Here is a 288,358-nt window from a genome sequence, read left to right on the forward strand (position 1 = left end):
TACCTAGCTCTGCACATATTGCAATCCGCGGAAAGGGACCCGCCTTTCCTAAATCTACCCTGAAAGTATAATGAAGCCCTTACTACTCATGCCACATGCCCTGGTTTACTAGGAACACCCTGTTCTGCTCATTGTAGCACTCTGGACTCCTTGGTAATTGATGGGCTGTGGCTTTACACATATAATCTCCCTTTGCAAATGGGTTTAAGGCCAAGCATTAAAGTGAAACAGGAATTTTTATGACAACCAAAAAGAAAAGGGCTGAGATTCTTCTCTCAAAACACCAGGGTAAGTCTGTTCATTTAAACAAAGTTACTCCTGACTTACACCACTGTGAGAGGAGAATCAGATCTCTGGAATGACATTTGTATAATATTATCCTATAACCAAGTGTGTGTATGGGGGGGGAGGGGGATGGTCATTTATTGCTGGACTGAGAGAGAGAGACACTGTGTGTGAGAGAGAGATTAACCTATAATGAAGTCTGTGTGTTTGTATGTATATAAATGTATGAAGCGTATGTATGTATGTGTGATATATATGTATGAGATATTGAAGAGTATATGTCTGTATGTGTGTACACACACACTTCATTGTAAGTTAATCATATATATCTACTATGTGTGTCCAGAAATAAATCAGTGCATCATTCATCTAAAAGCCTTAAACCACAATTTGTCACTTCATTGAAAACTCTGAAATAGTTAGAAGAAGAAGGTAGATCTTTGGCCAAATATTAAGGGAATCCTGAGTGTCATTTTTAGGTTTTAATCCAAATATAGCTAAAGGGTTGGGATATCAAAACGTGGCTCTAATGTGATTGTAATTAACAGTCAGCTAAAAATTTGATCCCTTTTTAAATATTAGAGAAGTTTCTGAGAAGTGGCACCAAGAGAAGACTATGGATATTTTTTGGTAAACACTCTTTTCTAGTGTTTAAGAAGGTTAATTTAGACCCCAAAGGAAAAAACCATCCATCTGGTCTAAAGAGTCCTGGTGGGAGAATTGGAGCTCTAACAGTACAATCATTGAGGCTAGCCTGAAGCCAGAGAACAAATGTTAGTCCTGCTGCGTGTAAGATGACAAATCAGCCCCAGTTTTAATTAACTTTAATGGCTTGGAAACTAGACCAGACAAACTTGCTTAACAAGCAGAATTTAAATACAAGCAAGAACCAGCTGCTGTCCTGTTTCTTCCTTGGAATGTGTTTATCCATTCACAGGTAAAGTGACATTTTTGCCATTTAAACCTTTTTATATTTCTTTGACATTTTAAACTAAACTATACATTGTGCAGGATACATTTCAAATTACGGTCAAAATCTCTCTGGAATCCACAAAAAATGAGCTGTTTCAACAAAGTACCTGGGTCTATGGATCTTTGTACCCTGTGCAAACACAATTCCTTCTACCCCGTGACACAGGGAATAAGCAAAGCCAGAGCTCTCAGTTTAAAGTTGCTTATTAATAACTAGTTGTATTACAATAGCGGCTAGAGACTCCAATCGAGATTGAGGCCCTCTTGTGCTACACACTGTCCAGCTCCACACCAGCTATAATTTCCAGCTCAGGCAGATGTATGCATGCTAGCTTGGATCGAGCTAGTGAACGAAGAAGAGCAGCATCACCTGGCAGGGGTGATTTAGTCGGGGGTTGGTCCTGCTTTGAGCAGGGGGTTGGACTAGGTGACCTCCTGAGCTCCCTTGCAACCCTGATTGTCTAGGATTCTATGTTAGCACAGGCAGCAGCTCAGGCTAGCTGCCCGAGTCCAATCCCATCAGAAATCCTAGGTGTATACTCGGGCAGCTGGCCCACGTTGCCACCAGCAATCATCAAGGCTACCCTACTATTTTCAGCACGCTAGCTCTACATCTACCTGAACTGGAAATTACACCCCCAGTGGCCAAGTAGATGTTTGCTGAGTAGACAATGCAGGTAAAGTGTGGGAGGGGAAGAGAGGTACAGAGAGGTGAAGTAATTGGCTCAACGTCGCGGAGCAAGTCAGCGTCAGAGCCAGCAATAGAAACAAGGCCTCATGACTGTAAGCCTGTGGCCCTGACCACTAGACTAGGCCATGCTGCCTTCTTCCTATCTGACTTGAGAGCTTGTTTGGGGGATTTGAACCCAGCTCCTCCCATACTTAAGAGCCATAGCCCTGGGCCAGCAAGCAGCTTGAAATGAATGGCTCCAGTGAACGAGCAGACTAGGAAGAGTTCTTCCTGGGAGCACTGGTTTCTCAGGGCATATCGTCTTTTCTTCAGTCTTCAAAGAACCACCTCCATAGTACAACAGCCAAATATATATGCTGCTGAAAGCCTGAGTAGAAAGCGTTGCCACTTCCTATATTACTATCCTTGAAAAGAATAATTAGCCTTTTTTGTCTTGAAAGCACTTTACAAACATTAGCTCTCACAATATCCATGTGAGATAATGTAGGTGTTATCCCCTTTTTACAAATAGGAAAACTGAGGCCTGGGTAAAGTAATTAACTTGCCTGAGGTGAAAGATGGAGTCTGTCTGAACTGGGATTGGAATGCAGGAGTTCCTGTTCCCCATGTCCTGTGCATCTTACCACAAGTGTATTTCCTTACTAAACTATCAGACAAGGTTTATGCTCACTCCTTGCCACTGCCAGAGCAGAGTCTCTTGTTTACATCAGTGTAAATCAGGGCTAACTCCACTGAAATCAATGGAATTTGTAAGAATGCTGTAGGAGCAGTGTCAGGCCCATATTGTATGAAAGCACATGTTTTCAGAAATTTTTTTTTAATTATTAAATCATGATTAACTGTCGGTTAGTTTACTCTGCTGAGGAGTATTTGAATGTTACACCATGTCTGCACTAGAAACTTTTGCTAGTACATCAGTGTCAGTTAGGAGATTGATTTGGGGGGCAAAAAGACCCTAGTGTAGATACAATTATTGTGGCAAAGAAGTGCTTTTGATGGTATAGTGTATTTTGCTCACTGAACTGCATATAAGCTATACCAGCAAAAGCACTTTTTTGCTGGTATAAGCTGCATCTACTCTAGTAAGAAGAGTAATTGCTGGCAATAGCAATACTAGCAAACTTTTAAAGCTAGATGAGGCCTTAAACTTGTAAATGTAAAGGTAAAAATACGTAAATTTTAAAAATAAAAAGGAAAAATTATGCACAAATACAGTATCTTAGGAATCAGCAAGTGAAGGGTAATGAAATAAAAAAGCACAGAGAGGAAGGATGATCTTGTGATTAAGGCACTAGATTGGAATTCAGAAGATCTGGATTTAATTCTGGTTCTTCCTGAATGACCTTGGGTAAGTCTGCTTCCTTTATTTTGCCTATATAGTGTGTGAACTTTTTAATGCAGTCATGGTCTCCCGATGTGTGTCTTGTCTATACAGTGCCTAACACAATGGTGCCCCATTCTTGCCACTGTAATTCAAATACTATAACTGATATTTTACATGCCGTTGCTACAAATGAAATTTAATAGTTTCCCAGCTTGTGGCAAAAATATAAGGTCAATTTCAATTCAATCAATGGGAGTTTTATCTGAGTAAGCACTGAGCAGAAGCATCCCTCAATTTTTTGAAACCATCTGCTACTTACATGAAGTAATGTAAGATTTTCTATTAAAATAAAATGCATTTGCGTTCATCACTTTGGACATTTCTTACAGAGTTAAAATCTTGTAATAGGTTAACCTATATGTTTCAATTTCTCTTGGATTGACTGCCCAGCTTCCATTTGGCAAAATCAGAGGTCCTCCAAATCCAAGGCATTTTCAAGGGAGTACTCCCATTTTGCCAAAATACAGAATCAGTTACAGCTGATGCCAGATGATCACAAAAGGAGTTAGCTTGTATCCCTCCAAATTAAAACAAAGAAAGCTTTACCGCTAATACACGCTAAGAAACCCTTAAAAATGTGGCTCATTTTCTTGTATTTTATGAGACTACTAGATGCTCCTCCCAACCATGAAGGAGTTGTGCTAAATGTAGAATGCTTGCATATTGGGTGTGGCAAGATATTTTAAAGGGTTTAACGTAACCTTCGTAGTATATTGTTTTTGTTAAATACATTAATTTTATTAGAATGATGTTACTTACCATCCAGTACAAGCACATGGGAAGACACTGTCTCTATCTCAAAGATCACACAATCTAAATAGACATGACAGACAACACATGAAAGCAAAATGTCATCTATATGTTAGATCTTGGTTTGTTGTGGTTTTTTCCTTCCTCCCCACCTCTGGATCATCTTTTCCTATTATCCTTCCCTCTTGTACCTGTAGTCCAACCATGTTATGTCTGCCCCAACGTACCCTCCCCTTCTACCATATCAACCCCTTGCCACATATAACAACCTCCCATCATGAGGCATCTGCAAAGACAGAGCTCAGGACCTTCAACACCAAAACACAGAACTCGATCACAAGAGCTCAAGGAATAACTGTGAGCTGCTAGCAGTAGAGGGATCTCAGCCACTATGCAGACCGGCCAAGCGGAACACAGCACACTTAGTTGGTGTGTTACATATAGATTCAGGCTCATTAGGAGATGGGGTAGAGGAGACAGCTAGAGAGACTCTGCCCGTGGTCAAGGTTTGCTGTAGTCTCCTGTGGGCAGGTGCTTCACTTACCTCCATGCAGTCACTGGCAATTCTTGCTATCAACACCCAATGTATGTGTGGGGCTTGTGTAGTATCATGGGGTGGGGAAGGATCCCACATTCTCTCATTTGCTCCTAGCAGTCACTGACAGCTCCCCCGAGGGGGGTGGATTGCTATTATTCGATTCTTCCTTGGGCATGATCCCTAGGGCAAGAGTTCCACATGGCCTCACCTGCCTCCAGCAGTCATTGAGAGCTCCTCTTTTCTTCTCTCCCTCCCACTGTATGGGGTGGGTTGGAGCTGGAATGCCTGCCTTGTTGGATATGCGCTGTACTGTATACGTATGCATTTACACAAATGAAAAACACACGCACGCACACGTCTGTTATAAAGAAATGCCGTCTATGCAAACAATGAACTCATTCTCCTTTAGATATTTCTGATTGCTACTTGCCCAGCTAAGTTTGACTTGGCAGGAATAAAGATGTCAGCAGGGTAATCAGAGTACAAAGTCACAAATGGTAAATGCTACTGTTCATCGGCCAAGTACCTTAGCTAATTTTAATCTTTTGTAAGTACACATTACTTCACAACCCCTTACCTACCCAGATAGTTTTGCTATATCAGCCCTTCTTAAGAACATACACATCACTATTTTAAGATAGTGGGTTGCTCCTTTATCGCTTACCTCCCCTATTATAAAAACATTTACTAAAAAGACCTGTAGGACAGGGTTACCTTAGGCAAAGAGCCTTCATGAAAATGTAATTTAGTAACTAGCTGCCAAACATACCAATACATCCCTGTAGCATGCCCAGCACTATAGCTGTCTGGACCAGGGACTTTCAAACGGTCCATGGATTCCGATGGCATGAAGATGGATGACAACAGGCGTGGCGAAAGCAGCACAAGCATTACACTGTACTTTCGGAGACTAGAGCGAAGGCAGCCTAAACTAGCATCAACATCTTTCCCCTTTTATTTCACACCTTATTGTCTCATAGCTCTAATGTGCCTTACATAGCAACTCCACCGCAGGTGCACTAGGAAGCATTATGAAGAAATCTTCCACTATAAGAAAGCACAGCTACTGGGCCCCTGCCCTTTAAGAAAGTGCAGTGTAGCCTTCCTTCCATGACTGGGCAGCTCGGTTAGTTGGTGCCATTGGGGCTATCGCCCTGCTTTTTTCTTACCTCCCCCCGTCCCCTCTGTGAATTGCTAGCACCGTTAACCTCATGCAGTTATTTACTGAGCCAGAAAATGTGTCCAATGTCCAGCCCCTGTATGGTGGGGAGATTCCTTGGGTGGCCCCTCCCCTTTATGCATCTGTGTAAGGGGGTAGGCATGATTTGGCCCTGAATTTAGTGAAGATTTGTAAGCCAGAGAAATCTGAGTTGTATTTGTAGACCTAGGGAAGTCAATTATGCTACGCAAATCTCTTATGCTATTCTAGTCTATTCTATAATCTTCAAGATCTTATGCTGAGCACGCTGGGGCTCACAGCTAAAAGAGAAGGGGTTTGTCACATGACACTGATTGTCACGTCCCTTGGACATGAAAAGTAGAACAGGAAAAATTTACTCTCCTCTTTCACTGATTCATAGCGTGCTTAATATTGGACAACACCCCATTCTATTAAACAAATCTTTTATAATTATATTATCTTTAAAAAATTCGGCATAATGTTTGCTGTAACAGCTCAATTACTGGGCACAAGATTAAACACTAACAAATATTCAATTAAGATACTCTATAAAATTTCACTTCTCAAATCTGCTTTGGTAAACCACTGATACCTGCAGCTGTATATATGACAAATCTATATCTGACATCCGAGAAAACTCTGCAGTTATGTGAATACAATGCTTGTAATCCAATTTCTTTGATATGTGGCTTGGACCAATATTTGTAATTATGTCAGGTTTGGAACTCCTTTGGGTAAGCAAACCTCAATGTGAAATAAAAACATAATTGTTTAAAGCCTTTTTGACTTGACCTCCTCCAGTCTACCATCAACAAGACTATAACATAGTTACCAACGGTGCTTCATCTGCAGAGGTTTCACTTCCAACTTGTACAGTACTCAGTGAAAAAATACTATATTGGAAGGCCTTTCACTCCTGATTTTAATATAAAATTACATATATGATTTCTCTGCTATTGTCATTAAAAAGTAGCCATTTTCCAGTTCCCATCTGAATTAAGGTTACCACTGTTTACCTATATCCTTAAGAGGTCTCTATATAGTAACTGTCACTAATGGCCAGTTTTAAATGGGTTCTACTGTACGGCATATATATCTAGTAATGGCAGTCCAGTGTATCTCTCTCTCTCTGTTGACCTCCAAAGAGGCTGCTTTTCTCATTTCATTATAATATCACATTAACAATGAAACATACTCCCAACTGAACACACTGAGAACATGGGCTACAGGAGATCTTGGTTCAAAAACAACCATGGCAACTCCTCCTCTTTCAGGTGCCAGCATTGTGCTCAGTAGAAAGGCTGATTAGATTTGAATCATTCATACCTCCTGTAAGACTGCTAAGAAAGCAAAGGAATAGAGTAGGGAGTATACTTGGACAATATGGCAGAATCCCCTTCCCTCCAAATTTCATCAAATCTCCTAAGTCGTGGTCTCAGAAAGGGGACACTCTCTTTGGAATGCTTTATTTTTCAGCATGGTGGGGAAAGGAGAACTCAGACTCAAATATCTGGGACAAAAACTAAATTAAGTGTAAGCCCTCTTACTACTTACAGAAAGTCATTCTCAACAACATCAGGTTTCATTACACAGTAATGGGTTTTTTACAATTTACAAATGTTCATTGTTCGGTAAAATATATTTTCCATTTCAAAATGGTGCTAAAATATAAATTATCATTTGTTTTATCCAGAGTTTTGTTTTTTAATGAAATTAATTTAAAAAGAGACAGGATTGCCAAATGTAAGATTTATTATAGCGTTTTTATTAACAAACTTTCATTGGAAAGTTCTGGATGCGTTAACAGAGCAGGTACATTGGCTTCAATGTTTGGCATTCGACTGTCAGCAGAATTGCACTTCACTGTTATAGTTCTGTTACAATATTGTGTATTTTCAGGGCAAAACTCATACTCAGCCTCTCTCACTGTACTGTTCAGTATGTGTTTCTGATCATTTTGATCAGCCTTCAAAAGTTGGTCAGTTTGCGATGAATTCGGATCTATCTTGATTTCAGTTATCTTCTGCTTTGATACTGAAGTTCGCTTGTCTTCATTTCCATTTACTGCTGTACCCCTTAAATCACACTTGTCTTTGTTTTTACAGAGTCCCTTTTGGTTACTTGATACATTATTTTCAGCTTCAGAACAAGGTTTTATAAGAGAACCAGCACTTCTGCAGATAAACAGTGAGGAGCTGGTCACCTTTGGAAGAGTTCTTACACTCTCCTCTGTATTCTGAAGACTAGCTGCATCTCTCCTGTTTATTCTTTCATGTGTTTGAAACTGCTGTACTGAATGCAGAAAAAAATTTCTAGGCAGAGAGTTCTGCATCGTGGGTCTTTTCAGTCTCCCCTGAAGACAACTGCAATGGAGCACATGTTGGACTGGGGGAACAAAGCTTTCAACAGCTTGCTGTAAAACATTTACAGGAGACACAGAGTTTTGGACCTGCACAACATTACCAGATGACGGGGCACATTGGTAGCACAAAGTGTCACTTAACTGTCTATATGCATCTGGACAGCTACACTGCCTGTTCTGAGAGGAGAGGGGGCACATGGTATGCTGGTCGACACATGGCTGTACCAGGGTTGAACCAGCTTCATTTTTGATGCTTTTATTCAATTCACTGTTATATGCTGAATGCACAGACGTGCATGCATTTGGGGGTCTGCCATTGAAAAGTTCTGAGCAGATGTGGGTTTCTTCATAACTTACTTTCTCTGATGAATTACAATTACTGGTATGTGATGCCAGAGGCTCTAACTCATAATGCTCCTGCTCCATTTCTATTTTTTGCCCTCCGGAATCCAACTGAAATGTGTTGGCAAGATGTGCTTTGTTTTGTCCCTGGTCTCCTTGGCTTCCTGACAAAGCTTGGGAGAAGACATTGCATTGCAATTTTTTTGGCAGAGGAATCTGGCCACAAGTGCCTTGAGGTCCAAGGCAACGGCACATGCATTGGAAAAAGAAGGTTGCAAAAGCCCAACTAATGCACATTATAAGCATCATGAAGGTGCCAAGTTGGGTGTATGCTAAGACCGTGGAAGGCATCATCATTGCTCCAGCCACAAATGTGGTCAAGGCAGCCATTGCAATTGCAGAGCCCATGCGGCTTAGAGAGAAGATGACTTTTCCTTCTCGGTCTGGATCAGGAGCTAAGCGGTAAGCAACTCCGTAGTGAACAGCAAAGTCCACAGATAAGCCAACAGCTACAGAAATAGTAACAGACTCTAACACATTTAGCTCCCATCCAAGAAGAACCAGAGAACCAACAGTAACAAATATAGTTCCAGCTATTGAAACTATTGCATAAAGGCTTATAATTATATTCCAAGTTGTAAGTAGCATTACACTAAATGCAACAGCAACTGAAAGACCCATGGCAATCAGAGTACCATCAGAAAGACTGTCCTGGAGGTCATAGAACTCTAAATTACTCACAAACCATCCATTGCCAAGACCCTCAGGAGCAGAACGAAGCTCATTTGAAATCCATGAATCCACCTCTCTGTAGAACTGATGCATTCTCTCATAAGCCAGTGTGAAGAGATAAGTGCTTTGGAACTCCAGTACAACAGCCCTGATAGTATCATTTATGTCAAAGCGAGGCCCTGGGGTTTTGCTGTACAAATGGTACCCAGTGCTTCTTTCTAACTCCATGATGGCCCTCTTGATGCATAACTCAAAAACTTCTTGTTTGTATGGAAACCTCCAGTGGCTGCAGCAGGGATAAAGAGCTGGCTCATCACAGTCCTGATTTTCCATCCACTGCTTAAATGTCTCAATAAAGCAGCTTGCAAAGTCTTGTTCTTCAGTTTGGTAATAAAATGTTTGATTTCTTAACTTCTGGCAAAAATGTAAAATCCAGACTTGTGAAGCTGGGCTTGCAATATTAAAACTGCTGTCTAGTTTCAGCTTTCCTTTACTTTTAGGATTTAGAGGATCTCCATTATCTTCAGGAGAGATGCCCCAGATTACTGTAATTGGCATGTGGAGTTCCTCTCCATGGTGGACACGTTCAAACATAAAAAGCTTTTTGTACTCAGCATCATAGCGTTCAAAAGGGTGAGAAGACCTAAACACTTGAAACTCAGAGAGCTCCAGTGATGGTAATTTCATTTTTGGATTAACACATACAATATATGCTCCACCTACAGTTAAAGCAAGGAACCAGAACAGCCAAATATATCGAAACTTGATAACGATGCATGGCAAGACTTTTTCAAAAAATATCCTGGATGCTTCTGAGACTGCAAAAATAATCTTGTGGCACACTTGGCACAACACTGTGCAGCAGCCTTGGTTGCTATAGACCCGCTGCTGAGGTTTTTTGAAGCAAGTGAATATATTGAGAAGATACCGTTCATGTAACACAACTACTGCTGGTAACCATGTTACCATTAAAACATAATTCACCAATATGGCAGTGCCAGCGTAAACACCAAAACATTGGATTGCTGTAATATTGCTGACGTAATTAGCATAGAAGGCAGCCGCGGTGGTAAAACTGGTTACAAACATGGAAAGAGCAGCATGTTGCAAGGTGATGCTGACTGTCTCAGAAGTATCAGCATGAGATTTATCAAATTTTGTGTAGTTCCAAACATCACACAGGACAAAAGCATCATCTGCGCCAATTCCAACAAGAATAATTAATGCAGTGAGGTTCATAAAAGGGAAAAACTCAAAATTAAATACTACACGATAAAGAAAGTAAGATACAATCAAGGAACTAATTATTGCAAACATGGTCATCAGCGTGATAAACATGGACTTCGTGTACACACACATGACTAAGAGAACAATGACAATGGCTATGGCAGGATACACAGTATCCATTAATAGGTAATCTTGAAACAAACTATGTTTTATTCCAAACTCAATCCCCGTGATGGTCGTTATACCATCAGAAGAGTTCCAGTTCTCAAAATTATCCAGGTAAATGTTCATCATGCTTTCTCCTTTTTCTGTTGGAGAGAAGAGCATGCTGTACTTTAAAGCTGGCAAGACGTAGTCAGCAGTCTTTGGGCTTAGAAAATCTTTGTCCACTAGATAGTGCAGAATCTGGTAAACAGCATTGTACTTTGTACATTTACGAGGCACATTTGTACACTTGAGCTGGTCCTTCCTTTTGGCTGCCACATCCCAGCAATCTGGCCCCAGGGTTCCATTGTAGTAGTACTTGGCACATGTACGAAGCAGCTTTAGGGTGTGAGAAACATCTCGTTCTACAATTTTTTGACATGACGATCTGTTGTTTAGAATGGCAATATAGTTGCCCAGCGTCCAGCTGGGACAGCATGAAGCAGCAGTGGTCCTCTGGCAGAGATCACCAAATTGGGAATGAGATCTTATCTGTGTAGAGACAGACACAGGATTAGAACATAGGGCAAAAGCCATTTAAAATGGCTGCTTTGCATTTAATTTTTAAATTTCAAATAATTCACAGACAGGTTCATCCAGGAGGGGTGAAAGTGACACTCATGGAATTCTGTGCCAATACTTAAATTTTTTAAGCACATGTACACATAGGCCCTGATTCTCCTCTCACATATATCAAGGTAAATCAGGAGACCCTCCACAGAAGTTCAGAGTCCCAAAAGTGTAAAAACTAGTAGGAGTGATATGACAATCAGGCCCATATGCTCAGAAATTTTAAGAATATTTTACATTAGCCACTACAGTCTAGTACATTAGAACACAGGATTGGAAGGAACCTTCTGGTTATTGAGTCCAGTCTCCTGCTATCACAGGCAACCCTGTTATATAATCCCATTCATAAATTCATCAAATTCCATCTTAAACCCGATTAGGTTGCCCACACTATTCCTACTGGAAGGCTGTTCCAGAACCTCACTCCAGAAGCCTTCTTCTAGTACTTCTGCCTGAAGATGAAGCAACTGAGGTGCACTCTTTCCCTCTAATGTTCCCCAATGTTTTTTTTTAAACTAATCAGTTGCCCAGGAGGTTGGTTCCAATGTATTCCTCACCCCTCCTGAGACCACATAAAGATGATCCTAGAAGCTATAGGGACTTCTCCTGGCACTGTAGCACAAGCGGATGGGACAGCTCCAGGATAAGAAGCTATGTAACCTAAGCTCCCTTCTACAGCCCACTTTGTACATGAGTTTTGCCTTTCTGCACCTGGCTGACTTTTCCTCTGAATGACTCCAAAGCCTTGTCTGCCTATGAAATTATACCCATTTAACTACTTAGATTGAGAAACTGATTTAGTAAAATCAGTTAAATTAGCTTCCTCAGTGTAGAAACTCTTATTTCAGTTTAAGAAGTGCCTCATACTGATTTAACTTAAACTGGTAAGGAACTGACTTAAGTTAAATCAATATGAAGAACTCTTCAACCAAAGTAAGAGTGTCCAAAAAGAGGGTTGTACTGATTTAAATACATCAGTTTCTTACTTAATATAGTTAAATCAGTAAAATTTTCCCAAGTAGACAAAGCCTAAAAGCTAAATAAGGGCTTGACGAATTTAAGACTCCCAGATTCCATGCACATGCTGCTAGTCCAAACTCCTGGCTTGGAAAGAACAATGAATTGGAACCAATCTTCCAAACACTCCAGAATGGGCATAACTTCATTCACTGGGACCATTCAAGTGAGTGACGTTACACATATGCCTACGTGTTTACAGGACTGGGCCCTGAAACCTTTATCCATGCAGATTTCAGATCAGCTAAATATAAGACATACTACTTCTTATTTATTACACTAGGTTATCATCAGTGATCACTTGTAGCACAGACAAAACCCACAATTTGAGGATTGTCATGATGGGATAGCTCAGTGGTTTGAGCATTGGCCTGCTAAACCCAGGGTTGTGAGTTCAATCTTGAGGGGGGCATTTAGGGATGTGGGCCAAAAATTGGGGATTGGTCCTGCTTTAAGCAGGGGGTTGGACTAGATGACCTCCTGAGGTCCCTTCCAACCCTGATATTCTATGACTGTCAAACAATTCCTGAACAAGAATGACCTGACATTCCATAAAAACAGGATAATTCACATTTGATTGTTTCCAGATAAATATACTCAAACATGCAAACTCAGGGAAAAATGAACAACCTAATAAATAAAAGGAAGCACTGGAATAGCATATCTGTATTTTTCATGGCACATCTCCAGATTTATCCTATGAGGATGTAACATGCAAGCTCTGGGTCAGCCAAGCCAACTGGGAGGAAAGGATTGCATTGTCCTCTCTACATAGTCAGGTTCAAGATGGGACAATGAAGCTTATATGTTATTCTTCAATACTCGCTGCAAGCTATAAATGCTGGTAAAGTAACTGTTGCCAAAGATCAAGTAACACAAACTGGCAGCTGAAACTTGGAAACAAAATTTAGCCTGGAATAACTTTTAAAAGCACTATGCAAAAACATTATTTACAAAACATTAGCATTGCAGGATTAGGCCCTACTTTGTTGGCTAATCAAAAGATATTGCCAAGGTTAGTTGGTACTTGCCAGACCAGCTGTGTCACTGGCAACATCTCCATTTGTTACTGGGATATTTAAAGAAGTGAAGTTGTGCATTCTGCATGTCTACTACCTACAAGGGCACGTCAGCTTGGCAAATGGATCTGCCTGGTGATGTAGGCTTGTGCTCCTATATTTGGAATCTTTGAAGTTTATGAAAAATAGAAGCATACAGATAGTAAGGAAAGCTTCCTGTAATTGATGTGGGAAGAAAAGGACTTCTCTAATTCTAGTTAAAAATTAGGGGCCTGATCCTGTAGCCAGTCTGCATGTGGAATTTTCATTGAAGTTTATGAGAATGCCACGTGCTGAGCAGTTGCAGGACGGCGCCCTAAGTATTAGTAAACCAGATGGTTAAAGTTGTTATTTTTCCCAAGATAGTTTCTGTGTTTAAATGCTAAGCAGCTGGAAATACGATTTTAGAGATCCCTTCTTCTATTGATGTGCAGGGGATTTATACAGATAGCTCATATTATTGCAAATAATAGTTTGGCACAGAAATCCTACATATCAAGAGTAAAATATATGAAACCTTAAGTTGGCACTTCAACTTAACTTGCAAAATTCCAGAATATGTACTGCCTAGTTTTGCTACCATTGAATTTAATGAAAGTTTTGCCACTGATTTCAATGAAAGCAGAACTGGCACCCTTAATCAGGCATGAATTTAATAAGTGAACTATAGCCAACAGAAGAGAGTCTAACAAAGACTAAAGGTCAAAAAGCATACCAATTTCTTGAGACTAGTTACAGCACAAGTCAGCATCCACTCCAGGAGGTCAAATACCAGCAAAAGAACATAGCAATTGAAAGCAGGGTACATCTAAGCACCTCATGAGATCCAGGAGGTGCTCGAAAAGGAGTAACATTTCTATATGGCTTAAGCAATAGCACGAGCCATTTAGAAGCAATTTTGTTATGAAAACAAGTTTTCGTCCAGATTGTCTAAGCAACTGGCATCTGGTTTAACTAATTTTTAATTAAAAGTACTGTGCATATAGACAGGTAAAAATTACAACATTCGTTCTTATCAAATTGTAAATCCAACTAACTAGCTAGCTACACCACCACCTTGCTACATGCAATTGTGCTCTCCAGCTCACTGCTTGATGATTGAATGCTTAACTACAAATCAAGGTTACAAGAAAAAGATCTCTTGTCCAAAACGTTTGATCTGCTACAAATATCCTATATAAAATATCTACAGACACTGCTAAAGCTTCCATGATCCTAGTACTTAAGTAGTGGTTTGTTTGTTTTTTAAGGGAGAGATGTTTTTCATGGCTTACTATATGGTGCTTTTTCTTCAAAGTAGCCTCCTCTTATTCTCCCTTGAGAAGGGTTCACTACTCTTTGGCAATCAGGACTTTTAAAAAAGTAGTATTTGATATAATAAATTCTAAAATTTCAAGGTATATTGACGATAAAAAGGTAACTTCCTCAGTAACAATACAAGCTCCACAAAATTATCCTTCAGATGTAGCAAGCTGTCTTCATTTATTTATCCAAAAATGTGTTTCCTTTTAATTTATGACACAAATATGCTGTGCCCTGAACTGGACAATGATGAGTGGCATTTATTTGAAACAGCTGTCTATGTGGACGTTCACAGACTAGCACTTAGATCGCATTTAGAATTAGTCCTTTATGTTTAAGTGTCACATACAAATAAAATATAACTTCACATCTTAACTTCCAAGTCACTGCTATGACTCCAGAAATCCTCAAAAATTGGGAGTGACTATAGGAAACCACTGTCTTCTTTCAGAGTAGCAGCCGTGTTAGTCTGTATCTGCAAAAAGAACAGGAGTACTTGTGGCACCTTAGAGACTAACAAATTTATTTGAGCATAAGCTTTTGTGAGCTACAGCTCACTTCATCGGATGCATGCAATGGAAAATACAGTGGGGAGATTTTATATACACAGAGAACATGAAACAATGGGTGTTACCATACATACTGTAACGAGCGTGATCAGGTAAGGTAAGCTATTATCAGCAGGAGAGAAAAAACCTTTTGTAGCAATTGAGACACCACTGACTTCCTGAGGAAACTACAATCCATCGGTGATCTTCCTGAAAACACCATCCTAGCCACTATGTATGCAGAAGCTCTTTATACCAATATTCCACACAAAGATGGACTACAAGACATCAGGAACAGTATCCCCGGTAACATCACGGCAAACCTGGTGGCTGAACTTTGTGACTTTGTCCTCACCCATAAGTATTTCACATTTGGGGACAATGTATACCTTCAAATAAGCAGCACTGCTGTGGGTACCCACATGGCCCCACAGTATGCCAACATTTTTATGGCTGACTTAGAACAACGCTTCCTCAGCTGTCGTCCCCTAACGCTCCTACTCTACTTGCGTTACATTGATACATCTTCATCATCTGGACCCATGGAAAAGAAGCCCTTGAGGAATTCCACCATGATTTCAACAGTTTCCATCCCACCATCAACCTCAGCCTGGACCAGTCCACACAAGAGATCCACTTCCTGGACACTACAGTGCTAATAAGCGATGGTCACATAACCACCACCCTATACCGGAAACCTACTGACCGCTATATTTACCTACATGCCTCCAGCTTTCATCCAGACCACACCACATGATCCATCGTCTATAGCCAACCTCTAGGATACAACCGCATTTGCTCCAACCCCTCAGACAGAGACAAACACCGACAAGATCTCTATCAAGTGTTCTTACAACTACAATACCCACCTGCTGAAGTGAAGAAACAGACTGACAGAGCCAGAAGAGTACCCAGAAGTTACCTACTACAGGACAGGCCCAACAAAGAAAATAAACAGAATGCCACTAGCAGTCACCTTCAGCCCCCAACTAAAACCTCTCCAGCGCATCATCAAGGATCTACAACCTATCCTGAAGGACGACCCATCACTCTCACAGATCTTGGGAGATAGGCCAGTCCTTGCTTACAGACAGCCCCCCAACCTGAAGCAAATACCCACCAGCAACCACACAACAAAAACACTAACCCAGGAACCTACCCTTGCAACAAAGCCCATTGCCAACTGTGTCCACATATCTATTCAGGGGACACCATCATAGGGCCTAATCACATCAGCCACACTATCAGAGGCTCGTTCACCTGCACATCTACCAATGTGATATATGCCATCATGTGCCAGCAATGCCCCTCTGCCATGTACATTGGCCAAACTGGACAGTCTCTACGTAAAAGAATAAATGGACACAAATCAGACATCAAGAATTATAACATTCAAAAACCAGTCGGAGAAAACCTCAATCTCTCTGGTCACTCGATTACAGACCTAAAGGTCACAATTCTTCAACAAAAAACTTCAAAAGCAGACTCCAACGAGAGATGGCTGAATTGGAATTAATTTGCAAACTGGACATCATTACATTAGGCTTGAATAAAGACTGGGAGTGGTTGTGTCATTACACAAAGTAAAACTATTACCCCATGTTTATTTCCCCCTCCTACTGTTCCTCATACAGTTCTTGTCAACTGCTGGAAATGGCCCACCTTGATTATCACTACAAAAGTGTTTTGTTTTTTTTCCCCCCTTTTCTTTTTTTCTCTCTCTCTCTCTCTCTCTCCTGCTGGTAATAGCTCACCTTACCTGATCACTCTCGTTACAGTGTGTATGGTAACACCCATTGTTTCATGTTCTCTGTGTATATAAAATCTCCCCACTGTATTTTCCACTGAATGCCTCTGATGAAGTGAGCTGTAGCTCACGAAAGCTTATGCTCAAATAAATTTGTTAGTCTCTAAGGTGCCACAAGTCCTCCTTTTCTTTTCACTGTCTTCTTGATTTTGTTAATCTAAATTTCAGTGAGATTCATTTCTTGACACTACTGGTTGTAACATATTTCACTGCTTATATTGGGAAACTCAGAATCCTAGGTAAGCAAATATCAGCTAAAAAAAAAGGGGAGGAAATTGGCTGTGTTAAGGTGACTGCCTGACAATACTGAAAAATCAATCCTTGATCAAATATCACAATCTAAAAAAACATTTCTGGTTAAATGCTTATGGCATATTTGTTAGGTTAACTGCTGGTGGGAATTTTATTTGGTGGTGGGAAAGATAATGGGCCTCTACCCAGGAAATCAATTGAGCATTACTAAGATAAAATGAAAAATATATGGCCTAAGTTGTTTTCTACACCAGGTCTCTGAGTTTACGAAAAGTTACAGTCGCATTGCAATTTAAAGCACAGTGTTTTCAGCGAATGAGACGCTTATACTTTTCAGATGTATATTCAAATACATTATGCCTTTTAGTTCTGTCAGTTAACGTCCATTATTAGTTGAAACCAGACACCAGTCTCAACTATGTGCACAGTTAACTTCTAACACATGCAAGAGCAACTATTAAATTCCCTTAGGCTGGCTGTTGCCTATATCATTTTGACTCTTTACGGGATGAGAGCAAGGCCCTATAGACACTGAACATGGAAAAAATATCTACTAGTCCGGGTTGACAGGGACAAAGTGTCTTCTTTCATTCTCTCACGTTCTAAGGTGGAAGCAAATTTTTATTTCAGAACTATACAATCTGGCCTGCATTACTTTTGCTGTTTGCCTAGAAACTGTATTTATGTCCCTTTGATGTCTCTGATGCCAAGCTATTCTTTTTTGAGTTCATAGGGCGAAGTGACCCACTGACAGCAAGAGATGTATACAGAACATAAAGATGCAGACAGACTGTCTTAAGGGAAATAAAAGTAAGGGACAAAGAAATGAAATCCTTGCCTTCTTTGGGAAACAAAAAGGTTGGTGTATGATTATGAAAGGAAATACATTGCAAAAGAATAAAATATACTCTTCAGTACAGAAAGTGTTGAAGCACAGAAATAGGCTTTATCTTTAGTGAAGATCACTTGAGGTGCACAAACAGAAGTTCTGATCTGTAATCTGGCAAAATTGTTTTTGAACTAGTGCCTGCCTGTGGATTGCTTACTGTGCAACAAGAAAACAACTTGAAATGCTTTCATCTAGTGGTTAGATATAAGGCACAAGGAGTTTCAAATACATATTTTCATCTGGATTAAGCAGAGTAAAGGTTTTCTTTACTTACCCTCAAATTATCTACATTGCACATTGATTTAATTGCATGCAAGTTCCACAAGTTCTCTCCTTCTGTGGAAGTAAACACCACTCGTGAGTATCGATCACCTGGAAATATAGTAAGAAAGTTTATGAATTTCTCAGGTATGTCTGATATCAGAGACTAAAACAGATTCCCATCATTCAAAAAGTAGATAAAAATTATTTTAACTGTACGTCTTCAGAATATTTGTCTGAAGGTGGGAAACTACCTTTTTCAAGAGAGGAGATGATCTCTTTATCTGAAAGACTTGAGTCCTGTAAGAGCTTCAATCTCCCTCAACATCTTAAAGCTGAAAGAATTCTCTAAACTTCAGTCTCCTATTTTATTCAATTTTATACAGTTCAGAAATCCTAAAAATGTCTAGCCATGCTTATTGTCTGCCCTCTCAGATCTGACAAGTAAGAAGGAAAAGTCTCAGCAGCAAACTATTATAGGTCTATCTTAATTCACAGCATATTGGTAGTGGATACATGATATAATCAGAGGCTGCCTTAGTAAAATAATACACTTGGGGATATCATTAATAATTACAAGGACATTTATAAAATGATTTCTTTGCTTTAGAGGCTGGTGACTTCAGCTGAAGTTTCTGGAAAGTCCTTGGGGCCTTTTTTTATTAAAAAAAAAAATCTGTATTCTGGAAGTTATATACGTCTAATGAACACAAATTCCATTGTAAAAGAAGCTTAATTTATCAGTTTAAAATATTGAGTTACTGAAAGCTGTTTCAAATAAAAGTAAGAGGGAGTAATGTCTTAGTGGCTACCAGAACTTTATGCTTAGCTAACCAGGAATGCATATTACACACACACCAATCTTAAGTACCTTGGAGTACAATATGGTACTTTGGGCTTCATATTGCCTGATTTTGTGTAATTTAGGGACAGACATAGAAGAAGTCCAATAATTCACATATCTTGGAAACACTGTAAGTACAACAGGTAGAACAGATGAAGATACTAAAGCCAGAATAGCGGAAGCCAGACATGCCTTTGTAACTCTAAAGAAGATCTCAAGAAACAAAACTCTTGCCTTCCAAATTAAAATTTGAACATTTAACATCTTTGTAAAGTCAGTCTTACTATATGGCACTGAAACTTGTAGACTTAGTAAGGTCTTAATAACTAATAAGTTTTTCATAAACAACTGCTTTGGACAAATCCTCAGTATGAGATGGCCAAAAAACAAAAATCACAAATGAACTCTGGAGGAGGATGCAACAGAAACCTACAGGAGAGGAAATTACAGAATTAAAATGGAGATGACTAGGACATACATGGAGGAAAGACTCAAATAACACAACAAGTCTGGCATTGGACTGGAACTCCCTGGGCAAGAGGTGATGAGATAGGCCCAGGATAACATGGCAGTGCAAAACAGAAGCAGAACTGAAAGCTATCTAAATGACATGGGAAGAAGTTAAGAGGAAGAGACCATCAAAGATGGAAGGCAGCGGTGAAGGCTCTATGTTCTGCCTAGTTTTGTAGTAGAACTTTAAAACATGCACTATTATGAAAAATGATTTCAATAGCCATCATCAGATTAAAAATCCTATTTTAAAAAAAGAAAATAGCCAGATCTTCTCCTACTGTCAATGAGTAGAGGAGACCAAAAAACCCAGCATAAGGTGCACAAAGCAGAATTGTCACGGAAGATGGGACAGGCTTTTCTAAATGCCTTAGGAATAGTGAGCCACAGCCTCCCAAATCCTGCTGATCCTAAAGGCACACAAGGAGAGAAGTCAAGGAACAAAGAAGGCAAAGGGGTCCAAGATGAGAGAGCTACCATCTTGCCATTGCCTGAGTCCCCGGGGATGGTGTAAATGCTGTCATGGATGGGACTACAGGAGTTAATGCTGCTTCAAGCAGTATTAACTTTCACATGGATTTCAAGATAGATCCTCCCACATTTGCTCTTGCTCAGGAGAGATCTGCTTTGTCTCAATTATCTCCACTCATGAAAAGAGAAAGGATGATCTGTGCCAAATTTTCTTACCTTTGTTAGAAGACAGACCTTATAGTGTTAAAAAAAGAATTTTATAAAAATCTACTTTGGTATTCACTTTTTGCCTCTCTCTCAGCTTAGACAATAGAAACAAATTAGTCACTTTCTAGTCAATTTCACATTCATGTTCTCATGCATTGTTATTAACATTTATACTGCAGTAGGCCCCAGAAGGCCCAGATCAAGACTGGGGCCCATGGGTAAGTACTGTACACACACATACCAAGACATGGTTCCTGTCCAAAAAGTGCTTACTAACACAATGCTGAAATATGTGGCTGGTTAAATATGAAGAGGAATGTTTATTTGTTTTAAATAGCCTTCCCCCTGTATATTTTAAATTTCATGGAAATGTTTCCACTGGTCTTACATTTTATAAAATCTAAATTTTGGGCCAGATTTGACCTCACAGATGTCCTTTAAAAATAGTGTTGCTAGAAGAATATACAAGGAAAAGTGAATTTCTGTTTTTAGATTTAAGCTGAAGTACAGATAATGCACTACTAATGTATTTAATGTATGTTAAGTGCTACTTCTGTACTAATTATGTTAAGGTACTAACAATTAGGATTGTCAACAACTAAGACCAAATCCAAAACCCTTTAAAGAAATGCTCTATAAGAAAAGGTGAGGTGCAGTGCTTGGTGGAAATGGCTAATGAAGTTTAAAATGTGATTTCGTCTAAATTTCTCAGAGCCTTATGCAAAGAGGAAAAAGGTGCATATCATAAATATAGGGAGCGAGACTTTTTTTTTCTAATAGTGAGACATTTCCTGTGAATATTCAATATTCCCACAATATTCAGATTTACTATTAACACCATTCCACTCACTTGGAATATCGCAGAAAAAGCTGTCTTTGTGGAAATTCCAATCTGCTTGCCTTTTCTCTCTCTCATAGTGATCATCTGACCATCTGTCATCCTGATGACTAAAATGGAGGAAACATTTTTATCTTATTTGAACACAGAATATAAGATTCTTAAAAGGAGTTTCCTAACTACTTACACATTTTACTAGCTTTGGCCAGAGAAAATAGATGTAAGTGCTCATATGACTTCAACATTCAATAACTCAGATATTCATGACACTTTTATCCTACTAGGGACCTTAAAGCATATTATCTTTATCTTAACACTTCTTGTAGTTCAAAGTGGAAAACACAAGACATTTTAAATGGTTACACTATGTGGTAGGGTAAGTTTTATGAAACCCTCTCTTCAGCCTACATGAGGCCTAAGGAATATAAGGGGGGGGGGGGGGGGGGATTGTCTGATCCAATGTCCCTTCAAGTCCATGGGAGTGTACTCATTGACTTCAGGAGGCATTGGAGCAGGCTCTATTTCAGCAAGCTGAGACAATAACATGATTAAAAATTTCTTACCTTTTAGCCTGTTCATCTGCATATTTAAAAGGATAATTTGCCAATGTTGCTTTGTACCCTGTGTTTTTCACCATATTATTCCATGTGACCAATCTCTGGCCTATTGCAGTCCCTCTTGGCTCGAAACCCTAAGGCAGAACATTACAGAATTTTATTAGTACATTTCATTCCATTGCTTTAAAAGAAGAATGGAAAACATGAACATCAAAGTGAGGGACAGCTATAATTAGAAAGTTCAGTTACTCCAGACATCTAGTTTAGAGGTGGATTGCTTTATAACAGGATGTTTTGACACAATAATGACCAATTGCATAGGACTTACAGGGTGGTTATAAATTCTGATGTATGTTACACACCTTCAGTAAGAAACAGTGATTGTCAATACTGCCTAACCAATCAGTAAACTGGCTCTTAGTATTTTCAGCAGATAAATGGTTTGAGCTAACTTATCTCAATTACAGAATATTTTGTAGCTTGAGTAATTATCTCTGTTGGTTATCTCTGCATGTCTCTTGTCTTTTCTCCATCCCCAGAAGAATAACTCAAAGCCTTAGAACCATTTAAAAGAAAACATTTTTCTTGACTAATGCAATTTAAAGGACTGCTGACTGTTTCAAGAAATACTAGTTTACTATATTCCATTTTTTCTGTGCAGCGGAACATTATTATAGTAGCAATATAACAACAGTAACTTTGTAGTACTTTAGGGTAGTCAAGTAAAACTCTTTCCATGAGAGTTCTAAATCCATGGTTGAGCTGGTTCAGAACAAATAAGAACTGACCCCAGTGTTTATCAGACTCAGATAAAGATTCCTTTTAGACCTTCAATATGGATAGGACTCCATCACTCAAAGGTTCTTAGGTTCCCTCTTCCTTTAACAGATCCTGGCACCCCAATCCGAAACCTAAATTTAGAATGTATGATCTCCAGGACAGAGAACCTGTCTTCTGTGACTATGTTCTAATGTGTGGGGCAAATTCACAACAATATTAAATGCATAGTAATTCAGTTGTTGGACATGTATAAGCTTTGGATAGTTGTCTGCTGGGTACTGGAATTCAAATCTAGGGGGTAACAGACTCTGATGTGCAACCACCTCTTTGTATCCCACTTCACTCTTCTGGTGTCATGATCTGCTAGGACATTTGCATTAGAAGAAATACCAGGAACTGTAAGATCTACTATGCTCTTCCATAGGATTCATTAGATAAGGCTCACTACATTTGTTAGCAGCTTCTCAGCCCTTGTGAAAATATCATTGGGTCTGGACTGCAAAGTTCATACCCAAATGTCCTAAAAGCTCACGTGTGCTCAGATTTGGGGTTTTGGTTTGGGCACATCTGTATTGGAAAGCAATGTAACAAGCTCTCCAAACACTACTTAAATTACCTGTTTACCATTATTGTTGGGGAAAAGAGTACAGCCGAGAAAATTATCTGACAGTACAGGAAACTGTTGCTAACTTACCAGCAGAGGATCAGAGAAGTCTGGAAGATCTGGAACTAATATGCCAACCAATGCACACACCACTATTAACACAGTACACATGCCTAGAACCACCACAGGCCAGTCAGCTATCAGGGCTGCATAACTATAAGGAAAGAAAAAAAAAATCTTAGCAAGGAAAGAGGAATTTGAAAACAAAAGAAGACAAGAACAGAATTATTTCACACCTCTCTCTTTATGGAATAAGACCCATCTAAAGCATGGTACAATTTTTTTATTGCACTTAAATGAGATTAATCTGGATCTCACGTAGATACCAGGCAAAGGTCTGAAGCCTCCATTTTCATTTTTTTTTCAAATTGAAGTGAGAAACAGACCAAAACAGATGATGTTAATCTCCAGCAAATCCCTCTCCTCTTGAAACTTCATTTGGGTTCTTGTTAGGAAAAGTCTTTTTCACCAGTCTATTGGTATTTCTTTCAAGATTTTTATAAAAATATAGATTTCAGTTTAGCATTTTTGGTGTGCTGCTGCTGCTAAGATGATTATTTCTGACTTATTCAAAAATAGATTTCTTTGGTTCACAGGTCAGGTAATGATAATTGCTACTTTTACTCAAACTATTCTGGCAACTTTGAATAAAGCACAATTAACATCATTTTAAGTCAAATTGCTTCATGAGACCAAGTATACATTATTGATTTTTATACTACTTCCTCAACTTTATAGTTCTGGTTTGGTCAGAATGTTTTCCCTGATCCGCACTACACAAGAAAATAAGTGTTTTGCATAAGCCAGAAGAACCATTTGCTTTGTAACTTAAATCTACAATTAAAAAAAAGTTATTCAGAGCTTATTATGATAGTCGACAGAATTTGCTGCAAGTGCAAGGGTGAAAATAAACTGCAGCAACCACACACATACTCAGATTTCAGAATATATCATATCTTGCCAATAAATTCTTGGAGCAAAGAAGCTGTTACGTGCATAATTAAATATTTATCTCAATAAGAGGTTCTTGTTAAATTGACAAAAAGTGTGAAATAATAAAGCAAGAAAATGAAACCGAGAAGTACGAAGTTTACTATACAGTAATTAGTCTTACATCAGTCACTTGAAATCAAGCTCCTTGAGTTCCAAGGACAACTTTACAGAAAGGTTATACTGTCTAATCTTCAAAACAGAGGGGACAAAGTCCGGTGAGGTTTGTGATGCATTTTGAAAAAACATCTGAGTATGAATCATAGCATATTGATAGTAGCCGTACACATGTAAATATTGATCAGGACAATTTATATTCCACTTCCTCCACAATCTCCATAAAATAAAGGTTAGTTGATATTACAGCTCTCTCTGCACCTACTGTCACTACCCTGAGAGACTGTTATTCTTTTGAAAATCAGATCAGCACAACATCTGTTTGTTCTTACCTGGACCCAGTTACCCTCTGTCCAAAGATTTTCTGTCCTATTGCTAAAACAAGATCTAATACGCCTTTTTATTCAAAGGCAATAGGACAGCCTCTCTGGCAGCAGTTAACCATTTCTCTATCATAAAACCAACAGTATTCAACAATGCTGTTACTGACTGCCCTGAGAGTCCTCTGCAGTGTGCCTCAACCTGAAAAATCTTCACTTCAGCAATGAAAAAGGGGTATGTTCTACAGGTTTCAGCACAGACTTGGGAACATTCAAGTGTTATTATGGCTTTGCCTCAGTTTCTCCATAGATAAACTTGGAATAATTTTTACCCATCTCACAGAAGGATTCTCAAGCTTAATTAGTTAAAGTTTCTAAATCTGTTTGAAGTGCAATTTGTTATTAAACAAATCATAAATGGACAACTTGCCCAAATAACCAATTGCGCAAAGTTTAAGAGAGAGGGAGTAGATGACTTAACATTTTTCTATTTACAAGATTCAATATTTCTATATACACCAGATTGTACATTAACTAGTTAAATGTTTGTCGAGAGCTCTGAAAACTTAAAAGTTATTTTTCACCAGTGTGTTGTCACTGCAAGAATTATCCCTTTACCCTGTTGTGTGTAGGATTTCATTCTCTGCTGAGCAGCTTGCTTTCATCTCAGTTGTGCAGAACTCTTCAATCAATAACTAACACTAAAGAAAGTTGTGGCCTATGTGACCTGTTTAAAGACTTTAATAAACCTTACATAGGAAACATTACCAGGTCTTTACTCTTGTAAAATTGTCCTATGTTTTTATGTCACTGTAGTGGGAAGCTCTGATGACCATCAGGCCTAGTGGATACCTCTTGGTTGGTCAAGTCATCCCAGAGGGGGCCCCAGTTGTGGTCTCAATCACCCACTTGTGCTCTGATTGGTCCCCCAGAATCCAGTCAAAACAGAGGAGCAGGAGAAAGGGTGCAAAGTAGGGGACCTGGGCCCACCTACTTCACTGGGTCCTGAAGCAGGGCCCTTGAGGTTATCCAAGTGTCCAGCCTAGTTACTGAGCTACCCCAAATTATGTGTTCTCCAAGGTCACTTCCTAACAGTCTGGAGCTCCTTAGTTTGGGGCATAATCATAGGCTAAGCAGACTTTTCTCAGTCTCTTAGTGTCCTGTTCAGTTAGTTAAATCTCTCTCAGAGCTTTCAACTCCCAAAGAAGGGGGCGAATCCAAGTCCCTGTGGCTAGAGCAGCCTTCACAGAGCTGTTGCTACTCTTGACACAGCTCTCAGCATCAGCCTGGCTTCCTGGTATCACATACACTCATTTCCCCCGTCTCCTAGCAATAGTGTCCTTTTAAAACTGTTCCTGAACTGAGAACACTCTATGCAAGTTGCACTTGTTAAGGGGCGCAGCCTCCCTAGACCAGCATTGCTCCACTCCCCACCCTGATTCAGTGTCGGTCCCATCACAGTTATACACTGGATATTTGTATCAGCAATGATCACTGCAGTCAGAATAGCAAAAGCATCCATTTGAACCATGTGACAACAACATTTGTTTCAATATAATTTGCAGTCCTTGTTGGTTTTCAACTCTCCGATGTAGTCTTTGTTAATTAGCCTATGTGCTTTTTAGTACCTTGAACATGCAAATAATTTCACAGCTCACTGAAAATGCAAAAAAACGGCATGAGTATCTGTATCAAGTAGATTCACAATAATTTTAAGTAGCCTCTGACAAATCTGAAAATATCATTCCCTTTCCAGCCAGCATACATTTTTGAGATACAGTAATTAATTCTCTTTTGTCAACTTCAAAATTTCAGATTTTGGTTGTCTGAGCTTCATTTGGCACCACTAATGACGCCAGTGTAAAGCAAGAAACCGCTTCAAGTGATTTGTCCACAAACAACTGAGATCCTAAGTTGTTATCCAAAAGGAAAAGCTGGTCTCTCCACTTCTACTTATTTTGTAGCCATTGTGTGGGAGATGGGAGTTTTAAAATTAAATTGTAGTTCTTGCTCTAAAAGGCAAGCTGTGGATTTGACCTGAATTTAAAAAATGTGGGTGCATCGACCTGAAGATGAAAACGACTGGCCTCAGACCTCTGCCCCCAATTCAGAAAAGCAATTAAGCATCTGCTTAAATCCATCCCTAGTCAAGAAAGAGCTCAAATTTAAAACGGCACGCTTAAAGTTAAATATATGTTTAAGAGCTTTCCTGAATCAAGGCTTCAGTTTCCTGACTTATACCAGCTGATTAAACCCACCAATACATTGGTGCAACTGGCTGAAAAGAGTCAGAGGACTGGGCCAGACTGGTAAGCAAGCCATTTCTTCAACCATTCAGTAGCCCGAATCAAGTGGAAGTGCCCACTAACCACAAAATTCATAGCTGCCTGAAATCTAATTTATGCCAAAACATCTGCTGCATTCAGTCTAGTCAGTAGTATGTTAACATTTCCTACACTGCTTTGTGGTATGGTGCTACATTTTCCTAATCCACCAAATACATATATTTGTGATTCTTTACTTGCCTCACTGCACTTCTAATGAGCTGGGAAATTGTGTTTGAATACTAAGCAATAAAATAATGCTTAGGAGTTCCCTTTGTGAATCTGTCTGTGTGTGTATAATGAGAAAAACCTGGTTCATCACATTCTGGTTGCACACAAAAAGATATATACAACTTTTCAAAAGGTCTAGTTTGTGTATATTTAAGAGGTTTTCATTGTTTCACGTACAATGGAAATTTATTTGATTGGATTTATAAGCAGTATATTCACTGAACAGATCTATTATTTACTGAGGGCAATTCCTGCATGTGGATTATTCCTTTAACATGTGTTCATTTGAAATGGTATCTAAGATTTCAGGTGCATGCACAATTTTGGGTAGGCCATTCTACTTTCTTCCATTAAATGTACAGAGCCAGTACCCATGCCAAATTTGTGTTTAAGGGTAGGAAAGATTATTGCAATGCCCTCTCCTGAGCTTTTTAAATCAGGCTGTTTTATAATTCTTGGTGTTAGACCAGGGAGTTTCTGGTGGTACACTCAGGAGCAGGACTGTGGTCAGCTGTGGATTCTGTGTGCCTGATGTGGGTAGTGTGCGCACACAGTATTTGAAAAGAAAAGAAAATTAAAAAAGAATCAGAAGACAACACGGGATATGTCTTCAATTAATATTATTCTTTCCTTCTGTTTTTAGAGTGAAACCTAGTCATATGCACAACAGCTGATTTTACAATACACTATCACCTGTGTATGAGACATGGTTTTCTTAACATATGAAAGAACATGCACAAGATTTATAAGTGCTTATACGGTACCTTACCTTTTTGGTAACTTGAATGGTCTGGCTGGTCTGAAGGAAAAAAAAAAAGAATTATTGAATGTAGGCAAAATGCACTAATACTTGTGCACGAATACTTTTTTCCTGTGCAGTTCCAGGGAAGAAAATATTTTAAATTGGCATATTCTATCCTGGCATTATCCAGAAAAATGGAACCCAAAAAGGTACCCAAATAAAGCCCATTTCAACTGCTAATGATGTTGTTGCTTCTTTACTAGAAATCTAGCTCTACCAAAGTTATTCTGAATAGCAAGAGAGAACAGGCACAAATGTATTGGTTGCTAATACTTGCTCTTCTTCAAATGGATCTTATTTCATGGAGTAATCATCTTCATTATACACTTCGCATTTTAAAAAATTGTAATTAAGATGACCAAAAAGCGGTCTCTGGGGGAAAATCATAAATCCACTTAAAGATTCAATATCTATGGATATGACAAACAGATGTTACAAAGATGTAACTAAAACCACAGTTTCAGGTGAGTATGAACTTGGTTTTACTTTCTATGGTCATCTTTAATACTGTTGCTATATTCTGTAGACAGAAGACACTAACTAAAGTGACTTTTTTTTGTGAAAAATGGTCTCTTATAGTACTAAATTCTCAGTTCTCTGAAAGAGTACAGGTTTTCTAATTCCCACACCATGCATTAATGGCTCAGAATTTATGAGGGCTTCTGAGATTGTTCCAGGCGCAACTAAAAAAGTCAATTTGTCTAAGAATAAGATACATTGTCTCTGCAAGAGATACTGAGTGAAATCCTGACTCAGGGGAATGAGCTGTACCATTATAGGCATCTTTGTACAGGTATAACTGTGTTCACACTCGGGGGCTGTACTGCTTTAACTCCATGTTTCTAAACCAATATAGTTATGGTAACAAAAACAAAGAAACAAAAACCATCTATGTGTAAAACAGCCCCTAAAAAGTTAGGACTCTTTAGACCAAGCAGAAAGCTCAATCTTATGTAGAATAACTTAGCATACCACTTCACACACATGCTGACCAGCACTGCTGTGATAAGAAAGGAATAATCAAAAATAAGTTTTTCAAGCAATACTCAAATTTAAAGCATAAAATAAACTACGTTAGCATACCTATTACTGGGCATCATCAATGACACACACGCCTTACATCAGCTGTGAAGATGAAAGAACAGATAAAGCAAGACAAACTAAACCTGGTTTCTAAACTATCTTTTAAGCATCATAGCTAAGTCTTTGTGGTCTGGGTCAAATGATACAAAGAATAACTACAACTCTTAACTACTTAATTCCTGTATCAAAAGAAAAATTAAAATGACACAGCATTTTGAATGTAACTGTACTTTAGAAATACAAAAGGAATCACAAGAAAACAAACGTTTTCATTTTATAACCAAAATAGGGCTAAAAGGCATAAGTCCTTAAAAAACAAAAACAAAACTAAACTTTGTAGACAGATATGTTTTATTGTTTTTAGAATATTTAATAAAGCATTTATTTTCCTACTGCTGTGCTACATTTTGATTAAACCCAAGCTGACGACTTCAAGAAGTTGAACACACATTTGTAAATGATCATGGAATTCGTCACTATTGATGGAGCAGGTGCTCGTAATTCCCAGAATTTATAGGGAAAACGGAAAGTCTCATTGCATTTGGTGCTGAACAAATTCGGAGACTTGACGTAATGGAGGACTTGAAAAATCCATCTGCCACTGGAGAGTAAGCAGCTTTTCCTGGCGCGTAGAAGAACCTATGCCAAATTCTGCAGAATTTTACTTTTCCTTTGACTTAATTAAACAAAGAGTTTCTATCCCTTGCTGTTGTGAAGATTAAATGCATTTCACATTTGGAAGGTTAACAATGCAGTGCTATCTTGCTGGGTCTGGAGAGAGAGAGAGAGAGAGAGAGAGAGAGAGAGGACTGAAGTACCCCTCTCTGCTGCTGCTGGTCCCGCTCCTCAGAGTTCTCCTATGATTTAACAGAGTGAAAACAGACTTGATTGTTGTTAGCTTTTACTGCTGCTATTCTGAAAACTGTGGGCAACCATCAAACTGACATCCTATCGATTGTACTACTCCTTGAGAAAGCTATGAGCAGCAATGGAAACAGGCAGCAGAGCTATTAACTCGGATATAAATGGGGGAATATAGATTAGCAAACATTGCTCTGTGTTAGCAGCCAGGAAGCTGGAGGGAAATGGTAGAATGGCAGAATGCCCAGTGCCCAGCTACAATAGCCAGGAAGCTGAGGAGGCATTGTGGAGTCCCTTACCTATGCAGAAGATAGGAGGCTTTAGGATGGGAAGGAGAAGAGAATAAATGCTCCTTCCCTCCAGCAGCCAAAGGGGGCTGGCACATTTGAAACCTTCCTTTTAGCTGGAGGGCGATATGAAAGATGGAATCTCTAAGAGGGATCTAGGAATCCCTAAGCAGGATCTAGTAGGAATCTCATCACCCTTCCCCATTTCTAGGAGTAGAGGGACTGGACTTCTCACCATGGTACTACCTCTGGACAGTGGGGCCTTCCCATCTTTCACAATGGACTCTGGAAAGTAGATTAAGTTCTCTGGCAAATAGGTGCCTGCAAAAAAATTTTAAGCCTTGATGTAACAACCTTGATCTAGATTCAAAACTTCCAGCCTATATGGCAAACTCCGTCAGTCAATCATTGGGCTTTTATGGTCTCTGAAAAGCACGACACGCATATAAATCTCTATATAAATATTAAAAGAAAAAAAAAGACATGGAAGAAGTTAAGATAGGGTATCATTTTTCCACCTACATTAGAGACCTACTTAGAAGATCAATTTTATTTATAGGTTTCTCTGTCGCGTTCATTATTGTAGCATATAAGCATCACACAAACAGTAAACCTGCACTTATCCTTTCAACATCCAGAGGGAAGGGTTATAATTCCCTATTTACAGATCAGGAACTCAAACAGAGAGATTAAGGCCAAAATTATCATATGTCCACTAACTTTGGTTGTCCAGTGTGAGAAACTTAAAACAGAGATGCTGAAAAGTCTCAACTTCAGCCGAGGTCAATGCAGTTACCTCTGAAAAAACATCAAATTAGAAACCCAAAATTTGTAGCATCTAAAACTAGTGGACTCTCTTGAAATTTTATGCCTAAGTGACTTGCCCAAGATCACACAGGAATTCTGTTGCAGAGTTAGGAACAGATCCCAGATCTACTGACTCCCAATACAAGACCATCCCTTCCTCTTTCAGCCCAATTGGTAGACAGCGTGGCTGAGTGCTCTGAATGTGGTATGGACCAAGTTCTGCAGACCACTCTCAACGTATCACCAATATATGAAGAGGTTTCTACTCAAAATCATTTGAATCAGAGTTGAGTAGCAATAAGACCATGTATGAAAAGAAATGTTCACGTAAATCAACAAGCTTTTGGATTACCTCAAAGCCAAAAGGCTTATAAACAAGAACAAAGGGCAAATTAGCTAGAAAGCTATAATTAAATGCTGTAGAATTTTTCAGAATGACAGCCACTCTCAATTTACGGTATCGTTCCATATAACTATACAAATTATGAACCTTTAGCTTCATTCATGTAATAAAAAAGGTCAAAGCTTTGGTGGCATGATCAGCTCTTTGAGTAGAGGGCTGAGGGAAAAAAATTAAGGAAAGATTTTTCAACTCAGGTTGAAGTGCAAGAGACAGGTGGATAATCTACACTCTTAGTTTACACTCTTAGTAGATTGACCCCATGGCCAACCAATTTCTAGCCTTTAGAAATAAAAGATCTGCATTTCAATGCACGTTCTGTCACCTGTGAAAATGAATTTCATTCTCTAATCTGGACATAATTACAAATAACTGAACCACCACACTAAATGGCACAACTGGCAGTATGTAACCCAGAGAGATCGGTCTGGTATTGGAACAGTATGGGCTATTGCAAGCAGATTTGTGATGTGTTGGCAGGGTTATGTAGAGAAGTTTGCCAAGCACATGCCTGACTCGCATCAGTTCCAACAGGCTTCACTTTAATCAGCAGATAATTAAACCATAAAAACAGAAAAATTAATTAAGTAGCTGCTCTGTAGGGACAAATACTCTCCTCTCCACAAAACTGGCTTTCCACTGGAGTGCTCCAGAGAACAGAGCACTCCCCTTTCCCCAACCACTCCACCTACCTCAGGCTGCAGGGCTGCTGCAATAGTTTCCATGGCAGCTACCCCCTCTCCTCAACCCTTAGCTAGTTCATCTGGGTACCATGGCCACACCTGTACCCTTGTCCCCAAAATACCCCCAGAAGGTGGTCTGGTTGGAACAATGTATTGCTGAAGTATGCTGTGACACCTTCCCAGTAGAACTGCAACAGCATCTGCTGCCTGTTCCGTCAGACAAGGCTGGATAGGGAACTGTGTTCGTTTTGCATCTGTCTCATAATTAGGGCTCACTGAGCATTTCCATTATAAGTCTATCGTGAGGAGTCTTCGTACAAAATGTTTTTCCTAGGAAAAAACCTCATTTTCTTTTATACGGAACAAAAAAAACCCTCCAACTTTAATATCTTTGTGAAAACAAAACGCCTCAAACCCACATTTCCCTTCTGTTTCCTCTCTCCTCAAAGTATATTCAGAGCTGAACAAATGACGATGATTAAGTCCTTCAAGTCTGGAAAGGTTAAAGGTCACACCTGCTATCAAATTGTTTTCTTTCAAAAGGCATGCATAAAAAAAATTCTGTGTACACCAGAATGAATTCCAGCAGTGTAACCAATACCTTGCAGCTGTTATAATATCTTTATTACACTGGTCAGTAGGAAAAGTTATCCCCACAAACTTCACTAAAAAATTCTTTCGTTCTGCCCTAAAATACAGAAATGCATAGCAAAATGGATCTTTCCTTCTTAATTAATTAATCCTACTGTGGGTAGTTTTTAAAGCACTGTACTTCTATTTAATTCATTTATGTAACTCTACTGAACTTTAAAGAAAGTTTTGCTGAAGAAAAAGATTGCTCATCGATCTTCGTGAGAAAGGAACTGTAGGTTTTGTAAGAATTTCACTGAACACACTAACAGTGTACGTAAGTTACCCATATGAGAAAGCCCAACTGGAGAGGATTCAAATTCAACTCAAAGCTAAAATACCTCTGTGCTTAGCACAACAGGGGTAATGCTGAAAAGTGATACAGCAAGGATTTAAGATAGGACAATGCAGGATTGAATTGCTGCATCACAGCACTAGTACAATTGCAGTAAACCGTACAGGAAAAACTGAAGAGGGAACCTTGTGGTAGACCTGAACTCATCCACAATTTACTGTGAGCCCTCCACCATGGTAGTTGCAGCTGTCATACCCCATTCCATCCTTCCCTAATGGTCCACCAGAGGCACAGGATACCATTCACAGAGCTGTTTTAGGCTGTGTGCCTAAAACGAAAGCACAATGCAGCAGTTCACATTAGAAAGATTCCCTCTGCAACCTCGACTAGCAATTTAGTTTTTATTTTAAACAGCAGGGAGCAGAGTGTTCTGCCATATTCTGTCTCCAATGCTCTACACTGGAGCCAAAGTCTGTTCTTAGTTACACCCAGGTATTCCCATAGACATCAATGGAGTTGCACAGGTGTAACAGAGGGGACAGTTTGGTCCCCAAACTCTTAGCCTTTGGATATAACAAAAGTATTATTAATTCACATCACTTCCCTAACTTTTACCTGGACATTTCCTTGCATAAAACAGTGCTGCATTAGCACGTGCCTCACTACAGAATCATAAAAATGTAGGGCTGGCAGTGACCTCCAAAGGTCACTATAGTCCATTCCTTGTGCTGATGCTGTATCAAGTATATCCAGACTATCCCTGACAGGTGTTGGTCAAACTTATTCTTAAAAACCTCCAATGGTGGAGATTCTCCAGCTGGACCGAGGACAGACCCCAGAAGCACCCCACTAGCTATGGCCTCCCAGTTTGGCAGTGAACCATTGATAACTACTCTGAGTACGTTTCAGCCAGTTATGCACCCACCTTATAGTAATTTCATTTAGACCACATTTGCCTAATTTGTTCATAAGAATGTCATTTGGGACTGTGTCAAAAGCCTTACTAAAAGCAAGATGGATCAATATGGAACTGTGCTAAATGAATTTAATGCTCATCAATAAAAGTTATGCATGGTTTGATGCTTTTAGCAGTCTCTTTGGTTCTTTGACCTAAATTGCATTAGAGGAAAACAATTTGCAGGAAACCCAAACGTGTTTAAGGACAAGTGGTGCTCCTTAAAATTACATAGAGCTTTTTTCTCAGCCCTCCCATTGCACTTCTAGGTTGGGAGAAACTCTTTTTACCCCACAGATAGGAACTGTCATACTGGATCATTAATAGATGCTCAAGGAGGTGCTAGAAATCCTACAGAAGGCCGGTATGGATTAACCAACCCACAAGGCCACGGGAAAATTAGCAAAATAGGCTGTGGTTTGAAACCTGTTTAGCCAACAAATTTTTCACTTTAAAAAACTTTTCACAGTGTAGACAGTGTTAATTGTGTTTAAAAATGTGTTCGCTGGGTTGACAAATGACCAGTCAGCATTTTTTTTAAAAGCATACCTTGCCCTTTCTATGCTAATGTTTAAAAACCTTGTTGGTTAAAACCTGTTAGCTACACACATTTCAAAACACAACCTACTATAGGCATAGCCGGTTCCTTCCAAAACATTAAAAAAAAAATTCTATTATAACTATAGATATTCTTGTTACCCACGTAAGTGTTCAAACCTTCTCCAAATCCTGTAAAGTTCCTGACCTTTTCAAATGTTACCTCGTGATAATTTAATTGAATGTCCCCTCATTAATGTATTATTAGAAAGAGTGAACAGAAGTTCCTGACCCACATTCTCTACACCATTCGTTAATTTGTATGCTTTTATTAGATTCTCTCTCAATTGTCTCCTCTTCAAGATAAACAGTTCCAGTTTATTCTATTTCTCTTAAAGAGAATTTTTCCATGACGAACTATTCTTGTCACTCATTTCTGAACCTCGTCTTTTTTTGCTCTATCCTTTTTGAGCTGGGATGACAAGAAATGAACACACTATTCCAAAAGGGGAGACATTAATGATTAATATAGGATTTTATTTTTAGTACTAGTCTCAATCATATTCCTTATATATCTGAAGATTTTGTTTGCTTGCTTTTTTTTTTTTTTTTTTTTTTTTTAAAACGGCTGCCCCACAACCACCCAAGGAGTTTATTAAGCTCTTTGCTGTGATGGTCAGGTCTCTCTGTCCAAGTTGTTACAGCTCACTTGGAACTCAGTAAGGTACATGAGTAATTCACATTATTCCTTTATATGCACATTGCTTTGCATTTGTCAGCATTTACTTTAACTACAGTCATGTTTCTCGTTTAGCTAGCATGGTTAGTCTCTCTGAGGGTCCCCCAGTCTTGACTAATCTAAACAGCCATATGTCATCTGCTAATTTTGACACTTCATTCTTCAACCCTTTCCCCTGATCATTAAACACCAGCCTTAGTTTAATCTAGGTGGCACCCCACCATTATCCTTTCACCAGGAGAACTGACCATTTAAGCTTGTTTCCTCTCTCTTAGCCAGTTTATGATCCAGTCCATTATTTTGCCTCTCACTCTTTGTTTCCTACAATGACACTTCAAAAGGGTGCTAAAAAAATACTGCTTTATACTTTTGCCATAGAAGTCACACAGATATAGAGAACTGGCATCTAGTTATTCCTGGCAAATCTTATAGATGGTGGGACAAGAATATGGGTTTGGTTTTATTTGTGTACAGTCCCTTAGTACAATGGGGGTCTGTCCCATGATTAGGAATCCTATGTACTACTGCACAAAATATAAACAAACAACAATTAAAGGAATTTACATACCCAAAAAGGCTTAGTCTACAAAATTATTCTCAAAGTAATTTAGCCACTAACAAAGAAATGTCCAGAGCCCTTCTGTTCCCACCCCACATAACTAAGGTAAAACAATTGTTTAAAACTGTTGTTCAAGCTGAGCAGAGCACATATCTGTCTATCTAGAATCCCAAATGCCCCCCATCATTGAAATATCTTAAGCATCTCCCAAACATTTATGGACTTCTCCTTAACATATCTGTTAAACCAGAAAGTGTTATTTCTATTTTACCAGTGGGGAACTCAGAGACAAGTTAAGTGATTCACTCAAATTTATATAAGACAACTATGGGAGAGTAAGGAATGGAATCCCCTTTCCTTCCTAACATGAACCTCAAATAAATCTTTATTTATGCAGGCCAAATAGTAAACAATTGGATCCTAAGCACCTCATCACTTGAGACACTTAAAATAAATCTAGACAAAACACTAGATATCATACTGAATGGGACAATCCTGCATGGGCAAGATAATGGCTAGACCAATGGCTTCCAATCTGTAGTTCAGAGAGAGTTGGCTGGTCAAAGTGCTGGCTGTTCTCCTTGGCTTCAGCTACTAGGTTACACCAAAAGTTGAAAATACATTAAATATTTTCCACATAAACAACTGCTGCAATTGCAATAAGGATATTAAGTGATCACCAGTAAGATGGTCCACCTGATAACAAATAGCTGAGAAGGCGGTCCATGAGAATCACTATAATGAGATGTAGTCCACTGTCAGAGACAGTTTAAGAACCCAGAAGTTAGACAATTTAATAGGTCTTCTCCAGCTTCAATTTCTGTGATTAAGGTCAAAGACCATTTATACTTTACTGAATGAGTCCCTCACCTCCATCTTCCTATGGCAACAACTTGTGTCACTGCATTTCACTTTGCTCTGAAGTTCACTCTTAAGAGAGTCAAAATATTAAGTTACAAATAGCTATACTTACTGAAAGACTTATCAATAGAAAGACTCCCCTGTTCAAGGATCATGAAGCAGTTAACAACGGCATTTTATTTTGCCCAAGGGAAGTTCTCCCCTTTGTTGGTAGATCTGGTTACAAGTAGTGATAAAACATAGCTTTTTATCATCTACTACACTGAGGGATAAGCTAAAACCCTGCAAGACAGAACTAGATCTGCACCACAGTGTACATCTTCCATCAGGACTTACAACAGAAGTTAAATCCCTACTGGGAAAATAATTATGCTTTCAGCATACTATTCACCATCAGAACCACTTCAATCGTTTTTAAATGTTTTTTTTTTGGTGATTAAACTGGAAACAACATCTGATCATTTAAACTATCATTTAATTTAATGATTAGATCAAGTTACCCTAAAATGTTTAACAAACAATACTGATTTAATTTTCTGTTATACCTTTCTTTGCTTCTAATCACAGACTGGCTCTTGAAACAGTTTAACCACGTGATGTTTGCACCCTTGATTTGTGCTTAGCTTTGCTTATTTAGACCTAGAAAAAGACAACACACAGCAGAACATTGCACCAATGTTGTACAAGTTCTCAAGATGCTGAATTCTTCATTTGATAACTACTTTTGTTTTCCCTTTAGCAGAAAGCATTAAGAAAGGTGCAGACAAACTTCTGGTCAACTTAAATGTACATTTACAAGCAGTAATCCAGAATGCTTTTGTTTCTCTCTCTCTCTCTCATGTTGTTAGGATGGGTCTTAAAATAATACTAACTAAAGGTTCGTCTGATCACAGGTTAAGGCAGTGATCTTGCAAAGACTTACACATGTGCTAACCTTTATGCATATGAATTATTACTTCAATGAGATAGTTCACATGCATTAAGTGATTCATGGATGCAAGTCTTTGCGGTAGTAGAGGCCAAAAATCAAATTTCTTTACAACTGTGACTAAAATATACATAGCATGTCATATTTTTACAACTGAGACATCCAGACTTAAGGGGTCTCATGTTTTGCTTGTATTCTATCCCACTCCTCAGATTATTTGGGACATCTTGCCCTACACTCACAGTAAATGTGAGCAACTAAAATTGCCGATTTCTGCAAGGGAAGGAAGTGCAATTAAGAGAATCAACAAAAAAAAGCTACACTCTCTAAATGCTGCTTGCTACCACGGATGACTTTGCCAAGGAAAATTCTGCTCTGGTGAGTTAGTGTAGCAAACATATTGGGAGAAATCCTGGCCCTACTGAAGTCCATGGCAAAACTCCACTAATGTCTTTCTGGTAGTAAACCTACATTAAATCCATTTGTTAGTTTACTGACCCACTTTTGAAAAAGCTAAACCACTTTAGACATCTACTGATCATGAGCTTTCAGTTGATGGCATGACATGAAGATTGGTTCAGCATGAAAATAGGTTTCTGATGGGCAAACAGATGTGTGAAGAGTTGAATGAATGAAAGAATATACCAGTTTTGTACATGCTTAATTTGAGCTGGATATTTTTATTTTGATATTTAATGTCAGAGTGTAATTATATACTATTTTTAAAATTAAAGCTTATATAATGTTCAGAAATACATACCCCATAGATTACTTTTAAATCTAATTCTCACATAAATGCTCCAAACTTTCTTTCATGCTGCCCCGTATGGATAAACATCCTTCCTGAATTTATTTGTAAATCCTCCGTCTCTGTATTTAAGCTACTAGGAGACTCATTTTTGCCATGCTGACATCTGATTTATACTGAGATCCCTAAAATAATTAACCTTTCCACACTTCCCTTCCATGTTCCCTAAGAAAAGACCAAGCATCACCTCATCCATTCTGTTTGCTGGTGTGCCCCTTCCCCCAGTTTATAGTCTGTTTGACTGCCTTTATATGGTGAGCACGCTGGGACAGAAACCATGCCTTTTCTGTCTGGTAGGCCACCCAGCATATTGTGGGTGCTAATATACAAAACCCTACACACCATGGATTTTATTTTCCCTCCATCTCCCTTTCACTATAGAACCTAGATCTCTGAAGACATATTCTGAGATAATAGTATATCACATTAAATGTTCTCCAAACAGCTGCTCTCCAAACAGGGCAACCACTTTTAAGGACAATTCTTATATAAGATAAGAACATTGCTAACAACACGGTTGAAATGTCTCATCACAGTTAACCATATCTGTAGTAATATTCTCAATGACAGAATTTATAAATTTAGTGTAAAGTAATTTCTTCTTCCTAAGGCCTAAATGTTTATATATTTCTTTTCAAATGGCTCTAAAAGCAAAGCTACACAATGCTTTGCAAGTTAAACAAAAGTTTTGAACTATTCAGGAAGACAATAAAAAGGCTTTTTATAATACCACCATGAATCATTATTTGAAAACAAGCCAATAACTAATTTGGAGCAGACTAATATTATTTCAAGATCCTTCATAAGTCCGAAGCCATTTGTCTTATTTCCTTTCTTTATAATTACAGTGAAATTAACAGATCTCTTCTGGGACTTAAATGATTACTGGAGTAGTTTTCAGCAGCTTTTTTGGCACAAAGTTACTTCCTTACAAAATGTTATTTATATAAATATACATATTAAAAAACTAAGCTGTTATTATACTTCCCAGTTTAATGTAGCAATGTACGGTCATGCTCACACCTTGTATGCCTCTGATGGACAGGAAACGAACATGACCTAACAAAACACGATATACATATGCGGGGGGGAGTGAGGGAGGGTGATCTATCAAATGACACCAGACAGGACAAAACGGATGTAGGTGAGCACATATTTTAATAAATGTATTTCTAAACAGAAGGTTTTGCACTATTTTATTACAAGCTAAACTGATTCAAATGAAGCATGTACAAGTTTGACTCTGGAATCAGGAGGCTACAGATTTTCCATGTATTATACTTCAGCTGGTACATGCTTCAGGCTTCCTTCCTGTGCAGATGCAAGGACTTGTGAATTAGTTGTCAAAAGGGTCCACTTCTATCTATTGCACAGCCCTGCAGGTGTGGTAAACTTTGATCCAAGTCTTTTTGAAGACAGGCAACAATCTATTAGAGTTACTTCCAAAGTGCTAAATCGTTTAGACACATTATGGAGATGGGAAACATTACCTTTACCTTTCTGTATTATTAAATCTTCTTTAAAAACACTCTGGCTTTACTTCAACAATTTTGTCCCCAGTTCAACAAAGCACTTGTATGCTTGAAGTTAAGCATGTACTTAAGTGCTCAGCTTAATAAGAATGGACTTAAGCATGTGCTTTAATGTTTTGCCAAATCAGGGCCTTTAAGGCCACATTCTGACATAAATACACGAGCATAGCTCCCATTGAAGTCTATCATATTTACATGTGAGTATTTGAGGGTAAAATTTCACCTTATGGACTTTATAATCCTATGTATATATCTACTCATGAGACTATGCACGGAAGGCAAACTCATACCAGTCTCCCCAGGAAGCCATCTTGCACTCAATATTACTCACATAAGCAGTATTAGCTACAATGCAAATGTAACCCACCCTTTGTGCTGGATCCAGAGGATGATAGTCAATTAGAGCCCAACCACAGAGCCTAGACCTTTATCTCAAGCTGTTGAAACTCATGCTTTTTAAGCACAGAAGTTCTCTGGTTCAATCCCTACTGTCAGTCAAAATGGTGGTTATGAACATTTGCATGAGCATTTACATATAAATTCACATCCGTTTAATGAAAATAAATCTTTGAAAGCCATTTTGGATTCTCCACAACATAAAGCGAGTTTGAGATTATAGTCATGTAACCATTAATATGTAAATGTGCATACAGGCAATTTGTACAGGAAGTCAATAATTCTACTTAGGATTTTCCACAGTCATCCCACAGAGCTATTCTGATATTAGAATTTTTAGAGCCACGGTTACATTAATTTTTTTTAATAGCAGCATATAAAAATGCATATTCAACAGCAGTGCTACAACATTAAACTGACTTAATATACCCATTTATTTTGTATTAAAAAAAAAGGCTTCTCTAATCCATTGCTGACTTTGCCTATTAAATTCACTCCTCTTGTTCAGACATCATCTACTTTATTTCCTGAGAAGAAATTCATTATTTGAATCTGGTTTGCTTATTAAGAAGCAAGTGAGAAAAAATTCAGGACTTGGTGAAAACTTCAGTGGTTCAGTATTTTATTTATGGAAAAGAATAAAAACAGTGCTCGACTACTGGATAAACTAAAGGAAACAGGATTAATGTAATCAGTGTTTGTCAGCATAAAAAAAGCTATGAGAAGAATAAAAAGTCAGCATAAAACCATCTGTCAATGGAATCAACTAGATACACAATGATCTTTTAAATTATAACATAATAAGAATTCTGCAGAAGTATTCTCTTAAGGGATATGCCAGTGAATACTGGAAATGTGAGAAAGAAAATAATTTGATCATTGTTTTTAATGATCCTTTTCTTAACATGCATGAAATTTTTGCAGTTTTATTAAAAGGCAAACAGAAGGCTGCAGATTCCAATCACACATAACTCAAATTAGATTCCGTGGTCTAGTCACCAAAATTTTGTTTTCCACAAAATTCTATAATGCTGCTTAGAGTTGGCATTCACTAAATCACTATTCTGTGGTCTGCTAATTAGTATATGGGACTGGAAGTAAGGAAAACCAGGTTCTGTTCACAGCTCTGCTACCAATTTGCTATGTAAAATTGGGGAATTAATTGAGGACAGATCATGATATCCTTACTCACAGTTAATAGTACCTTACACTAGGAGTAGTCTCACTGGAATCAATAAGAATACTTGAGAAGGTACTGAACATGAGTAGAGGCTTCACAATCTAGCCCTCAGTCTCGGCTCTCCAAAGGTGATTTAGGCTCCTAACTTCCACTGAAATCAATGGAAGTTTGCAGCCTAAACACCTTTCACAATCTGGGTCTTCGTGCCTCAGGTTTACTTATCTTAATGTTTACAGGTAGGTAATTACTTAAACAGGTGTGCTGTAAGATGTAAATTGTTTGTAAAGAGCTTTGCGGTCCTACAGTAAAAGACTACAGATTTTTATTATTGTCCCTCAAACTTTCCAGTTTACAATCCTTTTATAGTTCTTCTAATAACTACCATTTTCCCAGGGCAAAAATAGGTCTTAACATTGTTTGCATAGTTTTCATTTTCTTTAATCATAGATGCTTGAGACAGAGAATTGCTTGTATGATAGCTGTAAGGAAGGCAGACAAACTGTGCAATAAAACAGGCACCACAGTGGAAAACACTATGTTGCAGATTAAAAGGATTCTAAATTTTTAGATTTCCAAGGTTTGCACACTGAAAGAACCAAAGACTGAAAAACTGTTTCCATGAGGAACAATCAACAGTTTATTCCTTTAGACGATACAAAGATGAAAAAAGTGAGTAATCATAGTATAAATGACCAGATTGCTATGGCTCTAATTAATGTCAAACCTTTTGTCATCTCACTTAATTATTGTAATGAGCAACTTATTAGAATTCCCATATAACACCTACAATTTATTTTTGTTATCACCCTTTAACACACATTGCACCTCCGAACTAGAAACAAAATAAAGTTCAGTTTCCAGTATAATTCATATTTGTAAATACTCAGCTAAGTAAATCATGTCATGCGTACTCTCAAAAAAATGTTTCAACCACTCAATATATAGTACATGCTTTTATATAACAGTAGTCACCTCCTCTCCTTTATATGAGAGCAACGGAATACTATTTTCAAAACTAGTTTTATTTCTGGAGAGTATGTTTAAATACATTCTATAATGTCAATGAATGATTACTAAGATTCCAGTAAACCCAGGATTTCTATATGTAAAAACATGTATATTGTTCCACTAGTGCAACTGGACAACTTGTAGAATGAACATCAATGCAATATTGATAAAGACTTATTTAGCAAGGGTGGTGGGGAGAAATCTCACACTGCTGTTATTGTTGTAACAAAATTAATGTCAATTACACTCAGAAGGATCAAACTTTGGTCTGGGTCTGCACCTTAAATCTGGGTTGCCATAGCAATGTCATACAATGTGTGAAAAATCCACATCCCTGACCAATTTAGCTATGCCAACCGAACATCAGTGTAGACGCAACTAGGTTGACAGAAGAATGCTTCCCTCAACCTAGCTATCATTGCTCGGGGAGGTGGAATTCCTATACTGACGGGAAAACCCTCCCATTTGCATACGCTGCATTCTACACTATGGGATTATGGTGGCACAGCGACAGTGCTATAGCTCTGCTGGTAACAATCCCTGTAGTGTAGAAATGGTCATGCTGTTTTCTCTCACACAGACACTTTTATTCCTCCTTCTCTGTTCAAGTACTTTTCCTTCACTGAGAAATGTGTGCGTCATCTATTATATCACTTGCTGCAGGATGAAGGAGGCATTATGAAATGCTGTCACAGGGAAGGACGGACAGATTGTAGGAAGGCTAGATACAGAGAACTGTGGTTATTTACAAGCTGCTTTTTGAAACCCATCTTCTTCATCCCCCACATAGAAAAAAGCCTCAGAACACTAGGAATATACCCAGCCCCTGCATACACCTTTTCCATGAGAATACTGAAAACCACAGAAACAGCCTTGTTGAGTCTAGTTTCTCCCTCAAGCCCCAAAATGTCTAGTGCAGTCTTGTTTTGAAACTGAACCTTGTTACAAGCCTATTATAAAAAGTGTCTGGAGAATGAAAACAGACAATATATTTGGCCAAAAAAAAAAAAATCCCACATTTCTTTTTAAACTGCCATGTTTTCTTGCTCTGCATGTACTTTTTAAGGCTTTCACAAACAAAGCTTTATGTAATTTATGCAAATTTTAAAAGTTGGCCTTACCACAAAACCAGACCATCCTATTAAAGGGGAGCACAGCTGATGCTATTTTTCCAGCCAATTTAGTAAACAAGGATGGACTTGTTATGTTGTTTGCCACTCCTCTTCTATTATCTGTTAATTTATCTCTTCTGAAGCCTACAGTTCAAAGGCCTAGTAGATCACTAGTTAAGTACTAACTATTCTGTTGTTCATGGAAAGGTGAGGGACCCAGGGCATGGGAAATTCATTTTCAAACACACTTGGTCTCTGCCACTTACAAGCACCAGGTTCTAAAGGTCAAAAGATTGTAAGACTCTGGTACTCTGCAGCACACAGACCAAAGCAGGAATTTTAGAAGTTCTTTTTGCTATTGCATAGACACTTAGCTCAAAGCAATCTGACGTCTAGACAGATAGAAGTGCTTAATTAGTATGATTAAAAAGCCTGAAAAAGTCATTAGATTGCTTAATGAATAAGTTGTTTAAGACCATTTAGTTTGGACTTGCACAGACTATTTTAATTTTGTCAAGCATTTAATTATGAACTGCCTTTTTTCCACTGTGGTCTCTGCATGTTATCCCATTGCCTGAAGCTCTGTGCAAGTGCTAATGAAAAATACAGAATATTGTTTTCATAAGCAACTTATGTACAATAGTCATCATCATGGGATCTAAGAATACCTATTAAGCCGGAACAAGCCTATTAAGACTGAGTATGACTAATTTATAAAAGGCAAGTCCAAGTGAAGACTAAAAGCCTAGGCTGACAAATGGACACTTGAAGATCAGTCAGTTTGGGGGAAGAAAATAGAGCCAACCTGACATTTCAGTCAGAGGGACAGTTCTTTCCCTTCACTTGCACAAGAGGACAGAACCCAGATTTGGCAAACCTGGCTGGTGTCACAAAAGGGATGTAACAGTTTGTTTCACTATCCTTTCCCTTCCCTGACGCATGGAAGCCCCAGTATAGGTATCCCATGGAGCAACGGTATTTCGTGGGTAGGAAAGGAGCTGGCTAAATTGGGGCCCCTGCTCTCCCTAGCATTGTAATTTCAGCCGCCATGGGAACTCAGAGTAAAATAATTCCACAAGAGTGTGTGAAGCAAACCTTTCCCCCCCATGAGAATAAAGAGATGGACGGGATTGGGAATGCTTTATTGTTGCCACGTAGATTACTACCACGCAGCAATTACTGGCACATACTGTGGAATCGTAGTGCATTTATGGGCGGACATCAAACCACTGGGTACTAGAAGCAAAGTAACTGAACAACAGAAACTGCCATTTAGCTATTTGAATGTTGATGAAACAGATCAGAACCATCCCCTCTGGGGTGATCTGAATAATAAAAGTGATTACTTTTGGAAACGTGTGTATTATTTTAGTTTTATAGCAAGGTTTATTGGGATAAGTCTCTGTCTTAGAGATCTTTATTATGGTTTATGCACATACACTGTACACAAAAAGTTATTTATACCTCAACATAAAAATTAAAACAAAGGAACCTTTAAATGTGTGAAATACATTGTAAACGAAATATGTTTATATTGAAAGGTGTTTGGAAGTATGCAAAATCTTTTATTTTTAAATGAGATACAGTATAAAAGTATTTTTAGAACCGTTTTAAAATATTTCTGAAGTGAGAAATAACCTCCTAAAATGTTAAAGTCAGTAATTTCTTCTTAAATATAATATATAGCAGCTCTGCAAGCACTTGAGGAATGTACTAGATAACAAATACCCTTTTCCTGGAATTGAGGAGGGAGCTGTTTCATAACAAAGTCATGTTATTATGACTTGGTATTTGGCAAACCTTTCCACTCTTTTTAAAAAGGCTTTTTAAAAACAAGAACTTTTTATTTCTTTCTGCTTCTCAGCTGTCTGCCAAGTAACTAGCAGCAAACTGTAAAATGGATAGGAGGCAGCTAAAAAAAATTCCATCCCCAGTTCACAACTTTTCAGCCACTTATTTTTATAAAACACTTTTTTTTTTTTTAAAGGCACTCATTAAAAGGACAACTGTATTAAAGCATTTGGAAAATGCAGTTTAGACAAGTGTGTGACACAAAACTCTGAGATATAGCAGATCCTAGAATCCCAGAACTCAAGACTTAAATTAGTGACCCCACAACAGTTTTTTTAAAAGTGGACTTAAATCGATTGAATGTTACCTTTGCAACGGAAGATGAATGATAGGTCTGAAAACATTAGCACTTTGTTGGTACTTTATGTATCTATGTAAAGTAGTGTATTTTAGTCTTACTTCAAATGTGAACAACTTTGCCACTGATGTGCTGCGTCTGCACCTGTTGTTGACTTCTGCAGTTTTATCTCCTCTCATAAAATGTGATATGCTTATTAAAGCTTCAGCTCCTGGAATCACGTGATAAGATGAGAAGTTCAGCTTTCATTTAAAAAGTAAATTTTTAGCACTCATGGTTGCTAAGAAAAAGATGTAAAGCTAAAGGCTAAAAAAACAAGGAAAATAAAGCCAAATTTATTATTTTAGAAGTATTAATTTTAAATCAATATAAAGATATTTTTGTTGTTTGAATTTTTGAATGCTTCACGTTGACAACACTGTAGCGTGACCTTAGAGCAGTGGTGGGCAACCTACGGCCCATCGGGGTAATCTGCTGGCAGGTCGTGAGACAGTATTTACATTGACCGTCCGCAGGCACAGCCGCCTGCAGCTCCCAGTGGCCACGGTTCACTGTTCCCGGCCAACAGGAGCTGCGGGAGGCAGCGTGGGCCACAGGGACGTGCTGGCTGCCACTTCCTGCAGCTCCCATTGGCCGGGAATGGTGAACTGCGGTCACTGGGAGCTGCGGACGGCCATGCCTGCGGATGGTCAATGTAAATACTGTCTCACGACCTGCCAGCGGATTACCCTGACAGGCCGCAGGTTGCCCACCACTGGCTTAGAGAAACCACCACCTATTTGTGTCAGTTTGCCAATCTGTAAAATGGGGATACCACCTTCTTTCTTTGCAGGGAGTTGAAAGGCTCAATTGTTTGTATAGTATTTTGTATATGTGAAACACCATGAATGAGTATTGTACTTTTATCAAGAATCATGAATTAGTCTCCTTAACTTTCTGATACTTCTGTCACCTCACACAGAACATTTTACTTGTTTATCAGCTGCAGTCAAGAGTTTCTGCAACTTCACCTCAAAATGCAAGTGATTTGGGAAGATATTGAGCCTCTCTCTACTTTGGAGATGTGCGAAGAACATTGGTGTCCATTTGTGGACCCAATCCTATAGGTGTGCAACTGCCGTATTCATAGGAGATTAAGTGGAATGGTTCACTTGCCTGCAGTATGACCTCCTCCCCTTTGCCTCCATTCAGTTCATATTTGAATATATAGATTTAAGTTCTCTAGGCTGAATGACACAAAAGAGATTATTCTAAAAGACTCAACATCAAGGTTAACAAGGATGTCATTCAGTATTTTGACTATAGCTGTCTATTTTTTAAAAAAGCACATGAACCTGAGTAAAACAGTGCAACTTTGCTCCAAAAGAAACCGTCTACAGCAGGATCATCATGCTTTCCGTAGTTCAGACTACATTTTAAGAAAGGTAATCTTTGCACTTACCATCCCATTCCATTTATATTGCATATCAGCCCTATGTGAATAACTGAAATGGGAAAATATAAAGAAAGCATTAGAAGTATTTTAAATTTTCTTTATTGCAGTGTTTTGTTCCATTTGAAAAATTAATCATATTGTCTTTTGTTCTTCCTCTCTCCCCCATGTATGCTGCATAGTCTCCATCTTCCCTGGCAGCTCCAGTCCCACCAGTGGTTCTGGTTGTCAGAGTGGGTCATACTACTTCCCCTCCTTTTGGAGGATAGTAGACTCTAATCATGGTTTTGCTGGTTCCTCCCCCTTGTCTCCATCTGCCTCTTTGGGGTGAGTACCTTGGTTGGCTATAGAAGCAGCTGAAAACACAGGTGCAGCAAGAATAAGACCAATGTCACCTGCCAGTTTTCGAAGCACTACAGTTTGAGAATTGCTGATGCACGCAAGCTCCGCCTCTCTCAGCCCCAGTGAGGATCATTGGGATGTGGGGGTGTTTGAAAAGGAGGAGGGGGTAGAAAGCCCTCCAAAAAACTAACTAAAAATAAACCACAACCCTCTCTATGAAAAATAAAGTTCAGAAAACATTGGTTTGAAAGTGAAATTTAATGTCTGGGTAATTTAATTCTATAGTTTGGGCAGACAGCTGGGATTTCACAGATGCTAAACCATTTTACAGTGAGATATTCTGCTCATGGCAAGAGAGTTAATTCAAATGTTTTCTTAACCATGTCCTGAATTAACACTGAAGACATTTGCCATCTCTTACCCAAGATTTTCAAATCTCAGAGGTTTGATTTGTTAAAAGGCCATGATCAGTGTTATTAGGCCCAACATTTGTCTATTTTATCTACTTTTATATGCATGGACTTCGCAAACAATTCTTCTATGTGTTATACCCACCACCACAAAACTCAGCCCACTCCTAACAGGTTACAATGTTTCCCCCGCCCCCATTGTAAAACAAAATAGCAGCAGCCCAGGCCCCTCCATGTGCAACCTTCTGTAAACAGATAACTAGTTCTTCCCATGTAAACACAAATATTTAGTGAATGACAGAGATTTAAGTCTTAAAGCTGTAAAAGGTTCTAAAAACTGAGTAAAATGAGATTTTAAAAGTTATTCAAAAATATATTAATTTGACTGCACTCATTTAAACAGTTCTTGTTAGGTGTAGATATTTTATTGTAAATGTAGTCAAACTACAAAATTTCAAGTTGAACACATTATAAAGCCTGCAATCCAGCTCAGTTTAAAAGGCGAGCACAAATGTGCATTACTTCAATCTCTCTTCTTTACACTCTTTAATCCACAGGGATATACCAGCCCTTAATTCTTTTAAGATTAGGTCACTGACAAATGTTACGCTTTAGGCTTGAAAAACGACACAACCAGCCATGCTGAAATAATTAGTTACTTGCCTATAAGCTTTAAATTTTAGCGAAAAGATTTGTGCAAAGTTTCTTTCCATATAATGTACCTTCTTCTCCAACTCCACAATTATAACCAATACCGGAATATATATTTATACAATTGAACAGCAGCAATGAAAGCTAGCTTGATTATACTAAATTTAATTAAACTTAGGAAAACTTGCATTTAAAAACACTTTTGTCAAAACACACAAATATTCTAAAACTGGATGATTTCCAAAGTAGTTTATGTATGAAGAAACATCTCTGGTAAAGGAAACTAATCAGTCTAATTTTTGAGGTTTAAAGTATGGTTAAGTGAGTATGTAAAAATGGCACTAACTCAACAGATCCATTCCTTTTGTGCATTCAATATTATTGGATTTATTTAGCAAAAGAAATATGGTTTTACTGTTTTATACTCATTTTAACACGACAAAGCCCACAAACAGTAAATTGGACAACTGTCCTCCCCTTCAAGCGCCTTCACAAGCAAGGTCACAGGGATCAATCCCCACTCTTCAATAGCCGTGAGACCATTTGTAGGGGAGGTAGCAAAACACCAGTTCTCTTGCCAACAGCATAATTGAGGACATTCTGTTGTACACTTTTTTCTGTGAATGCAACCATCCAAGCCATGTCACAATACATACAGGAGACCAGCACCTAGATGTACAGCAGCTAGCTCAACCCAAGCAAAACCAAAATGACTCTGATCAGAAGAGGGGGAGAGGTGAGGGGGTGTTGCACTTCAAATAATTATGAGAGCATACTTTCCTCATATATAAGGTATCTCCCCTCAATTCTCAGCATAGAACCCAGCCTCAGAGTCCTGGTCACCTCATGAAACCTAAATGACAAGCTGAAGATTATCAAAGACATTTGGCTAGGGGAATGAGCTCTCGGAATAAGCTAGAGAAATTCAGAGTCTGACCACCTATTAGCAGTGCTGCAAAATCTCCTCTGAGAAAACTTGCTCACTATAAAAGGAATGAAACTTGGAGGAAAAATGTCCTGAACATTTTCATATAATGATGGATAGAGAACCCCAACACCAATAGTTAATAGTAGCAGATGCTACATAAAGTTTTAATTGCAGGGTCAAATTCTGTCTGTATTTGCAGCAATGCAACCCTATTGCTGGCATAGGGATTATATGGGTGTAGCAGTTTACTCTGAAACTTATCCTAAAGAATTATTATTACTGGTGATGAGGTGCAATGAGGAAAAAATGCAGCTTGCCTCAAGATCCCTCATGTAGCCATTAGAAAAAACATCTTTTTACTTTTAAAATTGAGCAAATTTGACTTGAAAATCAATGCATCACAATATACGTAAATTCACGTCGTCCATTTCAGCCAGTAAGTTCTCTTGGGCAGCATTCAACTGCCTGATCCACCAGACCATCTTTTCTCTTCCTGCAGATCCCTCCCTTGTTACCCTACAGACAACAGTCTCCTTCACTACACAAACCTGATTCATTCCCTGAACAGCATCCATCCTGTGCACTAAGACTATATCATACAAACACATAAAGAGGAAAAATCAAGGTTGCACAGGCTAACCTTAATTTTGGTATTTCTTAGACGTGCAGTGGTTGAATTTGAACCTTAACATTAAAATAATGCAGGAGGGTTTTGGTATGTGATTTTGTAAGCTTAAAAAACCAGAAAACAAATTCATTAGGTGGAATTATACTGGCTGTCACTTGGGTCATCAGCAAGTTTGGGCCCACAGACTTTTACCAGTTGAGCTAACACAATTAAGTAGAAAGCTGGTGAAAAACTTATTTTATGCAAGAAAATTTGAAAAAAAAAAATTCCTCTTGGAAATTGATCACAAAATTGATGAAAAACAATATCAATTTGGGTTTTGAAAATCATTTTTTATTTTAAAAAGTTTATTTTCAAAAACTCAAAACATTTTCACTAAAAATGAATATTTTTACTGCCAAAATTTTGGTTCCTGGTTTTTCATTTAGATGAAACAAATTTTCCACCAAAATGTTTGTTTTGGTTGAAAAACTAATGACATTTATTTTGACAAATATTTTGAACAGCTCTACTGATTGGGAGTATCAATGGGCTGTTATCCTTTTATATTGATCTGCTGTGGAGTGGGGGACTACCCATACACTCTGCCAGGGCATAACTCTTTGCTAGACAGTAGAGTACTATTGGGACTGAGAAATCCTCGGTTCTGTTCTGGAGAGGGAATGTTCTGCCCTGGTTTCCACACCCCTTCCACTTCACCAGAAACTTCCTCCTTGCCTTCTACATCTGGGCTCCAACAAAGGCTAACACTGAGAGCACAAGAAAGATGGTCTCCTTGCTGTCAGTTTTGATGCCCAGTGACAGTGGCCCCCCGGCAACTGGGAGGAGCAATGGCAAGGAAAGTCCTTTTTAGCTGTGCAAAAGATCACCCGCAATCCAGATGGAATCCCCTAAAAATCTAGCTGCCAGACTCTAACAAGCCTCTACTGAGCATGGACACATGGTAATTCCCCCTTCCTCCCAGAGTATTAGAGCTGAGCCAAACTGAATGGCTTTTCACAGGGACAAGAAAAGCCACCCCTCTGCCCCTAGGGTGAAGCCATCTGCTACCTTGCAAGTGCCTGCTCTAAAGCATGGAGATGCTTGTCAAATAATTGTAAGAACCACTAACCCAGGAACCTATCTTTGCAACAAAGCCCATTGCCAACTGTGTCCACATATCTATTCAGGGGACACCATCATAGGACCTAATCACATCAGCCACACTATCAGAGGCTCGTTCACCTGCACATCTACCAATGTGATATATGCCATCATGTGCCAGCAATGCCCCTCTGCCATGTACATTGGTCAAACTGGATAGTCTCTACGTAAAAGAATAAATGGACACAAATCAGATGTCAAGAATTATAACATTCATAAACCAGTCGGAGAACACTTCAATCTCTCTGGTCACTCGATTACAGACCTAAAAGTCGCAATATTACAACAAAAAGATTTCAAAAACAGACTCCAACGAGAGACTGCTGAATTGGAATTAATTTGCAAACTGGATACAATTAACTTAGGCTTGAATAGAGACTGGGAGTGGATGGGTCATTACACAAAGTAAAACTATTTCCCCATGTTTATTCCCCCTCCCCCCCACTGTTCCTCAGACATTCTTGTCAACTGCTGGAAATGGCCCACCTTGATTATCACAATAAAAGGTTTTCTCCCCCCCATGGCTCTCCTGCTGGTATTAGCTCATCTTAAGTGATCACTCTCCTTACAGTGTGTATGATAACACCGATTGTTTCATGTTCTCTGTGTATATAAATCTCCCCACTGTATTTTCCACTGAATGAATCCGATTAAGTGAGCTGTAGCTCACAAAAGCTTATGCTCAAATAAATTTGTTAATCTCTAAGGTGCCATAAGTACTCCTTTTCTTATTAAGATAAAGTATATCATCCACACAGTTTGCATGCATTTAAGTGGAGTATGCCTCAGATTTTATTATTGTCTGCAAAACAGTATGTATAAAAGATTTAACTCACTCTCCTTTTTGACCTTTTCTTATTTTTGTAAAAAGTAAAATGGAATACATGTAGAATTAGTTGCATATTGAACACCATTGAAAATTCATTCCACTCACCTTACACTGGCTACATGTTGTTGAACAGACTGATGTTGAAAATGGTCAGGCCACTGATGATGAAGGCAGAATGATGGGGAGTGTTGAAGGCAGCAGGTGGTCTGATACATAGGTGTATGTTTTTGGCAGACAGATGTTGAATATTCAGTATGTGCCTGCAGGCAGCAGGAAGTCATAGGAGATGGTGCTGTGCTCCCAGCCAGTGAATGACATTCTTGCTGTTTATTATGGTTACTTAAAGGATGATGGTATGGGCAAGGGTGGCAGCATTGTGTTAACATCTGTTGAGTTCTTTGGTTGTCTACAGGCAGAAAGGATGGTTTGATTGTACCATTAAGTTGCAGGCATCCATTTGGACTCACTTTTGCTCTTGGTGCTTCCTTGGAGGGGAGGTGTTGGGCTGCAATGCCTCCATCAGTAGCTGAAAGGATGCTGGGACCGGTAGCACTGGAGAGGATGCTGCCATTACACAGGACCACAAAATCATTATTGCCATTGTTCATAGCCATACTCCGACTGCTAGATGGGTCTGCAGTATTTCTAGAGAAAATTAAATAAACCAAATTTAGCAGGTGGCATAATTTTTTCCAGTGTTCAAAAATTCAAAACAGTTTATATAGAAAACGGTAAGACCCTAGTCCTGAAACTAGATCCCCATATAGGCCCCAGTCCATACAACTAGATCCAAGAGTAGGTGAACTCTTGCCTACATTAAACAGCATGGGCATTCTGCAGGCATAAGGGTCTGCCAGTGGATCTAACTGTATTGTTGAGGCCTAAAGCCCCGATTTAGCAAAGTTCTTCAGTACATGTTTTTGTTTCTCCATGCAGAGTACATCATTGTTGTACATTTCTTCAATGGAAAAATAAGTTTCTCTCCAAGAATCAAGGACAACCACGCTGAAAAGGAGATCTTATATGTTAAAAAACTGATTATTACATCAGTGGAAATGATTAAGTTGGGCAACAGAATAAATGAGACAAAAAGTTAAAGCCTGATAAGAAGATCACAATAAATACCACATAAGAGATGGGTTTGTTTTTTTTTTGTGGTAATGATTAAAAAAATGCATCAGATTTTAAAAAGCTAAACTGTGACATAATAATCACCTTTGGGGATCATAGTCAACACGATAGTTGATTTTATCCAACTTCCACTCTTCACTAAATAAGAAAACAACTGTCTTCAAAGTAGTATGTAGCTACCACAGGCACAAAGCCTCAGGCAATTCAGCAGGAAACAGCTCAAACCATCAGCCTCTTAGCTGGGAGCCCCTAGGTTAAAGTTTTCAAAAGCAAAAGGTGAAGACTGAATGCTTTTTGCAAGTGGGCTCTTAGGGATGTCCTAGTCTCTACGGCCAGCTGGCTTCCTGGAAGGCCACAGCCTGTGGATCTTTGCAGTCTTCTTACTACCAGCCCCAACATGCCCTCCAAATATCCCTGCAGATGAGCGCACAGATAGTCCTTCAAGAGCTGGACTCTGGGCTCCCCAAATCCTGCCTCCCATTCAGGGAGCTACATTGCATACAGAAAAGAGGCAGAGAGCAGCATGAGCTCTCTCCAAAAAAAGGGTATCAGCAGGGAGGGAATGGAAGTGAGCCATAGGCAGCTGTGTGGCTGTTTCAAAGGCCTTTTACTTGTTCAACCAAAACCCAAAGTTAAAAGTGACACCAGACCAAAATGTATAATTCAAATGAACACACACTGTTGGCTGCCTCTGGTTTACAGACAGCTTGTGGTTGAGAAGCAGTGGTGCACCCTTGAGCTGGCTGGAAACAGTTCACTTCCGTCAGTATAAAGACTAACTGAAAGAGTACTATTTATAAAAACAGACTTCAATGTAAACTAAAAGTAACCATCAAAACCGTCCACTGCAGTTTGCTGACACCTTTTAACAGTTAGTGAGAGAGACAGGGCTGCATGGCAGCCAGCATTTAGCAGTAATCAACGTGGTGGTTACAGTTTTTGCCCTCCCCTCACATCAACCACTAGCCATTGAAAACCAAGCTTATAAATATTTTGAAGAGATTCTTTTTAAAGGCTATTTAAAGAAATCAAAACACTTTAGTTTTCCACCTAGAAGTCTCTGTAGATGTTTGAGATAATGTATAATAGCAGCACAAACCCTACAGTTAAACTAGGAATACCTAACACAACCAACATGCTTTCCAAAACTTCAATTAAAAAAAATTAAAATATGACAAAATCCCAGGCTTAAGCTATTTTCCACTGAGCTCATTGAGGAACTCACCCTTCTTAGTAGCAGCAATCCTGAAGACAATTAGGATGTGCACTGTGCTGTAAGCATTAGCTTAAACAGTAAAGAAAGGTATTAAAGAAAAAAGTTTTTCTTAAAGATGATTTTGTTCTGTACACACACAGTAAATAGGTCATAGTTACATACATTGGAGCGGCAACTGAGAGAGGGTGGCTGAAAGCCAATGAGAGTCTAAGGTGCCAGCAACAGCTAATCTGCCTCTCTTTTTAACTATAATTTTGTTTTAAGATTTGAAAGAAGGAATGAGAAGATTATTTGGATAATTTTAAAAAACAAAACAAAACAAAAAAATATAGGAATTTGTTTCACAAGTTACCTTTGGAGATTTTTTTTTTTGATAGAAGAAGAGTGAGAATAAGATACTGTTAAAAATAATTTCCTCATACTTTTAAAAATAAGATAAATCAGGTCATTAAAACCACTTTAGCTATCTTAATTGATTAAATGCAACATTAAAATCTAGGATTAATAGTCTGACAGGTGTTAAGTGTGAGTAGTAACTTACTGGTCTGAGGCCATGTCTACACTCCCACTTATGTCGGCAAAATTTATGTCACTCAGGGGTGTGAAAAACACACCTTCCCGAGTGACGTAAGTTTCACCGGCGTAAGTGATAGAGTGAATAGCACCATGTCAGCATGAGAGCTTCTCCCACCAACACAGCTACCACTGCTTGTTGGGGATGGTTTAATTATGTTGACAGGCATGGGGGGCAGGTTGACAGGCCGTTGGAGGAGGCTAGCCCCCGGTCCCTCCCCTTCTGCCCGAAGTCCCGTCCCTCTCCTTCCTCTTCTACCCTCCACCCCTGCAGGAGCCCAGAGCACTCCACTGTAGCCCCCAGTCCCAGCCCTGGATGGTGCAGCCACAGCACCCCCAGGGCCGGGTCGCGCAGTCCAAGTGCCAGGCTGTGCAGTTCGAGTGCCAGATAGGTGGCACGGCCCTGGCCCCAGCCACTCTGAATCCCCGCAGCAGGCAGACCAGCCTGCCCCAGCCCCAGCCCTAGCCAGCCTGGGCCATGGAAGAGCACCAGGGACTGCAGGAGGGAGCTTGGGGGTGAAGAGTGGGCGGAGCCACACCAGGCTGTTTGGGGAGGCATAGCCTCCCCTGGCCTAGGATACCCGCCACCCAGGTCAATGGGAGAGCTCTCTCCCGTTGGCACAGAGCAACTATGCAAGAGATCTTACAGCGGTACAGCTGCACGGTACAGCTGTGCCGCTGTAAGGTCTCTAGTGTAGACATAGCCTTAGACTTTGCAGGAAGACATAACACACAGATAAAGAATGAAAGATAAGCAAGAAAGTTTAACTAGCTCTCTTCTCCTATACTGCCACTGAGCATTTAGAGTGATAAGAATGTTCAGCCAGCTGAGCTATTCAATTGGTTGAACAACTAATATTGAGCAGAAAGTGCTTTCGCACAATGGAATGCTGCCCGTGGCAACCTCTGGTGCTGTGTCTCAGATGTTATCCTTCCGAATCCTCAACTTCTAAAACTAAAGGAAAATGTAACCTCTGATAATGCACCCAATGCTATTTGTTATGGATCATATGCAGAGCCAGATTCTTTGTGAAGTTAACTCTAAATAGTAACTAGTCAGAACATGACAACCAACACATTTGCTAAACAGGAGTATTTTCTCAAAGGTCCAATTCCTCAAATTCTTTCTGAATATTCTCTTCCCCTGCTTCAAACAAGTCAACCCTTTTAAAAAACTTTTCACCAAGCACAGAAGAGTAAATTCAAGTGGCTGCTAAAGCTTGTCTCAGTGTGAAAAGACATTAGTTATATGAAACACTGCTGTGTTTAAACAGCCTGGTTTTCTCCCGAGCTGCATGGTAGCTTCGAAAAGAGGCTGCTAAAGGGGACATAGCTCAACATCCAGAAAAAGAAAGCTCTTATTGAGTTTTCTGGCCACATTTTAGGAATTTTTGTCTGCTTATATTTGCTCATTGATGGATAGGATGGATATGCTGCAGGATGACGTTGTTAATTAGTTCTGAACAGGAAATTACAGTGCATCAGTATTTATTAGTGCTATCAATAATACAACAAAGTGTGCAAGAATACCAGATGCCCATACACTTCAGCCAGATGAAAGCTGTTGGTTTTTGGTCTTAAAGTGTAACATATTTGTAGCATATACCAATGAATGTAAGAACGCTTCTTGGAGGACTGATTTTGTGTGGCATGTTTTGTAGCAGTTAAGTACCACAACATCTATAATCATACTGGATAATCAGTTCATGTAGAATCTTTGTCAGCATCATGGTCATTTTAAATCAAGTCTGAAAAGATTAAAAGAAATAAGTCTTTATGTGATGTCGCTAATAACTATTCTAGATGAATGGATATGAAAGTACATTCAAAGTGGGTTGGAAGTTGGTCTCTATAGGTAAAATTACATAATGGCTGCTCTATTATTAAGGAAGTATCACATTGTTTAAAAACATGTAAAACCCATGGATTCACTACAGAACTGGAATTCAAGAGATCTAAGATAATTTCTTCTACTGATTCACTGTGCACCCTTGGGCAAGCCATTTGAGCTTTGTGGCTCAGTTTCCCTATTTGTAGAAAAATTGGGATGACGTTTACTTGATTGTAAAGCAATTTGAAATATACAGATAAAAAGCACCATGCAAGTGCTTAAATATTTACTAAAATTACACTATTTTAATAAATCATACTTCAAAATTTTTAAGAAGAAACTGTTAAATATATATACACAATGCTTACTGGTAAATGGAGTGGCTACTGTATATACAGTAGTCCATACATGGACTTGGAAATTAGGTCCTCTTATTAGTGTTAAGGGAACGCCAGCTTTGGACATCACATTTATCCACTACTTCTACTACTGGACAGCACCCTGGGAATCTTCAGCCTTCACTAAAAACACACAAAGGAGCATCAGTTTAACATCTTCTGTGAAGACCAGATGAAATGGTATTCTAAACAGATGCGGTCTCTGCCTGAATGTTAGAAATCTCTTCATGTGGAAATTTAGAGACAATCTTCAGAAAGAGTTGTTTAGAAGCTATTTGATTCGAGTCAGGTCACATCACATTACAGCCTGCCATCTTCCACAAGGTGGCATATAAGATTTGATACAGCTCAGTATTTGTTCAAGCACCTCTCTTGGTGATCAGACTACTTGTGAACTATTTCAAGAGATAAGGATTGTGACAGATAAAGCTGATGTAGTCGTTCCTTCAAGGCACCAGAAACTTGAATTTTGTCAGTTTTCATGGAGTCTTCCACCAATGCATTTAAGCACCTGTTTATCTTGAAGCACGTTAGCCTCATTCAAGTAAATGGGAGTGACTACCTCACAAGCCTCAGTGCTTTGCTGGAACAGAACTGGAGAGAGGTCAATGTAATTTAAGGGTCATAAAGCAAAATAAGAGTTTGGTTTGTTTCTATTCATTAGGTTTGATGATATATCTTCTGCTTTTATATAAACTAAAAAGCACTTGTCAAGAGAGTACCACCAAGAAGTCTGAATTTTGTCTCAATTAGCTCATTATACAGAGTTTAATTGAAAACTTCACTGAACTATTCTGTTCTCTATTCAAAGTTCATTAGGTTTTAAAAAGTACAGGAAGTTACACAGCAAGTAGAAGGTAAGAATAACGTATTACAGTATCCTAATTCCATTGCGTCAGACTCTAGTGTATACAAAGATTGATATTAAAAGGCAATGAGTCAAATTCTTATCAAGATTTTGGTATCATACCGGCTTAAAAATGAAAAATTGAGAATTATGAATAAGACTAAAATAAGATTCAGTAAAATCTTTCAGAATATTCAACAGTTAACGACTCACTTCACTGCTGTATATCACCAGAATTTAGTTTTATTTAGATTTACAAATGAAAGTTTTGAAGTGATGGATGGAAACTCTAGACACATATTGATGCTATGGCTACTGCAGCTCTGGTGATTCTTAAAGACTGCTTGTAACTTTAGTCTTATTTTAATATAGCATACACAAACTCATCCACTGGTCTGGCTGGCTGAATGGCCAGCATTTTGAAGGTTAATGTCCATCTAGAAACTACACCAGTTGGATTACCACCAAAAGGAAGCTAGAATTGCCTTTAACTATTATATACTTGACAATGGAAATTGCTGAGAGAAGGTACTTCAGTGATGCAGACAAGGCCAATAGTTTGGAGCACTGTCATATCTGGAAGCTACTACACCATATAAAGGCAATGTTATAGAACAGTTTTATGAGTGATCCCTCTATTATTTGTAGTGTTAACACGGACCCCTGCTTACTCAGCAGACCTCTCTACCATCTGGGTTGCAAGGCCTTCAGGAAATACCTAATACCTAACGATGTTAAAAACGTAGGATTTGGTGTTCCTTAACTTCCATGTTCTTTTAAAACTTGGATTAAGTTCACCTGTTACTTTGGCTGCAACTGAAAGAATTTTCATTGCTTTAAATTTTGTTAAAAAAAACACACAGGCTTAAAAAAACATTAGTTCAAGAAATACCACCTGGACTAATAATGCTTGCAGCTGAGAATAACAGAAGTGCAAATTCAGATGTGAATGACGTAGTGGAAATTTGGTAGAAGCAGCTATATAGCACAGATAATTGATAGATCTTTAAAAAGTTAAGAACATAAGAACAGCCATATTGGGCCAGACCAATGGTCCATCTAGCCCAGTATCCTTTCTTCTGACAGTGGCTGGAGCCAGATTCTTCAGAGGGAATGAACAGAACAGGACAAGTATCAAGTTACCCATCCCCTATCACCTACTCCCAGCTTCTGGCAGTCAAGATCTTAGGGACACCCAGAGCATGGGGTTGCATCCCTATCTTGGCTAATAGCCATTGATGGACCTGTCCTCCATGAATTTATTTAATTCTTTTTTGAACCGAACCCAGTCATACTTTTGGCCTTCATACCACCCCCTGGCAACACGTTTCAAGGGTTGACTGTGTGAAGAAGTACTTCCTTATGTTTGTTTTAAACCTACTGCCTATTAATTTAATTGGGCAAGGGAAGGGGTAACTTCCTTATTCACTTTCTCCACACCACTCATGATTTTATAGATCTCCATCAGATTCTACTTTAGTCTCCTCTTTTCTAAAATGAACAATCCCAGTCTTTTTAACCTCTCTTCATAGGGAAACCGTTCCATATACCTAATAATTTTTGTTGCCCTTCTCTGTACCTGTTCCAATTCCAATATATCTTTTTTGAGATGGGGCAACCAGAACTGCACGCAGTACTCAAGGTGTGTGCGTACCATGGATTTATATAGTGGCTATATATATAACAGCCCATTAAAACTGCTTGGTTTTTATTTTGGTTTTTTTAAGAGCACATGATGGTCCTGATAATAAGCATGATACTTGATGAGATGAAAATATCTCCCCATGCCGAAAGTTTGTCTGAAACAATTTAATCTTAAGTGTTGCAAGAAGTGACACATTCTTAAACTGAGCAATATTTAACACTCTTAGCTATCCATTACTCTCCATCCAGAAGAAACAGTATAATGGATTCAAGTCCCATAATACTACAGATTTTTTAATACACAAATGTGTACCTTGTGCTCAGTTCTATAAACTCAGATAAATCCTTCCAAGACTCCATTTACTATACCATTCATTCAATGCACAACCATTCTGAAGAGGCCTTTCTCCCCTTTCACTTCACCAACATTATTTTTTGCCATTGCTTCCCCTCCCCGAAAGTTCACAAAAGTAACAGGTGGTGCCTAGTCTTTGATACTGGCTTTCATGGGAGAGCCTAGTTCTCTATCAAGGCAGTATTTGTTCAGAAGTCAATAAACTTTTAAATACTTTATTATTGTTGATCTCTGTTTTTGGCTCTCAGATGGACATTCTTAAAATTCTCTAGCATCTAATTTTTGTGTGTTCACAATATGTGGGAGCTGGTTTTCAATTTCCTGATTCTTGCTTTTTATTTTGTTGTAAACCGCTAGTTTGTCCTTGAAAAGCCTTCATTATTTAGTGAAGGAAAACTACTTGAAGATAACAAAAAGCAAAGGTCTGTCCTCTCCACATGTAGAACACTTTTCATTTACTTAGTTTATGTCTACTTTAAGATTTACCATCTGGGGTAAGAAGAGACATCTTCAGTTTTTATTCAGTAGCAACTGTTTATAAGAAATTCTCAGCAACCTTTAAAACACTAACTTTTAAACATGTTACAGTCTTTTTAACATGTTGAGTATACCAGTGTTAAATATTTATGAATGCTACCACTAGATTTTGGATGTTTGATGGTACTGAAACTATTTGTTTCCTATTTGTCTGGGATTTGTGCATTTTTTTAACTGTACAGGAACTAGGTGGACCAGAAGCATAATAGTCTCACTTTTGAATATATTCATGCCTTTCTTTGCAGATAAATAGCTTTTCAGTAATCTAAATATTTGTGACATGCAGTAATGGTTAGGGTACAATCACAATAAAGCATGTAGTTGTTGCTACCTACCCAAGCCATACGAAAGAAGAAGAAGAAAGCATCAAATTTACAGAATAAAAAATTATTCTCCTTCTCTTGCCACATTCAGTATCTCTGTTAAGCTGTTTTTCCTCCACCCCTTCAACAGCTTGATATGCTAACAAGCTGGCCTGTGTTAAACCTGGGACACCATGATTTCATTTCCTGCATTGAAGGCTGGGTCAGGAATTGCAATTCCTATAACAGGGAGTTTCCAGATGTCACCAAGCCAGGATTGTAGATCATGCTGCAAATGGGCACCTAGTGAATTGATTTCACTCAGCTGGCACACAAAGTAACCCATCAACAGCTAGGAAGTGAAGGAGTGGGAATTGGGGAAAAGAGCCAAGGGTGGGGAAAACAATATATTTAAGACCTTCGTAAGTATCTTATTAACCAGAAGTTAACTTGTTTAGTACAAGCTATGAAAAAGAGATTATTATTGGAACCGTCTGTGGTGCTTTGACCAGCCCTTTTTTCTGAAGTATAAATAAATATATACAAACATAATTTAATAATTTTGTATGAGCAAACTACCTGAAGAGGATTTACCAGTTTATTGCTGTTTGTTTTTAATACCATCACATTTGTGGTTTAACAAAAAAAGAAACGCACGGGGGGAGGGGGAAGGAATTATAATAAGTCACTGCAAGAATTACTGTTTTGAAAAAAGATATATAGCTATAGACAAGAGTGTTTTATGTATATGTTTATATTTTATATGTTTTATTTATCTCAGTGTATTAGTAGAAATAGCTCAGCAAAATTTAAGAGCATAGAAAGCAGTAAAAACTCATTGCCTGCAACTGAAGTACTGTCCTTACACTTAATCTTATTTATAGTTTAGTGACTCTGAAACCTGTCTATTACCATATAAAGGGTACTTAAGTTTTCATAATCACTAATACTCTTATAAAAAATAACCCTATTCCGTGCACACTCAAAATCAAAATCTCTCTCTCTTTTTGGGTGTGTACAAGGAGTTACTTGCAGAACGACACCAAAAAGAAACCCACTGCTATGGTACAATTACTGCTATAACAACCACCACAATGCCAATTGAAAGGTATGTTATGTAACAGGTTAAAAACCTGTATATTTTACAGATTCACTCCACAGCAGTGTGTTGCACTAACAAAGGCTCTGTACCTAAAAAAAATTCTGTTTATCTCTTGATTATATCATGCCCACTGAATTGTAATTATGATATAAACTGGTAAATGTTATGCTGAAATTTTTTGTACACATCCAAATTTCAAAATAAAATTATATTTGGATATCCTTAAAAAATCCATTACTAATTATTTTAATTTTTTCTCTTTAATTGAGAAAAATACTGTGTATTAAATATGCAACTGAAGTGATAAATATGCACGTCAATGCATATCAAGCAGAGCTATTTTAGCCACTATATCAGTTTACTTGCTAATAAAAATAAAATGCATTATCCGTAAGTAGTTGCAGACACTTTACCAAAGCCACTGTATGTACAAAAACAGATGTTTTTTAAAAACCATCGCACTTCAGCAATATTTTTCTTATTAAGCTAGACATCCTAATAATTTTTTGCAATATACTTTTCAATGTACTTCATCCCTGCATTAAATTCAAAACCAGTTATTTAATCTCACATTAGTTAATTTAGACTCTGAAAAACAAGTGAGAAACTACATATAATTATGCTTTAACAAAAGATCAAAACTACCTACTATAGTAACAATGGACATTTGTATTAGCACTGTTCTGTTTCAGGCACTCAAATGTTTCTGAACAGCTGTAACCTTTTACAAGAAAGGAGTTACTTGTTACAGTCCGGGTAACATTTTAGTGAAAATAAACTGAACATATGTCAAAGTCTTAAATCTGCATTTGTAATAATTTCTGAAATATCAAATAGTTTCACCTCTAGCCTAAAATTTACTACGGAAAAAATGGTTGGATTTTAAATACATTTTTATGTAAAATACTTTCCATGCTTCCTAAACACAAATAAAACAGATGAACAGTTACAGAAAAAAATGCTACCTTGAAATTGACTAACAGTATCTCCAAGGTACGACTATCGTCTTTATGAAATCGTCTTGAAGCAAAGTGTGATTTGTGAACTGCTCAAACAGCAGCAACACAACAGAAACAAACAAGCTGCTTGGAGCTGCCCTACAATACTGCAGAGACAAGCCTGAATGACAAGCATACGCAGATTGCCTTGAATTGGGCATGTTAGGGGCTGGAACTTTCAGTGTTTGCTCTCCTATAGACAGCTGAGTTTCTCTCCTACTTAACCCTTGGGGGCAAGATCTTAATGGTTACAGCTGGTATGGTGAGGGCTTGATCTCAAAACAAGGTCAGAAAGCCAGGATATGAAGGTGACATGTAATTTCTAGCTTTTTCCTGCTTCTACAGGAGTATTCCACCAAATGCTGCTGTTAGTTACAACTTTCTTTGATCTTTTTGATTTAGGTTAGTAGATTAAAGCCTGTTGGATGGTGTTATTTGATTCTTAGACTTATTTTAAGTTTTAGAGATTCAGCTTTCTAGCACATCAGTTTTATCACTTAAGTTTATATGATCAGTTATTAAATCTGTGTATAATTTCTATGTATTTTGCAGACCAAACTCTTTCTTACCTTTACATTCTAAGGAGAAGTATAAACGGGTGCAACTTGCTCCAAAAACAAGTTGTTTGTTTATTTATTTTTGACAGGAGAATAATTTTTGGAAAACGGGATACCAAAGATAGAACTGGTTATAATATGCTCCTTTCAAAATCACTCTGGTCCTTTCTTATCTCCTGAACCACAACTCTCAAAAAGCCCAACAAATCTGACAAACCATGAAGAACAAGTGTGTTGTTTACAGATCACACAGGAAACTACCGTACCTCACCTTTCCTAAACAAGTAAAATCTAAAATCTCCAACACCTTAAAAAGCAAAGAGTAAAATTCTTCCAGAAAAACTGTAGACGACTAATAATTGAAAAATGTCGTCTCTAAGTGAAAGCAATTGTGGGTGGGGCAGACAGAGATTCTGGTGCGTGTAAGCCATATCAGTGCTTTGCCTTGTGTTGTTTTTAAATTTGTGAAACAGTGTTTTGTTACATGACTATTAAAAAAAAAAAGGATGATCAACAAGCTAAGTTATCAAACTTGGCACTACTATAGTTTTCAGAACTCCATAGGTCTTATTCATAACTATTTTAGCAAAACAGCAGCCACAAGAGTTTTTGAAACCCCCACAATGTAGTCCTGGCTCCCCATTAGGCTTCAACATAGCCAGCTAACATGACTTCCCCATCATTAGACTCTCATCAGACCCGGTCTACACCTAAAACTTCGGTCAACCAAGCTACAATGCTCAGCACTGTGAAAAATTTCACACCCTGCGTCATGTTGACCTAACCCCAACTATCGAGCAGCTAGGTTGATGTAAGAATTCTTTCGTCAAACTAGCTACCCCCTCTGAAAGGTGGGTCACCGACATCAATGGGAAAAAACCCTTTGCCATTGTAGCGTAGACATATCCTCATCGTGCCTGCTTCTATTCCATCTTTGATGCTTAGGAAAAGACTTCCCCATCCAACAGGCTGACCTGCCATCAGCTCTTAAAATTCCTTAACACATTTCTTCCACAAAGTCTTTCAACAACAAATAAATTGGCACATTCTAATGATAGGTTATCAGACCACTTTGAGATCAGAACTTCTGATCATCTTTGTTGCCTAGCGTACAGTGTCGGAATGATGATCTGTCCAATGCAGACATATCTCTTTTGGAGCATGAGCTGTGTCTTCTGTAATTTGGACCATGCTTTGAATGCTGACAGTGCTCAATAAGTTTGTTTATTTTTACTGTTTTGTTTATTTCTTCAAACTTCTTGAAAGCACCTTTCCCAACAGCTCTAGGCACTTTTACCAATATTTAAAATATAAGAGAAGGCAACAAACTCCAAAATACTACTTGCTAACGTAAAATAGTAAAGACAAATTGATATCTTCCCTTATCTATTATGAATGAACGAACCATTGTCTCAGCACTACCAACTAAAGCACAATCGCACTGCCAATTTTTCATTTTAGGAACACAAAAAGAAAATTATTTTATTCAGTAGTGATTCTTTTTGGGGAACCCCCCCAAAACACTTAAAATATTGCCAGAGTACAAAGACTGCACATACAGATTGAAGCACTTGTTAGAAACGACAGCATACTTGATAACCATACAAAATTATCTTTTAAAAAGATTACAAAAAAACCACACATCCATTTCTGAAGTATGACATTTCAAAATGTACAACCTTAAAATGTTTAAGCCAAGGGGATCTGCGTACTACTAACTCTGACTTGGAAGGGTCTTTTTTCACTGAATCAATCTAGATGGGTTATGGGCCACTCCCAACACACAAATCTCTGCTTATGTCCTTCATAAGACTTCTGTTTATTGTCATTAAAGATCATATACCACTTTTATAAAGTCAAGGTGTTCGCCACAATGTTCTGGCTAACAACATAATGCCAACTGCATAAAACCAGCTCTTCAGCTATTTTACAGTTTCATCTGGATACAATATTATTCTACAGTTCCTGTCTTAAACTGTTGTAAATGTTGCTGTACGCTCCCATACAGACGCTGTATTTCACCTCCATGGTGGGTCAAGTGATTCCTTTCCATACATATTTGTTAACTATCTCCCGGAGCGAAGAGAGGCTGAATAGTTGTAAAGCACTTTGATATCTTAGAGGAAAAGCACTACAAAACTCCAGGGTATGACAACCTATTAAACTGCTCCAACACTACATACACTGCTAAAAACAGTGTTACTATATCTTGGCTCATCTACAAATGATAGCCAAATTATTTCCTAAGATGATATTAAAATGAAAGTATAGTACATATTTATGGATTATCATTAATAAGTTTTCTATATACATTAGGTATAAACACTATCATAAATTTGAATTAAAAGCTTTCCAAATCAGTAACTGCCTGAGTATTACTCAGCAGCATCAGTGGTTGCCCGAAGGTACAGGGCAAGGGGCCTAGCCAAGCCCCCTCCTGACAGAAACAGGACCTCACTTTTGCAGCACAGGAGGCCCAAGATCAGCAGCAGCTCCAGCCAGTACTGCCAACCCCAAGCATTTTTTAAAACATCATGGGATTATCTTAAAAATGAGCTTTTTTTCAAAACCTGGGGGTTTATTTATTTCCTTTCTGATACCTGAGCCTTTAGAATACACTCAAGTCATATTTTCAAGTTTTTCTTCTGTGAATGAGGGCTAGAAACTTACTTTAAAAAAAGTAAAGCAGAGATTTTCACAAAATCACATGCTTCCAGCACCTGAAGCTTTAAGAAGAGTACCAACTTTTGCAAAAATTGCAATAATAAAATTACGAGAGTTGGCAACACTAAGAATCTGAGTTATTATTTGGAATTGGTGGACTGGCTGTTGGGAGGGATAAAGTATTGTAAGAGGCCCTTTTCTGCAGGGGTGAAAGTAAGCCGGTACGGTGTACCAGTAAAAAGTGGCCACCAGTACAGTACCAGTGGCCGTGGCAGTGCTTTAGGAAGACCCTGCTTAAAGTGCTGCCATGACAGAGCTTTAATGTCATTGCCCCTTTTGCCCCACTCCCCCCAGCCACTGACGGGGAGGGGGGCCAAAAGGAGCAGCTGCACCAGGGCCGGCGATTTAAAAGGGAACGGGGCTCCGTCCACCTCTGCTGCTACAGCAGCAGTGGCCGGATCCCCAGGCTCTTTAAATCGCCGCTGGAGCCCCGGGCGGTGCGGGCCATGCAGCGTGGAAGGACTGGCTGGGGGACACTGATGGCCCAGCCCCACCCCTGCCAGGGGCTGGAGCTGGCTCCCATACCGGTAAGTCTTTGGCTTTACTTTCACCCCTGCCTCTCTGGCATCTTCACACCTTTGGACTACTGGAAAAATCAGACTATATGCTTTACAAGTGATCGGTTATTCTGTCCTCTTAAGCTTTCAGGGACCAATCCCCTGAACTGCGCAGAGAGAATATCCTAGCAGACTAATGCCTAAGTGGGTCAGGCATTGTGGGATTGAGAATTGTGGGGATCTCCCTTCTCCTCAGGAAATAATAAAATGCTAGGTCTGTCATAAATATAAAGGGAAGGGTAACCACCTTTCTGTATACAGTGTTATAAAATCCCTCCTGGCCAGAGGCAAAACCCTTTCACCGGTAAAGGGTGAAGAAGCTAAGGTAACCTCGCTGGCACCTAACCCAAAATGACCAATGAGGGGACAAGATACTTTCAAATCTGGAGGGTGGGGGGAGGAACAAAGGGTTCTGTCTGTCTGAGTGATGCTTTTGCTGGGAACAGATCAAAAATGCAGCCTTACAACTCCTGTTAAGTTAGTAAGTAATCTAGCTAGAAAATGCTTTAGATTTTATTTTGGTTAATTGCTGGTAAAATAAGCTGTGCTGGCGGGAATGTATATTTCTGTTTTTGTGTCTTTTTGTAACTTAAGGTTTTGCCTAGAGGGATTCTCTATGTTTTGAATCGGATTACCCTGTAAGGTATTTTCCATCCTGATTTTATGGAGGTGATTCTTTTACCTTTTCTTTAATTAAAATTCTTCTTTTAAGAACCTGATTGATTTTTCATTGTTCTTAAGATCCAAGGGTTTGGGTCTGTGTTCACCTGTACCAACTGGTGAGGATATCATTATCAAGCCTTCCCCCAGGAAAGGGGGTGTAGGACTTGGGGGGATATTTTGGGGGAAGACGTCTCCAAGTGGTCTCTGTCCCTGTTCTTTGTTTAAAACGTTTGGTGGTGGCAGCATACTGTACAAGGACAAGGCAAAGTTTGTACCTTGAGGAAGTTTTTAACCTAAGCTGGTAAGAATAAGCTTAGGGGGTCTTTCATGCAGGTCCCCACATCTGTACCCTAGAGTTCAGAGTGGGGAAGGAACCTTGACAAGGTCCAAGGAAAGTTGTGAATAGCCTAAATGGATGGGTGGCAGGGAATATGTACAATAGGCAGAAAGCCTAATGCCTCTTTTTCTGGTATACTGGAAAATGGGGTAAAAGTGTTAATGGAAATAGGGACTCACAGTTTGACAGTGAACTTTTTAAGTGAAAAATTAAAAACTGAAAATATTGTAAATTATCAAGTTCAACACATCATTAGCCTATATCGGAGTCAGCAACCTTTCAGAACTGGTGTGCCAAATCTTCGTTTATTCACTCTAATTTAAGGTTTCGCGTGCCAGTAATACATTTTAACGTTTTTAGAAGGTCTCTTTCTATAAGTCTATAATATATAACTAAACCACTGTTGTATGTAAAGTAAATAAGGTTTTTAAAATGTTTAAGAAGCTTCATTTAAAATGAAATTAAAATGCAGAGCCCCCCGGACCGGTGGCCAGGACCCAGGCAGCGTGAGAGCCACTGAAAATAAGCTCGCGTGCAGCCTTTGGCACGCGTGCCATAGGTTGCCTACCCCTGCCACGCTACGTAATTTTGGTAACCTCATCTTTCTCTCCTATTTGTTACTCACTCTGGTCGCATCTTCTACTAGTTTGACTGAAAAAACCTATAGGACAGAGATCATGTGTACCTGTGTTTGTAAAATGCCTACCACAATGAGGTCCCAATCTGACCAGAGCCTTACTAAGAGACTCGAGTAATAAAATTACTAATCCACTATAACAACCTATTAAGTAATGTTTTTTGGTCACATTAAACTGAAAAATCTCCTAGAAGTTACAAAGAATCTACAAAATGTAACCTATTAGTCTTAATTTGGCAGTGTTTCAACACATGTAAGATAAACATACTGCAGCTGAATAGCTCCATTGCTAAGCATCTCATTATGATCAGTCAAGTGCTAGCGTGCTCAGGGCTGTACAAAACACAAATAAAGACAGTCCCAAAATAACTTCATATTTTCTTATAAAGTAAGTGAGGTTAAAAGAATTAGAATGAAAACAATTCAGTTACAGAATTATTTGTTAGTCTAGTTGCTTTGTAGAGCAATGAAATCTCCAACAAAATATGAGACATACACCAACCAACTGTAAAACTGCGGATTAAAATGTATACCTGTTAAGAATGGTGGAGTGGTCTTAAACTGAGATAAAGAAAATAATGAGATATTCATGGAAACTGCAGTTCATGTACTCCAAAAATTATGCACTGAAGTATGGTTCCAGAAACTATTCCAAATATTTAATTAGCCCCCCTATCATACTGTGATGTTCTTGAAAGGCAAAGAATAAGGTTATAATCAGGTTTCAAATCCTGAGAAATTTAGGAGCAAGAGAGCTGGAAATGTGAATTTGAGTCTTAAAAAAACAAAAAACAAAAAAACCCTAACTGTGGAAAACATTGCACCATAAGGAAGCTTAAAATTGTAATATTTGCTATAAAATGGTTGTTTTTATTTCTTCAGTGTGGACTCTATTTGATAGCACTTTAATACTTCTAATGTAGCATTAACTTGTAACAGAAATTTGATCTAAAAATCTTCAATACAAATTTTTCCAACAAATATTTTAAAATTATTTTCATAGATTCATAGATATTTAGGTCAGAAGGGACCATTATGATCATCTAGTCTGACCTCCTGCACAATGCAGGCCACAGAATTTCACCCACCACTCCTAAAAAAGACCTCACACCTATATCTGTGCTATTGAAGTCCTCAAATTGTAGTCTGAAGACCTCAAGGAGCAGAGAATCCTCCAGCAAGTGACCCGTGCCCCATGCTACAGAGGAAGGCGAAAAACCTCCAGGGCCTTCCAATCTGCCCTGGAGGAAAATTCCTTCCCGACCCCAAATATGGCGATCAGCTAAACCCTGAGCATATGGGCAAGATTCATCAGCCAGATACTACAGAAAATTCTTTCCCGGGTAACTTGGATCTTACCCCATCTAAAAACCCATCACAGGCCATTAGGCCTATTTACCATGAATATTTAATTACCAAAACCATGTTATCCCATCATACCATCTCCTCCATAAACTTATCGAGTTTAATCTTAAAGCAAGATAGATCTTTTGCCCCCACTACTTCCCTCGGAAGGCTATTCCAAAACTTCACTCCTCTGATGGTTAGAAACCTTCGTCTAATTTCTAATCTAAATTTCCTAGTGGCCAGTTTATATCCATTTGTTCTTGTGTCCACATTGGTACTGAGTTTAAATAATTCCTCTCCCTCTCTGGTATTTATCCCTCTGATATATTTATAGAGAGCAATCATATCTCCCCTCAACCTTCTTTTAGTTAGGCTAAACAAGCCAAGCTCCCTGAGTCTCCTTGCATAAGACAAGTTTTCCATTCCTCGGATCATCCTAGTAGCCCTTCTCTGTACCTGTTCCAGTTTGAATTCATCCTTCTTAAACATGGGAGACCAGAACTGCACACAGTATTCCAGGTGAGGTCTCACCAGTGCCTTATATAACGGTACTAAAACCTCCTTATCCCTACTGGAAATACCTCTCCTGATGCATCCCAAGACGACATTAGCTTTTTTCACAGCCATATCACATTGGCAGCTCATAGTCATCCTATGATCAACCAATACTCCAAGGTCCTTTTCCTCCTCCGTTACTTCTAGTTGATGCGTCCCTAGCTTATAACTAAAATTCTTGTTATTAATCCCTAAATGCATGACCTTACACTTCTCACTATTAAATTTCATCCTATTCCTATTACTCCAGTTTACAAGGTCATCCAGATCCTCCTGTAGGGTATCCCTGTCCTTCTCTAAATTAGCAATACCTCCCAGCTTTGTATCATCTGCAAACTTTATTAGCACACTCCCACTTTTTGTGCCCAGGTCAGTAATAAAAAGATTAAATAAGATTGGTCCCAAAACTGATCCTTGAGGAACTCCACTGGTAACCTCCCTCCAACTTGACAGTTCACCTTTCAGTAGGACCCGTTGTAGTCTCCCCTTTAACCAATTCCCTATCCACCTTTCAATTTTCCTATTGATGCCCATCTTATCCAATTTAACTAATAATTCCCCATGTGGCACGGTATCAAACGCCTTACTAAAATCTAAGTAAATTAGATCCACTGCGTTTCCTTTATCTAAAAAATCTGTTACTCTCTCAAAGAAGGAGATCAGGTTGGTTTGGCACGATCTACCTTTTGTAAAACCATGTTGTATTTTGTCCCATTTACCATTGACTTCAATGTCCTTAACTACCTTCTCCTTCAAAATTTTTTCCAAGACCTTGCATACTACAGATGTCAAACTAACAGGCCTATAATTACTTGGATCACTTTTTTTCCCTTTCTTAAAAATAGGAACTCTGTTAGCAATTCTCCAATCATACGGTACAACCCCTGAGTTTACAGATTCATTAAAAATTCTTGCTAATGGGCTTGCAATTTCTTGTGCCAATTCTTTTAATATTCTTGGATGAAGATTATCTGGGCCCCCCGATTTAGTCCCATTAAGCTGTTTGAGTTTCGCTTCTACCTCAGATATGGTGATGTCTACCTCCATATCCTCATTCCCAACCATCTCCCCCAAATTCCTAGTTTAAAGCTCTCTTAATCAGTTGTGCCAGCCTCCATCCTAGAAGTCTATTTCCTTCCCTACTCAGATGAAGTCCATCCAGAGAGAACTGTCCTCTATCCATGAATGCCTCCCAATGGCCATACATCCCAAAGCCCTCCTTATAGCACCAAAAGCAAAGGCATTCCATTTCTGTTGGGTAGGGAATGACGGATTGTTCATTTTCACAGACATGTTATATGCCACAAAGTACTCTTTGCTGCTTATCCAATTCCTTTGGGTCAAGAACAGAGTAAAAACCGAGGCTCTGATAAAAATAAAACAGGAGAGGGTAATAGTACTAGGGATGTTAGGTATGACAAGAAGCAGGTCGACTATCTTTTTATGAATCCTTTCATTTCAATTGTTCATGGTACAAAATAGGTAGATTAAGTAGATCCAAGCCCTTTATTTCAAAAGGGGCATTGCAGTCACAAACCTAGTTTCAAAGGAGCCACAAAGGCAGCTGATAAGTACACTCTACTCCTCTACAATCACCTGAGATGAAATCCTAGCCCCACTTAAATTAATGGGTGGGTTTTGCCATGAACTTCAATGGAGCCAGGATTTCACTCCTGGTTTTAGGCAGAAAAGTCCAAGGTTTTGGTGGTTTCAGGCTCCATTTAGGCTTTATCCATTGCATATACTATGTACTAGACTGAAACGTTTAGCACAGCATGGGGTTAAACTGTATAAATAAACAAACAACATATTAAAACATCAAGTGGAGTGGTTTGGTGCTTTATCCAGGGTGTGGTTAGATGAGGCCACAATACACGGGCGGGACTGAAAGAAAAGGCTGGAGTGGTGGGAATGGTAAATCCCTTAGCCACCAATCCTGCAAAAACGTATACACATGTAATTTTACTCAGGTGAATAGTTACACACATTTCCAGGATGCAGGCCTTAGAAGTTAAACTGTAGATAAAGTTTTGACTTGCTACAACTGCTTAATAGTTACTGTGTTTTATGTGCATTTAATTTTCCTCATCTCAGGATGAGGGCAAGGATCCCTTTAGTCCATGTCCCACTAAGGATGATGTGCTTACCCAACCATCTCTCATCATTTAAGCTACCACTTATGTGGCAGCTGTACAGAAGGACTATTCAAAGCCTGATGGAAGACTGTATCATCCCATAGCACAGGGGTAAGAATAATTACAAGTAAAGCATATACCTTTGTACTATCTATACTTTTAGAAGCTGGGGGGCGGAGTTTTTACAATTTGTATTTAATTAAATTGTTTCCTTGTCTATTGGAGGAAACACTGAAGGAGCAGGAGCCACTTATTTTTTTCTTTTGTTTTAATAAATAAAAATAAAAACACAACCTGAGTAACTCAAGTTGCCTTATTCTAAGGGATTGGAGTGGGAGAAGGAAAACAAAACTACAAAGGTACTGAAGAATGTACATATGTACTTCTGTGTAAATAAATGTGTGTTTTTGTCATATTTGTGGATTAGGGGAAAGAGTTAAGAGGTATGGTGGGAGAGAAGGGAATGGATGGAAAGGATCCAAGATATTTAAAATGGTTGCTGCTTTATACTGGCATTCATCTAAATATCCTTTCTTTTCAGCAATGTTTATACAAATACAGGTCTAACAAGACTGCCAGATACATATGCAAATCTCTTCCAACATAGGGAATCATCATATCCATAGGAATTAAGTACTGGGCCTTTCAGCTTCAGGCTGCCAGTTTGAAATCTCCCCAGTTTAGTGAGGGCCAAAGATTACTGCCATCTGATAGATAGCAGATGTGATGTAAATTGGTTGTCCCAATCCAGTTCCCACTCAATGGGCCTTTATCACAAAATTTTCCACAACAAGCACCCTAAAGAAATTGAGCTTGGAGAACAAATGGAGTGTAGAGATTGGCCTACACTTACGCCCCAAGAAGTGGTCTTTCCAGCTCCAGGTGGAAATGCATTGGGGAGAGGGGAGTAAGAAAGGAAAACGTTAGGGGTCAATACTGCCCATTCTGTAACTTGGTCGATGGATAAACAGATGCTTTCAGGCTCTTAATCTAGAACATTTTGGAAGCAGGAAATCCACCAAACACTAAGTTCTAAGACTCTATTAAACAGAACTAGACACCTTTGACTGTTTGTTTGTTTAAACACAGTGAAAAGGGCATATTTGAAGTTGCATCATCTTAAGTGATACTGAAGGCAAAGTAGCGCAGACTGAAGGTGTCTAGTTCAGAGAGTGTTGTAACAAAATAAGAGTTGAACTTCTTAGGGCAAGACAGTGTTACTCATCTATGCAGTCCCCAGTACTATGCATTCCCAGTGCTGACTGGAGTAGACACTCAAATCACTATGGTTCTGCAACTAAATACAGCAGGATAGAAATAATGGTTACTTATTTATTAAATATTTTCAGACATTCCAAGTATGACAATCATGTTTTTCTAGTTTTTACATAAAATGGCAACAAGCCACTCTCTCCAGCAGTGATTCTCAGACTTGGGTATTTGAGAAGAACTTGGCTGTACCATACATCCCAACTGTGCCTATAGCTGCATCTTACCACATAGGTATTGTATTCTAGTAGTTAATTTGTTACACACTACCTACTTGTAGATGAGTAGGAAAACTACAGTATCAGTTAAGTGATTCTTCAATGTAGATCTAATAGAGATAAATGTTTTACTGACAATGTCCTTGCATTAATATTGACATTAACTGGAAGTAGCCCTACACTGCTCCACAAAAACCACAGAGTCCTAGCTCCCACAGAATTATGCACAACAAACTAACACCTTCCCCCTCACCCCCATACATGGGCTTGGGAGCCAACAGTTATACTTTTAAAATAAAAAAAATCCAAGTAATTTATTAAGCAGAAAGTATCACAAGCAGCAAATTCAGATTTAATATATTCTTGTGCAAATAATGTGGACTATGCAAAAATGCCTTCATAAGTAAGGCAAAGCATATAAGTTAAGACACAAGTTGTTAATATCTTATGTAATTTTCAAGTGATGACATGAGCGCATCTTGTTCCAAGCAAAGCCTATTTGAAGAGGAAAATTGATTGGTTTCATTAGGTACCTGCTAGTAATGGTACCTAATTTTTCAAAGCAAAGTTTAATAGTTCTGTTATTAACCCAAATGCACTGCATGATTCTGTAAACAGAGAACAAGTTACATTGAAGTGCAGCTGTAAAAACGTATTTACACATACACTAACATACTTTTATGCACATTCCTTTACCACAGGTGTATGTTTTCCACTATGAGCTATAACTAATATGAATCTTACTTAAAGCTGCACGCACAGAATATCAAACTAGGCCGTTCTACAAATTACCATGGAGGGAAAGCTATAAAGGAGTGCTTTATCTGTATACACAAAAAACAAATGATGCAAATAGCGATATGTAGTAAGCCATCCTTTGCACAACATTAATATTCTAACCACTTAATAGCACTATCGTGATGCTATAGTAAAACTCTTTGCACTTTGGATTCTACAGCAAATATCACATATTTATGACCAGTGCAATTAATCATGCAGACAACATGAAAGTGTGCTTTCTCCTAGCATTTGGAAAAATTTAGGCAACAACAGCAGTCAAAGAAAAAAAAAAAGTAACTGCCACTATACCAAGTTAATGTAACCACAGGAATTTTTTTGTCCAAATTCATGTTCCAATTTCAGATAATAAAAATGCCTACGTTGTTTGTTTGTATTAATTCAGGTATCAAGTGTACTGATTTTTAAAAAGTACAGAACATTTGTTGTCTTTAAGAATCAAAAGCACTAAACTTAAAATCAGAATTTACCATGACCACAAAAATATTAATAATACATATAATACATACCCTGTGGAGTTCAGAATTATTCTTGTTTGTTATTCTCCTTCAAGGATGAAGGAAGAAAGTTGGAAGTGTTCAATTAAGAGCAAATTATGCAACATTTGTAGCTCTCAAACATTTCTTCTACCGAATGAAGAGTTCAGACTTCAACCTGGGAGGTTACTGCTTAGTCAAAAAACCTGCTATGCCAAGCACTCTAATCTCTTGTTTTTTCAAGGGATTTCCAAAATGCAATATCCAAATCTTCAAATAATGCACAAGCTACTTCCCCCCCACGCCGCTTTTGTTCAGCACCTACAGTTTATCTCCACCTTTCTTGATTAGAGAAATGAAATAAGCACCAGATTACTTTTCTTCTTCACAAAAGAGCTCCAAGTGGTTTGAGTAAACGGATACTGCTACAGCTCATACAGAAGGTTTTATTTGATCTTCGCTTTGCTGACACACTAATGAAGGTCCAAGCAGACAAGGCAAGAGAAAATGTTATTTGACCACAAATTTAATGTTTATTCACTAGACTGCTTGCCTTTGAGAGGGTTGCCCAAACATAGCTCTTGCAATGCAGAGTCAATCTTTTCTAGCTGTCTCTTAGCAAACATATGGGAGCCTGGGAATTTCTCATGCATTCAGATAAATCAAGAACCAGACCTTTCAGACCACTAACATTTAGTACCTTTAGAAGGAGATGTCAGATTTTTCTGGGACTCTCTGACTTTACATTGTTTAGATTACACCAAAGTCACCACTTTTCAAAATCAAAACAAAATTATTTCATATATAATAAAATGGGGACTTCATCATTTCAAACACAGTTCTCTAAAACAAATCTGAGACAAACATGCTTTTACATTTACTACTGCAGATCTCAAACCCTATAACAGAGAAACCTAAATTATTAAATATATGCATCGTATCTGGCTCTTAAAATGTACTGCAGCCTCTCTATTTGTCTGCATGATTTTTCAAATGCAACATCTATCCTTTTTGTATCACGCTTCTTACACTTATTCAAAAAAGTCATACCTTAAAAAACTCGGTCCAATGTTTTCAGCAAAGCGGCAGCGCTCATCAATTACCTGAAACCAAACCACTTTGGGTTATATTCTTGTTGGCTCTCCTGAACTATACATGACTAGTCACTACTTTGACAGGAGTCTCAAAACTCCTAGGAAAAAACACAGGTGCTGCAGGAAGTTGTATTGCAATACAGCCAAACACTTAAAACTCCCCCCCAAATTATTTTTGAAATCATACACACTTTTTTGCTTGGGACCAGTTCAACATACTCCACATACTATCCTGAAAGTTAGGTCTTTCCAGCATGGCCAGTTGTCCAAAAAGATTCATTTTAAGGCTTGCCAAACCTGAAGTATATCTGAGATTTGGGCTTGGTATGTTCAATGGGACATCTGGCTAAGAAAAAGAATTCAGAATCAGGCTGAATCCTGACTATTTTGGCTATAATTTTTCTGTTAAAAACAGATCTCTCCATGTACAATTACTAGGTAGACAAACAAGGTACCTGTTTTGAGCTACACTTATTTGTATGAGCTATATCTATTTTTAGGTGACAGTTAATTTAATATTACATTTCCGTTTACACTGGAGAATTATTATTTTTTAAATAGATAAGATGTAACAACTCAATTCTCTTAATACTTCCCAAACAGGAATTAAACTATCTGAAAGGGATCTAAACCTCAAACAGTTTAACTACAGAAAGAGAAAAAATGCTTACTCACTTTCTCGTAACTGTTGTTCTTCGAGATGTGTTGTTCATGTCCATTCCAAGAACAACAGTTATGAGATGGGGAGTAACCGTTTTTCTTCTTTAAGTGATTGTTCATGTCCATTCCAAGCAGGTGATTCACAAGCTAGAGCTCAGGAGGTGGGGTCGGAGTTATCCACAGAAAAGAGCACAGCTCGCCCAAAAGCCGCATCGTCCCTGGACTATTGTGTAATTGCATAGTGCGACGTAAATGTATGTATCGAGGACCATGTGGTTGCCTTGCAAATTTCCTGAATAGTGACTTGTGCCAGGAACGCCGCAGAGGAGGCCTGGTCCCTGGTAGAGTGAGCAGTTATCTGCGGAGTGAGCTCCTTTGCCAAAGTATAGCACTCCCTAATGCAGGATGTTATCCATGATGATATGTGTTGAGAGGATTCCGGGAGGCCCTTCGCTACAGCTACAAAGAGTTGGACCGACTTCCGGAACGACTTAGTTCTCTCTGTATAGAAGGCTAAGGCCCAATGCACGTCCAGCGAGTGCAGCCTGTGCTCCCTATCAGAGGAGTGTGGCTTGGGATAAAACCCTGGGAGGAAGATGTCCTGGGTCATGTGAAAATGGGAGACGACCTTCGAGAGAAAAGCCAGATGAGGCCTGAGCTGGACCTTATCCTTATGAAAAACCGTGTAAGGGGGCTCAGACGTGAGGGACCTGAGCTCTGAAACCTGTCAAGCCGAGGTAATTGCCACGAGAAACGCAACCTTGAATGAGAGATATAACAGGGAGCAGGTGGCCAGAGGTTCAAATGGCAAGCCTGTAAGCCTGGAGAGAACTAAATTGAGGTTCCAGGCAGGGACAGGCTGACGTGTGTGGGAAGAGCCTGTCCAAACCCTTGAGAAAATGACTGACCATAGGGTTTGCAAAGACCAAGAGATCATCTGAGCCCAGATGGAACCTGGAGATAGCAGTCAAGTGGATCCTTATTGATGACCGGGACAACTCTTATGCTTTAGGTGAAGAAGGTAGTCCAGTATAAACGGTATGGAGGCAAGGAGTGGCGACTAACTACGTTTTTTTTCATAGATTCATAGATATTTAGGTCAGAAGGGACCATTATGATCATCTAGTCTGACCTCCTGCACAATGCAGGCCACAGAATTTCACCCACCACTCCTGCAAAAAACCTCTCACCTATGTCTGTGCTATTGAAGTCCTCAAATCGTAGTTTAAAGACTTCAAGGAGCAGAGAATCCTCCAGCGAGTGAACAGTGCCCCATGCTACAGAGGAAGGCGAAAACCTCCAGGGCCTCTTCCAATCTGCCCTGGAGGAAAATTCCTTCCCGATCCCAAATATTGCGATCAGCTAAACCCTGAGCATATGGGCAAGATTCATCAGCCAGATACTACAGAAAATTCTTTCCTAGGTAACTCAGATCCCACCCCACCTAACATCCCATCACAGGCCATTAGGCCTATTTACCATGAATATTTAATTACCAAAACCATGTTATCCCATCATACCATCTCCTCCATAAACTTATCAAGTTTAATCTTAAAGCCAGATAGATCTTTTGCCCCCACTACTTCCCTCGGAAGGCTATTCCAAAACTTCACTCCTCTGATGGTTAGAAACCTTTGTCTAATTTCTAGTCTAAATTTCCTGGTGGCCAGTTTATAACCATTTGTTCTTGTGTCCACATTGGTACTGAGCTTAAATAATTCCTCTCCCTCTCCGGTATTTATCCCTCTGATATATTTATAGAGAGCAATCATATCTCCCCTCAACCTTCTTTTAGTTAGGCTAAACAAGCCAAGCTCCTCGAGTCTCCTTTCATAAGACAATTTTTCCATTCCTTGGATCATCCTAGTAGCCCTTCTCTGTACCTGTTCCAGTTTGAATTCATCCTTCTTAAACATGGGAGACCAGAACTGCACACAGTATTCCAGGTGAGGTCTCACCAGTGCCTTGTATAACAGTACCAACACTTCCTTATCCCTACTGGAAATACCTCTCCTGATGCATCTCAAGACCGCATTAGCTTTTTCACGGCCATATCACATTGGCGGCTCATACTCATCCTATGATCAACCAATATTCCAAGGTCCTTCTCCTCCTCCATTACTTCTAATTGATGTGTCCCCAGCTTATAACTAAAATTCTTGTTATTAATCCCTAAATGCATGACCTTACACTTCTCACTATCAAATGTCATCCTATTACTATTACTCCAGTTTACAAGGTCATCCAGCTCCTCCTGTAGGATATCCCTGTCCTTCTCTAAATTGGCAATACCTCCCAGCTTTGTATCATCCGCAAACTTTATTAGCACACTCCCACTTTTTGTGCTGAGGTCAGTAATAAAAAGATTAAATAAGATTGGTCCCAAAACCAATCCTTGAGGAACTCCACTGGTAACCTCCCTCCAGTCTGACAGTTCACCTTTCAGTAGGACCCGTTGTAGTCTCCCCTTTAACCAATTCCTTATCCATCTTTCAATTTTCCTATTGATCCCCATCTTATCCAATTTAACTAATTATTCCCCACGTGGCATGGTATCAAACGCCTTACTGAAATCTAGGTAAATTAGATCCACTGCGTTTCCTTTGTCTAAAAGACCTGTTACTTTCTCAAAGAAGGAGATCAGGTTGGTTTGGCACGATCTACCTTTTGTAAAACCATGTTGTATTTTGTCCCATTTACCACTGACTTCAATGTCCTTTACTACCTTCTCCTTCAAAATTTTTTCCAAGACCTTGCATACTACAGACGTCAAACTAACAGGCCTATAGTTACCCGGATCACTTTTTTCCCCTTTCTTAAAAATAGGAACTATGTTAGCAATTCTCCAATCATACGGTACAACCCCTGAGTTTACAGATTCATTAAAATTTCTTGCTAATGGGCTTGCAATTTCATGTGCCCATTCCTTTAATATTCTTGGATGAAGATTATCTGGGCCCCCCGATTTAGTCCCATTAAGCTGTTTGAGTTTCTCTTCTACCTCAGATATGGTAATATCTACCTCCATATCCTCATTCCCATTTGTCATGCTACCATTATCCCTAAGATCCTCTTTAGTCTTATTAAAGACTGAGGCAAAGTATTTGTTTAGTTATTGGGCCATGCCTAGATTATCCTTGACCTCCACTCCATCCTCAGTGTTTAGCGGTCCCACTTCTTCTTTCTTTGTTTTCTTGGCCAGGTAAGTAGCCCTGGTGGAGGGCTTTCTACTACCCAGGAGGACTTGTCTGACCTGGTCCAAACAAGACAGCTCTGTGGCACTTAGCCATGGAGCATCCAGGCCGTAAGGTGGAGCGACTCCAGATTCAGGTGCTGGAGTCTGCCCTGGTCCTGTGTGATCAGGTCAGGGACCAGCGGTAAAGTGAGTGTGGCCACTATGGAAATTTCCAAGAGCGAGGTGAACCGGTGCTGACGTGGCCACGCCAGTGCTATTAGTATGACTCGGGCCCAGTCCCTGTGGATCTCGAGGAGCATCCTGTGGACTAGGGGGTTGGGTGGGAAAGCATATAGCAGGCAGCCCTTCCATGAGAGAAGGAAGGCATCCCTGATGGACCCCAAGCTGTGGCTCCCGAGGGAACAAAACGTCTGATATTTCCTGTTGCCCGGAGTGGTGAACAGGTTTATCCGGGGACAGCCCCAGAACCGGAAGATTGAGCTCGCCACGTCTGGCTGCAGGGACCACTTGTGGCCATTGAAGGTCCAGCTGAGGCTGTCTGCCAGTGTGTTTCGCACCCCTGGGCGGTATGAAGCCGGCAGGTAGATCAAGTGCTCTATGCAGAAGTCCCACAGCACAAGGGCTTCTCGGCACAGGGGAGAAGAGCATGCACCCCCTGTTTGTTGATATAAAACATCGCCGAGGTGTTGTCCATGAGGATTGAAATACATCTGCCCATTATGTGCATTCTGAAGAGTAGCATGCCAGATGCACTGCCCTCAGCTCTTTGACATTGATGTGAAGAGAGAGGTCCACCGGAGACCAGAGGCCTTGGGCCTTGAGGTCCCCTAGGTGAGCCCCCCAACCCAGATCCGAGGCATCTGACACCAAGGTGAGCGAGGACTGAGGGCTGGCAAAAGGCACCCCTGCACAAACCATTCGAGGGTTGAGCCACCATAGGAGGGAGTCCAGTACCAGGCGGTGCAGTGTTACGACCCTGTCCAATGGATCTCTGGCTGGTCAGTACACAGACGCCAGCCAAGACTGGAGTGGGCGCAGCCTGAGCCTGGCATACTGCACCACGTATGTGCAGGAGGCCATGTGTCCCAGCAGCTTTAGACAGTTTCTTGCCGACGTCGCGGGGAACAGTCTGAGGCTCTGTATGATGTCCTGAAGTGAGCGAAACCTGGCCTCCAGGAGGTACACCCTGCCTTGGGTAGAGTCCAGGACCGCGCCTATGAACTCAATCCTCTGCACTGGGGACAGAGTAGATTTCTCCTCATTCAGGAGGAGACCTAAGTCGAGGAAGGTCCTCCTTATAAACTTGACCCGAGCCTCCACCTGGGCTCTCAAGCAACCTTTGATCAGCCAGTCATTAAGGTATGGAAAAACCTGTATCTGGCGCTTGCGCAGGAACGCCGTGACAACTGCCATGCATTTCATGAATACTCGGGGGGCAGTTGACAGTCTGAACGGGAGGACGGCAAACTGGTAGTGGCCTCTATTCACCACGAACCTGAGGTAGTGTCTGTGATGTGGGACTATTGCAATATGAAAATACACATCCTTCAAGTCGAGGGCGGATTACCAGTTTCCTGGATCCAGTGAGGGGATAATGGAGGTTAGTGAGACCAAGTGAAACTTGAGTTTCTTTACGTATTTGTTGAGCTATCATAGGTCCAGTACGGGTCTGAGCCTCCCCGCCTTGGACTTCGGTATGGGGAAATACTGGGAGTAGAAACCCTTGCGCCTTAGCTCCAAGTAGGGCAGTGGAGGACATTCCTCAGGAGGAGGGACTGCACCTCTTGAATTAGAAGTTGCTCGTGAGAGGGGTCCCTGAAGAGGGATGGGAAAAGGGGTTGGGGGGGTGGGAGGGTACAGAATTGGATGGAATATCCCCTCTCTACCGTGCAGAGCAGCCATCTGTCTGAAGTAATTCGAGACCAGGCACTGTAGAAAGGGGATAGATGGGACGAGAAAGTAAGATGGGAAGGATCCAAAGGTCATACTGGCAAGCCGTCCTCGACCATACCCTCAAAAGGGTGGTCTAGAGCCCGGTGGGGCCCTGGGCTGGCCCGAGCTTTGTCCAGAGGGAGGGCGTTGCCTCCTCCGAGTGCTCCTGTTCCACCTACGCGGAGCATCCTGGCGGTTTTGGGGTTGGTAAGGACAAGGAGCAGGTTGAGGCCTAAAATGTCTGTGCTGGGTAGCAGGCGTTTGAAGCCCCAGCGAATGAAGGGTAGCCCTCGAGTCCTTCAAGCTATGAAGTCTCTTATCAGTCTTCTCAAAGAGAGCTACACCCTCGAAGGGAAGGTCTTGAATGGTCTACTGGACCTCGTGGGGAAGACCAGAAACCTGTAGCCAGGAGCCTCTCCTCATAAACTACCCCTGTGGCCAAAGTGCAGGAGGCTGTATCCGCCGCGTCCAAGGCCGCTTGCAAAGACACCAGTTTCCCCTCCTCCACGAGCGCAGAGAACTCCCCCCAAGCTTCCTAGGGCAGAAGTTCTGTAAACTTAGCCATAGACAAGCAGGTGTTATGCCCGTACGGCTTACTACGGCCTGCCGGTTGGCTATACGAAGTTGCAGGCCTCCTGTCGAGTAGACCTTCCGGCCAAAGAGGTCCAGTTTCTTGGCATCCCTGTTTTTAGGGGTGGATCCTTGAAACCCTTGATGTTCTCTCAGATTGGCCGCGTCAACCACCAAAGAGTCCGGAGGAAGGTGGGTGTAAAGATGTTCATACGCTCTAGAGGGAACAAAGTAGCGGCGCTCGGATTTCTTGGCCGTAGGTGCCAGAGAAGCTGGAGTTTGCCACAAGTTCTTAGATGTTTCGGTTATCGACTTGATAAATGGCAGTGCAACCCTGGATGGGCCGCAGGGAGCCAGGATGTCTATGACAGGGTCTAAATCCTCTTCCACCTCCTCTGCCTGAAACCCCAGGCTTTGGGCGGCCTGCCTCAAAAGCTGTTGAAGAACCCGACTGTCCTCCAAAGCTGGGTCCGTTGAAGTCCCCTCGACCGCTTCATCGGGTGAGGATGAGGAAGAGAGAGCAGGAGGTGGGCCCAGTTCACTGCCTTCGACCCCCCCGGGGTCCCTCGGCAAGCGGTACTCGGGCTGTGGAGCCAGTACCGATGAAGAACTCTGCGCCGCAGCCAGTGCTGGGGCAGATAAATCCAGTGGGACTGAGACCGTCGGGGTCGGTAGGGACGGAGCTGAGGCTTCCACCGGTGCCGTCACCTGGAGAGCTGGTGCTGGAGCTGGCTAAGGTATCGGTGCCGAAACCATGTGAGTTGGCGGGGCCACTCCGCCAGAGGGCGGCGCCGTCATCGGTGGTGCAAGCACTGACTGTGGCACGAACGACACCGAGGACACCGACACCATTCTGGAGCGCAGAGCATGAACTTGACACTGGCTCTGATGGTATGCCCAGGGTGTCCAGAAGGGCCATTGAGCAGGTGGTTGCGACTGTTGTTGCCACGGTGCCAGATACGGTTGGTGACTGCGCTGGGACCTGGACTTTCTGCTCCGCGATCTGCTAAATGGAGCTGAGTCCACCTCCGACTCCGAGGTATCTGAATAAGAAGACCATGGAGGAGCAGTGCCCTGGGTCGCCAACGAACGACTACTTGATTCCAGGGAGCTTCCTGCGTCTGTGCAGGCGGTGCCGGAGATGGAAAGCGACGGGCCATCATGGTTGGCTTACCCCTGGAGTGGAACAGGGGGCGTGCGGTCACCGGAGATTTGTCCCTCCTTTGGGGGGAGGATGGCACCAGGAGGCACATCAGGTCCGTTGCCGCCTCGAATGCCTCCAGCATCGATGGTGGTTGTATGTCCACCAGATGGTCTGGGGACCAGGGAGGGTTCGGACTCGACTGGAACCTGGCCGGGGCAGGAGTCGATGAAACCCTGGGCGGAAGCGAGGCAAAGGCGGTCTGTCCCGAGCCACTCACAGACAGCGCCAGCCCTTTAGGTTTCAAGGAGGATGATCGGTCTCTCACCAGCCTCTTCTTCTTTACCGGCACCGGAGATGGAAAATGGTGCCGAACTGAGGCTGACGCCCTATGGCCTGAGTAGTGGCAGTGCCGGTGGGCTTTAGAGTCTTTAGCCGGGCCCGTTTTGCGTGCCGTTGGTGCCAGAGTGCTGCGCACCGAAGAGGACATGCTCAGTGCCAGGTTGTTGGGTCCCGGGTCAGATTGCGGTCTCAGAGTCGCCTCCATGAGCAGGAGTTTTAGTCTCTGCTCTCTGTCCTTAAGGGTTCTTGGGCAGAAACCCTTGCAAAGGCGACACTTATCCTTTTGGTGAGTCTTACCAAGGCACCACAGGCAAGATGAGTGAGGATCACTCTTGGGCAAAAACTTTCCACAGGACTCACAGAGTTTAAACCCCAGAGACCCGGACATACCCCCCAGGGGGAAACGAACTATCTAACAAACCACTACTAACTATATGAAGAATTACAACTATAGAGAATAACTATGGAACTATGTACAGTAAGAACAAAGACACTTCTAAGGCGCTTGCTGTAAAAGTCAGCAAAGTTCCAGCTAGCCATCACGGGCAGTAAGAAGAAACTGATGGGGTGGGGGGGTCGGCGGGGCCCGATATTGGGTGCCATGAAGGCACCACTCCAAAGTGCGCGCAGGCCAACCCTACGGACGCTGCTAGGGGAAAAAACTTCCGGCTGGCATGCACGCGGCGCGCACACACCTGCTTGAAATGGACATGAACAATCACTCGAAGAAGAACTGTACTTAAGATAAAGTTTTCCTTAAACATACCTCTCTTTCTGCCCTCTCCTCTCCTCCCCCCGCCCAGCCTTGGGAACCCTGAAAGCACCAAAACGGTTGTCGTTCCCCTGGTAAGAAGAGAGGATTTAGGAAGGCTGAACAGGGATTTTATAGCACCCTGCATACCAGAGAGTACAGCCCTGTGGGGGATCATTGTACTCAGGGACAGAAGGGAGCCTGGGCATGGACCAGTGGATCCACATAGTACAGATGCAGTGACAAAATACCACTCTCACCCTGGACAAAACACAAGGTGAGAAATACACAGCATCTTCAGAGACTACTGTAGGCATAAGACAGCAGCAGCAGCTGCAGAGCAGTTCCACAGCCTGAAGAAAAAACTGGTCTCCTCTTCCCAACTCCCCCCTCAGCCCACTTAGTTGGGCTATGTACTGCATTCAGGATTTGAGCATTAGTAATCTTAGGCCTGGTCTACACTTAAAATTTAGGTTGAACAGGTTGCTTTGCTCAGGGATGTGAAATGTCTCCCCATGAGAGAGACAGTTAAACTGATCTAACCCCAGTATAGACCATGCTAGGGGTTTACAAAAGAATTCTCCTGTCAACCGAGCTGCTGCCTCTCAGAAATGTGGATTTACTACAGTGACAGAAGAACTCCTCTACCACTACAGTAAGTGTCCACACTATAGCACTACAGTAGTGCAGTTGCAGCTGTGCTGCTGTAATATTTCTAGTGTAGATATAGCTGTAGTTAAACTGACTTAAGCCCTCCTGTAGATAGGGCTAGGTCAACAGAAGAATTTACTCCTGAGGGAATTTGCGCATAATTTATGTTCCCCACAGATTTCTTTGCTTCCCCACAGAAAAATGACTTTCTGACAGGGAAGCAAAGGGAAGCCACAAGAGCAGTCATGCACCCCCAGATTTTTCCCTGGCTGCAGGAAGCTCTGCAAACTCCCACTCTCCCCGCCCCCACTTCCTGCACCCATTGCTCCTCAGCTGCAGGGGACTGGATCCCTGTGAAGGGGGCTGCTCCCCCACCTGCCCAACCCCCATGCATCTAGACCCCTTCATACTCAGACCCTCCCACCGAGCCTCACTCCCCTACACTCAGAACCCCCCCCCCGATGAGTCCCACTCCCCCTGCACCTGGACCAGCCCAACAAGCAACCCACACCTGGATCCCCACCCCACTGAGCTCCAACTACCTGCACCTGGATCCCCACCCCACTGAGCCCCACTCCCCCAGCATCTAGACCCTCCCACTGAGTCCCCCACACCCAGACCCACCTGCCAAGCTCTATCCCCCTGTGATATTGCACTCTATATGATTTTATGAAAATATGCTAATGAGTGTGAATATAATGTAACTGGAATATGCTTCATGCAAAAGGTGTCTTGTAAGGTATTATTACAAAGCTTATAATCTACTGAGTGTGGTCATCCAATTTGTATAAATGTATCATTCTTGTATCTGAAACTAGAAATATGAAATGTAACTCTGAGGTCCTATTGTAATTATGTAAAGTGTGGGCCATTAATGGTGGCTTGGAATTTGGATGGCTCCCATTAACCAGGACAATTCGTTCTAAATGACTCTGTTTTCTTGTAACTCTTCCTGTATGTGCGTGTGCTGGCAAGTGGGTAATGAAGTCTTACAGTGACAAGTGATCAGGTCACCTGAACTGGAATCCATCTTTAACCTGGTGCTTTTCCATGTAGAAGGAGGGGTGGGAACCCAGAGAGGAACAAAGGATTCCCACCTTGTGCAAAAGATATATAAGGGCGTGGAACAGAACAAAGGGGGCTGCATCTTGAGAAGTCCCCTAGCTACCACCTGAGCTGGAACAAGGACTGTACCGGGGAAAGGATTGGGCCCAGATTAGAAAGGAGTCTAGTCTGTGAAAGAAGCTTACTGGAACATCTCTGAGGATGAGGTTTCATCTGTAATCAGTTTCTTACTATATTAGGCTTAGACTTGCGTATTTTTGTTTTATTTTGCTTGGTAATTTATTTTGTTCTGTCTGTTATTACTTGGAACCACTTAAATCCTATTTTTTATATTTAATAAAAATCACTTTTTGCTTATTAATTAACCCTGGTGAAGCAAGTATTAATACCTGGTGAAGCAAACAGCTGTACATATCTCTCTATCAGTATTATAGAGGACGAACAATTTATGAGTTTACCCTGTATAAGCTTTATACAGAGTAAAATGGGTTTATTTGGAGTTTGAATCCCATTTGGAACTGGATATCTAGGTGTTGGAGACAGGAGCACTTCTTAAGCTGTTTTCAGTTAAACCCGCAGCATTTGGGAGACGTGGTTCAGACCTGGGTCTGTGTTTGCAGCAGTCTGGCTCAACAAGACAGTGTACTAAAGTCCCAGGCTGGCAGGGAAACTGGGCTCAGAGGTTGTCTCAGCACATCAGCTGGCAATTCCAAGGGGGTCTCTGTGACCCAACCTGTCACCCTCCCCCACAGCCAGACCCCCACCCTGCCACCGCTGAACCCCCTTTTCCTGGACCCCCCTGCAGAGTCCCATTATCATTGCACCCAGAACCCCGCAACAAGCCCCTGTGCATCCAGATCCCCTCTGCACCCAGATCCCCCACTGAGCCACCTGCACCCAGATTGTCCCACACAGAACCCTCTCAACCCACACCTGGTTCCCCTCACATTAAGCCCCTCCACGGTTGGATCCTGTCTTGCTGAACCTGCCTGCCCACACAGAGGGGCAGGGCTCTGGGATGTTTCTGGGGCTGGCCAGGTCCTTACGCTGTGCCAGAGTTGGGTGCAGCCTCACCGCTGAGTCCGTGTCCCAGAGGGGAGCTGCACAGTGATCTCCCAGCTCTGTGCAGCCAGTGGCCTGTCCTCTCCAGTGCCATGCTGGAGCCTCCACATTTATTTGACAAATAAAATTTGCAGAATTTTAAAATATTGTATGCAGAATTTTAAATTTTTTGGTGCAGAATGCCCACCGGATCAAGAATTCTTCAGTTGACCTAACTACTGCTTCAGGAGAGGGTGTATTTACTACAGCAAGGGAAAAAGTCTTCTATCACTATAGCAAGTATCTAAGCTACAGCAGTGTCACTGTATCGTTTGTGATGTAGACATATCCTTAATAAAGCTAAGTAGCAAGCTGTTGAATAATATTAAAATGTGAAGACTTTTTTACATGAAATCTTATGTAGATTATATATTATTATTTTATGTATTATTATATTAAATCTTAATAGAACAGCCATGTTTAGTCTACAGTATTCAACATGCTTCAGCCAGATATTACTGCGTTGTACCTGTCACCACAGTAATATTGACCTTTCCCAGCATCAATACAATTCTCAAATATTTATGCGGTGCAAAAGTCTCTTGATTAGTAAAAGGAGCCACAACTTTGTATTTTATACCATTTACTAAGCAGCCCATTCATAGATTTATCTGGAATTTTTGCATGCTGGAAAACTACATACTCCATAGTTCTATTAACTAATGTACACACAGCAAATTTCTATTCAAATTACAAGAGCTGGGTCTCTGTGTATGTGATTGCATGCCTCCCCCCTAAAAAACAATTTAAAAAAATATTTTTACTACATGGTGTTCTTCAGATTCTAAAGTTCAAAACATTCCAGTCATAAGGAAAGTTTCATGATCAATTTTCTTGGGTAGACATTTTGCTCAGTCCTGACTCCTTCACCCATTTGTATTTTTCGTACAGTAAACAAAAGGATTATGATGTGTTTCTGGTCACAACACTTCTTTATAAAAACCCCAAAATGTTTCCAATTATAAGAAACATACTGTGATGATGAGCTGTATTTAGTTTATTGTTATTTAGAAAGACTGACAGATTGCTTCAAAGTTTTAAACTGGTATGGGGCTGGCTGACTCAGAACATTAGTGATTAAATTCAAAGTTTTTTACCTCCACCCCACTAATTCAAAGCTGACCCAAGTTGGCCCGATTGGTAGATTACCACAAGTTAGTTTGTCTAGTTCCTAGTGTTTACCTGTACTTCTCACAGGATCCACCACAAGTTGCATTCTGCTGAACTGAGCAACCCTCCTATCACTAGAATTGGTCTCTGCAAGTCAGAGTTAAGACATTGGTGGGAACCTGCATTGCTTCTGTTGAGGCCATACCCACTCTGAATAACCAAAGGGCTTCCATTTCCAGAACTGAATCTAAATGTCTATTTTTCATTTTTACCCAAATTACTGTACTCCTCTTTCAGCATAGAAATTTGTAACTGTTCAACCAGAGAGCCTAATTATCTTTATCATGTATACAATAGCCTTCATAACATTGGTAAGTTTTTCGGTTACTGCGAACAATGGTCAGAAAGTAAATGTCCATACTTTCAGAAGAATATACAGATCATAAATAAAATGGTTGGACTTCTCATTATAGAGCCTGTTTTAAGAATATCAAGTGTCATGAGTTATTTCAGAGTAACAGCCATGTTAGTCTGTATTCGCAAAAAGAAAAGGAGTACTTGTGGCACCTTAGAGACTAACCAATTTATTTGAGCATAAGCTTTCGTGAGCTACAGCTCACTTCATCGGATGCATACCGTGGAAACTGCAGCAGACTTTATATATACACAGAGAATATGAAACAATACCTCCTCCCACCCCAGCAGGACAGTGGGATGGGTGGAGGTATTGTTTCATATTCTCTGTGTATATATAAAGTCTGCTGCAGTTTCCACGGTATGCATCCGATGAAGTGAGCTGTAGCTCACGAAAGCTTATGCTCAAATAAATTGGTTAGTCTCTAAGGTGCCACAAGTACTCCTTTTCTTTTTGTCATGAGTTAGTTTGCAAGCCATTAGAATGAGAGGCACAAATGACAGTCAAAAAAAGTTGTACTACTGACTATTTACACTGACATGATTTTTAAACATGTCGTCTTGTTAGAATTCTGATGGAACAATATTTCAGGAAAAACTGACTTACCCTGTATATTGTTGAGGTTTGTACAGGGCTTAGAGAAAGCCCCTATATCTTATCAAAATACAAGAACAGCTAATTCCAGTTAAATTTACTGCACAGACCCCCATACATTTCAACAAGGAATAATTCTTTGCCGAGGGAATTTCTCAATTTCTGGATTAAACCCAGTATTATTGGCTGCAGAATAAAATTATTAGCGACAGGTTCACTGAATTACTTCTTAGAGGCAGTCACTAGAGCTTCCTCTAAACCTAAAACTGCCACTGTAAATTTAACTAATGACAAGTGAGTTTTAAACTGTTAAAATTAGAGGTAAACATAATAAAAATTGTTTTATCACAGTGATTTTAATTACTGTACTTTCATTAAAGTACAAATTATGTTTTTGTTTTCTTCACTTCAAAGGTTATAAACTGAGAAATAGCCTGACTTACTACATCCCCAAATATTACACTTTAAATTAAGTTCTATATCCATATTTTAGCATTTCCAATTATTTGAGATGTGTAAATTTCCCTCCTAAAAATGTAAGACAAACATGAATTTAGAAAGTGAGATTAAAAATCATTTTTCCAAGAATTACACAAATTGGTTGCTGGGTCACCACATTTAAAAGAATCCTCAGACAGAAGGCATTTTCCAAGAGGGAAAGTCCCCCTACCATTAATTAATAATACGTTCACAGGAGAAATGCAACAACACTGCAATCTTAAATTCAAAAACGTAACCAATCTGCAGATTGCACACATGGATTATTCTAGGCCTTGTCATTTAAAAGTTTTAGTAATAAAACTATTGTTAATTACTTTTTTCATACATGCACAATCTTTATCACATAGAAGTTAACTAAAGCTAGATATTTTAAGTAAGAGTTTACAATTTCCCTTGGAGAAAGGAACAATCAATATAACAAACTTCACATCTTCCTTTACAGGTATGCTTCAAAGTCATCCCTATTACTGAAGTGTCATTGGGCCCAAACTCACTTAATTCAACTAATGTTCTGTGCTAAAAATGAATGGAAGAAACAACATATGTAAATTGAGGATGTAAATAAAGTCTGTGCTGCTCCTTTTCAGCATAGTATTTAAATTCTATGATAGCCTTAGCAGAAATACAGATAAGAGAAATACAATAAGAGTAATCCATCTGGTAATATACTTAGCAAAGATGTCTAGTGGACTCACTGAAGATGGGTAAATCCAGCTGTTTAGTGGAGATGTGCAAAGCAAAATGAACTCCAATAAACTTCAGTTACTTTAACGGACTACATTTTCAGCATTCCAGTTATCTCACTCAAAATCATTTTAAAATGAGACTGCCCAGTGATGAAAGCACATTTTAATGCAAGATTTTAGCATAACCCCAAATAGAGCATGATGAAATGAAAAGATATACAAGACCCAGAAAGCATCAATGAAGTGTTTTGCATTTTTCTAGATAAATTAATTGTAGCCTTTTACTGTGCATGACAGCCACAGCATACAAGAGAGAAACTTTATCACTGAGTTTAAATACATGCATATCATTAAAAGCAGAGTCATTATCCTCTATCAATCCACGGAGGAAAAAAATCCAACTAAAGGAGAGGATTTACGGGCACTTAGAATTATTGGTCACAGTGGAAACAGAACTTTAAAAAAGGGGCACTGTCAAGTTATATAAAACATAATTTGAACAATATTTTTCACCCATTTCATTGCCAAGCCTACAATTTCTTTAGATATTCTCCCTCTGTCTTCCTTCATCTGTAAGCAAGTACTTAAATACTTTTAAAAAATATTTTTAGTTTATTAGTTATGACAGATGCAGACAGTCCTGCTTGGAAACATGCATTTTCCTTTTATCAACATAAATAGGTACAGTATGGTTAACAGTAGTACCAACTTTCCTCCCCACTTCAATGACTTGTCAACATGCTTTGCCTGACCTGAACAGTGACAGAAAATAAAGGTAGTACAGACTTGGCCTCTTCACTTCATACTAACAAGGAGCACAACCATGGTGATGCCTTTGATGTAGATACCTGGTAATGACAGGCCCCCTGATGTTAATCCCTTTGGATAGTGGCTAATTTTTGTGTTTAGGCTTAATCAACAAATTAAGACTGCGGCTACAAGGGGATTCTGCCATGAGTAGCAGGAAAAGGCCTGACCTCAAAACCTCACAGTTTCTTTCTGTGGTAGGTCTAGACCAGTGACACTCAAACTTTCCAGACTCCTGTACCCTTTTCAGGAGTCTGATTTGTCTTGCATACCCCAGGTTTACCTCACTTTAAAACTACCTTAAACTACTTGTAAAAAATTACAAACTCAGACATAAAAATACAAAAAAGTGTCAAAGCGTACTATTACCGAAACATTGCTTACTTTCTCATTTTTACCACATTATAAAATAAATCAATTTGAATATAAATATTGTACTTACATTTCCGTGTATAGTATACAGAGCCATATAAACAAGTCATTTTCTGTATGAAATCTTAGTTTGTACTTACTTTGCTAGTGCTTTTTATGTAGCCTGTTGTAAAACTAGGCAAATATCTAGATGAGTTGATACGTCCTCTGGAAGACCTCTGTGTACCCCCAGGGGTGTGCGTACCCTTGGTTGAGAACCACTGGTCTAGACAATATAGTTTTCCCAGTTAATTATGATTGAGGTAGATGTCTGCATTGCAGGAGGTGTTAGGCGATATGACACTTGCAAGAGGAGTATGTTATTTATCCTGTGAACTAAGAACTAAGAATAGAAGATTCTGAGGCTGAAAGATTGCCTGAAGTTATGGTAAAGACTGAACATTATGCCGGTCTAAGGCCCATAAATTACTCCTTTGATTTATAAAAATGTGCAATCATGTACTGTTGGTGCCTAGACAATACAAAAACACATAAAATATATTTTATCCTGAATTGATGCCAAAAATACTATTGCTGTAAGAGTCCAGTGGCTGTTCTGGGGTTCAAGATCTCACAAGCACCAGGTTTAGGAAAAAACAGATTTATAAATCTCTAGGTACATACACAAATTTAGAACAAAATTCCAAAAAAGGTGGCAGAACTCTCACTGACTTCAGTGGGACCAGAATTCTTTCCTCTTCTCCCCGTACTCCATTCAGGTATTTTGAATGTATCCATCACTGTAGGCTCTGTTCAGTTCTGACCTATTTTAGTGTTAGCTATCTCAAGAACTGTTAAAAGTAAAAAAATGTTTTATACCACATTCTAACCCCAGATACATGCTGTACATTGCTACTTCTTTGGAAAAAGTCTACTATTTCATGCATTTAAATAAACAGAAATTTACTCCCATTAAGTTGTGCTGAATATTTTAAAAGTTCTTTTATCAGTCAATCACTTGCTCCCCTCAATTTTTCATGAAGGCCCAGGGAAAAGCAGTGTTGCAAAAGCTTTCAGAGGTAGCCAACAAGGACCTGCAAGATCCATCACTGATTATTCTGAGTGGCACAGCAGCTCCTCTGAACAAGCCAGGCTAGTGATCTCTCCTCTGAAATGTCACTTTCCATACCACTGTGGCACAGGAGAATATTCTAAGTGGCCTTAAACTACTTCTGGCACTGGGCTTATTCTGCAGATCTCTAGGTTGCACAAATGGCCCTGGAAGTAAAAAAAAAAAATTTATTTTGAATTATTCCACTTCATAAGATTTACAAAATGAGTAAGAGTCAGCTAACAGATGACAGGGTACTTCTTGGAACGAAGCACTGAGGTGTGGTTAGTACAACGAAAGAACTTCAAAATCAGTACAAATCCACAGTGGTACTCACCTGTCTCAAATATCAACTCTCTTCCTAAGAATTTCTGGCATTTACAGTCCAAGGGTGGTCCACGGGTGGTCCACACTACTCCATCTTCAAATAACACTTTATTAAACACTGTACTAAACACTTGTACTTTATTACTTTTCAGGATTTGGGGGGGGGGACTTGTTTTCCATGCTGCAAATGACATCATAATGTTATTAGAAACTTCAGTTAGCTCTCAGCACATCAAGTGATGTTTTGAAAGTCAACAAGCAGGGAGAAAGAGAGCTTCATTCTCCTACATCAGAAGTTCTCAATATCTAGCTATCGAAAGAGATTCTATTGAGGTACGGTAGAGTCTCCATTATTTGATGTCTTGAAAATCAAGACTTCATATTAGAGCTAATTGAAAAAACGTTTAGTTAGAATTTTTCCATCGGAATTTGCAGATTTGTCAAAATTGAAATATTTTGCTGAAATGGTTCAATTTTGATGAAATTCCAGAATGGAGCCCATGCAGCCTAGGTTTCTCAGAAGCCTGGCTGGCTTCCTGCCATCTTGCCCTCCAGCTCCTGGGAGGCCTCTTTAGCAGGCTGATGGGGAGCTGAGAGCACTAGCTCCCAGGCTTATGGCTCAGCAGCCCGCGCTCCTGCCTCTGAGGGTCCATGGCAGCCTGCAAGACCAACTGTCCCCCACGCCAGGGTTCAATTCCTTTTCACTGAGAATTTTGAAATTTTTGGTTTTCATTCCAAATTGGAATTAAACCAAATTTCAAAATATCAAAATCTTTTATGAAACGGAATTAATTTTCATCACCCAGATCTACTGGATGTCTTTCTAAAAGATAAGCTACAGTTCACACAGATTTCAGAGTAACAGCCGTGTTAGTCTGTATTCGCAAAAAGAAAAGGAGTACTTGTGGCACCTTAGAGACTAACCAATTTATTAGAGCATAAGCTTTCGTGAGCTACAGCTCACTTCATCAGATGCATATCGTGGAAACTGCAGCAGACTTTATATATACACAGAGAATATGAAACAATACCTCCTCCCACCCCACTGTCCTGCTGGTAATAGCTTATCTAAAGTGATCATCAGGTGGGCCATTTCCAGCACAAATCCAGGTTTTCTCACCCTCCACCCCCCCACACACATTCACTCTCCTGCTGGTGATAGCCCATCCAAAGTGACAACTCTTTACACAATGTGCATGACAATCAAGTTGGGCTATTTCCTGCACAAATCCAGGTTTTCTCACATCCCCCCCACCCCCATACACACACAAACTCACTCTCCTGCTGGTAAACACAGATGTTATAGGTTTGATGCAGGAATTACTAGGTGAGGTTCTAAGGCAGGGGGTCTCAAACTGGGGGTCGGGACCCCGCGGGGGGCCGCAAGGTTATTACATGGGGGATCACGAGCTGTCAGCCTCCTCCCCAAACCTTGCTTTGCCTCCAGCATTTATAATGGTGTTAAATATATTAAAAAGTGTTTGTAAGTGTGGGGGGGTGTCGCACTTAGAGGCTTGCTATGTGAAAGGGGTCACCAGTACAAAAGTTTGAGAACCACTGTTCTATGGCCTGTGTTTATACAAGAGATCAGAATAGTTTTTACTGGTCTTAAACCCTCTGAATCTGAAATGGAATTTTTTTAACATTGCAAATATACCTGGGGATAAGGAGAAAAATCACTGCAAGGAAAAAATCACCTTTAAATGGACCCAAAAGTAGCAAGGTGGGTGAGGTATTGTATTGTATTGTATTGGACCTACTTCTGTTGGTGAGAGAGACAAGCTTACACAGAGCTCTTCATCAGGTCTGGGAAGCGTACTCAGAATGTCACAGCTAAATACAAGGTAGAATCACCATGGCAATAACAACACTGCATACACCAAGTACCAATCATGTACCATATGGCAAATTTTGGCAGCAGCAGCATTCTTTAGAATGCTCAGGTTCATTTGTTTGGGCACGATGCCAATATCTCCAGAGAAATGCAAACTACAGCAGGGAAATTGTGATTTTTTACCAGTTTAAAACAGCTAAACCTGAATCGAATTTCATGGGCCAAAGAAAAGGACTCACGCTCTCTGCTGAATTTCTAAAGCCTCCTAAAAACAATGAAGGTGCTATAGCTTTCCAAAAAAAAATGTTTGCAAGGATCTTTTACAATGATAAAACATCAGCATCCTAAATTATAGGGGTCATTACAATCTCCCCACAAGTTTCTTTGTCACAATCTGAAATGAATTTTACTTGGTACATTCATTTGTTCTGTTGCTGCTAACCTTAGATTCCACTGGTTCTCATGGCAGCAGTAGTAGTCAGTCTTCCATAAAGGAGTCATTTGTTCACGAATCTATCAGTCTATCTAAATTTGGTGAAATATTGCGTCTGTCTGTGACCTCACTGCTCTAGAAAGCAACCAAACAGCATAAAGTGTATGGACATGAAAGCAAGAAATCAAATTAAAAAAACAGGCCATCCCTTCAAAAATCAGATTGCAAGTTGCAGAAATTTTGTTTTGAGATATAAAATATTTAAATTTACTTTATTTAATCCCAAATTTAAATAATATTTTAATCAACCTACTAAAAAGCTGTAGTTTTTCCACCTACAGTTTAAGCCAAATGTGTCTCAGCACAAGATCGCAAAAACTTTAATTTCCTCCTTCCACTATTGTTATACAGTGCTTCTAAAGTCAAGTCTACTGCAAAATTAAGTCAACCTAAGTTGTCAACATACAGCCACTGCAGTAATTAAATCATTTTTGCACATCCACACTATGCTCATGTTGTTGGTGCGCGTCCTCACCAAGAGCGTTGCACTAATTTAACTGTCAGCGTACGGCATTGCGGGACAGCTTCTGAAAGGCAGCAACTGTCAATGTAAGCAATGCAGTGTCTACACGGACACTGAGTCGATCAAACTACATCAACCTAAGTGCTAAGCCTCTCATGGAGGTGGAGTTATTAAGTCAGTTTAGTGGGCGAATTACACCAGTGCGAGCTACATTTTAGTGTAGACGCTTACAGAGTTAGGTCGACATAAGCTGCCTTACATCGACTTAACTCTGTAATGTAGACCAGGCCTAAATATTTTCCCTTCCCAGTTTACTAAAATGGAATGAGACATAGTTCCTTTCTAGTGCAGATGATTTGAACAGACATCAAGTCATAGAAAATTTTTTCACACTTTCTTGGAGAAGAACTGGATTTAAGAGATACTTTGCTCATGACAGTGTAAACTAATCTTTAATAGATGTAAAAGGAAAGCTAAAATGATCATTCTAGTATAAGCTATTGAGCACTGGTTCCTTGCATATCTTGGTGTCATGAATTTAAAGACAGTGATTAAGAGTCTACAGAGAACTGTAGGTTCCTGCATTTTTACATAGTGTTTAAATGAAGATATGATCAAGTTGAATCTCAACTGGAAAACAATGTTTTCTATTTTGAAAAAAATCAAGTTATATTGAATGTACCAAAGCTTCAAGTTGTCAGATATTTTAGAAAGGTGTTCAATAAAAAGAAATAAATACTATAGCTTTCTCAGACAAGACTGAGGAAAGGACATATGAAAATGCTTCACTAAATTTAAGATTACTTTGCAGCTTTTCACTGGGGGAAGAGGTGCTTAAGTTTCCTCACTTGTGTTTTTATTCATGCCTCATACAACACCAAAGCACACAGTTGGTACTTAGATAACAAACAGGTCCTGGAGATTTAAGGCTTCTGTCTATCCACTGGACAGGAACAGCATAGGAAACAACTCAACCTTTGAGCAATTCAAGTTTCATTTCCATGGCCAGTGAATCACTGGCGTCTCTGCAGAGACTGCCAACAAGATTGACCATTAGCAAACCTTCTCGTTGCAGATATAGGCTGCATTCAAACTGGTGACCCACAGGAGAGAGGCTCCATTTTTCTTTTATTGATTTCTTTTTAAATCAAATCCAAATCACTTGTTAAGCTACAATAAGCCTAAATAAGATGTAAACACAAAAGCTACCAGAAAGCTACTAGAAACAAAGTCAGTTTTCTGTATCCCCTCTTGGTAAAAGTTAAGCTGAATTCATTTTCCTTTCTAAAATACAAAACTGTGACAGAAAGATTTCTTCCTCCTAGTCAGACCAGCACTGGATTCTGTATATAGTGGTGGTGAAAAAGCATGTCTCCATACACATCACAATGTGTGTAAGAAGAAACGCATACAGAACAATTAAAAGACGCTAAAACCAAAGATCATATCAACCTCATTAAAATTATATATCTATAAAAATACTTGAGGATTTTTTAAAAAGTTTTCAAATTATTCTGTGTTACTAAGAGACTAAGTTCCCTGTCAGCTGCGTGGCCGTGCAGCACCCTATTTAGCACCGCAGAGGCGCTCAGGGAACCTGCACAGGGACCTGTTAGGGCCAGGGCGGCCCGGCTCAGACCCGAGCCCAGACCCGAACCCAGGAGGCCCGGCTCAAACCCGAACCCAGTCACGGTCGGGGCAGCGCAGCGGACCCAGCCCCAGCCAGGGACAGGGCCCAGCCCGGCCCAGCCCCAAACTCATAGTTTTTAAATGAAGCCCCGAACTCGGGTGGCCTGGCCTCGACCCAGCGCGGTGGCCCAGCTCAGGCCCAGAAGCAGACCCAGCTGTGGTCGCAGCTGCGGCAGCGTGGCCTGGCCTGAATCCAGGTGGCCCTCCCCAAACCCAGACCTGTGGGGGCCAGGGGACGGGCGCCTCTCCCCACCTCCCCAGGCCAAGTGCTGCTGCGCGGAAAGAGAGCTGGGGGGAGTCCTGTCTCCCCACTGTAGCCCTGGAACACCTTCCTGCACCCCCAAACCCTGCATCCCCAGCCCCACCCCAGAGCCCACCCCCCCAGCCGGAGCCACCCCCCCCCCCGAAACCCTTATGCTCCATCCGTGAGCCCCTCATCCTTGGCCCCACTCCCGCATCTGGAGCCCTCACATCCCTGCACCCAACCCTCTGCCCCAGCCCTGAACTCCCTCCCACACTCCAAACCCTTTGGCCCCGCCACCACCGTATGAATTTTGTTATGTGCATCAATATAAAGGTGATGCGTCTCACAGAGGTGACAGTTTCCATGGCATTGTATTTCTTTGCTCTCATGCCACAGTCACTATCTAGCTAGAATCTTTTCCATGGTTGCTCTAAACTGTGGTGGGAAAAGTTAGTCATTCCAGTGCCCCTAAATATCCTGTAATTTTATAGACACCTGTTAAGGTAAGTACAGTAATTGAAAAAGGAATATAAAAAAATTAAGTGAATATAAAGCCCTCTTCACAAAACAGATTATAATCCAGCAGTAACACACAACGGGGTGTGTTAGTGATTCATGAGTGCATTCCCATGTGCATTGTGGGGCCTTTAACTTTTACTTTGAAAAAACTAGAGATGGAGGAAGGAAGAAGGCAGTTGCTAAATTCTGTTTTTCAGCCAATGATACAAGTGTCACAAGCCATAATTTCAACAAAACCAGAAGAGAATTTTGTAGATGTGGCTCTGTGTAACAAAACCATTTCACACAGCACTGCTTGTCTACCAACAGTTGTCTCTCCCCACCCTCCAAAACATGGCACACTTTCCTATTTCTGCTTTTCTTTCCCCTATCCCTGATCATTTATTTCCATTCCTCCTTACTTTCCCTAGTGCCTTTGGATCATACCACTTTCTGAGTCAGACTGGCAGTTGAAAAGGTTTATTCATGCTGTGGGCAGGTTTTCTAGAAGCAGCAGTTTCTTGCATTGTCTTTCAAAATGGGGGAGGAAAAATCCCTGTATCCGTCTTCACAGGCAGGCTCAGTGTACAGTAAATCTAGCAGGATAAATACTATTTATCATTTCATAATGTTTAGAATCAGGAGACAGTTCTAACAAATCACTAAAATATTTCTGTATGCATGCTGATTCCACAGATTAACACACCATAATGCCATCCCATTCACCAGCTTCACCTTTTAATTATTACAGTGAGCTTCACTGCACTTGTATTCGCTACAATACTGAAATGTCAGCCACCATACAGCTCATTTATGAGATATATGTCAAGTTCTCCATGTTTAGGCTATAATAGTCACAAAGCAATCTAAGGTCATGGCTACACTACCCTTTATGTCAGCAAAATTTATGTCGCTCAGGGGTGTGGGAAAAAATTACACCCGTGAGTGACATATATTTTGCTGGCATAAGCACTCATGGGCACAGCGCTATGTTGGTGGGAGAGAGACTCTCCTGCAGACATAGCTACCACTGCTCATTTAGGTGGCTTTATTACATCAATGGGAGAGCTCTCTCCTGTCAGCACAGAGGAGCTACACAAGCAATCTTACAAGCAGGGCAGCTATATCGGTACAGCTTTGCCACTGTAAGCTTGCTAGTGAAGACATGGCCTAAACTGGTAAGAAGAAGGAGAAACAGAAAATAGGAATTTTGCTGTGCTTTAAATTAGTGGTTCTCAAACGTATTTGATCACACCCTTCTTCTTTGTGTCTCTCTCCTGCCACAAAAGTACATAAACCGATAAAAAAAAAAACATGCAACTCTCACTAAATATTAAAACCAATAAGGAATTGATTCAAACAGAGGCATTTAAGTATATAGTAAGTGAGATACTGCTTACCGGCATCACACTGTTGTTACTAGTGTGATGGGTGCGCCTGTTTTCTGGAGCAGAGCAATTCCACAAATTCCATGAATGAGCCAACGATCCATTGTAATAAGAGCAAAAGAAAAACCGATTATGGTCAATGCTAACAATTAAATGTGCACACCGTGTCATAGCAAACGGATTAATGTACAGATGGCAACACCTTTGTGTAATACTATGCAAGCTTAACAGAAAGCCATAACACACAGCGCCAGCTAGAGTCAAATGCACAGTGCCATCTGAGGACCTGATATGTCTGGAGGAATCAGCTTTGCTTGTTATTCATTGCGGTGGGTAAAATGTGTGCATTCCCCCCCCCCGCCCCAAAGCATCTCACGCCCTTCACCGAATACGGTTTGCACCCCCCAGTTTGAGAACCTCTACTTTAAATGACTGTATAAGTGATCAACTTTTAAAGGAGGCATTGTGACCATCACGAAAATATGTTAGTCAGATCTTTCAAAATGTGCAGTGGTAGATGACAGCTAAGGGTGTGTGGTCAGAGGGTTTTACCTCCCATACTGAAGCTGGTTCTCTTGGGGTATTTGTGTGGCTTGTTCCATGATGTGATATACTTCCCTGATGGAGTGTCCTTGTTTGGTAAAGGTGATTTTAAGTGTGGGGAGATGTGTATCCCAGCCTTTCTCCTTGGACCATATTCTACGGTATCTGAGTGTCTGGCTGTAGATAATGGATTTCTTGGTGTGACTGGAGTGGTTACTGGATCTGTGAGGGTAAGTGTGGTGATCCATGCGTTTCCTGTAGGGTCCCATTGTTGAAACTGACTGTGGTGTCCAGGAAGTTGATGCTGGTGCGGGAGAGTTCTAGAGAGAGTTTGATGGATGGGTAGTGGTTGTTGAAGTGGTGGAAATTATGAGGGAGTTTAGGTTGTGTGTCCAGAGGAGGAAAATAATATCCATGCATCTCAGGTATATCATTGGTTTTGTAGTGTATTTGTCCAGAAATTCTTCCTTGAGGAAGACCATGAAGAGTTTGGCATATTGGGGAGCCATCTAAGTACCAGCGTCTGTTCCTGCGGTTTGGAGAAACTATTGTTGAATGTACAACTGTTACGGGTGAGGATGAAACGGATGTGTTTGGTGATTAACCAGAAATGTATGTGTGAGAATTGTCCATTGTCTTGTAGATATTGAGGTAGGCAGTGATGCCATCATTTTGAGGAACGTTGGTGTATAGGGAAATGGCATCCATGGTAGTGAGGATGGTGTTCTGGGGGAGGTGATTAATGTTGGGGTCTTTCTGAAGGGGTCAGCTGTGCCTGGAGGAAGCTGGTCCTTTGTATAGTGAGTGATCTGAGGATGGTTTCTCCTTGGACCATATTCCTTCATTGATATTGCTTCAGTAAGAGTTCTGTGGAGAGACATAAATGGTCTCTCTGGGTTCCCTTGTTTGTATACCTTGGGAAGCATATAGAACATCTCTGGGGTGGGTTCATGGGAGATGAGGTTGTAGACTCTCTCTTGGAGCTGTTTGGGAAAGGATTTGAGGATATTCTTAAATTCCTGGATGAACTGTGGTTTGGGATCTTTGAGTTCTTTATAGTAGGTGGTCTCAGAGTTGTAATCATCACAGTTGAGAACTACGATGGGACCCCCTTTATCTGCTGGTTTGATCACTATCTGGTGGTCGGATTTCAGAGATTATATAGCTGTTCTTGTGGCAGTTGAGAGACTGTGGTGGATGTGATTAAGCACTTCACAGTCAATTTTTTCCCCTGAAACAATTAATGGAATGATCAAGTGTGTGATTTTGCCTACTGTGGGGTGTCTAGTCAGATAATTCTTTTTTCTTATGATTATTGGTGGGGAGGTGTCATCATTGTTGTGAAAGAATTCTTCTAGTTCTCCACATTTTAGTATGGTATCAGGTTCTGTGGTGGGGCAGAAGTTCGGTCCTTTGGAAAGAACAGATAACACAGTGCCAGTTACAGATGTTTTGATAAATTGATAATGTTGGGGTGTCTAGGAGTGGGTCTTGGAGCCATGGTTTCTCCCTGAGGTAGTGTTCTGTGGGCTGTGGAGTTTGTTCCACTTTTTGCTTTTGTGTTGGATAACTGTCATCAGGTTTTTTTGGGTAGTTTGGGTTTCATGTATGATTTCCAGGTAGGTTTCCTGATTATTTTTTTCTTTCCAGTGTGCGAGAGTATGTGATGTTGTTTGTCTGAAGTGGTCCCTTCCAATAATATCCCAGATACTTTCATTCTCTGGACAGACAACTTCAATCCCTACCACCCATCCGTCAAACTCTCTCCAGAACACCCCCTACCAGCATCAACCTCATGGACACAACAATTAGCTTCAACAATGGAACCCTACAAACAACTGCACACAAGAAACCCATGGATCATCACACTTACCTTCACAGATCCAGAAACCACCCAAACAAACCAAGAAATCTGTTATCTTCAGCTAGACACCACAGAACATGCTCCAAGGAGACTATCCGGGGTACACACCTCACTATACTCAAAATCGCCTTTACCAAAACAACAACATTCCGCCAGGGAAGTAGGTTGCATCATGGAACAGGCCACACTAATACCCCGAGAGACCCAGCTTCAATATGGGGAAAAACGACAACCGTTGACTACATACCCCTACCTGTCAGCTACCATCCCGTTCTAGAACCCATATGGGGTATCAAACCATTACAATTCATACTCAATGGGGACCACATCTTGAAAGAAATCTTTCCTGAATCCGCTCATCTGGCCTTCAAAAAAAACCCAAACAAAACAAATTAACCTTGCCAAGCTCCTCACAGACCACGACCCACCAACTTAAGTAGCATGCAGACCCTGCCAGAACAGATGCAAAACCTGAAGACATATCTCCACTGCTATGATGATCAACACCCCCCACAACATACCTTTCAAGATCTATGGGTTCTACATATGCCTATTGCAACATGGGAGTGTACCTCATCCAGTGCATTAACTGTCCCAACAACAACTATGTGAGTGAAACCAAACAATCTCTACACTCTTGAATGAACTTAAAGAAAAATGATAAAAAAAACAAAATCACCACCACATCACCTATGGGTGAACACTTTCACAAACTATCACTCTGTATCTGACCTCTCAGTCCTTATCCTCAAAAGAAACTTGCACAACACCTTCAAACGATGAACCTGGGAGCTTAAATTCATAAGTTTGCTAGACACTAAAAATCATGCTCTTAATAAAGACACTTGATTGAAAGCTTATTACAACAACCTGTAACCTGATAACCCCCCTTTTTTGTCCTATGACCGCAAAGGTGTTAACAGGCCACTTCACTTTGAATAGTCTCTTACTTATTGTAATAATACTTATACTATGGCTGTGACACTCTTGAGTACCTTTCCCAGAGTTGAAGAGCCCTGTGTAGTTCATCTCTTTCAGAAATTGGTCCAATAAAAAAATACCACCTCACTCACCATGTCTCACTAATATCCTGGGAGCAACATGGCTACAACAACACTGCCAACACTCTGGAATAGAAATGGTTACAGCCCTAATTTAGTTTCAAACCAGACCAGTTAATTACACAAAACCGTCAAAAGAGCTTAGTTGCTGAGTAAACCTCACCTGTTAATTATCAAAGCCCCTGCCTTTGTTTAAACTTCTAAAATAGGTCTCTAATATTTAGGGCCTTTACACGTAGAAGTTTAAAAATATTAAGACAGGTGGGGTGAGGTTTTTTAGTTACTACCGAATTATTTCAGAAGTTGATTTGTCTTGTTTAAAGCACCTTTCTTTGGTACTAGATAAGCCTTTAAAAAAAAAAAACCTTACAGGAACAATTTGATGTTCTTACTGTTAGTCATTAAAATTCGAAAGTGATAAAAAAAAGTTTAGAAGTCTTTCCTATTTTCCATCACAAATGGGCCCTACAGTAACCAACTTGTTTCATTTCAGCTATTTCATGTTCCTCGGTCTCAGAAGCATGAAACTTATGAGTTTCTTAAAAAGAGTGGACAAATTTGAAGACTTAGGCAGTTTGACTGCTTTGCTTTCAATTTTACCTACATTCCTTAAGGACCCCAAAAGGCACATCATTTCCACTCACTTAAATGCCACCTTCAGTGTCTTTATTCCAGTTACCCTGAGTGTTCGGAGTATTAGCCACAAGGACGGTATGTCTACACTGCAATTAAAAACCCATGGCTGGCCCATGCTAGCTGACTCAGGCTTACGGGGCTATTTAATTGTGGTGTAGACATTCAGGCTGGAGAGGGAGCCTGGGTTCTAAGACCCTGGAAGGTGGGAAGATACAAGATTTCATTCTGCAACCTGAGCCCGAATGAACTTCTGCACCACAGCTAAACAGTCAGAGCCCTCCAAGCCCAAGTCAGCTGGCATGGGCCGGCCACAGGTTTTTAATTGTACTGTAGATATACCCTTAGAGGGGTTCCTCAATTAACATAAAGTATTGAGCCCACTGATTCTGCAATACTCCCAACCTCTGTGTATGCACCCAGAAAAATTAAAAACATATTTATAGTTTGTAAATGCTACAGAATTTACAGTGACTGACAGCCTAAAAATACTTTAGATAAGAAACCGCAATTACCAAAACTCTGCAATTATCTAGGAATTGCTTTGCAATAAACCTAAACCAAAATGTGCTATATGCCATTTAATTTCCATCGGACTTCTGTATAATCTGAAAATACTTCACTTGCGAGTGAAACCATGGTCTCCAATAGTAAATTGGAAACTAGAAAAGCTAGAGAACCCATGCCCCATAGAAATTGCCAAAAGTATGGTCATTAGTTTACACCATACTCCATGATAGAGACAGAAAATAGAATATACAGTATGCCAGATATTTATAAACATCCTTTAGAAAAGGCAACATTGGCAGACATACATGTATGAGAAAATACCTACTCTGTGAATAGACCCTTGCAAATCCGTGGGTATCCACTTTATATCCGTGGACCATATTTGCGGATCACAGCTCGGATGCGGATACAAATTTTATATCCGCACAGGGTTCTGCAGCACAGACTCACCAGAATGGAGCGGCTGTCTCCCAGTCCTCAGGCTCCAGCTCAGCTCTCTGAATCACACAGCAGCAGGGATCGCCCGCTGGGCATTCTGGAGTTGTAGTCCTCAGCTTGCTTGGATGGAGGAGGTAAACTACAACTCCCAAAGGGGAGTGAGCCAAGCGCCATTTTGAAAGAGGTGTGGTTGTAATTTAAACTTGGGGGTGGCAAGAGTGCATGCTATGAAGAGAGTAGTTGTCACCACTCTCTGTCCGGGCCAGGTCTGTATGCATTACAGTCGCTGCAGCTACATAGTGGTGTCTGAGCCCCGTCCCCAGGAGTGGGGTGCTGCACATGAGGGCCCAGGACTGTAGCCTTCCTACTCAGAGTGAGGAAGGAGGTACGGCAGGGGCGGAGCAGATGGTGGGGCAGGAGGTCTCTGGGGAGAAGTGGGGGGCAGTTGGGAGTCGGAGGCTTGGCACAGCTCTCCGTCAATGATGTGCGGTGACCTGTGGAGCTGTTCAGAGCTCTGCAAATCCGCAGACAATTTTTGAGGATTGTGGATCGGATGTGGATACAAATTTTTGCATCAATGTAGGGCTCTATCTATGAGCCCTGGTGGTGAGTACAGCCAGGATAGAAACTTGAGCTGTATCTCACTTGTGTTTAGACTAGAACAGACTTATTGCCAGCATTTTAATCACTGTGTCGTCAATCCTTCTCAGAGCAGGTCTAGAACAACTTCAGAGGTTATAGCCCGATTCTAGTGGTTCTTCTGCGGAGCTGCCCCACCAAGAGTAATACGGTAGGCAATTTCAAGAAAAATGCCCGTGTATACAAGGCCTTAGAGACATCTGTTATCCAAGGATCTGAAAGCCCCTTACAAAGATGGGTAAGTAACCTCATTTTACAGATAGCAAAACTGGGGAACAAAAAGTTGAACACTGCCAAAGGCCACGCTGAGTGTAGCTGAGTAAGTAATAGGCCTCCTGCCTCTCACTCCCTCTAAGCAACACTGTTTGCCTTGCAGAAAAAGATCCTTGAAATTTGGAAGGATGACGTTAAGGTTGTCTTTCAGCTGATGAAAAAGTAAAAAGTAGCTGAAGACAAGTTACTAGACAAACAAATCTTGATCATTAATTTCTTCCAGTTTAAGAACCAAATCTGTGCTACCCTCTCTTGTCAAAACTACTTGTGGATAACAATTATGCTTTTTTTATCAGGATGTTTAGAATTTGTGACCTCTCTAAAGTAATAAATAATTTTTAAAATCTTCAGGTCATTGTGTATTAAATTCTATTATAACTTTCCAAGGTTGTGCAGTGCCTCAGGTGCTGGTGAGATTTTACAATGGAGGCTGATCAAAGGGAAAGATTTCCAAAACTAAATTTTTACCACAATACTATTATCCGCTTGTTTGATGTATTAGCTAACACAGCTGTTGGCTTGTAATGGAACTTCAAAACTAGAAAGTAAAACAAAACAAAACAAAGAAGCTAAAGAAAATATATCAAAGTTAACTTTTGATTATATTTTAAATGCAGGAACCAAAGGCTCAAGTACAACTGAATCTGAATCAGTCTTCTTAGAAACCTTTGTTTTACCAAATAAGTTACAAGCTTTCCCATTCATCTTACTGAAGAGCTACACTGCTGAAAGATGGGCTTTGTCCTAGACAGACTAAAAATCTGACTGAGACCCTAAAACTGTACAGGGAACATCCTTATTCCTTAGCAGCTAACAGATATGGAAGACTAAAGCCATATCCCATTAGGCTATGAAGTGAGCTAAGGAAACATGGTTAAGCAAGTTTGCAATACAGAATAGCAAGTCAGCGGCACATAACTTTAACTTAAGTTAAAAACAGTAGTTTTAAAAACCACAGAACAGCCCATCCACACTGACTGGTCAAATTGCACTAGAAATGGGCTTAAACGAATATTAGCCTTGTATATACGTTAAAAAAATCAAGTCAAGGGACCTGGCCATAGGAGAACATATATATATGTGCTTCTATGATGTTCTCCATATGGTTTTTTTGGTGCTTCATGGCACTTCAGGGAATTTTGTCCAGTCCTGCTCAGTTGATATGATGTTAATTGCAAGATGGTGCTGAGGCAGCAGGGAGTGAGAGAATGAGGTAAAAGCAGAGCCTAGTGGGTGTAATGAAAAGAAATACAATGGTTACAAAAAAGATGCCACCACACTGAAGGCTGCTATATAAAGACACAGTCAAGTTGGATCCATATTTTCTTTAATTTTCCCCTCTGTAAGAAATATTCTTTTTTTATTGTTATTGAGAAAAATTTTAAAAAAACATTTCAAAGAGAGGCACAAAAATAGAGTAATTGCAAGCCAACTTACATACGCTACAGTTCCTAAGAAAAAAAAAGTTTAAAACCTCTAAAGGCAACATGGTTTATCTTTTTGCAGTTTGTCTTTCACATTCATCAGCACAGGCTAGACTATGAGGGATTTGAATTTCAGACATTTTTTGAAGATTATGGAATTTTTACCTGTTACTTATGCCTAGAAAAGCTAACATTATGGCTACGTCTACACTAGCACTTTTGTCGGTCACAGCTGTGAAAAAATACCCGCTGACTGACTGAAGTTTCACTAACAAAAGCACAGTGTGGACAGCACTATATCGGCAGGAGAACATCTCCTGCTGCCATAGCTACCGCTGCTCAGTGGGAGTGATTTAATTATGCCAGCAGGAGAGCTCTCTCCTGCCAGCATAGAGCAGCTACACAGGAGACCTTACAGAGGTACAACTGTGCCGCTGTCAGGTTCGTTGTGTAGACATAGCCTAGTACTAACTACCTAAGGAAATGGCCAAGCAGGAGAGAAACTGACAACAGAAGTAAACCATGGTTGTTCACTTGTCAGACAGCTTTGTCAAGCAAATGTATCTGAGTAAAAAAAATAAAATATTCCCCCAATCCTGTCTGACTTAACTGATAGCAGAAGTGGAGCAACGCGGCCCCAGCCGGCTCTACTTTCTTTGCCCCAGCCCCAGCTGTGTCGCTGGCGGGGTGAGGGTTGGAGAAAGGTCCTGCACTCACCTGCAGCGAGAAGTGGAGCGCCGCAGCTGGGAGCTGGCGGAGTGGAGCGGGCTGGGACCAGGCTGCTCCGCTTCCGCCACTGTCCGTGAGTGCAGGGGGTATCCCTTCCCCAAAGCGACAAGGCTGAGGCCAGGACAAGGGACGCAGAGCGGGCTGCTCCCAGCCCCCCACTAATCCCCCAGACCACTCTGGGACTGTGGGGCCCCCAAGAGTGCCCCCCCGCTCCTGCCTCCCAGACTCTGGGGGGGGAGCCCCTGATGCCCCCAAGACCCTCTGCCCCTTATCCAACCCCTTGGCCCTGCCCCAGCACCCTTAACACACTGCTCAGAGCAGCGTGTCTGAGCTTTATCGCGTTGTATGCAAACCCGCATTATATTGGGTGGCATTATATCGGGGTAGAGGTGTACTATACAGATTTCATGGGGGAGATCAGCGTTTCTCAAACTGGGGGTCCTGACCCAAAAGGGAGTTGCATGGGGATCGCAAGGTTATTTTAGGAGGCTTGCAGTATTGTCGCCCTTACTTCTGCGCTGCTGCCTTCAGAACTGGGCAGTCAACGAGCGGCAGCTGTTGGCCAGGTGTCCCCACCAGCAGCAGCACAGACGAGTGGCAATACTGTACCACGCCACCCTTCAGAGCCGGGCTCCCGGCCAGCAGCCACCGCTTTCCAGCTGCCCAGCTCTGAAGGCAGCGCCACCACAGCGCAGGAGTAAGGGTAGCGGTACTGTAACCCACCCCTACGATAACCTTGTGCAGTGGCAGATTTAGAGTTAGTGGGGCCCTGTGCGCAGCTTCATTTTTGGGGGCCCCCCCCAGGGGACCCAGCCAAGAAAAAGAACATTATCTACCTCCCGTTTTTCATTCTTTTTTTCCCCATCCTCCTCCTATATTATAATAGGATGTAAAGGAAAATAAAATGAGGGGCAGGGGGTTGGGGTGCAGGAGAGGTGCGGGGTCGGGCTCTGGGAAGCTGTTTGGGTGCAGGATGAGGGCTCTGGGCTGGAGCAGGGGGTTGGGGTTCGGAAGGGGTCGGGGGGGGGTCAGCGCAGCTCCCAAAGCAACCGGCACAGGCCTCTGGCAGCGGCTCCTAGGCAGGGGATCTCTGTGCGCCACTGTCAACAGGGCGCCACCCCCACAGCTCCCACTGGCTGCAGTTCCCGGCCAATGGGAGCTGCAGAGTCAGTGCTCGGGGCGGGAGCAACACACGGAGACACTCCCCACCCCGCCACCCCCGGGGCTGCAGGGACATGCCAGCCGCTTCCAGGAGTGGCGCGGCGCGGAGGGAGGAAGGCAGCACGGGCAGGGAGCCGCCTTAGCCCTGCTACTGGCACATCTCTGCGCTCCCCTTGTGGGAAGGGGGACAGCAGGTTTCCATGCACTGCCTGGGGCGGGGGCAGCACACGGAGCCACCTCCCACCGCCAGGGGCACACAGAAACATGCCAGCAGCCAGCCACTTCAGGGAGCAGTGTGGGGCCACCAGCCACGGAATGCAGGCAGCCTGCCTTCCTGAGCCCTACTGCGCCGCCAGCCGGGACTCGGGGGCAGGTTGTCAGCTGAAACTTGCCCTGCATTTTGGGGGCCCCATGCCACCGCACTGTTTGTTTCATGGTAAATCCATCTCTGACCTTGTGAGCACCCCACAACTCCTTTTTGAATCTGAATCCCTACAATTACAACACCGTGAAATGTCAGATTTAAATAGCTGAAATCATGAAATTTATAATTTTAAAAATCCTTTGACCATAAAATTGACCAAAATGGACCATGAATTTGGTAGGGCCCTACACATGGGTAAACCACAACAATAGCTGCCTCCCAAACCTCAACCACCACAGCACCTACAGCTGACTTGACAACACCGAATTGGTTAGTCACTGACTGAGAGCAGTCTGGAGTAGCAAGCTTCCAGATGGCAATAGCAGCCCACTTCTGGACTGGCATGGCCTTCCTCATCAATGTGTCCTGGTGCTGGAAGGTCATGGCAAGCCCCTCACATAAGACCATGAAGCTCTCCTTCCTCATGTAGTAGTTCTGGAGCCAGTGCTGGTCAACCCAGGTCTGCAGGATGATACAGTCACACTACTCTGTGCTCGTGGCCCTGCTCCAGACCAACCGGTCAGCAAAGAGGAGATTCCACAGCTATTACAACCTGAATCAGCTGTCTCCACTCCATCATGTTTTCATGCAGCCCTCCTCGTCAAGGCATGTCACCCTCAGAAGTGGTGATAAGATGCTGCCAAAATGTCATCGATTGCATCTCAAACACTCTGCTTCTACTTGCAGAAATGGGCACTGCATTAACCACGCCAAAAGTCCTGAGCTGGATCCATGCCTGGGCATCATCTAGAATGGAGGTTGCAGGCAGAAATGAGAAGTGTGCCAAGCCAGAAGTGCAATAGCTAACTGTGTTGATAAGCGAAGATCATTTCAGTACAGGTGCCCAGGAAGGACAGACAATACTGTGAAACATTTCGTAGAGCAGCATAGCTTACATGCCCCCAGAAACCCTAGCACCTAGCCCAGGTTACTGCAGCATCAGTGTGGATGCTGCTCCATGGGTCTGACTTGAGTGTGGCTTTGCAGCACACATGCTTGCAGCTGGGCTTGGTTAGCCCAGATTCTCAGGGCGGCGAGTTATATGGGCCCTTGGTGCCTGTGAGCCAGCAAATTCAGGGCCCGGCTTCACCAATGCTGGGGGCCAGGTCTCTCCCCCGGCCCCGCCTGCCGCCCCCACATGCCTGTCCCACAATGTCCCTACCTGCCCTGGGCAGCAGGCGGCTGCCCCCTGCAGCTCCTCACTGCAGCTGGCAGTGGCTGGCGAGGGAGCGCAAAAGGGAGTGGTGACAGCAGCAGGCTGAGGCAGTGGTGGAGAGGCTGAGGCAGTGGTGGAGAGGAGGAGGTGCACACGTGATGGCAGCCCTCCCCGCCCCCTGCCCTCACCACAGGGGAAGTGAGGGGGCTTCCTGGACCTGAAAGGGGCCCAGCCTCTAAGAGCACGTGCAGTGATGGTGCCAGGTGAGTGTGCTGCCGGGGGGTAGAGTGGGACCTTTCCCCTGGAGCTCACTGCTGCCAGTGGGGAGACGGCTGGGGGAAACTGTGGATTCCTCCTCTCTGACCCCAGCCTCGGGGCAGCCTTCCTGCACCCCAAACTCCTCAGCCCCGGCCCCAGCCCCGCCCCAAAGTCTGCACACAAAATATATATCGGCTTACAAGGTGGGGAGGGGGGCACTTGGACCCATTCTGGGCACCACCAAAAACCTGATGCCCCTGTAGGTTTCCACACCCAGGTAAATTCTGGTATTAAGATATATCCTAAATAAACCAGACCCGCCATCCTTCCAGCTGATAGATGGAGTGTAATGAAGAATCTCGAAGTGCGAGATGTGTGAAGTGGAGGAAAATACAATAAGATGGTGATCAGGAATATTTTGGAATCAAAACAAAATGACTGAAAAGAAGGATAACTACCACAGAATCCCCTTTAGAGGCACACATGCCACACACATGCTACACATGCCAAGAGAGCTCATAAAACGTGCATTAGTGGATCCACTCTCCTTAGTCCTTGTATGAGTAGCAGTCTCTACTTATAATAGATTTAAGTTTTCTCCTCAACTACTAGGACAAAACTAATCCATTAAAAAAAGTCTAATTAGCAATAAACTTCTATCTCTGCCAGTTAATGTGATCTGACTGATGTTGTTAACTCTAGTCACATGTCCAACACTAGTCTTTTATAGGTGATGTTTTAGAACAAATAGTTTTTGTCTGAGCTGCCTCCATGCCTTGGTGATCCATTCAATTCAATAAATTTTTTCCTTCCTCACTGGTAGGTGAATTGCAAATGAGAACCAAAATATATTTAACAGGGACATTACTGCCCCCAAAATATAGATTTTGTAAAATAAGGTTTTACAAAGCACAATATTAAAATAAATGCTATTTAGGCTTTAAAAGATTCCATTGAATACAATTGGTTTGGATTTATTCATGCCTCTGCAGCATTTACAACCCAAAAAAGTGCAGCAGTTCTAGGGCAGAAGAACCAGAAAATGAAGGTGGCCAGTTTGTTTACCTCTTTTTTGCTTACATTATTTTGCTTAGTTCAGGCATTAACAAAGAGCAAAACTGGCCTGAAGTGAAATTGAAAACATTTATAATCTCAGGAGTTATAAATGAGACAGGTAAGGATTTTTTTATCCTGACAGTTCTTTTTAACTGAATATAAGCATTGAGAACCAGTAAGATACCAGAATACTAATTTCAATCCCTTGCATGCTGAATGGTCCAGAAAATAACTAAATAGTACAGGGATTAGCAATGGGATATGAAGTTGTTTTTTTTTATCTCTAAACTACTAGTTTCTGACCAGCACAGGTCAATAAGGATCAAAAATAACCGAACAGTTTTTTAGTTGCTTATGTAAAATGAACCTGTGATCTCGGTTTACAATTGTTAGTTTTAGCATAGGGTTCAGGGAATTCTTGGGCAACCATCAAGCTTCTTCCTCACTGCTGGTAAAGTTCAGGGTGTTGGGGTTTTGTTTTTTGTTTTTGTTTTTTAAAACAACGATCTCATCTCTCCAAAGCAAAAAGATTTCTTCTCCTTAGAGGAATGCCTGAGAAAACAGATAAATCTTGCTTTGCAGAGTACCCTGAAGACTGAACTTGAGGTCCACTGGACTCAGGGTGGATGTGGAACATGCAGATTTTAGAGTCAAGGACACTCTGAGGAGCACACCCTGCATTGAGCACCTAGGACGTACAATTCTGCAGTCTGTTAACTCGACTGCCCTGCTAATCTCATCTACCATATGAACAGAAAATTTCCCCAGCCATTCTCAAAATGTAACTAAATTTATTATCTTAAACAATAAAAGCAGATGCAAGTATATTAATGTGTTTTAGCGGCAGACCTCTAGTATTCTTAAAAACTGATTTATGTCAGGAATATAATCTCAAAATCTACAGATTCTTTACTCGAGGTGGTGAATAATTTAGCTCTAAGCACATTTTTGCTTGTTACCCAAGACCACACCTTTTTTGCACAGAACATTTTTTGAAGCTCCCTCCAGACAAAAGGTTTAAAATCAAAGATTTTAATTAGAAGTGTTTCAGAAAACCCTGCCTCAAGCTGTCTCAAATTTTGGAACATTACTTTTTGGATCTCAAGGTACAAACTGTTTCTTGAAAATTAGAAAAAGAACATTAAAAGCAGTACCTGTACCTGGATTAGTAATGACTGACAGAAACACAGCCTGCAACTATTAGTTTCATCTGGGCAGGAAGGAATCTCAGTGTAGAAATTTCTAGCTGGAGCTGTTTTCTGGGAGTTTTCAACAAGACAATTAAACATTGACCCACTGTAGAGTGCAACACATCTGTGCTGATGACTGCAACACAGTATTCAGGAGTGAAAAAAGTGGTATCAGTGCTGCAAACAGAGCATTTGACTAAAATATGGGTTTTTTTTATAAATGTGTGGGGTACAAAAAACTCTAGTGCTAGATGTGTGAAGTAGAGGAAAATACAATAGGATGTCCGGTGGCATCTTAAAGACTAAGATTTTTTTGGGCAAAAGCTTTCGTGGGTAAAAAACCACTTCTTCAGAGGAATCTGAACATGAAAGTAAAAAAATGCTACTGTGAAAGAATCCATTGTTTCACTTTACAGAAACTACAAACTACTTCTCTTCAGTCCTTGCATTTAAAATATCAAAGCAAGGCAGTTCAGGGCAAGGAACAATACAAATTCAAGTCAGAGCACTAACAAATCTGATCTAAAATTTTTTGCAAACATTGAAAGAAATACATTTACTAACATTGCAATTGTAATACAAGCCCGGAGTGGCAAGTACTAATTTTTAAAATCTTTGTGGGCCCCCACTTCCTGCACTCGAGGTGCCAGAGTGGGGATTCTGCCCTGACATGGTGGCAGAGCGGTGGGATAGTTTTGAACCAGACGCACCGACCTCAGAATTTTAAAAGGACACATTTTTCCTTTTTGGCTGCTTGAAAGCCAGGGAGGTTTGGTTTTTTTCTCTCTTTCTTTTCTTTGCTGCCTGGGGGGGAACAGGCCTACAAAGGGATTGGCCTGCAAAGCCAGGGAGTCCAACAAGCTATTTATTTTATTTTTTTTTTTATTTTCTAGCTTCAAGGCAACTAAATAGTAAGGCTAGAGTAGGGCAGCCCAGTGCAAGAGGTTGAGGTCAGGCACCAAAACCTTAGAAAAAACAGTCTTCCCAAAGCAGCATGCCACGGAGAATACAGATCCAGATTACGCCCAGACATCCAGCTCCATGACAGAAATGGAGGGAGGGGATGGGGGAATGTGGACTTCCCAGGAGGAAAGGGTCAGCCCTCCCCGAACCGAGATCCTGGTGCCAGGATGGAGAAATGTGTTTAACTCAGACCGACTTCTAACTGAGGCAGAAAGGAATTTCTACCTAGAGGTGAAGCGCTTGGAAGTGGAGGACAAGCCCTTGGAGGCGGAAAAGCAGGCAAAGCGCTTGGAGGCGGAAGCAGAGAAGAGAGGTGAAGCGTTTGGAGGCGGAATTAGAGCTGAAGCGCTTAGGGCTGGAAAGGGCTAAGCTGGGTCCGGCAGGTAACCCTAACAGTCCTCCTCCAGGTACCGCTCCCCATTCCAAGCAATTCCGAACATACGAGGTAGGCAATGATACAGAGGCCCTCTTAGAAAATTTCAAAAGGGCCTACCTTGGGTACAACACCCCTATAGATCAGTATATGGTGGAACTGAGGCACAGCTCAGTGGACCCTTAGCAGAAGTGGCAGCTGAAATACCTAAAGAACATATGAACGAGTTTAAACTTTTTAAACAAAAGGCCAGAATTAGGATGGGGCTAACCCCCAAGCATGCCCGTGGGCGGTTCAGAGCCCTAAGATGGAAACCAGATGTGGCATTTTCCCGACACACCTACCACATTGTAAAAAATTGGGATACCTGGATATCAGGAGCCAACGTTAAGTCTCAGGAAGATCTGGCTCTCCTAATGCAAATGGAGCAGGTCTTAGAGGGTGTTCCTGAGGGAAATAGAAAGGTGCATCCTAGATGGGAAGCCCAAAACAGTAATTGAGACAGGGGAGAGTGGAACCAAATGGGTGGAGGTGGCAGAGAAGAAGATAACTAGTAGCAGTTGATGGGGGTACCAGAAGGGGCAACCCAAAATGACACCCATCATCGGGGTCAGTGCAAAGCCTCACCTCGCAAGGAGGAGACCTTCACACAGCCAAGGAGACCCAAGATGCCCTCTCGTCCCACCACCCCACTCTCCAACCACCCGCCTCGCCCCAGCCCACACTCAGCTGGGCGATGCTTTAAATGTAATGAGCTGGGCCATGTGAAGGCCTACTGCCCCAAGAGCCCCAGCCAACTACAACTCATCACCCTGGAGTCCCATCAAGAGCCTTCAGGCCCAGATGTCTCGCAAATTCCCCCAGACCGAAGGGAAACTGTGAGTGTGGGCAGGAGGAAGATTACAGTGTGGAGAGAAACTGGAGCACAGGTGTCAGCTATCCACCAATCCCTGGTGGACCCCAAATTCTTCAACCTAGAGGCCCAAGTGACAACCTTTAAGGCCAACTCTTAACTTTCCTACTGCCAGGTTGCCTGTCCAGTACAAGGGCTGACAGTAATATGGACTTTTGCAGTCTGTGACGATTATCCCATTCCCATGCTGCTGGGAGAAATCTTAGCTAACCATGTGAGGCTAACAAAAAGGGTGGGGATGGTCACCCGCAGCCAGGCTAAAGAGGCCTCCACACCTAACTCCATTCCTGAGCCTCCTACAGGGACCCAGCCAGAGGTGGTGGAATCCGACCCCAAACCAAAGTCCATGGCAGCAGTTGTAGATCCAGTTCCTAGGACCCAGCCAGAGCCAGCCCAAGAATCGAAACTGGCGGAGCAGTCAGCACTAGAGCCCGTACTTTCAACCCCATCAGAGTCAGGGGAGCCAGCACCAAAGGGCGCCACAGAGCCTGCACCTGCAGCAGCAACTAAACCGGCACAAGAGGCTCAACCGGAGCCTGAAATACCACCTAGTGCACCAGTGGAGAACGGTTCACAGTCAACGGAAACAACCCCATCACCTGCATTGCTTCCAGTGGGACTAAGCCCAAGTTCACAACCCAGGGGGGAACTAATGTCTCTAGTATCAAGGGAGAAGTTCCAGGCAGAGCAGGAAGCAGATGGGAGACTAAAGGGAGCTTGCACGGTGACACAGAGCACCCACCACCTCTCAGCTCTTCTAATAGGTCCAGGTTTGTTATAGAAGGAGAACTCTTATACAAGGAGACCCTTTCTGGTGTGCACCAGGAGGACTGGCATCCTCAGAGACAGTTGGTAGTTCCACCTAAGTATAGGGAAAAGCTCTTGAGCTTTGCTCACAATCACCCTAGTGGCCATGCTGGGGTGAACAGGACCAAGGACCGTTTGGGGAAGTCATTCCACTGGTAGGGTACGGGCAAGGACGTTTCTACCTATGTCCAATCTTGTGAGGTGTGCCAGAAGGTGGGAAAGCCCCAAGACCAGGTCAAGGCCGCTCTCCAGCCACTCCCCATCATTGAGGTTCCATTTCAGCATGTAGCTGTGGGTATTCTGGGTCCTTTCCCTAAGACAACACCCAGAGGAAAGCTGTACATACTGATTTTCATGGATTTTGCCACCTGATGGCTGGAATCAGTAGCTCTAAGCAACACCAGGACTAAAAGCATAAGCCAGGTATTGACAGACATTTTTGCCAGGGTGGATTGCCACTCCAACATCCTTACAGATTCGGGAACTAACTTCCTGGCAGGGACCTTGACATTTCTTTGGGAAGCTCCTGGGGTAAACCATTTGGTTGCCACCCCTTACCACCATCAAACAAATGGCTTAGTAGAGAAGCTAATGGGACTTTGGGGGCCATGATACATAAATTCGTAAATGAGCACTCCAATGATTGGGACTTAGTGTTGCAGTAGTTGCTCTTTGCCTACAAGACAGTACCACATCCCAGTTTGTGGTTTTCACCCTTTGAACTCGTTTATGGCCACAAAGTTAAGGGGCCTTACAGTTGGTGAAGAAGCAATGGGAGGGGGTTACATTTTCTCCAGGAACTACCATTTTGGACTTTGTAACCAACCTGCAAAACACCCTCAAAGACTTTCTAGCCCTTGCTCGAGAATACCTACAGGATGCTCAGCAGTAGCAAAAGGCCTGGTATGATAAACATGCCAGAGAGCGTTCCTTCAGAGTAGGTGACCAAGTCATGGTCCTGAAAGTGCTCCACGCCAATAAGATAGAAGTGCCGTGGGAGGGGCCATTTATGGTCCAAGAGCGCCTGAGAGTTGTTAATTACCTCAGAGTTCTCAGACCCTACCCTAAAACCTAGAGTATACCATGTTAATTCTCTAAAGCCCTTTTATTTGCGAGAAACCAAGGTTCTCCAGTTTACAGCCCAGGAGAAAGATGATGCTGAGTGGCCTGAAGAAGTCTACTATCAAGGAAAAAGCAACAGTGGCATAGAAGAAGTGAGCCTTTCCATCACCCTTGGGTATAAGCAGCGACAGCAAATCCAGGAGCTGTGCACCAGTTTCACCCCAATGTTTACAGCCACCCCAGGACGGACAGAATGGGCATACCACTCCATTAACACAGATGATGCTTGCCCAATTAGAGCCCAACCAAACCGGATGCCTCCTCAAGCCAAAACTGCGATAGAAAGGGAGATCAAGAACATGTTACAGATGGGTGTAATCCGCCCCTCTGAGAGTGCATGGGCCGCTCCAGTGGTTCTGGTTCCCAAACCAGACGGGGAAATCCGCTTTTGTGTGGACTACCGTAAGCTAAATGCTGTAACTCGCCCAGAAAACTATCCAATGCCACTCACAGATGAGCTATTGGAGAAACTGGGACATTTCTCCACCTTAGACTTAACTAAGGGGTATTGGCAAGTGCCGCTAGATGACCCAGCCAAGGAAAGGTCAACCTTCATCACCCATATCAGGTTGTATAAATTTAATGTGCTACCTTTCAAACTGCGAAATACACTCGCCACTTTCCAGAGACTGGTAGATAACCTTCTGGCTGGATTTGGGGAATTTGCAGTCGCCTACCTTGACGATTTGGCTATATTCTCAGATTAATGGGCAGAACACTTGGAGCACCTCCAAGCTGTCTTCCAGTGCATAAGGGAGGCAGGATTAACCATTAAGACCAAAAAGTGTCAAACAGGCCTAACATTGGACACCAGGTGGGTCAAGGTACTATCAACCCCCTACCGGCTAAGATAAATGCTGTCCAAAATTGGCCTGTCTCTAAGTCAAAGAAGCAGGTCCAATCTTTCTTGGGCTTAGCCAGATATTACAGACGATTTGTACCACACTACAGCCAAATTGCCACCCCACTAACAGACCTAACCAGGAAAAAACAGCCAAATGCCGTTCAGCGGACTGAAGTGTCAGACAGCCTTTAACCAGCTTAAGGCAGCCCTTACGTCCGACCCTGTACTAAAGGCCCCGGACTTCGACCAACCATTCATCGTAACCACAGATGCATCCAAGCATGGTGTAGGAGCAGTTTTCATACAGGAATGACCAGATCAACATTTCATCCTGTCATGTTTCTCAGCAAAAAACTTTCTGAGAGGGAAAGCCACTGGTCAGTCTCAGAAAAAGAATGTTACGCCATTGTGTACGCTCTGGAGAAGCTACACCCATACATTTGGGGACGGCAGTTCCACCTGCAGACTGACCATGCTACACTAAAGTGGCTTCACACTGTCAAAGAGACTGACAAAAAACTTCTTCAGTGAAGTTGAGCTCTTCAATATTTTGATTTTGAAATACAACACATTTCAGGAGCCTCTAACAAAGTGGCTACGCACTCTCCCAGGAAGGTTTCCCAGAATCAGCAGGGAAAAAATGTCCCTGCATTCTAAGTCATTGTAGTCCTTAAAATGTAAAAAGTACTGTTTAGTTCTTCATGTAATTATTAGTAAAATTAAAGGTGCATGTATCTTATTAACTCTGTTTCCTACACCTCCAGGAAGAAATCCCAGCCAGTGTGGACCCAACCTGACCCAGGCTGGCCAGCACTGTCTGCGATTTGTGGGGGGCGTGTGGTAAATAAAGTGGTGGAGTAGCTCCCTTTGATGGACATCCAGCCAGCCAGTTAGCTGTAAAATCCCTCTTGGTAGCTGTTCTCTGCTTGCTTTACCTGTAAAGGGTTAACAAGCCCACAGTAAAAGAAAAGGAGTGGGCACCTGATCAAAAAAGCCAATAGGAAGGCTAGAACTTTTAAAAATGGGAAAGAAACTTTCCCTTTGTCTGTTGTTCTCCAGAGAAGGAGACACGGAGCAGCAATGCTGTGTAAGGCTTGAACCAGGTATGAAAATTCATCAGCTCATACCTCCAATTACTTATTTGAAACCTCCCAAATATGTAAGTAAATTAGGAATGTTTAGCTAGACGCAATCAGGTTTATTTCTTTATTTTGGCTTGTGGATCTCCTCTCTGCTAACCCCTGATGCTTTTGTTTGCTTTTAACCTTTAAGCTGAACCCAAAAGAAAGCTATTTTGGGTGCTTAATTTTTGTAATTGTTTCTTTTAAAATCTAGTGAAAAAAACAAAAGCTACAGTGAAAGTGAAAACAAATAAATAAAATCCAGGTAAAGTGATGCAACTGTATATTTGGGGTTTTTCTCCCCAGGTTAAAAGTCTTCTTTAAAATCTGAATTCTAGTTTTATGTAAAATAATATAATTTCTCAAGGATGTATTCAATCGCTACAACTATTTTCAACAATAATATCTACCAGGCCATGTGTACACTAGCACTTATGATGGCAAAATTTTTGTTGCTCAGGAGTGTGGAAAAAAAACAAACACACCTGAGCAACATAAGTTTTGCCACCATAAGCACTGGTGTGCACAGCACTATGTCAGCAGGAGATGCTTGCTGAGCTGGTTTTATGTTGTTGATGGGAAAGCTCTCTCCCATCGGCATAATACGGCTACAAGAACACTCTTAAAGTGGCACAGCTAGATCGGTACACCTGTGCCACTCTAAGCTTGTAAGTGTAGACAGGTCTTACATGTCTTGTAACACAAGAGGGTGGTGGCTCTAGAAGCTCATCTCCGCCAGTGCTGATTGAAAGGTGCCAGCAGTTTTCGTGGTGGAGCCACATGGCTAGTTAAAATCTTTGCCTGAAAAGGTTATAAATAGTGCTGGGGTAAATTATGGCTGCTGGATAACAAATTGGCCAATGGTGCAACATAATCAGCAAGCAGTCCAGATAAGATGGCAGCTAGCCACTTATTTTAGTGACTGGGGGTTTGTTGGTATTAACTTTAATTATGAAAGATGGATTTTTGGTGGGGAAGGGATGGAAAGAGGGAGGTTGAAATCCATATTATAAGGCCTAACTCTAAAAACAGAGTCCCTAGTACTCTACATTTACAGCAACTATCAGAGGAATGTGGAATTTTATATACATTAACTCTCTATGTCCACATGAAATGGACAACAGTACAACATTTTGCAGCCTGGCAATTCACCTAACTTCTCTGCACCTCAGTTTACCCAAGGCCACATGCAAGTCAGAGGTAGAGCTGGGAATAGAAACCAGGAGTCCTGGCTCCTAGTGCAGAGCAGGGGCTGGACACCCCATGTCTTAAGAGTGATGATGGGTTGGACTGTGTCTATTGCTTACCTGCAGAGGGACAGCACAGCCTGGGAGGGGAATGCTTATGTTGCCCATGGCTGGTAGAGTTGAGGAGCATCAAACTAGCATAGATGTTAAATGGTATTATTTATATTAATACCTAATCCTGATTTGAAGCTTAAGTTCTCTGCCTCAATACTACCTTGTGGCCGTCAGTTCCGCAGCTTAGTTGTGTACGGTGTAAAAAAGTATGTCAATTTGTAAAGAGATGCTATCAGATTGAAATCTAATATCTTTTAGAAAATTAGTTAACAAGTATTTTCAGTTATAAATGGAGATCCACTACGGTGGAACTCGGAATTCCAATAGAAACCAATGCAGGACTGGGGTTTAAGGGCCAGATTTTTAAAAGGTATTTAGGTGCTAAACGATCATATGAGGGAGAGCAATGAAAGCATCCCTTTGTATATAGTTAGTTAAGTATACAAAGTAAAAAAAAAGGAAGAGAAAAAATAAATCTCTCTAGTTTTTAGGTATTATAATCTTGGATATTACTTGAAACACTAGTAGGCAAACATTTCAAGCAGAACTGGGATTAAGATGATGTCCCTTGAAATGTGTTTTCTCTTAATTTAATTGGGTGTCTTCTTGATAACACTGACATTTCTGCAGACTCACCATTTTGTTCCAATTCCTACACATTGTATTTGCCAAGACTAAAGACAAGCACTTATTTCTGATTTTAAAAAAAACACAGGATTAAGAGCTGTGAAATGCAGCCAGACATCTGATTCCTATATAGTCTGCACCTGTGACCTGATCTTGATTAAATGGTTGAAATTAAGCAGCACCATCACAAGGGAACACAGTGTTGAAGCAATACATACTTTTCTACACTTCCCTGCTTCACCATCATGTGAAAAATGCCAGTTACTGGACACCTGAGAAGGCTGAAGTTACTTATGAACTTGGGATGCAAAAAAAACCTCACCAAGCTTCCTCAACCAAAATCACGCTGAGATGCAACAGACTAGCTCGGTGTAACAAACTCTTGACAATCAATGTAATTACAAATTGCATTTGAAAAAAAATGAACACACACATTAAGATTTCAAAAGTCAAGCACTCAAAGCTAGGAAATGCAGAATTGAGGTTGATGCAACCTTAATTTGAGCCTCTTGTGCATATACATTATGATACAGTCTTTATTTAAATGATCACTAGCAGGTTTTCCAGAGGACCCTTGCCTCATTCATTTCACAGGATGGACAGTGCTCGATGAATGGGTTGCTACCTAATATTTCTTTTTATCTTTATCATTCAATGTGTGCCCTCTTGTCATATTTACTGCACTCTCCTCGGACACAGCTCTAAAGACTGAACTGCTAATTTTCTCATGGGGTTATGTACAGTGTTCGTCACCATAGGATCTGAGTGTTTCACAGACACTAATTAATTTAGCTTCACAATTCCCGTGAGGTATTGTGGTGTTAATATTCTCATTTTAATGATGGGTAAAGGAGGCAGAGAGAGAGACTAAGATCAAAAATGAGCTTTAATTTTGGGTGTCTGACTTGAGTGTCCAGTAGCTGGAAAGCATCTACCAGTCAGACTCAGGCCCTGATTCTTCACAATATTTAGCAGCTGGCACTTTTTAGGTTCAAAGCACAGGTCCCATTGACTTCAGTTACCCTTATGAGTGTTCAGCACTTCTGTAAACTGGCCCCAAGCATCTGAAGGTGGGCACCCAGAAAAAGAGAAACACACAATTAGTAGCCACCTGTAAAAAAAGTTTGGTTTCAGTGACTTTCCTAAAATCATACACAACCCAGATTCATTCCCTGAGCACTATGCATCCTGTGTACTGAATAAGGCAGAGAGCCGGGGGAGGGGAGCATGTATCATACTGCATATGGACAAGGAGGTGAACCTTAATGAATCCCCTTGTGTATATGCATAAGGAGATGCAGTCTTAATTCTAGCGCTTCCTAGTTAGAGTTCTTGATTTTGCAACCGTAACATTCTTTGAACATACTGATCCCCATGTCAGTCATCAGCACAGTTGGAACCTTTAGATCTCTGCCTCTTGTGCCAACAGAGCCACTGATGGCAGTAAGTTCCCATCTCGTATGTGGGATGGGGGCCACCTACTAAAGCGAGATCACATTTTGCAAGGGAGTTTCATAGCTGTTTCCTGACAGCTAGGGACTGTTGAGAATGTAAAAGGAAAAATACTCTACTAAATCAAAAAATGGAGCATATTGCAGAGGAAAGATTAAGGATTATCTAATATACACTTGTTAAAATCTTTTACTATTTGGCTAGTTTTTTCAATTAAACTAGTTGTGAACAATCAGAGACAAGCATATGGGCCCCAGCCTTCCTCTGTCCAAGGAGAGGTTACTATAATACAGTTCTTAAGAAGGAGCTGGTGTAAATCAAAGTGCTCTGTTGGCAAAAACAAGCACTTTCTTCTATGAAGAAGTGAAATGAATGCCACAGGATATCAAACCAATTTAGTTTTCTACTTAAGAATTTCTCCGCATTTGGCAAAAGCAGGAATCTACGGTAGAAGTTTTCTTGGGGTGCTTCATGAGGCAAATTTTCTCTTTTTTCTGCAGTCCCATTTCTATAGGTCTCACTACACTTAAAATGCCTTTGCAGAATTAACTGTAGTTACTCCCAGGTAGTGACAGAAGGAAAGCGCTATTCAAGCTAGGTCCTGAGCAAAAATATCCATATTCTTGGCATGCCTATGGATTAAGATCTTGAGCAGACAATATTTATTGAAAGTTTTGTTGCTGTGCTCCTGGACTTAAAAGATAATATTTAGGTATGTATCATTTACAACCTTCATAATTTATACAATGCACTTGTATGAGTAAACCTAGCAGAAGGCCAAAACCCAGTCAAACTAAGAGTTGTTCTATTTTACCAAAATGACTATAAGAAGTGTTCAGAAGAAGAGATTAGAGAACAGAGGCTATAAAAGTAAAAGTTTATTTTCCATATGATCCCGATAACCAAGGCAAAAGAAAGGACCTTGAAGGAGTGATATAGGTCTTTCTGCACTAAGGAATCCACTGCAATGTGTGCTTTTTGTACATATCCTATATTAAGACTATGTTTTCTAGAACTACATATCGGGAGATTTTAAGGATGATTTTTTGGGGGAGGAGGGCAAACGGGGAGGGAGGAAAATCAGAGGATTCTCTTGTTTTGCAATTACTCCATGCTCTATTTGTCAAAACTGTTTCAATGCAACTCTCAGGACCGCATGCTTGGGCTGCTTTTACAATTAATGCCACAAATGCTCATTATCAGATCTTATTCTTAGTTTTCTGATCTGTTTTACTATCTGCCGGGATATTCTATTTTCTGATCAAATAGGTAGACATCCATTTTAGCGTCTAGGCCAACTGGCAAGAGTACTTTACAACAAAATTGATCTGATTACACTTTTTGGACTTAAGTACCATCTTCACACCAATTACACACAAATCTACCTGTCCACTCCTGACCTGTATCCTTCCAATCTCACATCTTGACCTGACTTCAGGGCCAGATTAAGAAAGTTTGGGATCCTAGACACACCATGAAACTGTGCCCCCTTCTCCTCCCCCCCGGCCCCCCTTTGCTTGTTCTTTGCTTGTTATGATAGTAACAGGGAGTCCCCTTCCTTTCCAAAGGGGCAGGGAGCAGCAGAATGGTGCCCTCTTCTCTTTTTCATGAGAGAAAAGGGCTCTCCTCCCCACCAGAGAAGCAGAAAATCAGAAGTGGCAGCAGGGGAGCCCCCAGCAGGTCAGTGTCAGAGCCAGGAACAGAGCCCACTGAGTGACAGCCCACCGTTCTCAACATGTCTGTTCTCAACTCCCCATCCAGAGGGGAAGGGCTCCTCCAAATGCTAGCTTACAAGGGGGCCACAAGAAGGGAGATGAGCTCTGACTCCGCGCCCCCCCCCCAAAGACAAGACCCCCCCCCCGATCCCACGAGAGGGGCAGGGAAATCAGAAACCCACAGAACAGGAACCCTTCCCCAGATCCTGGTTCCCACATAGGGAGAAACAGGGAGAGGGGGCAGATCGCCCAAGCATAGGGCCTCCCAACCCCACTCCCATGAGGGGGACAGGGAGAAGGACTCACACACCTCCAGGGGTACCCCTCCCCCAGATCCTAGTACACCTATGGGAGGGGAGAATGTGGGGTTGACAGGTGGCCCCTGTTCCAATCCCTCCCACTGACCCTGCCACCCCTGCCCCCCATGTCAACCCTCCCAGTGCCCCACTGTTCCTACTCCCTTAATCCCCACCACCTCTGCCAGGCTAACCCCCCGCCCCCTCCAGACTTCCCCACTACCACCCTTTTATTCCTCCCCCCACGGCTGCCCCAAATTCTTCTCTCCCTATTCCCCCACTCCCTAATCTCCCCTCCCAGCAAGTACTAGCATATGTAATTTTTTTCCCTTTTCAAAAAGAACTGGAGCGCCTTCTGAACTGTCTGCTATACTCAGAAAATATTTCCCCAAAGTAAAACAAAACACCCTATGACAAAGGCAGATAGTAGCAAGATGACTCCTTTTTTACTTCAGATTTCTACCATGGGTTGGATTTGAATTCTCAGTGCCTAGGTGGTGCACAGATTTGATGACTACAGCATTCCCTCAGAGCTACATAAAGCCCTGAGGCTCATAAGTGCCTTTCATCACTCTTGGGCTCTCTACTCACACCCTCAGTGATTGCACTGAGAGTGTGAGTAGAGAGCCCAAGAGTGATGAAAGGCACTTATGTTGGCACCTAAGCATTAGGTTATGTATAAAGCTAAACTCTCTTTTGAATACCATTTTCAGTTTTGGTCAAGTGACTCCAAATTCGGAACTGCTAGCCCTATATCGCATCTCCATGAGGCACAGCAAATTTCAAAAATCAATCCCAATGACCATGTGGGAACTTAGAGCATTTAGAAGAGTCTACCTTTAAACAAAAAGCTGCTCTTAACCTCCGCTATATACTGTGCCAAGTATCAAAGCCAATGTATGGAATAAATAGAACTCTGGCTCCTAGCCCTGTGTGCATGCCTCTAGATCACATGACCTCTAGGCAAGCACTATCTTCCTTCTCTACTTTATGCATTTTAATTAGGCCATGTCTACAGCTGTGCCACTGTAAGATTGCTCATGTAGCCACAATGCCGACAGGAGAGAGCTCTCCCGTCGACATAATAAAGCCATTTCCACAAACAGCAGTAGGTATGTCAGTGGGAGAAGCTCTCCCACCGACAAAGTGCTGTCCACACCGGCACATCTGTCGCTCGGGGGGGGGGGTGTTTTTTCACACCCCTGAGCGAACTAAGTTATACCGACAAAAGTTGTAATCTAGACATGGCCTTAGTCTGTACCCACGTGAGAGTTGACTGAACCGCCATAATGCACATCTCTGTGCCATGTACAAGTTGGGCACTTTGTATACCACAGCAGTTCTGAGAGATTTCTAAGGCCTGCAAAGCAGCTGTTTCATGTGGAGAGTGTGCACAATACCATTGTACATTTCTGGACTCTCACATCCAGTTAGTGCTGATTTCTTAAGATAGCATGTGATACTTAGAATTTCACAGGGATCATAACATACAAAAGTTGGTTTAATATCCAAATTCCAACAGGAAAACACTCAAAAGTAATCAAAGACACCAATCTTCTCCAATACAGATTAAAACAAACACAGGGTTTCAAGGCCAAGCTGCTTGGGAACTACAATAAATCAATACACACCAAACAATTAAAATTATCTCCCAAATGCAGTCAGAGTTGCCTCAACATGTCCAGAGAAATTCTACCATGGTTACAAATTTTTTTTAAAAAGTATGATGTTTAAGGCATACTGGTTTAGCTTTGGCAAAACTAGAGCATCTAAAATCAGATTTAGACTTATAATGGAAAACAATTTTCTCCAACTAGGCACAAAGCACAAGAGATGTTCTACATTTACAAAAGGTAAGTTGTAAATACTGTTCTAGAATGAAGAAAGCTTGTAGGGGGGAAGAAACCAGAGATCAAAATATTTTATGCTTGTGTAACTCAAAGCAAGCTTACAAGTGTGTAGAGAAAAGCATCTAGAAAAAAACTGTACATTTTAATTACTAGCCAATTAAGATCATTTGTCTTTTGTCTCCGATCATTTGCAATTCCTGACAAATCTGGGTTTGCAGACAACATCAGACTATGAATCATATATCCCACAAGGTTGGGGTGAAGGAAAGCCACAGACCTATTATGGCAATGAGATATGTAACGTATGAGGTTAGAACTGCTTGTTAGGAAATTGTCTACAGCCCCTTGAATTGTGATCACTGAAGGCATTTCCTCAATTCACAGGATTTCTTAGATGAAAATCACTTTGTATAAAGCATGTGGCTTCATGTATACAAAAAGGAGAGATTCAGCAACACTGTGGAGGATTTGAAGGGTACCATAATTATGTATGTTCTGTTAGTCAAAGAAATAGACCTGTTTCAGTGGCATAGTATGCTAGTTCCGAGACCACATCTTAGTTAAGACAGAGTTTTTCCTTATTTGGTCAAACGTGTTTCCTTTTTAATTCCAAATGCAAGTTCCTATTGGGTCAAGCCCCAGGCAACATTCACTCTTGAAGTTTAAATCAAAGAGCAAATCAATTTAAGGAAGAAACCAACCACTACAATAATCAACAGAAATAATCCATGTCCTATGTATGTTTTCAAAAACACTATCTGTGTCTATCTAAGTATAAATATAGCCTCTAAGGGAACGTCTACACTGCCATTAAAAACTTGCGGCAGGCCAGCTGACTCGGGCTCACAGTGCTTGGCTATTTAACCGCGGTGCAGATGTTCGAGATCAGGCCCAGAGCTCATGCTGCAGCATAAGCCTCAATGTCTACCCCGCTATTAAACAGCCCAGGCCAGCTACAGGTGTCTAGTTACAGTGTAGACATACCAGAGCCACTGCCTTCCCAGTCTGCACATCCTCTCCATCCATGTTCTTTAAGCAGGGCAAACACCAACTAGCCAGCAGTGGAGAAAGGGCCACACCCATTAAACTTTCACCACTATGGATGGCTTTGTCTACACTACCACTTTTGTTGGTCGGGGATGGGAGGGAGGGTGTTTTTCCACACAGATCGTAAGTTTCACTGACAAAAGTGCTGGTATGGACAGTGCTATGTCAGGAGGAGAGAAGCTCTCCTGCCAACATAGCTAATGTCGCTCAGAGGGGGTGGTTTAATTATATTGGCAGGAGAGCTCTCTCCTGCCAGCAAAGAGTGGCTACACAGGAGAGTTTACAGCGGTACAGCTGTGCCACTGTAAGGTCTGTAGTGTAGATATAGCCTATATCATGCCGTCAATTGTCTGCTCTGTACTTAATTAGATGGTTATCAGTCATCACTACCTCACTCACACTCATCCAAGTGGTTTGTACCCTATCAGTTGCCTGACTGATTAAGAGCAGGTTCAATAGGCAACAATCAACTGATTCGCTCTGTTAAACTGATTTAATTATCACATTTAATCTTGCCCAACTTTTTTTGCTTAGTTTTTTGATCAGCTCTTAATCAACTGATTGCCTTGCTAATTAACCAAATTACTTGCCATTACATTGATTTTGTTGCTCGATTTGTTTCCTCTCTGCATTTTTAGCTTTGTACCTGTTCTCCCCACACTATCCCCCTGTGCTTGCATAGGAAGAGGGAAGCCCTTACACCAGGCATCCTCACTTCCTGCCTCAGAACATATTTGTTTCACCCCACCTTCCACTATTAACTTCCATTCCCGTGCTGTCAACTCCTCCACTCTTTTCCTACCTCAATCTCTACCTAAACTATCAGAATGTTTAATATTCTTTTCCTATAGTAAATAACTCAATCTTGTTTTAGCATTTCTTTCCTTTACTAAACCCCTTTAACTTCAGGTCCTATGGTGATCTAATTTTGATTGTAAGCTCCTTGGGGCAGTAACCATGTCTTTTTAAATATCTGTGTTAAGTGCCATGAAAAATGATGGTGTTACAAAAATGTAATAACAGCTGAAGAAATGTAAGTAAGTTCCACAACCATACCATCTACCAATGTGATATATGCCACCATGTGCCAGCAATGCCCCTCTGCCATGTACATTGGTCAAACTGGACAGTCTCTACGTAAAAGAATAAATGGACACAAATCAGATGTCAAGAATTATAACATTCATAAACCAGTTGGAAAACACCTCAATCTCTCTGGTCACTCGATTTCTGACCTAAAAGTGGCAATTCTTCAACAAAAAGACTTCAAAAACAGATTACAATGAGAGACTGCTGAATTGGAATTAATTTTCAAATTGGATACAATTAACTTAGGCTTGAATAGAGACTGGGGGTATGTCTACACTACAAAATTAGGTCGAATTTATAGAAGTCGGTTTTGTAGAAAGCGGTTTTATACAGTCGATTGTGTGTGTCCCCACACAAATGCTCTAAGTGCATGTAGTCGGCGGAGTGTGTCCACAGTACCAAGGCAACCGTCGACTTCCGGAGCGTGGCACTGTGGGTGGCTATCCCACAGTTCCCGCAGTCTCCGCCGCCCATTTGAATTCTGGGTAGAAATCCCAGTGCCTGATGGGGCTAAAACATTGTCACAGGTGGTTCTGGGTACATATCGTCAGGTCCCCGTTCCCTCCCTCCCTCCGGGAAAGCAAGGGCAGACAATAGTTTTGCACCTTTTTTCTTGAGTTACCTGTGCAGACACCATACCACGGCAAGCATGGAGCCCGCTCAGCTAACCGTCACCGTATGTCTCCTGGGTGCTGGCAGACGTGGTACTGCATTGCTACACAGCAGCAGTTAATTGCCTTTTGGCAGCAGACAGTGCAGTATGACTGGTAGCCGTCATCAACGTAGTCCTGGGTGCAATTTTAATCGGGCGCCTGGGCAAACATGGGAGTGACTCAGCCAGGTCATTTCCCTTGTTTCGTCTCGTGGTGATTCAGTCCTACCGGCAGCGTGCTGTCTTTTAACCTCCAGCCAGCAGAAGATGATGGCTAATCGTCATACTGCACCGTCTTCTGCTGAGCACCCAGGAGATGATGACGGCTAGCGGTCGTACTGCACAGTCTGCTGCCAGCAAGATGTATAAAGATAGATGAAGTGGCGCAAAACAAGAAATAGACCAGATTTGTTTTGTATTAATTTTCTCCTCCCTCCTGTTGCCGGCACCCAGTGCCGAGAGGCTGAACAACAGCTTGAGTTGGTTCGTTACCCGGTGTGCTACACCCAATAATCACAACGGGATGGAGAAGCAGAAAAGTTTATTTGAAGCTTCAAAAAGGTACAGGGAGATTTGAATCTCAAATCCTGTACAACAGAGCAGGAAGTTACACAGGCTTTTATACATCCTTTTTCCCAGCATACTTATCCAATAGCAAGCTGCTCCAAGTATCCATATAGCCAGCCAATCCAGTTCCCAGCTAGTTCCCTGATTCTCTGTATCATTTGTTAAACTATACATAAAGCTGCTTTATTCAGCATTGTTCTTCCATATCTCCCCTGTTTGGCCTTGCTTAGTTTCAGGCAGTCTGACTCTGCAACATAGTGTTGCAGATTCTCAGCATAACTGCTGTGTGTGCCTCCAGGCAGGGGGGCCAAGGACACTTGGGCCTAGCAAGCAGAGCTGCTGCGAGTGCCTCCAGGCAGGAGGGGGGGGGCCAAGGACACTGGGGCCTAGTGTGAGGGGGCTTCATCGACACTCGTGGTCTTCCATCCCCTCGAGTTACCTAGTGGCCATGCCCCAGTGTTCCCAACACTCCCTCCTTCCCTCTGTGAAATCAATGGCCTGGCTAAACCCAGTTTTGAATTCTATCCTTGAGGGGGCCATTCAGTTTCTCGCAAAGCCAAGCCCTTTGTTGATTTTAATTCCCTGTAAGCCAACCCTGTAAACCATGTCGTCAGTCGTCCCTCCCTCCGTCCATTTTAAGAGCCCTTTAAGTCGAAAAAAGGGCTTCATCGTGTGGACGGGTGCAGGTTTACATCGATTTAACGCTGCTAAATTCGACCTAAACTCCTAGTGTAGACCAGGGCTGGGAGTGGTTGAGTCATTACACAAAGTAAAACTATTTCCCCTTGTTTATTCCCCACCCCCACCCCCGTTCCTCAGACGTTCTTGTTAACTGCTGGAAATGGCCCACCTTGATTATCACTACAAAAGGTTTTCTCCCCCCCACATTCTCCTGCTGGTAATAGCTCATCTTAAGTGATCATTCTCCTTACAGTGTGCATGATAAACACCCATTTTTTCATGTTCTGTGTATATATAAATCTCCTCACTGTATTTTCCACTGAATGCATCCGATGAAGTGAGCTGTAGCTCACAAAAGCTTATGCTCAAATAAACTTGTTAGTCTCTAAGGTGCCACAAGTCCTCCTTTTCTTTTTGCGCATACAGACTAACACGGCTGCTAATCTGAAACAACCATACAAAGTTTTATTTTCTTTTACAAAGAGACTGCTATCTAGCAAAAACTGTTGAATGTTCAATTAGAGTGAAACAGGACAAATCAATGAAATCTAGCTGAACTTGTTTCAAACAGCATGTTAGAAGAACACATTCTAATATACCAGAACATTTTAAAGATCATGATCCAGAGGTGAATTTTTGCACTGAACTACTTTCGGTTTGACACATGCTCTAATGTTCTACTAATTGTGGGAACACCACATACATGGTATTAATATAAAACCTTCAATAAAGGAAGAGCACCTTCATTTAGACACAATGTAGTTAGTTGACTTATGAGAAACTGAGGGTAAAAAAAAATTAGAATAAAAACCTTTCCAACTGTATTTAACTTAACATAAATGAAGAGTGATAATATTTTCAACTAGAAGATAAATATTAAAATAATGATGTATTTGAATCTAATTCTTCCAAATTAAGGATGTGGAGGCATTAGTATGCAACATTTGTCAGTTCCATACGTTCATTAGAAACTGACCATTGACTTTTTTACAGATTCATCGATTCTAAGGCCAGAAGGGACCATTATGATCATCTTCTCTGACCTCCTGTACAACACAGGCCATAGAACCTCCCTAAAATAATTCCTAGACCATATATTTTCGAAAAACATCCAATCTTGATATAAAAATTGTCAGTGACGGAGAAACCATCACAACCCTTGGTAAATTATTTCAGTGGTTAATTACTCTCACCATTAAAAATTTACATCTTATTTCTAGTGTGAATTTGTCGCTAGCTTGAACTTCCAGTCACTGGATTGTGTTATACCTTTTTCTGCTAGACTGAAGAGCCCATTATCAAACATCTGTTCCCTGTGTAGATTCTTATAGACTGTAATTAAGTCACCCCTTAACCTCCTCTTTGTTAAACTAAATAGAATGATCTTCTTGAGTTTAATCCATGTTGATTGCAGAATTTTGATGCAGTCTCCACAGGCTTTACGAGAAGCTATAAAAATCAGTTCACAATAACCAGTGATAACACAGATACAACCATTTTGCCAAGGGAGAGCAAGTTTGGATTCTCCCTAATTAACTCAAACTCTTGGGCCTAGAGTAGTTTTGGATTATTTCACATTCTTAGGAATCCTTAATTCAAACATTTAAAGAAATAAACACACTTTTCTTATATGGAGAAAACCACTTTGAACTATATCAATGAATACCACATTTCTATATTTTTCTGTACATAACTGCATATTCCCCTTAAAATTACACAGCCTTTACAAACTGGCACATGAGAAACAAAAGAGTATAATACAATTCAAAGACACCAGGGAAAGAAAGGATGGTTCAACCATGTATAAAAGTTACAGAACGGTCATGCAGTACAATTTAGGGCTTGTCAAACCTAAAATGTTATAGTGGCACAGCTGTGCGGCTGCACCACTGTAGTGTTTCAGTGTAGAAACTGCCTATACTGATGGGAGGGATTCTCCTGTCGGGGTAGGTAATCCATCTCCCCGAGAGGCGGTAGCTATGTTAACAGAAGAATTCCTCTGTCGACCAAGTGCTGTCTACTCTACACCAGCATGTAGCTACACCAGTGAGCAGTGTGTGGATTTTTCATGCTCCTGAGAAATGCAGCTATATCGATGTAGACCAGGCCTGACTGTAGATCAGTTTGGCACCAGCCATCCTCATAACAAGGCATGATGAACATTTAAAAAAAAAAAAAATCAAGTATAATCATATAAATTGTGAACTCCTCATGAAGATTTCATGAGTTATTCAGACCTTCAACCATACTAATGTTACTACTACTTATTCATACCATATGGGTTTCTGCAAGAGCTTTTTTGTTTTAGTCAGAAGCAGGGTTATATCATTTTATCAGTTTGATCACTTTATAGCTCAATACATGCACAAGCCCACTTATAATCCAAATAAATGACAATATAGTATTTAGTAATTCCATGTAGATAAAGGAAAACTGATGTGTTTCATTTTAATACCTTAGGGTTACATTTTCCTTTACAGAACATATTACTGGCTATTTTGCTCCCCCGGCATGTGTCAAAATCCCTCAGTGAGTTCATCAGGAGTTTCAACAACACAGGAAGAGTTGAACAGATACCAGGAAAAGCAGTGCATGCATTAGAGAAGGAATTTAGCCTTTAGATTGCTAAGGAGGAAGTCTGGATGGTTCACATTAAGGGGATGTGGAGCTTTTTGACTCCAGAACAATCTGTATCCAGTCCTAATTTGTAGTGACTCATAGTTACTACCCTCTTACTGGCCTACGAGAAACTAGTTCATTCCAGTTTTTAGTGGACCTATATCCATATTAGAACACACACACAAAAGCCATAAACCTCACACCATTACCCTAAAAAGCACCCTTAGTAACAATGTCAGCATAGAGACCAAGGACTGAGTAAGCATAAAATTTAACTAACTTTTGCCGCTAGCTCTCTAGGTCAGGGCTGACCAGTTGGGGCAGTCATGCTTCTACTGCTGGACCTGCAAAAAACCTATGACTATCAATCCAAAATCTGTCTGAAGTCTGACAATGATGATTTTCAAAATGGTTTCTACAAATACATGTTACTGCCTGGTATCTCTGTAACAGTGAATGCTGGTCCTGTCTCAGGTCTTGTCTACACTTAAAACGCTACAGTGGCTCAGCTGTACCATGATAGCGTTTCAGCATAGACACTACCTATGCCGGCGGAAGGGCTTCTCGCGCTGGCATAGGTAATCTACCTCCCCGAAAGGCGACCTAGCACTGTCTATACTGGGACTTAGATTGGCTTAACAATGCCACTAGGGGTATGGATTTTTTCACATCCCTAAAAGATATAGTTAAACTGACCTAATTTTCTAGTGTAGACCGGGCCTTGCACTCTACCACCATTTTACTGCTTTTCCCAGCAGCAGACTAGTCTGCAGTGCTAACAGTTTTGGATGAAGTGCTTCTCTGCATTTGAGAATGAATAAGAAAGAGCTGAAGCTTCATCTACTTTAAGTTCTAGAAAGATTTGCAGAGAAAAATAGATACTGTTCATGTTATGCCCTATTAAAATAGAATTTACCCTACAACAGCTTTGAAAAATCTCCAGCTTCTCCTGTGCATATTCAGCAGCTGAATATTTCCTTAGTTATAGAGCAAATATAACTCCCTGGTTCATTAGCCATTTTTATTTTGTTCAGTTTTTTTCAAATCTGACATTTTTCATAATATAAATCATAAATATTAAAATATAGTAGCTTGTCTTCTTTCTAAGCAAGTTCAGCAAATCCTATCTTTTACCAGCTTAATTTGTTAAATCTTAAAATGCTTTGCAATTTTGGGGCAGCTTAAAGTTTTGGGAGCCTTTATACAACTATAAAAAAACAAAACAAAACCCCACACCTCATAAGTGTAATGTCCCTTTAAAAGAGTTATTTGTATTACAGCATGATTATGTCACTGTCTTGTGGATAATTTATTATTTCACTTTATAAATGCAAGTGTTATTGTAATTGTTTTCCTCTGTTCCTCCGCTCCCAAATCTCCACATATCATAACACTACACAATGTAATCTTTTGCACTTTAAAAATTCAACATCTTGCTTGGAAACAGCTTTGAAAAGTTGGCATATGGCCGACTTGCAACTGATACTACAGTTTAAATACCTTCCCAGCAAAGTTGCACATTAACTTCAAAATACTTTGGGATCAGCCATTAAAATGTTTTTGTTTCAGTTACAACACTAATGAAAACCAAATGTCTGAATATATTTTAAACTGGTCTAATGCACTAGGGATTTCACTTAAAAGAGAAAAGTCTGAATCAACTTCCATTTACCCAAATGAACACAGATTAGTCAGTACTACACTATGCAGATATATGGCCAAACACTTGGAGTAGGATTAAATAATTATGAAGAAACATTTCAACCACAGATTAAATGAAGAAAGTCTGAGTAACTGGCTAAATTTGATCCTTCTCCTAAATCTTTTAGTTATGGTCTGCTAAAGCTATTGAGCTGCAAGCTTACAAAATTCCATTTACAGGTGGATTCAGGACCCTAAACCTCTGCTTTGCTAACATCTAAGCCATTGCAAAATACGTATTTTCACCTATCCAGGTAAGGCACATCAACTGATCTTGCTCTGTAAATTTAAGCATACCCTAAATATTTGCTTGCACAACGAAGACCTAACAGCTTTGAAGGAACCATATACCAGAAAAAAAAGTTTGTCTAAGCTGACCTCTTTATGGGAATGATTTCAAATACTGAATTTTAAGAAGTCAGACAGTGAGGACAACCAGAAAAATAGGATGTACCCCTAAAAGAGTGATTTTATGTACTGGATTATGAACCAGTAAAAGGAAAACAAACAATTTTAACTTTAGGATTCTGGACTTGGGAGTTTCTACCAGAACTTCTTCAAATAATTATTTTGACAAGTTCCTATTAAGTGTTTAAAGGGTAGAGGGTAGTCTTTAGTTAAGGCATAGGACTGGATTTAGGAGATTCATTTCCTTGCTTTACCAGTGACTTCCTGATGACCTTGGCTTATCACTTTATATCCAAAACTCAGTACTCTGTGTATAAAATAAAATTAATTCTTCCCTACTTCAGAAGGGTTTTATGAAAATTAATGTTTGAGAATCTCAGATATCATGGTGACGGGGGCTTCGTAAACAGATTACCCAATATACTTAAGGCCATACACATATTTCTGAATATCAGTCCTTTCAGGCTACAGCAGAATTTCTCATTGTTGTCCAGATTACTTCCAATCTAATTCTATCTTTGAATTTTCACTTTAAATTAATGTATTTGTTGCATTCATTTCTTCAAGGTCATTCCCCGTAGCCCTCCCACCCCCCACAAAAAAGAGAACTGTTTAATTGTCCAGTGATTGTTGTTATTGCAGTCTTTTGGCTAATTAAAGAGAGCAATAGACAGAATACACAGTTAGCTTCTAGCATGCTCATCATATTTTGATGTGCGACATCTTTATCAAAGCCTCAGGAGTTACCAGGATTTGAGACGCATTTTAAATAACAATGAAATTAAACATAAGCTCTAGGAATAAAGAAGAAAAATTCAGTCCTGAGTCACACTACAGTAGGTCACATGCAGAAAAGAATCATTTCTTTCTATAGCAAAATGAACCGCTCTGTCATTGAAACTAATTAAAAAACCCAAACGTTTAAAAAGTCAACTAATTAATGGTGAAGAGCTACATTTCCATTAATTTTGTTTTTAAAAAAGTCAAGTATTTTTAAAAAGAAGAGTACTTCTCACCGTTGTATCAATGCATCTCCAAAAGTCAACCTAAAAATTGCATTCCATAAACAATGAATACTTTGTGTAGGAGATTTAGCGCAAGCTATGAAATGCAAGTTACAAAATATCTTTTTTAGCCAAGAATCAAGACAACCTGTTGACAATTTATTTCTTTTACAATTAAATTAGAAATTCTAACCTATTTCAATGCAAGCTATAATGATAATTGGATATGAATTGTAAAGCCTGAAGAAATACATTGTAGAAATGTAGAATTTCCCCTGAAGAAATACATTGTAGAAAACCCTGCAGGTACTTTTCCATAGCAAATAGTTTACACTTCTCTGAAAGAACCAAAAAAATCAGCACAAGCTATCCCAGGACTTATACCAATATCTAATTTTTCATGACATGCTCTGACAACTTTGTTGACTATGGTCCATATTTCAGAAGTTTAGAACATATACCACCTGTTTCCGACTAATATTCAAACTGTTTCTATTGTACAATCAACAACAGCTGCTGAAGGGTCTAAAATATCAAGGATTAGGAAGGGACAATTATTAATGGCTATATTATACTAAACAGGTCAAAAACGTTCTGCTAAAGATGTATATAGTTCACAAATGCATCAATACTTTCTGTAAATATATACGTACATTTAACACCACTTTCTTCATTTTGTTCTTAAGACCATTTACTGTAATTCAAACTTTAGGGTTTTTTACCTGCAAGAACAGCAAATAGCTGTGCCGCTCTGATTGTGCTAAGGACAGCAGAGGAGGTGAGCTGTGCAGAACCCTGCATGTAAGCTTCCAGATCACTGCATGGTTAGGAAGTTCTTAACAGGGGATTTTCAAATTCTCGTGTGTGTAAATTAATACTTGTTATTAATCCAAAAGGCTGTACAATATCTTACTGTTAGAACATTTTTGTGGAGAGATTAAAAAGTCTGCAGCAACAACAGGAACTGTCTCACCCAAGCAGAGATGCTAAGCATGCACATTCCAAGTCAAGAAAGAAACCAAAGATGCAGGCAAATGAAAGTTGACAATTTAATCAAGTAAAATCTGGAAAGTAGCATCTGGCAAGAATTAAAGCAAGAATTTTGAGGTCATTTATCAAGTGGTTAATTGTTTAAAATAAAGTTTAAGACCTAACTAGTACTTTGCTTAAAATACAAAGCATATTTATAGACTGATATATTCCCATCAGACTTTCAGAAGTGTGATGAACCATAAGAGCTTGTCTCCAGGTCAGATTTGTTGTAGATCATCTTGAAATCTCTCTCATTAAAAAATCTTACAGCCATACACAAAATGTTTTGTTACAAATCTTGCTCTTTAATACATGTCAGAAAACCCACTTTGGAGGTGGGTTTACTTAGATGCAGGAGGAGCTTACTCACAGCAAAATATACATGGATACATGTGCAACGATTGGTACAGGATGCAGATCTATCAGGTCTCCCACTAGTATCCCATACTACTTTGCTGTCGACCTTGGTTGCCTATATATCTCATTCTGCTCTGGGGTCATCCTTACCGGATGTCACCTCACTGTTTAAAAGGTCATCCTCAGCCAAATGCTGTCCTTTGTGATTCCATCATGAGGTGTTCACACATAGCTGTGCTATGCTTGTGATAACTCTCTAGTAATGCCTCATGCTGCTGTTTTGTAATCCCACACTAGGACTCTGGCTTTTTAGACCTCTGGAGATAGGAGCTTTATCCAGCCCAGCTGGCTGGCAGTAAACTGGCATGCAAGCAAGTATCATGGCTCTTGTTCAGTAAGGTGCACAACCAGAACACTTTCCAGTGTTGCAGTATAACAGAGGAGCTCCAGCTGGGACTACAGACATTCAAAGTACAATTTGTCTGAATAGAGAAGTAGCACAGTCTGACCTTACTATGAGGACCTTGACTGGATGTGTCACCATTGTACAAGTTTTTTGTTGTGAACAGTCTGACTGATCCACAATGACCTAGGTGAACCCTGAGCCAGACAATCATGAAGGTCCCAAACCACCTCCATTCAGAGCAGAAGGATGAGTCTGAACCACAGACACACACCCATACTGTAGATAAGATCAATTCCTGGAAGTATTAAAATGATACCGCAAAATACAACAGAACAAGAGGGCAGGTTACACATGTTGGGAACTGTAAGGATGTCTCCATGTTGGCATAACTTTTCACTGATTCATGGGCTTTTAAACCCCACCCACAATGCTTAACGCAAAGGTGGCACTAGAGACTGCACAAATGCTGTTTCTTTTTATAGTAATAAAAACCCCACAGAAACACTGTGTAACCTTTCTATGTCCTGTCCCATACCCCCATCGCAGTGCTTATTAATCTTTCCCCCTCCACACAGTCTCCTCCCCTTCTTTCACAAAAATAGTGGAATTGCATAGCTTAACAAGAAAGGAGACTCAAAGTAAAGATGCTTACTGAAAATGATGGTTTTTTATTCTTTATTTTTCACCATGACAGCAGGATCAGGAAGAGAAGAAAAACACAGATAGAAATACACTGGACTATGGAGGGGAAGGCTACGTTACTAAAGCAAATGGCCTACTAACTTTGCACAGCAGTGTAGCAGCTCAATAAAATTTTAAAATGCTTATAAAGTTCATCTTTATTTATTATTCATATTGTTTACTAAAATAATTTGAAAGTGTGTTTTCATTCATGTTTGAATCTTAGACCCTCCTTTCATTGCAAAGCATCCAGTTAAAACCACCTTACTGGTACAATAATTCCATCAAAACAAGTACTATATTAAAAAGCATTGCATTACAAATTGCACGTACAATGCATTAAGAAATATGTGCAGTATTGTTATGACATGCCTTATACAACATACACATTTCTCATGAGTAGGAGCACAACATATTCATCACAATTATTCTACACATAGGCCACCTCCCTCACTGTTCAAAATGTTCACCATGTGTGCACATCCTACTCCCATTATGTGCAATGATCTCCGTTGTATGCACAAAGATTGTAAAATACACAGCTATCAGATATAATCAGAAGATGTCCCTCATCAGCATCCAGACCTGACATCAGGATCCTCCATCTACCTTTCGGTCTTCCAAAATGCACATTCCACAGTCTTTCTGCAACTACTCGGGATATAATTAACCAGTTCCTTTTGCCTCTCCAGTGACAGGCTTCTTAGGCCAGGAGAGCAGAGAGTAAACTACCTCCTAGAATGACTGGAGGAATGGCAATGCCATTAACGTTCATACAGACCATTGGTGCAAAAGTTCCATTTGTCATTACATGAAAATGTCCAAACCTTCTAAAAATCATGGTGTCATGGACCTTTCCAGATCACCCCACATAAATATTAGTGAACGTTCCACACCAATCAACCAAGCCATGCAGCACCACAGAGAAATAATCCTGTCTGTTGATGAACCCTGAAGTGGGAGGCAAAGAATGGGCACATGGGTCCCATCAGTGTCCCCCACACAATTAAGGAACCCGAATCATGCAAAGCCATTAATAGCCACCAGCACATTGCCTAGAATTATGACCTAGAAGGACAGCACCTTCTTGATTGTGGTGTACACCTCCACTGCAACAGCCTGATGCTTGATCTACCAATGCCAAACTGGCTACTAACTGATCAGTAGCAGTCAGGGGTGGCGAGCTTCCACATGGCAATAGCGACATGTTTCTCCATGTTGAGGGAAGCTCTCATGTACATGGTCTACCACTGCAGCTCCAGGGGCAAGCTCTGCACACAGTTCTAGGAAAGTGGCTTTTGACCTCTTGAAGTCATGCCACCACAGCTGGTTATCTCAGGTCTGCAGCACTATCCTGTCCCACCAGTCAGCACTACATGGCAAAGCCAAAAAGCAGTGTCCTGAGCGAGTCTGCACCAGTAAAAGCCGAGGAAGTGTGATTGTTTTCAGCTTCCTCCTCCTCACATTCCCTTATTATTCTGGTTGTACAGCCATTGCACAACTTTAGATATTATACCAGCAGTCTTTATATACGTGACAACAAGGACTGCAGTGCCCAACAACACTTCCTCCATGCTGACAGTGCTTTAAAAGTAGCACCAGATCACAGAAACAAGAAGGTTGATGGGGTGAAACAAGATGAAACATAGACGTTATTCTGTTTGACCACAAACCCCAGAATTCCATTGCTTTCTGGCAAAAAAAAACAAAACAAAAAATCCCAGAAGGCATGCAGCAGAGTGGCAGAACAATGATGCGATGTCTGACCAGAATACTGTGTTCATTGCAAAACAGTGCTTGTAATGGATGACCACAAAGATATGAAGCAACATTCTGACTGCACATTAATTTCTGTGCAAATTCTGCATGTGCAGTGGCACAGAATTCCCTCAGGAGTAATTTAACTGGATTGCAGGATAACAATGCAGGGTGTGGAAATTAACTGTGCAACAGTTGTTGCGCATCACTTAACATGGATAAACAAAACCTGCACCAAGTTAAAAATGTAGACATACTCTCAGTTGCTTTCTCTCTTCTGTAGCCTTCCTGCATTCTAAACATAGTTGGAAGCTGAAATAGTCATAACAAAAGGCTATTTGTGCCTTTTCAGAAGGTTCCAGGTCACATTTACTAAAAATCTAGAAGTTATCTTTGCACTTACTGCTAACAGTTGTGTCACTGTGCTCACAACAATCCAATCAATTTAATTTGTTTGTATAGTTTAGCTTTTCTCCTCCATCAAAGCCAGAAGATAGAATTTCAATACTGAACTTAACGTAAAAACATTTAGCAGCAATTTTATCTCCCAAAAGGGGGCAAAAGGAGAAAGACAGCGAACAGGTGAAACTCTCTAGTGTTGACACACGTGAACACCTTGTCCCATCTTACAAAGAACAATTCGTGTTGCAAGAACATTGAAAACTTTTTACAGTGTCACTCAAATTAAGAAGTTGAGCCTGGGCTATTGTGACCTTTTAGCTAGATGCCAATCATCTCTACCCTCACTACAAACACCAGCTAAAGGAATTCTCTACTTCAAACTTCCAGCTAAATTTCTACCAATAGAAGCAGCAAATGTCATTAAGAAGCTCAGTTGGTTGCAGCATGAGACTAGTACTCATCCATCCCAAACATGTCACCTCTCAAACACACTTGCTGTCTGCCACTCTAGGGAAAGGAAGACCCAATAAATTTCTTAACTCTGTGATAAGTTTGAACAGTAACTGTACAAGACAATAAAGGCCACAGAGACTCAGTGTACTGTAGTATGATTCTACAACTACCCCATCTCAAAAAAAAAGATTTTGTGCACCCAAAACCATCATCAAGTTACTTCTAAGGATATGTCTACAGTGGAAACTTCAAAGCGCTGCCATGGGAACGCTCCCGCTGCAGCGCTTCGAAGTGTGAGTGTGGTTGCACATGAGCGCTGGGAGAGAGGTCTCCCAGTGCTCCTGGTACTCCACCTCCACGAGGGGATTAGCTCCGAGCCCCGGGAGTGCGGCTCCCAGCGCTTGGAGCCTTTCTACACTAGCGCTTTAAAGCGCTCAGACTTGCTGTGCTCAAGGGGGTGATTTTTCACACCCCTGAGTCAGCAAGTTAGAGTGCTATAAAATGTAAGTGTAGACATACCCTAAGTTTCAGTTCTCTGAAAACCTGAAGACATACTTACAAAATACTCAGATAGTTTTAACGAGACAAAAGGTCCTTGATTAATGATCCCACCCCACTGCGTGAATGTCTTCAATTCCCATTAAGGAAGTTTAACTGCGCTTTATAGGCCAACACTTAACATTTAGAATGGGACTGGGAAAATACTTATTTTGTGCATTCCCTGTAGGATGCCAATACAAAGCATTTTGGATTAAATGAGTAGTCTTCCCAAAGGTCAGTATAGTTAAATAGGTCACTGCACTGACTCAGGGAGAGAGGAGGAAAAAAGCACAACAGAACTAAGAACATAAGGCAGGCCATACTGGGTCAGACCAATGGTCCATCTAGCCCACTATCCTGTCTTCCAACAGTTGCCAGTGCCAAATGCTTCAGAGAGAATGAACAAAAAAATGCAACTTTCAAGTGATCCATCCCCTGTTCTCCAGTGCCAGCTTCTGGCAGTTGGAGGCTTAGGGATATCTAGGGGCAAGGGGTTGCATTCCCAGATCATCCTGGCTAATAGCCACTTATGGATCTATACTCCATGAACGTATCTAAATTCTTTTTTGAAACAAGCCCAGGCATACTTTTAGCATTCACAAAAGCCCTGGCAAGGGGTTCAACAGGTTGGCTGTGCATTGTGTGAAGAAATATTTCCTTCTGTTTGTTTTAAATGTACTCCCTATTAATGTCACTGGGTGACACCTGGTTCTTTTGTTGTGTGAAAGGGTAAACAACACTTCCTTATTAACTTTCTCCACACCAGTCAACATTTTATAGACCTCCGTCATGTTCCCTTTAGTGGTCTCTTTTCTAAGCTTAACAGTCACAGTCTCTGTCTCTCCTCATCGGAAAGCTGTTCCAAGCCCCTATTCATTTTTGTTGCCCTTCTCTATACCTGTTTCAATTCTAATATATATTTTTTGAGATAGGGCACCCAGAAATGAACACAGTATTTAAGGTGTGGGCATACCATGGATTTATATAGTGCCATTGTGATATTTTCTGTCTTTTTATCTATCCCTTTCCTAATGGTTCCTAACATTGTTGGCTTTTTTGACTGCTGCTGTATTTTGAGCAGATGTTTTCAGAGAACTATCCTTAAGGACTCTAAGATCTCTTTCTTGAGTGGTAACAGCTAATTTAGAACCATCATTTTATACATATAGCTTGGATTATGTTTTCCAACGTTCATTACTTTGAATCATCAACAATGAATTTCATCTGCCCTTTTGTTGCCCAGTCACCCAGTTTTGCAAGATTCCTTTGTAACTTTTCTCAGGCAGCTTTAGACTTAACGGTCTTGAATAATTTTGTATCATCCTCAAACTTTGCCACCTCACTGTTCACCCCCTTTCCAGATCATTTATGAGAATGTTAAATGGCATTGGTCCCAGGACAGATCCTTGGGAGACCCTGCTATTTACCTCTCTCCACTGTGAGAGCTGACCATTTATTCTCACCCTTTGTTTCCTATCTTTTAACCAGTTACTGAGCCACGAGAGGACCTTCTCTCTTATCCCATGACTGTTTACTTTGCTTAAGAGCTTTTGGCGAAGGACCCTTGTAAAAGGCTTTCTGAAAGTCCAAGTGCACTATATCAATGGGATCCCCCTTGTCCACATGCTTGTTGACACCCTGTCATAAATATGAAGGGAAGGGTAAACCCCTTTAAAATCCCTCCTGGCCAGAGGAAAAATCCTCTCACCTGTAAAGGGTTAAGAAGCTAAAGGTAACCTCGCTGGCACCTGACCAAAATGACCAAAGAGGAGACAAGATACTTTCAAAGGCTGGGGGGAGGGAAAAACAAAGAGTCTGTCTGTGTGATGCTTTTGCTGGGGACAGAACAGGAATGGAGTCTTAGAACTTAGTAAATAATCTAGCTAGATACGCATTAGATTATGATTTCTTTAAATGGCTCAGAAATTAAGCTGTGCTGAATAGAATGGATATTCCTGTCTGTGTGTCTTTTTGTAACTTAAGATTTTGCCTAGAGGGATTCTCTATGTTTTGAATCTAATTACCCTATAAGGTATTTACCATCCTGATTTTACAGAGGTGATTCTTTTTACTTCTATTAAAATCCTTCTTTTCAGAAACTGAATGCCTTTTCATTGTTCTTAAGATCCAAGGGTTTGGGTCTGTGGTCACCTATGCAAATTGGTGAGGATTTTTACCAAACCTTCCCCAGGAAGTGGGGTGCAAGGCTTGGGAGGATTTTGGGGGGAAAGACGTTTCTAAACAACGCCTTCCTAATAAATAAACCCAGATAAACGTTTGGTGGTGGCAGTGGAAGTCCAAGGGCAAAGGGTAAAATAGTTTCTACCTTGGGGAAGTTTTAACCTAAGCTGGTAAAAGTAAGCTTAGGAGGTTTTCATGCAGGTCCCCACATCTGTACCCTAGAGTTCAGAGTGGGGAAGGAACCTTGACATACCCTCAAAGAATTCTAATAGATTGGTGAGGTATGGAGTTCCCTTTACAAAAGCCATGTTGACTCTTCCTCAACACAGAGTGTTCATCTATGTATCTTGTTGAAACTATAGTAAACAACAGAATTATCAAACTGCCTGGAACTGAAGTTAGGCTTATCAGCTTGCAATTGCCACATCACCTCTGCAGCAGTTTTTAAAAATTGGGCTTATGTTAGCTATCCTCCGAAAGTCCTCGGAGGCTGATTTAAAGGGATCAATTACATACCAGTTAGTATATCTGCAATTTCATATTTGAATTCATTCGCTACTCTTGGCTGAATACCATCTGGTCCTGGTGACTTATTACAGTTTAATATATCAAGCTGTTCCAAAACCTCCTCTACTGACACCTCAATCTGGGACAGTTCCTCAGATCGGTCACTTTAAAATGGTTCAGGTGTGATAATCTCCCTCATATCCCCTGCAGTGAAAACTGATGAATAGAATTTGTTTAGCTTTTCTGCAGAGGTCTTGTCTTCCTTGAGCGCTCTTTTAGCACTTCTTCATCCAGTGATCCCCACTAATTATTTGGCAGGCTTCCTGCTTTTGATGGAATTAAAACATTTTGCTGTTAGTTTGTGCCTTTTGCTAGTTGCTCTTCAAGTTCTTTTTGGCCTGCCAAATTATATTTTTATATTTGACTTGCCAGAGTTTATACTCCTTTCTACTTTCCTCAGCAGGATTTGACTTCCATTTTTTAAAGGATGTCTTTATGCCTTTAACTGCCTCTTTTACTTTGTTGGTTAGCCATGAGGTTAGCCCCGCCTCCTCATCAAGGCATCCTAAAGAGGTTAGGAATCAAAGGATAGCAAGCTAGAGCCTCATTAGGAAGCTTTCAGCCTAGCCTAGCAAGAATCTGGGCTCAGCACACAGCCCCCTAAAGAGACCACACTATAAAATTCAATCAAGCAGGCAAATGGCAAGCAAGCACGCACATGACAAAAAACTAAGACAACAAAAAGAAAAAGGAGTACTTGTGGCACCTTAGAGACTAATCAATTTACTTGAGCATAAGCTTTCGTGAGCTACAGCTCACTTCATCGGATGAATACTGTGGAAAGTGTAGAAGACCTTTTTATACACACAAAGCATGAAAAAAATACCTCCCCTCACTCCACTCTCCTGCTGGTAATAGCTTATCTAAAGTGATCACTCTCCTTACAATGTGTATGATAATCAAGGTGGGCCATTTCCAGCACAAATCCAGGGTTTAACAAGAACGTCGGGGGGAGGGGGAGGGGTAGGAAAAAACAAGGGGAAATAGGCTTGAATAGAGACTGGGAGTGGCTAAGTCATTACGCAAGGTAACCTAAGTTAATTGTATCCAATTTGCAAATGAATTCCAGTTCAACAGTTCTCGCTGGAGTCTAGATTTGAAGTTTTTGGTTGTAATATCGCAACTTTCATGTCTGTAATCGCGTGACCAGAGAGATTGAAGTGTTCTCCGACTGGTTTATGAATGTTATAATTCTTGACATCTGATTTGTGTCCATTTATTCTTTTACGTAGAGACTGTTGAGTTTGACCAACGTACATGGCAGAGGGGCATTGCTGGCACATGATGGCATATATCACATTGGTGGATGTGCAGGTGAACGAGCCTCTGATAGCGTGGCTGATGTTATTAGGCCCTGTGATGGTGTCCCCTGAATAGATATGTGGGCACAGTTGGCAACGGGCTTTGTTGCAAGGATAGGTTCCTGGGTTAGTGGTTCTGTTGTGTGGTATGTGGTTGCTGGTGAGTATTTGCTTCAGGTTGGGGGGCTGTCTGTAGGCAAGGACTGGCCTGTCTCCCAAGATTTGTGAGTGTTGGGTCATCCTTCAGGATAGGTTGTAGATCCTTAATAATGCATTGGAGGGGTTTTAGTTGGGGGCTGAAGGTGACGGCTAGTGGCGTTCTGTTATTTTCTTTGTTAGGCCTGTCCTGTAGTAGGTGATTTCTGGGAACTCTTCTGGCTCTATCAATCTGTTTCTTCACTTCCGCAGATGGGTATTGTAGTTGTAAGAATGCTTGATAGAGACCTTGTAGGTGTTTGTCTCGGTCTGAGGGGTTGGAGCAAATGCGGTTGTATCGCAGAGCTTGGCTGTAGACAATGGATCGTGTGGTGTGGTCAGGGTGAAAGCTGGAGGCATGTAAGTAGGAATAGTGGTCAGTAGGTTTCCGGTATAGGGTGGTGTTTATGTGACCATCGTTTATTAGCACTGTAGTGTCCAGGAAGTGGATCTCTTGTGTGGACTGGTCCAGGCTGAGGTTGATGGTGGGATGGAAATTGTTGAAATCATGGTGGAATTCCTCAAGGGCTTCTTTTCCATGGGTCCAGATGATGATGTCATCAATATAGCGCAAGTAGAGTAGGGGCGTTAGGGGACGAGAGCTGAGGAAGTGTTGTTCTAAGTCAGCCATAAAAATGTTGGCATACTGTGGGGCCATGCGGGTACCCATAGCAGTCCCGCTGATCTGAAGGTATACATTGTCCCCAAACGTAAAATAGTTATGGGTAAGGACAAAGTCACAAAGTTCAGCCACCAGGTTAGCCGTGACATTATCGGGCATAGTGTTCTTGACGGCTTGTAGTCCATCTTTGTGTGGAATGTTGGTGTAGAGGACTTCTAATCCATAGTGGCCAGGATGGTGTTATCAGGAAGATCACCGATGGATTGTAGTTTCCTCAGGAAGTCAGTGGTGTCTCGAAGGTAGCTGGGAGTGCTGGTAGTGTAGGGCCTGAGGAGGGAGTCTACATAGCCAGACAATCCTGCTGTCAGGGTGCCAATGCCTGAGATGATGGGGCGCCCAGGATTTCCAGGTTTATAGATAGAATATCCCAGGTCGGGGTTCCAGGGGTGTGTCTGTGCAGATTTGATCTTGAATAGGTCGGAATATGAACAAGAGGCTGCTCAGCACCTCTCCAACACCACTTTCTACAAGCCATTACCCTCTGATCCCACTGAGAGTTACCAAAAGAAACTACAGCATTTGCTCAAGAAACTCCCTGAAAAAGCACAAGATCAAATCCGCACAGACACACCCTGGGGGGAGTGAGAAAACCTGGATTTGTGCTGGAAATGGCCCAACTTGATTATCATACACATTGCAAAGAGAGTGATCACTTTAGATAAGCTATTACCAGCAGGAGAGTGGGGTGGGGGGAGGTATTTTTTCATGCTTTGTGTGTATAAAAAGATCTTCTACACTTTCCACAGTATGCATCCGATAAAGTGAGCTGTAGCTCACGAAAGCTTATGCTCAAATAAATTGGTTAGTCTCTAAGGTGCCACAAGTACTCCTTTTCTTTTTGCGAATACAGACTAACACAGCTGTTACTCTGAAATAAGACAACAAACTCACTCCAAGGGTCACATAGTTGCTCCTCCTTCACCTGGAGCACTCCTTCACAAAACTCTCATTTGCTGCTCCTGTTTGCTAGCTAACTGTCATGTATTGCTTCTAGCCCAATTAGGTAGTGCATGGGTGCAGACCCTGGACTTTCAAAACACCTATTTTTTCCTCAGCTGAGAGTATGAAAACATCTGCAGCCAACTAAATTATTCCAAATGCTCAAATATGGGCTTATTCCTTTCATGCAAAAGGTGCCCTTGAAAAAGGGAGGCAGCTACAGAAAAGTCAGATTAATAATACAAATTAAAAATACCTCCAAAATATTGGTTCTGTGCCCTAGTTGGCTCATTGAAGCTGTTTATCTGGTTTACTGGCTTGAGATAAGGAGTCACCATGGGAACTATAAAAAGAAGAGGGACTAAAAACAACAAGAGCTAAACCGAAAAAAGCAACTATTACACACACCAATATAACTATATCAGCTTAAATACACATCCTTGCTTATACTGGTATGAATCTCCCATGTAGACAAGCCCTAAATGTGACAGAACTGTAGCTCTTCAAATATTCTGTTGCAAGGTTTGGCACATTTTTTTTACATATTGCCATAGTAAGCCAACTGAAAATATGCACTGCGTTCTGCAGAAGTCTTCAAAGTAACAAAGGAAATATCCTGGAGCGAATTTTTTTTTATCATTTAAAAAAAACCACAAAAACAGGTAAAGATAATTAGAAAAACTTGTGCCATCATGGTAAATGTTACAACTATAGTGGTTTTTAGCTAGCAAAATCTTAACTACTCATTCTCTGCAGCTAAAAAGCCAAAGAAGGAAGTTTTAAATATACTTAGTCTCAAGTCTTCACTATGTTGAATATTAATTCATTTTTTCTGCATAAAAAGGTTTATGGGAGGACTTTTAATCTTTAAAGAGCTGGACAAAATTAATTCTCACAGCATCCATCTGAGGCATTAGCCACATTCTATAGGAGGAGAAGAGAGGCAGATAAATTAAATGACTTGCCTAAGGCCACACAGTAATTTAGTGTCAGAGTTGAGATTAGCTTTCAGGGGGTTCTGTCTCCCAGGCCTAGTCTCCCTCCAGTGATCCATATTGTCTCTTATTTTTGCATCTTTTACTTTTAATTGTTAGTTCACGACAAAAAGACCAGCATTTGCAAATTAAGAGATGGTTATATTTCATATCTCAACTCCAACCAGAACAATAAGTAAATCAGACTGAAACCTTGAAATCTGACGTATTGTACCCAACATAATTTGACGAGAGATGTGATTTTTCAAAGGCAGCTCTGGGGGTCAACTTGCTCTGGGGGTCTGCAGTGCAGCAGCAATGTGTACCTCACTCATTGATCCCAAGATACCATTTGTTTGTATAAAGCAGCAGTGTGGAGTTTCAGTAGAAGGTTTCAGTAGAAGGTTCTTGTCCTGTCCTGCTAGCTGGAGGAAAGATGCAGTAGTTCTCTTTGAGAAGGAGGGAGTAGGAATACCAGATGTATAATAAAGATGTGACACTTACTCAGATACCCAAGGCCCAACATCATCACAAGAAGAGAAAATGCATGATGAGGACTTGAGATTAACAGCCACCATTGTATCCTTTTTATTTATATTTGTTGCAATGAGCCATATTCTTATTATATGTACAGTGAAAAAGAAGAAAAGGCCTTGAGCTCAAAGAGTGCATCGTAGTATGCCCATTGCAATTCAGATATAGTGAACCTTGATTTAGAGAGAAGTTGACTGGTGAAAAAAGAAAAGTGATTTCAAGACAAAAGAGTCACTAAAACTCAAGATGTCTATTAAATACCTGTTTTATTGCATAATGAATTCCATTATACAATATTTAAACCAGACCAAGATTAAACCTTGAAATTTCTGAAGAATGGAACTTTCAGAATTCTGCATGACCTACCTTTAGATCAATGTCACAGCTCCGATCTCAGCTGAAATGTGCCGTTTCCCAACGTCGTAAAACTCACGCTTTGAGACAGTTAAGAGTACAAAGCCAAGATCCTGTGCCAATTGCTTTTAGATACCTAAAAGGGAAAACAGTATGCATTTAGTCATACAATTATACACAAGAGGCCTTTGATTGTTACTATTTATAGTACTAAAAAATTATCTCTGAAGTTCTTTTTCCTCCAAAGTATGCACAAAACCAGTCAGAGTCTACAGGTATACAAAAGTTGTGTGGGAAATGGTTTTGCCATGTTGGGAAATTTTTTAATATTGAAAACAGTTTTCCCTTTCCAAATTGGGAGAAGATCAAAATCTTGAAAAATTTCAGATTGAAACTAAAAAAAACTCACAGTTCATTCAAACATAATTTCATTTAAATACTTTTGAAATGTTTTGACTTTTATTATTATTTAAATTTCACTATAAATTAACTTAAATTTCAAAACAAAGGTATTTCAAATCGAAAGATGGAACTTCTGCTTTGAAAGTGCCAAAACAGGACATAATAACAAATTTAAAAACTTTTGACATGGAAATGTTTAGTTGAAGAATTCCCAGCCAGCTCTACTTATGACAACTGTTGATCTGGTCATCTGCACCATAGTAAACTAAGTGCTCAACAGCTCAATAACAGCAAGCAGTCTTCATATGCGACCAGTCTACTTTGGTACAAGGAACTTGTTAAATAAAGCAACTAAAAATATTTGGCCTTGCCTGAATACTGTAATAGTACATTTCTGTTCTACAAACTCATACTAACTAAAGGACTGAGTTTAGGTTATGTCACTAAACTGAACAGCATTGGTATCAGTTTCAAAACAAGTATTGGCATCCTGGGCAGGAGGAAGCATATGCAGTCACACTATAACATGTAAACTTTTTTATTAATTATTATTATTAATAGCTAAATTACTTAATGTTAACTTACTGAAGATTTATGAATTAATAACCAATACAGATTCAAATACACAAAGAAGGGCAAGGGGATGAGAAGTGGAAGAGTTAAAACTTCAAAAAGGGAAAAAATTGCCACATCGTTTTCTTATTGAGTGAAACAGTGCAAGCAATACAGATACATGTTAGTCTTTTCCCATATGTGTTAATTAAACATGAAACTCTTTCCTCCCACCCCCAACTGGGACAATCTCAAATAAGGCAACTTCAGAGCAATTAGTGCCCAGTAAGAAACAGTTATCTTCAGTTTCACAATTGAGATTACATTTTAACAACACAACACTGTTTTCTTTTGCATAATTTTATTATTGATACAACACTCATCATATGAGCCCACAATAATAAAAGGAAGAAAACTGGTCACAGAAGGGTGAAATAAAGGGAGACCTTACATACAGTCAGCCTTGATATTAACTCTAGCTGGGGACCTTAGCAAAGCCACATAACCTTCTGGTGACATAGCTCAGCCTTAGATGAACTACTCAAGGTTAGCACCATTATCAGTTAAAATATAGTGAACTTTGGACATCTGATAGCGAGGCAGCTGTTCACATTACCCTGCTTACAAAAAAGAACGAACAATACTGCAAGACACAGTGGACAGGCAGGAACTTTGTTGGCCAAGTTTATATATTGGTAAAAATTACTGGACTCCCAGAGCAGAGAGATGTCTTAGGGCTTTTGACACTTAGGGCATGGCTACACTTGCAGATGTAGAGCGCTTTGAGTTAAACCAGTCTTCGGAGAGTGCAGTAGGGAAAGCGCTGCAGTCTCTCCATACTGACAGCTGCAAGCAAACTGGCGTGGCTACATTCGCAGCACTTGCTTCAGCATTGGGAGCGGTGCATTATGGGCAGCTATCCCACAGAGCCCCTCTTCCCATTCTGGCGCTTGTGGGAAGGGGGCAGGGGATGCAGGGCATTCTGGGTCCTGTCCCAAAGCCCCATGATGCATCCGTTCACATCCCAGCAATCCCTGTGCTTCCATCCACATTTGGCGCCATCTTTCAACGTTTTTTGTACTGCGCGCTCTGTCTTCCCTTTCGGTCTGCGGGAATGGAGCCTGAACTGCTGAGGAATATGCTGACAAGTCTTGCCAGCACGTCACGTTTGGCAAGTCGAGTTACTCCTTAAGATCCAAAGTGACAGTGAGGACTCCGACAATGATAGATGCGAGAAAGGCATATGACATGAGACTGTTTGTGGCATTCACAGACATGCTCCCCACTGTGGAATGCCGCTTTTCAGCTCGGAAAACAAGCAGAGAGGTGGGATCACATCGTCATGCAAGACTGGAATGATGAGCAGTGGCTGCAGAACTTTCGGATGGGACTGTATAAGGAGCTCGCCCCCGCCCTGCAGCACAAGGACATGAGATTAAGAGCTGCCCTGATGGTGGAGAAGTGGGTGGCTATTGCAATCTGGAAGCTGGCAACTCCAGACAGCTACCGATCGGTCGCTAACCAGTTTGGAGTGGGAAAGTCAACCGTTGGAATTGTGTCGATGCAAGTTTGCAGGGCCATTAACCATATCCTGCTCAAAAGAACCATGACTCTGGGTAACGTGCGTGACATTGTGGCTGGCTTTGCACAAATGGGTTTCCCTAACTGCGGAGGGGCAATAGATGGGATGCATATTCCAATTCTGGCACCAGCCCACCTAGCCTCTGAGTATGTTAATTGGAAGGGGTATTTCTCTGTGGTTCTCCAGGCACTTGCGGATCACCGTGGGCATTTCATTGACATTAATGCAGGCTTGTCTGGAAAGGTGCCTGTCACACGCATCTTTTGGAACACTGGGCTGTCCAGGAAGCTGCAAGCCAGGACTTTTTCCCCATACCAGAAGATCACCATTGAAATGCCCATTGTGATCCTTGGAGACCCCGCTTACCCTTTAATGCTGTGGCTCATGAAACCCTACACAGGGAGCCTTGACAGCAGCAACGAGCGGTTCAACAGGCTGAGCCGGTGTAGAATGACTGTGGAGTGTGCTTTTGGCCATTAAAGGGCCGCTGGTGCTCTCTGTATGGGAAGCTGGACCTGGCTGATGACAGCATCCCCGCAGTTATATCCGCATGCTGTACCCTCCATAACATTTGTGAAGAGAAAGGTGAAAGATTCACTCAGGCATGGAACTCAGAGGTTAAACACCTGAGGCTGAATTTGAACAGCCAGAGAGCAGGGCTATTAGAGGGGCCCAGCGTGGGGCTGCAAGGATTAGGGATGCAATTTGAGGGAGCAATTTGAGGCTGAAAGCCGCCAGTAATGTCTGGTGCCCTGCACGGGAGTGAAGTGCAGTGGTTCCAATGTTAGTTGGAATCTGTGTTTGATACGCTGAATTGCAGTGCCTGTTGCTTTCCTGGGCTGAGGTATCTTTTACTTTATGCACTAATAAAGAATGTTTTCAAAGCCAAAAATCCATTTATTGAAAAGAAAATTCATTTATTGAAAAGAAACAACTGCTTGGGAAACAGAAAGGGCAAGGGGGTGGGGTGGGGAACAGTTCAATCACAGATTTGCATATGTCCTGTTCTCATACTCAGACTTCCTGTCAGAGTGCTGCACTTCAGGATGGCTATAATGCATGGTGATGGGGGTTGAGTGCAGTGGGTAATGGTTGTAGTTTTCAGGGCTGGGTGATGAAGCTACAGGTGTTGGAGGCAGCTGGTGGCGACAGGAACACGGATGTTGGGGAAAGTGGGGTTGGAGGTGACATGGGGCACAAGGGAAAGAGTTTTGGGACAAGGGCTGCAGGGGCATGCAGGGGTGGTATTGCTCCGCCTGCATGGCTACAAGCGCCTGGATCAAGTCTGCTTGGTGCCCCATGATGCTTATCAGCCGATCCGTGCTTTGCTGCCAGAGCTCCGCACTTTTGTGCTGGCACTCCTCATTCTGCTAGCGGATCCTCCTTTCACTCTCCCTCCACTCCTGCACTTTTAGATTCCCATTAAGGGACTGCTGCATGACTTCATGCAGCATGTCATCTTTGCTTCTAAGTGGCCTCTTCCGAATTCTTTGCAGTCTTTCAGCCGATAACACAGAAGGCTGAGATCTCAAGGTTGCATCTCTAAAGGCAAAATGCAACACTTAACAGAGGCAGCATTGTTCACACCAGACAGAGTAATGATTCCCCCCTACTTAAGGGCAGGCACAGTCTATACAATAGCAGAATTTGCCTGTCTCAAAGCGAGCGCACATAACCCACGGGAGCCCCAAAATGGTGAGTAAGCACAGGGTCAAGGGGGACTGATTGTTTCACAGAAACCCGTCCTCTGGGTTTCTGTGCCTTGGGGAGAGCCAACAGTAGCAGGGGGCCCCTATACTGAACACTGTCCTCACATTTTCCACAGGAGTTTGTCCTGGAAGATATCTCACTGCTGAGGGTGACCTGGGAAGCAAGGGAGGGTCTTCTACCACAATGCAGCTTCTGCCCTGGCCCATATGCAGCTTGCCTGTGTGCAGCAATGGTCCCCCTGCTCAGCACGGCACACTGGCGCAGACATGTTAGCCTGACTGGGACAAGGACCACAGTGGCTCTCCCAAGAAACCTGCGCAAGCGCATTGCCCAAGTTCTGGATGAGACCTTTGAGGAGATCACTGAGGCTGATTACCGCGATGTGAGAGACCGCATCAATACCCTATTCCGCATCTAGGTATGCATGCAGCCCTAACCCTCCTCATCCCAAGTGCCTGCACCGAATAACTTCCTTCCCAAAATAAAAGCCACTTATTGGGAACCTCTTCTGGTGTTTGTCCTTCCCCAAGCACCGGCCACCGCGACTGGCTACCTTCCTCCTGGCTTGAGAGCAGCTCCTGGCTGCATGCATCTAGGGATTCTGGGGTGTCTTCCCTGCCTCGCTCCCGCTTTCCTCCGCCTCCTCCTGCCTTGTTGAACTGGCCTCTGAAGTGTCCATGGTGGTCCTTGGCATGGAGGTGGGGTCGCCCCCCAAGCATCGCATCCAGCTCTTTGTAGAAATGGCATGTCGCAGGGGCAGCACTGGAGCAGCTGTTTGCCTCGCAGGCTTTGCGGTAGGCATTCCACAGTTCCTTCACTTTAACCCTGCGCTGTGTCCCGGTCATGGCCCCTTTCCATCATGTTCCCTCATATCTGCCCAAAGGTATCATAATTCCTACAGCTGGAGTGCAGCTGGGACTGGACAGCTTGCTCCCGCCCAAACACTGCTGAGGTCCAGCACCTCACCATTGCTCCATACTGGGGATCGCCTGGCGCGTGGAGGCATGGTCACCTGGAAAGATGCACTGAGAGCACTCCACACCTGGCTGAGCAAACAGGAAGGGGATTTTCAAAATTCCCAGAAAATTTAAAGAGCAGGTCTGATGGTTGGTCACCTGAGGGCAGGACAGAGTTCAAAAAGTGATGACCAGAGTGGCTAGAACAGGCATTGTGGGACACTTCTGGAGGCCAATCAGGGCGCATTAACAGACCAGGGCGTCCACACTGATGTTGCGGCGCTCCAGCAGGGGTGCACAAAACATTTTTCCACTCGCTGAGGTGGATTACCAGGAGCGCTTTAGCCGCGGAGTCAGAGCACTCTATGTGCCTTGCCAGTGTGGACACGTCGTGAGTTAGGGTGCCCGGGGCTACTTTAATGCGTTCTAACTCGCAAGGATAGCCATGCCCTTAAAATGCTACAGTGGCACAGCTGCACCATTACAGTTGCAATGCTTCAGTGCAGACACCGCTTACACTGACAAGAGGGTTCTCCCATTGGTGTAGATAATCCACGTCCCTGAGAGGCAGTAGCTAGGTCAACGGAAGAAGTCTTCCATTGACCCAGCTCTGTCTACATGGGGACTTAGGTCAGCTTAATAATGCCACTCAGAGGTGTGGATTTTTCACGTCCTGACCAACATAGTTAAACTGACCTAATTTTCTAGTGGAAACCAGGTGTTAGTCTTGTCATCCCATCATCACTGCTTTAGCCTGGGCTTCTTACAGCACAAGACGTCAAAGTCACAACTGCACCAGGAAGTTCTAGACAAACAATATATCCAGACCATCTCTCTTTAGGGCTAGAGGGGAAGAAGATCAAGATAATTCCAAATAGAAACACTTAGATCATAAGCTTACAGATGCTAAGTTACTTGTACATACTTGAACGATAGCCAAACGCCAGACCCACTGTTGAATTTCTCTGAAACTCAACCTATTATCTTTGTTGCATGTACTGTTGTTAAGTGTGCTGATTAGAAAAGTCAATATAAAAAGCATTATGGAAATTTCTGCAAGGTACCTGTTTTTTAAAAGATAAAAGGATACAGCTGAGAAAATACCAACAACTTTATTTTCATTTTACTGACCATACCTCTCCCCACCACTATAAGCTAAATAATCCTTTAAAACAGCTGTTTAATTTCATGGTCAAGATATTTGTAGAACTTGAAGGTATTCAAGGCAAAGATAAAACAAAGTCACATCATCCCCTTATGGAAAGGCCATAGAAAAGTCTATGTTTGAATATATGTTGGCTGGACAAATGAACGTACTTAATCATTATTCAACACCACCACCCAAAACGCAAGTAATTGTTTCCTCAAATTGTTTCCATAATCTCTATTGATTTTAAACAGAAAACAATTACCAAGGGACCAAATTTAACCTTAAACTACTGTCCACTACTGACAAATAAATTAATGCAAAGAGCTATGTTAATGCAACAGTTAAGTATCTACATCAGAAAACGTTAAGTTAAAGTTGTATGGTCAGCCTTAATACAACTTCCTCGTCCACATGCATTATGATAACATACTATTTCTCAAGTACAATATGTATTATTTTCTAGATTCACAGCCACAGCATCTTGTAATTTTTTCTTCATTCTTGTAAGCTTATATTACTTTCGTTGTCATAATTGGCCATGATATTTTTGTTGACTTAGGCCTACATGGAGCTCCTTGTAGGATCAGGGCCTCAGACTTTTTATATGATCAGGAACATCTCTAAACTAGGTATTTAAGTAACTATCAGACTACCACAGAAACACACAATGAGCTGTACTAAAAATGTTAGTAAATAAAATTAATAAAAGTATTAATAAAATAAAACTAACATTTATGATTTTGTTTTACTATGTTACTTGTGTAAAAGGGTCATGATGATGTACCCTAGTTTCAAAGGGTCTTAATAAAATTAAAATTTTTCATTATCCTAGTGTTTGATGCATTGACTTTATTGTTGACTGTTTCTATAATAAGTGAGAATGTGTGTATAAGTTTAGAATGAAATCTGTTCTGAATGGCAGAAATTCTCCTGGTACTATTCCACAATGGTTTAGCATACTGTGCATAAGAAAGATAGTTATTTTAGTTCACATGCAAACTTATCTGTAATTTTCCAAGTAAATCATAACAGTAGCAGCCTTAACTGAATTGTCTTACTTCTATTTGTCTCAAAACCTTTTAAAAAACAAAACAAAAAACTATTGGTCTCTGAGTGCTCCTATTAGAAGTACCAAGTCATGCAAGGAAGGTCAGTCCAGTGATTAGGATGCTAGGACTTTGGGAAACCTGGGTTCAAGTCCCTGCTCTACACAGATTTCCTGTGGGAGTTTAACTAAGGGCTAGCCTACACTAGAAGCACTGCAGTTGCATTGCTGTAGTACATCTCATGAGGACGTTCTATGCTGACAGCATAATAAATCCACCTGGTTGAGAGGTGGTAGCAGCTCGCCCACCGACACAGCCCTGTCCATACCCATGCTTGGATCAGTGTAACTTACGTTGCTTGGCAGGGTAGCTAATTCACAACCCTGAGCAACGTAAATTATACCAAGTAAATGGTAGTGTAGACCTGGCCTTAGGGAACCATGGCATAGAGACTATCTATAAAACAGGGATGACACTTCTGTACCTCACAGGTGTCTTTTAAAGATAAACACATTGAAGACTGTGAGGTGCTCAAATATTATCATAATGAAGGCCATATAAACATCTTAGATTGAAAAAAATTTATATTAGATACATTTTTAAATTTGAGACACAAAATCTATCCAAAAGTTTATTGCAAGTCTAGAAACTTCTTCACTCTCTGAAACTGGAGGTGTCAGAGAACCCACCGTACCTATTACAGTTGACAGTAATTTATGGCTGTGAAAGTAATAAAAATCCCCCTTCAAGTCTTTTAAAATCACATCTTCAATTTCAGCCCAGCCCTTCAGCACAGTTGTAATTTGAGATATAGTATACCCCTCACATTCCAGGTGAATTGAAGTTTTATGTGAATAGTTTCCATGCTTAATCTGCTTTGTCTAGTCTCACTGTTGATATTCCATCCCCTAACTAGAAATTTAATCAGGTACAAACATTTAACTATCAAACGATTTCAAGATACAGACAAATGCAGACTTTCCACATTTTCCAGTCCGGAAAAAATATTTTACTGCAAAAATAAATTAAAGTTTTTGATACAGTAAAGAAATGCAAAGTTAAATGTGACATTACCATGGAAGCCCTAGAGAAGTCTTTATGGGTGTAAAGGATCTTCTTTTAATTATGTTGGTGTCATGAGATTCTATGTACACTGGATTTATAGCTTGAATACACACAACTCTAAATGCGAAGAGGTTCATATAGCTGCATGTCCATCTTTCTGAAAGTATTGTTTTTTAAAGTCCACTCCTTGTTGGGACAAGTATGAGTAACAGGAAGATGACGGTACTGTGGGTACAGTTATATGCTCTTGATCTTAGACAAGACACTTACCAAAATTCTATTCAAATGCATCTGAGTGGTGAGCTTCCTATTTTGGGAATAGGAGTAAGAAGCATAGCACTAGCTGTGGCACCAGGTACTTTAGAAATATGCCCTGTACTTACATCCAATAAGAGTGCATTCATCTACTCTAGAGGTGCCAATGGCATAGAGGACTATTATGAAGTCCACATTAGAAGTGTGTTTGCAACCTCCTTGCCAATCTTAGATCAAGAAAAAAAGCACTGGAGGTCTATGTTGATTCTTGACAATCCTCGAGCAGTAATGACCTTTATTTCATAAATGTTATTTATGGGTAAAGATAAGAAAGCTCTCTTTGCTTTGAATGCATGCTTAACTAGGAATATAAATATTTTCTGATGCAAGCAAGTAGAACCTAAGTCTCATTCCATTAGGGCCAAAGCTTCCTTCCCTACCATTTCAACTGCATATGGGGTGACCATTGACAAAAGTTCTGAGAATAAAGGCAAGAGGCATCCAGGTACTAACAAACACAGCAAATATTTACGAGTGTTATGATTAATTGGTGCTCTACAATATTCAAGTCATTTTTATGTATTGCATATGCTGATTCTGTGTAAGACCTAATTATGATCAAAACTGTTTTCACTATTGTGTTGAGTTAGTCTGTTTTTATGGAAAACAATTTCCATCAATATTCTTTAGCGCAGCAGATCATGAGTAAACAGCTCTTATTTGGGCATGAAAGACAGAGAAAGACATACAACTATACCTGGGTATCTTTGTGTGTATTAGAAACATTTCACTTTCTATATGTGCCAATGTTTTCTAACCACGTAAGATTATAGGATATATTATGTGCAGCAAGACATATGCCCAGAAAGTAAACTTAATAGGGTAGAGGGCTGATTTACTTCCATTTTCAGCCTCAGGATGGACATGCCAGTCTATCATTGCATTCAGCATTTTTACATGCAGATTAGTCACTTTCCCAGCAGACAGTAAACTAGTGGATCAGACACTCAATAGCTCTGCTAGCCTGAGCACATTGTGCCCATGAGGGGCTCCTTCCTTTCTCCTCATGGGCACAGTGTGCTCCGGCTACCATTGCTCTCCATTCTGCCCCTCCTCCTGCTGTTTACTGTCTCTTTAAAGGAGCAGCGAACTTAACTTCTAGGAGTGTTCCAGGAGAGGGCTGGACACTACAGGGCAGATGGTTTGGGGGAAACTCAGGACTGGGGGATGGGGTCACACTGCAAAAAGTAACTGGATGATGGAAGCCAGTATGTGACCTACATGCTTGTAAGGCTGACTGTTTGGTGTCTGGGCTGTGAACCACAGCAGCATAGCATTTAAGGTATCCATAATTGCAGAGCAGGTGGTGAAAATTTCTTAGTGGTCTGGGTTGAACCCCAAAGCATCACAGACCCCCTCTCTAAACTTGAATAGAGGCTGTTAATCTTGTTTTTTTAAGCATATGGTTATGGAATTAATACTTTCTCTAGTCTCAAGAAAGATTGAGGGCCTCCCCTGTTGGCTTCATATTGCCCTTCCATACGACAGATGGGAGGGGTTAAACAGTTAGGTGTGAAACAACATTTAATATATAGGTTTCAGAGTAGCAGCTGTATTAGTCTGTATCCGCAAAAAGAAAAGGAGTACTTGTGGCAACTTAGAGACTAACTAATTTATTTAAGCATAAGCTTAAGTGAGCTGTAGCTCACAAAAGCTTATGCTCAAATAAATTGGTTAGTCTCTAAGGTGTCACAAGTACTCCTTTTCTTTTTACTTAATATATAAGAGCTGTTCAGGATTTTATCCCATGTGCTTCTTATCTAAGTAGCCTCTTTCCCTCAGAATGAAATCTATTATATGTCTTCAATGACTGAAATATAATTCAGATATTTTTCAGATCTTCATTATTATTTCTACAAAATATCTCAAATATTTTTAGTCAAACTGATAAAGTTAAATATTTAGCTTTTATAATAAAGTTACCTAACTCCTCAGATATTTAACAGTTCATTTTGCATAATTCCATGTAATTTCAAAGCTGTGTAAGAGATAGCATTACCTGTCTTACCAATTAGCATCTTTTCAGGTTACTATAACCACGAAATCTAAATTCAGAATGTGCATCCATAAAATTCCGGTCCAATTCCAGCCAAGAGACAATGTTAAAAGGCAAGTGACAAAGAAATTAGAAGTGTATTAATTTACAGACTGCATGAGAAAGATCATTTAAGAGGGCAAACAATTAGAACTGAGAAGCCAACAAAGCTTAAAAATAAGTTATAAAATATTTTACTTACTGCTGAAGAGGGATTCTGTCACGCAACTTTTTGATAATAAGCACTTAACATCTTCAAAGTGTTACACATGCAGTAATAATTAATGTTTAGTTCTGAAATGCCTAAAAAAATTATTGTAATCTTGTTGGGAATAGCCTTCTTAATCTATTCTTATGCTGCAAACTGAAAATTATCTGTTTATATAGGACTTAGCAAAAAAAGTGCTTTTACTCCCGCTTATAGGTGCGGCAAAAGTTAAAAACTATTACCAAAGAACAGCTGACATGATAAAAACTGGTCACAGGCAAGCAAGTCACACTAAAGGTTAGAAATAGCATACGGTCACTGTACTAGAGAATGACAGGTTTCAGAGTAACAGCCGTGTTAGTCTGTATTCGCAAAAAGAAAAGGAGTACTTGTGGCACCTTAGAGACTAACCAATTTATTTGAGCATAAGCTTTCGTGAGCGATGCATCCGATGAAGTGAGCTGTAGCTCACGAAAGCTTATGCTCAAATAAATTGGTTAGTCTCTAAGGTGCCACAAGTACTCCTTTTCTTTTTGTACTAGAGAATAGCAGCAGTTGCTAAACCAAATGAATGCTATTGATCAATTTGGAGATCTCTGTACTTTGTTATTTTTGCATTTTATTGAAATAACCACTAAATTTAATGTTCAACAATATTAACAACTCAGATGTCTGATTAATTCTACAACCTTATCACAGTTTTAAGGGTTTGGCGGAAAAGGAATGCATACTACTCAGACCTACAGTTAACATATGAGAAACATTACTGAGAGTCATTCAGCAGCCTCCTCATGGGAAAGGGTAACATTATGAGAACTGTTAAGTGTTTGCATATGTTGTTTTACCTTTGTTCTTTTATTGTCTTATTTCTCACCTTTTACACGTTAAGACTTTTGGGAGCTACTAATTTGACTGCCTTCTCTTTCTTCCTGGGGCCCTCTGGGCTCACCCCCTTCATTTCACTCTCTTTTGTTCCTGCTTCAGTGACTCCTGCTTCAGTGACGCTCCCACCAATCAAGGAGAGCTAGACATGCCATTCTCTGGGGAGAGAATTGTAAGGAGAGTGATCACTTTAGATAAGCTATTACCAACAGGAGAGTGTTGGTTTTAGGGTTTTTTTTGTTTGTTTGTTTGTTTTTTTGGGGGCGGGGGGGAGAAAACCTGGATTTGTGCTGGAAATGGCCCACCTTGATTATCATTCACATTGTAAGGAGAGTGATCACTTTACATAAGCTATTACCAGCTGGAGAGTGGGGTGGGGGGAGAGAAAACCTTTTGTAGTGATAATCACCCATTTTTTCATGGTTTGTGTGTATAAAAATGTCTTCTGTACTTTCCACAGTATGCATCCGATGAAGTGAGCTGTAGCTCACGAAAGCTTATGCTCAAATAAATTGGTTAGTCTCTAAGGTGCCACAAGTACTCCTTTTCCTCCTTCCCCCCCCCCCCCCCCCCGTCCAGGCTTCCAACTCACACTCAATCATCGAGGGAACAGAAGCATAACCTTGATATTGAACTCACATTTCTTGTATTATGTAGAGCTGGCTGAAATTTAAGGGGTTTATTCGCAGATTTTGCTACTTACACATTCACTTTCCTTCTGATTTAGAATGAAAGCAAATTTACCAAAAAAACAAAGATCCCCAAAAAATTTTATTTTAGAAACACTGAAATATGGTGCTCCTGAAACAAAACATGAAATTTATTTTGTGTCAGTTTCACAGCTGCTATTCAGGCTCCCAGGGCTGCTTGCTGGAACGAGGGGAGACTGCCAGCACCCAGAGTCCCAGCTCTATCTAGCCAGGGCTCCAGGAGTTGGCAGATTTTCTGCCTAGCTGAAGACTCTGAAACCTGCCTGTGTTTCGGCAAAAGTTTAATCGAATCTGTAGTAGATTCATCAAAACATCTCTCTACAATGAATCAGCGCTTTCTGAAAAAATGTTTTGCTGGAAAATTTCTGATCAGCTCTAGTATTAAGAGAGCTTAAAAAAGACCCACTCACACCTATTACATAAGTAATGGCTGCTACTATGCTACAACAAAAACTTTAGCGTTTAAGGTAGAAATTAACAGCTAGGGGAGGAGAGGCATACCTTCAAATACAATCACAGCTCATACAGTCTTTTAATTATCACATTGCAAAATGAAAAACCAAACTTAACTCTGCTCTCATAATCACATCAAACTACAGATAAGAAACCCGAGCATCTTATTCTCCATATAGAAATAACATTTTCATCCCATCCATCAGACAGTAGAAAGATTTCATATCATTCTCTTCATATACTCTCAAAGTCCCATTATACTGTCCATATTTTACACTTATTGTATAGGACCTCACTTTCCACCTGTCCATCCACCTCCAACCAGCTCCTAGTCACCCGCCTCAGTGTAACATCATCCAGAGTCAGGATAACCTAAAGGGGATGTAGAGGTGATTATTATCCATCTCACCCCAGATTCAGCCCACTAACCCCTCCAAAACCACATAAGCACATCCAACACACAGCAAAGCTGCACAGCCAGACCAGGAACACAATTTACAACTCCATCCCTCCCCCAGCCACACAACGTATGAAGCACAGACAACAAACCCACAGTACATACCACTTACCCAGTCTCGGGGAATCCTCAGAATGGAAGAATCTCAAGGAGGTAAAGGCAGAAATGCATGTGAAAAAAAAAGTTATCAGAGCCTCCCTAGACTAGGAACAGTAACTGCCCTCCTCCCACCTTTTTTTTTTTTTTTTTAAATACCACCACAGCAATTATATCTGCATGAGACAGACTCAAGGACAGGGCCCTTATCAACAGCAGAATGGCTGGCAAACCTGAAGGGGAGAAAGCTTGTGACAAAATGTTTGTGGCATCATTACAGAGGACCTCTCCCCCCCAAAAAATGCAGGGAGTTGGAAGCAGTATTTAAGGACTGAGAGATTGTTGCAGTGTCAAAGGACAGCGTGGCAGTGGCCAGGGAAAGCACTGCCATGTCCAAAAACAGCATAGAAAGAGGGAGATGCAGAGGCAACTCCTGGGGACAACACAAACCCGAAATGCCCTATTGCAGCATTTAACTATTAGGGCAGTCAGCAATACAGTAGTGCAAACCAGTCCCAGCCATATTATGAAGCCCCTGAACAATACAGGCTACAAGGAACAAGAGTACACACCTCCCTGGTGTAACCCCACAGCAGTACTCCCAGGCCATTTCCCTCTGAGACCCAAGCTGAGGGCACAGAGAACAATTTGGGGCAATTAGGACCCCAGCTCATTTGAGCCCTCAATTGCCCCTTGTAACTTCAAACCTCAGCATGCCACACCAGAAAGCCCACAAACCAGAAGAGGCTGAGCAAAGACACGCACTAGCCTGTAAATGTAACCCCCTTCCCACTTTGTGTTGTGCCCTGCCTTGCACTGTTGCACTTGACTGTTTCGTTTCACTGAGGATATAATGAAAGGGTTCTTTGTAGTTAGATAATAGATTGCTGTTTAATATATTGTGTCATAATTAAAAGCTGTTTTTCAGCTTTGTTTCAACTGAATGTTCACTTCTGCTTGTTACATAACAGATTAATAAAAACCTTTTAAAATGTCAAACATTCATATGGAGTTGATGACAGCTCATTTTACACAGAAAATTATGTTTGTACTAATTGATAGGGCTTTACAAACACATTCAGGCAAAGACACTTGGTGCAATAGGGAGTGCTGGCTCTGTTGCACTTCCACCACCCGTAAACTACACTGAACTGAACAAAAGACTTCAAACCCCCCTCCTCTCCAGGAGTTAATAGCTGGATGTACAGCTGCACAATTCAGGCCTGAGCCTCAAAATAAGAGCAACAGGCATCCCTGATAATACTGTCCCGGCTGTTTGCATTTTGTATTGGATGCTTTGCTGGTTGCTCAAATCACGGAGCAAGTCTCTGCACCTCAGCCTCCCACCCATCACTAAGGCTTTCTCCTTTATTATCACAAATATTGTGCAAAATACATGATGCTATAATCGCTGATGTGTTTTTCTGTTGCTTCCAACCTATTCAACAAATAGCACCAACTCCCTTTCAAACAATGCAAAACTTTAGTCTACAAGTCCAATCAGTCCTACTTCTTGTTCAGCCATTCACTCAGACAAATATGTTTGTTTACATTTCCAGAAGATAATGCTGCCTGCTACTTACTAACAATGTCACCTGAAAGTGAGAACAGGAGTTTGCATGGCACTGTTGTAGCCAGCATCGCATGATATTTACATGCCAGATGCACTAAAGATTCATATGTTCCTTGATGCTTCAACCACCATTCCAGAGTACGTGTCCATGCTGATGACAGGTTCTGCTCGATAACAATCCAAAGCAGTGCGGAGCAATGTATGTTCATTTTCATCATCTGAGTCAGATGCCACCAACAGAAGGTTGATTTTCTTTTTTGGTGATTTGGGTTCTGCAGTTTCCGCATCATAGTGTTGCTCTTTTAAGACTTCTGAAAGCATGCTTCACCTCATCCCTCTTAGATTTTGGAAGGCACTTCAGATTCTTAAGTCTTCGTTCGAGTGCTGTAGCTAACTTTAGAAATTTCACTGCAAATTTGACAAAATGCAAAGAAGATACCAATGTGAAAGTGTTCTTAAAATGAACAACATGCTGGGTCATCAACTGAGACTGCTATAACATGAAATATATGGCAGAATGTGGGTAAAACAGAGCAGGAGACATCCAATTGTTCCCCAAGGAGTTCAGTCACAAATTTACTTAATGCATTATTTTTTTAATGAGGATGGAAGCACGTCCTCTGGAACAACGGCCGAAGCATGAAGAGGCATATGAATCTTTAGCACATCTGACATGTAAATATCTTGTGACACCAGCTACAACAGTGCCATGTGAACGCCTGTTCTCACTTTCAGGTGCATTGTAATTAAGAAGTGGGCAGAATTATTTCCCATAAACAAACTTGTTTCTCTTAGCGATTGGCTGAATGAGAAGTAGGACTGAGTGGACTTGTAGATGTAAAGTTTTACATTGTTTTGTTTTTTAGTTCAGATACATAACCAAAAAAACTACATTTGTAAGTTGCACTTTCATGATAAAGAGATTGCACTACAATACTTGTATGAGGTGAACTGAAAAATACCATTTACTGAGTTTACAAATATTTGCACTGTAAAAATGATAATCAAAAATAATACAAAGTGAGCACTGTACACTTTTTATTCTGTGTTATAACTGAAATCAATTATTTTTGAAAATGTAGAAAAACATCCAAAAATATTTAATAAATTTCAATTGTTTAACAGTGCAATTAATCATGATTTTTTTTAGTTAATTGCGTGAGTTAATTGCGATTAATTGACAGCCCTAATTTAAAGTGAAGCATGTGTATGAGTACTGTAGTCCCATTGACAGCCCAGGTGCTTAGAGTGTTAGCATTTGCTGGCCTAGTGCTTGTAGGAGTATTTTTGCCATGACTAAAGATGTTAACCTGCTTTACAACTTGTATGTAGAACAGCAGCGCAGTGTTTAAGAGAAATATGACATATACCCAAAGGCTAATATAAGATTCCCCCCGCCAAGAGTCCAGGAACAATAGGAATCCTAGCACCCTTTCCCTTCCTCTTCTCAGCAGAGAAAGGAAGGGAGAACAGCTTGTTCTTTCCATCAGGACATCATCCTTTAACAGTGCCCCCACTCCAGCTTTCATATTTGCTCCTAAGTAGCAAGCGCATGAAGTTTTTCAAGCACTGCTTTTACACGAGAAGGATGTCATGAGAAACTATTACACAAGAGCAGAGATACGATGTGTCCCAAAATGAAGTAGCTTGCCAAATTGTACACAATTTCTAATTCCTTCATGCAGCCTCTCAACCACATTGTGTCCTAGAATATAAACTGGTGGGAAAGGAGAGCAACATTTCAAAACATAACCAGCATCCAAAAGCATGTTCAAGTTTCATCAGATTTCAGAACTATCCACTTTAATATGAATATGAAAAAGACTAAATCCTTAATGTAAACACATATTTAGGAATGAATGCAAAGATCATGCCATTTCTTATGAGAGGCTTTTTAGATAAGGGACAGAAGAAAGAACCAAGGCTATTCATTTAGCACTGGTTTAAATAGAATAATAATTGCTGTGTCCTACCTCAGACCCAGGTGATTGTCAGGTAAGTTTCCCCCCCTCCCCATCACCTGACAACCACTAAGTATTCAGTACTTTGCACATACACACTAGAGGCCCCCATCACTCCCATCAGTGACTAACTTGATGCTAGAATCACTGCAAAGATAGAAATATTACTTTTCCTACAGTGAGTTTTCCTACAGCAGTGGCAGCCCCAATTAAAGTATCAGAGGCATTGCTAATGTCTTCCTGAGCTAGAATTTCAACCTGTTTGGGAAGAGGGATACAAAAGGAGGAGATTAGGCAAGCGATGGGAAAATCTTATCAATGGGATACCATCCACAGAAAATCTGTCTCAGAAGTACTTCTAAATCCCTAACAAACCGAAGCACCCTAATGTTATTACTGTTGTTGAGATAGGGGAGAAAGGGAGAAGAGATCGGATAAGCCCAAGGCCACCCCTATTGCTACCCCAAGAGGCACTTGCACCTACACATGAAACAGATACTCCAGCACACACACAGTGAGGGAGCCATGAAGCCAACACAATACCACATATGCCGGTTTCAAGACACATCCACACACGTTGCTGACACGCCGTTGCTACCAGAAACACCAGGGGTTGTGTCCCGGGGACAGCGCCGGGGGACGCTCTCAAACCCATCTCGGAGCCGAACTCGCTGTCCCGGGGCTGGGCTGCCCGGCCACGGCACCGCCGCCCCCCAGACCGGCTGCCCCGACCAGGGCGGCGCAGGGACCGGAGCGGGGCACATCCCACAGCCGGGCAGCGAGTCACGCGCGGCGGAATAAAACTCCCCCCGCCCCCGCCCCGAAACAGCAGCTGGCCCCCGCCGGGGGACCGGGCGGCTCGGTGAGGCCTACGCCGGGCAGGGCTCAGGGCCAGGGGCCAGCCCGAGCCCGACCCGCCGCGGGGCAGCCGGCTCGGGCAGCCCTGGCCCCACCACGCCGGGGAGGCGAGGGCAGCCCCGCGAGACACCCGGCCGCGAGAGAAGCCCCCAGGGTGGGAGTGCGGGGGTGACCCCCCCCCCCCCCACGCCGGGCAATGCAGCGGGGGGGGGCGTCTCGCTCTCAGCCCCGCAGGGCGGACCGGGGAGGGGTGCACCTGGCTTCTGCCCGGTGAAGGGGGGGGGCGGGGTTCTCCTTTCTCTCTCTTACCCCCGCCCCACTCCGTTGTTGTCTCTGTGCCGCAGGAAGCGTGTGAACGGCCCCGCGAGCGTCCCCAGCGCGGCGCAGTTACCATGGGACGGGCGCCCGCTCTCTCTCCGGAAGCCACCGCCGGGAAGGGGCAGGGAGAGATGCGCGGCGAGCCGCCATCTTGAGTGTGGCGCGGCGGGGGCCTCTCGGCCCCGGGCTCTGGCGGGCGCGAAGGGGTTTGGTGGCGCAGCCCGCCCGCCGGTCCTGCTCGGGGAAGGGGCCGCAGAGCCGCTCCGAGGGCCCAGCAGCGCTGACTCACAGGCCCTGAGCTCCAGGCGCCCTGGCCGGGGCGGGGGGGGGATGAGGAGCCGAAGGCCGCCAGGCTGCAGCAAAGGGCCATTGGCTTATGCTCATGCTCAAATAAATCGGTTAGTCTCTAAGGTGCCACAAGTCCTCCTTTTCTTTCTGCGAATACAGACTAACAGGGCTGCTGCTCTGAAACATGTCAAGCACTAATTCATTTGAATGAGAGGGCAGAAACAGCTCAATCTGCATTTTAGCAAACACAAGCTGGAGAGAAGCCACCCCACAGAATTTTCTTCTGCTCCAGCCTCTGTCCTTACAGCTTGAATGAACTTTCCTTTGGAGGGTAATCTTCAGAAGGATCCATTTCGAAGGTTCACTGGACTATAAAAGAAAAAGGGCAAAGAGTCCCATGTTATCTTTTCACCTAAGATGACAAAGAAACTGAACACTTTAGTCTTTGAGGCGAGATCTTGACCATAGGGGCAGTCAGCTATCTTGCTGTAAGAAGTTTGTGGTAAAAATCTTACCTGATACCCAGACAATACTTGTTAAAGTTTTAGCATCAGAAAATGTATTTTTACTCGTTTATAACCCTTTCTAACTTAATTCCGTCTACATGGTATCAGTTAAAATCATATCTCCTTTGGTTAATAAGCTTGCTTTACTTTTTTCTGAATGACTCCAGTGCTGTGTTTGAATGATAAGAACAGCCATACTGGGTCAGATCAAAGGTACATCAAGCCCAGTATCCTGTCATCTTATAGTGGCCAATGGCAGGTGCCCCAAAGGGAATGAACAGACAGGGTATCATCAAGTGATCCATGCCCTGTCACCCAATCCCAGCTTCTGGCAAACAGAGGCTAGGGACATCATTTCTGCCCATCTTGGCTGATAGCCATTGATGGACCTATCTTCCCTGAATCTGTCCAGCTCCCTTTTGAACCCTGTTATAGTATTGGCCTTCACAACACCCTCTGGCAAGGAGTTCCAGAAGTTGACAGTGCGTTGTGTGAAAAAATACTTTCTTGTGTTTTAAACCTGCTATCTTTCATTTGGTGGCCCCTTGTTCTTGTATTATGAGAAGGAGTAAATAACACTTCCTTATTTACTTTATACCACTCATGATTTTATAGACCTCTATCATATCCCCCCTTAGTCACCTCTTTTCCAAGCTGAAAAGTCCTACTCTTATTAATCTCTCCTCATACAAAAGCTGTTCTATACCCCTAATGATTTTTGTTGCCCTTTTCTGACCCTTTTCCAATTCCAATATATCTTTTTTGATGTGAGGCCACTTAAAATGATAAAGCTGGGCATTTTGTCTCTTCAGAGGACCAAATAAACTATTATTCCTCTGCATGGTCCAAGAAAGGGCTGGAAACTGCAAACCACACAGTTTTGTGAAAATGAAAGACTGGGGCACGTTGTGGTCCTCTTGCCAGGTGTAACGAAAGCTGGTGGATACTGGAGTGTGGCTGGAGTGTAACAAGGAGTCTGCCAGAATCAGAGTTGCTAAACCACAGCTGGTTAACACAGAGACACTCAGTGCTTGCTTGTCTACTGGTGTTCAGGCTGTGAGCTACAGCAGCAGAGCATTTATGGCACCCAGGGCTACAGGCAGTAACACAATCACTTACTGGGGTGGATTGCACCCCACAATGTGACTATACATATCCCTGCAAGGAGAGTCTCCAGAAACAAGAGTTTTTTTTATCAGAGTTCTTTAATTGTTAGTTTCCCCAAGAGCTCTTCCTTCTTGATTGCTTTTTGAGTTTGGGCACTAGAGGAGAAGGAGATTAGGATTATCTGAAGGACAGCAGGGTAGTCCGCTGGTTAGAAGAGGTAAGGAAGCCGGACTCTCAAGTTCATTTACTCTGATCATAGGGAAGTCAACTAAACTCTTTTTGCTTCTGTTTCCCAAACAGTAAAATGGGGCCTCATAGAAATCCTGTGAGGATTAATACATTCAACACAGGTTTGCAAGGCTCTTTGAGATCCCTCAATGAAGGGTGCTACATATAGTATTGGTGATCTCTCCCACTGCCTCCCAGCCACCCCCTCCTGGCCTGGGGTCACCCAACAGGCAGCCTGCCTCACTTCCAAGGGACTTTTTAACAAATTCCACACCCTTTTTTCCACTCACGACATCCCTTCTTGGGTCTGTGTTTATTCAGATAAAATATACTCAAATAAAATTCAAATAGCTGAAACACAATCCATTCATTTTATCTTCTTGTCAGATCACTCCCCAGCCTTTCCCACCTGTAGCCTCGGCCCCACATCCCAGGACTCTCTGCTGGAGCCTGATCACTCTTAGCGGTCTCTGATCATTATACTCCCAGGCCTTCCCTGCTTTAGTAGGCTACTCCCAGACCCTACTTGGCTGAGTTCAGCTTCCTGGCCCAAACCCAGTCAGGGTTTCCCACTGGAGCCTCCTACTCACTAGGTTCTAGCCTCAAAACTTCATTGACATCAGGATCTTTGCAACAGGAGCCTTTCTCTTTCTTTACGATTTCCTGCTGATCGATATAGGAAACCACCTGATCCAACCCAGGTGAGCCTTTTGAGTAATCAGGGTTGGCTAGCCCCAGTACCTCCAGCCTTTAAGAGTTGAGCTACCCTGTTACAGTGTTGTTCAACAGTACTGTTGACTTTGCTGATGGTGTTTCTCTTCTTTGCACTCACTGACATACTACGCTGATCAGTTATTTCAAGACTGCATGTGCCTGAGATAATTCAGTCTGGGTAACAAGTTTTTCATAGTGCTCACACTTACCGTAAAGATAGCAGATACCACTGGATATGTGTCGCCATGTCAATTTACAAAGAACAGTGGACTTTGAGGGGCTTTAGACATTTCAAGTGAAATGGGAAGAGGGGTGTGGGGCTGTGTTCTTTAATGGCTTTTGGAGGCTGGTAATCGGGTAGTTATTCTAACTAAAGGGTCTCTTTAGTTAGACAGCATCCCAGCAACACTAGGAAGGACAGCAACATTTACAGAAGTAATAATACTAGTTTCTAAACCAAGATAGTGTAAGTAGGACACCTAGGAGTACACTTTTTTAGACTTGTTTCATGGATCTAAACTGGTGATTTATGGGCTTAAATGGGTGAATAAACTAGAAGAAACCATTGCTATAATTTTCTGCAATAGACACTCAAGTGCAGTGCAGTCCAAACTACATCTATCAAAAAGTAAGGCATGCAAGACATGGTTTGTATGCTGAGCACGTAATTGACATTTTCTGTCATTTAATCTTAGGAGCAATTGCTGTAACCAGATGCCACAGTTCAGTCAGTTATTGGTTATATTCATGTAATTGTCTGACAGCTATACAAACAAAGATCTGGAAAAAGGTTTCTTTAGATTCTGGACTGCAAGTCTGAAACAAGAGCTGAATTTTCCTTGGCCAAAAGGCCAGTGTAAATCCAAAAATATTGTCAATTTATATTTTGAGATGCTGGAAAGAGAGATGGTGCAATTATGCAGCCCATAGAATACACAGAAGTGGATACGGTTTTCTTTAACTCTGTAAAGAACAAGTATTTCTGAGATACATGTTAGAGATAAACAGACATTTATAGCTATGTGTGGAATTAAAGTGGGGAATTAGAGTCACATAAACCGAAGTTATACCACATCTGGTATTAAAATTGCTGTTTTCAGTTTAAAGGTATTTGAAAAGTACGGCTCAGTTTTTAAAAGAAAATATCTCAGGGGCAGGGAGGGCTCTGCACTGGGAACAGTAGGGAGCTGTTAGAGGAGTTGTTGCAAGGGGGAGAGAAATAGGCTGGGTTCCCATGACCACTCCACCAACAACCATGCTGGAATGGTTCATGGCCTCAGTGGTCTAACCTTTTGGGGAGTCCACATGGGACAGGAACTACTCCATCCTAGGGGGATGAGGAAACAGCAGGAAGAGAGAGACCCATACTGGGCTCCACCCAGTCACCCCTCTTGGCCATTGTACATGGCTCCTGCAGCCCATCCCTCCAATTGGGGCACCACATGGGGTGAATACCCCCACACTCCTGGAAGGGGGAAGAAAGAGAGACAGATCAGTCTCCCGCATCCACCTCTGGACCCAGTACACCGTCTCTGGGCTAACAGCCTTCTCTTGCTGTCTTCTAATGTGAGTACTGTAGCTAAACTTGTTCTGCAATACTGAAGATTCAGTGTACATTATGTGGGGGTTGTCTCATTGCACAGAATAGAATTTGTTTTAAAACTTTCTTTAATTAAAAAATACATAAAATTACACACAAAAACTACACTAAAAGAACATGACTTAGATTGCAAAGTCAAACACTAAACGTTAAACAATGCCAGATTTGCAGTTGTCCATGCAACCTTAGTTCAGCCTCCTTGTACATATGCCTTATGACAAAGTCTTTAATTACATGGTCACATACTGTTTTTTCCATAGGACCCCTCCTTCATTCAGTGCACACAATGGACACACAAGAGGGCAGACCTAAGGTTGCACGGACCTCTAAATCAGACTACATTTCCCAGACCTGAAGAAGAGCTCAGTGCAAGCTCAAAAGCGTGTCTCTTGCTCACCAACAGAAATTGGTCCCATAAACAGTATTGCCTCACCCACCTCTCTAATATCCATAAATCTGGCATTTCCAAATTCAGTGCTTGACTTTATAACAAAGTTATTTTGACATTTTTTCTATGTTATATATTAGTAGACGGTATGCAGTGTTGTTGTAGCCATGTCATTCCCAGCATATTAGAGAGACAAGGTGGGTGAGGTAATATCTTTTATTGGGCCAGCTTCTGTTGGTGAGAGAGACATGCTTCTGAGCTACACAGAGTTCTTCTTCAGGTCTGGAAAAGGTACTAAAGCCATGTCTACCCTAGCGAGCTTACAGTGGCACAACTGTGATGCAACTGCGCTGCTGTAAGATCACTTGTGTAGCCACTCTATGCTGATGGGAGAGAGCTTCTCCTGTTGATATAGCGCTGTGCACACTACCACTTATGCCAGCAAAATTTATGTCACTCAAGGGTATGAAAAAACCATAAGTTTTGCTGACATAAGTGGTAGTGGAAACACAATCCAAGAGTGGCATGCTAAACTATCTGTTCCATCTTGTAATTAGCTGTAAGTAGTTAGCACATATTCATCACATATTCAGACGTCAAGAATTATAACATTCAAAAACCAGTCGGAGAACACTTCAACCTCCCTGAACACTCAATTACAGACCTAAAAGTTGCAATTATTCAACAAAAAAACTTCAAAAACAGACTCCAATGAGAAACAGCAGAACTGGAAACTGGACACTATTAAATTAGGCTTGAATAAAGACTGGGAGTGGATGAGTCATTACATAAACTAAAAACTGTTTCCCCATGCTAATTTTCTCCCTACTGTTACTCACACCTTCTTGTCAACTGTTTGAAATGAGCCATCCTGCTTATCACTATAAAAGTTTCTTTTTCTCCTGCTGATAATAGCCCACCTTAATCGATTGGTCTTATTAAGAGTTGGTATAGCAACCCCCATTTTTTCATGTTCACTGTATATATATAATCTAATAACTGTATTTTCCACTGCATGCATCTGATGAAGTGGGCTTTAGCCCATGAAAGCTTATGGTCAAATAAATTTGTTAGTCTCTAAGGTGCCACAAGTACTCCTCATTCTTTCTGCTGATACAGTCTAACACGGCTACCACTCTGAAACTTGTCACATATTCTAAGGGACCATTCAATGTGAAGTGGCCCAATAATATATGACTACAGAGGCGTTAATCATAGAATCACAGAATATCAGGGTTGGGAGGGACCTCAGGAGGTCCTCTAGTCCAACCCCCTGCTCAAAGCAGGACCAATCCCCAACTAAATCATCCCAGCCAGGGCTTTGTCAAGCCTGACCTTAAAAACTTCTATGGAAGGAGATTCCACCACCTCCCTAGGTAACGCATTCCAGTGTTTCACCACCCTCCGAATGAAAAAGTTTTTCCTAATATCCAACCTAAACCTCCCCCACTGCAACTTGAGACCATTACTCCTTGTTCTGTCATCTGCTACCACTGAGAATGGTCTAGATCCATTCTCTTTGGAACCCCCTTTCAAGTAGTTGAAAGCAGCTATCAAATCCCCCCTCATTCTTCTCTTCCGCAGACAAAACAATCCCAGTTCCCTCAGCCTCTCCTCATAAGTCATGTGTTCCAGTCCCCAATCATTTGTGTTGCCCTCCGCTGGAAGTTTTCCAATTTTTCCACATCCTTCTTGTAGTGTGGGGCCCAAAACTGGACACAGTACTCCAGATGAGGCCTCACCAATGTTGAATAGAGGGGAACGATCATGTCCCTCAATCTGCAGGCAATGCTCCTACTTAAACATCCCAAAATGCCATTGGCCTTCTTGGCAACAAGGACACACTGTTGACTCATATCCAGCTTCTCGTCCACTGTAACCGCTAGGTCCTTTTCTGCAGAACTGCTGCCGAGCCATTCGGTCCCTAGTCTGTTGGTGCATGGGATTCTTCCATCCTAAATGCAGAACTCGGCACTTGTCCTTGTTGAACCTCATCAGATTTCTTTTGGCCCAATCCTCTAATTTGTCTAGGTCCTTCTGTATCCTATCCCTCCCCTCCAGCGTATCTACCTCTCCTCCCAGTTTCGTATCATCTGCAAACTTGCTGAGGATGCAATCCACGCCATCCTCCGGATCATTAATGAAGATATTGAACAAAACTGGCCTGATGACCGACCCTTGGGGCACTCCACTTGATACCGGCTGCCAACTAGACATGGAGCCATTGATCACTACCCATTGAGACCGACAATCTAGCCAGCTTTCTATCCACCTTCACCTAATGGGCCACTTCACCTTGAATGATCCCTTAGAATATACACGATCTGTTCCATCTTGTGTTTTAGCAGTGGGCATGGCTACACTAGAGAGTTTACAGTATCATGCAGCTGCACCGCAGTAAGCTCTCTGTAGCCGCTCTAAACCAATGGGAGAGAGCTCTCCCATCGGCTTAATTAATCCACTGCCAATGAGTGGCAGTAGCTATGTCGGCTGGAGAAGCTCTCCCACCAACATAGTGCTGTCCACACTGGTGCTTAGGTCAGTGTAACATATGTCACTCAGGGGTTGGTTTATTCAAACCCCTGAGCAATATAAATTATGCCGACATAACTGTAGTGTAGACATAGCATCAGTATTTTTCCCAGACTTGAAAAATTGCTCTGTGTAGCTCGAAAGCTTGTCTTTCTCACCATCAGAAGTTGGTCCAATAAAATATATTAACTCACCCACCTTGTCTCATATATTCATAGAGTTTAATGCCAAAAGGAACCATCAGATCATCTAGCCTGACCTTCTGTACAAAACAGGGTGTTAAATTTCACCCTGTTGCACCTGTTGTTGAGCCCAGTAACTTGTGTTTGACATAGTAGTCATTAAGTTAATCACATAAGACTTTGAATACACCCAGGAAGTAGAATTGCTGCAGAAGAAGGTTACATTTTAATGCAGTTACTTTTTGGGTGGAGCTACACTTGAAGAGTGTGGAAGTAAATTAGAAAAAGCAAGTGAATTTAGAAAACCATTAATTTGAGGTGAATAAGGAGAATTCCAGTTCTGTCTGGTTCTACAGAAACTTTGCCCACCAAAGCTCCTCAGAAGGATAACCAGTTACGTCATAGGAACAATATTTCATTGGCTAATTACAGCCAGAGGGTGGGATGCTGTTACTCTCAGATCTTCCTAGATGTCTCCAGCTTTTCTTATAGATTGGAGTCTGTTTCCCCATACCTATCACAATCATTTTAATAGATTTTGTAATTCTCATTGCCCTTTCACTAAATTCAATGAAGTGTATCTAGTGAATATAACTTGGGCTTCAGTGTCTTTCTTTTGCTAACTCTTTGTGGCAGAACACGTCACATTTTTGGAAATTTAAACAGGTCTGTTAAGAAATATCTATCTCCTATCAGACAGTGCCATCTAGTGACTAGATGTAGAAACTGAGATACATATATTGTAATTAATGGAAATTTTTGGCAGATAAATAAGTAGTTTCAGGATAAATAAGTAACATTTTGGAAATTAATGAGTTTTACTAATTGAGTTTATCATTGTAAGGTAATAGCATTTTGGCAGATGCAAAAATGTTATGCTTGTGCATACAGTATATTGCTCGTATTGGGATTGTCAATGGGGAGTAACATTTACTTTTTTAGATTTTTATGGCACTAATTTCTGACACTGACACTTTGCAATATTTGAAATCAATTCTACTAATGTATCAAATGTGTACGTCAATAATTTGCTTCTGGATTCACCATTATCAGTAGTTAAGCAACCTTTTCCATAGCAGTGGCAACAATCACTAAAGAAACCCACCACGTCAAGCCTGTCACCAAACTTCACCTGAAGCCCCTGAAAAGATTGGGGTCATCAAGGTCAAAGGCTCAACCCAAGGCTTTATTGCACATATAGGCCCTAAACTATTCTAGAAGAAGTTGATTATAAATGTTAAGGTCTTCAAAATGATCTCATTTCATCTGGCCATGCTCTGCCAGTCCCTCCTTCTGTGCTACTTCTGTTGTTGTGCTACACCTCAGGCTGCCCTTTTATGCCTGACACAGAATGCTACCATTCTCTCTTCATTCAAATCCCTCCAAAACATACAATTATTCCTCCATTCCCACCCCATGCTAGCACACCTAACTTGTATGTGCTGCTACACACACAATACTTTTATCTTCCCACTCCAATAAAATTCCACTGGTGATCCAAGGGAATGGTGTTGTTCTGCTTATCTATTTAGATGCTGATCTCCATAGGTAGGGACCATGTCTTCCTGTGGCTTTTATGGCACCACACATGGAATAAGAATTTAACAAATATGTATTATGTATTTAAAAGCGACAATAAAGGGACATTATTTATCCTATACCTTATGGTTGCATTCAGCATTAATCAATGGGAAAAGATGTTCCCCCTTTAGGCCCAAAGCTATTTCTGCTCTTTTCCCCTTTATTTCTTCCCCATGTTCCTTTCTTGTTTCTCTCTGCACCTTAGCTGAATCTGTGTCTACACTACCACTTACGTCGCTCGGGGATATGAATAAGCCACCCTCTGAGCGACGTAAGTTACACCACCTAAGCGCCGGTGTGGGCAGCACTATGTCAGCGGGAGAGCTTCTCCTGCAGACACAGCGACTGCTGCTCATTGGGGGTGGATTAATTAAGTTGACAAGAGAGAGCTCTCCCTTCAGCTTAGAGGGGCTACACTTGAGAGCTTTTAGCGGCACAGCTGCATCAGCACAGCCATTGTGCTGCTGTAGTGCTTCAGTGTAGCCACTCACTGCAGAGATGGGAGGGGTCGTCCCATTGCTGTAGTTAATCCACCTCCCCACAAGTCAGTAGCTACGTTGACAGAAGAATTCTCCTGCTGACCTAGTGCTGTCTGCACAGGGTGGAGGGGGGAAGGAGGTTAGGTCAGCTTAACTACGTCGCTCAGCAACTCCCAGCTCCTGTCCCCATCCCCAGTTCTATTTCATCCACTAAATGACCAGCAATGAAATAGTTCATGCTTCCATTAAAGTGTCCTTGGTGGACCTTAGCATTAACACTTCATCAAGATTACTTGGTGGGGAGAATCTAAAGATGTTCATACCTCCCAGCCTCATTGTTTCAAGCTGCTGCAGACTCAGGAAGACAATACTACTTTGTTTACCCATGGTTATATGTAGAAAGAAGGTTCTCTCTCTGACCATAAGTCCTAGTAACTTCTTTTTTGTTTTAATTAAATCTTAAATTCCAAACGTTATATGGGTCCCATGTAGCCTGCAAACCAAGCGTTTGACACTGCTGGCACAGAGGGAGAGTCCCTACCCTGAAGAGTTTGTAACCTTGATTAAGATGCAAAACATGAATGTATTAAATAAATGAAGAGAAAGAGAGGATGAGGGTAAAAGTGAAAGGAACTCTTGGTTCCATCAGTAGCTTTGTGAACAATTAGATCATATCAATGAGAAAAAAAGTAATTATAAGAAATAAACAAAAACCAAAATAGATTTCACTAATGGCTGCTGGCCCCCTGCCTAGCCGTGGAAGAAAGTCATTATCTTTTGAGTTACTCTGGTTAAAAAAACATAGACTACAAGGTGCACAGCTACTCTCATTCCAGTGGGAAATTTAATTTAATTAGTGTCTAATTTCAAATCACACTTCTGGCAGCTGTGTTTATTCACATTCTTTAAAGCCAGAAATTAGCATGCATTGAAGTTACCATCAAAGCTCATTTATCCGTATGTCTACATCCTGCCGGCTTGTAGCAATCTGGGCTTGTGTGTTTATTTAGCACTTTATTAAAGTTACAGTAAATAAGATTTCAGTATATATACTGGATTTGTCACAGTATTTAGTATGGACTTGTTACACTGTCATGTTACAGCCTTCATTGGAAGTTTGATCAGAGAAATAATGTTCATTATGGTAGATGGGATATTAATATGGTGGCAGACTGGCCGCAAGAATATGCTTGGATCTTGATAACAGCATGCTCTCTCTCACCCCTCCCCCCCTGCTCTCTCATTAACAGTAAAAGCTCTACTTGACCTTTCACTCCTAAAGCTACTGAAAACTTTATGAAACTGTAAGTTGATCATGTTGTTGGTCTTTTTAACTGCTTATAGGATTAGAAGACAGAGGTGCTCTGTAACGAACTCAGCAATCCCTGCCATAGCTGCTTGGTCTATATGCCAGCACTTACAGAGGCTCTATCTGATGAAACAAGGAAGTGTGACAGACAAAGAATTGATATATATATTAATCTATGAATACTGATATGGAATAATGGTTTGAACATTGTAAATTACCTAGTCAGTCAGATAAAATTATTGTATAACTATGATGGGTTATTAGAATTACCTGTATGGATCTAACTTAATAGGGGGTAGTGGGAAAAGCAAACAAGAAAGCAACACAATATATTTAGATAAGAACACACCAGCGCACATTTTAAACTCTGTGACAAACTATCTGTCTCCATCAAGTTGCAAGCCTTTTTTTTGCCAAAGCTAGGAGCCTGGAAATCAAATACACACTAAACAGTTAAAAAAGCACTTCTCAAGGGAAGACAGGACTTGTCAGCAGCTGTTTAGGAAGACAGGTGGAGAGAGAAAGATGCTGTAGAGGGAACCTAAAGAAGTGTTCCTTCCCAGATACAGGGAATGGTAAGACTTAGGGAAAAGCCAGAAACGCTTTCAGTATATTTGTTGTGTTAAGACCCATTTTCTCTTAAATTCTTTTGTTCAAATTTAATAATACTTTGCTTTAAGGAGTCTGTCCACTCCCAGTCACTGCTGTCATTGCTCATGGAGTGAACAAAACTGCAGAGACTGAGCCTAAATCAGATCTGCTGAGGTCTGGTTAGTGGCTGGGGACTGCAGCCAAGGCCCAGTCTCGGGGTGGGAATCATAGAATATCAGGGTTGGAAGGGACCTCAGAAGGTCATCTAGTCCAACCCCCTGCTCAAAGCAGGACCAATTCCCAGTTAAATCATCCCAGCCAGGGCTTTGTCAAGCCTGACCTTAAAAACCTCTAAGGAAGGAGATTCTACCACCTCCCTAGGTAACGCATTCCAGTGTTTCACCACCCTCTTAGTGAAAAAGTTTTTCCTAATATCCAATCTAAACCTCCCCCACTGCAACTTGAGACCATTACTCCTCGTTCTGTCATCTGCTACCATTGAGAACAGTCTAGAGCCATCCTCTTTGGAACCCCCTTTCAGGTAGTTGAAAGCAGCTATCAAATCCCCCCTCATTCTTCTCTTCTGCAGGCTAAACAATCCCAGCTCCCTCAGCCTCTCCTCATAACTCATGTGTTCCAGTCCCCTAATCATTTTTGTTGCCCTTCGCTGGACTCTCTCCAATTTATCCACATCCTTCTTGAAGCGTGGGGCCCAAAACTGGACACAGGGAGAATTGCATGACTCCACTCAAAGCCAGGTGACAGCTGGAGGCTTAAAAGCATGGAGGAGATGCACTTGACAAGACCAGAGGTCAGGGATGCAGTTTGCCTGGGAACTGTGACAGACAGCATAAGCTGTATTAGGCTAGCAGGGTTAGGGAGAAATACAGCTTTCTGTCTGCTGTTTACAGTAATCTTTACTGAGGTAGTGAAGAACTCCCCCATAGCTTCATTACAGCTGAGCCCTGTCTCTTCTTTTACACAAGGGATGCTCCAGGCTCAAATAGGAACACCAAAGCCAGTTCTCCTTGAACCTTGAGGAAGTCCCAGTTTGGGTCTACATCTGAAAATAACTGTTCTGGCCAGGACTGGAACTAATGGAGGAACATGAGGGTGTCCAACAACTCAATCCCAAATATGTATCTATAGGGGGATGGGACAAGGAGGCATCACACCCTCCACATTATAAAGTTTGTTGACACATCAGTGACTGTGTTGGTACACAGAGAAATCCTCCACAGGGAAACAAAATCAGTTACCAGTATTGTGCATTCCCGATTTTTGTATAGATTTATATGTGTTGTATTGTCCAGAACCACTGTCCTACAAACAAGGCTCAGGATCCTGTGTTTATTTGTGGCCTGCTTCTTTCCGCATAGTAGGCCCCTGTTGACACACAAACTTTCCAGTGGCGAGAGGGGGGGAAATGAAGATGTTCTGTGTTATCAAGAGTCTTATAAAGGGGATGGGTAGAGGAGAGGAAATCAGAACTTTTACAGATGAAATCTGCATCTGACCCACTAACCTCCTGTCTCACCACCCTCAGCACCTTGTTTAACTTGCAATCGTGGATTAAGCTCTTACTCTCTGTAACACACTGCTGGGGATATGCAGAACTGTAAGCCACTGTGTTACCTCTTTGCCTCAGCAAGAATGAGTTTTCCTGGCAACTAAAGTGTGTGTCAGCTCCCTGCCACATCAGCCTGTCTTCCACAACATCAAACTCCTCAAGGCTCTACCAGCCCAGACCTTGCCTAGCAGGTAACAGTCAGTGAACTTCAGCCCCCCAAGCTCTTCAGAGATGTTTCTCTGCAAATGCACAGACCCTACCACTGTTCATTCACAGAAGAGATTGTTTGTTGCTTTGTTAAAGAGTCAGTACGTCACAGTTTAGTAATTTAACTGAGGTAAATGCTCCTTTCCCTTCAAACACAGCATTGACTTGGTATATAGTAAAAGTGAAACAAGTTTATTAACAGAAGACCATGGATTAAGTGATATCAAGTAAAAGAGATAAAGGTAGAAATGGTTACAAGCAAATAAAAGTGAAAACATGCATCTAAAAGTAAAAAATGTAAACTAGCAAGATACAATCTTTGTTCAAGATAGTTTCTTTCACGCCCAGTCTCCTTTTCAGCTATTTACTGGCCAGCCTGGCCAGGACCCATCACAGAGATCAAATCACTTGGTTTCATTGTCTCCTTGAAGGTGCAGGATCAAGATGGAGTCTCTCTGTTCTTCCTATTCCCAAAGGGATTTCTTCATTTTACAAGTCAGATAGGCCTCCTGGGGACTCAGTCACCTGCGTCCCTCTGGGGTGCAGGAGCCAGGTTAATTCTTTGTCTCTCAAGTTCAGTCTCAAGATAATCCCCACTGCTTTAGCTTGATAGTTTTGTTTATAGCTAATATGTAAAAACTGAGATAAACCCACATTCATTTGTCCAGGATGCACCTGTTTATCACCATTACCTAGGCTAACCTGTCTTTGTCTTGAACAGGTTCTAGTAACATTATACAGATGGAATTCTAACTTCAAACAAAGCTCACACACGCATTTTACAATGATATTGATAACCAGTGTGGCTTTAGCTTTCAGATGATCTCTCACAAGGCATATTTTGTTCAAATATTATTGCAGTAGTGTGTAGGGTGTGAATACAGGGGTGCCTTTGCTCCCACTTTCCATTGCTGAACTTCCCTTGTCTGACATCACATTGTCTCCAGTATTGCTCACCTGCTTCTTCTTTCTCCTCTCACCATCCAGTCCTTCTGTGATTTCTAGTCCATCAGCGTCCATGACTTCTCCTCTGCTCTCCCCTCCTTCCTGCACGGTTGCCAGTTCTCACATTTTATCATGAATCTGGCAATATTTGGTGTTTTTCTTAAAGCTTCAGGTCCTGGAGTAGGTGATTAGTACCTCAGCTTTCTAGCCTTCGTGGTTGTGGAAAAAGATCTGAAAACCTAAAGGCTCAAAAAGCAGCAGCCAAATAAAAACAAGATTTTATTTTTTTACCATTTCAAGATTTTAATGCATGGGATTGGTAATAGAGCTGGCCGCTCTTCTCCATTGTCCATCATTGACTTTCTCTCCCATGGCAAGGTCTTCCACACCCCCAGCTCACCCCCCCCCACCTCCTGCTTATTTACATTAACGTGAATGTTTCACTGGTACCTTGTGCCACAGTTCAGGGCAACTGCACCTATGTTTCTCCTCAGTGGTCTAGCAGAACACTGACTCTTGGCTTTCAGCTCCCCAGCTGTTGCCTGTCTTGGGTGTAGACTTGTGTTTTTTTCCCTTCTGACCAGGGGATTTCCAGGCTACACAATTCCCTGCCTTCACAGGTTGCCCAAGGACACCTGCTTGCTTTCTCTTTAGAGACCGTTAATAGGTATAATTGCTAGTTATAGGTATCATACAATTTTTTCTATGTAAGCCCACTTTATATCTTGGGTTTCTTAAGGTAAAAAGCACTAGAGAGAAAACATATTAAAATAATAAAGAATCTACATGCATGCTATTCAGCCTACCAAAATTAACCCCATCCAAATATGGATTCTGGCTGGCCCAGTCCTTCCAACCATATTCTAAGGCTTGGGGTCCTCCATGGATTAGGGGTCCTGTCCATTTGCTCGATCAGGAAGAAGGCCTGAGCCAGTTTAAAACCAGGCTATTTATCCAAAACCCCTTTCTTTGTCTGGTAGTCCTTGGACTAATAAATGTGCCACCTATTCAGGGGGGTAGTTTCTCTGGAGATGTTACAACCTGAGTGAATTTGTCTAATCATCCCCTGCTGTTCTCCTACTTACCCTTCCCAGGGAAATACATACAATTCCAAAACACATACACAATTGCATTTTTAATACAATGAACTCCAGAGATGTTAAAACTAATTCAATAGGTTTAACTTAATTCAGTAAAGTTTGTTCAGGATATAATTGTCAGTCTGTCACACCTTGTCCTCCGCCTCTCCATTTGTTTGCTGTATGTACTTGTTTTTCATCATATGCTAAGATATAAATTCTTTGGAGCAGGGACTGCCTTTTTAAATGACATGTGTAACAGTACCTAGCACAACTGGGGCCTTATTCTTCAGAAAGGTCCAAATAATTCAGCCTGGAGTAAGTCTGACATAGTTATGTGCAGTTCTCATGAGTCTTCAGGTCAAGTTCAGCAGCGACAGAAGTGGTGCTGTTAGCCCTAAATGGAGGCTTAAAGATGAGGTGTAGGATAAAGCCACCGTTTACATCACTGTTTGCGCTACACATGATAGAACCCTGTGCATACCAGGAAAAAGTATGTTGTTGTAAGGGCAGCAGAGCCTCTCTGAAGGGAGACAGATCTAATCACAACCACAGCAGACTTTCCTTTTTGCTTCCTTACAAGTCTCCAAGGAGGAATGTAGGAAGCCCCCTAGTACTAATAAAACACCTACTGCTTAAGGGCTGAATGGTGTGGAAAATAAGCTGCTTTATGCAAAAGAATTCTGCACTCCTGTTGAGGTTTCCTGTTCAATCTACTACGTCTCCAATTCTCTACACACAGACAAAGCAGTGCCAAACCTATTCTCTGTTCTGCTATTCCCATCCTTCATTCATTCCTAGTGAGACTGAGACCCACCCCTTCCTGCGGACATGGCACTGGAGCCTAGGTCTCACAGGATAGGGGGAAGAAGAGCTGAAATCATGTAATTATACGTGTGTGTATCTTGGCAAGTGATACCCAACTCATAGTGTGAAATTAGAGACTGGCCCATTCCCTGGAATTCTGATCCAATTGAGAACTACCTTAGAATGCAGGGAGGTGTTCATACCTGGTTCAGAGCCATGTCTCCACACAAACATTAACTCTGTAGCTCCTAGGACATGCACCAAAATAAGACCATGACAAGATACCACACAAATGAAATCAATCAACTAGGCCTGGGGTGAAGTAAATTTTGTTTTTACTAGGGCTGTCAAGCGATTAAAAAAATTAATCGCGATTAATTGTACTATTAAAAAATTAATCGTCCTGTTAAACTGTAATAAAATACCATTTATTTAAATATTTTTGGATGTTTTCTACATTTTAAAAAAATATCGATTTCAATTACAACAGAGAGTACAAAGTGTACAGTGCTCACTATATTATATTTATTTTTAATACAAATATTTGCACTATAAAACAGAAAAGAAATAGTATTTTTCAATTCACCTAAGTACTGTAGTGCAATCTCTATCATGAAAGTTGAACTTACAAATGTAAAATTATGTAAAAAAATCCCTGCATTCAAAAATAAAATAAAGTAAAACTTTAGCGCCTACAAGTCCACTCAGTCCTACTTCTGGTTCAGTCAATTGCTCAGACAAATAAGTTTGTTTACATTTGCAGAAGATAATACTACCTGGTTCTTGTTTACAATGTCATCTGAAAGTGAGAATAGGTATTTGCATGGTGCTGTTGTAACTGGTGTTGCAAGATACTTACATGCCAGATGCACTGAAAATTCATATATCCCTTATTTCTTCAACCATCATTCCAGGGGACATGCATCCTTGCTGATGATGGGTTCTGCTTGAGAACGATCCAAAGCAGTGCAAACTGACATGTTCATTTTCATCATCATGAGTCAGATGCCACCAGCAGAAGGTTGATTTTCTTTTTTGGTGATTTGGGTTCTGCAGTTTCTGCATCAGAGTGTTGCTCTTTTAAGACTTCTCAAAGCAGGCTCCACACCTTGTCCCTCTCAGATTTTGGAAGGCACTTCAGATTCTTAAATCCTGGGTCAAGTGCTGTAGCTATCTTTAGAATTTCACATTGGTATCTTCTTTGCATTTTGTCAAATTTGCAGCAAAAGTGTATTTAAAAGGAACAACATGCTGGGTCATCATCCGAGACTGCTATCACATGAAATATATGGCAGAATGTGGGTAAAACATAGCAGGAGATATACAATTCTCTCCCAAGGAGTTCAGTCACAAATTTAATGAACACATTTTTTTTAAACAAGCGTCATCAGCATAAAAGCATGTCCTCTGGAATGGTGGCCAAAGCACTAAGAGGCATATGAATCTCTAGTGCATCTGGCACATAAATATCTTGTGATGCTAGCTACAACAGTGCCATGTGAATGCCTGTTCTCACTTTCAGATGACACTGTATTTAAGAAGTGGGCGGCATTATTTCCCGTAAATGTAAACTAACTTGTTTCTCTTTGCGATTGGCTGAACAAGAAGTAGGACTGAGTGGACTTGTAGCCTCTTGAAGTTTTACATTGTTTTGTTTTTCAGTGCAGTTATGTAACAACAACAAAAATCTACATTTTTAAGTTGCACTTTCATGATAAAAAGATTGCATTATGGTACTTGTATGAGGTGAATTGAAAAATGCTATTTCTTTTGTTTATCATTTTTAAGGTGCAAATATTTGTAATCAAACATAATATAAAGTGAGCGCTGTACACTTTGTATTGTTTTGTAATTGAAATAGATATATTTGAAAAATGTAGAAAAACATCCAAAAATATGTAATAAATTCCAGTTGGTATTCTATTGTTTAACAGTGCGATTAATCACAATTAATTTTTTGAGTTAATCGCATGAGTTAACTGCGATTAATCGACAGTCCTAGGTTTTATACAAAAGGACCCATTACTTTAGCAACTTAAGGTCGAGGAATAGAAAAGTGAAAACTAAAAATACAAGAACATGGGAATCCATAAAGTGACTATTAGTTTTCTTATGTTCACTCATTCACTTAAAACAAAAGGGCAAGTTTTACATCATTCTTATGCTGACTTGGAAACATCTGTAGCTACCCAGAATAGACTATGATTCAGCAGGATGCTTTAGGTACCCTAGCATATCAAATTCCATTGCATAGTCCCAATTGGATGTTTTCCACTTTCAAAAGTAACCATCTAATGTCAAGTCCGTGATTCACACATCAGAATGTAAGGGCTCCAGTTCAATGCTCATAAACATAGGGAACCAGGTGGCAGATGCTCCATCAACCTCCTTAGCTCAAATAGTAAAGCGTCAGATGTCACAGAAGGCAGCATGAAATCTTCACCATCTCCTTTCTACCTTTCTCCATCACAGAGCTATTTTGGCTCTATCTAGCTGGCTATTGGACATTGGAATAACACTGCTGGACAAAGGAATGTGATGTGTTAGCCCCAGAGCATGCTAATGATATGTTAATGTCCTATTATAGAGTTATTTCAGTATCAGAGGAGACCACACTGACAATGTTGCCATCATTTCTTAACAGCTGAGTTACAGTTTGGACTTTGTAGGTCATGTTTTGAAGCCTCATCAATGTTTGCAAAAGTGCTTCTTTGAGAAAACTCCATAGCATCCTTGAGTCTAATAGATCCATATTCTACACTCTGTACCTCAAGGTGGTGTTTTTCATTCAGAGATTCTGCCTCATTCGTCTCAGAGATCATTTCACCATCTTCATCATCTTCAGTTTCCTGCAATGAAGACAATAAGAAAAATTTACTGGACAAAATGAAACCTGTTCTGATGTCTTCTATAAGGAGACACTGACAGCAATAGCAGTGTGAGTTTTCTGTTACCTTGGGCTGAGTAGCTCCATTACATAAGATTGGGTTACTGTCTAACTGCCTGTAACCGTTATACACAGAAGTAACAGGAACTCTGAGAAAGGCCAGCACTGTAGCTTGAAACTTGTTTTAAGTTTCTGAAGTAGTGATCTGTTCTAGAATTAAAAATGCTACAAGCCATGAAACATACTTAAAGTCTACCGTGAAAAGAAACTATGTAAAATCACCACCCTTTTGCTGCTCTGCTCCATGAGTTTATTCAGAAAGAGATCTAATTGCTTTAGTGAAAAAAAGTTATTTTTACTACTTTTTTTTAGCTGTGCCAGTTCTGCAGAACATACAGCTCTGGCAAGGTAAGCTGGATTTGAGGGGGCACCTCAGGGGTCAGAATTCTTATGTTCCAGTTGCAAAGCCTCCTATGCAATCCTATTGTCCTCAGATTATGCCCTCAGTTTCCCTTATCAAGCCCACTAACAGGAATTAAATAGGTCTGCAGAGATGTACCTGGGGGCTTAAATTTGAGGACAAATGGGGTTGCACAGATGGAAAGAAGAGCGTTTGACTAGTGAAGAGCCAGAAAGAACCAGCTTGAGTGGAAGATCTCGGGCTGAATTTGCAGAGCTGGAGATGAAATTTTTGTATTTTTAACACCTGTAAAAACATATTTAATATGAAAATTATTAGTCTACAAACAGAAAACCCACAATGCCATTTTCACACAAAGTAGGACTGTAGCCTATAGGGATAGGTATTTGCTATGCAAGGCATATACATAAGTTAAGGCAGTAAAGCAAGGAGTTTACAAGCCACAGGCCTGTAAGACAATAGCTTAGATAAACAAGGAATAAAGCCCCAAAGCCTTAGCCTATGCAGTTAACCAGGAGTAACCCCAGATCATAAGAGAATGCTGTAATGACTAAACTGCTAACAAGTAACCATAACATTCTAGTTTATATTGGCTTGGTATATTTTAAATTAGGAACATTCACAGATGTCTGATCACAAGAGTGCCAGGGTAACCAATTGACATATATTCTAATTAAGCTTGAGGTAAAAAGCCTACTGACTTGTGGGACGAGGGCACCCCAACATTAGTAGGGTAAGGAAATACAAATAAGGACAAAGAAAGAAATCCTTACTGAATATGCGTTAGGCATAGCAATGTCAGCCTAACAATCTACAAGTTGTCTCATAGCCTATGTGCTTTGGAAGGGAGATGCGTAGCTCTGGGGCGGTGACAGGATGATGACCACTGGCGATGGTGATGAGGAAGGAGATGATGGTGAGGCAGATAATGACTAACATTTCAGATTGTTCTGCAAGGGATGGTGCGAGTATATGGATGCTCAGATGCACATTCTGTATTATCTCTGTCTATCTTACTGGGTTGGAATGTTTGTGACTTTGCTAACTGTATTAATAAAACTCTCATCACATGTACAGAAGCTTCTTCATATGTGAGTGTTGCATCTGTGTGAACAGTAATTCTAATATTACTGGCCTTGATCTTGGGACAAAAACCTATCAAACCTTGAGGTGCTAACTGGGAATTCTTAAGTAGTCAAATTAAGACAATCCATAGATCAGGCAACAGGACCGTCTTTTAAAGAATAAAGCTGACCCCCAGCAAGTAATTTCAGATTTTTGGGGGACTGTGGTGGGTTTAGAATAAAAAAAATTGTGACTAGTCCTTCTCTATAACAGGACCAAATTCAAATATATATAAGGAAATCTCTGAAATTTGGGGCAGATTCAAAATCCAGACCCAGGTCAAAATTTTGCACCTTGGGCTCATCTCTGTTTATAAGCAGCCTTCAACCACGCAAAATTGTCTGAAAATGTGGTGGTGTCCTTATACATTCATCTCCCCCCACAAGTCAAAAGGTTATTTCTTGTAAAACTTTATTGCTAGAACTCATCCAATTTCTGCATCTGTAGCTGAATATAAAATTTCATCTGCATGCTCGTTTGTGCACAGCAGTTTCCTCAAGAAACAAACATGCCTTTGATCAACTTAACCTACAACAAAACAGCCATATATCACGGTGACCAGTAACCAGTTTCTCAACATAGCAGGGCAGGGTAGGTCATTTTGTTCCAAGTTTTGGAAGGAATGAGTAAGAGGACAATTGGAATTACACTACATTATTCAGTGGGAACAGTCTTCTGGACCACAAGCCAGCAGTGCTAGGAGAAATATTTCAGGAGAGCAAACCTCTAGTGCCTTGTAAATAGCTGAAGACAGAAAAATGAATACTAAAAATAGGACGTTTTTGAAGGAGTTTGTGTTGTTCACACCCCAAGGCTTCTCCACAGTTTTGCGGAGTCCTCATGGAATTTTCATTTACTTTTCTATTCTAGGACCACCATTCAGCCATCTTCTGTCTAGGTGTTGCCAGTACAGCACCTTGACTCAGTGCAGACAGGTGGGGCAAACATTTTTCTCCAACCCCCATCCTGACAGTGGTCTCTGAATCTGTTAACATGGGGTGATGTGAGAATGAATGACCAAATTTTCCTGCCACCACCAGGGTACATATCCAGATTGTCTTCACAATGGAGCTCAACCTTGTCAACTCAGGAAGTAAGACTCTGGAAGTCATTCTGGAAGAGAACTAATCCACAATACAAACATTTAAAATCAAACCCCTGCAGCCTGAAAATTTAATCACAGCCATTTCAGTGTATATAGTGCATTCTGATGCCAGAACATCTCAAAGCTTTTCATAGGATCTGTACAGAGCTAGTGACTTTAGTAAAGGTTCAAGGATACCCACAAGTGATCCACTGAGAAGATTTTAAACTACATATACAGAGAGAGAAAAAAGAGAAAGAACACACACAAACACACAGGTTTGCTTAGATTGTAAATTCTTTGGGGGCGAGTGTTTTTGTTTTGTGTCTTGTTTGGAAAGAAGACTGTTGGTTCTTAATAATAAAACATGATAAATTAAGTCCCATATTTTTTGTTCTCCACTTGTTAAAAAGCTATGTATGCATTTCATTTACCTTCTTCTGTGTCCTGTAGTATTCATCTATTGCATATTGATATTTAGGTTCATTGAGTCCAAAGAGCGTGGCAAGCTTCCCACCGAGGAATTCGCAAGCTAAAAAGACAGGGAGGAGAAAGAATAACAGCAATTCTATCCCTTATGTAAGTAAGGAGCTTGTCTAGAGAGGCATTTTATGTGGTGCGAGAAAATAAATAGTTTTACGCACTGATATATATATGAACAAAAGGACAAGGGCTGTCTTCATCAGCTCAGGAAATACAAGCCCCTTTCAGTAAGCCTAGTCCTGACTCCAGAAAACTACTGAATGGCTACCCATTTCAATCCTTTTCCAAAGACTTAGCCAGCATTCCTGGAAATGATGTATGTCCACTTACACCAGCTGCAGCCTTAGGCAGTTTGTTCCATACTGTGTTTCAACTACACTTTGCGTAAACAAATTCAGCCTGGGTTGTTTTCCATGGCAATTCACTCTCAAACAGTCAAGAGGTCATAGACAAGTCTTCTTTCCTTTCAGGATCTTCTTTCAACTGACAGAAGCCTCTCTTCCTCTGTATCAGGAAGAAGAGATGGACTTTGTATCTCTTGTGTTTAGGAGGCTAGTGATTTTTGAAAGGGGGAAAAAGTTGTGACTGCTTTCAGGTGCCACTTTTTCAGACTTAGCACTGGCCTGCCTGGAGTATCACAGTTTATCAAAATTGTATGCAATGATGTCAGTTGGCAGAGCTAGATTGTCCTAATCCATCTTTCTGCAGTATTATGCTTGTTGACCTGTCTCCACTTGACCCATTTTCTTTTCCTTATGGCCTCAGTTTCTTGTCCCTCTGCCAATTTCTAATCTGCTTCAGTAGTTCTACCCTTATTTGTGCCCTGTTGGTGCAAATTTTCAGTTGATTATATCAGTCTGATCTGGAACACTATTAAATATTATAATATTTTAAATATTCAGTCCAGGTAGATTTTGTCCACCCATAGTTTTACCCCCTGCCTGCCAATTAATGCCATTTATTAAAGGTGGCGCAGGTACTGACAACTATAGTTAAAGTTGCCTGACACTTTTCATTATAAAGATCCTGTTTTCAGTTGCTTATAACTTTGCCAAACTTAAGCTGCAGGGGCTGAAATTTTCCATGCCTGGTGTCTCTCTCAAGCTGAAATTTTTGCAAAAGTTTCAACTAACATTATTGTAATTTCCAAGAATGAGGTTAGGGGAAAATACACATAGCCCACATAAAAAAAATGGTTACAGTTGTTTCATTGAGAAGCTCTAGCACCTCCATGATTTGGAGCAGGGACTTGAGATTTGGCAGGGCTTTGCCCTAGTGTCAGGATGCACCTTTTGCCATCCCTATGAAAATCCGCCCACATTTGGTCACATTATAAGACATAGTGTAAGAACATAAGAGTGACCATACTGAGTCAGACCAATGGTTCATCTAGTCCAGTAACCTGTCTGACAGCAGTCAATGCCATATGCTTCAAAGGGAATGAACAGAACAGGGCAACCATCAAGTAATCCATCCCATCGTCCAGTCTCGCCATCTGGCAGTCAGAGGCCTAGGGACACCAAGAGCATGGGGTTGCACCCCTGATCATTTTGGCTAATAGCCATTGATGAACCTATTCTCCATGAACTTATATAATTCTTTTTTAAATCCAGTTATAGTTTTGGTCTTTACAACATCCCTGAAAAAAATCTGTTAGCATGTGCTCAGCAGAGATTTGTTAAAAAAGCTGGAAGCCAAGTACTCAGAAGATTCCATGTGCACTGAGCATGCTCCGTCCTCACAGCTCCTATGTGCTGACTAGACTGTTCATACACCATCCCTGAAGAGTGGCTGAGCATACACCATCCCTAGTTGAGTAGCTCTTTCCCTTCAACTGTTTTGCCCAGTTCCCAGGAGCCACTGTAACTGAGACCAGGGAGACTGCATCTCCTGCATCCTCAGTGCTCCCCTTGCTGGTACCCAGAAAGCACAGAGGAGGAAGCAGCCTGACTAGAATGCAGAGGTATGAGCAGGAGAGACAGGGAAGAGAAATGCAGGGCAGGGAAACTGGAACAGAGAACGTGACAGGTAGGAGCAGAAGGGAACAGGGCCAGTGGTTATAAACCACTAGAGCATGCTTTCCTCCAGAACTTGGAACTGAACCCATTATTCCCAAGTGCCACTATTCCTTTGCTGTGTAGCAAATAGCTGTGAAACCCATGGCTAAAGTTTGCATCTTAGCTTTTATGTTGACCTGCCACAAGAAGGGGTCACAGCATTCTACGGCTACTGGTTAATCTTTTAACTCAAGTGACAGAGGAGTCAACTGTGCTGCGGATCTAAATATCCAAACCCTGGTGATGACCCGTGTATGTATGTGTGGGTCAGTATAGTTTCACAGGATTTTTTTCCTTTTTTTAAAAAAAAGTAGGAAATTATATTTTTTAAAAATTAAGTTAAAAGAACATTAAGGTGCCAAAATCAAGAGAGGCCAGAATTAAGATTGCCTTGTATATATGCACTGTGGTACTCTTTAATTATCACTTTTTTCCACAGGACCTTTGCCTCATTCGGGACACAGGACAGACTGTGAATGGATCCTGGGAATGGCTCATGATTGCGCAGTGAAGGAGATTGTTGTCTGCAGGATCGCTTCCTCATTTGTTGCAGAATTTGGAAAGCGTGCAGTGAATGAGGCAGAGACTGCAGGAACAGAAAAGATGGTGTCATGATTAAGATAGTTGAATGCTGCCCCGGAGAAAAGGATTTGATTGCAGCCTCTGCTGCAAAGTTCCTATGTGGCGTCGGGCAATAACAAAAGTTTTCACAGGTGGCCACTGTGTGCACACATCTCATTTTCTGAGTCCCAGGTTGACACACATGGGATCTGAACTGTAGAAATGCTGACCTCACAGCTTCCACAGAAGTCAGTGGGAGCTTTGCTTAGAGCATTAAGCACCTTAATATGCTATGTACTTACAAAAAAACCCATATGCATCTGGAGCAGGGTGGTCACCTGCTCCTGCCCTGAAAGGCTTGAAATCAGCCCTGGGAGAGAGCTGAGGCTGTGAGAGGGCTGCTGCTAGGGAAAGCAACAAGCCTCAGCTGATTGGGAAAACAGCCACAGCTGCGGCCACGCCTCAGTCAAGGCCCAGCTGGCCTTTATAAGAGGGCAGTGGGCCGGAAGGACACAGTCTCTTTCTAGATGTTGAGAGGGAGAGGCCTGACTGCTCGGAGCTGAGCAGGGTACCTAAAGTGGAGCAGTGCTGGGGAAAGGCCAGAGGAGCTGGAGAGCTCTGGCCTGGGAAACCCTCAGGCTGCGGGCCTTGATGAAGGCCTAGGAAAAGGGTACTGAGGTTGCAGAGGGCAGCCCAAGGGTAGGCAGAAGCAGCAGGTCCAGACCCTCCTTGCCAATAACGAGTGGCAATTATACTGCATTCCGCCCCAGGGAGCAAGGGCTAGATGGTGACTGGCAGTAGCCACTGAGGCAAGATGGGGATAGTGGGTTGGGGGTTCCTGCGGCGGGCAGAACCCCTGAGTAAAGGGGCACTGGGAGGGACTTGGGGGCCCAGCGGCAAGCAGGACACTGGCCTGCAGAGGGTACTCTGGAGGCTGGAAATGCTAATTCCCTGGATGACCAGCAGGAGGCACTGCAGGGGTGAGTCCTGCCCTGCTACAGCATCAAATAGGGCACCTAAAATTAGTTGACACTTGACAATTTTGGCTCTAATTTCTGTGTATCAGTTCCCAAAATGCAAAAGGGAGGTAATATCCCCATACCACAGAACGGTGTTGTGAAAATAACTCCATTGTGTTTGTGAAACACTCCGAAGACAGTATTATGATGACACCATCATAGAGACACTCAAGAAGAAATTAATAATTCTAGGGTTTTGATGGTGTGCAGTAAATAATACATGGAGCCACACATGGAATGAGAAGGATAAAATCAGATACTGAATAGCTAACCATTCAGTGAGCACCATCTCACATGTGTATTGAATAAGGGTTTGGGGGGAAAAGTAGTATGTGATCATACAATTAAGAAGATTATATCATAATTCCTATGCACAAGGGGGCTAAATTAAAATTGCTCAGGCACCCTTAATTCAAGCATTTCCTAGTTTTTGACTGCTTGACTTTGAAACTAATGTTCTTTTAAGGTAGTTATTTTGGATGCAGTATTTGATATACTGTCACACTAGAAATGAAAAGGATACCTAGCATCTGCCAACTAAAATGACATATACAGAGACTCGTATTGGTTAAACCCATCACTGTGGCAATGAAAAACTGATTTAGTATTATAGGGCTGAATGAAAGCGAGACCAGCTTCATGTCAGCAGACCCACTGGAAATCATCTGCCGTGGAGGTTGTTGCCAATGAAACCTGCTTTTCTTCAGTAGCTGCAGCATGGCACGTTGTGCTAGATGTGTTGGTAGTTCGAAAGTCAGAGTCCCCAAGACTGCATAGCTAGATTGTGACATACTGGTACAGCCATCAGGCTCTTGCCACTGAATTCAGGTTGCTCCTTTAAGCATGCTGAGGCAGTCCCCACATTGGTGGGAGTTTCTCTCTGGTTGCTATAAGAAACTGTTTTTTTGTTTTTTTTTAAAAAGGACAATGGATGGCCTGATCTCAAATAATCTAACCTGAAGTATTTCATATTGAATAGTGTTAGCTAGATATCTATCTCCTTGAAGAAAAATATCATATTTTGTTTAATATATTATAAAATATATATAATAGAGAGATTTTTTTTTTTTGGTATAGAATAGCAACACCCAGTTTTGAGAATACATAAAACAAATAAGATGAAGGAAACAATTCTGGTAATGATCTTATATCTTAATAATATTGAACAGTAATTATATTCAACTAAATGTAAAATAACTCTCCCATTGATGCTAGAAAAAATATACCTACTAAAAAGTGAAGTTGTTGCGATTCGAACTGCCCACAGCCGCAGATAGAGCCCCCAGGAGAGTTTGGACTACAAAACAAGAACAAAAGGAAAACTTTCATTTTAGACATACAGAGCTGAACTAATCCATGGGCTTGTACTAGAGATTAATTTGACCCATAATATTTGCCGTATGCAAGGATCTTCCATGGTGTAGGGGAGAAAGCTAATTGTTTTCTTTACTTCAGTCTTTACACAGGGTGCTGTTCAAGCTAGCTAGTCTCAGCTGATTTACAGCAAGTCTCTGTCTATTTAAACTAGGGATACCAGTTTCATTTACCAAGCCAACAAGAAACATCAGTACAATGAACATAAGGAACACATATACAATAGAACACAAAGGGTCCAATCCTGCAAAATACATAAACCTGTGAGGAACTTTGAACTCCATGTGAATAAAGTTGTTCACAGGTTTAAGTATTTGCAGGATCAGGCCAAAATACTAAAAAATATTTAGAGATTTTGGACAGAAATAGATACATGTAAATGTCAATATCTAGCACAATATAATGCTTTACATTTTCAGAGATGTTTACAAACATTACTTATCCTCACTGTATCCCTGCGAGGTCAGTAACTTAAGGTTTGTCTACATGCGGATGAATTAAGACAAATTAACTAAGGTCTTGTGTACATTCAGAAATTAGGTCAATATAACTTCATTGGTCTGGGGTGTGAAAAATCCACAATTAAAATCGACCTAACCCCTGGTGTAAGTGCCCTACTACACCAACATAACTCCACCTCCACAAGAGGTGTAGGGCTTATGTAGGTGTAGTTAGGGCGATAGTGTTTTGTAGACAGTGTGTTACTTACATCAGCCCTTGGCTGGCTTTCTTGTCAATTTCATGGCTCCTTGCTGGAGTTGTGACATTGACAAGAAAGTCCTCCCAGCTAAGCTGCTGCCCACTGCCTGGGCTCCCCACTCCAAGCTGGGCTGCCTCTTGTGCTCCTGGTTTTCTGCTTCCAGGGCTGCTACCCAGGATCCACACTCCAAGCCAGGCTGCTCCTGGGGTCCCAGCTCGCAACTGGGAGGCAAGAGCCTGGGTGGGCTCCTGGCGAGCGATGAGAGCTGGGGGGAAGAGGAGAGCAGCCAGGTTCCGAGCAGGGAACAGAGAACTGGGCAGAAGGGCACGCAGCCAGAGGGAGCGGGGAGCCTGTGGGGCAGCTGGGCTCCTGGAGGAGAGCTGCGAGCAGAGCTGAGAGCCTTGGCTCTCAACTCCCCACACTGCCCTTAGTGGTCGGTGGAAGTGCTCCTGGTGAGGGTGTGCACCACCGACTTAAGGAGGGTAGGGTGGACATGAACCACCACAGTAAAATCTATCTATCTATAAGTCGACTTAAGAGTTTTTAGTGTAGACAAGCCCTAAGGCCACTTTTCTTCTTAAGCAGTGTCCAGACAAGGGTTTAATTAGTCTTAACTTTCCCCAGGTGTCTCCATGTAGACTAGCCTTCAGTCTTGTTCTCATTTTAGAGATGAGGAAACAGACATATGGCATTTAGGAATGGGTCACGGAGCACCAGGGGACATGCTCCTGCATGTTTTTGCTTTGGGACAAATTCCTTTTGTGTAGGTTTCTTCTCATCGCCTTGCTGCATCTTCTCACCACAAGATGAAGCTATCATTAGGTAGGGGTATAGCAATAGATCCTATTTTGATCTGCTTAACCACTACTCTCTCCTCAGCAGTCAGTCCCGTGGCCATCAGGAATAAAGCACGTTAGCAGGAGAACTTGAAGAAGCTTGTACTGTTGCTATCCAAATTGTACTAAATCTGTTCTGTGACTGGTTAGAGAAGTCACAATATTTACGGGGGTGGGGGGGTGGGAAAAGAGGTAAGTGATCATCTACAGAGTTAGCTATTATGGCTGTGAAGGGTGCAGTGTTCTCTAATGTGCATAGAGCAGAAACACTCCTCCCCTCTTCCAATTTCCCCAGAGTTTCCTAAAAGCCAATAATGGGGCTTACTGTGTCAAGTGGCTGCGGCTGCTGCTCCTCCTCTTCTTCTTCTGTACTGTACTCTTCCATGGTTTCACCACTGGCAAAGTAAATGATCCTCCTGGGAGACCTTGTTTCTCCCCCGTCTTTATCCTCCATCTCATTGTGCTGGAAGCCATCCTCCTGCTCAAGAAAAAACACCCGCCAGGAGTGCCCTGTTAGTACACTGGACAATGGACTGCATAGTGTTCAGCTTCACCTTAACTCTTAGGCTAAGGAATATCAGGACTGGGTTTGAGAATCTTATTTAAACCCTCAAAAGGTATAAAGAGCCCTGCATAGTTCAGTTTTGGGAAGAGGCAGCCCAGGGCATAGCCAGAGCTACAGAAACCTGGCCTGCGTCATGATGGTGCTTCCAACTCTTACAAGAACAGGTACAATTGTTGGTGTCTCAAACAGCTCTTCCATTGGTCTTCAAACGTCTGTGCATGTTTTCTGTCATTGACTCAGAGTATACTACTACGATCTAATATGAGACACTTCAAAACAGCAAAAGACAAAGAGTCAGAAAGGCCAAATCCTGCAACATGCAGACATGAATGGTGCTTAGCACTTTGCAAGATCACAGCCTAAATAAACAATTTGCAGCTTACTACTGTGCAATTGAATAACAAGGCAATACTATTTATATAGCACCAAAAAGTGCACAGAGGGCTTCGCAAATAGGGATGACAGCCCCCCCCCCGCAAGAGCTTCCATTTACATGGACACAGATCCAATGGGGGAGAATCATGATTTCCTTTTTCCACAATTAGTGTTTTTTTTTCCCTTTTGCCCCATGTTTATTAGCATTTGCCTTTTAAATTGCTTAACTTGGGCCTATTTGGGTTTTGTCTCTGTTAGGACTATAGCAAAATGGACAATGCATACATCTTTTAAAAGTTTAATCCTTTCATAATTTCAAATTTCTAACAGCTATATAAAATATAATCTAGAGTTAAGGCGGCAAATAGGTATCCAGTAACTATGGAGAAACCCTTAAGATAATAAATTTCTTAAACTATTTATGCTCTTAGCCCAATGGTGTACCATAATTTTATATTTAATTTCTTTGATATTTTCCCTTCAAATATATAGCATTCTTCAAAATCTTACTTTAAGTCAAATAGGAAAAGTTATATATGCCATTTGCTACTATGTTTTCCCCATTCCATTTCACTAATCAATTTAGAATCAGTGTTCTCCTTATGTTTGAAGGAGAACATTGGTGGGATCAAATACATTGCTGAAATATATAAATGTGAGAAATCTCTAGCCAACAACAAATCAAAAGCAAATTCACCTGCAGAATCTCTCTGGTATCTTCCATCACTTGAAGAAGTTGCAGTGCAAAAACTGATTAAGTTGTTTCCAAGACAAGTAAGGGAAAAAACCTAGAACCATGACACTTGATCATGTATGTAATTTGTGCATGAGGGGAAAAAAAACCGTCTCTGTAGCATTTGCAGCAGCTCAGGTCTGGAGGCAAGTCAAGAAAGGTAAACACAGTGTTCCAGGATGCAACTGTCTGAAAGGACTGGGCTATGTTTGAATTGTGGGCAGGACCTTTTTATTTGCATGTTCAGCAGTTAAGACAACTGGTTGGGGTGGCAAAAGGAATGTGGGCACAGACATGGACATTGCAAGTAGATACTCCAGGGGGGCATGTTGAAAACCCTGCAAGCTGGTTGTTTTTAAAGCATATCACATTTCTTGAGGACATTTTTCAGCATTCTGCTTCCCTTGGTTTTTGCTTCATTTATGAAGTGAACTTTGACTTTACTAAAGCTAAGTCACAGGTATAATATTTACTTTTTCCAGCAAAGTGAAGGAACCAAACACGCACCTGCAAACAAATATTTCCTGCAACTGGTATGACACCTACTGGCAGTTTGGAGGAATAGGCCCATATATCAGCAACTGTTAAATAACTTCTTAGCAGAACTAGCCAATCAAAGGAAATTAATAAAACAGACCAATGCAACCTGGCATCTTTGGTATTGGATCAACAGAAGAGGCTACAGATGTGGGTGAAACCAGGCCTACTCCTAGTTAGGAAGTACAATTTCTTCCCCTGCTCCAGGTACCTACTTAAGTAACCTGCCCAATAGCAATAGTGAAGTACCAAATCACCTGATCAGTTAGGCATATGCACATGGCATTCTTTATCTTCTCAGTGTGTTAAGAATGTTCTGTATATTTTCAATTTAGTGCAAATTCAATACTAATTTTAACTTATTCAAAGAGAAATATTCCCTACCACTATCATTAAAATTTGAAAACCAAAGCCAAAAAAGGTACAGGTTTTAGATGGACAGAAGTTAGAATAAAAATGATAAACTACTCCATGTTCTAGAGTGTGCAGTCATAATTTTCAGACCAAATATGCAGTTGATAAGTTTTTTTGTTTGTTTTAAAAAGTGAAGTACCCCACTCTTTCCTCAATTTACTCTATTCAGAGATCAACCAGTGAGTCTCTCACCTCAAATATTAGGTCATAGCCCCTGAAGGTACTAATATCAAGCAGGGAAGAGATTGTGCACATGAAAGACCACAGTCCTGGGTCCCTCAGATGGAATCTGCAGACAGACATTCTCAAGAGCATGACTGGCACTGAGAGGGACTCCGTGAAATCAGAATATATCCTAGAGGCTATTGTGAGCTACTTACACCAAAAAAGGAAAACGGCATGAATAATCTCAAGATGAGTACTGAAAGATAGGGGCTTTGCACAGTACCTGTAGGCTAAGAGTCATCTTGAATTTATGTTCCGTAAAAGTTTCTCATCCTGTTCTTTCAATGCCAAAACCCCTCATGTTGGCATTTCCCTCCAGCAAGGCAAATCATTAGGGACAGAGTAGAAATGCAAGAAATAAGCATTAGCAGGATCTATGTTAACTCTTCAGCTTCAGAGATTTTAGATTCCTTCTAGCCCCATGTTTGGTATCACCACAAATATCCTCCAGCGTAGAGGGGCAAAGTCTTCCTCCAGATCCCCCATGAACCATATTAACATAGGTCAGGAGGTAGCAGGTAATAACGTTAAAAGCATATAAACCTCTGCTTTCTCCCCCCGCCCCCCAACTCAGAATTGAAAAAGGAAAAACAGGACAATAACTTTGGGTAGTAACCAAACTGGGTCTTCGTGATCTTGGGAGAAGGCTCTAGATATGACCACATCAAGAGCACAGACTCCATTTCATAGATTCATAGATATTTAGGTCAGAAGGGACCATTATGATCATCTAGTCTGACCTCCTGCACAATGCAGGCCACAGAACTTCACCCACCACTCCTAAAAAAGACCTCACACCTATATCTGTGCTATTGAAGTCCTCAAATTGTAGTTTGAAGACCTCAAGGAGCAGAGAATCCTCCAGCAAGTGACCCATGCCCCATGCTACAGAGGAAGGCGACCAGGAACTGGGTGAGATTACATCTTCAAAGCACCTCGCTAGAATGGTTCCCAATAACCTACTGTGTAAAGAATCTGAACAGTCCAAGTCATGTAGGACATTAGTGTCATGATTAATAAAAGGCAACGTGGAACCTTGTCTGCTTCCGAGATACACTTCGGTATCAGTGCTATGTAAGAACCTGAGAGCCTTTAGCATTAGCATCCTAGTCCAAATGCTGAGTTAGATCCTTACAACTTTTCTGCTTTCACCACTGTTGGCACCAGAACTGGGGGAAAAAAATCAAGTGTGGAATTTGGAAAGCATGCAATGTACATTTGTGCCTGTTAAGAAATGAAGAAGCATATCAAGAATTGCATTAACAGTTTATTTCATACATACAATGGACAATACATTTTAATTTTAATGTTTTCCCATGAAATCTCACTAGTATCAGACTGCAGCAATCAGTACAACAGAAACAAAAATAAAGGAGTATTTACAAGCACATTGTACAGTAATGAAAATGAATGATTAGATTTCTAAAGTGCAAAGTTGGCTATACAATACTGTACATAAACAAGTGTCTGCTTGCTTTCCTAGACTATGCACAGATATTGTATTGTCATGGTATATCAGCCAATTAGTCATACTAAATGCATAAATGGACCAAATCCTGCACTTGGATGCACATAAAAGACTCCAACAGAAGCCCATGAGAGATGGGCATGCACATTCAAGGACCTGATTTAGTCCTTTGGCTGTACAAAGTGTTACGTGCTAAATGATTACATTTCATATTAACCTAATAACATGGACCATGGAGTAAGACACATCATAAGTGTATTAAACGAGTTTAGAATATTTTCCTATTAAAGGACAGGTCTTGCTTTAATTATTAAGCTATTATGAGCCCTCATGTTAAATATTTTAAAAGGACAAAAACACCAAGAGCCTGATGTTCAGCTAGTACTTTAGTGTCCGACATCTTTGTGGCTGCAAATTTTGCCTCCACTGTGAAGTGCGAGCACAAGTATCAAGTCAGACATCAGATGTTTACATCAATTTTTTTTTTCTGGGTGTAACTAAAAGAAAATTGCACCCACAGATAGAGGCCATCACTAAAACCATGTCCTCATTGTAAGAAAGCAGAGGCCTACTAATGCTGATGTTAATAAATATTAAAAAGTCACCTTATGAAATACATTATCTTTTAAAAAATTACTGAAGGAAACGTATTATATACATGTATATGTGCAGACCGATTGAAGCCCCCCAATTAGACTTTCTAAATGCTTGAGCAAATGGAATAGTTAACTCAAAGAATGGAGTGTCTATTTAAATACCTTAACAATATCTCCCCGCTTCATAACAACTCAAAAGGATCACCCATTACAGAATAACATCCTCTACTTATTTTCAGACTAAAATGTCTATATTCCTTGCCAAGGTGGGTGAGGTAAGATCTTTTATTGGATCAACTTCCGTTGGCGAGAGAGAAGCTTTCAAGCTATGCAGAGCTCTTCAGGCTGGGAAAGGTACTAAGAGTGTCACAGCATTTAGCTGTGACACTTACTTCCCCAGTTCTGAAGAAGAGCTCTGTGTAAGCTCAAAAGCTTCGTCTCTCTCACCAATAGAAGATGGTCCAGTAAACACTATTACCTCACTCACCTTGTCTCATTATCCCAGGACTGACATGGCTATAACACTGCATATATTCCTTGCCCACAAGCAAGACTACTCACTACATACCATAGGCTTTAAAATACAAGTAAACAAAAGTAAGTCTTGAGAAGCAACAAAGTTTAAGAGCACACACTCATTCCTTTAATCAGTTTTTAAAGCTACTCGTCTTGTGGTTACTGAAAACAGCTACAGCCTGGGACCAGCACAAGGTTACAGCCTGGCTTATGTAACGCCACTATCTAACACTTGAGTTGTACACAGCCAGCAAACATTTACAGTGAATTTCAATCAAACAAGCCACTTAGTTCCAGAAAGTAGAGGATAATACAATGCCAGGGTCCAAATGCCAGTAAATATGCAAGTTCATAAAATAAGCTTTTGGAAGGTTTTTGGGGGAAGATCTGGATAATGGTTACACAAAAACTATAGATTTGGATTTTAGGAAAAAATGTATATGCTACAGCACACACACGGTCAAATGCACCAAAGCAGGTACAAATCATGAACACACATGTGCAAGAAAATAAAAACAGTTAGGCGAATCTGTGCAATAGTCAGCAGCAGGGATTAAGAGAAAACTGTGTTTTATTAAATCTTAACTTTGATTAGAGGAGATAAAATTGTCAGTAGAAAAATGCCTCGATACAGGTTATTAAGAATAAAAAAGAGTAACAGTACATACTGCAAATTTAGGACTGGGAGCATGGAGCTAATCAGCTTATCCTTCAGTAAAATGAAAGCCACGTAATTGTAAGGATAGAATATACTTTAAAATAATTGAATTTTTGGCAACACCACATATTTGTCCTACTTCCTACCCCCATCCTCCACCTTCAACTCCATCACCACTACCAGTATGGGAGATCCTAAAATGGCCCCTATAATTATGCAGGAGACCAGAAGTTTCTCATCAGTAAATCAACACTTGGTGAAACTTTGGCCAAACATACTCAGCTCCCTTCCTTCAAAACTTGGGATGTAACAAGAAAGAAAAAAAAAAAAAAAAGTGGAGAAGTTTTGAGAGAGAAATATCTATCCAGCTACTTTCAGCCCTGCCCCCCTCCCCAAACACCTAAACACCTCAAATAGTTAAAAATAGAAATGATCTTGTCCTTCACAAGCCATGGGAGAAATAGTTTGATTAGTTTATAGGGACATGTGTATTGAACTGATTAGGAGAAAGGTAAACTTAAAGGTAAAGGGGGGACGGATAGCTCATTGGTTTGAGCATTGGCCTGCTAAACCCAGGGTTGTGAGTTCAATCCTTGAGAGGCCATTTAGGGATCTGGGGCAAAAATTGGGGATTGGTCCTGCTTTGAGCAGGGGGTTGGACTAGATGACCTCTTGAGGTCCCTTCCAACCCTGATATTCTATGAAATTGAAAAGAGCTTTGCATCTGATCTGTCCATACTGGTTAGCACCACAATCATTCATATGTCTTGTAGCAATGAGCTGCCTGGTCCAGTCCAGTTTCTGTGAAAGTTCAGTTTCCCAACTTCATAAATTGCCTATTATTGACCAGCAGCTTCTTTGCTCCAGCTTTTGTGGAAAGTCACGATCTGCCAGGTAGCTACATCCAGTTCCACAGAAGATTTTTAATATCAAGACAGAGTCACTGAACTGGACTCTGTACTGAATGGAGACAGCAGAGCACTGGAGCATACTTTCCTTGTAACCTGCGATGCTAACCATATGGGTTGCTGTGTTTATCATCAGCTGAGGCTTTTTCAAGGTGTGTAGCTTCATTCCTAGGTGTAATGACTTGCAAAGCTCAAGCCTGGAAGACATACATACACACAAGGATCACTGTGACTAGTTGTGTGTGCCAGACAATCTTCTGACCAGTTACAAATGAAAATAGAAGTTTTTGTTGTCACAGTTGTATTGAACACATTACTGCTGAATGCCCATAGGACACCAAGGCTGCAAACTAACTTGTCTGAGAGCATAAGTCCTCAACAGTGAGGAAAGCTATAGAAAGAACAAGTTCTTCAGAGCACTTCCCTCTTCCAATCAGCCTCAGTCTTGCCTGGGGTCATTTTTTCCACAACTGCTCTTTATCAAGGTGCTGTTTTCAGATAGCCATTTAGGAAGCTGGGAGAAGATGCCATTTGTTTGAGAAAAAGGAGATCTAGAGATGGGTCTCCTTTGGGCTAAAACACCAACAATACTCATTGTCTATGATACCATTGACAGAGAGGTATTACCCAACTGAAAATACAGCACATTAATTACAGCTAAATGCATTCACCCGAGTTCTATGAAGCCACTGAATTTTAAGTACCCATAATTCAATCATTCTGGACCTTGCACAGTATTAAATTTGGAAAAAGTCTGGAAGTCTGACATCATGATATATTCATTTTAAGATTTTTTCCACTTACTTGCTGCCTCATTCTCCCATGCCACCAGCAGACTCCCAGTTTGAGATTAAAAGGCTTAAAAGTAAGCAGTTGGATAAAATAAACAAGCTTCGGCAGAAGCAGGTTACTATGAACTTGGGTATAGGGAAACCTGATTTAAAGTGAAGTAGAATGGAGTGTCCAGTTGTTTCAACTGCGTATAAACTGCATTTAGATTATGGAGAAATTCTGCTTCTGAAGTATAGTGAAGTGACTTCACTATAGAAGTTTTCACATGGATAAAGCTCAAATGAGAATTACTTTTCTTATTTATCAGAAACAAGAGAATGGGAATGAGTCAGGGTTTTAAGCCTTTGGAACAACCATGACTAGAAGACTGCTTCTGGCAAATTTCCATTTGTATCTTTTTTGTTCTGGGCACGTGACACTAAGTAGTAGGTAAAGAATTAAATCTCATGGAAAGAAACCATATCCTTAATTTTACCACCCTTTCCTATGGTGGGAAATACTAACTTCAGTATGCTATTCTCTGTATAGAAGCTAGCCTGAGACCACCACCTAAACTTAAAAAACACTTTCTATAAGCATGAGCTCATTCTGAGGTCCCAACTAAAAACAAAAAAAAAAAAGCATGGCTATAAATAATTTCATTTATAAATCCAGCCACATTCTCAATTAAGAGACTTTTACTAAACATAAATCAGTAAAATTAAACTTTAGGATTAAGAAGAATTAGAAAAGGGGATCTGAAATGAAAGCCCCAGAGTTCATTAAATACAACTTGTAGAAGGAATTCAAAGCACTTGTGGTGTTTAAGAGATCTGGCATCCACTGTCTTTTTGAGGCTTTATATCTGGTTCTTTCATAGGTTTCACTTCTTCCTCTGGTTTTGGTTTAGCCTGCAGACAAGAAAAGAGTTTGAAAAAGATTAATTAAAAGAGTCATGGGTTTCACACAATGTCCATATTATAGGTTTCAGCAGCAAGACCATGCAGAGTTTAGATATAATTGTCCACTAGTCTTCTCTATTCTCTCAGCTCAGGGCGTTCTGGCTTCTCCAACACAAAAATGTTAAATCTGCTGTATTTTATGATGGCTTGAAATGGAAAGCAGAGACTGGACTAAACTAAGTTCATCCAACTTACTGCACCTACTTTAGAAGTACAGCTGCAGCTGGTTTGAAGGCCATTGCCTTCTTAATGACATGACCCTTAAATTCTACCTTAAGAAATGGAGACAGGCAGAATAATAATACCACCACCTAAGTCCTATCTAGCACTTTTCATTCAGAGACAAAGTGCTTTACAAAGAAGGTAAATGTCATTACATGAGCCAAAGACAACTAGGAAACAATGGAGCTTCTAGGCTCTGGATTAACAGAAATTGTTCCATGAGGAGAGAAGGTGCTGGGAGCTTGGATTGTTGACCTATGACTGACTCAATGTGTGCTTTTTTGAAGGGGGAATTCCACCATCTACCTCTACCTCACAGGGGAGTGACAAAGCTTAAATGAAGCGTGCTATAAAAAGGCAAAATAGTAAGGACTGGCAGAAGGATATTGTCCTATGATGCTGTTTAGCAATACCTCAAGCTACTAAAAGCAGATACATTAACATTCTGTGCCCACGTATACAATGTTTATTTATTTAATTACATTACACTGTCCCATGGCATTAGCTTCTATAGTACCTCAGTACCTCACCAACTTCACTGAATTTAACCTCAACACCCCTGAGGTGTGACAGCATTACTTCAGATTCACCGCTGGGGACACTATGGCACAGAGAGGTTCAGTGACTTGCCTAGTCACATAGTAGAACCAGGAATAGAACCCAGGTTTCCCAATTCCCCTGCATAGAGCCTACACCACAAGACCATCCTTCCTCTGTGTTTGCTCTATTGAGCAGGATAGGGCAGAGGGCGGTGGTGGAAAAGCAGCATGCCAACTCTCTACTATGTGTGGGATAAATTTGATGGGAGGGAGAGGAGGAACAATGTTAAGTAAAATATTCTTACACTGTCATCCTTTGGCCTCTTGGTGAGATCAAACGCAGCCAGTGTTTCAGGGGTCCAGTGTGCATGCAAGGCAGGAAATTCAAAAAGGATGGGCTCTACCAGGCCATAGTTCGCCTTCAGCTCCAGCTGAGGAGCCTCGGGTGGCACTTTCTGAAAGTAACTAAGACAGAATTTAATATTTTAAAAACACAGTAAACAAGGATTTGCAATTAGTTTATCTTTCTTCACTTTTGGGAGTAACTGGCCACTCCAAAAGATATCACACTATTACTGCTGAAGTGGCCCCATTTTATTTAAGAATCTTAATACTGGTATTATGAAAAGGCATTCAGTTCAGCAGGTTTCCCTGATGCTTCACAAGAACAGACAATTTCCCATTTGTGCTTCCTCCTCCCCAGTGACTACTTTAGTCATTTCCATCTGGTAACAGATTGGTTTTCTCCCCTTTGTTTTGGTGGAAGCAGAGATAAATGATGTTGTTTCAATTTACAGATACTTAAAATGCTATAGGAGAAAGGGGAAAGAGGCAGATGCAACAACTTTCCTCAATCTCCCTCAAGTCAGATGTTTGGCATGCCAGCATGCATTGATGCTGGCAACACTGCAACCACCAGAGAGCCCTGCTAGATTACAAAACCTGAAACACAGTATTTTATATCAAAATCTTTTGCAAAGCCACACCACACAATAGAAACTGCCACTTATCTTATGTTCAACACATATCGTGTTTATGCGCAAGCAGAGTTCTGTGACTATTGCTCTGTCAGCAGTATGGCATAAACAACATCTCAGGGAACAGGCCCTGGGCATCTGACTGTGTTTTGTTGAAGGGACATGCCATCAGACTTCTATGAATCTCTTTATATACTACTGTTACAAGTTAGAAATACAATCCATGTAACTGAAGATTAGCAAAATAAATTTCTCTATTTTTAGTTTACTGTGTTATTTGACACCACTTGTGTTCTATGATTGGCAAGGGGATTCAGAGGCTGGTGTAGTTCTTGTAACTATTCTGAACTCACTAGATTTAAAAGTTGATGTCCCTTCAAGAGTAAGTTGATAAATCAGTTAACTGAATGCCCCATTTACCATAGTTACTTTGGTGCACTTGACAATCAGCAAGGCCACACAGCTCAGGCAATGTTATAGATTAACTTTAGAAAAGCCAGCAAAGAAAGTACAAATATAGGTTTTTATTTAGGTCCTATAAAAACAATGGCTAAGTTTAGGAAAGTCACAAGCAAAGACAAGATTCAAAGTTTACTTATATTACATACACATGCAGAATGTAGACACTCTTCCAGTTTCTTTAATACACTGAAGCAAATTCTTTAGTAAGGGCAAGATTCTAAACTTTACAAAGAACAATCTAACCTTAAAATTAATAATAAATGAAGGATTTAAAAAAAAAAAGTAGGAAATATATACTTACATGAATCCATTTTCTCTCTGGCATTTTTCTAGGGTATTCTTAACCAGACTTCCTAGTTTCCTAAAGAAGAGGTGGCCAGAGGGTTTGGCAGTAGTCCCAGGCCCTTTGGTTTCACCATATTCTTTGCATAATGCTTCAGCCTTGACAAAAACTTCACAAGAAAGGAATGTGAAAAAGTTACAATTGGCATAAAACTGCACTTACAATTCAAATAAGAGATAAGAACAGACCCAGTAATCCCTCCAAGATTCTGATTAGATAAAGCAGAAGCAGCTGGTTTCAGGCTGACTCCTCCAACCATGGCCAAAACATCAGTATAGTCAGTAAAAGAGTAGACAACTTTTTGGGTGGGGAGGACAGACAAGTATTCTTATTTGCAGAGACAAGTAGAAGTGGGACTGTAAAACAAGAACTGGAACTACATAGCTACGGAACTGAACACAGTCCTGAAAGAATTCAGGGACAGACTAAGGGGAACACCACTGTGGGTGTTTGGTATGATGATAAGCCAAGCACATGAAAGAAGCCTGAAATGTACAGTTGTGCCCTGAAGGACCAAGGGAAAACTTCAAGAAGGATGCTTTTCTATGACCCTTTTGTTCTGCGTAGCCTGTTTGAGGGGGACGGGGGTGTGCTCTCTAGAAATGCAAGACTTACTTTAATAAAGCTAATCCAAAGTGAACCTACCTAGTTTAACTCTTGCCAAGTGTAAGACAAGATATGTTATGTAGACTTTTCAACTGATTTTCCCCTATTTGTTCTTTAAAATATATATAATGTTTTAAAGTTACTCCATTTGAATCGTCAATTGCGCTGTGGTAAAGTTACTGGGGTATAGTCATTGGGAAGGAAACAGTACCTACCCTGGATCACCTAGATGAGAAAGCTGCACCAGAAGTAAACCCAGATACAAGTTGCAGTCAGGAATGGTCCTGAGGAAAGCCAGCAGATCGTGAGGAATGGTGGGAATAGGGGTATGTCTACACAGGGATAAAAAAAACCCATGCCTGGCCCGGGTCAGCTGACTCAGGATTGCAGGGCTCAAATTCCAGGGCTGAAAAATTGCTGTGTAGACCTGCGGGCTCAGCTGGGACTCTGCAGTCCGAGCCCGAATATTGACAGTATTTTTAGCTCTGCAGCCCAAGCCCCGTGATTCAAGGCTGGCCATGGCCATGCTACAGGTCTTTTATCCCTGTGTAGACATGAGGTTACAGACATCTCTAATAGCAACTTTAGGAACAAGATCAAGTAAAATAATTGCGCTCTCTAGCCATGGGAACTTAGATATAAATGAAGATATTATGATTGAGTATTAACTCAAATTTTATATTACCATTAGTCCCTTGATACAAATATTTAAGTTCATAGAAACGTAGGGCTAGAAGGGACCTTGAGAAGTCATCAAATCCAGCCCCCTATGCTGTAGAAGGACTTAGTAAACCTAGACCATCCCTGACAGGTGTTGGGCCAGCCTGTTCTTAAAAACCTCCAGTGATGGGGATACCACAACCTCCCTTGGAAGCCTATTCCAGAGCTGAACTACCCTTAGAATTTCTTTGCTTAATATCTAACCTAACTATAAGTCTTAATTTGTATCGAGAGACCATTACAGTTCCTGTCCTAGCTTCTGTGGACATGGAGAGCAATTGCTCACAGTCCTTTTTATAATAGTCAACATATTTGAAGACCATTATCAGGTCCCTCTCTGCCCCCCTCAGTCTTCCTTTCTGAAGACTAAACATGCCCAGTGTTTTAACCCTTCCTAAACCTTATCATTTTTGTTGCTTTCCTCTAGAGTCTCTTCAATTTGTTCCCATCTTTCCTTCAGTGTGGCGCCCAGAACTGGACACAGTACTACAGCTGAGGCTGCACCAGTGCTGAATAGAGCAGGACAATTACCTCCTTGTCTTACAAAAGATACTCCTGTTAATTCACCCTAGAACAGAGGTGGGCAAACTACGGCCCACATCCAGCCTACAGGACCGTCCTGCCCGGCCCCTGAGCTCTCCACTGGGGAGACTAGCCCCCGGCCCTCCCTGGCAGCCATGCAGCGCTCTGGGCAGCAGGGCTGCGCACTCCTGCAGGGCAACACGGCAGCGTGTCTGGCCCCGGCTGGGCGACATGCCGCTCAGAGCAGCATGGTAAGGGGGCTGGTCCCGGGGGGCAGTTAGGGGGCAGCTGGATTGAGTGGAGGTTCTGGGGTGCGCGGTCGGGACGGGGGAACAGGGGGTAGTTGGATAGGGCAGAGCTTCTGGGGGGGCATTGGATGGGTCGGTGGTTCTGAGGGGGGCAGTTAGGGGGTGGGAAGTGGAAGGGGTTGGATAGGGGACGGGGGCCAGGCTGTTTGGGAGGGGCACAGCCTTCCCTATCTGGCCCTCCATACAGTTTCACACCCCGATGCGGCCCTTGAGCCTAAAAGTTTGCCCACCCCTGCCCTAGAATATTAGGGTTTTTCACAGCTGCATCACACTGTGGACTCATTCAATTTGTGATCCACTATACCCCACCCCGATCCTTTTCGGCAGCATCATGACCTTTCCAGTTACTTCCCGTTGTGTAATTGTGCATTTCCTTCTTAAGTGAAGTACTTTGCAATTGTCTTTGTTAAAATTCATCTGGTTGATTTCAGACCTATTCTCTACTTTCCTCAAGGTCATTTTGAATTCTAATCCTGTCCTCCAAAATTCTAACTCCTCCTCGCTGGTTTGATGTCATCTGCAAATTTTATAAGTGGATTCTCCTCTCCATTGTCCAAGTCATTAATGAAAATATTAGATAGTACTAGATCCAGGCCTCACCCCTGCAGGACCTCTCTAGATAAGCCCTCCCAGCCTGACAGCAAATCATTGAGAACTACACTCTGAGTATGTTCTTTCAGCCAGCTGTGCACGCACCTCAGAGTAATGTCATCTACACCACATTTCCCTAATTTCCTTATGAGACTGTCATGTGGGACTGTGTCAGAAGCCTTACTAAAAATCAAGATATACCACATCTACTGCTTCCCCCATCCGCTAGGCCAGTAATCCTGTCAAGAAGTAAATTAGGTTAGTTTGAAATGATTTGTTCTTAACAAATCTATGCTGCATATTTCTTATAATCCTACTATCCTTCAGGTGATTACAACCTGGTTGCTTAATAATTTGCTCCAGTATCTTTCCAGATATCAAAGTTAGGCTGACTGGTTCTATAATTCCCTGGATCCACTCTGTTCCCTTTTAAAAAGATAGGTATTAGGTTTGCCTTTCTCCAGTCCTCTGGGACCTCAACTGTCCTCCATTCTGAGATTGCTTCAGCTAGTTCCTTAAGGACCCTAGGATGAATTTTATCAGACCCTGACAACTTGAACACATCTAACTCAGTGGTTCTCAACCTGCAACCCATGGGCCACATGCAGCCCAACTGGCACATAGCTGCGGCCCACAATGGTAAATAGGTTGAGAACCACTGATCTAACTTATCTAAATATTCTTTACCCTGTTCTTTCCCTATTTTGCTTTGTGTTCCTTCCCCCTTGTTCTTAATATTGTGTTGAATATCCGGTCACCATAAACCTTTTTAGTGAAGACTAAAGCAAAATAGGCATTAAACACCTCAGCCTTCTTGATGGCATCAGTTATTAGCTCTCCTTCCCCACCAAGTAGAGGACCTATACTTTCCTTCATCTTTCTCTTGCTCCTAATATATTTAAAGAACCTCTTCTTAATGCCTTTTATGTCCCTTGCTAGGTGTAACTCATTTTGTTATTTCACCTTTCTGATTTTGTCCCGACATGCTTGTGCTACTCTTTTATAACTCTTCCTTAGCAATTCATCCATGCTTCTACTTTTTGTGGGATTCCCCTATGATTCTCAGGTAATTCAAGAGCTCCTGATGGTGCCATCTTTAGGACACTTTTTTTAAGCCTGCCAAAAGCTTCAATTTATCTGGTGTTTTTAGGCTAACAGGATAAAGTACATTACGATAAAATGGAATATTGCATTACCAGATGTAACAAGGAGTTGGACCCTGCCTCTGTTTCCCTTTCTTGGACTTTCCAATAACTGCACCCAGACTGTCGTGCAAGTCACACAACATCCCTTTTTGGGGTCAGATTTATTAAAACATCAGAGTACAAATGTCAACTTAAAACAAGTCTTTTCCCAACACCAGAGTTCTGCAGACTTTTAATGGGCTCATAGTTTGTTTCAAACCCAGGTTCTGCTGCCTGGCATTTCCTCAAGTCTCTTCCCTCTTAAGGCTTCTGCCCCCCCAATACAGGTTGCTCCCTCCAGGCCTTTTCACCTGGCTAGCATGGACAGTTCATTCCACAGTCCTCTGTGATCCTGGTCCTCTAAAGATCTCTTTCCTCTCTGGATTCCCCTGATGGAGTCTCCCGATGATCTCTCTCCTCCCCAAACTGACAGAACTCCCTCTCGCAGGAACTTCAGTCTTTAACTACATCATATTAAGCCATTCAATACAACCATGCACACTCAGTCTGCCCAAGCCAAAATGAGGGGTAGAACCTGTAATATTAGGGAAGACTGAACTAAAGGAAGTCAGAAATTCTAATACAAATCTACAAACAAGAAGAGAGCCACAGGTTCACAGAAGACAACATTAGAAATAGGATAAAATAAGTGCAAAGAAAAATTTAAACTGCTCTTGAACTCGCTAGTATCTAAGTACTGTACTTTTCAATATGTGTATTCATATATCTGCTTTATACGTGCAAGTAACTCATTTAATATTAAATAGAATGAATGGGTCTATCACCAGAACACAGCAGTTGGAAATGGAAGAGTTTTAGAATGTGGAAAACAAACTGTCTTCAGCCTCACTAAGCAACATCTAACAGCCATGCACCTGTAATGCCTACAGGTTTAGTGAGGACATGCCTAATTTTGCTGCAGTATGATGTGCAGCCAATCCACCAGGAGCATGCACTTACCACAGGGTTTATATCCTCCTCCCAAAATAGGGGCGTAGCAGATTAAGTTGACATTGGTCTCCTTGTTGTGTATTTTCTTTGTATCACACATTTCTGGACTCTGGACACACTAAGGACTCCAAAAGGTCGTCAGTGATTTTAGATAGCTAGTATGCATTGATTGCCTATGTTAGGGGGCTTATTCCTTCATCCACTTACTTCCCTAGTCCTTCTTGCATGAACAGAGAGCAACAATACCCAAAGTCCAAAAGGTGCAAACAATTTGATGTTTATTGGGGTGAACTTCCAGCAAGCATGATTCCAGGTTCCTTCCTTAGTGTCCCCCTTCCCAGCTCTGACACCACAGAGCCATACCTGTGCCCCTGTTCCCCCCTTAGCAAAACATGATTCCAATTTCCCCACCCCCATTCTCCCCTTTTCTTCCTGATTGACTGCAGACTATATCGTAAAACTTGAGTTCTGCTTAGCTATACCTTAATCAATCATTTTACTGGAATTTAACTAACCAATCCTAACATATTGTAACATGATAGAACAACAAAGAAAGGAGGATTTCGCATCCCCTATCACTATAGTCCCCATTTCCCTATTGTTTGTTTGCATAATCTCTGTCTGGTTCTGTGATTGTTTCTGTCTGCTGTATAATTAATTTTTCTGGGTGTAAACTAATTAAGGTGATGGGATATAATTGGTTAAATAATCATGTTACAATATGTTAGGATTGGTTAGTTAAATTCCAATAAAATGATTGGTTAAGGTACAGCTAAGCAGAACTCAAGTTTTACGATATAGTCTGCAGTCAATCAGGAAGAAAAGGGGCGAATGGGAACAGGGAATGGGGGTGGGGAAATTGGAATCATGTTTTGCTAAGGGGGAAATGGGAACAGGGACACGAGTAAGGCTCTGTGGTGTCAGAGCTGGGAAGGGGGACACTAAGGAAGGAACCTGGAATCATGCTTGCTGGAAGAAGTTCACCCCAATAAACACTGAATTGTTTACACCTTTGGACTTTAGGTATTGTTGCTCTCTGTTCATGCGAGAAGGACCAGGGAAGAAAGCGGGTGAAGGAATAAGCCACCTAACAGCCTACTCTAATACAACCTTGATAATGTGTTTATTTGGCTTTAACACAAACATTTGGATATTTTGTGAGCTAATCTGAATTATGAAAACTAACATTTTTTTAATATTCTCTAAACAGTACGACAGCAGATGTTCCAGGAGGGATTTGAGAATGTGGCATCCATACTTACATTTTTCTGATTCCTGCAGAGATCTGATTGCTTCTCCACATTTATCGCTGGCCAGTAAAGTTTGACCATGGTAGCAGTATGACTGATGAGAGAAGAATATAGGTACTAGCATCAATCAACAATTTCCTGTCACCACATCAGTTTTGCTATTTTTCCTCCTCACTGGATGGGGATCGTGTACAGCTAAACACTAGCCAGAATGGCAAGATCTGCATCTCTCTGCGGCTGCCATCGGTTGCACAGTCAACCAGCAGGGGGTGCAGGGAGGTAACATGACACAGCACTCACTGGTGCCTAAGCACAAGTCCCTTCAGCAGGGAAGAAACCCAGTTTTCATGATGAAAACCAGGTACAATGAGAGTTTAGGTTTTTTACATCTATGAAAAAACTTCACTGAATTCAGAAAGGCAACAGAAACATTCCAGCTTTTCTGAACTGTAATGGCAAGGTTGAAGTGGGACTTCACCACACTCCCATTTTCTCCCTTTCATAAAACTATCTTGGGCTCCTATGCTCAAATAGGGTTCCTACTGGAGCACAATATCAAATGCTCCTTTTCATTTGTAAAAGCCCACTCCACTTAGATTAGGCCCAAAACACAATATAAATATTCTCAAGATGCAACATATATATATTTTCCTTGCTGTATTGTGAAGCTGAATACAACAGCATTACCGTATTCCATCATTGTCCATATTACAAGGGTTACACACAGCTGGTCTTAACAAATAGCACAAATCAAACCCAGCCCTGCCTTAATTTTCTCACCCATTCACAAGATAAACAGCCTCTGGCTACAGACACAAACTAAGAGAAAGTCAAAGTATTTTTCTTTTTAAAACTAAAATTTGGTCAGATCGGAAGCAGCAACTAATTACAGAGCTGCTGGTCCTTGATGGAGAATGTTATGCCAGGAGATCAGCCAGGCTCTAGCAGAACATGCATGCTAAAGGCAGCTTGGGGGTGGCAACTGATGTTATCAGGTCCTATCTTATCCATATCTAATTCCAGTGTAGACAGAATATACACCTTTGTTCGCAATCTACAAAGTATGCATTGTAAAGTATCATTTAAAACTGGTTTCAATATTTCAGGCTGTGATGACCCCCCCCCCTCCCCAAGAAGTGATAGCAAATTACTGTAGATGCTCACAGGAGCATACTCATGGCATTGCCACCCTTACTTCTGTATTGCTGCTGGTGGCCGTACTGCCTTCGGAGCTTGGTGGCCAGAGAGCAGCAGCTGCACCACCCCCAGCTCCCCTGCCTCCTGGCAATATTTTTGTGATCTCATGACCCCCCCCCCCACAATAGCCTTGTGACCCTCTTTTGTGTTAGGACCCCCAGTTTTAGATGCACTGATTTAAAAATGCATAATTTGTTGATCAGCATTATTATGGCAAAATGAAAATAGCAGCATAATATTTGAAACTATAAACTTCTTCCTATATAAACAAGCTGAAATCATGACCAAAGTATGTTTTTTCCTGGGAAGTCTGGGGAGTGACCTATAAGTTCCTCAGAGACAAAGGGCAAGCTGATGCCTGAGCCATGTGTAAACAAGGCTGATGGACAGTTACCTGCCAAGTGACCATTCTTTGGCAGGAAAGGGGAGGCAGGGCAAAAATTTACGTATTAGTGAAGAAATAGCATGGAGTTTCCTTCTACACAGATTGCCTGCTGCCTTGCTCCCAGCTGGAAATGCTTCTTAAAGTGAGGACAGGACTATAGAAAGAAGGGACAGACACCCCCTTCTCTCTCCCTGCCCATCACATTCACTGCAACTAAAGAGACAAAGGAAGCAGCCGTTGGACTCTGTGGGAGGGGTACTGACCTAAAGAGTTTGGTCAGTAAAACTGCTGAAAGCATGTGGCAAAAGAAATTGGTTTTGAATCTAATATAGGTTGTTAGGCACTAGTAAGCGTTTTACCTCTTTTTTTTTTTTTGGTTAACTTTCTGACTTTTATGCCTCATAACTTGTACTCCAAATCTCTCTGTAGTTAAAACAGTAAAACCAGTTTATTATCTAAATCTAATCCAACGTGTTCAAGTTGAAGGGTCTGGGTGACTCTATTTGGGGTAATAAGTTATGTGCACATTATTCCCTTAAAGGAATAATGGGGGGGGGAGGGATAGCTCAGTGGTTTGAGCATTGGCCTGCTAAACCCGGGTTCAATTCTTGTGGGTTCAATTCTTGAGGGCGCCATTTTGGGATCTGGGGCAAAAATTGGGGATTGGTCCTGCTTTGAGCAGGGGGTTGGACTAGATGACCTCCTGAGGTCCCTTCCAACCCTGATAGTCTATGATTCATAAATTTAGAGATGTGATCAACTCTGAATTACACCTGGAAGTAGATTGGATATCAGTGCAGAGAATAGAGCACAAGTATTAAATGCTCAGATTGACCTGCCCCAATTGTGGAGGTGAGTAACTACATTAAATTCTACAGGGCACAAATTGCATCTTATTCTAGAAGAGTGTATTTTTAAATACTACAGGGACTGCAATATGTCAATGTGGTGACAAGGACAAATGATAATTGACTCCCATTCCCCATCTAACTCCTAGATAACCTTTAGAAACCCTTTTGAAGTGTTCACAGATTGGTTACAGAGTACTCACATAAGCCATATAGAAACATGTCTTCAAGTGTAAGTACTTTCTCCATTTAATAGTGTATGCTGGATCCAAACTGGATAACATTTGATCTAGAATTACATAAACAATATTTTTTTCTAAATCATTAAAAAAAAAACCCCATATTCAGAGCAGCACCCTGGTCCAGTTAAGTGTATCTATAGACCATAAGTATGAAATAGCTGTAACCTCAATTAAGTGCACCAATTATACCCGCAGCTGCAAAAAGAGACTTACGCTGCATGAAAGCATCAAGTTAAAAAATTATTTAAAAACCCAATTAAAAAAAAAATCTGGGAATTCCCTTTTGTTTGCTAAACAAACATGCAATTTTCATTGCTAAACAAAGACAAGGAATTCCCAGATTCATAAGTTTCAGTTTCTGTTTGAGGTAGCCAAGGCAAAAGAACACAGCTTTAAGTTGAAGCTTTTCTGTATTTCCTTTTATTTAAATTAAACAGCCCATATTACTGCAAAACTATTACAAAACTTTTAAATATTTTTCAGTAATTTTTGTTAGTATATTCTAATAATAATTTTATTTTTCCCCAATTCAAACTGGTATTTACCAGTGCCCTATCAGAAACTAATTTTTTCTAGGAAATAGCCAGCCTTGCCCTGAGGAGCTGCTGTTGAACAACTCAAGACACTCCTTTAATCTTCATCCACCCCCTTTTGTCTCCTAATTTACTATCATAGCTGGCTGAAGAACAGAACCAGAACAAAATCACCCACAGAGCTAAAAGGACATTGCCTCTAGACCCGCCCATTATAAATCTGTTATATTGAGAACTGACACTTGATGATTGTCACTTAGGATATGATTTCAAATTACTGACTGGAAGCACAGACATGCTGTTAACACTGTCCACAAAGAAATTGTAGCAGGGTTACATCTCTTAATTGCAATGTTAGTGGTTTGTTTGTTTTTCTGCAAGGCATACAAACTAAATCACTAAGGACTCAAAGGACATTGTAATTTAACTTACCAGCTTTTTGGTAGAAATTGGCTGTTTCATAGGCCAGAGCAGCTATCAGACCAGGATTGTGTTTCAGCTCAATAGCTCGGGCAATTGTCACTAAAACCATTAATAAAATGTAATTGCAGACAGTCAACTTTATCGATAAAATTAAGGCATAACTATCGTCTGAACAGAATAGCTCTAAATGAGTACAAAAGAAAACCTGACAATATGGGCATGGTTAGGCTGCAGGGAGATTAGTTTTCAATTTCTTTATTTCAAAATATTTAGACCTTTAGTTTATTAGATGTTTTTGTATTGCGTTAAGCGAGGGTGCCTGAGAAGGGTGGAGAACGAGAATCTCCTAGAGAACTTCTCTAAAACTGATCAACAAATATTTGTAATGTTTTATTGTCATTTGTATAACAAAAGTGAAGAATTTGATTCTGGCGATGCAATCAACCCCAAACCGCAGTACTTTGGGAGAACACTGGCGGTCACCATCCGGGAGACATTATGAACCACAAAAGAAATCCACAGATAAATACCCCCATTATTTTTTTACCTTCTTGAGCTTCAGCTTGGCACTGGATGATGTAGGAGTCTATAAGTCGAGCTTCTAAATCCCTTCCCTTTTCTACAGGTGTAATCAGCTTGGGGATATGGCTCTCCTAAGTAGTAGAGAGACAGTCAGTTTCAAAGTTAGTTCAAATCTAAGACACCACTACTAAATGTCATGTTTTTTTCCAGATACCGTGACAAAGTTCCTCCTCTGCCTTGGTGTGTCCTGTGCTTATTGGCAGATTTGCTTGCCTCAGAGATTCACGGCAGCCCTCGGTTTGGCCACTTTTGCTAGTGGCTCAAACCTGCCGTTCACTCAGCTAACCTCATCACTGGCCAGCATGGGAAAAAGGAAGAAGAACAATCCCTGCAGTCTCTGCTGATCCACCACGTGGTTCAGGGAACAGACCAGAGACCTTACCCTCTGGTGGAACCCACAGTCCAGGTCAACTCCTCCTGTTTCTGATCAGGAGTTGGGGTGTTTGAGGGGAACCCGGGCCCGCTCTCTACTCCAGGTTCCAGCCCAGGGCCCTGTGGACTGAAGCTGTCTCGAGTGCCTCCTGGAACAGCTGCGCGACAGCCACAACTCCCTGGGCTACTTCCCCATGGCCTCCTCCTAACACGTTCTTTATCTTCACCATAGGATCTTCCTCCTGGTGTCTGATAATGCTTGTACTCCTCAGTCCTCCAGCAGTACACCTTCTCACTCTCAGCTCCTAGTGCCTCTTACTCCCAGCTCCTCACACACATGCCACAAACTGAAGTGAGGTCCTTTTTAAACTCAGGTGCCCTGATTAGCCAGCCAGCTTGCCTGCCCTCATTGATTCTAGCAGCTTCTTAATAGGCTCCAGGTGTCCTAATTAGTCTGCCTGCCTGAATTTGTTCCAGCAAGTTCCTTCTTGTTCTGGAACTGCCCCTAGTACCTTACCCAGGGAAAATGGACCTGCTTAATCTGGGACTAATATATCTGCCTTCTCACACTCTCCTGTAGCCATCTGGCCTGACCCTGTCACAATACATATTCTATTACTAAATGGGTGCAAATTACAAGTGAAGGAGTCAAGGTGATAGCTGGCCATTTCACTATAATACACTCTTGCCATTACCCTTCTACCTTGATTAACAGCCAGCCATAGCAACTGACTAGTAGCGTGACTCATTGATGGTACATTATTTTCTGCAGCATTCAAAAGCTCCACTATCACTGCATAAATCCTCTGCATATGAACCAAAAAAGTCTTTTTGTAAAAAAAATGTTTGTAATGTTTGCACTGACAATTCACTGAACGTTGTACGGGACAAGTAGAAGACAAAGGCTCTGTACAGAGAAACTTACAACTTCAGAAATAAGAATAAAGGTATGTTTTCTACCTTCAAATGTTTAAAAATCCCAGCTGCTATCTTCAAGCTTCTGTGAACATCTTTTGCTTCATCTTCTGTTATACTGAAAGATTGTTAATGAAATATGTAATTCTGCATTCAAGTTAATATTACACAGTGGAATTATTTACCAGCTCATAATCTCACATAAGTGACTACTCAAACATTCATTAATTACCTTATATCTAAAAGGCTGGGATTTTGTCCATACATTGCTCTTGTAGAGTAGTTCTACTTGTTCACTATCCTTAGTTTTATTGCCTGACCTTTATCAGAATTGCTTGGCTGTACTTTTTCCTCAGCAAAATGCTACTTATGAGGACACCATAGTGGCTGTGTTTATATCTGCACTTTAAACAGGACTTCAATCCCTCTAATTCACACTTAAATTTCAAAACTAAATCCAGTCATTAAACATGCTCATTGTGGGAGAACTGAATTTTCTATATTTCCAGTCCAATATTTAATCATTTGCATAGAAAACACTAAGATTTCCCTTCACATTAACATTTTTCAGGCTTCTCCAAGTGAAGAGCCACAGTGACTAGAAACTTCCCACACACACTCATTTAGAAAATGAAAAGTAGCTGGCTGAGACAATCTGAGTTACAAAAAGTTATTTCCTTTGTTTGCTATAACTTATTTTACCACTGTGAAGAAAAGCCAATAAATTGTCAAATTCTGCCAGTTACTTCTGTTCATTGACGCTGCTAGCCAATTCCTTTAATGTTCAGCTCTGCCCAGTCAACAGACCCTGGGGAGCCAGGGAGGTAGACTTGGCAGCAAGAGATGTTGGAGGAGCTATGTGAACATGGGGGAAACTAACCTTCACTCCAATGTGACATTTATCTATGCAGAAATAAAATATTGTAGATTTCAGTGGAGAATAGGCTTATAAAAATGTTAGATCTAGGTGTGGCTGAAGTTTAAATTATGCATCTGACCATGATGTAGAGAAATTTGGTGTGTGCATTGTTATTGGTTACATGTTGTAAGTGAAATGAAGTTTGCTGCGGAGACAAGCAGCCAGAGTGCATCTGAACGTTAAAGCATGTGAATGAAGTCTGCTTTAACTGAGGATTTCCTTTTTGTTGGGATATTATTGCAACAGAATTGCTAAAGGAGAAAAAAACACTTACTCTTCCTTTCCAGCCAGTCTCGATGCATATTTTGTGTACCATAGAGCCACGTTAAATCCCATGGAAACCAGTTCGAACACAGCATCCTGCTGGGCACTAAAAATAAAAAAAATAAAGCAAAACAAGCAATTTCATGCTTTCCAATTTGTTTAGACAAGTTCTCTAACTTGTACTTCTGCAACGTAACAAATTGTAGCTACCTGCATAAAGTAGGTTTGGTTTTCATTTATAATGTCAGAAACTTCCATTTTATAGCTTTTCTATTTCTTGGATTTCCTAACAATTTAATATTTTGCTTATCCCCCAAGAAGTCAGGTGAAAAAATCCCACAGGGTGTTCAAATATGTGCCTTCACGTGGATTTTTTTCTGGGGTTGGGAAGAGAGTTTAGTAGAATTTTTATGTTAACAAGGTAACATGCTTTACTGAGCTTTCAGCAAGGTTAACATTTCTCTTTCATTTATTTTTAAAATACTTGTTTTGTGGAAAACCAAGGTCTGGGATAACTAGTTTAAATAAACAAAAAGATGTAGTCTCAGACCTGTTAACTTGGCAGCTATTTTGAAGTGCTTTCTACTGCATGCAGTTACTAATTACAAATAAAAGGCATATAAGAATAGAAAGTTGCATAGATGTTAAAATACTCTTATGATAATAAGTTCATCGCACTTAAAGGGTAACTTATTCAGCTTGATTTAAGGATGTGGCAATAGGAAAACACATAGAAAAAACATCCTTCTATTAAAGAATCGGTTTACAGTTTATCAACAGCACCCAAAAGCATGCTATATGCTTCAGAAGACAGGGAGAAAGACCCTGACCAGAACAGTTTTGTCTACGTTTCAGGTGAGACACAATAGGGGAGTGAGGATATCACCAGAAAATACAAAGGTAAGACTTAAGTTTCAGATTTCCAGCACCAGAAACCACTACAATTATATACATTCTAATTCTTATTTTAGATTATTAATTTTGTATGATTATTTCCTATTTTGCACTATAATAGTTAGTCTGTCTTCAGCTGCATATAGAGGATGTAAAAAGCACCAACAGACTGGATCCAACATTTCAATGTAGTGTCTTAACCTCAAATAAATGAAAGAGAAGCACTTTGGCATCTCCAGAACAACACTGTAATAGATATAAAGCAGAAGAACAAGGCAATTATTAAAACACTAATGTAATCAGCCTCTTGGGAACTACTTAATGATCAGCATTGTGCAACATTTACTATAGTGGCAGATCTATACTATAATCTAAGGAACCTGGCCACAGACATTGCAGACTCCACAGAACATATACCTTGGAATTTGTCCTTGTAATGTGTCTGTCCACTTAAAATTCTGAATATATCGCAACTTGCAGTCTTGGGAAGAGTTATCCAGTGAGACTATAAAGCCTGTCCAAAAACAAACCAACAAAACAAAACAAAACAAAAAAACACACCAACAGGCAATTTGAACATTAGAAGGCAGTGATATAAAGATGCAAGTAGAGATGTAGACAGTTGGAACAGCAAAAAGTCTCTCTCAGGCCATTCATGTTACTCCTTAAAGCTTTTATTCTTCAGAAAGTTCAGAGAACAAGATTTACAACAGAAAAGACCAACTGGTCTTATCAGACACTCCCTGCTCCGACAAGTTATTGCCTCAGCCCTGTGAGCCTTGTGTACACTAGGGAAACACTGCTGAAGATTTCACTGTTGCTAAGCTCCTGGTATAAATGGACTGCTGGCAGTTTAAACACCTTGTCATCTAACTATACTCAGGAGAGGTTTAATCAACATGGTGCTTGAAAGAGTCATCCTCTAAAGTAGGGTTCCTAATACTGCTAATGCTGATAGGAAATATTTGAAAAATTTATTTGACACAGAAAAGGTTTTAGGCCTCCTCTTCATTGCAGTGTTAGCTCAATTTATAATTTGAATTTTGTCCCAACCTGATTCCTGTCCACAGACCCAAATCTCTTAGGTGGTGCTTCAAGCTTGAGTTAGTTGGCCTGTCAGGGGAGCGACTGAAGCTTCAGTACTGCCAACACTTGATCACATTAGTAATGCAGTGGGGAAGTAACAACTCAGACGCTAATCCAAACACTCTAGGTAGCTTGAGTGTTGTTTTCACGCTCACTCAGGTAGGTTAACTCGAGCGGAATAAACCAAATGAACTAACTCAAACTAACTGTGAAGACAAGTCCCAGTGACTGGATATGGATTCTCTTTATTGAAGGCATCCTTCTCCTCCAATTGTCTTCTCTGCAGCAGCTTGGACAATACCCTCTCCTGTATTTAGGGAACCTGATTGGTCTGCAGTCTCAAGACCCTTGTGTGACACAGAGGAATATTTACTATAGATTATTACATTTTTTTAAAATGAGTGATTAAACATACAGGGGATTTTAAGGCTGATAGAGAGAATACATAATTGTAATTTAAGCCAAAGGTAACTTGATTTGAAAGATTCACGTCAGGCTGGGACATAGAAGGCTATAAGCATACTAATGAACCATCACTAACAGACAGAACACCACTGTTTGTGGAAAAGGCAAGTTATTATTTATGTAATTTCAAAACAATGTTTCAAATCAATGTAGGAAAGAACTGAACGGAGGTGGACAAGGAAGCAGAGGTTCATATAATATTGAATAAACTTATACAGTACAGTGGAGCTGGGAGGGGGGCAGATTTCAAATGAAAATGGCTGCAAAAAAAAGGGTAATTGTCCGTAGGCCAATATAGCCTAGAAAGCCATAACTAACGTGTTTCATTTAAGCTCAGCTCTGCCCATTGCACAGAATTCAATGATGTTACTTGACAGGTCTGTAGAGCCATTTGGACACACAGGGAAAATGCTGACTCAGAGTGGGTTACTGAGATCTTGGCATGCTGAGGGGCAAGAAAGAACGTGAGGAAGCATGACAGACATCTGAGCCATAAAATGTAAATGAATATCTACTGAAAACTCAGATACCAAAGTGACAAAAGCCATATCAGCACCTGGATAACTGTAGTTGCAAGACTGCTTTATTTAGCTAAACTATTACCTAATGTTAGACCTGATACGATTTTACACTTTTGATTTGGTATCCTCTCCATTCTGAGAGAAGTCATAGACCTGTTTTTAGGAGTAATGTAGTCTATTCCCAGAGACAAGGAAAATGAACTTCTCGCCTTCCCAGAAAGCAGAAGGTGGTTGAGATACCTAACCTGGAAAACTTGGTTAAAAGGCAAAGAGCAAAGGATCGTCCATGCTCCTAATACTGCCAGGATGCTGACTGAAGCTTCTAAGGTTATAATGGGTAACAGGAACAGGAGACACTGTATTTCCTGGTGACCAGATAATGCCCCTTACATAAAGCTGGAATAACAAATGATTACGAGTTTCGCTAAACCTAAGATTATTACATAAAACCTTTTATTTGCAGCTTACAAAGTTCTTACCTTGCAAGAGCGAAAAGTACAAATCAGTTGCATTCTTTATCATTTCTGGATTACAACTCAAATCAGTAAATAGCTCCAAGAGTCGTACCCTGGATGATCTTAAGTCACTGTGTTAAAAAAAAAAAATTATACGAAAGGTGATCCTTTTAATAGTCCCCCACACTATGTCTTATCCTTCTAGCTAAGTGAAGTACCAATTTAATATCTGATAGCCACTGGAAAAAAGACACGTCAAACACTTCTCAGGAAGGGAACAGATTTAACAAGTCTTTTTATCTCTTGTAGGACCCAACAGTCACTTCAACATTGGTATTTTCAGTTTAAAGTATGACTCATTTTGGACACATAGTATGTAGTAGTTATCAATGTTATTAAATGAACAATTTTAGCTACTTTTTAACCCAAATTTTAACCCAACAGAAATATTTGTTATTCACCCCAAACTTCAGAGGTAGATCACTGTACCAGTGGTGCACTAGTAGAGTACATTATAATTAGAAGTAAATCCGTAATGGCACGTTCCAATAGTACCTTTTTATAATTGTGTTTATGCAATGATCTCAAATTACATCACTTATATGAATTAAGCCTCACATGAAATAAATCAGTGTTGTACTCATTTCAGATCCATAAACGGAAGCAAAGAAGGTAAGTAACTTGCCCAAGGCCACACAGCAAGAGTGTGACAGAAGTTAAGGATAAAACCAAGGAGCCCTGACTCAAAGTCTCTTAATCAAAGATATATGCACACACAGTGTAATTGATTCTCTTGCTTTTGTAAATGAAGCCATGTGTTTGTATGCCAGAATACATAGGAAGTGATGTTCATCCTCTCCAGAGAAGTTAACATGGCAGGGGCAATATCAGCATTGGGATTTTACACTACATGAATAGATGGAATTGTAATCATGTTGCTGTATTTATATGCTTGACTTAAATGCTTTTTCAGAGCCACTCTTATCTCTACAATAGAACACTTTTGGTTTATTAATTTATGTACGTTACTTACACTAATCCTTCCACAATAGGATACACACAGAGCAAAAAAGTGATGAGACGTCTAGTCCTTTTAGTCTCCGTTTTGTTACAATAGGTTTTTCTATGCAGCATCAGATTTGTAAGATTAGATTAATCATTATCTAGAACTGGATGCTGAGAATGCTATCAGTGCTTTATTGTCTCCCAACCTACAAATCTCTAGTCTCTTCAAACACTAACACTAGAAAGATGTCCATTATACACCCTGAACACTGGAAAAGAAGTCAGTGTTAGTCTGAAACATACTTACTTGCAAATCTTTGTTGCAGCAGGACTGCTGGCTACCCCATAGAAATTGAATGTAACAGGAGCTGTCGCCTTTAAAGGGTTGCGATGAAACCAGTGGGTCATCTCTCTCAAGTACTGTTTGCAATGTTACTTATTGGAAACCTAAAGATTGGAAGAAAACAGTTACATGACAGTAACTGGGGTCTCCTATTTCTCTAGTGCATCTGATGCTCCACTTGGGTCTATAAAGTGAACGTGAGATACATTTTTTTTATTACATGAATTCGCAAAGCGCTATAAGTAATTTTAAAGGGGGTGGAGGGAGAATTGTTGGAGATCCCAGACCTGTTAGATATATTGATATGTATTTACATACTTTTTGAAACTCTGAGCTCACCACTGTAGGGCACTATTCCACAGCTCTTTTACAGGCTTAGCTCACACTGAAAAAATGGGAGATTGCACAGGAAAACCCACAGCAGCAAGCCCTTATTATAGTACAAGAGAAACCGTTTAAGGTGGTAGGCCATAAAGTTTTACTTGCCTTTCCTCCCATGCTTCCTCAGCACCAAGAAGTCTTCCACTCTTCACAATGACTTTCCCTTTAACAGAGAGCTGGACGCTCAACTACAAAGCATGCTCAACCACAATCAAGGCAATTTGCAATCTGATGGGTGTTTACATACAGCAACATACTTTTAGGAGACATCAGTTGTTAGAAGTGCCTTTTTTCACCTTTGTCTGGTAAGGCAATAGTTTGTCTGATGTGGCCTGTGGCAAAGTTATCCATGCCTTTTTGATATCCATACTCAATTATCGCAATGCCTGCTATTTGAACCTACATTTGGAGACTGGAAGACTGCTTCCCTATAGCATTAGCAAAAAGAGATTCTTCTGAAGACTGTCCTGACTTCTGGGTAGGGTGCATCACTGATTTAGAAAGTTCTTTTATGGAGAGGATCCTGACTACGAGACACCGTCTTTTCATTTTCTATGCGTACAGTGCCTCACACAGTGGCTCCTGGTCCATGACCAGGGCTCCTAAGCAATTCAGTAATACAAATAATAATAATAATAATAATATTCATACTAACAGTCTTTAGAGCTAACTGTCTGGGGTCTAATAGTACAGAATATGCAGCAGAGGCCCCTTGACATCAGAATGTATTTCAGACAGTTCTAAAGTCGATTACTGTTTAGAGCCATGGTGTGTGGCTATTCTGTTTTTACAGATCTTTCTGGAGTAGAGGTGGAGAGAAGCAAAAGAACAGATTGTTGGCCTAGATAATTAGTCAACTTTTTTTCTGGCACGGGGAAGAGAGAAGAATCTTTTTGTGGACAGCAAATGCCTCACTGTATTTTTCCCCAAGGCATAATGCACCTAGTAACACTTGCAAGAGGGAAGATTTGAGAGGCTTCAAAATAAGATGAACTAGAGGAAGGTATCAGACTACACCTAGAGAGCTCTCTTTTCTGTTCTGAATCCTGTCCTCAATATAGCAGCACAATAACAACCACGGTGGTCAAGTGTCTGAGCAAACCGTCACTTCAGCAACATTCGATGAAACAATCTCTTCTTTGGGCATTACAAGGAAGCAAGTGGCCAAAGAAAGTGCTCAGAGCAATTACAAATAACTATGTCCTTTTACAAGTATGTACGATAACTGTTCAATAATTCTTGTATTAAATTACTCTGCTAAGCAGAAACCCAGAATATTTAAAGAACTGGGACTAGTAACCTGGACAATTTTAAAGATCTTGTAAATCTGCCAAGTCAAGAGCCGGGTGAGTTTGTCCTGCACTTGGTAGTATCACTACCACGTTTCGTGGTGTATTGCAAGTAACACACACACGACCATGTAGAGCTGCTGGGAAAGTTAGAGCGCCTCACCAGCTGCTTGGGGAACGCGAGGGGCTGCGGGCTCGCCTGCCGCATCTACACCAGTGGGGTGCAACTTTGTCTAGACCCCGGAGACCCCTCTCCCAAAGCGCTCCCGACCCTGTCCCCCGTCTGTGGTCCCCAGCTTGAGAGCCAGGATTTAGCCCACGCAACGAGCCAAGGCAGGAGGGCCGCACTTCCCAGCGCCCTCAAAGGCCAAGAAACCCAGCGCGACAGTCAGGCCAAGCTCACAGCAAGGGAGTCCCGCCCCGGCCCCTCCCCTGGCCAGGCTCACTCACGGGCAGACACCCCCACGAGACATCGGGCCCGCACAACCCAGCCGCCGCCTCGCTCTCTTACACTATGGGTGGTGGCTGCTGTTTACCTCCGCGGACGAGCCTGCTTCTGATGCAGAACCCGCCCCGCTACGCGCTGGCGCAGCAGCCTCAGCTCACAGCGAGACCACTTCCGCCCTTACTGTTCCCAGATTCCCCCTCCAAGCAGCCCTACTTCCGCCCTCAGCGCTTGCGCCGGCGCAGTATGGAGCCCACGCCAGTCCGTGCGCAAAATGGCCGCCGCCACGCAGGCACAGGTAGAGGAGAGTCGATCTCATTGAGAGCCTGCGGACAATCGGGGGCATTGATCCCTGCCAGCTGTGCTAGAGAACGGGTTCCCCCAAATCTCTGGCAACTAAGCATACAGACCTGCTTCTCCCGCACCCAAGGAAGGTGGTGGAATGGAGGCCGCTGTTTAGGGCGACCAGATGTCCCGATTTTACAGAGACAGTCCCAATATTTGGGGCCTTTTTCTTATATAGGCTCCTATTACCCCCCACCCCATGTCCCGATTTTTCACACGTGCTATCTGGTCACCCCACCGCTGTTCCGCCCTCCCCCACTCGGGCTTTAGATCTCTAAATGAGCAGATCCACAGAGAGGTGGCGAGTGTCTGGCTGAAATATCCAGCCAAGCCCTCCCTTCCCGAGGCTGCGTGTGTCACACTCTGCCCGCAGCCAGCCAGCCCGCCCGCCCCTTTCTCTCTCTCTCTCTCTCACACACACACACACACACAATATCCCAGCACCTCTGACAGGGCAAGTGTCTTTCCTCCGCTACCCCACTCGCAGCGAGTGACAGATGGAGCCAGCTCTATGCTACAGGCGATGCAGCGGTTACAAACTGGTCCCTCCACTCGAGCCCCAGAGGATGCTGTTCGGAGACTGATTTGATGACAAGTTGAAGTCCTGACTTGAGCCTTCCGTTACGGCTAATGCGCAGCCAGTCCGAAGAAAAAAAGAGCCGCTCTCATTATTTCCCAAAGCTGCGGCTCCCTTCAAACAGGTCACACGTTATTAACATAACCCCCATCAAATTCAGAAATCCCGCATCCACCCACATACTTAACATCTAGCCCGGCACAGTGTTCCGAGTTTCAGTCCCCGTGTAGGTGATATGTATACTCGGTTAGTACCCCCACCAGGTTTTTGTTCCTCCTCCTCCTCCGCACAGATGGCCTCCTATTATCATTACAATTGCACTGCCTCCAAGCAAGACCTGACAAGTGCAACACCTTCACCCAGGCCAGCTCGTCTGAACTGTGCCCTCTCTAGCACTACAGATAGGAAGCGCATAAATCGCGGCTCGATTGGTTCTCCCAGCCAGTCCCACCCTTCAGGGGCCACTTAAGGGAGGAATCCTCAGCACCTCGTGCTTGCGCCTCATGACAGCCTGGGGGAGCAACTGTATCGGCCTATGGGGGGCCAGTCTGATTGAGACCGTTAACAACTGAACTATACCTAGGTCTGGGAAAGCCACGTGGGTCTCCCAAATACAGGCAGGAAAAGACACCTGCCTCAGGAGAGGAGACTAACCACTGCCGGGAAACGGACCCCCAGCGAGGAAAGGGGAGGGTGTGACGCCAGGGTTACTAAACACGTTCCCCTGTAGCCGGAGGAGGAGGAGGAAAGGGAGACGCTGACAGCCAGGACACGGATTTCCCTACTGCAAGGAGACTCGCCCTCTAACAGGAACGAACCGCCCCCTACTCACTTACACAGGACACCCAGCCCAGCGCAACCCTTGGTCCGAGCAGCACTGGGAGCCGGGCCGGCTCGTTACTGCCCAAAGGCGCAAGCCAACCGCAACTAAGGCACCTGCCGCTCACCTGGCACTGGGGACTTCCCGCACAGGAACAGCTGGAGCTGCACCGGCTCAGGAGCAGGACGCTGCTCCCAGCGGCGAGACACCGAACTTGAGGCCCGCCCAGGACGAGCAGCGTTGCCGGCTGACCCCGTGACCTCCGACCCCGTGACCTCCTGCCCCATGGCACACACCGAGGCGGAAGGGTCCGCGCCGACTTCCTGGAGCCGAGGGCGAGGCAGCTTCGATAGCAACGGCCTCCCCCGCCCGTTGGGGCCGAGGGCGTGGCCGGCGCAGACTAGCCTGCTGGGAGGGGCGGGGCTGACTGGAGGCGGCCGCCAGGGTGGGTTGCCGCCGCAAATGGGCTTGGTCGGCGGCTGGGGTGGCTGGAGGGAGCGGCTCGCCCGTGTGATGGCCGGCCCCGGGCTGAGCATGCTGCCCTAGTGCGGGGGCCATGTCGGAGGCGGCTCGGAGCCTCCTGCAGCGCTGGGGCGCCAGCTTCAGGAAGGGAACCGACTTCGACTCGTGGGGGCAGCTGGTGGAGGCGATAGACGAGTATCAGATGTGAGTGCGGGGCGGCGCCGGGACGCGGGCGGGGGGCCAGGAGCGGAGACGGGCAGGGATGGAGGGGGCTGGGATCCTGGCTGGGGGTTGGGAACGGGGCCGGTCTGGGACACCGGCTGGGAGTGGGCCGGCAGGACGTTGGCTGGGGGCGGGAGGGGGCGCTGGGGCTAGAGAAGGGACTGGTTCAGTAGCGCCCGGCCCCGGCGTGTCCGGTGCTGTACGCGCCACGCAAGGTCTTGTTCCCCACAGTCCAAGAAGTCAGGTGCCCTGTGAGGGACGGGGGCAGAGAGGCCGCTCCCACCTGAGCAGCGCCCCTCCCTGCCCTGGCACCGTGTAACTCATAGACTCATGGAATATCAGGGTTGGAAGGGACCTCAGAAGGTCATCTAGTCCAACCCCCTACTCAAAGCAGGACCAATCCCCAATTTTTGCCCCTGATCCCAAATGGCCCCCTCAAGGATTGAACTCACAACCCTGGGTTTAGCAGGCCAATGCTCAAACCACTGAGCTATGCCCCCCCCCCCCCAACGTACCCACCTGAGGCAGCTGAACTGATCCTGCTGCCTCTAGGGCTGGCACTTGTGGCTGGTCTCTCCCAGGGGTGGGGCTGTGGGCAGGCTGGATGGCTGCTGGGCACAGCGATGAGATCAGTGGTTCTCAAACTTTTATACTGGTGACCCCTTTCACATAGCAAGCCTCTGAGTGCAAGCCCCCCCCCCCCCCCATACACTTTTTTGTATATTTAACACCATTATAAATGCTGGAGGCACAGTGGGGTTTGGGGTGGAAGCTGATCTCTTGTGATCACCGTGCCCCCCACCCCATGTAATAACTTGCAACCCCTATGTAATAATCTCGTGACCCCCTGGGGGGTCCTGACCTGGCCAGTTGGAGAACCCCTGGATTAGAGGATGAGTGGTGTGGGATTTTTTTTTTTGGAGGGGGGGTTAAGGGTCTGTCTTGTGGAGTTGGGGCTCCACAAGGGGGATCTGGGGAAGTTAGGGAGGCTGTCGATTTGCTTTGGATGTTAGACCTGTGGGCATCATGGAGCCTGTGGGCAGCTGAAGGTGACACCTGAGCATGGGACTTGGCAATGGCTCGAAGCAGCTGTTGGAAGGAATAGTTGAATATGAGATGTGGGTGCCAGGGCTGGGGGGAAGCAGATGGGGCATCGCTGGGCCTAGTCCCTACTTACTTAAGAGAAAGGGCTGTCGCACCCTGCTCTCTGGCATATACGAGCCACTGTTCGCTTGGCGGGGGGTCAGAGCCCAATCTGCATGGGCAAAGGGCTTACTGCCCCATTTGCATCATGGAGGCTCCCTCATAAAAGAAGAACTACCCTTGGGGTGGAGGGCAGATACTGGCTGCAGTTGTTAGTGCCTCTCTTGAGAGGGCAAGCTGCCAAGCGCACACAGCAGCACTGGTTAGACCTTTGATCATCCTTGGTGTGTGTGTGTATGTAAAACAAACAAACAAAACCAAAAACCAATAACCTTTGCCAAATACTGACCTGTCTCTAACTTCCTTTTGGGGGATGGAGGTGGATAGGAAGATTATCAAGGTAATTATGAGACGATTTCGGCTATATTCTGAGTCTGTAGATTTCCTTGATCCCTTTTTCTGGGTATAGAACAGACTGCGGTGGCATCAGTTGTTGATCTCCTCCTACTGATGGAAAAAACTCAACTGTCTGTTAATATTGGTTCCATCTGCAACTTTTTGATGCACCATTGATCTAATGGTGGTGACTGCCTGTGGAATCCTGCAGGGGTGGACAACGGCGACTCTTCCGTGAGTTAATTCCTTAAACTTGGAAAGGTCTCAGTGCTGAGCAAGTTCATCCTTCCCGTAAAAGCCCCCCTCTCTTTTGCTCTATATTTTAAAGTACTTCATACAGTAACAGTATCTGGACAGTTGATTGGTTGGGCTGTGCCACAGCTTGGCTGTTAGGAAAATGCCTGCCAAAAGAGAAGAATCTTGCACTGTGATCTGAAGATTGCAGATCTTGGGCTCAGCTTGATCATGGGGTGGTGAATTTCCTAAGAGGCCTGTTGCTTGGAAAATCCTTCAGGTTCACACTTGTGCTCCATCATTCATAGTATTCTCAGAGAAAGATGGCAAAAGAGATGGTTTCTGAGATAGCCTGATCAAAATCCTAAATGAGTTAGGAAGACAAGGGCCAAGACTTCGAATTTTATCTGAAATTGGGCTTGTAAATCAGAGTAAATTATAAAACACTGATGTTTATGCTGTCATCACCTCTCTCCACTTAGCAAATGGGGTGACACAAGTTGAACGGTTTGGTTTCCTATTGGTTTTCTGAATAAGGACAGGGTATTGTAATAATAAAACCTTGGGATGGGAAGGAAAACAAGGAGGTCTGTTGCTAGTCCAGTACTTGAAAAGGGGTGGAGTTCCTTCACCAGGTGAAAGTAAAAGGTGTTTCTAATAGTTATGTGGACATCCATAAGGAAAAAAGAGTCAACCATAACCTGAAAGTTTGAAATCATCTTGGCAATCTAAGAACATAAAATCTCAGTAGAGGGTGAAATCAGTTTCCCAAAGTGAAGGTTTCTCCAGGCTTTTTCACTCTGAGGTCACTTCATGAGGGTGCAGGGTCTGAGAGTATATATCGTCCTACTGCTTGGTTTGTAAAATACTTAATTCTGCAGAACAATTCAGTTTGAGAACCTCAGCTCTAATTACTACTCTCTTTTCACCAGCTTCACTTCTTTCTGGTCGGGACTGAGCTGAAGCAGGTGTCTTTCACATGCACTCTTCTTTCTGTCTGATTTCTAACAGGAGACTCCTTTTCTAACACAAGTGTTCAACCATTCAGCTGGGTATCATCAACATGTTGGTGACAGTGTAGTACATGTCTGCTGATGATCTCAGTGTTTTATATGTTGAATAAGAGAAGTGATAGGCATGAGCCTTGAAGAATCCCACAAGAGGGGACCTTTCATGAGGAGGAAGAGCGTCCCATTGCAGTCTTCTGATCTTTCATAGGAAAGAGCAAAGCCAGTTTAACATGGCTCTGTTCACCTCTTCTAGGTACTACAGGCAGGTTAGTAGCATCTCTTGATCAGTCCCATGGAGGCCGCTAATAAATAACAGCACTAGCATGGATATTTTGACCTATTTTTTAGCCTAGGGAGATACACCAGCATGGTTTAATGCTGTTGCATGTCAAACCCTAGTCTGAAGCCATATTAGAAGGGGTCTGTCTAAATTGTCGCAGTTGGCTGAAGTTGACTAGCTCCGATGGTATCAATTTACCCAGGAAGTGGAGGTTGGAGATGGGGTGGTCACTGGCAAGCTTGCTGGCGTTGCATAATGGCTTCCTGAGTACAAGCTGGCTTATAGCATAGTTTTAGTGCTGTTGGTGGGTTCAAAAAAGAACTAGAGAGGTTCATGGACTTGTTAATGACTATTAGCCAAGATGGTCAGGGAGACAGCCCTATGCTCAGGGTGTCCCTAAACCTCCAACTGCCAGAAGTTCTGAGTGGACAACAGGGGATGGATCACTTGAAATTGCCCTGTTCTGTTCATTCTCTTTGAAGCAGTTGGCACTGGCTGCTATTGGAAGACAGGATACTGGGTTAGGTGGTCTATTGGTCTGATCCAGTATGGTCATTCTTATGGGGCAAAACAACTGCTTGCCTCCTGCAAGTGTCTGTGAACATGTGGTCAGGTCTTTGCACTGGCTTCCTGCACTTCCAAAAGCAATGCAAAGTGTTGGTAAAGCCCTGAATGACAAGGACAGCCTGTCTGAGTGACCATCTCTTGAACCATCCCAGCAGTTCAGATTGGCTGGAAGACCTGTGGATTGGCATCAGCACCTTCTCAATTAAAGACCCCTTATCCTTGGAATTCTCTTCCCTGGGCAGTTCAGATAGAGCAAACTTTAGAGTACAATGCAAGATGCATTTACTTAATTGCTTTCTTACATTTCTGACAAATGGAAAGATGGTTGTGCTGATACTTCTATAATCAACAGCAGTGGTTCTGCTATGGGAATAAATTCTTTATAAATCATTACAATTAGTACTACTGTGCATACAGTGTATCTTCACACTGGTAAAACACAGCACGGGGACAGCAGATCTGAGCTCTATTTCTGCCATGTGTGACCTTGCGTAAGTCATGTAACTTCTCTTTGCCTCTATTTCCTTGTCTATAAAAGGGGGATTAAAACCACTGTGTTGTGTGGCTATGCTATTTTTCCCTCCCCTGGTTGGAAGGTGCTATAAGAACTTAACTGCTCCAACTCCACATGTAGGATCTTGAGCTTAAGACACAGAACTGGGAGTTCAGACTTCCAGTGGCAAGTTACCTAATCTCTCTTTGCCTTTGTTTCTGCATCTGTAGAATGGCATAATGTACATCTCACAAGGGTTGTAAAGGTGGATTCATTCAATAGTGTAAGTTATGGGGAAATCCTAGATGGAAGGAGCTGGAAAAATGTTGAGTACTGGTGTTGTTTTGGTGTCCGTTTATTTATAGGGAATCACAGCAATTGACACCAAAGCTCCATTTGTTTAATTTTTTCCTTCCTCACTGGAAGGAAAATTGTAGTAGCTCTTCCCATGGATTCTCTTCAAAATGCCCTTTAGTTTCCTTTCACTTTCTTGGGCTATTTGCTTACTGTAACTTTCCAATCCAACCCCTTGATGCTCCTCTCTCTTTGATTGTGGGTGGAGTCTCCATTCAGGATGTGATGATGAGGGGAGCAAATGTCAACTAAGCTATCCAATACAGTTTCAGCCCATCCTTGCCTGCATTTAATCTCCAACATCGGAGAACATGTGGTTACTACCTACTGCACCAGTTGCTACTCTCCTCCTAGACCCATCACCTGTGGAAACTTTAGGGGGGGATCTGACTGCTGCTATAAAGCCTGCATTGACTTTCATTAAACCAGGTTTCCTCTACTGGCAGTATATCCTAGAGCTAGTTTTTGGTTTGGTTTAAAAAAACAAACCAGAAAACAAAGTTTAGTAACTGTTTGTGAAAGTGGCTGCAGGTTGTGAAGGGCATTAGTTTCCCAGTTTGCTTAGAGCAAATATTAAATCCCCACAATACCTTGTTTGCTTCATTTTTTAAAAAGAGGTTAATGTGTTTGGTGCTGCTCTGAGTATATTTTGTCTGTCTCTTCCCCCCCCCTCCCCCCCAATCGAACTTGAGTGAACATCTCAGTGACATGTTTGTATAATGATTAAGGATCTGGGATGGGGTAGTCTACCCCTTATGGGTGGTGGTGCCTAGGGGTCAGCCCAACCCCTGTCACCTGAAATGGTCCATTAAGATTTTGAAAGGTTTCGATGATTGCAAAGACCTAGGAAATAAGAGGGTGTTGGTAGAGGGGAAGCAGTCCCGGGAATTAATAGTGTGTTGGAGAAAATCAGTTATTGTTTCTTTAAGGACCCATGGCCAGGAGCATTGCAGAGTGTGTGAGGAGGAAGGAGGGGGACAAGGCTCCTCTCACCAATTGGGTATAAGCTAGGAGAAGGGAACTAGTGTATATGCTGCCTCCTCCCTCATAGCATGGCATATACCAGCAAGAGAAGGCTGGTGCTGAACTCTCTAAGCCTGAGGACTAACTGGGGAAAAGAAGGCAGCTGAAGAAGAAACTTGCTAAGGCCCTACAACTGGCCTAAGTTACACCTCAGCTCCAGGGAGTAAAGCAGGGGATTCCTGGCATGAGAGTAACTGTTTAGGGTACAACCCAAGCTCCATAAAGGGGCCTCCTGAACAGGGGCAAGAAAGCTGACCAGGACCGTTATATGGACCTGGAATGGGTGTGAACTGGGTCAACTACTAAACTGAGTTACACTTCATAGGAAGACTTAATAAATCAGACCCCACAAAAGGGATACTGTGGCATTACCCAAGGTATAATCTGGACTGTTGAACAGCTGTGTCCTCTCAGTTCTCTAACTTGGGGTGCCTTTTACACTGCTTCACTGTGTGAGAGGAACCACTCCAGGTCCACTCATACACAGCCTACAGCGTGTAAGTATTCCCAGCTATACAATGAGTGTATGGCCAGCCACTCTTTAATTACATTGCAGAGCAAACCAGCAAATTCAGTCCCAGACTTGCCCCTAGAAATGTGTGTCTTGTACTGCCCAGTCCTCTGCTGGACAACACAAGCTCATAAAAAGTATGTCCTTTTATTAATAGAAAATGGTATGCACAAATCCATCTCAAATGGCGTTTCCCAAACACTTCAATCCAATCACGTTTGTTTAGATAAACAAAGTTTAGCTACAGATAGATTTTAAGTGATTACAAATAATGAGGCATAAAAGTCAGAATTGGTTACAAAGAAATTAAAAGTAAAACACAATTAATATGACAGGTTTCAGAGTAGCAGCTGTGTTAGTCTGTATTCGCAAAAAGAAAAGGAGTATTTGTGGCACTTTAGAGAGACTAACAAATTTATTTGAGCATAAGCTTTCGTGAGCTACAGCTCACTTCATCAGATGCAGTGCGCTGTAGCTCACGAAAGCTTATGCTCAAATAAATTTGTTAGTCTTTAAGGTGCCACAAGTACTCCTTTTCTTTTCACAATTAATATCTCACTTAACAAACTAGAAAGCGAAAGGTCTGTCTCTCACCACATGCTTCAGTAGTCCTACTGGCAGAATTCCTTTCAGACAGGATCCCTCCATCAGTCCAAAGCTGTTACGTTTTTCCTCAGATATTGTGGCTGCTGTGGATTGAAAAAGGGAGGACATTTTGGGGCACCTGTTCCCCATTCTTATACCTTTCCTTCTTTTTTGAGAATCGTTTCCAGCTGGGGTTCAGGAGACAGTCTGTGGGGATGGGAAAGATGTAAATTTTTTGGTCACCTCCTTTTTCTTGCCAAAGAATGGCCAGTTAACCGGGTAATAGCCAGGTGTCAATGAAATCAAATAGACCGAGGCGTCAGTTTGCTTTTTATCTCTGAGGAACTGATTTGTGGCTGCTTCCCCAAATTTGGAATATGTCTTAGAGCTTGTCTACACTGCAAGGTAACTTTTTTCAGAAAAAAATCCCTAGTTTTGGCGACAAAAAACTTCCACCCCTGCAAGAGACTTTTGTCTTTTCCCCTTCCTTTATTGTTGACAAACAGCCAATGTAGACACCGCAGGTTTTTTTCTCTCGATTTTATTGGCCTCCAGAAAGTATCCCACAACTCCCTTGCTGCCGCTCTGGTCAGCAGTTTGAGCTCCACTGCCCTGCAGCCAACCCGTCCCTCCCCCATGCAAGACCCGGGACTTTTAAATCTCATTTCCTGTTTGCTGGCTTCCCAGAGGAGCTTCCCAGGTGAGCATGGTGGGCTATCACACCAAACGCGCTCCCACTTGGACCACTGCTGAGTTGTTGGATCTGATCAGTATATGGGGAGAGGAGTCTGTTCAGTCGCAGCTGTGAGTGACCCGTAGGAATCAGGACACACTGGCAAATTTCTCAAGAGTTGTGTGAAAAGGGCTATGATCGGGACATGCCGCAGTGCAGAGCGAAGATAAAGGAGCTGAGGCAGGCGTACCATAAGGCATGGGAGGCGAACCATCACTCCTGTGGTTCACCTAAGACCAGCTGTTTCTATAAGGAGCTGAATGCTATCCTCCGTGGTGACCACACCTCCATTGCCGATTGCCCTGTGGATACTTCACATGCAGCGGAAAGAGGGGGTAACCCACAGGCTGGAATTGTGGATGAAGAAGTCAAGCTAGAAGAGGATGTGGTGCTCCCAGCGGGGTCCTCCAGTGGGGCAGGCAGCCAGGAACTTTTCTCCACTGCAGAAGTGCTCAGCGGAGAGCAGGAAGCAGATGAGACTCCAGGTAAATTGCTGTGGCTTGTGTAGGGAATTGAAAAGTGGGAGGCAGGTAGTGTTTTCTGTGAGCTGGACATTGTCCTGTGTAGCTAATCTGCATGGCCAAGCAGGGTGTTGATGGACATCGAGTTCTGCAGGGAATCCTCCAGAGAGGGAGGCTTTGGAAAGTTTCCAGGAAGTACTTGTTAATCCTCTGCCTCAGATTCCAAGGGATTGCAGCCTTGTTAGTTCCCCCATTGTACGAAACTGTACCATACCATTTAGCAATCACTGGAACTGGGACCAAAGCAGCACATAGCTGAGCTGCATATAGACTGGGGTGCAAGCTGCAAGCATTCAGCGGCTGAGCCCTGGTTTCTCTGGTCACCGTCAGCAGGGGGATGTCAGCCAGCAGGTTGGCCACCTGTGAAAAAGTATGGGATAAATTTAGAATGAGTTCCCTGCAAGCTGTGACCTTTTTGTCTGTACACACAACCACCTTCCCCCCGCTCCTGAAACTCACCATGATTGGGGTGCTTGCAGAGCCCTGTGCCTGCCTAGAGTCTCAGAGTGATTTCTAGGAGCAAAAGGCCCTTGTTACATTCAAGCAAACGATTGAAACATTTTAGTAACAATCCCCCTTCTGTTCAGCACAGACCTTATAGAACACATCATGTACCCCCGCAGACCAGCTGCGGCAGATAAGAAAAAAACCTAGGCATAACAGAGAAGAAGTATTCTGCGAGGTTCTTCAGCGTGATGAGAGACAGACCAGGGAATGGAAAGAGTGCTGGGAAACCGAAAGGCAGGACAGAAAAGAGAATACTGCTTTTGCTAGGCATGATGATAAAAGTTACGGAGGATCAGACAGAGATGCTCAAGTCATTGATACAGCTGCACACTGAGCAGATCCGAGCTGGAGCGCCACTGCAACAGATATACAATTCTTTGCCAACCCCACCCCCCCTCTCTGCCCACACATTACTTTTCACTTCCTATTCCCCATCACTCCACCCCCTCTTACAGCTTGCACAAAGATACCTGGAGCTACATTCAGTTGTGAGGTTTTATCGTTTTTCACAATAAATAAAAGCTAAGGTATCTAATGGAACAACATTTTTATTCTGTGTTCTACAAAAGCGTATAGCAATCAAGTCACTCTTGGGGACAGGCTTCTAAAGCATTGTGTTGCATGGATCTTGGGCCCCAAAATTGTATATGGATGCAACAGGGAAGCAACTCCAGAGCAGACCTGTGTTACTGCCCCTCATTGTCAAAGTGGTTCCTCAAAGCCCCTCTGATGTTAATAGCAACCCCCTGCGCCCCTCTGACAGCCCTAGCATCTGGCTGTTCAAACCGTGCAGCCAAGCACTCTGCTTCAGTGCTCCACACCTGAGCAAACATTTCACTCGTGGATTCACACAGATTATGCAAAGTGCAGCATTTGGCTATGACCATGGGAATATTATCCTTGGTAAGGTCTAGCCTGTCATTTAAACATCTCCAGCGAGCTTTCAAATGGCCAAAGGCACATTCGACTATCATGCGGCACCTGTTCAGCCTGTTGTTAAAACGCAACTTGCTGCTGTCCAGGTGCCCTGTGTAAGGTTTCATGAGCCAGGGCTGTAAGGGGTAAACCCGGTCTCCGGGATTACTGTGGGCATTTCCACATCCCCCACTGTGAACTTGTGGTCTGGAAAGAAAATCCCCACCTGCAGCTTTCTGTACAGGCTACTGTTCTTGAAGATGCGTGTGTCATGAATCTTTCCAGATCAGCCTGCATTGATGTCCGTGAAACGCCCCCGGTGATCCACAAGCACCTGCAACGCCATGGAGAAGTATCCCTTCCTGTTGATGTATTCAGAGGCAAGGTGGTCTGGCGCTAAAATTGTCCATTGCTCTCGCTGTTTACAAAGGTGCCCCAAATGTGGACACGATCTGTCGCCAGAGGGAGCAAATGTAGACATGCTTTGGCGACTTTGCTTTTGTCAATTTTTCCTTGGCGACACTAGTTTCATCGAAAAAACTTGCAAGTGTAGACAAGCCCTTAGTAACATCGTACAGTAGAAATCTTAACTTTACATACAAAGTTGCCACACATTTTACCAGGACAATAAAGATTAGCAAATCATGAGTTTTCAGATTATTATTTTACAAGGCATAGATTTCATTGTACAAAATTTATCATAGCCTTGAAAAAGGGGCAGATATAGGCATAGAGACTGTTACAGGTATGTATTTTGAACCACTTTAGTCTGGGTGATTGAAACAACCTGAGTAGCAACTGAATGCAATGTATCTCAAGGTCCCATAGGGGTGTGTGTGTGTTGCAGGCCAGTGCCCCATAGCAAGATCTGAAGATGCTTTGTAACAATGCAATCTTGAGGAGTTGTACCTTAATCCTAAAAGTTCCTCATGAGCTGAAATGTGGTGTAGAATCGTTGAACAAATAGGTTTTTTCCATCTCTAGCTTCTATCAGTCCATCTCCCAATGCAGAATCATTCCCTAGAGCACACCTTCAAATGCTTTGTCAAATTTCCATGATCTAACTGCCAGGGCTCTTTTCCCCCTGCTGTGCAACAAGGGAAAACATGTAGTGTTCCTCTTTAAAATTTCATCCCACTACTTTTAGTTATACCCCAAGTAGTACCCTTAAATAAATACTCTGCCTCTGTAACATTTACACCCCTCATATATTACTAGCAAGTACAGTGGGCATGGGAGAGATGAATCAAGAATGAGCTTTTGAATTTCTCTAGGTTTTTTTCTCCTCCAAAAAGTTTCCTAAATGACCTTTCAGAATGATAAGCAGTTGTGGGGAGAGATTCCTTTCCCTTTCGTATACCCAGTTCTGTACTTCTACTGGTACAGAAAGTTCAGAAGTGCTGATATATTGGATTTTTTTTAAAAGAAAGGTTGAGATTCTATTTCAGGTTCACATGGAATGCAATCCCAATAGTTCCTTGTCAGTAACTTATTGCAAACTTGTAATGAGTTTACCTGTTCTTCCATAGATCTTTGACGAAACTGCCTCTAAAAGCTTTTTAATTCATCTTGTTTCCAAATTGGAATTATAAACCTGTGCTCTAATATCTCTTACTTCATTAGAATGGAGGGATGTCAGTTGCTATGTTGAACGGGATTAAAAATTTAACTTCTGAAAAGATTTTTGGAAAAGTAACAGTTCATCTATATAAAAATACTTAGCTCTTATAGAGTTTTTCATCCATAGATTTCAGTGCTTTATAAAGGAGGTAGGTATCATTGTCCACATTTTACAGATGAGAAAACTGAGCTACAGAGAGAGTAAGGGTCTTGTTAACATGTGACATTTGTAAAAACAGCCACATTAGAAAAGCATTAAGTTAAACAAAAACACCATTAGGATTAATCCTGGCATCCTCTCTCCAATGGTAAATGAATAGCGCTGTGCAAGTTTGCTGTCTGAACTGGAGAAAAAAAAAAAATTCAGATTGACCCAAAACAAATTTTTTTTATTTTCCTAGCAAAAACAAATGCCGCCCGCCCCGCATCCAACCACCTTGTTTTGGATCAAACAGAATGTTTTGTTCTCACTTTGGACATTTTAAACTTTTTTTGAATTAACAGCAAAAGAAATTTAGAAATGCCACTCACAAAACTTGAGAGGGAACAAGTTCAAAATGTGCTCCCTCATTCAAAGAATCAAGTCCTCCTGTGTATGGTATTGTCGGGGCTATACTCCAGATTCCTCCAAGTTCTCTTCTATATAAGTAACAATGCTTACTATATAAGTAACACTGCTTACTAGGAGTGAGAGGAAACAGGGCCCATTCAGTTCTTGGATATTTTTTTTCTGAGACTGCCAGCAAGAGTGTCTTGGTATAAATTGCAGGGTGTTTTGTGTTAAACACATTCACTGGGAATCTGACTGAGATGATCAGACTCTTCGCTGAACAGCCATCTAATGCTAGCAATTTTTGGTCACGAATGACCTAAGCCAAGGTTGGAAGGACAATGAAAGTCACTATATCCCAATTCTAATCTGCTGAGTCATCCATTCTTCCCTCCTCCCCCCATACAGTTTTTAAAGTGGAACTTTAAAAAGACCATAAAAACTAGGTTTTGCTTTTTCAATATTATGTTTCTCGCTGAGGAAGATGCACTTCACAAAAAATAAGGTTTTGGAATCTGGTACCAATGAAGCATTGCTTTTTTTTTCCCTTGGCTTAATTAAATTCCATGACTCTCATGCTCTATGATAGCGGATAGACCTGTTAATGCTTTCTTGCCCATTAGCAGATGGCATTGGTTTTTATGAGCCTTACTCTCAGTTTTATCCAGAAAATTAACATTTTAAACAATATCTAATTTGTTAAAATATGATGAAATCAAATAAATACATATTTTGCACTTGGTGCTTTCCAACCAAGGGTCAAAGTGCTTTACAGAGACTGGTAATTACCATCCTTGCTTGATAAATGGGAAAACTGAGGTCCAGAGAAGTTAAATGACTTACCCAATGTGTCACAGTGAGTCAGTGATCAATTCAAGAAGAAGAAGTCTGGTCTCCTAATTTCTGGTAGGGCATTCTGAAGGGCTATACAGTGGTATCTGCACTGAAGTGTGACAGTCTTCTGATTGTATGATAGATATGAATATTTAACTTGTTTTAATATTTGATATTTAAAGTACAATGAAACCTATAGAAGAGACCACCTTCATTGGAGAGCTCTCAAGGCAGGAGGTTGTCTAACATATCCCCAAATGTAACAAGTCCAGTTCTGCTACAGCTTTGTGAGAAGACCACTTCTGTTAAGCAAGTGATTTAGTCAGTCCCTTCTACTATGACATGTGCAAAAATGACTCTTTAATTGAGCTTATCCTCATTTTGCTCCTTTATGATATATGAGGCCTGAAAGGTGCTTCTGAAAAGTGTTTGCTTGTTTTTACTTTAGATGTGTCAGGGATGTAAAAGCTGCTTTTTCTGGAAGATCTCTTGTGTCTTGATAATCAGTCATCTTAACTGAGGGAGTTGTATTGAATCTTAAACAGACATCTCTTCTCCAGAATGTCTGTCATTAACTTTATTAACACCTAGTTAACTCTAGACTGAAAATTGTTACTTTGACTCTCGTGATGCTTTAGTTTCAGGAGTTTTCCAGTCATTACAGAATTATCCAGGGTAAACAAGACCTGTATTTCTAAATAAATGTTGTGCTTGTTTTTCACATTAGAAAGTTTAAGTGGTCCTTATACATCATAAAAAGATGCAATTCCACTTTTACCTTTTTGTAGATCACCTGTAAGTCTTGTTTAATTGTCTGGTGTGATCATGTGTTTTCCAGTACAATGTCCACAGTCTAAGGGTTTTTAATATTAGGAATATGCAAGCACAACAGTCTACAAAACTTCTAGCTAACATGTTTTCTGAGAACAGCACCATGGGATTCAGTATGTTGTTCCCAATCTACAGAAAATATTTGATACTCCTCTCCACCCTTTCCCCATCCAGATTAGCAAGACACCTACAGAAAGAAGCCCAGTCTCAACACAACAACTCGGAGTTCACAGAAGATCAAAAGGTATGTTACTGTTCGTTCAGTCCATGGGGGCTTGATCCTGCAAGATCCTGGTCACCTGAGTCCTCTTGAAGGCTCTCAGTGTCTCAGAGGACTGAGCTCTCTGTTTTTCTTCTCTCTTGAAGTATAAAGTACTGTGAAAACAGAGAATAGCATGGCTGAAATGTTTATCATTAGATGTGACAGATATTCTGATGTGCAGTAGTCATGTCTTACAATCTGGCCAGAATCCTTCATAACCAGAGTTTCTTTTTGGGTGACCTTTTGATAAATTACTTATAGAACTTTGGCAAAGAATTAATTTAATTTTGTAAAGTCCAAATGTAAAATGTGTTGAACTGCAGATGTGTCTAGTGTGTGGGGGAGGATGTTAAATTAACATGTAACACCTGATGGGAAGTGGGACTGCCAAAGTCTTCTATAGCAGGGGTTCTCAAACTTTCTTTCTCAGGCCCTCCGAACATGCTATTAAAAACTCCATGGCCCACTTGTGCCACAACTGTTTTTCTGCATATAAAAGCCAGGACGAGCGTTAGTGGGTAGCAAGCAGGACCGCTGTCCAGGGCTCCATGCAACAGGGGGCCCCATGAAGCTAAGTTGCTCAGGCTTTAGCCCTGGGTGGCAAGGCTTGCGGCCCTGGGCTTCAGACCCATGCGGCAAGTCAATGCTGGCCCTGCGTAATAGACCCCCTGAAACGTGCTCGTGGCCCCCCAGGGGAGTCCCGGACCCCTGGTTGAGAACCACTGATCAAGAGTCTTCACATGCTTTCGACTGAACAAGATTGTAGTGTGTATTTGGTGTGTGTTGTATTTTGTTGTATTTTGTTAGTGTAATTCTGGAAGGGGGTTTGTTAAAAATGGAAACTCCAACAGACTTTCTCAGCACTGACAACCAATTTTAGTGATGTGTATTCAGTATAATTAACTTCCCCCACCCTGCTGTTGGTAATACACGTGACTTTGCTACCCTTGTGATATTTTGTGAAGGGACAGGGTTTTATTAGGAGTGATGGCCATGTGGAGAAGACTTGTGATTACAGGTATTGTTTATGGGAGCAATAGCTTATTTGGGAATGGAATTTTCTAGTACACAACTCAATTCAATATACAAGTTACAGAATTATGTGTGGATTAGAGAAAAAGAACCTAGTAAGAGATGCTTTATGATCTGCTGTGGACTGAACTTCAAGGTGGATAAAAAAATCTGAGAAATGAATATGCTGCCATTTTAAAATGTCCACATTTGCCTTTAGTTACTACACGGAGACACATGCTAGGACAGTGGTTCTCAACCTTTTCCATACCACGTATTAAAACAAAAAAGCTTTAGGACTCTTCTCCCCTTCATCTAGTCATAAAGAGAGCATGTTCATGAGCCCCCCCCACCTTAGTGGGCCCTCATGGGGATTGTGATCCTCTTCCTGCTCTTCCCCCCCCCCAAATAAGAACCCATGGACTAAGGAGATCTCTTTGGTAAGTCAGAAAATCTTGATTCTTTAATGGCTTCTGTTGTCATTGCAGATAGTTTAGTCTTTTGTTATAGTTTCACTTCCCCCTTCCCACCAATTTTGATTGTATATTCCACTCCCCCACCCATTGTTGGAAGTAGAGTTGGAAGGTGTGGTTTGTTAGCAGGTGGTGGTAATCTCACTTATGGCAGGCTGTGATTAACAGAATGCTGTCCTTTATGCTGTGTATCAATATGAACTTCATTGTTTCAAGATGATCGCAAAGCTGGGTTCTTTGAACTTTGTGGATAGTGCCTTGCCCCAGATAAGGGTGTGTGTGTCATGGGGAGGGGAAGGCTGCTCCCTGTGGAGCATCTCTCTTATAGGGCCTGGTTTTTAACCGAAACACTCTGTTGAAAAGGGACCCTGGCGGCACTGATCAGCACGGCTGACAGGGCTGTTAAAAATCCAGTTGGCAGTGCTAAGGGGCTAAGGCAAGCTAGTCCCTACGTGTCCTGGCACTGTGCTGCACCACACAAGCGGCCAGCAGGTCCAGCTCCTAGGTGGGGGAGCCACAGGGTTCCATGCGCTGCCCCATCCTGAGCACCGGCTCTGCACTCCCATTGGCCGGGATCCAAGTAGACTTCTACTTGGTTAGGGTATGTCTACATTGCAAAAGAACAAAGCAAAACAAAAGGGCAGGGGGTTGTAACTCAGGTTAAAATAGCAGTGAAGACACAGCAACTTTGCTTTTAACTTGGGTTAGCAGCTTGAGTAAAAGCCTATTGAACTGCTAACCTGAGTTAAGAGCAGAGTTGTTGTGTCTTCTGCTATTTTATTGTGAGTTAGCTAACAAGCTAACTCACATTAAGATCACACCTTTCTTTGCAGTGCAGACATACCTATAGTGAGCAAGCATAGCTTATTACTATACATATATACATACTATACATACCAGCTATATACACACACACCCCTGAACCACCTATGCGTGATGGGGTCTAAATGATGAGAGAGCTGTGACCACGCGAGAAAGAGATCTTGGAGTCATTCTGGATAGTTCTCTGAAAACATCCACTCAGTGTACAGCGGCAGTCAAAAAAGTGAACAGAATGTTGGGAATCATTAAGAAAAAGGGATAGATAAGATGACAGAAAATATCATATTGCCTCTGTATAAATTCATGGTATGCCCACATCTTTTGGGCAGATGTGGTTGCCCCATCTCAAAAAAAGATATATTGCAACTGGAAAAGGTTCAGAAAAGGGCAACAAAAAAGATTAGGGCTATGGAACAGCTTCCGTTTGAGGAGAGATTAATAAGACTGGAACTTTTCAGCTTCAAAAAGAGAACTAAGCAGGGATATGATAGAGGTCTATAAAATCATGACTGGTGTGGAGAAAGTAAATAAGGAAGTGTTATTTACTCTTCCTCCTAACACAAGAACTAGGGGTCATCAAATGAAATTAATAGGCAGCAGGTTTAAAACAAACAAAAGGAAGTATTTTTTCACACAACACACAGTCAATCTGTGGAATTCCTTGCCAGAGGATGTTGCGAAGGCCAAGACTATAATAGGGTTAAAAAAAGAACTAGATACATTCCTAGAGGATAGGTCCATCAATGGCTATTAGCCCAAAGGGGCAGGGATGGTGTCCCTAGCCTCTGTTTGCCAGAAGCTGGGAATGGGCGACAGGGAATGAATCACTTGATGATTACCTGTTCTGTTCGTTCCCTCTGGGGCACTTGGCATTGGCCACTGTCGGAAACCTTTAGTTTGACCCAGTGTGGCTGTTCTTATTACATTAATTGATCTCCTTAGCTTTGGCTATGTCTGTCAGCCTGCCCTTCTGCACAGGGTGTTAGTTGTTTTCATCCAGATCTCCACACAATGCATGTGACCTTTCAAGTTTCTGACTAAAAAGTGCTTGCATGAGCCTTTTTAAAAATTATTCTTGGCTTTATGCAGTGTTGAAAAAAATCTTATTTTTTTGTGTGCTGATAACTTGCTGAAACACTTGCACAGCTGTATAATCTTAGCATGTCTCCTTAAACTACTGGTCTGCTAACAACTTGAACCTTTCTTGAAAACCAAACTTCGCTTAGGCTCTCTATTTATGCAAACATCTCAAACTGCATTACAGTTAGCACAGTCATTACTCACACAACAGTACAGAGGAAGCCTTGACTACTAGATCAACTGACTTTTTCTCTTCTAAACACTAGTTTACATTGAAACTGGATCTTTAACAGCTCTAACTAGCAGAGTTTGTTACAGCTTCAGTACTGCTAATAAGATATTAAGTGTTTTCATTGCTGTAAAAGGAGCCTCTGCATGGGATAGTTGCAGCTGAAAACGATAGTGTTTAGCTGCATTTTGTACTTTCGGGTTGGGTGTGGTCCCTTAAAAATAGTTATGAATAATGGCTGCTGGTATCTTGCCATAATTCAATAGATTCCATATAAAACCTGTTCTTTTCTATTTTAAACTCCAAATCTCTCCAAAGTTAATCTGTTCCTAATGCTGTGTTATCATTCTTCAACTCCCAAGAGCCTAACGACACACTTTGCAAAGTTTCATTTGCACCACTGCAAGGAGTTAGCTGGTTAGTCCAGGCAGCTGTTAGAATCTAACTTCAGGATGGGGTCTGCTAAGCATGTCAGTGAGGGTGGGGGAGGGGGAAGAAACGAAGTAGCATTTCTGAAGACCTCGTTTCTATCTTAGGCTCAATACTGTGTGTGTGAGACCGAGGAAGAGCAGAAGTTAAATTATGTTTACAAGTCTTGCCTACATCACACAGTGCTGGAGATTCTTAGTGTACCAATCCTCTTGCTAATTGGAAGAGCAATTGCTCATTGCTCTCAGAACAGATTATGATTCTGGACACTATCTTTTGTATTTTCTTAACACTCAGTTGGCATGCTCACTGCTCCTTTGCACTAATATTAGAATTACATTTTATATGTAGAGATTCTGCCTCCCTAGGGGAGCTCTGAGGAGTCCTCTGTCTTTCTCCATCACTTCAGGGGAGGTCCTACATTTGTGGACAGCCTCTTTCCCATTTTCAACAATAAAGAACTCCCAGTGCTGCTGCTTAACTGACTAGAGAGAGTACCAGACATTCCCTCCTGGGGGTTGAGCATGCTACATCTGTAGCCCTACTATCTTTGATTTCCCCCACCCCCTTCCCAACCCTGACCGCAAGATGAGGCCATGCATTAAACTGAATATGTGGAACATGGTACTCAATCTTTTTAACTCTAAGGTATTTGAGCGTACTCCAGAGCAGGATGTACATGATTTCTAATGTGTATTGGTTGAGGCTAGAGAAGCATAGTTTTCCGATCTGTTTACCCTCTAACATGAGGCAGATGTCATTCAAGCACAAAATAGACAGGGCTTTCTCAGGGTCCAGCCCAAGACTGGAATGAACTCCCATAAGAATGAAGGACCATCACAAACCTCACCAACTTCCAGTGGAAGTGCAAGGCATGCTTCTTTGATTTTTGCCTTCTCTAATGTAAACACATAGCAATGTGTTTGTATATATGTTATAAACAAAAAACTCCAAAACATAGCACTCCACTGCACACGCTTCTCTGCCAGGGAAAGAAGAGAACAAACACGTGACAGATGTTAGGCCAGAGGTTCCCAAACAGTAGGGCCCACCCCAGGAATGTTCAGGGGGGCAGGGCCCAGGTCAGCCCCCATGGGCGTCAGGGAGGGAGTGCCTCCCAGCCATGGTCCCAGCCCCGTGCCTGGTCCTGCCCCCAACCTTTAGCATGGCTTCGCACCCGGCTTCCAGCCTCCACCAAACCTGGCTAAGGCTCTGCTTCCTCCCCCAGTTCGGCTCCTTGCTCCCACTCCCGGTCCCAGATCCACCCCCAGCTTCGGTCCCCTTATCCTGTTCCCCCCAGAGCCATGGCCCAACTCCTGGCTCTGGGGCGGGCACAACCCTCAAAAGTTTGGGGACCACTGTGTTAGGCACGTTGTTTAGTGCACTGCTGGAAAGCGCTCAGATACTACAGTGCTAAGCATGGTATAAGAACCTGTGTAGTATAGAACAGAACATAGTATAAACTACAAGGAAGCTATGCCTAGATCAGCACCATCTCATGAGGCAATATTTAAAAAAAAAAGGCAGGATCACTGTACAGTAGGTATTGGTTTTTGGCTGACATGCATGGCTTGAGAATTGACCTAAACACTGTTGGACTCAGTAGTAGATCAGCCTCTTTTCTATTTTTAGGTAGTAGAATTGCTACATCAGGAACCCAAACTCTTTTTTTTTTTTTTTAAACTGGGCAATAACAGATGCATTTATTGGACTTTCACCCGAGAAACTTTATCACCCATTGTATTTAACTTGCTTTTCTCTATAGCTTTATCATAGTCACCATTTTTGTCCTATTGGCCATATTGCACTTTTCTGTCTATCTTTTGTTAACCTATTGCTAGTTAGTTTGTCCCCATCATCACCAAGACATTTTCTTCTAGGTGCTGAATAATCTTGTGACTTTCAAAACTGTAGCCATTGCAGCAAAATGCTTCTAATGGGTAGTCTTGATTATTAGCGCCTACCTGATTGGAAGCTTCGTTCTTCCTGAAAGCTTTTATACTGGTGGCACTGGAGATGATCTGCATCATTGCTTGTAAGCCTTCTAATGTTCTTTATTTCTCTAGCTGTCCACTTTGAAAGGCCTTTATGAGAGATGTAATTTTTGAAAGACTTATCTAGTCTTGTCTAGGGCTCCGGCTCTCTCCTCCACAACTAGATGAACTGAGGTCTTTTAGGGAATTCACCTGCGGTAATCTCACTGCAGCATCTCGCGCATCACTTCTGTATATGAAGGGAGAAATTACAACCTACTCTTGATCAATGGCAATCTTACATGGCTAACAAGCTTTAACTGAAGAGTTCTCTCTATTTGGGTGAAATTGTTAACCCGTTTCACAGAGTTTAAAGTAGCCTAAAAAGTTTTACAAGACCTGCTTTGAATTCATAGGGACTGCTATTCCTAGAATATGTCAGCTGTTGCAATTATATGGACCAGTAAGTTGTTGTTTTGTTGTTCAAGGGAGTCCTCTTCTATTCTTCCCCACAACACACACAGCAAAACAAAAACAAACCTATGCTTAAGGTACAATAGGGCCTGCTTCTGAGAGATTCTGAGCATCCACAACTTCCACTGAAGGGTGATCAGTATACATCTCTGGATCAGGTCCTCGTTTAGTTTTGTAATCGATTCGGGGGGGAATCTACAAATGTTTCCTGGAAGGGCAAATGAGAACAAGTAATTTCACATTCTCAAAGTAATTGATCTTATTCTCCGACATGTCCCCCATCACTCCCAGAGTAATCATCAGGTTTACAACCAATTTATGGTGTGGGAGGCAGTGCCCCAGTCTGCAGTTCATTCACTGACACATTTGTACCAATGAGCTATGTGGAAGGAGTTCAATTGCCAATGGTTATGTAATATTGTCCATTCCACTTTCAATCTCTCTGGCTTGTATATATTGTTTCTCGATGCAAATATTAAAAGAATGTTTGATGTTAATCTGTTAATATTTCTCTGTAATCCAATTTTTGGGGGTGTGAAGAAGTGTTTGTAAGCTTGTTTTAAAGAAAGGGGCTGTTTTTTTGCATGCAGCTTTAATTGGCAAACAAATGAAGTAATTTCCTTCTCTTCCTTACAGAAAACCATAGCTAAAATTGCAACATGCCTAGAATTGCGGAGTGCAGCTTTGCAGGTGTAGTAACTTAATGTATTCCCCTGCCATATCCTGTTCTGCTCTCTTTTTTTCTTTTGCGTTTTAATGAGTGTCAACCAAAAACATGGGAAGACAATTCTGTATGGAAATCTGATTTGTGCCATCAGGAAAGTGACTTTGCTTCTAATGTTAAATGTTTCTGTTCCTCTCTCTGTTAAGTTTCAGTGGAATGAAGTGGGGAAATAGGTAATGTGTAAGGCTTTCCACATGTAGACATGATTTCTGGCTGACAAAGTTAGCGATCTCTTTGAATGCTGGGACTTCCACCACCAGGTAGTTGCTTGAAAGCCTCTGAATACTTCGGGGCATTTGCTTCAGTGGGGCGAAACTGCAGGCTTCCTGTTCCTTGTCACTTTAGATTCCTTCCACAGAAAATGACTGCTGGTGGTTTGCACAGAGGCTGTATGGACAAGAGCAGAAATAGCCCTGGAGTGAACTTCACACAAGCCTAGCTGTTTTCACGCTGTCCCTCCTAGACCTCAAGGAAGCACTTCAGCAATTTTCACTCTGCATAGATTCATGTCCTCATTACTCCTCCTCCAGGGGAAGCTGTGCAGATACAAATTTTGGGGGGCGGAGGGAAGACAGTTAACTTTAAAAAGGAGGTGAGAGGGACTTCTAAAAATGGGAGACGAGGTGACAGAAAATGAATTTAGGCTCTGAGCTGTGGTGTGGGTTTTGTTTCTTCCATTATTCATCTAAATAAGGTCTTGTAGAAATCCATTTAAGATGTTTCTTACTGCATTGTGACCTTGGCGCTTATTTTCTATACCTTTCCACCCCTTTCAGTAGCTAATGAGCAAGTTATTTAAAATCCCCTTCTGTTATCCTGGCTGCTTATGAAACAATAATTAATAGTTACAGTCACAAAAAATACAGGCAGGGGATGTACTTCATGATGATTTATGGACTGTGTGTGTTAAATATGATTTGGTTTATAAGAAATTCCTCAAACTCAGTCTTGCCGGTAAAGTAGCTCTGGCCTTTGTCAAAATTATAGCAGAAAAATCTTGCTTTTAAAATTTTAAAATATAAGCTCTGTTTGCTTTTTGTGACTTTAAACATAGTCTAGTGTACAATATGTGTTAAGACTATAAGGTTTTGATTTAAAAGCTGGAACAATCCTGCATGCCCATTCTGAAATAGCAACAGACGGTGCATAATGAAACCTAATACTATTTTCCTTTGTAACTATCTAGTCCACGCAGTCGCAGGAGGAATTTAAGCTGGAGGATCTGAAGAAGCTAGAACCAAGTAAGTAGTATCTGACATTTTAAGTGGGTGATTTTAATAATTACAGTGGAAAGTCTGATAGCCGCAATAATGCTGACTGGCCTAAATGTGGGTAGACAGCAATGCTGGTAAGGTTATTCCTCCAAATGTTTGCTACCACATACATTCTTTAATAACCAGGCTTTAGTGTAGTGCTGATTTATATATGGATGTCCTTACACTTCAGTAGTCTAGGAATTTGTCCTCCCTTGAATGGACAGTGCTCTTTAGGGTCACTAATAGTATTATAGTACAGCAGAATCCATCCAGTATAGCAATGGTTTTCAAACTTTTTTTTCTGGTGACCCAGTTGAAGAAAATTTTTGATGCCCACAACACAATGGAGCTGGGGATGAGGGATTTGTGGTGTGGGAGGGGCTCAGCGCTGGGCAGAGGGTTGGGGTGAGGGCTGCGGGCTGGGGCTGGGAATGAGGGGTTCAGAGTATGAGAGGGGGCTCTGAGCCAGGGCAGGGGGTTGGAGTGTGGGAGGGGGTCGGGGCTCTGGGCTGGGGGTGCAGGCTCTAGGATGAGGGGTTTGTGGTGCAGGAAGGGGCTCTGGGTTTGGTGGGAGGGATCAGAGGATTTGCTGGGCAGGAGATCGGGGCGCAAGGTTGGGGCACGGGCTTACCTCGGGCGGCTCCTGGTCAGTGGCGCAGCGGGGGTGCTAAGGCAGGCTTCGTGCCTGTCCTGGCACCACAGACCACGCTGCATCCCGGAAGTGGCCAGCAGCAGGTCCGGCTCCTAGGCGGAGGCATGCAAGCGATTCCGTGTGGCTTTCGCCTGCAGGACCGCCCCCTCAGCTCCCATAGGCTTCCCTGCCAATGGGAGTGCAGAGCCTGTGCTCGGGGCGGGGGCAGTGCGTGGAGCCCTGTGGCGCCGCCCCCCCACCCCACCCCCAGGAGCTGGACCTGCTGCTGGCCATTTATGGGGCGCAGTGTGGTATCAGAACTAGTAGGAATGAGCCTGCCTTAGCTGGGCAGCACTGCCGATGGGACTTTTAACAGCCCAGTTGGTGGTGCTGACCAGAGCCGCCGCAACCCAGTGCCTTACATTCTGCGGCCCAGTACTTGGTTGTGACCTGCAGTTTGAAAACCACTGCAGTATAGAATACAAGCATTTTAAAAATTCTACACTGCTTAATTGAATCTTCAACCTGCATGTATCTTTTTGAATGGTATTGTATTACAGTTGTAAGCTCAGTGGGGCAGGAAACATGTATTTCTCTGTACAGTGCCAAATACACCAGACCTCGGCAAATAATTCAGAATATACTCTGATACCAAATCAACTCTTACCCAACACACTGGTGGTATTGTAATAATGTCAAATTCTACTGAGGAAAATAGAAGGAAGATAAACTATGGCAAGTCAAGTGTAAAAGTATAGTTAGGCAAGCCCAAAAAAAAATTTAATTTTTTTTTTTTGGGGGGTCTTCTGCTAGTTGCTCTTCAAATTCTAACAGCAAACTTTTTTAAGCACATCAGAAGCAGGAAGCCTGCCAAACAATCAGTGGGGCCACTGGATGATCGAGGTGCTAAAGGAGCACTCTAGGAAGACAAATCTGTTGTAGAGAAGCTAAATGAATTATTTAGATTGGTCTTCTCGGTAGAGGATGTGAGGGAGATTCCCACACCTGAGACATTCTTTTTAGGTGGCAAATCTGAGGAACTGTCCTAGACTGAAGTGTCAGTTGAGGACGTATTGGAATAAATTGATAAATTAAACAGTAATAAGACACCAGGACTTGATATTCAACCAAGGATTCTGAAAGACCTCAGATATGAAATGGCAGAACTATCAATTCAATCAGCTTCTGTACTAGTTGACTGGTGGTTAGCAAATGCTCCAGAGGTGATCCTAGTAAGTACAGGTCAGGAAGTCTAACTACTTTACTATAGTTACAGTTTGCCTGGTAATAAACAGAATTGTCAGACACCTAGATGAACATTGTGTTGGGGAAGAGTCAACACAACTTTTGTAAAGGGAAAACCTGTCTCACTAATCTATTAGAAATCTTTGAAGGGGGTTGTCAAACATGCACAAGCATTATCTTGTTGATATAGTGTACTTGGACTTTCAGAAAGCCTTTGAGAAGGTTCCCTCACCAAAGACTTTAAGCAAAGTGGGCAGTCATGGAGTAAGAGGGAAGGTCCTCTCATGGATCAGTAATTGGTTAAAATATAGGAAACAAAGGGTAGGAATAAATGGTCAGTTTTCAGAAGGCAGAGAGGTAAATAGTGGGATCCCTCAAAGATCTGTACTGGTACCAGTGGTGGTCAATGTATTCATAAATATTCTTTTTGGGGGAAAAGGGATGAACAGTGAGAAGACTAAGTTTTGCAGATGATACAAAATTACTCAAGATAGTTAAGTCTGAAGCTGAATGTGAAGATTTACAAGGGGATCTCAAAAAATGGGCAATTGGTCAAAAAAATGGCAGATGGAATGTTGATAAATGCAAAGTAATGCAGGTTGAAAAACATAATTCCAACTATATATACATACCAAATGATAGGGTCTAAATTAGCTGTTACCACTTAATAAAGAGATTTTGGAATCATTGTGGATAGTTCTCTGAAAACATCCACTCAGTGTGCGATGACAGTCAAAAAAGCTAACAGAATTTTAGGAAACATTAGGAAAGGGGTAAATAATAAGACAGAAAATATCATGATGCCACCATATAAATCCATTGTACACCCCTTGAATACTGCTTGCAGTTCTGGTTGCCCCATCTCAAAAAATATATGTAAAAGTTGGAAAAAGTACAGAGATGGGGTATGGAAAAGCTTTCATATGAGGAGAGATTAAAAAGACTGAGACTGTTCAACTTAGATGACTAAGCAGGGATATGATAGAAGTCTATAAAATCATGAATAGTGTGGAGAAGATGAATAAAGAGTTTTATTTAGCTCTTCACATAACACAAGAACCAGAAGTCACCCAATGAAATTAAGTCAGCAGTTCTAAAACAAACATAAGGAAGTATTTCTTCGAACAATGCACAGACTGCTCGCGAAAATCATTGCCAGGTGGCAGTGTGACTGCCAAAAGTATAAATGAGTTCCAAAAAGAATTAGATAAGTTAATGGAGGATAGGTCCATCTGTTGTTGTTAGACAAAATGGGATGCAACCACATGCTCTGGTGTCCTTAAATCTCTTGACTGCCAGAGGCTTGGACTGGATGGTAGGATGTATCCACTCAATAAATTGCCCTGTTCTTTCCCTCTGAAGCATTTGGCACAGGCCAAAGTCAGAAGACCAGATACTGGGCTAGATGGACCATTGGTCTGACCCAGTATGGCCATGCTTATGTTTTTATGATGTCAGGTAAATCTCAAACCCTTATGTCCTAAGTCTGTTTCAGTAATGACTGAGACAAAATGTTGCTATCTCTCAATTCAGAAGTCATTTTTCCATTTCAGAAATAAACCAAATTTGTCTGCTCCATTCTCCTTCTGGTAATATTGGCTATTGACTTAACACCAGACATTGTCTTTGAAGTCAGAGGATCTGCAGCCATGCAAAGTACCATGAAGGTCTACAAGACAGTCAGCTTCTAACGCTTCCTTCATAAGCAAATACGTTTTTCCTTTTCCCCAAAAGAGTGAAAATTAGCAAGCCCAGGCCACTTACTCTAACATGCCTCTCAGTCATATCTCCTACTGGACCGATCTGATATTTCATTATCATCATGTGATGTCATTGTCATGAGACTAAGCAGAGCTGGTGCATTGTCATGTGGCTGTCTGACGTTCTGCTCAGATATCAGACTGTGCATCACTTAAATGATTGTTTTGGGCAGTAAAAGAACTTTTTCATACTTTTGCTGATGAAAATATGGAGTCTGGATATTTCAGGGTATTTCCTTGGGACCAAGAAGGGTATAAAAGCAAGTTTTCTTGCTGAGGTTTCTCTCTCTTATATGACCCCCATTGCTGTAGTGTGTGAGCACCTCACAATCTTTAATGTATTTGTCTTTGCAACACCATTGTGAGATAGGGAAAGATATTTGGCTATTGCTCTGCTCAGCGTTTAGGTGCCAAAGTCTCATTTTGAAAAGTGACATAGGTGCCTAAGTCTAAGTGACTTGCCCAAGGCCATGTATGAAGTCTGTGGCAGAGCAGGGAATTGAACCCAGGTCTGAAGTCCTGGACCACTGGGCATTCCTGCCTCCATCTCTATGGGCACAATTTGCAGTGGGCACAATGCATTTGAAGACTCTGTGCTTCAGTGGAGACAGGTTATTAAGACCTTAATTGAGGAAAGCATCCTTACTGAGGAAAGTACTTAAGCATGTGCTTAAAGTTATGCTTTAAAGAGCTTTCCTGAATTGGGGCCTAAATACCATTCTTAGAAATGGAATGCCACATTTTGGTCTCTGATACTCCACCTCCCCTGTCTGGCATCCTGGCATTCACAACAGTAGATTTGGGATTAGACTGTGGTCTGAAATATATATTTCTCCGAGCTATTTGCAAAAATAATAAACGTTTTATCAACTACTGATTATAACCTCCATTGTAGTTTCAATGTTTGCGTCTGTAGCAGACTGCAGTCCTTCAGGCAGCTTCTCTGAGCTGGCCCCTTTAAATTTCCTTCAGCTGGTTCCACCCAGGCAGCCACAAAGTCTTTTCAAAAACCAAACTGAATACAAACAAACCTTCATAGCAAAAGTCCTTTCCTCCCAGGCATCTCTGTTGGGTGCAGTCTTCCAGCCTTTCTCTGCCAGTTGGCGGCCAGGTCACACCACCTCAATCCCTTCTCCCATGAGTGGGAAGGCTTAGCAGGCAGACAGTCCTTCCCTGAGTGTCCCCCTGTGTAAGGAAAGAGGCAGATTATATGTTGACCTCTTTTGCAGAATTTATCCTGGGTGGCTGAGAGAGGGGAGCTTTGTCTGACCCTGTGCTACAAGGCTCCCTATCCCGAACATGTAAAGAAACAATGGTCTGGATTTTCCCAGACATTATCACCCCAGGGCCACATCCTCTCTTCTGTCACCTTCCTCTGCCATTTCCTAGGCCCTCCTCTGCTTCAGAATTCTTGGAACAGGGTAACCTGGCCTCTCAGACTTCCCCTTCTGGCCTTAAAGGGCAAGTATTCTCCCTTCAAGTCTTTTGTTGTCAGTGTGATCACTTGTGAAGTTAGTGTATTAATATTTTGTTTAGCTTTCTGCTCAGCATATTCTATAAACCAGAAGCTCTCAAAGTGAGGGATGCGGGGAAGAATACACAAGGAGCTTCAGGGGAGGGGAGGGGAACATACTGCTCACACTTTACCTACAGCAATGAATAATGAGCAAAGCCGATTACTCCAGACATATCAGGTCCTCAGATGACACGGTGCATTTTGGTGGATTTCTGTTAAGCTTGCATAGCATTATACAAAGTTATTGCCATCTGTACGTTAATCTGTTTGCTGTGACATGATCTGCACATTTAATTGTAAGCATGGAGCAATACTGAGGTTTTCAAATGCATTCAGCATTGGCAAGTAGTTAGGCCAATGCTGAATGTCTTTGAAAATCCCCTCGTCAGCATTCTACAATGGTCCAAAAGAATGCTGTGTAAAAGATTTATAGTGAGATTTTCAAAATTGCCTGTTAAAGTTAGGAGCATAAATCACTTTCAATGGGCTTTGTGTTCCTAACTTCCTTGGATGCTTTCAAAAATCCCACCATTAGTGGGTGTTTGACACAGTTTTCAGCTGATGTAAATCACTATAGCTCAAATCAATGGAGCAACATCAAGTAAGAATCTCACCTGAAATGTAGAACAGACAAATTAAATGTAGTAATTTAATTTAAAGACAGAAAATATTGTGGTATCTTGTTAAAAAGGTTCTGTCATGAGAAACATGTTTAAGATATTAAATTACACATTTTGCCTGTGAAGACATATGCTGTTTCTAACTTTATTTCAGTTATTTTACTTACATTTTACCCATATAGCATAGTACATTACGATATCTGAAGTTGTTATCCTGTCAGAGCTATAATTTTTTTCTATTTACAGCTGATAACTGTTGTCTGTCCTCCAGTGGCAATAAAGGTGAATTACTGAATAAGTCTTTCAGAGTGTTGTGTATTCATAGTAACACGTCTGTTTCTCTCTGAGAACAGAGAAGAATCTAATGCTGCTTGTACATGAAAAATGAAGTGTAAACTTTTTTTCTGATACTGGGTTATTATAAAAGTCTGATCAAGTTTCTTTCTGTCTTTAGGCTGTGTTCCCTCTTGCAATTCACTAAGCTTGGATAGTTTCACTTTCAGTGTCTCATACACATTGCTGCTTAGCTATGTTTTCCAGCACTGCAGGGGAATTTTGAAATTCATGAAAACCTCTTCTGTCTTTCACCCAAAATGTTTGTAGTGTTTGTGTGCTATTAAAAACTGCTTTGCTTCCAAGAAGCAATAGCTATAATCTCCCTTACTGACCTTTCAGGGATTAAGGCACTGGAGTGAGGCTCCAGAGATCTGGGTACACTTCTTAGCCTGCCACAGATTCCCTGTGGAACTGTGGGCAAATCTCTTAATCTCACTGTTCCTCAGTTCCTTATCTGCAAAACGGTGATACCCACTTTACTCACAAGGGTGAGTTAGGATGAATTCATTAGTGTCTTTAGGGTTGAATTTATAGAAATCGGTTTTATATATTCGAGTGTGTGTGTCCCCACAGAAAATGCTTTAAGTGCATTAACTCGGCAGAGCGCTTCCACAGTACCGAGGCTAGAGTCGACTTCCGGAGCGTTGCACTGTGGGTAGCTATCCCACAGTTCCCGCAGTCTCCGCTGCCCATTGGAATTCTGGGTTGAGATTCCAATGCCTGATGGGGCTAAAACATTGTCGCGGGTGGTTCTGGGTACATATCGTCAGGCCCCCGTTCCCTCCCTCCCTCCGTGAAAGCAAGGGCAGACAATCATTTCGCGCCTTTTTTCCTGAGTTACCTGTGCAGACGCCATACCACTGCAAGCATGGAGCCCGCTCAGGTAACCGTCACCCTATGTCTCCTGGGTGCTGGCAGACGCGGTACAGCATTGCTGCACAGTAGCAGCAACCCCTTGCCTTGTGGCAGCAGACGGTACAGTACGACTGGTAGCCGTCATCGTCATGTCAGAGGTGCTCCTGGTCGCCTCTGTGAGGTCGATCAGGAGCGCCTGGGCAGACATGGGCGCAGGGACTAAATTTGGAGTGACTTGACCAGGTCATTCTCTTTAGTCCTGCAGTCAGTCCTATTGAACTGTCTTATGGTGAGCGGGCAGGCGATACGGACTACTAGCAGTTGTACTGTACCATCTTCTGCCGAGCAGCCATGAGATGTGGATGGCATGCAGTCCTTCTGCACCGTCTGCTGCCAGCCAAAGATGTAAAAGATAGATGGAGTGGATCAAAACAAGAAATAGACCAGATTCGTTTTGTACTCATTTGCTTCCCCCCCTCCCCTGTCTAGGGGACTCATTCTTCTAGATCACACTGCAGTCACTTACAGAGAAGGTGCAGCGAGGTAAATCTAGCCATGTATCAATCAGAGGCCATGCTAACCTTCTTGTTCCAATAAGGACAATAACTTAGGTGCACCATTTCTTATTGGAACCCTCCGTGAAGTCCTGCCTGAAATACTCCTTGATGTAAAGCCTCCCCCTTTGTTGATTTTAGCTCCCTGAAGCCAACCCTGTAAGCGCCCCTCCCGGCGTCAGAGCAGTGGCAAACAATCGGGCATCTGAAAGTGCTGTCCAGAGCAGTCACAATGGAGCACTCTGATGGGGCTAAAACATTGTCGCGGGTGGTTCTGGTTACGTATCGTCAGGCCCCCGTTCCCTCCCTCCCTCCGTGAAAGCAAGGGCAGACAATCATTTCGCGCCTTTTTTCCTGAGTTACCTGTGCAGACGCCATACCACGGCAAGCATGGAGCCCGCTCAGGTAACCGTCACCCTATGTCTCCTGGGTGCCGGCAGACGCGGTACGGCTTTGCTGCACAGTAGCAGCAACCCATTGCCTTCTGGCAGCAGACGGTGCAATACGATTGGTAGTCGTCCTCGTCGTGTCCGAAGTGCTCCTGGCCACGTCGGCCGGGAGCGCCTGGGCAGACATGGGCGCAGGGACTAAATTTGGAGTGACTTGACCAGGTCATTCTCTTTAGTCCTGCAGTCAGTCCTATTGAACCGTCTTATGGTGAGCGGGCAGGCGATACGGACTGCTAGTAGTCGTACTGTACCGTCTTCTGCCAGGCAGGCAAGAGATGAGGATTGCTAGTAGTTGTACTGTACCATCTTCTGCCAGGCAGGCAAGAGATGAGGATGGCATGCAGTCCTTCTGCACCGTCTGCTGCCAGCCAAAGATGTAAAAGATAGATGGAGTGGGTCAAAACAAGAAAGAGACCAGATTTGTTTTGTACTCATTTGCCTCCTCCCCTGTCTAGGGGACTCATTCCTCTAGGTCACACTGCAGTCACTCACAGAGAAGGTGCAGCGAGGTAAATCTAGCCATGTATCAATCAGAGGCCAGGCTAACCTCCTTGTTCCAATAAGAACGATAACTTAGGTGCACCATTTCTTATTGGAACCCTCCGTGAAGTCCTGCCCGAAATACTCCTTGATGTAAAGACACCCACTTCGTTGATTTTAGCTCCCTGAAGCCAACCCTGTAAGCCGTGTCGTCAGTCACCCCTCCCTCTGTCAGAGCAACGGCAGACAATCGTTCCGTGCCTTTTTTCTGTGCGGACGCCATACCAAGGCAAGCATGGAGGCCGCTCAGCTCACTTTGGCAATTAGGAGCACATTAAACACCACACGCATTATCCAGCAGTATATGCAGCACCAGAACCTGGCAAAGCGATACCGGGCGAGGAGGCGACGTCAGCGCGGTCACGTGAGTGATCAGGACATGGACACAGATTTCTCTGAAAGCATGGGCCCTGCCAATGCATGCATCATGGTGCTAATGGGGCAGGTTCATGCTGTGGAACGCCGATTCTGGGCTCGGGAAACAAGCACAGACTGGTGGGACCGCATAGTGTTGCAGGTCTGGGACGATTCCCAGTGGCTGTGAAACTTTCGCATGCGTAAGGGCACTTTCATGGAACTTTGTGACTTGCTTTCCCCTGCCCTGAGGCGCATGAATACCAAGATGAGAGCAGCCCTCACAGTTGAGAAGCGAGTGGCGATAGCCCTGTGGAAGCTTGCAACGCCAGACAGCTACCGGTCAGTTGGGAATCAATTTGGAGTGGGCAAATCTACTGTGGGGGCTGCTGTGATGCAAGTAGCCCACACAATCAAAGATCTGCTGATATCGAGGGTAGTGACCCTGGGAAATGTGCAGGTCATAGTGGATGGCTTTGCTGCAATGGGATTCCCTAACTGTGGTGGGGCTATAGACGGAACCCATATCCCTATCTTGGCACCGGAGCAGCAAGCCGCCCAGTACATAAACCGCAAGGGGTACTTTTCGATAGTGCTGCAAGCTCTGGTGGATCACAAAGGACGTTTCACCAACATCAATGTGGGATGGCCGGGAAAGGTGCATGATGCTCTCATCTTCAGGAACTCTGGTCTGTTTCAAAAGCTGCAGGAAGGGACTTTATTCCCAGACCAGAAAATAACGGTTGGGGATGTTGAAATGCCTATATGTATCCTTGGGGACCCAGCCTACCCCTTAATGCCATGGCTCATGAAGCCGTACACAGGCAGCCTGGACAGTAGTCAGGAGCTGTTCAACTACAGGCTGAGCAAGTGCAGAATGGTGGTAGAATGTGCATTTGGACGTTTAAAGGCGCGCTGGCGCAGTTTACTGACTCGCTTAGACCTCAGCGAAACCAATATTCCCACTGTTATTACTGCTTGCTGTGTGCTCCACAATATCTGTGAGAGTAAGGGGGAGACGTTTATGGCGGGGTGGGAGGTTGAGGCAAATCGCCTGGCTGCTGGTTACGCGCAGCCAGACACCAGGGCGGTTAGAAGAGCACAGGAGGGCGCGGTACGCATCAGAGAAGCTTTGAAAACCAGTTTCATGACTGGCCAGGCTACGGTGTGAAAGTTCTGTTTGTTTCTCCTTGATGAAACCCCCCGCCCCTTGGTTCACTCTACTTCCCTGTAAGCTAACCACCCGCCCCTCCTCCCTTCAATCACCGCTTGCAGAGGCAATAAAGTCATTGTTGCTTCACATTCATGCATTCTTTATTCATTCATTCATCACACAAATAGGGGGATGACTACCAAGGTAGCCCAGGAGGGGTGGTGGAGGAGGGAAGGAAAATGCCACACAGCACTTTAAGCACAGCACTTTAAAAGTTTACAACTTTAAAATTTATTGAATGACAGCCTTCTTTTTTTTGGGCAATCCTCTGTGGTGGAGTGGCTGGTTGGCCGGAGGCCCCCCCACCGCGTTCTTGGGCGTCTGGGTGTGGAGGCTATGGAACTTGGGGAGGAGGGCGGTTGGTTACAGAGGGGCAGCAGTGGCAGTCTGTGCTCCAGCTGCCTTTGCTGCAGCTCAACCATACACTGGAGCATACTGGTTTGGTCCTGCAGCAGCCTCAGCATTGAATCCTGCCTCCTCTCATCACGCTGCCGCCACATTTGAGCTTCAGCCCTCTCTTCAGCCCGCCACTTACTCTCTTCAGCCCGCCACCTCTCCTCCCGGTCATTTTGTGCTTTCCTGCACTCTGACATTATTTGCCTCCACGCATTCGTCTGTGTTCTGTCAGTGTGGGAGGACAGCATGAGCTCGGAGAACATTTCAGCGCGAGTGCGTTTTTTTTTTCTTTCTTTCTAAACTTCACTAGCCTCTGGGAAGGAGAAGATCCTGTGATCATTGAAACACATGCAGCTGGTGGAGAAAAAAAAAGGGACAGCGGTATTTAAAAAGACACATTTTATAAAACAGTGGCTACACTCTTTCAGGGTAAACCTTGCTGTTAACATTACATACATAGCACATGTGCTTTCGTTAGAAGGTCGCATTTTGCCTCCTCCCACCGCGTGACTACCCCCTCAACCTTCCCCCCTCCCTGTGGCTAACAGCGGGGAACATTTCTGTTTAGCCACAGGCAAACAGCCCAGCAGGAATGGGCTCCTCTGAGTGTCCCCTGAAGAAAAGCACTCTATTTCAACCAGGTGACCATGAATTATATCTCACTCTCCTGAGGATAACACAGAGAGATAAAGAACAGATGTTGTTTGAATGCCAGCAAACATACACTGCAATACTTTGTTCTACAATGATTCCTGAGTATGTGTTACGGGCCGGGAGTGGTAAAGTGTCCTACCATGAAGGACGCAATAAGGCTGCCCTCCCCAGAAACCTTTTGCAAAGGCTTTAGGACTACATCTAGGAGAACTGCAAATGCCAGGGCAAAGTAATCCTTTCACATGCTTGCTTTTAAACCATGTATAGTATTTTAAAAGGTACACTCACCAGAGGTCCCTTTTCCGCCTGCTGGGTCCAGGAGGCAGCCTTGGGTGGGTTCGGGGGGTACTGGCTCCAGGTCTAGGGTGAGAAACAGTTCCTGGCTGTCGGGAAAACCGGTTTCTCCGCTTGCTTGCTGTGAGCTATCTACAACCTCCTCCTCCTCATCATCTTCTTCGTCCCCAAAACCTGCTTCCGTATTGCCTCCATCTCCATTGAAGGAGTCAAACAACACGGCTGGGGTAGTGGTGGCTGAACCCCCTAAAATGGCATGCAGCTCATCATAGAAGCGGCATGTTTGGGGCTCTGACCCAGAGCGGCTGTTCGCCTCTCTGGTTTTCTGGTAGGCTTGCCTCAGCTCCTTCAGTTTCACGCGGCACTGCTTCGGGTCCCTGTTATGGCCTCTGTCCTTCATGCCCTGGGAGATTTTCACAAAGGTTTTGGCATTTCGAAAACTGGAACGGAGTTCTGATAGCACGGATTCCTCTCCCCAAACAGCGATCAAATCCCGTACTTCCCGTTCGGTCCATGCTGGAGCTCTTTTGCGATTCTGGGACTCCATCATGGTCACCTGTGCTGATGAGCTCTGCATGGTCACCTGCAGCTTGCCACGCTGGCCAAACAGGAAATGAGATTCAAAAGTTCGCGGTTCTTTTCCTGTCTACCTGGCCAGTGCATCTGAGTTGAGAGTGCTGTCCAGAGCGGTCATAATGGAGCACTCTGGGATAGCTCCCGGAGGCCAATACCATCGAATTGTGTCGACAGTACCCCAAATTTGAGCCGGCAACGTCGATTTAAGCGCTAATCCACTTGTCAGGGGTGGAGTAAGGCAATCAATTTTAAGAGCCCTTTAAGTCGAAATAAAGGGCTTCATTGTGTGGACGGGTGCAGGTTTACATCGATTTAACGCTGCTAAATTCGACCTAACGTCCTAGTGTAGACCAGGGCTGAGGTACTTGGCTACTGTGATGATGAGGCAGTTATCCTCACCTAGGTAGATAATGTCAGTAAAATTGAGAGTTTCAGGTTAAATATACAAAATCCAAATTATTTCCATTGAACGTTTAAGAGTATTAAACAATTATCAGGTTTTGAAAAAATGTTATACTACAAAACTTCATTCTGGGCCTAATGGTGTATTCATTCTGGGCCTTAGGTGTACAATGTTTTTAAAGCCCTCTATGCTGTTAGTATTGAAAGTAAAATGTTTGGGGTTTTTAAATAGTTCAGTACCAGGTCTCCTAAAAAAGGCTGGAACAATACTAATCCTAATTTGCAAATGGGCAAGTCCTCAGTGATCATAGACTATCCCTTTTAAAAAGAATTCCAGGCAAATGTGAATAATTACAGACGAACCTCACTCACTTATATCTGTGACTGGGAAACTGGTTGGTTGAATTTTCAAATTTGGTGAATAAGTGAGCAGACTTCAAAAAAGAAAGGCTAGTGTGTCATAGAAGGGGTATTCGAAGTGAGTGTCACGTATGGTCAATGCTTAATTTGTAATGAAAGAGGTGCCGGCGCTCGAGCAATTGTTTTACATTCATAACTGATGCAGCGCTAGAGGTGCTGGGGCTATGAACTGCCAAGCCCAGAGGTGCTGGGACCCAGCCCTAGCAAGCCTTGCCAAATTAAGCACTGTGTATGGTGTAAAGGCTTTCTCAAAGAAGGCTTTTCACCAGTTTCTAAAGAGGGTCTGTCATAAATATAAAGGGAAGGGTAACCACCTTTTATGTATGCAGTAATATAAAATCCCTCTTGGCCAGAGGTACAGAATCCCCTTACCTGTAAGGGGTTAATCAGTTCAATTAACCTAGTTGTCACCTGATCAGAAGGACCAATGGGGAAAGAAGATATTTTCAAATGGGGCTGGTGGGGGAGGCGTTTTGACATGGGGAATATCTTTGTTTTTGTGCTCTGTGTGTGTACTCTCAGGAGACAGAGAGAGACCAAGCAAGTAATCCAGCTCCTACTGAACGATACATCTAAAATTACAGAAATAGTAAGTAATAGCAAGGAAGTGCGTTAGAGTATCTTTTAAAAAAAAGAAAAGGAGTACTTGTGGCACCTTAGAGTCGAACCAATTTATTTGAGCATGAGCTTTTGTGAGCTACAGCTCACTTCATCAGATGTATTTTTTGTTTTAGCTTGTGAATTTTCCCTGTGCTTAGAGAGGTTTATCCTTTTTTTTTTTTTTTTTTTTTTTTTTTTTGTAACTTTAAAGTTTTGCCTAGAGGGGAATCCTCTGTGTTTTGAATCTGATTACCCTGTAAAATTACCTTCCATCCTGATTTTACAGAGGTGCTTCTTTTACTTTTTTTTCTTTATAGTAAAGTTCTGGGGGTTTTCTTAAGAATCTGGGTTTAGTGTCCTAAAACCCAGGGATTTGGTCTGTGCTCAACTGTATCAATTGGTGAGGATATTTATTCTCAAGCCTCCCCAGGAAAGAGGGTGAAGGGGCTTGGGGGTAATATTTTGGGGAACAGGAACTCCAAGTGGTTCTTTTCCTTGAATCTTTGTCTAACTCACTTGGTGGTGGCAGTGAATACCATCCAAGGACAAGAAGAGATTTGTGCCTTGGGGAAGTTTTAACCTAAGCTGGTAGAAATAAGCTCAGGGGGTCTTTCATGCGGGTCACCACATCTGTACCCCAGAGTTCAGAGTGGGGAGGGAACCCTGACAGGGTCAGACTTGGGATTCCCTGGGTCTCCTCTGGAAGTTTGTCCCAGAGCTGGGTCCCTTCACAGAGAATGCTTGTCTGAGCTCTCATGATTCATCCTGGTCTTTGTGATCTGAATTGTCCCGGAGGAGCGCAGCTGTCATGGGGGTTCACAGATCAAAGTTTGGTCATTGATGTAGGTGGAGCTTGATCCATTAATTGCCTTGAAAATTAGGACCAAGGCCCTAAACTGACACTGGATGCCAACTGGGAGCTGGGAAGGGAGCTTAGCCCAAGCATGATATACTTACGGAAGCCTGAGCCGTGGAGAATCGGGGCACCTACATTCTGTACCATATGGATGCTGTGAGTCAGTTTCACATTCAGCTTCTGATAAAATGATTTACAGTAATCCCGCTTGAGCCAGCTGCTCTTCAGCCAAGAGTTAATTTCCTGTAGGCAATCTGACATTTTAGAAGTGGCAGTGGCTGCATCAGTGAATGCCAGAGAATGTCAAATAAAGTTCAAGGTTTCAGTCCTTATCTTCAAGGCCTGAGTGGCCGGGGCCCAGGGTATCTAAAATATCACCTAAAGCTCCAGGATACAGACTCTGGTCATCAGCTCTGATCCTTGGGTACAGTGGAACTTCCTACCATAAGAATAAAGCTCACTTCCAGGAGATGGAGCTTTCCTTGGGGATGGAGACTGTGGAGTGAACTCCAACAGGAGCAAGGACCATGACACACCTCACTACCTTCCACTTCAGGTAAAGGTGCACTTTGACCTAGTCTTCTCTAATAAATGCATAGCAATATGTGCATTTAAAAAATATTCCCCAAATCAAAACACTCCCCTGCAGCCACACTTCTCTTCTTGGGGGGAGGATGAGAGAATGCATGAAGAACACACACATGACCAATGTTAATTATGTTGCTGAAGGCATTCAGGTACTGTTGTAAATAGGTTCTTCTACTGCAATTATGTAGAATAGGTTTGAGAAAAATGTTATGCCAGAGTAAAATTCTTAGTTTTTTAGTTGGCAAACTCTGTTACTTCCATTATTTGATTGGTGAAGGGATGTCACCCTGGTGCCCTCTGTGGTTCCCATGAAAATTTGCCCGAATTTTGGCAGGTTATGAGCTTCTGAAATTTTGGAGTTAGCACATGCTCATTAGACTTATTGGAATTTGGCAGCTAAGTTCTCTGAAGATTTGGTCTGTACTCGGGGCTTTCTCCATCCTCTCACAGCTCATATCTGTGACCAGACTGCACATGTGTCATCCACTCAGAAGGACCAAGCAGGATATTCCTGGCAATTTTCTCCCCACTTCCACAGGCTGATTTGGTATCAGGCAAAGGAGCTGAGAGCAGGAGCATCCCACCTGTGCTCCCTCCTACCAGTACCCAGGCAGCATGGAGGAGGAAGCTGCCTGACCCAAATCAAATGATATGGGGGTGAAGAATGTGGTGGATGATGGGCACAGGAACCCAGCAGGGGCAGCAGCTGGGGAGTAGAGGTGGAGGAAGGGACCTGGGGCTGTAAGGAGGGGTTTACTGGGTATCTATCTTGAGATACCCGGGGTTTGATTTGCGGATGTGCTGAGTAGTCACAGCTGCAACTGAGGTCAGTGGGAGCTGGGCTCTGAACATATAAAATGTTATAAAATGCCAATGCTCTTAAAAATCAAGCCCTAGGCTTCTTAAATTGGTTTTAAGTTCTGTGCTTTAGTTGCCCAAGTGTAAAATTGGTATAATAAATCCCACCTCGTAGGGGTGTTATGAAGATTAAATCACTGATATTTATGAAGAACAAAGATGTGACAAAAACATCATAGAAAACCCCATGAGTAATGAATAGTTCCTTATGTACTGTAGGGTTTGGATGGTGTGCACGGTGACAGATGAGGATAAATATTGACTAGCTACCCGTTCCATGAGCACCATCCATTCTGTGTACAGAATGAGGCAGGGGTGCTGTGGAAGGAAATAGTACGTGGCCGTTTAAGTAAAGACTGAATTGTCACAAGACAGGGCTTCTCCCCAGCTTCTGAAGGACTCACTGCCACTCCCACAGTCTCTTAAGAGTTTTTTTAATTGTCTATACTTAACCAACCAACCAGAAAACTATTCCTCAGCTCATCCTTCACATCTCTGGTCTCACTGCCTTCTCTCCCAGGGGACTCTGGCAGTCCTGCTACTCCTGCTTTGTAACTCTCAGCCACTTCTGTTCTCACAGCCAGTCGTTCCTCACTGGAATTCCCTCTATAGTCCCAGGTGCTGCCCTACCCTCTTAAGTGACCAAATGCTCTGACACACTGGAGGTGGACCTACTTCAGTTACAGGTGCCGGTTACCCTGTGACCTATACAGTCAAACAGGCCAAATTAAGGTTGCATATGCAACCGTAACTCTGGCACTCCCTAATCTTTGAATGCTTGACTTTACACCCTTAACGTAGTTTTGTGGCTGGAATGTAGATTTAGGGGGAGAATTTCAGAAGCACAAAGAGCAGTTAGGCACCCAAGACACATGGAGAGTCATTAGCTGTTAGGCACCTAACTGCCATTTGTGTCTTTGGAACCAGTTTGGCTTGCTCCTGAACTGGACCCCCGCCATACAAACTGACCGATTTAAATTGGGGAGTTTCATTGGGGTTTTCCGATGATAACATCGGAGGCTGGAGTTTTCAAAAGTGCTGAAGGGAGGTAGGACCCCAGCTGAGGTGCTTCTGAAAATCCCACTTTCAGTTTTTGAATCCACTGGTTTAAAAAAGAAATGCATGTGAAAGAGAGAATAAGACCCCATAATTGAAATGGGTAAGTTTCCTGTACTAAGCGCAGAGCTGCAAATTTGCTGCTCCTTTCCTGGGAGCAGCTACAGCCTTCAATATCCACTGGTTTTCTAAGGGTCTCAAATTAATCTTTGCTCTGCTCTGAAATTTCCTGGCTCTTCATGTTAGCCTGCCTTGTATGCCTACGTGGGTTAGCAAGTCTCAACCAAATTACACCTCAACAGCACTACAGTCGGACTTTAATAGTACCTGTTCTAGATATATTTGCTATAAGTCTGTATTTGTTATAAATGTGTCCTAGGTGTGTATTAAGGAATGTCAGTTCTGGGGAATTGTCAATCTGATTGGAGCTGATGATTGTAATGCTAACATCTGAGAACTCCTGCCAAGGCTTGCCAGTACCAAAGTTATTGTCCCTGGATTGTTCCCACTACACTAAGGCTCCTTGTTTCTCTTCATACTTCTGACGATGTAAATGTGGCTAAACCCTCGCCTTTCTGGGTAGCTGTATCATCCTGAGCTAAGCTATTACGTGGAAGCGACCATTCTTGTGGTGATGTAATTCTAGTTGTACTGTCACTGGCTCTTTGGTGCATTTTGATGTATCTGTCACAAGGGCACCATGAGAATGGACACAGACAGCACCATTAAGTTGTGCAGGGTAGGTTGTTTTTGTTTTGTTTTTGTAAACTGGTTTTCTTAGCAAATGAAGTCTGTTTTTTTTTCTTTATAGTCTTAAAGAATATCCTCACCTATAATAAAGAATTCCCCTTTGATGTTCAGCCTGTCCCACTCAGGTAAGGAAAATTGTGGATTTGTACATGTAAAAACTGAATTGGTATGAAAGGCAGCATGGTCTAGTGGTTAGAGCAAAAAAGTGGGAGACATGAACTCCTTGGGTCGCATACTTGCCATGTTGCCTTGGTAAGACAATTTTTTTTAAAGCAGCGTCTTATTTTGGGGTACCTAAACTTTAGATGCCCCTAGCCTTTTTTCGTGCCTCAGATTTGTTAAATGTTCAATATCACTTGAAATTAGTGGAAAAATCAGGCCCTTGGTATCCAAATTTAGAGTCCACTCAAATTTGGCCCATAATCTCTGTCTGTCTAATTTGTATGCTAGCTTTGCAGGCTCAATTTGGTTAGTGTGTATAGCATTCAGATGATCAAAAGTGCTAAGTGTGTGTCTTGGGACAATGTGTTGCTTCTGCGCTAAACCTGGGAGTTGGTGACTTTTTTCCAATCGTAAACTTTATTTTAAGATAAGTCACTAGGTTTTGTCTTACAGGAAGATTTTAGCACCTGGAGAAGAGGAGAACTTGGAATTTGAGGAAGATGATGAGGACGGTGGAGCTGGAGCAGGGTCTCCAGATTCTTTTCCTGCCAGAGTTCCAGGTAGGGTGACCAGCTTCATCATCGGAAATATTTCATACATCAAGGAAGGGATGTGGGACTTGTTTAGAAGTTGTTATAAGGGGAAGCCATTTCCAGTCACTCCTGGATCATCTTCAACAGAACTTCTCGAATGGTTAGACACCAAAGCAATACATATCTCATAGGAATTTTGGACTAGTGGCTGAACCAGGTGGAGTTAATCAGTGAGAGCCATATTCCTCCCTTCAGTGAGGAGATGGAAATTATAGCTGGGTATTTTCCGTCTTGCTTTCATGGTGAATCGTTTGTGAGAGATACTAGTTTGAATTAAACTATTGTGGGGTGTTGCTCTGGTTTTGCTATCCAAAGGATAAATCACTGTCCATATGAAAGTATGTGGAGCAGTTGATACATCTACAGGTCCTAGTGAGGACACACCTTGTTAATTACACTTTTTGTGTGCTGAAGATTCATGGGGATAAGAGAGTGGAAAATTAGAATCAGAGGGATTTTGACCTCCTTATTGTTTCTCCTCATTTCTTCAGAGCAAATTACCAAATTTAAGTTCTGGGAAGGGGGGGAAAATTTGGTACTAGAATTGTAGGCAACATAATTGGGGCAGGGACTCTATTCATCTGTGCATATACACTGTAATATAAATGATTCATATATGCAACTGCTGATTTAGTATAAGTATGAAATCGTAATGCCAGTGTGCAGACTACACATGACTAGCTTTGTGGTATAGTATATAACTGCAATTTCTGAATGCTGTTGTCTTGCTGTTACCTTGAGAAACTGTGTAAATATGAGTTCTGTCAATTTCAAATAAGCATCTCCCAGGGTATTGCTTTTGTCTTCCCCTCTGTATGGCTGTACGTCTGTGTTGTCTTTGGTGTTTGTCACCTCTGAAGTTCTATTAATGAGAAGTAACATGACAAATTGTAGTTGAAGATATTCTTAGTGAATCTAAGGATTAAATCCTACACATAGTAAGGGGACTACTTTTGTAGCCAAATGATCTTACCTGAGTAAGAAGCAAAATTGCTACAGTGGTTTGGGGTAGAGGGAGATGCTTAAATAAAACAGGGTGTCTAACATTCAACACACTGGCTACTTAAAATGCTTAAAGTAGGTAAAGAGTTGGAAGGGCCCTGGGCAACTCAGAGAAATGTGCAACTATATTGCATTTAGGCCACCTATTTTGAGTCCTGCCCATATTGGCAGCAATTGAAAGATACCACCATATAGTGGGTGATGCTTGGTAAGAATTGGGTTGAGGCCCCCAGTTCAATTCATAGGTCTTTTACAGTTCAAAACTACCACAATTAAAAATACATTGATGCCAATGTTAGACACCAAGAATAAGCCACAGAGATTGAATTAACATCTCATTCCAAGAGGTGGCATCTTCATTTCAGAGTCGGTGAAGGTACAATGGCAGAGCAGTGTGGAGAAGCTTGCTCTGGCCTCCCAGTGGTACACCTGTTCTGAGGGTAAATGGACAGAGCTCTGAACCCACCACTTCTTAAAGAAGCATTCAGTTCACATGAACAGAACACAGCTCTGTTCTGAAAAGTAATGAGGTACACATGGTACCTTCTCACTGAGCCGATGGACTCCCGGGGTGTGGTCACAGATCTGCTGATTGTTGTTACAGAATTGTGTTTACTGCTTTTAGTTCCTTTTTAGATGTCTTGGCTCTACAGGGATGAGAGAATGAGCAGGATTCAGTTCCTCCTTGAGCCTCATAAACAGCACAGTTACTAAGCTGCAGTCAAATACACCTTTGCAACCCCGCTGAAGGCAGTGGAGCTGCGCAGGTGCCACTAATTAGGAACCTGTAGAACCTTTAGTACAAGTGGTGTGCAAGAAGGGAAGAACCCAGCTTGACGTAGAAGCTAAATTGGGTTTGCAGGGTTGACTGTTAGAAAAGACGCATTTATTGGTAAACCTAGCACACTAGATATAAAATCAGAGTGAAATAATACACATTGGGCCCCACAGAGCCATTCTTACAGAATCACTTTTCAGGATAGGACCACCCTTCAAGAGTAGGTGAGGGCACCCTGTAAACTTAGTATTAACACATTTAGTTTGTTGCCAAACTTGCAGCATGAATTGCACACCCTGCCTTTCACTTAGTTTGATGTTGCCTTCAAAAAGGAAGTCAGCCTTAATGCAAACAATCTAACGGCTTTGAATTGTCTTGCCGCTTGGCACAATCTGGGTTTCTTTTGCCTTTCATGTAGGAATATTTGTGTGGCGTAATTACTTAACCTTAGATGTTGGCTTGTCACTTTTCTGTGGCTCAAACTAAATTAAAAATAAAATAAACTATTCACTATTCGTGACTTGAGGCTTCTGAATCTAAGCAACAGACTGTCCTAATTGATTCAGTTAGTTACATTGTACTTTCTTCACTTATAGACTTTGCTTCTGTATGCTTTTAATTCACATTAGATTACTGTATTGTCTAATTGTCCATGGTCTTGTCTTCTGCATGCATGGCTTCATCATGTTATCACGTGCTAAACCATTCATCTAACTCAGGAGTCATTGAAGGTATGATAACATTTTAATGTGTATAGTCATTGCTGTGGCATCTTTCATTTATATCTTAATTCCAAGTGTCAAAGTATAATTGTTTTTGTAGTGAAAGAATTGAGGGCTTCTCTGTGTATAAGTAACCGGTGAGCTGACTTGCAGCTACAGAGAAAGGAAGGATCATGTTTTAGTGTAGCACCTTAGATGTCTCTCTAGAAACTTGCTTGTTTTCCTTATCTTGATTTCTCTTGCTCTCTGTCTAGCAGCATTGCTGGTTGCATGTATAGCTGGGTTTCTTTCAATGGGGTGCATGCCTAGCTGGCTTTGCATTGCTAACCGGAAATGCTTTGTGGCAGAAGTTGGGCTACAAAGTGACCTCACAAATACACTATTTCATTCTTGCATGCTACCCCAGTATGTTCTGTGTCCCGCATGGAAATAAGTAGGGTTCCCTGTCGCTTAGGGCTAAAGTGACTGAAGTTTATCTCCTGGATAGTTTCACTCAAGACTGTTAAAAACTGACAGGCCCCTGGAGGGAGGGACTGGCATTCTCATGTCTAGTCTTTTCTCCACAGGATCGAATTCTTTTCAAAGGTTGCTACCAACCGATGGTGCCTGTGTGAGATGGATCAATCCAAATCCTGAGGCACGCACATGGTGGCTTGTATGACATGGACATACATAACTGTCACCTTCTTAAGTGGTCTTAGAGGTGCTAGGGATTAAAATGGTAAGGAGATCTGGGCTGCCTTAGAGACCCAGGAGGTGGAGAGGGACATCCGATGGAAGCTTGAATCGCTGTTGCTTGTCATCTACCCTATGAGCAAATAAGGGACTTCACACAGTCAATCCAGCACCCTCCAGGATCAGTAAATTAACATGGGAAAAAATAAAATTCTTAAAAGAAACCCAAGGAAAAGGCCCAAGTCTGCCCCCTTCCTAAAGTGCTTTTTTTACTTATTAAATATCCCACTGGTAACAAAAACCCTCTGTCCTCCCAAGCAATAGCTGGCGAAGACTTGAAATCACAGGTTTTATATTATACCCCTGGCTGGATTCCTTGCTCTTTGGAGATGGCTTTGGCATGCCTCCTTCATTTTTGTGTTTGATACAGGATAGGCAGGGCATACCTACAAGCATGTAGGGAGCACAGGAAAGGGCTGGTTGAGATACAAGCCCTCATTTTAAGCATGTCTAATAAACATGGGAGGAAAACCCCTGGCTAACCACAGTGCCAGAGAAAGGGCTCTGTGTTGAAGCAGGATGTGTCAGCAATTTTCCCCAACATGAAAAGTGCCTGTTTTCATTGGTATTGTGGACTATCCAGTTCAGTCTTTAGTTTGTATTCATCTGTTCCCAACTCTACAGTTAGCAGTCTTTGTCCCATCAACATTAAATGCTGGGGGCCAAATCCTGTCTTGAGTGGAGCTATGACCCACTCTGCTGTGAGATGTGGTCCCCTGGGGTGGCTGGTGTATAGAAGCCATAAGTCATTACAGCTGTCAACTGAGTCCATACAGACTCATGCTTTTGTTGCTGAAGGTTCTGGGTTCCAACCTAGTTAACGACCCCAATGAGGTGGTGGGAGTAGTCAGACAATCCCTATAGAAGTCCTGGTTGCTGGGGGGTGCAGTTCTATGGGCAGAATATTTGGTCCTTTATTTTGAAGCCTGTGTCTCTGTCATAATGTAGTAAAGAAAACTTAAACATGTGGAGGGGATGACTGACTCCATTTGCCAAGGGAAATGATTTCTTTTAATTTCTGGAGTCATAAAACTTGCAATCAAAAACAAGGCTTTACATCAGACTTGCTCATGAGTTTGATTACTTTCTCTTACACTGTTTGTGAATCTAGCACCACTAACACCAGATTCTGTCTTAAAACCTCCCAACTTTGTCTAAAATCAGCATGAAGGAAATATTCTATAGTTGATTTCAAGGGTATTTGACTTCTTGGACAACAGGGGATGGATCACGCGATAATTGCCCTGTTAGGTGCTTCAGGGGGAAGGAACCGGGCATTGGCCGTTGTCAGAAGACAGGATACTAGGCTAGATGGACCATTGGTCTGACCCATGTTGCCATTAACATCAGTCTGTATCTTAGCATAAGAACATCTTTGATTTTCTTAATGTTTAGTTGGAAATGACTTGGCATCCCTCACATTCTCTCAGTTCTGGCAAATGCTTTTTTATTTTTTTATGCTGCTGCCTTTTGATGTCTAATGCCAATAGATGCTAAATACTCTAGACCAGTGTTTCTCAACCTTTTTGATAGCAGGAACCAGCTTGCTGCCTCCCTAAACTGTGTCCGGGAAATCTCCGGGACCAGCGCTGGTCCATGGACTGGTCATTGAGAAACACTGCTCTAGAAGAACCTTGCTGATCTGGTATTTCTCTTATCTCAGTAGGTGCTGGGGTTCATACCAGTGCAACAGTCCCTTTTCTATTGCTCCCATCTCTTTTACTAGTTGTAAATGATCAGCCTGAAGCTGGTGGATGGCTGCCTGGACACCCTGCAACCACAAGTTCTAATCCTAGCAGGGTGGTCTCAGCCCTTAAGAACTATAGAAATGGAATTCTATCGCAATTTACAATGCGTGCAAATCAGAGACCTGAAAACCAAAGGTCCTGTCTGCTCTGCTTGACATTAAAGATCCCACAGCACTTCCTGTAAATAGATGCTTACGCCGTCTCTCTCAATGTTGTTTAATATGTTATGCACTGACTTGCCACTCTCCACTTCAGAGCTGGTGACTTTCTTTGCACCCTATAAATGTGTAAACCACTTTGAGATCTGTTGGTGTTAGATAACTGTGTGTGTCATCAGGATACAAATCCTTGGCCTTAGGACTAATCCCTATCCCTTCTCATTATCCATTGTACGTTGTGGTGGACAAAGGCTTCCATGAGCAATGAAAATGGGGGAAGGACTGAAGTAGGGCCCTAGCTGTAAGAGTCCCAAAGGGTTAATGTTTTGGCTTGCTCTCTGTTGCCAGGTACTTTATTACCCAGGTTGCCGTCGGAACCCGGGATGACGTTACTCACTATCAGAATAGAGAAAATTGGTCTGAAAGATGCTGGGCAGTGCATTGATCCTTATATCACAGTTAGTGTAAAGGGTAAGTGTTGCTGTTTCTGCTGTGTTCTGACTTCTGCTCTCTGTGAAGGGACGTATGTGTTTTAGGGAAATAGGCTCCCTCTTCCCCATACAGTGAAGCACTCTTGTTGGCACTCAGCGCGCCTCTCTCTGCACAGTCGTTTTGTGGCTTTATGAGGCAGTTATCTTAGTCAAGGATGAGAAGATTCTGATTTTGCTTCTGGGTAGGGTCCTGTATCTCCTTCACCATCCATCAACCAAAACAAGTGGATATGACCCTTCCTCCGCTCTCTTGATTCCTGTGAATATATTAAACATTCAGACCCCTGCTTCTCTGGGTATGCTACTGTACAATTAGACACCTGTGGCTGGCCCTTGCCAGCTGAATCAGGCTTGCAGGACTGTTTAATTGCAATGTTGATGTTCAGACTCGGGCTGAGGTCCAGGCTCTAGGACCCTGCAAGGTAGGAGGGTCCCAGAGCTTGGGTTCCAGCCTGAGCTTGAATGACTACACCACAATTAAACAGCCCCTTAGCCTGAGTCCGAGTCAGCTGGCATGGCCAGCCACGGGTTTTTAAGTGCAGTGTTAGATGTACCCTGTGTCTCTGAGCTTGTCTACATGAACACTTAGTTTGTGGCAAGCTGGGGTGTGAATCTACCCTCACAAGCCTGCTGCACTCGCTGTGCTTGTCTGTGTGGACCCTGCTGACTTGTATTAACAGTTCTTTAAGAGTATTTTGATCTAGCCTTGCCTCAAAGAGAGCACTAGACCAAAGTGCATTAACGAACTGCTCGTGCATGTCAGCGGGGTGCACATAGACACTAGGTCCATGTCAGTCTAGTGTGGAGCAGATTCACACCCCAGCTTGCAGCAAACTGATTGTTCGGATAGAGAAGCTCTCAGTCTGAAGCCTCTTCCGTCTGATGGAAAACTGTGGAGCCTGAATCCTGCTCTCTCCTGACACACATTCACCCAGCATTTCTCCCAGTGAGACGCTGAAGACGCAAAAGGTTTATTTTTAATAATGTTGCTGTGGTTCTTCAGCATTATTTTTAGACTCTTTAATTACACGTCATTCCTCGCATCCCTCCCAAGTATTCCTTGTCAGTAATTTGTTGTTTTTGTTCTGTTCTTTTGCCCCCCAGCTGGCTTAGAGATCTAGACTTGTGGGACCAGGGGTTACAGTTATTGTTGGAGTCCAACATCCGATCTAGGTCAAATCAAGCATGAAGGAATGCATTTCACTTTTGGTTAATAGTAAAGTACCAATTTTTAACGCCATCCTAATATTGGGTAATGAAATTTCAGAGTTCAAAAGCAAATATCTTATAAACTGCCACGTTGTTCTGTTCGAAATGTGTTAAATTTCCCCTTTGCTAATTATATATTGTAAAACCACAAATGCTAGTAGCTGCAGGCAGGAGGCAGGGTAGCGTGTACAAGTGCTGTGCAAGCTTTCCTCATATAACCCTGCCCCTCAGTCCTGACCTACAGTACACGTGGTATTTTTCTGAGAAGCAGAAATTACCAAGCAATGCTGTGCTATCAAATTGTATGATCGTCTGACTCTGCTTTCCACTTACCTATCAATCTCTTAGCTCCCCAGTGGGAGATTGTACCACCTATTTGAAATGAGAAGGGGTGTACTTTTAATTCCCCTCCCCAGTTTTTAAAGTGAGTCTACTCAGAAAAGTGACTGTTGGTTTAATTTTTTTTAAAAAAAGGCATTGTGAGACCGTGTTCATTGTCTCTGACTCCATACCCTTAAAATCTGTCTGGAATCTGAAAGTTGGTGGCTAACTCTTCAACCATAAGAGTTCTGCCACTGACTATTTGTTAATGTATTTCAGCAGCCCCTGGATGCCTTCATCAGGGCCCAGGTGCTAGACACTGCCACACGCGTGCCCACACAGTAAAAAAGACAGCCTCCTCCCCAAAGAGCTCACGACCTTACCATATGTTTAGGCACAACAGATGGATGAAACAAACAGGTGGGGGGAGGAGGGCGGAAGTGGGAAAGGACAAAGTAACAGTCAAACAACCATAAGTAGAACAAGCAGCATTCTTGCTTGTTCTGGCTTATGCTGGAGCAACACAATTGTTAATCTGTGCTCGCATAACGGAATCCAGTTCCCTCCCCGATACCTGTGCCGGCTCTGGAGTGCCGATAGGAGTGAAAAGTAGTGAGTACTGTTTCTAGCCAGGAAAGCAGGTATATCTGCATCGGCTCTGGAGTGCCGATAGGAGTGAAAAGTAGTGAGTACTGTTTCTAGCCAGGAAAGCAGGTATATCTGCATCTGGACAGTTAGAGGTAATGGGTTACACCTGTATTTTTTCATAGACTTTTCTCAGAATAGACCTTTAAGCTCTATTTGAAAACTTTCCTCAAAAGGGAATTTGATACTTCACGGGCAAGCATAAAAATTGCCCTTTTTGAAAATAAAATTGACTAGTTCTGACCTGTCGCAAAAAGGAAGGTGACAGAATAGTGACTCTGACATTTCAGGGGGCTCTCTTTGAAGCAGAAGAGAGAGGATGCAGATTCTAGATAAAGAGCTGGTTTTGGAATTTGAACCCAATGAACTGATGATAGGATGTAATAAATATGGATTCTGGGTAAGATTTGTTAATACTAGGATGGAAAGTGCATGTATGCTAAGGATAAAATGACAAGTTTTTTTTAAAAGAGGTTTGACCTTAAAAGGGGCAAATTTTTTATTTCCTCCAGATGTGAATGGGGTAGACCTGACCCCTGTGCAGGATACTCCGGTGGCTTCAAGGAAAGAGGACACCTATGTTCATTTTAATGTGGACATTGAGATCCAGAAACATGTTGAAAAACTAACAAAAGGTGGGTAAGTTTAGACTTCTGAAATAGGGTCCATGAATCTTCAGGGCAATAGTCTTAACGCTGCTTCTACTTGGAGGAGCAGCCGGGGTAGGAGCAATGTCCAGACTACGGCCACGAAGACTCAGGGGTTGTCTACATGGCAAGTTCCTGCACGGCAAGCCAGGGTGTGACTCTACAGTGCAGTAGCAGCTTCTTGTGTGATCACTGCTACAGCTCAGTGCAAGGCCTAGAGTAGTGGCTTGGCATATTTTGCTTTCAAGTAGTACCCTCTGTTACACTTGTTTGGACCGGTCACGCTGTCTAGCTGTGGTTCTGCCATTCATGAGTAACAGAGTGGGGGTACGAGCTCAGGGGAGTAATTCTGACATTTCAAGAAACGTGAATTTTCTCATCGATTCAGGACATCTAGAGAAATAATAGAAGCAATTGTCTCTGATATATGTAGAACAGGTTATGATGACAGTCATGTTTTCATGCCAAGGAATCTGTTATAGGCAACATTTGACTAGTTTTTCTCTGATAACTTTTTCCACCTTTAGGTGCAGCTATTTTCTTTGAATTCAAACACTATAAGCCCAAGAAGAGATTTACCAGCACCAAGTGCTTTGCTTTCATGGAGATGGATGAAATTAAACCTGGGACAATTGTTATAGAACTGTAAGTGACCTAGCATACAATCTGATATATAGATGATATATAAATATACATGGTAGATTCCAGTGACATGATGCAAAGGAACTAATCTAGAGCTTGGTATTGTCTGCTGATGCTTTGCTATATTAGATACAGGAAACTGTTTACTGTCAAACATACCACTTTATCTCCTCCTGGTTTTCTTGCTACTTTATTCCTATGATCCTGAAAATACAATTACAGACCCCAGCATTTGGTTTGGTAGGAACTTTGAACACACCAGCATAAAAGTGTTAGGTTCTATATGTTTTGATCCTTAACTAAAGTAATCAGATCTGCTCCTAAAATAACAAACATCTTCCTGGTTACCACGCAGGCCTTCTTTTGGAATGAAATCCCTGTGGCTTGCCACACACCCAAAGGACGCGATCAGGTCAAAAATAACTTTCAAAAACAGATGACCTACTACAGTAAATTTGAATATTAAAACTGACAATGTTAAAACCCCTTCACAGTTATAGACTCACTGCTTGTACTGTCTTCTGATTGGAAAATGAAAGTAAACTGGCTGGTTGGTTTTTCTGGTTAATCTGTATTGATTTCTGACTCTCTTGGTGCCACTATTGTAGCGCTGTAATGAGTTGCAAACATTGAGGGGTATGACAATTTGCCTCGTCTCCTTAACTTTATTTTCTTTCTTATCGCTATTTATCAGCTAGAAGAGAAGGGCTGGGAGTTGTGAGGTGTCAGTTGCAAAATGGCCATTTTAGGACTGCAGCTATTTGACTCTCCCAAATTTAAAGGGCCAGTCCCAGAAAGGCATGCAGGTCAAAGTAATTCTGTTAAGAGCAGTCATGCACTTAGGGAAGAGGGGGGATGGAGAAGGTCCTACTTTGATGGTCTCAACTACTGTGTCACATGGGGAAGTGTTTTAATCAGAAGTAACTTTAGTGGGAAACATCTAATGAAAAAGGCTCCTGCTAGTAGCAATTTTGTAAGATCTGGTTTTTTTGTTTTTGTTTTTTTTAAACAAATCTAAATGTTGTCAGAATTACTAGATAGTTTTTCCTGATAGAATTAAACCTGCAGTAACAGGTTGCACATGTGTGTGAGGCAAAGCAAGGTAACCTGAATAGCTTGCAACTGAATTCTCTTCTACTCAGGCTTGTATGAGTTTGAAAGTTTAACTTGCCATGCCTTGTTCTAAAATAGTAATCCAAAGAAAAGAAAATGAAGAAACTCAGTTTAACCTACTTTTCATTATTGTTCCCTTGTATGAATCCTAAATTCATACCTGAAGCACTTTCCCAAATAGTGTCAATGGGGGTCTGGGTACTGTTGGAACATGGGCATTTGTGCCTGGGTTTATTCAGATGCATTTAGTCATCATTAGCATTTGCCTTCAATTTTATTTCTTGTGGTTACAGATACAAAAAACCCACTGACTTTAAAAGGAAGAAACTGCAATTGTTGACCAAGAAACCACTTTATCTTCACCTCCATCAAACATTGCACAAGGAATGACCCTTTTGTGAGACTTCTGTGAACTAAACCACTTGTCACAAATCACGGTAGCTGCATGTGTAGCACCCCCATCCTTCAACAGGCAGGAAAACAGCTGTACTCCTGCCAGTAGGTCAGATGAGACCATCACACACTGCACAGCAATACCACAGGGTCAGAGGTTAAGCCTACCATTCAGGTGCAAGTTTCTTCCAGTACCTTTTGGATACCAGTTTTATCACAAGTGTACTGAAGTATTTTGTGACAATTTCTCTTCAGAATTGAGCTGTTCGTAAAATTTCAATTTTGTAACTTACCTCTGTTTTTACCCTTCCTTCAAAAACCTTGCTAGAGGGTGGGAAGTGCCCCATTCACCATGCCTGATACCGCAAAATGTCGTGGCAAGTTTGCTAGCTTGTGTACTCTTGCTATGCTTGCTATTGCAGTCCTTCAAGTTTTAGAGTCCTTCACTCTGTCTCGTTGGGAGGGTGGGGGAAGGTGATAGAAAAGGGATTTTGTAGAAAGAAAGCGTCTGTGAGTGGTTTAAGAAGCAATCAGGGGATGGTGGTTAGAGAGAGAGAGAGATTCAATCCAAAGTTGAAATGCTGCTCTAGAACGTCTTGTCAGCCTGCTCTTTCGTCTTAGCTGGCTAAGTGGCAGAGGAAAGGAGGGAGGAGTGTTTTGAGGGTAAAAGGGAAGGTGCTGATGAGACAACCAAATTGTCAACTGTTGATCTCAATCCCATTCAGATAGTTCACAGACTTGCAGCATCCAGTGTATCATGTGATTTCAGGTAGAACTTGTCTATTATTACAAGTGTTGGAATCCCTTAAAAATCATGAATACTTATTTAAGGGAACAAACTTCTTTTTTCTGTACTTCATATTTGCTATCCACTTTCCCAGCCAGTGTGTGGGAGAGCTTTGGGGGCCCATCCTACTCCCTTTGCTGTCGGTGGGAGTTTTACCATTGATTTCACAGGTGGTAGGATCGGGCCCTTACTACTCAGCATAAAGCCCCCACCAAAAACATGAACAGCTCAGAAGTGCTCTGGCTATCTCAAGTTGTTGACTGAAGATGGACATGCCTTCCCATGAGAAACTGTTTTCATAAGACCTGATTGTGGATCTTTGCATACCTCTATTCATATGCAAGTCTGGAAACTTAATCTAAAATAACCTGGTTTTTATGTAGGTAGATAGGATTATCATTTATTTTCTATATTATTGAGATGCATAGTGTGTAATAAGCTGCAGGGCATTGGCTTATTATAACATGAATATTTGCATCCACCTTTTGACTTAATAAAGGGACCGAAGTAGAACCCATTCAAACTTTTCATATATTCAGTGAGTGGAATATTTAATACAGTTCTTCAAGGTCTGATGTGCTTCATGTGTATCTTAAATAGTGCCTACATACACTCTGCTATGCTAACAAAGGACCAGCTCCAGGAGAATGCAGTGTCAAATGTTAGCTTTTTCTAATTGCTTGGATGTAAATGTACCATTAACGCCTTTCTTTCTGCACCATGTAATACTAACTCACTCCAGAACACTGTTTAAAAAAGTGAGGGAAAAGGATTTTTTCACTTTTCATGGCAGTCTGTTTATGGAGTATGTCAGGGGTGTTCCTTTCTGCCTCTAGTACAGTGATCGAACTGAACTGTAATGGGGATCAAATAAGGCCTTTTGGAAGTTAGAAGCTGAATTTAACCTTGTGTTCTCCCCTTCTTTCCTCTCCTCTGGCTTAATTGTGGATGAGTTCACCTCAGTGAGCAATTATTTGGCTAATGGCTGAAGAACTGTGTATTTTCCTGTTAACAGTTCTTAAAGGGACCCAATTACATTATAACCTTTTACAACAGAATGTCATGCCTGAAACAAACACTAAATATCTTGATTAGTTTTGTTAAAATAAATGTAAATATAATCTGACATAGTGTTCCTCTATTGTGTCTGCTGGTGTTGTACAAAGGAAGGAAACATTCATTAAATAAACTGACTGTATCTTATAGGTGCAAAACCACAATCTTTCACCAATGCAAAAGGTGTAGTGTATGACCCTGATCATCCAAAGCACTTGCTTAATTGCAGTTATTCACATGCTTAAAATTAAGGTCAGTGGGTCTCACTGCATGCACCAGTGCTTTGCTGAATAAGGTTCTAGGTCTCATGTAGCCTTCTAGAAGTCCAAGAGGCTTCCATTTTTTCTGATGTGTACATCTGTCATACTAAACAAATATTTTGTGGCTATGTACTTGTCTACACATGAAGTACTCAAATGCATCTCCATATAAACTGTCCTGTTGTTGTCAGTCAGTAATGGGGAAAAGGTAAAAAGTACTGAAACTGAGTCTAGTCCTGTCTCTGATAAGATGTACTCACACCCTCTTTGTTATACTGACTGCTGGGGATAATCCTTTCAAAGTTAAGAACTATTTCAGATTTTAATTTAGGGGGGTTAAATGAAATGGAATAAACTTGCTTTGAGGGGAATATAATAAGTTAAAGTTTAGCTTGAGGGATCTGATTTTCAAAGATGGGTGTCCTTAAAATGCGTATGTTATAGATGTGTACAGTTAACCAGTTACATGTCTACTGGTGAATGGGTAATGAGCCAATTTGTACACTATTGCCTACAAATTAAACATGTTTTCATGTGAAACAGATCCACTGGTTCTAAACTATCACCCTTGAAGTCCCTATTAACTGCAAGTGTATGGAATGTCATGTGCAGTACAGTTTGAAACCTTGTTTGTTTAATATACAAGTAGAGCTTTGTATTTAATTGTAGATGAATGTTTGTATAATGTTTTTTAAAGTCCCTTCTCTCTCCATTTTTTTCATCCTTCATGATGTAGTGATCCCTGAAAGACTTTCCCAAAAGTGAAACACAGGGTGCTGCTTGTATCACTATGTACAAGGGTGATCTACACTTCTGCTATATATCTGTCAGAGCTTGTTTAGCTAAAAGGTCATTTCTTGTTATGGTATTTGAATAACCTACCTACACTTACAAGTCAAATTAATGGCTGCTTGTATCTGCAAGTAAAGATGTAGTTCCTGAAATTGGCCCTGCACTAGATTTTTTTGCTATCCCTCTCCCCAAAAGAGAAACTATTCAAAGCTTTGTATGGCAGAGGGTTTCACTTTTCTCCCTGGAATGGATCTAGCTTCCCAGTACAGCAGCAGCTCAGCATTATGAATGCTTCAGGAATGGAGGTTGGTTGTAACTCTGAACAAAGTTCACAACAGAACATTGACTTAATACAGCTTTGAAACTTTACTATACAGAAGAAAAATGCTGCTTTATTTTTTTAGTAGTTTAACACAATACAGTACTTTTGTCTCTGCTGATGCCTGATTGTTTACTTCTGGTTCCAAATGAGGTGTGGGGTTGACTGGTCAGTTTGTAACTGAGTTTCTACTAGCCACACCTCTCATTTAAGAGTATGAGGGAATAGCTCAAGTGAGATCCTATCTTGCCTTGTAGCTATTTAACCACCTCACCTGAAGCCCTGTAGAGGCTACTGGTGCTTCTAGACTAGCACCACTTCAGCCTTACAGGAAACATTTTTTTCCCTCCCAAACCATTTGATAAGGGGAAATCCTGTAAGCTTAAAATATAAATCTACCTTCCCTGAAGTTTGATTTTGTAAAGTATAGTTCCATTTGTTTAAACAATTTGCTAAACTCCATGATTACACAGGATCAATGTAGGTGCTTTGTAAAGGGCACTTTATTTACTATTTATAATCTGAAGTTCTAGCCTCTATATTTTTGAAAAGCCCAACTATGCACAAAACTTTGATACACAGAGTTATGCTTTGGGGAAGATGAATTTTTTTAAACTGCATTGGACCCTAAACTTTTCTGTACTGCAGTTAAGCACATGGGTCACAGGCTAGCCTGGCTTTCACTGCAATATGTCAGTTCAAGGCTGTGTACATGGGCACAAGTGATGTAGGTCTGATTAGTTCCATAAAACCCAAGTGACTTAAATTTCAATCAGGAGTTTGCTATAGCCTGATTTTGAATTTAAGAGCTGTGCAACTGCTTGCATGAGTGGCTCAAGTCTTACACAAGGTTACTGTTAACTTCTCACAAGTGGCTTCCAGGACAGATTCACTTGCATGCTCAAAGATCTAGCAAATTTATTTTGCTCTTTATTAGAATTTTCCTTTGAGTACAGGGTAGCTCATGTTCAATCTTTCTGACCAGACATCTTAAAAAGGTAAATATTTTTAGAGTCTTACTGTAAACCATTGGTCTACAGTAACTGCAGGTTAATGTGAGGGAGAAGACAAGTTGGGTAGCATTTTACTTACAAAAATATTTCCACAGGAAATGTTCTGATTACATAGGCTACATTAATTAAAACCAACCACACAGGTACTTTTGTATTGCACATTTAAAGAGCTGCAGGTGGACCGCAGCTATAAGAAGCAGGCTTCAAGTCCATCATTAGCATATGATTTTTGCATTCCCAGAGGGTGACTTTTCTTTAAAGTGATCTCAAATGCACATGACTAGGGAAATTTGAGGGAAAAGTAATTCTGCAAAAACTAAATATACTGAAACCAAATTTAAGAATAAAATTAAAAGATAGTTGTCTTTTGAAGGCATTTAAAGTCGTAACTGCATGAAATGTGCTAGAATCCATTCCACAGAGCTGCCATCCAACTGTTGAAGTTATGGTTTTCGTTCTGGAGGATGTGTGTTGTCCCTGGGACCTGCTGGTGATGGTGGACAAGGAGGGGCTGGTGGGTAGTCTCTAGGTCCTGGTGGAGGCAAGTCTCTATTTGGAGGAGGAGGATAGTCCCTTAAGCCTTGTGGGGGTAGCGGTGGACCAGGAGGATAATCTCGTGGGCCAAGAGGGCCTCCAGGTCGAAAAGGAGGAGGGAAACGTACATATCCTCTTGAGTCAGGAGGTGGTAACGGGCCAGGAGACAGGTCTCTCATTCCTAATGGTGGGCCAGGTAAATAGTCTCTTGCAGCTGGAGGTGGCAGCGGAGGACCACAAACTGAAAGGAAAGGGGAAATTGAGTGATGATGGAAGTAGTGACTACACTCATTTAATGGAAGTGATACAGAAGTTTCCCCATGTTCCCCTGTTCCCATCCTGGCCCAAAGCATTTTAGCTAAAGAAAGATAGGTGCCAATAGAAACTGCAAATACAAACATTTGAGGCCACAAATCCCTGGGGGGATTTTTGGCAGCTAGCATTTCCTTTTTCACACTCTTACTGTACAACAAACAAACAGATATAGATGCTTTGAATGGGGCTCCTTTGGAAGCTTGATGAATCGTGCTCAGCAAAGTGTTCCAGGAACTCACAGGGTAGGTCTACACAGCAAACACACACCCAGGACAGGCTTGAGCTGCAAAATTCAAGTGTAGAGATTCAGGGCTGGGCTCTGGGACCCTCCCCCCTAAGGAGGGACTCTCACTGCTGCAATAGGATATGGAGGAGCTACTGGAAGTAAGAAGAGGAATGGCTGAAAAAAACAAAGTTAAGTTAAACTCAAGCATAAGGTAATCATACCTAAGGGTAGAGGAAGGGGCCGAGACCCATAGTGCCCACGCAGTGGAGGTGGCAGTGCTCCAAATCGAACTGGAGGTGGTGGTGGTCCAGTCACTGGAGAGGTCATTATGGGTGTCCCAGGAAAAGATGGACCTTTAGGACCTAGGTTTACCTGTTCAAGATGTTGGTTTGAAACTTTAATAAACATGATTTGTGACGATAACCAAATATATGGATGCTAAAACACCAGAACTTAACTTGAGTGCCAAAAGGTAAGAAAAGACAAGTAAGGGCAAACAGCCAAAGAGCAACAAGTTGTCAAACCTCCCCCAGCCCTTTGCAGAGCATGGAGTTTGCTGCCTTTGGAAGAATCTGGTTTAGGCCACTCAAATGCATTCACATTAAACATACCTTTGGGATGACTGCTCCTATAGTACAGCACAGTCAAGACTAACCCCACCTCACAGATGCCAGTAGGCCCATACAATATTGCTGGATGTCAAAAGCTAAAACAAAATACCACCTTTCTTCCTGTAGTACGGGTTGAAATCATCTAAATCCTTCTGTACTACAAATATTTAGGTACCACAATATCACATTTCATTGGATTACTCTTACAAGTTCTTCCCAAAGAAATGTTTGCATGCAGTCCTTGACAAAAGCAATAGGGTTTTTGTCATATTGCAATAAAAATCAGACATAAAACTATAACAGAGCCATCAACAGGAGTAAAGAAACCTTTAAAAACAGAGCACCCATGGTTAGTTTTGCAGAGCATTTAGCTATTCAGCAATTTAAAACACCATGCCCTTTATTTCTCTCCATCAAAGCAAGGAGTGCACCAGCACCATATCCAGCTGCCAAATACTCACTGCTGCTGCTGCTTCCGAAGATGAAGGCAGAACAGTAGATACACAGGGGGCTTCAGACTCTTTGGGAGGGTTTTGCTTTTGTTTTTGGCAGTAAATGATGTACAGGGGATACAGACAAGATAGAACATGATACACAATTAAAGAAGAGAAGCAGCAGGTACAGTGGGTCACAAGAAATGCTGCCTAAAGTGTTCCCTTGGCAGAGGAAAAGTTTTCAGCTTACCACTCCATCCATGGATGTGGAAGGTGAGGAGGTTCTTGGCCCACTATTGAGCAGGGCTGCTACAGCAGGGCCGAGATCTGTAAGAAAAGCAGAAATTTCATATGACTTTACTCTGCTTTGGAAGAGGAACCCGGGCCTTCAAATACACGTTTCCAGTCAATAAACAGCTAGCTAGCTAACTAACTGAAAGGCTTGGAGGCTGCAGCTCATGTAACTCACCTGGGACAGATGATCTTCCAGACAGCTCAGGTGGCCTCCTTGGAGCTGAAGGGCCATCCACCACCGCACCTTAAAAGAAATATAAAACACAGAGCTCAGACCCAGACTTGTTAATTCAGTTAGCTACTTTTACAGCAAATCCATATCTTCT

At 41.8% G+C, this 288,358-nt stretch overlaps 5 protein-coding genes across 43 annotated transcripts in view; 1 reads left to right on the forward strand and 4 right to left on the reverse strand.

Annotated features, from left to right (window-relative positions):
- Window positions 1-7,544: 7,544 nt before the first annotated feature.
- DISP1 (dispatched RND transporter family member 1) lies at window positions 7,545-168,936 on the reverse strand. Of its 27 annotated transcripts, none has more exons than XM_073338792.2 (12): window positions 163,923-166,165; window positions 163,650-163,725; window positions 156,186-156,332; window positions 150,300-150,423; window positions 57,319-57,471; window positions 52,305-52,844; window positions 27,994-28,023; window positions 23,273-23,396; window positions 21,805-21,932; window positions 21,254-21,351; window positions 18,385-18,482; window positions 7,545-11,159 (listed from the first exon to the last, which is right to left on the reverse strand). In XM_073338792.2, the coding sequence occupies exons 5-12, from the start codon at window positions 57,354-57,356 to the stop codon at window positions 7,554-7,556; spliced, it is 4,662 nt and encodes a 1,553-aa protein (XP_073194893.2). In that variant the 5' UTR covers window positions 57,357-57,471; window positions 150,300-150,423; window positions 156,186-156,332; window positions 163,650-163,725; window positions 163,923-166,165; the 3' UTR covers window positions 7,545-7,553. The 27 variants fall into 27 exon arrangements, with proteins under 27 accessions (XP_073194893.2, XP_073194895.2, XP_073194903.2 ...); XM_073338794.2 differs by lacking the exon at window positions 156,186-156,332 and adding an exon at window positions 161,065-161,110; XM_073338802.2 differs by lacking the exons at window positions 57,319-57,471; window positions 156,186-156,332 and adding exons at window positions 76,457-76,509; window positions 162,183-162,348.
- An 18,423-nt stretch (window positions 168,937-187,359) lies between these two features.
- Window positions 187,360-198,940, reverse strand: FAM177B (family with sequence similarity 177 member B). The gene is made up of 5 exons (XM_073338834.1): window positions 198,914-198,940; window positions 197,602-197,757; window positions 195,597-195,663; window positions 190,681-190,778; window positions 187,360-187,578 (listed from the first exon to the last, which is right to left on the reverse strand). The coding sequence occupies exons 1-5, from the start codon at window positions 198,938-198,940 to the stop codon at window positions 187,360-187,362; spliced, it is 567 nt and encodes a 188-aa protein (XP_073194935.1).
- Window positions 198,941-201,379: 2,439 nt separating this feature from the next.
- On the reverse strand, window positions 201,380-230,263 carry BROX (BRO1 domain and CAAX motif containing). Of its 7 annotated transcripts, none has more exons than XM_073338827.2 (14): window positions 228,335-228,619; window positions 226,615-226,672; window positions 226,093-226,232; window positions 224,805-224,911; window positions 222,671-222,767; window positions 221,370-221,465; window positions 220,222-220,294; window positions 218,855-218,960; window positions 218,317-218,406; window positions 217,313-217,398; window positions 214,692-214,773; window positions 208,506-208,656; window positions 207,071-207,230; window positions 201,380-205,953 (listed from the first exon to the last, which is right to left on the reverse strand). In XM_073338827.2, the coding sequence occupies exons 3-14, from the start codon at window positions 226,191-226,193 to the stop codon at window positions 205,867-205,869; spliced, it is 1,236 nt and encodes a 411-aa protein (XP_073194928.1). In that variant the 5' UTR covers window positions 226,194-226,232; window positions 226,615-226,672; window positions 228,335-228,619; the 3' UTR covers window positions 201,380-205,866. The 7 variants fall into 7 exon arrangements, with proteins under 7 accessions (XP_073194928.1, XP_073194925.1, XP_073194930.1 ...); XM_073338824.2 differs by having other exon boundaries at window positions 228,310-228,619; XM_073338829.2 differs by lacking the exons at window positions 226,615-226,672; window positions 228,335-228,619 and adding an exon at window positions 230,113-230,263.
- Window positions 230,202-284,438, forward strand: AIDA (axin interactor, dorsalization associated). 4 transcript variants are annotated; one of them, XM_073338832.1, is made up of 12 exons: window positions 230,563-230,651; window positions 232,282-232,442; window positions 243,951-244,020; window positions 251,166-251,219; window positions 252,440-252,494; window positions 270,094-270,157; window positions 270,648-270,754; window positions 273,287-273,298; window positions 276,279-276,401; window positions 279,109-279,231; window positions 279,771-279,888; window positions 281,292-284,438. In XM_073338832.1, exons 2-12 carry the CDS (start codon window positions 232,390-232,392, stop codon window positions 281,386-281,388), a joined length of 876 nt encoding a protein of 291 aa, XP_073194933.1. In that variant the 5' UTR covers window positions 230,563-230,651; window positions 232,282-232,389; the 3' UTR covers window positions 281,389-284,438. The 4 variants fall into 4 exon arrangements, with proteins under 4 accessions (XP_073194931.1, XP_073194934.1, XP_073194932.1 ...); XM_073338830.2 differs by lacking the exon at window positions 232,282-232,442 and having other exon boundaries at window positions 230,202-230,651; XM_073338831.2 differs by lacking the exons at window positions 232,282-232,442; window positions 273,287-273,298 and having other exon boundaries at window positions 230,216-230,651.
- A 195-nt stretch (window positions 284,439-284,633) lies between these two features.
- MIA3 (MIA SH3 domain ER export factor 3) overlaps window positions 284,634-288,358 on the reverse strand; it is a 36,963-nt gene continuing 33,238 nt past the window's right edge. For 3 of the 4 annotated variants that reach the window (XM_073338786.2, XM_073338783.2, XM_073338782.2), the window contains 4 exons: window positions 288,208-288,276; window positions 287,989-288,065; window positions 286,915-287,065; window positions 284,634-286,393 (listed from right to left, as the gene is read on the reverse strand). In XM_073338786.2, coding sequence (XP_073194887.2) covers window positions 286,062-286,393; window positions 286,915-287,065; window positions 287,989-288,065; window positions 288,208-288,276 — 629 coding nt within the window. In that variant the 3' untranslated portion in view covers window positions 284,634-286,061. Of the gene's footprint in view, window positions 286,394-286,914; window positions 287,066-287,104; window positions 287,841-287,988; window positions 288,066-288,207; window positions 288,277-288,358 lie in introns of those variants that run through there. The other variant, XM_073338784.2, reaches the window with a different exon arrangement.

This window comes from Lepidochelys kempii, chromosome 3 (assembly GCF_965140285.1).
Source record: "Lepidochelys kempii isolate rLepKem1 chromosome 3, rLepKem1.hap1, whole genome shotgun sequence".
NCBI classification, from domain to species: domain Eukaryota; kingdom Metazoa; phylum Chordata; order Testudines; family Cheloniidae; genus Lepidochelys; species Lepidochelys kempii.

What these genes read in the sequence shown, in the direction of transcription:
- FAM177B (XM_073338834.1), bottom strand. Translation starts at nt 198,940, where the DNA reads ATGGAAGATACCAGAGAGATTCTGCAG. An exon ending in CGCAACAACTTCACTTTTTA is followed by an intron (nt 190,779 to 195,596) that starts GTAGGTATATTT and finishes CTGTCTTTTTAG; the next exon opens with CTTGCGAATTCCTCGGTGGG. An exon ending in ACTACAGGACACAGAAGAAG is followed by an intron (nt 187,579 to 190,680) that starts GTAAATGAAATG and finishes TCTTCATTGCAG; the next exon opens with GAAACTGAAGATGATGAAGA.
- AIDA (XM_073338830.2), top strand. Translation starts at nt 230,542, where the DNA reads ATGTCGGAGGCGGCTCGGAGCCTCCTGCAGCGCTGGGGCGCCAGCTTC. An exon ending in AGTTCACAGAAGATCAAAAG is followed by an intron (nt 244,021 to 251,165) that starts GTATGTTACTGT and finishes TCTTCCTTACAG; the next exon opens with AAAACCATAGCTAAAATTGC. An exon ending in TGTTGAAAAACTAACAAAAG is followed by an intron (nt 279,232 to 279,770) that starts GTGGGTAAGTTT and finishes TTCCACCTTTAG; the next exon opens with GTGCAGCTATTTTCTTTGAA.
- DISP1 (XM_073338787.2), bottom strand. Translation starts at nt 93,171, where the DNA reads ATGGATACATTCAAAATACCTGAATGGAGTACGGGGAGAAGAGGAAAG. An exon ending in AGAATTCTGGTCCCACTGAA is followed by an intron (nt 76,510 to 93,105) that starts GTCAGTGAGAGT and finishes GTTTGGTTTCAG; the next exon opens with GTAATTGATGAGCGCTGCCG. An exon ending in CAACATGTAGCCAGTGTAAG is followed by an intron (nt 28,024 to 52,304) that starts GTGAGTGGAATG and finishes TTTTTCCTTCAG; the next exon opens with ACCAGCCAGACCATTCAAGT.
- BROX (XM_073338829.2), bottom strand. Translation starts at nt 226,193, where the DNA reads ATGACCCACTGGTTTCATCGCAACCCTTTAAAGGCGACAGCTCCTGTT. An exon ending in CCAAGCTGAAGCTCAAGAAG is followed by an intron (nt 218,407 to 218,854) that starts GTAAAAAAATAA and finishes TAATGGTTTTAG; the next exon opens with TGACAATTGCCCGAGCTATT. An exon ending in CAGAGAGAAAATGGATTCAT is followed by an intron (nt 207,231 to 208,505) that starts GTAAGTATATAT and finishes ATTCTGTCTTAG; the next exon opens with TTACTTTCAGAAAGTGCCAC.